This window comes from Podarcis cretensis, assembly GCF_951804945.1.
Source record: "Podarcis cretensis genome assembly, chromosome: 13".
NCBI classification, from domain to species: Eukaryota; Metazoa; Chordata; class Lepidosauria; order Squamata; family Lacertidae; genus Podarcis; species Podarcis cretensis.
This window is the reverse complement of record NC_137182.1, coordinates 18,750,086-19,034,704: the sequence shown is the minus strand read 5'-3', so window position 1 is coordinate 19,034,704 and position 284,619 is coordinate 18,750,086. Positions and strand designations below refer to the sequence as shown.

The 284,619-nt window shown below is 47.1% G+C and overlaps 7 protein-coding genes across 15 annotated transcripts; 5 read left to right on the top strand and 2 right to left on the bottom strand.

The window, feature by feature from the left end:
- Positions 1-23,537: 23,537 nt before the first annotated feature.
- Positions 23,538-56,585, top strand: POLD1 (DNA polymerase delta 1, catalytic subunit). Of its 3 annotated transcripts, none has more exons than XM_079949306.1 (27): positions 23,538-23,684; positions 26,336-26,535; positions 27,078-27,191; positions 28,057-28,197; positions 28,307-28,432; positions 29,042-29,210; positions 30,293-30,407; positions 31,011-31,140; positions 31,764-31,930; positions 33,103-33,207; positions 33,667-33,807; positions 33,948-34,058; positions 35,611-35,802; positions 36,504-36,592; positions 39,203-39,319; positions 40,293-40,406; positions 42,458-42,605; positions 43,689-43,784; positions 45,715-45,852; positions 47,143-47,318; positions 47,589-47,741; positions 50,346-50,448; positions 51,271-51,403; positions 52,944-53,057; positions 54,188-54,240; positions 55,294-55,391; positions 56,244-56,585. In XM_079949306.1, the coding sequence occupies exons 1-27, from the start codon at positions 23,560-23,562 to the stop codon at positions 56,338-56,340; spliced, it is 3,465 nt and encodes a 1,154-aa protein (XP_079805432.1). In that variant the 5' UTR covers positions 23,538-23,559; the 3' UTR covers positions 56,341-56,585. The 3 variants fall into 3 exon arrangements, with proteins under 3 accessions (XP_079805432.1, XP_079805433.1, XP_079805434.1); XM_079949308.1 differs by lacking the exon at positions 23,538-23,684 and adding an exon at positions 23,805-23,885; XM_079949307.1 differs by lacking the exons at positions 55,294-55,391; positions 56,244-56,585 and adding an exon at positions 54,893-55,285 and having other exon boundaries at positions 54,188-54,272.
- Positions 56,586-62,428: 5,843 nt separating this feature from the next.
- Positions 62,429-82,904, top strand: SPIB (Spi-B transcription factor). Its single transcript, XM_079950059.1, has 6 exons — positions 62,429-62,725; positions 69,172-69,199; positions 69,529-69,616; positions 77,044-77,246; positions 80,457-80,604; positions 81,639-82,904. Exons 1-6 carry the CDS (start codon positions 62,703-62,705, stop codon positions 81,935-81,937), a joined length of 789 nt encoding a protein of 262 aa, XP_079806185.1. The 5' UTR covers positions 62,429-62,702; the 3' UTR covers positions 81,938-82,904.
- A 4,704-nt stretch (positions 82,905-87,608) lies between these two features.
- On the top strand, positions 87,609-164,211 carry MYBPC2 (myosin binding protein C2). Of its 3 annotated transcripts, none has more exons than XM_079949301.1 (30): positions 87,609-87,675; positions 114,183-114,272; positions 115,658-115,684; positions 117,155-117,232; positions 118,353-118,501; positions 118,813-118,930; positions 120,651-120,699; positions 120,851-120,913; positions 123,023-123,234; positions 124,108-124,240; positions 124,404-124,528; positions 125,722-125,827; positions 133,247-133,413; positions 133,536-133,701; positions 135,720-135,826; positions 137,413-137,442; positions 137,999-138,138; positions 141,723-141,882; positions 141,988-142,092; positions 143,631-143,819; positions 145,783-145,917; positions 146,739-146,906; positions 147,837-147,925; positions 149,179-149,374; positions 154,733-154,872; positions 157,003-157,162; positions 158,393-158,529; positions 160,131-160,317; positions 163,536-163,579; positions 163,984-164,211. In XM_079949301.1, the coding sequence occupies exons 1-29, from the start codon at positions 87,624-87,626 to the stop codon at positions 163,544-163,546; spliced, it is 3,489 nt and encodes a 1,162-aa protein (XP_079805427.1). In that variant the 5' UTR covers positions 87,609-87,623; the 3' UTR covers positions 163,547-163,579; positions 163,984-164,211. The 3 variants fall into 3 exon arrangements, with proteins under 3 accessions (XP_079805427.1, XP_079805426.1, XP_079805428.1); XM_079949300.1 differs by having other exon boundaries at positions 115,655-115,684; XM_079949302.1 differs by lacking the exon at positions 87,609-87,675 and adding an exon at positions 89,427-89,555 and having other exon boundaries at positions 115,655-115,684.
- Positions 164,212-164,376: 165 nt separating this feature from the next.
- On the bottom strand, positions 164,377-183,329 carry GARIN5A (golgi associated RAB2 interactor 5A). 2 transcript variants are annotated; one of them, XM_079950157.1, is made up of 5 exons: positions 183,170-183,329; positions 171,047-171,189; positions 169,847-170,031; positions 165,602-165,842; positions 164,377-164,612 (listed from the first exon to the last, which is right to left on the bottom strand). In XM_079950157.1, the coding sequence occupies exons 2-4, from the start codon at positions 171,128-171,130 to the stop codon at positions 165,605-165,607; spliced, it is 507 nt and encodes a 168-aa protein (XP_079806283.1). In that variant the 5' UTR covers positions 171,131-171,189; positions 183,170-183,329; the 3' UTR covers positions 164,377-164,612; positions 165,602-165,604. The 2 variants fall into 2 exon arrangements, with proteins under 2 accessions (XP_079806283.1, XP_079806284.1); XM_079950158.1 differs by lacking the exon at positions 183,170-183,329 and adding an exon at positions 172,891-172,911.
- On the top strand, positions 172,960-180,448 carry EMC10 (ER membrane protein complex subunit 10). Of its 2 annotated transcripts, XM_079950040.1 has the most exons (8): positions 172,960-173,153; positions 174,460-174,526; positions 176,118-176,230; positions 177,063-177,167; positions 178,167-178,348; positions 178,902-178,995; positions 179,191-179,280; positions 180,322-180,444. In XM_079950040.1, the coding sequence occupies exons 1-7, from the start codon at positions 173,013-173,015 to the stop codon at positions 179,272-179,274; spliced, it is 786 nt and encodes a 261-aa protein (XP_079806166.1). In that variant the 5' UTR covers positions 172,960-173,012; the 3' UTR covers positions 179,275-179,280; positions 180,322-180,444. The 2 variants fall into 2 exon arrangements, with proteins under 2 accessions (XP_079806166.1, XP_079806165.1); XM_079950039.1 differs by lacking the exon at positions 179,191-179,280 and having other exon boundaries at positions 180,322-180,448.
- Positions 183,330-186,756: 3,427 nt separating the features above from the next.
- On the bottom strand, positions 186,757-243,579 carry SYT3 (synaptotagmin 3). 3 transcript variants are annotated; one of them, XM_079949694.1, is made up of 10 exons: positions 243,209-243,579; positions 222,596-223,028; positions 219,350-219,490; positions 216,740-217,121; positions 212,820-213,372; positions 196,152-196,272; positions 193,765-193,936; positions 192,001-192,130; positions 191,529-191,649; positions 186,757-188,619 (listed from the first exon to the last, which is right to left on the bottom strand). In XM_079949694.1, the coding sequence occupies exons 3-9, from the start codon at positions 219,483-219,485 to the stop codon at positions 191,563-191,565; spliced, it is 1,581 nt and encodes a 526-aa protein (XP_079805820.1). In that variant the 5' UTR covers positions 219,486-219,490; positions 222,596-223,028; positions 243,209-243,579; the 3' UTR covers positions 186,757-188,619; positions 191,529-191,562. The 3 variants fall into 3 exon arrangements, with proteins under 3 accessions (XP_079805820.1, XP_079805822.1, XP_079805821.1); XM_079949696.1 differs by lacking the exon at positions 243,209-243,579 and adding an exon at positions 235,956-236,152; XM_079949695.1 differs by lacking the exon at positions 243,209-243,579 and adding an exon at positions 223,973-224,088.
- Positions 243,580-265,652: 22,073 nt separating this feature from the next.
- LOC307200969 (uncharacterized protein C19orf81 homolog) lies at positions 265,653-275,594 on the top strand. Its single transcript, XM_079950076.1, has 6 exons — positions 265,653-265,786; positions 267,236-267,300; positions 269,731-269,821; positions 270,920-271,040; positions 272,233-272,372; positions 275,351-275,594. The coding sequence occupies exons 1-6, from the start codon at positions 265,680-265,682 to the stop codon at positions 275,556-275,558; spliced, it is 732 nt and encodes a 243-aa protein (XP_079806202.1). The 5' UTR covers positions 265,653-265,679; the 3' UTR covers positions 275,559-275,594.
- Positions 275,595-284,619: the final 9,025 nt, after the last annotated feature.

The window sequence follows — 284,619 nt, the reverse complement described above, 5'->3', positions numbered from 1 at the left end:
TGGATCTTCTTTTCAGACTTTGAATCTGGTTGGTCAGTGTGAGAATAGGATGCTGGGATAGATGGGCCTTTGGTCTGATCCAACAGGGCTCTTCCTGTGTTGTTATTAAGAAATATTTGAGGCCTGTAGGCCAAAGAGAATTGGAGTCTGCCTTGGTGGTGGTGGGTGTACGTCCTCCAGAGCAGTAGCAGGTTTTCTGGCAGCTATAAGAGATCTAGTTGATGTAGAGAAGGTATATGCCAGTGCAAAGTGGAGTCTTGGACGAGTGAGATTCTGGTTGAAATCCTCACTCAGTTATGAAGCTCACTTGGTGGGCCAGTAATTTCTCTTAGCGTGAGCTTCCTCACAAGTTTGTTGTGAAGGTGCAATAGACGGAGAAAGAGAGGATTATCTCCAACTCTTGAGTTCTTTAGAGAAGAGACAAGATAAAAACTGAAATGGGATCCAGAAGTCCTAGATTTCTCAAAAAACGAAAACAAAACTTGAGTGATAAAGCTCTTAGCTTATTGGAATGGCCTTGGACCAGTGGGTTTGGGCCAGATTAATGATCCATCTTTAAACATACTTACTAGGGAGTAAAGGTAAAGAGACCCCTGACCATTAGGTCCAGTCATGACCAACTCTGGGGTTGTGGCGCTCATCTCGCTTTATTGGCCGAGGGAGCCGCTGTACAGCTTCCAGGTCATGTGGCCAGCATGACTAAGCCGCTTCTGGCGAACCAGAGCAGCACACGGAAGTGCCATTTACCTTCCCGCTCGAGCGGTACCTATTTATCTACTTGCACTTTTTGATGTGCTTTGGAACTAGTAGGTTGGCAGGAGCAGGGACCGAGCAACAGGAGCTCACCCTGTCGCGGGGATTCGAACTGCCGACCTTCTGATCGGCAAGTCCTAGGATCTGTGGTTTAACCCACAGTGCCACCCGCGTCCCATTAAATTCAGTAAGATTTACCTGAGTAAATGTGTTTAGGATTGCCTTACAGTCATACCTTGGAAGTCGAACTGAATCCATTCCAGAAGTCCGTTCAACTTCCAAGACATTCAGAAACCAAAGCGCGGCTTCTGATTGGCTGCAGGAAGCTCCTGCAGCCAATCAGAAGCCACTCAGGATGTTCGGCTTCTGAAAATCATTCAAAAACCAGAACACTCAGTTCCAGTTTTTGATCGTTCGGGAGCCGAAACGTCCGAGTTCCAAGGCATTTGGCAACCAAGGTACGACTGTAATTTTGTTGAGCCCTACTGATTTCCATGGAACTCAAGTTTATGTCGTGACTAAGGCCACATGTGCACCATGCATTTAAACCACTAGTAGGCCACTTTAATGGCAATTGTTGTTGTTTAGTCGTGTCCGACTCATCGTGACCCCGTGGACCAGAGCACGCCAGGCACTCCTGTCTTCCACTGCCTCCCGCAGTTTGGTCAAACTCATGCTGGTAGCTTTGATAACACTTTGATAACACTATCCAACCATCTCGTCCTCTGTTGTCCCCTTCTCCTTTCCCAACATCAGGGTCTTTTCCAGGGAGTCTTCTCTTCTCATGAGGTGGCCAAAATATTGGAGCCTCAGCTTCACAATCTGTCCTTCCAGTGAGCACTCAGGGCTGATTTCCTTCAGAATGGATAGGTCTGATCTTCTTGCAGTCCATGGCACTCTCAAGAGTCTCCTCCAGCACCATAATTCAAAAGCATCAATTCTTCGGCGATCAGCCTTCTCTATGGTCCAGCTTTCAATGTGGCATTATAGTGCTTTAAATGTATGATGCGGTTGTAGCCTTTCATATTGCATTCATTTCGTGGAACGTACTTTCCCCACACCCCAAAGCTAAGCTAAATCCAAACCAGAATCACTCAATCACTGTTTAAGTGTTCTCCAAATCTCCAGACTCTCAAATCACCCTTGCTGTTCCCATCCTGGAACTCCCCAGCTGGCAATGGGTGTGGAAAACCCAACACTTTCTGGGAGTTTGGGGAATTCCTCTTCCTGGCTCTAACAGTGACCACTAGAAGGCACTCAAACTCCACAGTTTTTTACCAAGTCTATTGGGTTCGCATGGAGGAAGCAGCTGGGATTTCCCCCGACTCTCTAGCAGGTGCGTTATTTTATGCTAATAATTTACAACTGTTGCCAATGTAAGTGGAAAAGAAATGCCCCTAAAATTTCAGGCAGGGAGCATCTGTTCTTCTTCTGAAAAAATGAGATCAGGCTTCCAGGCTCAGCAATTTATGCAAGTAAAATACCAGTTTTTCCCCTAAAGTTGCTCAATTATTTAGAAGCTTTTGAGAAAGTTTTCTGCAGAATATGGAATTACTATTTGGGGGAAAGGGGACGATTTGATGCACACAGGGAATATATGGTTTTCTCTGTTAGTGGTGGGTTTAGTTATTTCCTTTCATTTTGCAAACTTTGCCTTCAGGGTTTAAAATGGGGGTGGCTCACTTGCGATCCTCCAGAAATTGCTAGACTACAGTTTCCAATGCCACTGGTGATTGATCATGCTGGTACAATGTTTGGTTAGCTACCCCTGGTTAAGAACATGAGGAGTACGACCTTCCTGGGCAGATGTCTCACACTTGAGTTGTAAACAGCTTTCCAAATATACAGTACAGTGGTACCTCGGGTTACAGACACTTCAGGTTACATATGCTTCAGGTTACAAACTCCACTAACCCAGAAATAGTACCTTGGGTTAAGAACTTTGCTTCAGGATGAGAACAGAAATCGCGCGGTGGCAGCGGGAGGCCCCATTGGCTAAAGTGGTACCTCAGGTTAAGAACAGTTTCAGGTTAAGAACGGACCTCCAGAACGAATGAAGTTATTAACCTGAGGTACCACTGTATTCATTAAAAATAGCAATAGAATCACCAGACTTTTAAAAAGAAGCAGATACGGTGGTACCTTGGTTCTCAAACTTAATCCGTTCTGGAAGTCCGTTCCAAAACCAAAGCGTTTCAAAACCAAGGCATGCTTTCCCACAGTAAGTAATGCATAACGGATTAATCCATTCCAGACTTTTAAAAACAAATCCCTTTTAACATGAATTTTACTATCTAATGAGGCCATTGATCCATAAAATGAAAGCAATAATCAATGTACTGTACTATAAAGTAAATATGACAGTATTGTAGATGATTAAAAAATTAAATTATTTTTTTTTCTTACCTGCACTGATGATAGTCATTGTTTGGATGGGGGGCTTTTATCCATTTCCGCAGTCAATCAATCAATCAATCAATCAATCAGCAGCTGAACTGGGTTCCATGCAGTCACAAAAACAAATTAACAGAAAAAGCCTGGGGGGGGGGGGGGAAACGCAAAATAAATAGCAAAAACAAAAGTGCCAAACTTAATCCATTCTGGAAGTGTGTTTGGCTTCTGAAATGTTCGAAAACCAAAGCGCAGCTTCTGATTGGTGCAGGTGCCCCAATAAAAATAGCAGACAGCCTTATTGGACGTTTGGCTTCTGAAAAACATTCAAAAACCAGAACACTTCTGGGTTTTCGGCATTTGGGAACCAAGGCATTTGAGAACCAAGGTACTACTGTATATGCATAAAATGTTGATGGGCTCCAATTCCCATCAGTTCCAGCATAGAAAATAAAGATGATAGGAGCTGGAGTCTATAATAACGTTTGGAGGCCCACAGATTTCTCACTGTTGCCATAGGAGTGAAGCTATTTTCCTCTCTTATTTGGAGCAATTGCACCCTTCTCTGCGGCCAAAAAACCTCCCAGACAGTGGTGTGCAGTGGAATTTTTCGTAGGGGAGCAGTTAGGGCAGGCATGGGCAAACTCCGGCCCTCCAGATGTTTGGGACTACAATTCCCATCATCCCTAACTAACAGGACCAGTGGTCAGGGGTGATGGGAATTGTAGTCCCAAACATCTGGAGGGCTGGAGTTTGCCTATGCCTGAGTTTGGGCCAGAGGTGCCACTTGCGAGGACGATGGGGGGGTACAGATATTGTGCATATGAGCATCGCGTCTTCCTCCTAGAAGCGCTCCCAGCTTTGGGGAAGGAGGCAACAGGGGAACATTTAGGGAAATAGCCTAGCCCCCCTAGTTCACTGACCGCACACCACTGCTCCCAGTCCCAGCGTGGCTCTCCTACAATCAAGACAGTCCCTGCCCCAACAGACTTACAGTCTAAAAACAAACATGGCACACAAGGGGGAAAGGACAGGGAGGGAAGAGGAAACTCAAAACTCAGACACCACTTTCTAAACAGTGGTTCCTATAATGAGCAGCTGGCACAGTTCAGGGGCAGGAGGTGCCCAGTGGATCTGGCCTCTCACATCAGAACTGATGAAGTAAGCGCTGCATCTGACAGGAATTCAGAAAAAGGGGGTTTGAACAAGTGGGGCAGTGAGTTCCTTGGGGAGGGCATTCCCCCCCAGCCCCACTCTAGCACCGCAGAACAGGAGTGGGGAACCTGTGGCCGTTCAGATGATGTTTGTTAAGTTGTGGGTGAACATATCAGACGACACAGCGATTCTTCAAACAGCTCTTGTTTATTCACAGGTCAGGACAGAACTGAACTGAAGGCTTCAGCCAGCCTGCTTATATAGAGCTCCAGTACAATGTAACTGTAACAATTTTCTAAAACTATCCAATCACTGAACGTCACTTTCAATCCCTTATTTGCATAACTATCTACAGTATCCCCCTGCTGGCCCAGGGTGAGAACTTCAGTACATAACAATGTTGGACTCCAGCTCTTAGGGATCATCCAAACTTCGTTTTGTACTGCATTTCTAGGCACAGGGCCAGGCCTTAAAGCTCTGAGCATTTCTGTTTTTTGTTTGTTCCACTGTCTCTCCTGGGGAAACTTGTGTTTTACCCCCAAACTGGAAAATGAGGGAAATGCCAGGATAAGCAAAAAAAAAAATCTGCTCACCCACAGAGCTTCAAAGCGTCAACCCACGCTTGGAAAGCGCAGCGCAATGGGAGGTTTGGATGAGTCCTCAGTTTGTCCTCTGCCTCGAGCAGCAAAATGTCTTTGGCCAGCTCTGGTTGCTGTAGAACTATGCAAAGTTTAAGGCCAAGACAGTGAATGGGACAATGAGGAGAAAAAGACCCTGACCAGGAGCTCCTGCCCAAGAGAAAAGCTGCATACGCAATACAGTGGTACCTCAGGTTAAGAACAGCCCTGTTTATGAACTATTCGGTTTACGAACTCTGCAAAACCGGAAGTAGTGTCCTGGTTTGCAAACTTTACTTTGGTCTAAGAACAGAAGCTGAATGGTGGAAGGGCACCGGCGGTAGGAAGCCTCAGTAGGGAAAGTGCGCCTCAGTTTAAGAACAGTTCTGGTTTAAGAATGGACTTCCGTAATGGATTAAGTTCGTAAGCCATGGTACCGCTGTACATTTAATGCATATGCCTCCCCGCCCCATCCGAATCCTAAGTACAGTGGTACCTCAGGTTACATACGCTTCAGGTTACATACGCTTCAGGTTACAGACTCCGCTAACCCAGAAATAGTGCTTCAGGATGAGAACAGAAATTGTGCTCCGGCAGCGTGGCAGCAGCAGGAGGCCCCATTAGCTAAAGTGGTGCTTCAGGTTAAGAAGAGTTTCAGGTTAAGTACGGACCTCCGGAACAAATTAAGTACTTAACCCGAGGTACCACTGTACTATAGTTTGTTAAGGATGCTGGGAACTGTAGCTCTGCGAAGGATAAACGAAAAGTTTTTCCCAGGATTCTGTGGGGCGGGAAGGGGAAATGTGCTTCCAATGTATGGTGTGTATGCAGCCGGACTGTGAGTGCGGTGCACACAGTTGTGTGAAAAGGAAAATGAGAAGAGGAAGACCTGGGCCAGGGATGGATAGAGGAAGCAGAGGGAGGGGTCAGTTAGAAAAAGGGCTTTGTTTAACCAGGAAGAGGGAAACAGAGGACAAGGGCCTAGTTAGGGAAAGTCCACAGTTTTGCGGGCCAGCTGTGAGCTCACCAACAACATCTACAGCCAAGCCGAATCTCATTGTTCCAGCTATAAGGGGAAAGAAAGCACAGATATTATGGGGGGAGGAGAAGGCATTCATCCATTTGGACTTTGGTCTCTGGTCTTCTGCTCTCTTCTTGGGGCATGAAAGTGAAACACTCAATCCATTATTTTCTATCTTCTAAGGCCGGGATCCTATACAGTGCATACTTAACTGTACAAGGAATAAGCCCCACTGAACATACCAGGGCTTAACTTCTGAGTACAATGTGTATTGGGTTGTGCTTTAAAATGTCTGGAAGGACTCCTCCTGTCATAAATGTGTCTCAGACAAAGAAAAGAAGCAACTTGCACATGCATATATGCACACCATGTCTGTCGATCCAGCCAGCATTGGAGCATACAGGAGCAAAGCTGTGGACCGCTCCATTGGGCCACTCTGAGGGAAATGAAAATCCCGCGGCCTACCAGTGCCATTATTGCAGCTGGGGTCCTACAGAAGTTTTGAACTACAACTTGCTGATTGGTGTTGCAGTCCATTATCATTATGAGGGTGCAAAGGCTGTTTTATTGTTGTTTAGTCATTTAGTCATGTCCGACTCTTCGTGACCCCATGGACCAGAGCATGCCAGGCACTCCTGTCTTCCACTGCCTCCTGCAGTTAAGTCAAAATCATGCTGGTAGCTTCAAGAACACTGTCCAAACATCTCATCCTCTGTCGTCCCCTTCTCCTTGTGCCCTCCATCTTTCCCAACATCAGGGTCTTTTCCAGGGAGTCTTCTCTTCCCATGAGGTGGCCAAAGTATTGGAGTCTCAGCTTCAGGATCTGTCCTTCCAGTGAGCACTCAGGGCTGATTTCCTTCAGAATGAATAGGTTTGATCTTCTTGCAGCTGTTTTATTAGGATCAACCAAAATATCACTTGTTCTTTTCTCAGGTCTTTCTAATAAAATATCAACTCCTCATGGCTTTTTGGTTGGTATTCATTTAATTCACCACATTTATACCCTGTATTTTTTTCCCAAAGTGGTCAAGGCAACATTCATAGTTCTCCCTCCGCCTCTGTTTAATGCTAACAGCAACCCTGTTAGGTATTTTAGGCTGGTCCAGCATCACCCATTACATTACTCTTAACATTTCTCCAATGAAAATAGGGAAGTCCTAAGGAAAAACAGGATATTCCAGGATCGGAAAATCAGAAACCAGGACGGCTTCTGTAAATCTGGGACTGTCCCTGGAAAATAGGGACACTTGGAGGGTCTGGCACTGTGGTCAGCTGGGGATTTGAACCTGGGTTTTCCTAGTCTAACAACTCTCTTAACTACCACAGCATACTGAATTCCCCTACTGTTAAAAGTTGCTTCAAAGTATTCTCATTTGGTTTCCCTGAAAAGAAAGCCCTAGACAAAGTACACTTCAGTGCCATTACCCACAGTTTCCAGAGAACAGAAAATGGCACAAATTGTAAATTATGCAACTACTGAAGATGGAGGACCGAAAGGGAAAGAACATAACATTCTTCTCTATGGCTGTTACAAAAATGGTTAGGCTGCGAACATAACGTCAAAGTACATTTTCCTCCTCAAAATAATTATGGGCACCGTATTTTGTTAAGGATGTTGTTGAGGAATGTAAACTGTGAGAGGGTAAACTACAGTGCCCATAATTCTTTGAGGGAAAAGAATGTGTCTTTATTGTCTTTTAAAGGTATAATGTGCATGCAGCTGTAAAGGTAAAGGTAAAGGTACCCCTGCCCGTACGGGCCAGTCTTGACAGACTCTGGGGTTGTGCGCCCATCTCACTTAAGAGGCCAGGGGCCAGCGCTGTCCGGAGACACTTCCGGGTCACGTGGCCAGCGTGACATCGCTGCTCTGGCGAGCCAGAGCCACACACAGAAACGCTGTTTACCTTCCCGCTGGTAAGCGGTCCCTATTTATCTACTTGCACCCGGAGGTGCTTTCGAACTGCTAGGTTGGCAGGCGCTGGGACCGAGCAGCGGGAGCGCACCCCGCCGCAGGGATTCGAACCGCCGACCTTTCGATCGGCAAGTCCTAGGCGCTGAGGCTTTAACCCACAGCGCCACCTGCGTCCCGCATGCAGCTGTACAGGTCTTTTAATGCACATTCACCTGAATATTGGAGGAAAGGATGGAGTTGCTTTATAACGCGGGGGGCGGGGGGACTTGGGCCAGGGGGCCTCCTACCCTCATGGTCGCACATTGGGTGTTCTGGGTAGAGTGCCGGGGGCCAGATATGCTTAGAGGGCCGCATTCTCGACTTGAGGTTGCCATACCCTGTTTTATACCATTAATTTATTTACAATATTAAAATAACCCTGCTTGCTGCAGGTTCAGGAACGGACAGCAACAAACAACAACCCAAGCGGTCTGACCTTTCCTATATTAAGTAGTGCCCTTGTTCATTTCCCCAAAAATCTCTTTGGAATCACTTCGATTCGTTTTCGTGGAAGTAAAACACTGTGGCATTATACTGATTCTCTGATAAGACCTAATCAGTGGCCGCCCACTCCTCTCCCTTGTTTTTTTATGCAATGCCCATGTTTCGGTTTTGATCCTATGTCTTTAATCCTCTCCTACCGTTCTGAGCAATTTCTCCCTTTCTGGGAATTCAAGAAAGCAGGGGATCCCCCTCATCCCTCCCTCTTCCTTGCCCAAACTCTGCAACTTGGGACTTTCCAAACTGCTGCGCTTGTTATTTCACTTCATGGCCTTGAATGAGGTTGGCTGGGGCTTCCTAGATTCTGTGGAAAAGGTGTGGGATTAAGTGGGGCATAGTGGAGCACAGACCAGGAGCCAGAATTGATTTCTGGCAGGCATAATATGTCTGTTGAACTATTCTAGCTTTGCTAGAAAAGGTTTGCCCTATCGGCAGCTGTCTTTTGTCTGGTGCACTTGCCCCTTCTGGTATCTCATCAGAGTTGAAATGAGAGTCAGCAACTGGAAGCCATAAATTATAAGCCTAGAGCCACAAGGATGGGAAAACCTGTGGCTCTTCAGGTGTTGCTGGACTACAGCTGCCATCATCCTTGATTACTGGCCAAGCCAGCTGGGGCTGATGGGAGTTGAAGTACAACAACCTCAGAAGGGCTACAGGCTGCCCACAAGATGCTTGGCCAAACAGAGAAGATACTGTTGTTCAGGGGTAGGCAAACTAAGGCCCAGGGGCTGAATGCGCCCAATCGCCTTTTCAATCCGGCCCGCGGACAGTCCGGGAATCAGTGTGTTTTTACATGAGTAGAATGTGTGTTTTTATTTAAAATGCATCTCTGGGTTCTTTGTGGGGCATAGGAATTGGTTCATTTTTTTTTTTCTAAAATATAGTCCAGCCCACCACATGGTCTGAGGGATGGTGGACTGGCCCATGGCTGAAAAAGGTTGCTGACCCCTGCTGTTGTTGCTATCCACCGGTAAAAGTACAAGTCTGACCTGGAAATCTTTACAATCCTTCCAGGTCAGGCTTTACTGTACAGGGGGGATCCTCCTTTAAAATGTTGACTTGGAGGCTTCTGACATATAAGGGAACAGGTGAATTGTTAATGCAGTATTTATGGCAGGAGTGGGGGGCTTGTGGTCCTCCAGATGGTGCTGAACTCCAATTCCCATCGGCTTCAGCCAGCATTGCCAGTTGTCAGGGATGATGAGAACTGGAGTCCAACAAGATAGATAGATAGATAGATAGATAGATAGATAGATAGATAGATAGATGATAGATAGATGATAAACATCTGGCAATCCAGAGGTTCCTGGTTTACAGAAACGTTGCCTAACATTTGTCAAATTTGGAATGGTTCATTCCATTTAAAAAGTTAGTTCCGCTGTTTCACAACTTCTAATCCAAACGTAACTGCCAAACCTGATGAGGATTTGGCTGTCTACTCAGAAACAAGTCCCGCTGAGTTCAACATGACCTAACTCTCAGGCAGACATGTACAAGATTGTTTTTGTCTGCTAGGGCAGAGAAACACTCTGTGCTATGCTGGTATCTACTATGCAAACAATACCAACCTAGATAATATATTCCCTGACCACTTGATAAATGCAAAAAATGAAGTCAAGATGATCAATAAATGCAAATTTTATTTCTGTACAGGACACACACAGAGAGAGACCCTTTACAAGGACAATCCTATAGCCTAATAACAAGTGAAATATGCATACATTAACAAACAATAAAATGTAGCTTCACATGAACAAAATACAAGGAATGGATGTAGTGGCACAAAACAATTGTATTCTGAAGATAATGCCTGCCCCAACCAGATACGTTCTGAAAAGAATAACTATGGCACATTACTAAAATGCAATAATTGTACAGAATTGCACAAAACTATTTATTTTATTTTATTTCTTTTTCTTTGATGATCACTTGTAGCCAAGTAAAACTGTCTTCCATAAAGACGGTTTTAAATTTAACTGCTTAATATATATATATATACCACTTGACTGAAATAAAACCTCTAAGAAGTTTACAAGAAATATTAAAATTACCAATCAAAATAGTAAAAAAAGATAAAATATTTAAAGATAATTAGAATTAAAAGTAAAAGAGATTCGCACATGTCAATACTGTATCTGAAAATATTGATTGCAGCAACCAGATGTGTTCTGAATATCCAAATGCATTTAAACATAAAGTCTTATTCAGTGGTATACAAGTAAAAAGGGGCATCTCCTTGTGCCTGAGCCCAGAGTGTTATGTTCTAAAGTTCTCACCCTGGGCCAGCAGGGGGATACTGTAGATAGTTATGCAAGTAAGGGATCGAAAGTGACATTCAGTGATTGGATAGTTTTAGAAAGTTGTTACAGTAACGTTGTACTGGAGCTCTATATAAGCAGGCTAACTAACCCTTCAGTTCAGTTCTATTCTGGCCTCTGAATAAACAAGAGCTGTTTGAACAATTGCTGTGTCGTCTGATATGTTCACCAACAACTTAACACAGAGGACCCAGTATTTAAAACTATGCAAATAAATATGTATTCAAAGCTTATATCTAGTACCACAATTTTTTCTGTTAGGGGGTGAGGGCAACAATAAGGATGTCTCTCTGAAGCGCAGCGAAGTTTTGAGAAGCTCCCTCTGAGGAGAGCTGATTCCTGAGATCAACTGGTCCCGTATTTTGCAATAGGCTGTCTGTTTGTGATGACCAAACTCAAAACGCTATAATCACCAGACTGGTCTCAACTGGTTGGCAAGGGAGAAAAATAATTAAAAAAATGAATTCAATAGCAAGGGAAACGCAGTGTTAACAGCCAAGATCTTTTGATAAGGTGAACTTCAACAAGAACAAAGGCGTTCAAGCTATAAAAGAGCTACACTAGATTAACAAGGGATCTCAGGTGGGTCTGATGACTAGGTCAAGCGAGATAAGCAGAGCACAGGTGCCCACTGGGCAGAAAGCCAGGCGAAAGGAAGAGGTTGTTCTTGGCAAACACAGATTTGAGGGACTTTCTTGTCTATGACCATATTTTAATCCCCCTCTTCTGCAACAACAAGCCAACCTTTTGTGCATTCTATAGTGCTAATTCTGCTTTCATTGTAAGTGCTTTGTTCCATCTGAGAGAGTATAGCAGTTGTCAGGTTAACCGAAACTAATCAATGGCCTCCATGGAGACCAATTCTTCCCCCCGTGTTTTGAACATCTTGCTCATTTATGCGCCATCGGAGGCACTCGCCAACTCACATTGTCCTCCTGTGGTTTTTGCCTTTGCATTATGTTGTGCTCAGTGCTTTTTTTCTAAAAAAAATAATGTTTAGGGGTACTCTCATTTTCCTACTCATATTGAAATACTGCCCCTCTATGAGGCCAAACTTAGATTCACAAAATGTTTAGGGGTATGCGTACCCCCACGTACCCCCCAGAAAAAAGCACTGGCTATGCTCTAATCAATTGAGCTATCATCCAAAACCTGTTCGAAGTCCATTACAGTGGACGCTTGGGTTGCGAACGTGATCCGTGTGGGATGCATGTTCGCAACCCACAGCGTTCGTAAACCACAGTGGCGTGTCTGCGCACACGCGGGTTGCAATTTGGCACTTCTGCACATGCGCAAAGTGCGGTTTAGAGCTTCTGCGCATGCGCAACTGCCGAAACCCAGAAGTAACCCATTCCACTATTTCCGGGTTTCGGTGGTCCCTAACCCAAAAAAACACAACCTGAAGCGTCTGTAACCCAAGGTATGACTGTACAGTGGTACCTCAGGTTACATACGCTTCAGGTTACATACGCTTCAGGTTACAGACTCCGCTAACCCAGAAATAGTGCTTCAGGTTAAGAACTTTACTTCAGGATGAGAACAGAAATCGTGCTCTGGCGGCGCGGCGGCAGCGTTAACAGCCCCATTAGCTAAAGTGGTGCTTCAGGTTAAGAATAGTTTCAGGTTAAGAACGGACCTCTGGAACGAATTAAGTTAAGTACTTAACCCGAGGTCCCACTGTACGTGATATCGGTTTCATAACTTTTTGACCTGGCAGTGTGTTGCGAATCATGTTTGTGTGCTATGCAAAAATCACAAAGTGGGGAAAACCTTGGAGACAACCAGTGTCTCTACATAGCTCCACCCTTACTTCAGACATCGTGATCTATCGGTATATTGCATGTTTAGCTGGTGATATATCACAATTTTTAAAACCAGGTATTGCCCACTCCACACAGGATAAAATGGGGAGGAAAAATTTTCCACTGTCTTAAGCTCCTTTGACCATCAAATGCCACAATCCACACGAATTATGCACATCTAAACCACAACAAAGCCAGCAGAACGCAAATACCGTAAGTGGGTGTGGAGGCTGAGGAAAAGGACCCTTCAGGCTTCCTCTTTCGTCTTCCTGGCCTTGGTCTACAGGCCACAACTGCAAACCAGAGGAACACAGGAAGCTGCTTCATGCTGAGTCCGACTATTGGTCTATTCAGCTCAATATTGGCTGCACTAACTACCAGCAGCTCTCCAAACAGGTTTCCAGAGTGTCTCAATTCAACCTGGGAAAAGCTAGGGACGGAAGCTGTGATCTTCTGCGCACAAGGCAAATGCTCTTCTGCTGCATCCCAGACTGTCAAATGGTTGTAAGTGTCAGAATTCCAAAGCCAGATAACAAACTTTTTTAAAAAAAGAATGGCTTATCAAATATTTACAGGTAAATTGCAAACAGATAAAAACATTGGCAGGATTATTGTAATAACCTGCAGTTTCATAAGAGTATACAGTATATTTAAAGTAGATAATCAAATGAGCAAATTACATGAATTTGGTTATGCAGAGGATATTAAAAAATAAATTTCAGGAACCGCAGAAAGGGGTGGGGGGAGAAAGTGTAAATATAAACTTTTTAAAAAGGAGCCCTGGGAATTGTAAGATCTATATATAAAGGTCAGGTGTACACCTTTCGAACGCAACTAGAAATTTCCCAAAACGTCAGTTTCCTTGGTTTGTTCATTGGAGGAAACGGTGACAGTTAACTTGCTTCGAAACTGGCTTAAATGTGTTGCGTAAATGTGACCTAAGAGCTTCTGCAGACAAAGCCTGCGGTGAGAACACGGTTTGCGGCAAGGACGCTTTGCTGACAATTGCTTTATCAAATAATAATTTATCCAATAATAATTGGATAAATAAGAATTGATGCTTTTGAATTATGGTGCTGGAGGAGACTCTTGAGAGTCCCATGGACTGCAAGAAGATCAAACCTCTCCATTCTGAAGGAAATCAGCCCTGAGTGCTCACTGGAAGGACAGATTGTGAAGCTGAGGCTCCAGTACTTTGGCCACCTCATGAGAAGAGAAGACTCCCTGGAGAAGACCCTGATGTTGGGAAAGATGGAGGGCACAAGGAGAAGGGGGCGACAGAGGACGAGATGGTTGGATAGTGTTTTCGAGGTTACCAGCATGAGTCTGACCAAGCTGCGGGGGGCAGTGGAGGACAGGAGTGCCTGGCGTTCTCTGGTCCATGGGGTCACGAAGAGTCGGACACGACTAAACGACTAAACAACAACAAATTGCTTTATCAGATAATAGTGCCATACACTATGTACCATGGAAGAGGGCTTCCGCTGGGAGCCAGTCTTTTAGAAAAACAAATCATCTATGGCTTGGCTGCTGGGGAAGGGTAGCACATAATATGGCATTCAACTAAGCTTTACTCAAAGTAGACCCATTGAAAGTAATGACCATGACGCATTCAACAAAAATCCCACCCCCGCCAATATTCATCGTTGTAAAAAAGAACATGTCACTTGCAGTGAAGCCTATAATAATGTAGTAATATTTTCCACCCACCCACGTTTTCTGTTAGGTCAATTAATTTCAATAGGTCTACTCGAATACCGCCTATTGTGGGATAGGGTTGGAGGAATGATGGGGAGAAACACAGAGAGAATAAGCTTTTTAAAATGGGTAGGACATTCGAAAAGGCCTGGGGAACATTTAAAGCACATTCAATGCACGTAGCACATGAGTTTATGTCATAGCTGTCAACTTTTCCCTTTTTTTAAGGGAAATTCCCTTATTCCGAATAGGATTCCTCGCGAGAAAAGGAAAAAGTTGACAGCTACGGTTTATGTATTCATGTGATTTGTGCCCTGCTCCCACAGGAGCACAGGGCAGCAAAGAATCCTGGGAAGTGTAGTTTGCTCTCAGAGGATTACAGTTCCCAGCAGTCTTAACAAACAACCCTTCCCAGGATTCTCTGGGAGAAGTCATGTGCTTTAAATGCAACCTGTGTCTCAGCCCAAAAATGTCTTTCGGTGGATACCATCCAACAGTGCTAGAACAGAACATAGGTTCATCTACTCCAGCATGCTTTACCCCATTGTTGCCCCCTCCTTAGCAACTGGTCCTCAGAGATAAACCGCCTCTTCACCTTGAGGGTCCATTTTGCCATTGCTAAACCTCTCCTGCATGAATTTATCTAACACCTTCTCAAGCCATTTAAGCCAGCGCCCATTGCATCATCTGTTCCCTGTTAATTCCCTAAATTAAGCAGGCGGATTAACAAAGGCCCTACATATTCGTGGGGAACCTTTTCCCCTGTAACAACCCCCCCCCAAAAAAAAACCCCCAGAACTATTTGTTGTTGTTTAGTCGTTTAGTCGTGTCCGACTCTTCGTGACCCCATGGACCAGAGCATGCCAGGCACTCCTGTCTTCCACTGCCTCCCGCAGTTTGGTCAGACTCATGTTGGTAGCTTCGAGAACACTGTCCAACCATCTTGTCCTCTGTCGTCCCCTTCTCCTTGTGCCCTCCATCTTTCCCAACATCAGGGTCTTTTCCAGGGAGTCTTCTCTTCTCATGAGGTGGCCAAAGTATTGAAGCCTCAGCTTCACGATCTGTCCTTCCAGTGAGCACTCAGGGCTGATTTCCTTAAGAATGGATACGTTTGATCTTCTTGCAGTCCATGGGACTCTCAAGAGTCTCCTCCAGACCATAATTCATAAGCATCAATTCTTCGGCGATCAGCCTTCTTTATGGTCCAACTCTCACTTCCATACATCACTACTGGGAAAACCATGGCTTTAACTATACGGACCTTTGTTGGCAAGGTGATGTCTCTGCTTTTTAAGACGCTGTCTAGGTTTGCCATCGCCTTTCTCCCAAGGAGCAGGCGTCTTTTAATTTCGTGGCTGCTGTCACCATCTGCAGTGATCATGGAGCCCAAGAAAGTAAAATCTCTCACTGCCTCCATTTCTTCCCCTTCTATTTGCCAGGAGGTGATGGGACCAGTGGCCATGATCATACCTCTTTCTAAAAATAAATAAATTGAAAAGTGGATTTTTAGAGCTGCTTTTTTTAAATTGCCAGGGTGTCCTGCCCTTCCTCGGTTAACTAAGTAAGGAGGGTGATTTACAGCCTGGCAGGATAAATGTTTACACAAAGGTTAGTATGTGTAGGACCTATTCCAAGTTCTCTGGGGGAAAGGATTGCAGCCTGAGCTTCCCCCACAACCATCAGCTCCACACCATACATTTTAAACACTACCCACTTCTTTATTTCATTAAAACCTCTAAATTATGACAAAAGAGGGTTTTGTTTTGTTTTGTTTTTACAAAAAAAGCACTAAAACCACAAGTGATGTAATATGAAGAAGACAATTACCATATTTTCCATGCAAGTAGACACACAAGACTTTCCAAATAAATGAAAAAAGGGAAGAATTAAGAGTTAGCATCCTTGTTTCCCTTGCTTCCCAGTTGCTAATAGTCCAACAGAAATATAAAGAGTATGTTGCTGTTGTTTAGTCATTTAGTCGTGTCCAACTCTTCGTGACCCCATGGACCAGAGCACGCCAGGCACTCCTGTCTTCCACTGCCTCCCGCAGTTTGGTCAGACTCATGTTGGTAGCTTCGAGAACACTGTCCAACCATCTCATCCTCTGTCGTCCCCTTCTCCTTGTGCCCTCCATCTTTCCCAACATCAGGGTCTTTTCCAGGGAGTCTTCTCTTCTCATGAGGTGGCCAAAGTATTGGAGCCTCAGCTTCAGGATCTGTCCTTCCAGTGAGCACTCAGGGCTGATTTCCTTCAGAATGGAGAGGTTTGATCTTCTTGCAGTCCATGGGACTCTCAAGAATCCTCCAGCACGATAATTCAAAAGCATCAATTCTTCGGCGATCTGCCTACTTTATGGTCCAGCTCTCACTTCCATACATCACTACTGGGAAAACCATAGCTTTAACTATACGGACCTTTGTTGGCAAGGTGATGTCTCTGCTTTTTAAGATGCTGTCTAGGTTTGTCATTGCATAAAGAGTATACGCCTACCTAAATGTACCGGTATTTAAAACACTCTTATACTGCTTTAACCATCATGACATCATCCAAAGAATTCTGGGAATTGTAGCTCTGTTAGGGGACTTCTAAGGACTCTCAGCATCCTTAACGAACTACAGTTCCTAGAATTTATTTATTTATTGCTGGAAACCATGATGGTGATGATTTTATTTGCCCATCTGACTGTGTTATGTAGTGAAGTTTCACCCTGGGCCAGCAGGGGGATACTGTATATAGTTTTCACTCAGGTCTGTAGATAGTTTTCACTCAGGTCCACGTCAGTTATTTTAGGCGGGAACTCTGGGCTGTTGTTGCTACAATGTTGACAGGCGGCTGCCTATAAAAGCAGGCCGGCTGAGCTGTTTGCAGTCAGTTCTATTCCAGCTTACAAAATAAAGAGCTACTTGGAGAAATCGCTGTGTCGTCTGCTATGTCAACCCACAACTTAACAGACTGGGTTGCCCCAGCTTGAGTGGTTTCATTGTATGGTGTGGATGAGAGAATGGATTGTCCAAGGACACTCACTGCATTTTTAAAGCTGAATAGATACAAAAATTGATCACATGCACCATCCTTCATATTATGACTCTTAACCTCTGTTGCAGGAATTTATGTATAGGTTGGGGGGGTTGCCCCTCCAGCAGATACCATGCACATGCAGCCCATTACCAAAATCAGCACAATCACTTTTGTGACTTTTGTGATTTGTCCCCACAAAACACTTCATCGCAGTTTCTTCCTATCTATTCAAAGGGCCTCTGCTGCACAATACCAAATGTAAGAATTCACTGATAAATGTATCTATGTACTGGCTCACTGAGAAAACTTCAGAAATTCATATAGACATGTGAGCTCAGCTACTCAGCAGCCCCTCTGCCTGAGTGATAATTCCTGGCACCCTGACACCTGAGTGCCAGACAGGTAGCCATTCCAGAAGTAACAAACCCAGATGAAGACAAAATGGTGTGATTAACTTGGCTGGGAAACAGGGAAATATAAATATCTCTTTTGTTACACTTGATGGGTGTTTGGTGGAGGGCAAAGAGAACCAGGGGGCAGGGTCCTGGATGCTCAGATTACTGCCACCAGACCACCCCTTTCATGATGTAACCGTGATGTATGAGTGATGTAGTTTGGGGTGTGTGACATGGGGATTAGCAGCTAATAAAAGTTTGGGTTCTCTTTTGTTTGGGGCTTCCATCTTGTTCCACCTTGTGGCAGGTGGGAGTCTTGTCGCGACAGTCTTCAATAAAGACCAAGCCTACTGGCTGCTGTTTTGCTCTGGTATTCCTGGCTGGTGTCCTTGTTTTTTGTCCAAGGAAGCCCTCAGATTTCTCTGTTAACACCTCATTTGTATTTCAGCCTTCTTTCAGTGATGTTTGGGTGGCATGCATTGATAGGGGCTACCCCACTTTATCCTGACAACAACCCTGTGAGGTTTATGATTGGAAGGGGAATCTGATTTCCCTAGCAGTTACTGCGCCATACTGGCAATCACTCAGCAACAGGGAACATCTGAACTCATAACCTTCCTACACGTAATTCTTACCAGTTAGGCCCCACCCTCACTCCGAGTACTGTAAAACTTTTCACATTAGTACACCAAAAAACAAAACAAAAAGGAAAGGGGGAAAAAAGGAAGTGCTTTTACTTGAAGTGGGAAACAAAAAGAAAAACCTTTTGCACAATTCGGGGGTTTACACAAAAAAAACACACAAATGTATTGCGTATGCAAGTCTACAAAAATTCACACCATTTATCAAAACAGATCACGTCATGAACTTTGTTTTTTATTCCAGCAATTTATCATACTGCTTAATTACAATAATACAGTGGTACCTCGGGTCTCGAACGAAATCCGTTCCGGAAGCCTGTTTGGCTTCCGAAACATTTGAAAACCGAGGCACAGCTTCCCATTGGTTGCAAGAGCTTCTTGCACTTGGTGGAAGCTGTGCCACACATTCGGGTTCCAAAGAACGTACGAAAACAGAAGCATTTCCTTCCAAGTTTTTGGCTTGGGAACTGAAATGTATAACAACGGAGGCGTTTGGGAACCGAGGTTCCACTGTATCTATGTCAGAGCTTTCCAAACTGTGTGTCGTGACACATTAGTGTGTCGGTTGCGGTGTTTAGGTGTGTTGCACGATATGTGTCCTTATCACTTATAAGGGGTTAGTTTAACCTCCTGGGTTGCTAGTAAAACTGAATTAACATGTTGCAAAATGATGCACGTCTAAAAATGTGTCACCAGCGTGAAAAGTTTGGAAAGCTCTGCTCTAAGATAAGCCCAACAAATGCAATAAAGTTTTTTATTTTATATTTTTACTCACATTAAAAACTAATTATAAAATCAGAAAGGAGTTAAAATACTTGCTGGATTTTTAAAATATATTTTTTATAAGTTTCTGGTAGGTCCTGGAAGTTCAGCAAGAAGGGGTCTACACCAATCTCAGCTGTGAGGGTGTTTCACAGAAGTGGGCCCCTAATACTGAGCACAGGACTTCTAGGACTTATGAGCTCTGTGGTCCAAGCCACAGGTACTGTAGCCACCTAAGAGATTTCCCCCCAAGGCCTTGGTGATGGGGTAGGGAAATAAGGAATCAGTTGGACCTTGAGGTAACCTGGGGCCCATGTTGTTAAGGGCAATGAAATCTGACACAAGAATCTTGATCCTGGCCCCCAGTAGCATCTGGGCAGCCAATCCATGCTTTTGCGTCATGTGCTGGCGATGGTCTGTCCCCAATCAGCAGTCTAGCTGTAGCATTTTTACCCAGCAGGAATCTCTGGAGCCATGGCTGCCCCACGCAGAATGCATTCCAAGAATCAATCCTTGTGGTAGTGCATAAGAGGTGCATGCTTCTCCAGAGGGTCAGGGGGGCCTGACGCAATGTCCTCTGAATATTAAGGGGGCACGGCCCTCTCATAAAAATATCCGGGGGCCCAAAACTGCCTCGCCCCTAGGAGTTGATGCCTATGCTGTGTAGAGAGGCTCCTCCATATCCAATACAGTCGTACCTTGGTTGTCAAATGCCTTGGTACTCAGACGTTTTGGCTCCCAAACGCCGCAAACCTGAAAGTGAGTTTGCAAACGTTTTTTGTAAGCTGAATGTCCGACGCCGCTTCCATGGTTTTCTGATTGAGTGCAGGAAGCTCCTGCAGCCAATCAGAAGCCACGCCTTGGTTTTTGAACTGTTCCGGGAGTCGAACGGACTCCTGGAATGGATTAAGTTTGACAATCAAGGTACCACTGTATAGACATGAAAAATGATTGTTTATAATTGGTGGGGTGTGCCTTTTGTCCAGCAAGCTCTTCGCTGGCACTGGTCTTGTGCTTCACTGCTCCTGCTTCTGAAGGGCAGCCTTAGTAAAGGTAAAGGGACCCCTGACCATTGGTCCAGTCATGACCGACTCTGGGGTTGCGGTGCTCATCTCGCTTTATTGGCCGAGGGAGCCAGCATACAGCTTCCGGGTCATGTGGCCAACATGACTAAGCCGCTTCTGGCGAACCAGAGCAGCGCAAATAAACGCTGTTTACCTCCCCGCTGGAGCGGTACCTATTTATCTACTTGCACTTTTACGTGCTTTCAAACTGCTAGGTTGGCAGGAGCAGGGACCGAGCAACGGGAGCTCACCCCGTCGCGGGGATTCGAACCGCCGACCTTCTGATCGGCAAGTCCTAGGCTCTGTGGTTTAACCCACAGTGCCACCCGCGTCGCAGCCTTGCATGAGTGCAAAAAAGAATCCCAATCCCAACTTTCTGGATGAGATGCTGAGCCACGCGGTCTCCCCAACACTACATCTCCATTTCGCCTTCTTGGGATCAGTGCAAGGTCTTGTTTATACCCAGTAACTGTGTATAAAGCCGAAGGTTTGATATGAAAACTATCACAACTGACGGGGGAAATCAGGGAGCGTGTGTGCTTACACACGCAAGCGTTTTTGTATCTTAAAGCGAAAGATGTGTGTGTAAGTTGAGGAATGTGGGCTGTTAAGTGGGAAGCAGAGAGTTAGACTGGGCCAAATGCAGCCCAAGGGCTGCTAGGTTGCCGACTCCCACGTTATATGAAGCAATTCATTCAACATTTTCAACTGAGTTACAATGCTACTACAACTACAGCACTGGGGGGGGGGGGAGCAGGAGAAGAGACAAAATGTGCTTTGCAATGGCTTAACTTCCTACCTAAGTGCTGTCATTTTAACCACTCAGTTGGGGGCAGGGGAGAGCAGGAAAGGGGAAAGACTGCTGGAGAGGAAGTGGAAAGACTAGCTTCCTCGAAGCTGCTTTATCTAAACCCAGGATGGGGAACGTCAGTCCTGGGGGGCATGGGCGTAGCCAGGATTTATGTTTGGGGCAGTGGCAGGACACCCATATGTCGTCAGCATCCTCTGTCTGACTCCGCCTAGCAGATTTTGAATGAAATGTCTCAACAACAGTTGTTTTAAATTACTTTCTTTTGACCCCAAGTGCTCAGGAAAATCTGTTAAAACCTTTCTACAATTTATGCTTTTAGTTAAGTATTTTATTTATACTAAATGTCGGGGGGCAAATGCAGCTCCCTACCACAGCGGGTGGTGCTGTGGGTTAAACCATTTGGTCCAGTCGTGGCCGACTCTGGGGTTGCGGTGCTCATCTCGCTTTATTGGCCGAGGGAGCCGTCATACAGCTTCCGGGTCATGTGGCCAGCATGACTAAGCAGCTTCTGGCAAACCAGAGCAGCACACGGAAACACCGTTTACCTTCCCGCCGGAGCGGTACCTATTTATCTACTTGCACTTTGTGCTTTCGAACTGCTAGGTTGGCAGGAGCAGGGACCGAGCAATGGGAGCTCACCCTGTCGCGGGGATTTGAACCGCCGGCCTTCTGATCGACAAGTCCTAGGCTCTATGGTTTAACCTACAGCGCCACCCGCGTCCCTCACAGGATTACTTATTGTGACAATAAAATGGGATGGGATCCATGTACACCACCCTGAGTGCCATTGGAATAAAGGCAGGATCAGAGGTGTAGTGGCACAGTATTGCAAGGGGTAATTGCTCATTGCTATTTCTACAGCAGGGTCCTTGTCTCCAGCAATCCCCATCAGCATGAAAGGGGAGCGTTTTAACCACTCTGCATTCGTCCAGTGTGCTGATTGGAGGAAACATAACTCGCTTGGAAAAAAAGACATTGGAGCACTCAAAATCATTTTTCCTGTTGGATATTCTCTCTCTGTGTGTGAGAGAATCATTTGTTCCAGAAACAGAAGAATAGGGAAGAAGTTTCAAGAAGTAGGAGAAGGCTGCAATTGTTTTGTCTATGCAAGGACACCCGGCAGCAAAAGTGGTGCTGGACCCAATCCTTCTAAATCAGGGATCAGCAAACTTTTTCAGCAGGGGCCCGGTCCACTGTCCCTCATACCTTGTGGGGGGCCAGACTATATTTTTTTTGGAAGAGGGGGAATGAACAAATTCCTATGCCCCCCCAATAACCCAGTGATGCATTTTAAATAAAAGGACACATTCTACTCATGTAAAAAAACGCTGATTCCCAGACTGTCCGCAGGCAGGATTTAGAAGGTGATTGGGCCAGATCCGGCCCCCAGGCCTTAGTTTGTCTAAGGTAAAGGTAAAGGGACCCCTGACCATTAGGTCCAGTTGTGGCCGACTCTGGGGTTGCGGTACTCATCTCGCTTTATTAGCCAAGGGAGCCGGCGTACAGCTTCCGGGTCATGTGGCTAGCATGACTAAGCTGCTTCTGGCGAACCAGAGCAGCGCACGGAAGCGCCGTTTACCTTCCCGCTGGAGCGGTACCTATTTATCTACTTGCACTTTGACGTGCTTTTGAACTGCTAGGTTGGCAGGAGTTAGTTTGCCTTGTTGTTGTTATTTAGTTGTGACCAACTCTTCGTGATCCCATGGACCAGAGCACGCCAGGCACTTCTGTCTTCCACTGCCTCCCGCAGTTTAGTCAAACTCATGCTGGTAGCTTCGAGAACACTGTCTAACCATCTCATCCTCTGTCATCCCCTTCTCCTTGTGCCCTCCATCTTTCCCAACATCAGGGTCTTTTCCAGGGAGTCTTCTCTTCTCATGAGGTGGCCAAAGTATTGGAGTCTCAGCTTCAGGATCTGTCCTTCCAGTGAGCACTCAGGGTTGATTTCCTTAAGAATTGATAGGTTTGATCTTCTTGCAGTCCATGGGACTCTCAAAAGTTTGCCTATCCATGTTCAGAGGTTGATGGATTGATCCAACATGCCCCCATATGTACACAGAAAATAGAAGATCGAGCACGTGGGGATCTGTATATATTGTTGCAATGCATCACATTTATTCCTGCTGTGCAGTTAGAAGGTTATTGTATAATATTAGAATGGGGTGTAGCACTTCTGAATTTGCCACTACATCCCTGGGAAGGATATAAGCGTAGTTAAGTGACAACGTGGCTATGCCCTGAACCCTTGCACCTGCTCTGTGCTCACGCCGTCAGCAACATTTCCAGACAGGAACTAAAAAAGGCAGAAGGGCTAAAGGCTGAATCTCTACAAATAGGGCGAGATCTTAAGCGCCCTTCTCAACATGCCGTTTCAGCCCACCCACCTGAAGCCACACTCCTTATGGCGCTCACCGCGAATCACGCTACGCATGCGTAGTTCGCCTATGCCCAAATCCAGTCACCCCGCCCACCCGCCGAAACCCGGCCGCAGCATTTACGCATGCTCTGTTAGGTATGGCTGCTTCCCCTCCACCCCTTTTTGCCACTCCAAACATGGCGGCGGCGGCGGCGGCGGCCGGCCGGAGGGTAGTAGGTCTTACGCATGCGTGTTCCATCCTTCCACTCGCCGAAGTCTGAGTTTGGATTCCCGCCGCTACCCGGATGAAGAAAACACAGAGGCGGTGGCCAATGGGAAGAGGGTTGGCATGGCAACAAGGGGCTGGAGAGGCAGGCTCCTCCCCTGAACTTGTTGGCGGGAGACTGGTCGAGGGAGTAGAGGTAGTGAGGTGAGAGTGTGCGGTTTTGAAGTGGTTTGGGGGTGGGGTGCCGGGTATGGGGAGAGGGTGGGTGACGTGAGCGAGCCCATAGGGGTTCCCTGGGGGCAGAAACTGAGGCAGGGAGCCTGGGGCTGACGGTAGTTGGGGGTCCAGCAGCATCTGCAGGCCCCCTTGAACTATTGGAGGCTCTTGGAAGCAACTGGGAGTGGGGTGGGTGCTGGGTGCTGAAGGCATGGGAAGGTGTGGGTGCTCCTGGGAGAAGGTTCGTGTGGGAAACGAATGTGGAAAAGGAAATTAGAGTGGCTGGGGAAACGCAGCCAGATGGTCGGGGTATAAATAACAATACAGTGGTTATTTACATGCGCTTCAGGTTACAGACTCTGCTAACCCAGAAATAGTACCTCGGCTTAAGAACTTTGCTTCAGGATGAGAACAGAAATCGTGCTCCGGCAGCGCAGCGGCAGCAGGAGGCCCCATTAGCTAAAGTAGTGCTTCAGGTTAAGAACAGTTTCAGGTTAAGAATGTACCTCCAAAAAAGAATTAAGTTCTTAACCCGAGGTACCACTGTAATAAATTTTATTTATACCCCGCCCTCCCCAGCCAAGACCGGGTTCGGGGCGGCTAACAACCAATAATAAAAACAAGTTGATTAAAATACAACTTAAAAACAAGATTAAAATACAACATTAAAACATTAGGAGGCAGCCTCTACACAGGAGGAGAAAGGAAAAAGAAAGAGGGGGAGGGAATCAAACTGATTCTAAGCCAAAGGCCAGGTGGAACAACTCTGTCTTACAGGCCCTGTGGAAAGAAATCGGAGCCCTCATTATTATTATCATTAAACTAGAGCAGGATGCATTGAAAGAAGAGGGCAGCAGGTTAATGTGGGGGTAGGGCATAGGATCCGGCTCCTAGGGCCTAAGGTCGTTTTGGCCCCCTCAGTGAAATATTTGAGGGGGCCACCCCCTCCCCCCGTTAATGGACATTTCCTTTCAAAGGGTGTCTTGTGATTGAGCATGTGGGGCAGGACTTAACCTTGCCCCCCCCATATATTTTATTCAAGCTGGCACCCCTGGGGTGGGGTTGATCATGGGGAGCGGGGAAGTGGTGGGCAGGTGACAGCCTTAGGTGGCCTATGGTTCTTAAGTGCTCTTGTCGGTGGTTGATTCTGGTACTGTGATTGCTCCGAAGAGCTTCCCTTCTGGATCAAACCCAACGGTTCATCAATTGCTGCTGGGAGATGGCTTTAAAAAGAATTGTGTAAAATTCATGCAGTGCAGCTTTTGTTTTATCTTCTACCTCTGATAGCCTTGAAGGAGCAAAGTCATAGGTGGTGATGGCTGTTTCTGTCAACCCAGCCTGTGAATTTCCCTGGGGGCATCTGGCCAGTCATTGGTGAAATAATGCTAATCTTCACGACCCATTACTTTGATTCAGTATGACCATCTTTATATGCTTTAAAGAGAACTCGGAGCCAAACTCACAAAATATATATTCTCCTAAAGGTTTGCATATATGTTTGCAGGTTGGGGTGGGGGGTTGTTTTTGAAAAAACAGCTGATTGCAGCTGTCATTTTGAGCAGAGGATCAATTTGGAAGATGAAGAGTTGCTTAACTATTTCTCTTCCTGCTGTTTATCTGCTCAGAATAATCTCTACCTGGCAGGTGGGAAAACATTTTGGGGTGAGAGTTTGGAGTGGATAAATGACAGGGGAAGTGTTAAACAGTCTCCCTTAGCTTGCTCATTGCAACCTCTGAGGTTGCCTTTCAGTAAAACAAACATAATTTTTTTAAAAAAATAATTTTTATTAACCGGCCAATCAAATCAAATTAAATCACATCACATAAATTCCGAATTACAAAGCCGAATTTTAAGTTTTGTTGGGGGGACCCATATTTCAAGATCCGAAGGGGGATTCTGATCATCTTCTTGCTACTGCGCTAATGTCCAAATCAATCCAAATCAGTCCAAACAGAGTTCATAATTCTATCCAGTCTTATCTTGCTGTTTCCACATCTCATCTTGTTCATATATTTTCTCTTTTTTCTTTATGATCTCTTCTGATAGTCTCCTTAAGCCGATAAACACCAATAATAATCCTGTGTGAACATAATTTTGTTTTTATTTATTTCATGAGTAAGGCCTTAATTATAATCACTGGCCTTTGAACTTAGTCTTTCAGTGTGAATGCATGCCGCAGAAAGGATTTACATATTCTTGCTGTGCATCGTTATAGGCAAAGTGTACAGATTATGGTTGTCACCATATCAGGGGAGTAGGTGAAAACTGGTGCCACATTTGTGGGTGGGTGTTGTGGCAGGGAAGCACAATTCCATGAGAGTACTGGACCCTTTAGCAATGTATAATGTGAACAATGGCTTCAAAGGGGGCTTTGGAGTATTCCTAGTTTAGGTCAGGGATAGCCAATGAGGGATAATCCTCCAGGCATTGTTGGACTACAGCTCCCATCATCCTTAATCAATGGTCATGGTGACTAGGACTGATGGGAGTCGTAGTCCAAGAAAATCTGGAGGGCACCACAGATCCCTGTCTGCTTTCATAGTGTAACCAGGAGTTGTGGAAATCTTTGGGGAAGGCTGTGACATTTACGAGGAACTGGTTTGGCTATTGATGTGGGACACTCTTCTCTCTCTTCTAGGAATGCCAACATGGAAAGCAAACGGAAGGCTTCTGTGGGGGAGCCTACTCTTTCCCAGAGGAAGAAATCACGAGGAGGTGATTGGGAGGAGGATGGCCCCTCACAGTTTGAAGAGGAACTGGCCTTTTTGGATGAGGTAGAGGCTGAGATGGCTCTGGAGGCGAAGGAAGCACAGTTGGTACCTGATGTCATCCCCTTTGGTGAGTTACATGGGTACCAGATAAGGAGCAGACTACCTAGGCAAATGAGTCAGAAAGGTTGGGCAGCAGACTGACAAAGCAAAATGTACGTTTGGTGGTGGTATGGTCAGCCTTTGGCCTTCCAGATATTACTGAACAGCTCCCATCAGCCCCAGCAAGCATGGCCAGTGTAGTTCAGCCACATCTAGAAGGCCCATGGTTTCCCACCTGGTTTATTGCTGTAATCCAGCATTTAATGGCACATAAAAACAAAGAAATGCTGAATTACAGCAATAAACCAGGTGTGGGAAACCATGGGCCTTCTAGATGTGGCACTGAGTAATGTTGAGCACATTGCATATTGTGTTCAATTGAAACCACTGTGAGACTTTGCCTTTCCTTTTTTATTTTTATTTTTGGTGCTGCCCCATCTCTCTTCTTCCTACTCTTTGCTGCTAGTTGCATGGAACATGGAAGGTGCAAGATCTTTAGCTGTTCCAAATTTGTAGTTGGTCAAAAGAGAATTGATGGTTGTGATTGATGTGAGTTTCTTCTTCCTTCAGGTAATCTCTTCTCATCAGTGCAGAATCCAAAATGGCAGAGACCAGCGCCTCCCAAAATAAACCCGAAAGAGGAAGCTCTGTGTTTCCAGCAAGTGGAACTAGATTATTATGTGGGTGAGTACATAAGCGAATAAAATGCTGATGAAAAGGTATTGAAGGTGCTGCAGAATGGATTCCATTCCTTCTGGGAAGGGGTTTGCCGAACTAGGTATTCCCTTTGCCTTACTGAACAATAACTCTCTGCTACAGAAAGGGAAGTCTGAAGCTGTTATACTTCCTGGGGCTTTTGATAGCTACAATAGCCCCATAATATTCTTAGCCCTGTTTGCCGGACAGAGAGGATAAAGTCTGGAATTCCCCAGAGAAATTGTAGTCCCATTTTTCTGATTGTTGGGATGAGGAAAGGTATCATGGCAAGCTTGGAGGAAGGTATATTTGGAAATCTGTGTGCAAAGTATTGTGAAGTCTTTCATTTCGAAAGAAAATAAATGTTAAGTTGCTAGCCCTTAAGGTTATGGAATGGAAAATGTACCAAAATAATGTGGGCTGATTCTGCTAAAATATACAGTGGTACCTCGGGTTCAGTACTTGATTCGTTCCGGAGGTCCGTTCTTAATCTGAAACTGTTCTTAACCTGAAGCACCACTTTAGCTAATGGGGCCTTCTGCTGCTGCTGCGCCGCCGCCGCACGATTTCTGTTCTCATCCTGAAGCAAAGTTCTTAACCCGAGGTGCTATTTCTGGGTTACCAGAGTCTGTAACCTGAAGCGTATGTAACCTGAAGCATATGTAACCCGAGGTACCACTGTATATCAAAAAGTTAGAGGTGGTCTAAAAGAGCATTTTTTCAGTTCATATTATACATGGTTCACTAAAGATGTTTTTTAGAGGAAAGACAATTGTAATTTAAATAGTTAAATACTAATCGTACATTATCAACCTTCAGCAACTGATCTAGCCTCTCTCTCTTCTTGAGGCAGGCGCTCACCTCCCTGGCTTCCCAGGATCCACTCAGGGTCCAGTTCCTGTCCTGCGGATGTTTGGAGTCACTGGAGCCGGCAACAGTATCTGCTGCCACATCCATGGCTTTGCCCCCTATTTCTATGTGCCCGCCCAGGCTGGTGAGTGTTTGGCTACAGGGGGAGGGGCTCTCCCCAAACCTCCCTCCTTCCTTCTGCAGCTTAGTCAGTCTCCTGCTCCCCTTCCTCTTTCTGTTAACTTTTCTCCCAGGATTCCAAGCAGAACATCTGTCTGACTTTCAGCGGGAACTGAATGCGGCTGTCATCCGGGACATGCGATCCAACAAAGACGGTCTGACCCAAGTTGTTCTGGCAGTGGAGAGCTGCAACAAGCAAAGTGAGCGCAAGAGAGTTTGTGTGCAGGCACCCCCTTTGTCTGGAAAGATGGTTGGGTTAGATCAGGGCTGCCCAAACTTGGGTCTTGGACTACATCTCCCATCATCTCTAGCTAGCAGGACCAATGGTCAGAGATGATGGGAATTGTACTCCAAAAGCAGCTGGAGACCCAAGTTTGGGAAACCCTGTGTTAGATCCAGATTTGGGATGCCTGCTGAGCATTCAAATCACACCAGCCTTGCTCTTTTAGCACCCGGAACAGTGTTGCCTTTTCATTCTCAGTTCTCTGCTGTTTGTAGCGGTTGAGTCTGGCCTGAATAGGCAAGATTGTGTTGTATGTATAATAGGAGCAAAAGAGTTCTAAAGTTGTTGACCGATCCTGGTCCTTATTTTTATAAATATCTTTATGAAACATTACAGCTGTAATGTTTATGAACTTCCTGCTTGGAGCGCTTGCGGTCTCCGCCAGATGTGCAGGGTTGGAGGGAAGAAGTAAGATGCAGATCTGAAAGCTGTAGATGTCAGGAACGGGAGGAGATGGGGATTTGTGATAAGGTTTGAGGAGTCTGAATTCCCCCAGGGCCTTAAAACTCTTCCCCTGTTCACTTAGACATGTATGGCTACCACGGGCAACATCTTGCACCCTTCCTGAAAATTACTATGGCGTTGCCCCGGCTAATTGCACCAGCCAAGAGGTTGCTGGAACAGGGACTACGCTGTGGGACGCTGGGAGTGCTCCACTATCAAGCCTACGAATCGAACATTGACTTTGAAATCAGGTAGGACAGTCCAACCCCATGTTTGAATATTCCCTCCTCAGAAAGCTGGCACTTTTCACCCTGCTCTGTTCAACCAATCAGAGCTAAACAGCTTCAGCAGAATGCAGTTTCTAGCCCTCACGGTTGTTTGGGAATGTGTGGCATATGCAGAGGCTCAGACTGCATAGGCTTGAACACGCTCTACATAGGGCTACCTTTGAAGGTGACCCGGAAACTACAACAAATCCAGAATGCAGCAGCTAGACTGCTGACTGGGAGTGGCCGCCAAGACCATATAATACCGGTCCTGAGAGATCTTCATTGGCTCCCAGTACGTTTCCGAGCACAATTCAAAGTGTTGGTGCTGAACTGTAAAACCCTAAACAGCCTCGGCCCAGTATACCTGAAGGAGCATCTTCACCCTCATCGCTCAGCCCGGACACTGAGGTCCAGCTCCAAGGGCCTTTTGATGGTTCCCTCACTGAGAGAAGTGAGGTTACGGGGAACCAGGCAGGGGGCCTTCTCAGTAGTGACGCTCACCCTGTGGAACGTCCTCCCACCAGCTGTCAAGGAAATAAACAACTATCTGACTTTTAGAAGACATCTGAAGGCAGCCCTGTTTAGGGAAGTTTTTAATGTTTGATGTTTTATTGTGTTTTTAATATTCTGTTGGGAGCCGCCCAGAGTGGCTGGGGAAACCCATCCAGATTTGGGGGGGTGGGGTAGAAATAATAAATTATTATTACTACTGTTACTACTACTATTATTTATTATGTGAGAAGACTGGGTGAGTTTTTGGTCTTAACACACATATCCAGGTATGTTTGCAGAGATGCCGTTACTTCCCCATCAGAATCAAATGACTGTGATCCTGCAGTGTGGTACATAGGTAGAAGTGAGTTACAAGCACACCTGGATAGAGTCTTGAGTGTGAGGCGCCTGCTGAAACACCCTGTTTGCCTCTGTTCCCTTAACGCTCCCATCTACTTTCCCTCCTCTCCTCTCCTGCATTATATTTGAGGCAGATGGGGGAAGGTGTGATTTCTTTCCAAGTCTTTCTCTACCCAGCTCCCATCAAACCCAAGATTTCTTTCCCAACTTAGGTTCATGGTGGACCGGGATGTTGTTGGCTGCAACTGGATTGAACTGCCTGCCGGAAAGTACCGCCTGCGACAAGAACAGCCTGCTGGAGAATCCAGCAAGGATAACCCACCCAAGGTGCTGGGGTTGGGGAGAGGGCAGGTTTCTGAAGGTGTAGAGTTGAGCAGGTGGAGAAAGGTGTGTTTGGGGATGTCTGAGTTGGCATAGCTTTTAGTTGGCTGGACCTGAGCAGAGTTTGGTGTTTTGTGCCTAGTGTGTGCAGTCAGGATAGGAAGTCTTCAGAGCTGAAAACTACATGTTAGCGGCTGTAGGAGGTAAAGGTAAAGGGACCCATGACCATTAGGTCCAGTTGTGACCGACTCAGGGGTTGCGGCGCTCATCTCGCTTTATTGGCCAAGGGAGCTGGTGTACAGCTTCCGGGTCATGCGGCCACCATGACTAAGCCGCTTCTGGCGAACCAGAGCAGCGCACGGAAATGCCGTTTACCTTCCCACCGGAGTGGTACCTATTTATCTACTTGCACTTTGATGTGCTTTCAAACTGCTAGGTTGGCAGGAGCAGGGACCGAACAACGGGAGTTCACCCCGTCGCGGGGATTTGAACTGCCAACCTTCTGATTGGCAAATCCTAGGCTCTGTGGTTTAACCCACAGCGCCACCCGCGTCCCTCAGCGGCTGTAGGAATTCCTCGTTCATTCTTCCTTTTCCTCCTCACCCCTAGGTGTCGCTGTGTCAACTGGAGGCTGATATCGCCTGGATGGATTTCGTGAGCCACCCGCCCGAGGGAGAGTGGCAGCGCATTGCCCCCTTGCGTGTGCTCAGTTTCGACATTGAATGTGCTGGACGCAAAGGTATTGAGGAAAGCTGGGGCAGAACAAGACATGATGAGAAAGTTTTTAGGTCCTGGTAGGTGGGAGGCTAGTTAGCCAGGACTCTGCTGAGTAACTTCATAAGTTTTATAACAAATGACAAGGTTTTACAAATCTGAAACTTATCTTGGTCTAAATGGCCCTGTTCGGTAAGACATACATTCAACACTGAAATGTCTCTTCCTGAGGTCATTTTTGCAGGCAGTCGGAGTCAGCCCACAAGAAATAGTGTATTATTAGGTAGTGGTTTGTGCAGTAGGCTTGACAAGCTGGGGATTCTTATTTTTCCTGGGCAGGCGGCCGTTCCTTAGACTTCAGAGCGAACAATAACTTACCTAAGTCTTACTGTAATATCAAGGGCAGGGTGTCTAGGCTTAGAGTTGGCAAAAGACACCCTGGCAGTGTATGAGCTCAGAAGAACTTGTGAGATTGACTATTGGTGTGGGCAGGTGTTATAAGTGAAGGGGTTAAACCATAATAGTGGATTCATCATTGCTACAATCCAGAACAGATAGCCACTTCTACAGTCCCTGAATGGCAGTGGGGAGCTGTCAGTTTTTCCATTGACGATCCCATTCTGCATTTTGTTTCGTTTCCCTGTTCAGGTATTTTCCCTGAACCGGAGAAGGACCCGGTGATCCAGATCGCCAATATGGTCCTCCGCCAGGGGGAGAAGGACCCTTTTGTGCGCAATGTCTTCACCTTGCAGAGCTGTGCCCCTATCGTGGGTTCCCAGGTGCTCTGCTTCCAAAAGGAGGCGGAGCTGCTCAAGGTAATGGGGCGATATCGGGGCTAGAAAATGCCCTGAGAAGTGTGTGGAGGGTCTGAGCAGCGGTGGAGGCCCCTGGGTGTTGCAGTGGAATGCTGTATATGGAGGTGTACGTACTAAGCTATCTGGCTTAGTCTGTGGGGATGATTGTTTTCAACATGTACAGTGGTACCTCTGGTTGCGAATGGTGTTGATGGTGCTACATGATTTTAAACTTATTCTGTATATCCTCATGAATTACATACTGGAAGCTGCCTTCAGTGGGTTTCCTATAAGTATATTAAACATACTATACTATAATATAGGGACGCAGGTGGCGCTGTGGGTTAAAGCCTCAGTGCCTAGGGCTTGCCGATCGAAAGGTCGGCGGTTCGAATCCCTGCGGCGGGGTGCGCTCCCGCTGCTCGGTCCCAGCGCCTGCCAACCTAGCAGTTCGAAAGCACCTCCGGGTGCAAGTAGATAAATAGGGACCGCTTACCAGCGGGAAGGTAAACGGCGTTTCCGTGTGCGGCTCTGGCTCGCCAGATGCAGCTTTGTCATGCTGGCCACGTGACCCGGAAGTGTCTCCGGACAGCGCTGGCCCCTGGCCTCTTAAGTGAGATGGGCGCACAACCCCAGAGTCTGTCAAGACTGGCCCGTACGGGCAGGGGTACCTTTACCTTACTATAATATACTATAATAATAATTTTAGAACTAAAGGGCTCTGTCCTCTCCCCCATGCTTTTTAACATCTATATAAAGCCCCTGGGAGGGATCATCAGGGGGGTGGGGCTGGGTGTTCACCAGTATGCGGATGATACCCAACTCTACCTGCCTTTTCAATCGGAACCAGTGAAGGTGGTGAATGTCCTGTTCGAGTATCTGGAGGGGGTTGGAGAATGGATGGCAGTTAACGGATTGAGGTTGAATCCTGACAAGACAGAAGTACTGTTTCTAGAGGGCAGGCAGGCGTGGGGGACTCCCTCGTCCTGAACGGGGTAACTCACAGCTGTCCATGGAGGCACAGGTCATTTCCTCTGCAAACAAGTGGCAAAGCTTGGAAGGGCCTCATCCTGAGATCCTGGATTGCTGAAAGCCTCTGCCAGACAGAGGAAACAGTAGTGGGATAGACAGACCCTATTACACGTTCTGCGTATGACAGCTCCATATAGCCAAATATCACAACTTTCTTCCAGGCCTGGGCAGAATTCATACGGACAGTGGACCCAGACATCATCACTGGTTATAACATCCAGAACTTTGACTTCCCGTACCTCATCACCCGTGCCCAGACCCTCAAGGTGAGCCTAGCTTTCTCTGACCAAGTACATGTTTTGCCTGCCACTGCAAGTGCAGTTCTGTGGCTCTTCCTGCATTAAAACAGGCCACGCTTTGCTTTGTCTGACAGGTTCCAGGCCAGGAGTGTGGAATCTTTTGAAAGTGCGGAAACTGGCCACTGCCCCCCACCCTCCCCACCCCAACTGCGTGAACTGTCACACTCACAAAGGCTTATCTGTACCTCTTTGTAGGTTTTCCCTTTAGAGGTCTGCGTACATGAGATGGTGTGTGCCCTCTGAACTTTTTACAAATACTTTGTACTTAAAACGGTTTTGAAAATCTGATTCCCAGGTAATCAGGTGCACTTTCAATGAATCGAACCAGTTAACTGATTAAACGATGCAGCCTTACGTATAAGCGTCCTGCCTTTATCTTCCTGCCATGGCTCACAGCTTCCTTTTCTGCATCTCTTCCCATCCCAGGTTACCACATTTCCCTTTCTGGGCCGTATTCCTGCACGTAAGTCCGTCATCCGTGACTCTTCCTTCCAGTCCAAGCAGATGGGCCGGCGAGAGAATAAAGTCATTAACATGGAAGGCAGAATCCAGTTTGATCTGCTTCAGGTAAGCAAGGCTGATAGACCCGTTTTGCAGATGAAGTGCTGAAAGATGGTGAGTGAGCAAAGATGGCGAGTGAGCATTTTGCCCACTGGACCATGTTCACTTCCCCATCTTAGCCATTTCTTCTCTTCCTCCCTCGCCAGGTTTTGCTGCGGGACTACAAATTGCGCTCCTACACGCTGAATGCTGTCAGCTATCACTTTTTGCAAGAGCAGAAGGAAGACGTACAGCACTCTATCATCACAGATTTGCAGGTGACAGTGAGCAGCCAGACCTTGTGGCCTAGAAGCTTTCCTCTGTAGAACAAACGTCTGGTGACTTTTATTCTTGACTGTCCATTTACAGTGGTACTTCAGGTTACATATGCTTCAGGTTACAGACTCTGCTAACCCAGAAATAGTACCTCGGCTTAAGAACTTTGCTTCAGGATGAGAACAGAAATCGTGCTCCGGCGGTGCGGCAGCAGCAGGAGGCCTCATTAGCTAAAGTGGTGCTTCAGGTTAAGAACAGTTTCAGGTTAAGAACGGACCTCCGGAATGAATTAAGTACTTAACCCGAGGTACCACTGTATTTTTTCTTCTGATGCCTGAAATATCCGGAGTGCTAGGTTTAGCCAATTCAACACACTTAGCCTCCCAGAACGACCTTTTCTGTGGTTTCCTGGGCTCAAGGGCTGGCATGAAGCTGTATCTGTTTAGGGTCTTTACAAAGCCCTGTGTGACAGAATTTGAGAACTGCTCCTTTACTGAGATTCTTATCAGTGCACAAGCTAGGTTCATACTGGTTTTGTCTGAGGCAGGGTAAGTACTTAAGGTTTAGTGCCTGGTCTATGGGAGACTCTTGGAAAAGCCATTATCTTCGCAATCAATAATTTAGATTTTAGGGAAATTTAACTTTTTAAAAAGGCGATTTTTAAAACTCTCATGGTTGTGGAAATTCATTTAATTGTATACACTGATCATCAGAAGGCCCTCTTGTTTATGGAGTGGTGTTCCTGCAGCCATCTGTTCTTTCCTATGCTATCTCCACTTAGAAAAATTATAACCTGACTTTCCAACCAAAATGAACTTTTAAAACATTTTTAAAAATGTTTTTCCCCCAAAAGGAGCAATAAGGGTGGTGGTGAAACTCTAAATGTCAGCCAATAAGATCAAGTAAAACCAAAAGGCATATAAACTACAAGAATGGGTTGTCCAAAAGGTAGGGGTTTTTAGCCCAAGATTCTGAATCCTGTGATTCTTAACAAGCAGCTGGTTCATAATGTTGAGACCCGCCACCAAGAGTACTCTTTCTTGGTGGTCGTTAATCTACTAGATCAGTGTTTCCCAAACTTGAGTTGCCAGTTGTTCTTGGACTACAATGATGGGAGCTTTTAGTCCTCCCCAAAAAGCTGGAGACCCAAGTTTGGGAAACACTGTAATAGATAATTGAATCGTCAACAGCCTGTCTGCTTATAGCTCTTAAAGAGTGGGGGGAAGTATGGAACAACCAATAACTTTATCCACCTCCTGTTCCCGTTTATCCAAAAGTATTTGCTTTTTTCTGAATTTGCAAGCTTTTGCTCTCCATATCCCTCAAGCAAATAACCTTTGTCTCTTCAGAGGAAGCTGCCAGTGGATACCATGTCAGCCCATAGATCCTTCTCACTCTGTGTTGTCAACTCTTGAGTGGTGGCAGCTCTGCAGATTTCCCAGGGAGGTCTTTCTCAGCCCTACCTGGAGATGTCTGAACCTGTTCTCTCGCACTGAACCTCTTTCCTGCTTTTTCCAAATCCAAAAGCCTTTTCTCTCCCCTATCCTCTTGCAGAATGGCTCGGACCAGTCCCGTCGGCGACTGGCTGTGTACTGCCTCAAGGATGCCTACCTGCCCCTGCGGCTTTTGGAGAAGCTCATGTGTGTCATCAACTACATGGAGATGGCCAGAGTGACAGGTGTCCCTCTCAGCTATCTCCTGGCGCGTGGCCAGCAAATCAAGGTTGTCTCCCAGCTCCTGCGGCAGGTGAGAGTTCCTGGCTTTTTCTCTTGAGTTGGACGCAAGGGAAAGCTATATTCCAGAGTGAGTGGTACCAAGCATCCAGTTTTGGATTCGGGGCTGTTTTCCACGAGTTGCAATTATTATTCAGGCTGCTAAGATCATATATATAAGACCAATTCTTCTTATATACATTAGTATCATTAAAAAAAAAAATAGTCAGAGAGGGGTTCACAGAAATCATTTGAGTTTTGAAAGCTTTCCATTAATAAACATGCACGTGGTTGTTCTAAAATGCAAAGCACTTTGCATTCCAAGGCAGCAGTCTTATATTCACTCACCTCTGAACAAGTCCCATTGAACTTGGTGGGGCTTACTTTTGAGTAGACATGGATAATATTGCAATGTAACTCTCATTCTTCACAAAACCCCTGTTAGATTGGCTCCTCTTTCCCTCCACCCAGACATTTTACTAGGGCCTAGTCACCTAATTCACGTTTGAGCAGTGATTTTTAATTCCCCAACTCTAACCCCTGCACCACACTGCTTTTTAAATTATGTTAACTTCTAAAGTGCTCTCTTTGTTGTTTCTGTTGATATAATAAGAAGTGCAGGGATTGGCAGGCAGCACATGAGGCAAGTGGGACAGACCCACCTGGGCATAACACTGTGGTTGATGGGAGAGCACCAAGGCAAATCCCAAACTGACAACTTCTCTCTGCCCAAAGGCCATGAAGCAGAATCTGGTTATGCCGGTGGTGAAGTCAGAAGGCGGGGAAGACTATGCTGGGGCTACCGTCATTGAACCTCTGAAAGGGTAAGGCCAGCAGGACCTGAAGCTGGGGAAATCTGCTTCCTTAAGCCAGGGTCAAGAGTGAGGCTGGGGGTTTTTCACAGCCTGTTGTGAGTTGGTGCAGAAAAGCACTGGGGTGACATCTTGGAGCAGGGATGGAGGCCAGGAGGGGAGGAAGGGACAGGGCTGAGGATAAGGCAGCTGGAGCCCACGTTCTTCCACTTTGGGAGCAATGGAGAAGAAAAGATCTACATTGGGTCCCAGTACCTTTTGTTGTTGTTGTTTAGTCGTTTAGTCGTGTCCGACTCTTCGTGACCCCATGGACCAGAGCATGCCAGGCACTTCTGTCTTCCACTGCCTCCCACAGTTTGGTCAGACTCATGTTGGTAGCTTCGAGAACACTGTCCAACCATCTCGTCCTCTGTCGTCCCCTTCTCCTTGTGCCCTCCATCTTTCCCAACATCAGGGTCTTTTCCAGGGAGTCTTCTCTTCTCATGAGGTGGCCAAAGTATTGGAGCCTCATTTTCATGATCTGTCCTTCCAGTGAGCACTCAGGGCTGATTTCCTTAAGAATGGGTAGGTTTGATCTTCTTGCAGTCCATGGGACTCTCAAGAGTCTCCTGCAGCACCATAATTCAAAAGCATCAATTCTTCGGCGATCAGCCTTCTTTATGGTCCAACTCTCACTTCCATACATCACTACTGGGAAAACCATGGCTTTAACTATACGGACCTTTGTTGGCAAGGTGATGTCTCTGCTTTTTAAGATGCTGTCTAGGTTTGCCATCGCCTTTCTCCCAAGGAGCAGGCGTCTTTTAATTTTGTGACTGCTGTCACCATCTGCAGTGATCATGGAGCCCAAGAAAGTAAAATCTCTCATTGCCTCCATTTCTTCCCCTTCTATTTGCCAGGAGGTGATGGGCCCAGTGGCCATGATCTTCGTTTTTTTGATGTTGAGCTTCAGACCATATTTTGCGCTCTCCTCTTTCACCCTCATTAAAAGGTTCTTTAATTCCTCCTCACTTTCTGCCAGCAAGGTTGTGTCATCTGCATATCTGAGGTTGTTGATATTTCTTCCGGCGATCTTGATTCCGGCTTGGGATTCATCCAGCCCAGCCTTTCGCATGATGAATTCTGCATATAAGTTAAATAAGCAGGGAGACCATATACATCCTTGTCGTACTCCTTTCCCAATTTTGAACCAATCAGTTGTTCCATACCCAGTTCTAACTGTAGCTTCTTGTCCCACATAGAGATTTCTCAGGAGACAGATGAGGTGATCAGGCACTCCCATTTCTTTAAGAACTTGTCATAGTTTGCTGTGGTCGACACAGTCAAAGGCTTTTGCATAGTCAATGAAGCAGAAGTAGATGTCTTTCTGGAACTCTCTAGCTTTCTCCATAATCCAGCGTATGTTTGCAATTTGGTCTCTGGTTCCTCTGCCCCTTCGAAATCCAGCTTGCATTTCTGGGAGTTCTCGGTCCACATACTGCTTAAGCCTGCCTTGTAGAATTTTGAGCATAAACTTGCTAGCATGTGAAATGAGTGCAATTGTGCGGTAGTTGGAGCATTCTTTGGCACTTCCCTTCTTTGGGATTGGGATGTAGACTGATCTTCTCCAGTCTTCTGGCCACTGCTGAGTTTTCCAAATTTGCTGGCATATTGAGTGTAGCAGCTTAACAGCATCATCTTTTAAAATTTTTAATACTTCAGCTGGAATATCATCACTTCCACTGGCCTTGTTATTAGCAGTGCTTTCTAAGGCCCATTTGACTTCACTCTCCAGGATGTCTGGCTCAAAGTCAGCAACCACACTACCTGGGGTATACGAGACATCCATTTCTTTCTGGTATAGTTCCTCTGTATTCTTGCCACCAGTACATTTAGGAGCACAGTTTTAAGTGTTGGTGCTGACTTTTAACACCCTAAATGGCTTCATCCCTGTATACCTGAAGGAACGTCTCCACCCCCATCGTTCAGCCCGGACACTGAGGTCCAGCTCCAAGGGCCTTTTGGTGGTTCCCTCACTGAGAGAAGTGAGGTTACAGGGAACCAGGCAGAGGACCTTCTCAGTAGTGGCACCCGCTTTGTAGAATGCCCTCCCACCAGATGTCAAGGAAATAAACAACCACCTGACTTTCAGAGGATATCTGAAGGCAGCCCTGTTTAGGGAAGTTTTAAATGTTTGATGCTTTACTGTGCCTTAACGTTTTAATTTGCTGCAAGTCGCCCAGAGTGGCTGAGGCAAACCCAGTTAGGTGAGCGGGGTACAAAGAATAAATTATTATTGTAAGTTCTACCTTGGGAGAAGGATTCTGATGAGAATGAGTCATGGGGCTGGAAGTGGGAGAGATGGAACCAAGGATTGGGGCCTAGGGTAAGGTGTACAGTTTATCGGAGCCAGGAAAGGGCCATGGCTCATAGCTTGCATGCAGAAGAAACCAATTCCTGGCATCTGCAGATAGGGCTGGGAGAGACCCTTGGTTAAGGTCCTGGAGAGCCAATGCCGGTCAGTTTAGGCAGTACTGAGTTTGATGGACCAGTGACCCAAATCAGTGTTACGAGGCGGCTTCCTGTGTTTCTGTGTATGAAGGTGGGGCGGAAGATCATAACAGACCCGCTGTTCTCTTCTAGCTATTATGACGTGCCCATAGCGACCTTGGACTTCTCCTCCCTGTACCCTTCCATCATGATGGCTCACAACCTGTGCTATACCACGCTGCTGCAACAGGGGGCGGTTGATCGCTATGGGTGAGTAGAAAAGGATCTGATACAAAGGACTGCAGAGTTAATTGACGGGAACAACAGCCTAAACTGCTGGGAGGAGTCAAGGAACCAGCTTTGCAGCCCTGGGGCGGTGGGGGAGTGCTCCTCCCTGATGTCTCACATGGGGGATGCGGGTGGCGCTGTGGTCCAAGCCACTGAACCTCTTGGGCTTGCCGATCAGAAGGTTGGTGGTTCAAATTTCCCGTTGCTTTGTCCCAGCTCCTGCCAACCTAGCAGTTCGAAAGCATGCCAGCGCAAGTAGATAAATAGGCACCACTGCATTGGGAAGGTAAACGGCGTTTCCATGTGTTCTGGTTTCTGTCACGGTGTCCCGTTGCGCCAGAAGCAGTTTAGTCATGCTGGCCACATGACCCAGAAAGCTGTCTGTGGGCAAACGCCAGCTCCCTCGGCCTGAAAGTTAGATGAGTGACGCCACCCCATAGTTGCCTTTGAGTGGACTTAACCATCCAGGGGTCCTTTACCTTTAATTTCTTTTACATGGAGGATCCTAAGTAAGATGGAAAGTCAAGGGGGGATTATTAGGTTGTCTTTGTTTTTGTTTTTATTATGTAATTTGTGTTTTTTATATTGCGATTTTATGTTGTGAACCACTCTGAGATATGCGGGTATAATAATAATAATAATAATAATAATAATAATAATAATAATAATAATAATAATTAATAATAGTGTGAGACCACCTTGGCTGTATCACTGATGTCCCAGAAGAAGGGGGAGAGCTATTCTCTTTCCTGGCATGGTCTTATGGGAGATAAAATTAGGGGAGCAGGGAATTGGGGTGAGTGACCATGGAAGCTATCCAAATGGCATATATTAGTGGACCCCAATACACTGTAATAGTGGAGGGTATATAGCAGGGAGGGGCTGGAGACTGGGGTGGTGTTGTGCATCAAAGGGGGTGGCTAGGCTCTGATGGATTGTCGGTTCTTCCTCCTAGGCTTTCGGCAGAGCAGTTCATCCGCACCCCGACTGGGGACCACTTTGTGAAGGAGTCCGTCCGCAAAGGGCTGCTGCCTGAGATCTTGGAGAACCTCCTGGCTGCCCGCAAGAGGTGAAGTAGGAGGCACATGTCTGGAGCGGTGGGGAAGTTTTCGGGTGTAAGATATTTGGAAGAAGGGAGGGCAGGCCCATAACTTGGGGTTCGAGCCCCTTCCTTGCACACAGAGTGTTCCTGGGTCAATCCCCAGCACCTCCAGCTGATAGCAGAACCAGGACCTTGGGCAGCTGTTGGCAGTCCTAGTAGACAATACCTGACTTAGAGGGGCCGATAATCCAGCTCATAGGAAGGCGTCTTCTTGTGCAAGACCAGGCATCTGGAGAAGAAGGAGTTCTGGTTTCCCTGACTTGGAAATAAGGTTTAAGCAGCCTTGTATTAAAGAACTCACCTGGTAGCCACAGGGGACAAGGAATTGGATGCAGGCAAGTGCATGGAACTGTACGTTGGTGAGTGATCAGGCTGGTGGAGGAGGGACCAAGCATTCTGTTGCCTGCCGTCTACCCATGTAGGAGATGCCAGAGGAAAGAAGGCCCTCTCCTCCTCACACAGCATAGAAATGCAAAAGGCTCCCATTCTGGCAGAGGAGTGGAGCTCTCCTTGCTAGTGATGTTTTGTTTCAGGCTAGTAACTTTTGTAGGCTTAATTGCAAGGGTGCTCTAAGGGAAGGATGTCTGGGGCAGTGGTGTAGTGTGGGGGGTGCAGGGGGGGCCAGCCGCACCGGGCGCAACATTTTGGGGGGCGCGCTTGCACTCGCAACTCTCTGCCCCTACCTGGCTCACTCACTCTCTCTCACTGCAGTGCTGGCTGTGCGAATCCGATCCGAGCTGCCGGGTCGCAGCCCACTGTGGAGGGGGAGAGTGCCAGGCGTGCGTTGCGGTGCGGAGTGGAGAGAGAGCGAGGAAGGGACTATCTGGGGGAGGGACAGTGCAGCGGCCGCCCAGCGCAGCGCTGAGCGCGGGAGAGAACCACACCCGACCAGCCCAGGCAGCAGCAAGAAGAAGCTGGCAGCGGCGGCAGGTTAGGGGTTAGGGGCGCAAATTACTTGCCTTGCCCCGAGTTAGGGGGCGCAAATTACTTGCCTTGCCCCGGGTTAGGGGGCGCAAATTACTTGCCTTGCCCCGGGTGCTGACAACCCACGCTACGCCGCTGGTCTGGGGTGCATGGCAGGAGGGAGGGAGGAGAGATACCTTAAATGCTTGGAACCCTGGAGGTATTTAGAGATCTGGTATGGAAGTGAGTACAGCTTGGTTTTGCAGGTGGCAAGCGAAGTGCGTTTGTAGCAAAGGCATACGTCATCTAGAATTTGGCAATGGCACTTCAATAAACTTGAGGCAGTGCTGGGGATTGGGGAAGGAAGGTAGGATATAGCCCTATTATGAGGAAAAAAGCAAACCACTGGAAGAAGGGACACCTTTTTATTTTTGCATCCTTCTCCAATGAGAATCTTTCATGTTGGATTTCTGTTGCTTTGGGGGAAGAGAGTTTTTATTTTTCATCAAATTATGAATGCAAAAGCAAGTCATACAACCTATTGTTCTAATATGCTATAAACATTTCGGTTTTCAAACGCTGTAAACCCAGAAATAAATGCTTCGGTTTTTGAACATGGCTCAGAGGTTGAACATGCCATATGGCTTCTGTTTTGAGTTTTCTGTATTGAGGCTTCCGTATTCAGTTTTCCGTTTTCGAACATTTTGGAACTCGAACGGTCTCCCAGAACGGATTACATTCGAAAACCGAGATACCACTGTACTCTTTTTACATTCTTTTAACGCAGGTGTGGCAGATGTAATACAGTATCTTGTAATTTTTTTAAAAAAAAGTTTTATTAAAGATATTACAATGATGGATATTTAACGGTGGAAATGTATATTTGAAAACTTTAATGGAAACGGTATCTTGTATTTTTAACTTGTGAACTGCCCTGAGATCTTTTAATGAAGGGTGGTATATTCATCGTCCTCAACATCCAGAGGGCTTCGAAGGCTGCTAAAAAGAGTTTCACTTAACAGATGTGCACATTGGTGGCTGGTAGGGAGGGGCCAGTACAGAACTGTTGTGGTCCTTCTTCACTCCTTCATTGTTCTGTCCCATTTTTGGCTCAGGGCCAAGGGAGAGCTGAAGCGGGAGACTGACCCATTCAAGCGCCAAGTGCTGGACGGACGACAGCTGGCGCTCAAGGTCAGCGCCAACTCTGTGTACGGCTTCACTGGCGCCCAGGTGGGCAAACTGCCTTGCCTTGAGATCTCTCAGGTAAGTCTGCCCGCCCCCTTCAAACTCAGGGGAGTTGTCAGGTTATGGTTTTATAGCACAATGCACAAGCATCAACGAAAGACGGGGAAAACACCTATTACAGATTCCCTGTTTACGAGATCGGCCGGTTGCATATCAGCCGCGGGGCAGATCAGTCGGTTATTAAGTTATCCCTCATTTGCTATCGCGAGCTGACTGGACTGAATTGTTGTGCTGATCTTTGTGGTCTGCTTATAATTTATGAAGCAAACTTTCTGACCCTTTGAAAACGAAACAAGGTTCTGCAGTTAATGGGTGGCGAGTTCAGGGAAGTCAAAAGGAAGTACTGCTCGCAAAAAAGCCCAATTTAAACTTCATGGAATCCACCGCTACAAAGAGGCATTGCTTGCCAGTCGCTTAGATTAGTTTTTGGAAAGATTAGATAAACCCAGGCAGGGCAGAGAGCTGCTATCTACAGGCTAGCTATAAACTGTGACAGATAAATGGAAGCAACATATCCTAGATCTCGTGAGTGCCCAGATACTGGGAACAAACAGCAGGGTAAGCCCACTGCCCATTTGTTACCTGCTGGTCGCAGCTCAGAGGTATCCGGTTGGCCGCTTTTGGAAGCGAAATACTGAATTTCATGGATTTTCCCTTTCCTAGTTTTATTTCTGTAGGGTAGGTTAGTCAGCAGGGAAATGTTTGGGTGTAATGGGTACAGCATCTCCAACAATGCCGTGTCTAAACTAGGCCTGATCCAGCCCACAAAGTATTTTCTGGTGACTTACCCACTTCCGATCCAATCTGCAGTATCTGGGGCAAATGGCATGCGTCTTCTTGCAGATTAGGGTGCCCTTGAGCACTCTGGAGACAGGAAGGGATGTTCGGATCTGCTTCTGTGGTTCTTGGGTGTTGGGAGCATTGCTTCCTGTTTCTGAAGCAATGCAACTTGGTAGCATCTGTGAGCCTCAGGAAAACCCTACAGCTAGCAAAGTATGGCTGGGGTTTCAGGTTCAGCTTTTAAGGCAGCGGTAAGCAAAAGTCTCCTTCAGCCCTTTTGCCTATCCTCTGAAATACATCGCTTTAACCCTTCTTTTCCAGAGCGTGACTGGGTTTGGGCGTCAGATGATTGAGAAGACGAAGCAGCTGGTGGAATCCAAGTACACAATCGCCAATGGTTACAGTTCTGACGCCAAGGTTGGAGGGGGAATGCAGGATAACGTGTCTCTTTTTTGGGTGGAGCAGATTGGGGAAAGCCCTAGAAGGACATCTACGGCAGTGTTAAAGTTGACCAGTACTAAAGCTGTCCGACCTCAGTTTGGGGGCCTTGTTCTGGCACCTCACACACTGTCTTTGGAGGCATTTATCTTTTTTTTAATATAATTTTTATTGACTTTTACATTTTTATCATAACATCATAACAAAAAATGCAATTCCCAGGCTCCCCGCTCCTCCCACGACTTCCCTCGACTTCCTCTTCTGATTTTTTACATAATAACTTCTCCTGCTTGCTTTATGATATCTTAATATTAAATTCTTTTAATTCAACAATTTTATACTCTTGTCATTTTACCATCATCATTATACTTCCTGTATTTGTTTTGTTAATTGTAAGTGTTTGCTCACATCCTGCTAGTGAGTCCATTTCTTTACATTGTTTCTGTAGGTACAACATAAATGGTTCCCAGTCTTTTTTAAAGTCTCTATTATCCTTGTCTCTAAGTCTTTCAGTTAGCTTTGCCATTTCAGCGTATTCCACCAGTTTTTCTTGCCATTCTTCTTTAATTGGTAATTTGTCGCTTTTCCATCTTTGGGCTGGCAATATCCTAGCCGCGGTTGTAGCATACATAAAAAGTTTCTTCTTCTCTTTTGGCAAATCTTGACCTGAAATGCCTAGCAAAAACGCTTCTGGTCTTTTAACAAATGTTGTCTCAAACATTCTTTTCATTTCATTATAAATCATTACCCAATAATTTTTAATTATTTTATAATTCCACCGCATATGAAAAAAATGTGCCTTCTTTTTCTTTACATTTCCAACACTTATTGGAGCTTGTTCTGTACATTTTTGCAGGAGTCGATACATCATTTTCATATAATTCTCTTTTAACAATACAGTTGTACCTCTACTTACGTATCCCTCTGGATACGGAATCTTCGGGTTATGGCCACGGCAACCCTGGAAGTATATACTTCTGGGTTTCGCTGCATGCGCAGAAGCGTGCCTCTATTTACGTAATTTTCGTGGTGCAAACGGACCCCCGGAACTAATTAAGTTCATATCTGGAGGGTCCACTGTATGTTGTTGTTTAGTCGTTTAGTCGTGTCCGACTCTTCGTGACCCCATGGACCAGAGCACGCCAGGCACTCCTGTCTTCCACTGCCTCCCGCAGTTTGGTCAAACTCATGCTGGTAGCTTTGAGAATACTGTCCAACCATCTCGTCCTCTGTCGTCCCCTTCTCCTTGTGCCCTCAATCTTTCCCAACATCAGGGAAAGATGTCTTTTCCAGGGAGTCTTCTCTTCTCCTGAGGTGGCCAAAGTATTGGAGCCTCAGCTTCACGGTCTGTCCTTCCAGTGAGCACTCAGGGCTGATTTCCTTAAGAATGGATAGGTTTGATCTTCTTGCAGTCCATGGGACTCTCAAGAGTCTCCTCCAGCACCATAATTCAAAATCATCCATTCTTTGGTGATCAGCCTTCTTTATGGTCCAGCTCTCACTTCCATACATCACTACAGGGGAAACCATGGCTTTAATTATACGGACAATCAGTAAATTTTTAATTGACTTTCCATAATTTTCCCCAGTCTTCCATATGGATATTGTGTCATTTTTAAAGTCTGTTCGGCGGCATTTATCATGCTCGCAATGGCCGTTGGTAAGGGAGGAGTCACAGCAGGGAGGCCACCGGACAGTCAGAAAGAGATCTTGTGGCTGGGAAAGTGGCACAGACAGGGAAATGGGGCAGGGGACGAGCCAGACAGAAGCTGCAAGAGGAAGAGAAAGCGACACACTGTGGCTTGTGGGGGAGGCAGCTGGCATAGCTGTCCTGCGGCTGAGAAGCTGTGAGACGCGGAGAGATGGGTAGCAGTTTCCAGAGTTTCATTGCGGCCTTCTCCCCTAACAGGTAGTATACGGGGACACAGACTCCGTCATGTGCCGCTTGGGTGTGCCGTCAGTCGCCGAGGCCATGGAGATAGGCAGGGACGCAGCTGCCTGGGTCTCCAGCCATTTCATTCCCCCCATCAAGCTAGAGTTTGAGAAGGTGAGTCTCAGAAAAGCCTCTCCATCTCCCATCGCCACCTGCTGGGTTCGTAACTTTGGAAACCCTCGGCCATAAGATTCCCATATAACGCAAGAAGTGCCTTGATGTAAGAGGTGGAAAATAGAGATGACGTTTGGAGTGGATGGGCAGGGAGGAAGGAGATGGGAAATGAAGAAGACCAAGGGCACATACCTTTACACTAGTACATGTCGAGGAAGTTTGTTAACACTGATAGCATCTTCCCTGTGATTAAAGGTAAAGGGACCCCTGACCATTAGGTCCAGTCGTGACCGACTCTGGGGTTGCGGCGCTCATCTCGCTTTATTGGCCGAGGGAGCCGGTGTACAGCTTCCAGGTCATGTGGCCAGCATGACTAAGCCGCTTCTGGCGAACCAGAGCAGCGCACGGAAACGCCGTTTACCTTCCCGCTGGAGCGGTACCTATTTATCTACTTGCACTTTGATGTGCTTTCGAACTGCTAGGTTGGCAGAAGCAGGGACTGAGCAACGGAAGCTCACCCTGTGGCGGGGATTCGAACCGCGACCTTCTGATTGGCAAGTCCTAGGCTCTGTGGTTTAAACAACAGCGCCACCCGCGTCCCTCCCTGTGATTGTGAGGGCCTAAACTAGACGTGATGTCTGCTGCGCAGTTAGAATCATAGAGTTGGGAGAGAAAAAACCCAAGAGTTATCTAGCCCAACTTCCTGCGGTGCAGGAATCTCAACTAAAGCATTCATGACGGATTAACGTACCTATCTTCCGTTAGTGTACCCCAATTAATGCACCCATCTTCCGTTCATGTAAATAAGCAGCCGAGGGGAAGCCTGAGCACCCTCGAGACCACATGGAATGGGCAAAGGGTGTGTGAGCTTAATGGGAAAAATGAGCGCTTCAAAAATGCTATTTTAATTTCAAAGCAAGCCTCCCGTGGCACTCAAACCCTGTGCAGTTACTGATTAGGTACTTGAAACATGCACTGTTTCAGCTGAAAAAGCAATCATAATTTGAAAAAGAAAGTCTGTTCATCCTAGAATCATAAAATCACAGAATTGTAGAGTTGGAAGGGACCACAGGGGTCATCTAGTCCAACCCCCACAAGGCAGGAATATTTCACTCAATGTGGGGCTTGAACCCACAACCCTGAGATTTAAAAGTCTCATTCTCTAATGAATTAGCTGTTCCAGATGCTGCCCAACAAGAACCTTCTGAAATAAGTTTCAACATTAGTGCCTGAAGGCTCCTATGTGATAACACAGACCTTTACTGTTTTCTCAATCTGTCCGCGCACCAGGTGTACTTCCCCTATCTCCTGATCAACAAGAAACGCTATGCTGGCCTCTATTTCTCTTCCAACCCTGACACCCACGACAAGATGGACTGTAAGGGCATCGAGACTGTGCGCCGAGACAACTGCCCCCTAGTGGCAAACCTCATCAACACCTGCCTACAGAAGCTGCTCATAGATAGGTCTGTAGGTGTTTGTTTGAGACGAAGCCCCGTTCTGGTCTGCCGAGCGGTTGTGGGCATGATCCAAGGCTGAACAATATTTATCTCAAATTCCTGGATGCTGGGACAAAACTCTTAGAAACGGGCTCCTACGAATGGCAAACCCGACTATAGCATCCCAGCTTTCTGTAGCCTCCCTGAAGGGTCAGAACCTTGATTCATTCTGGGATGGTTCTCTTCTGCAGGAAAGAGAGGAGGGGCTCAGATTATTCCACGCTTCCTTCTCTGCAGGGACCCTACAGGTGCCGTGGCCCATGCCAAGGAGGTGATCTCCGATCTGCTTTGCAACAGAGTCGACATATCACAGCTGGTGATCACCAAGGAACTGACACGTACAGCAGATGAATACGCAGGTCGCCAGGCTCATGTGGAGCTGGCCGAGCGGTGAGTAGAGCAAAGGAAGAGGTGGCACTTTTCCCCACCTTTTCTTATTGGGTTGGGGGCAGGGGGAAAGAAATGCATCACTTCCCAAGCGAGCAAAGGGGGTGCTCCTGACCCCAAGACACCCCACATATTTAGACCGAACATGAAATTCCCTTTATGTTAGGTCTGACCATCATTTATTTAACTGGCAGCATCTCTCTCAAGGTTCTGCACTTAGGCAGAACCAGATGCACAAATATGAGATGTGGGGACGCTTACTAGTAGTACAGTGGCACCTTGGTTCTCAAACACCTTGGTACACAAACAGTTTGGAACCCAAACACTGCAAACCTGGAAGTAAGTGTTCCGGTTTGCGAATGTCTTTCGGAAGCCGAATGTGCTCCGTTTTGAATGTTATGCTTCCGATTTGAGAGCCACTCTTCTGTTTTGAGTGTTACACTGAGGTTGCTCTGTTTTTGCTACTTCGTTTGCGTTTTTGTGGCTTTTTGGTTTGTTTTCATGACTGTGTGGAACCCAGTTCGGCTACTGATGATAGATAGATAGATAGATAGATAGATAGATAGATAGATAGATAGATAGATTGTGTGTCTTTCATTTTATGGATCAATGGTCTCATTAGATAGTAAAATCCATGTTAAATTGCTGTGTTGGGGGTTGTTTTGAAAAGTCTGGAATGGATTCATCCATTTTGCCTTACTTTCTATGGGAAAACGTGCCTTGGTTTTAGAATGCTTTGATTTTGGAACGGACTTCTGGAACGGATTAAGTTTGAGAACCAAGGTACCACTGTACATGTAAAAGGGATCAAGGGGGGTCTTAGTAGATCACAAGCTTAACATGAGTCAACAGCGTGATGCAGCAGCAAATAAAAGCTGATGCTATTCCTGCATCAACAGAACTATAGTTTCCTGATCAAAGGAAGTAATACTACCACTCTATTCTGCCTTGATCAGACCACACCTAGAATACTGTGTCCAATTCTGGGCACCATAATTTAAGAAGGATGTTGCTAAACGGGAACATGTGCAGAGGAGGGCAACCAAGATGATCAAGGGTCTGGAAACTAAGCCTTATGAGGAGCAGTTGAAGGAGCTGGGTACGTTTAGCCTGCGAAAAAGGAGACATGATAGCTATCTTCAAATATTTGAAGGGCTGTCATATGGAAGATGGAACAAGCTTGTTTCTTTCTCTCCTCTTCCCCCTCCTCCCTCCCCTTTGACTTTCTTTCCCCTGAGTTATCGAGGCCCGTCTGCCCTCAGGACAGCGGAAAAGGTGTGTGGGTGTGGGGCGGCTGGTGAGGCATGACCGAAGGGAAGGGCAGAAATAGTTATGGCCAGCGCAGCTGCAAGTGGAACCTTCTGCGACGCCCACCCCTCCTGCTCTAGGCTTCCTGTCTGACTGCCGCCACTTCATCTGCCTCGCACAGGCACACGTTCCGGTGTGACAGACCTGCTCCTTTTGCTTCGCTGCCTCTTGACAAACAAAAGTTTGGGTGGTGAAAGTGTCCCCGGTGGGGCCGCCTTTGCAGGACAGGGCTGGTACCAGTTTGCCCTCGTGCTTCGTTCTGTACTGTCATCTTTTTCAAGATGTTTCTCAGTGGTGCCTCCGCTGTTGGAAAATATGTTAATAGCGTTATTATCGCACCTGGGGTCGCACGTTGGGCTTTTCGGCATCTCACGTTTTAACTTCTTCCAGCTCCTTTTGAGGGACTCGTCCTGTTTTGTATGCGTCTATTTTCAGTAAAGTCAGCTTTTATTAAATCTCAAAAAACGTCCAGTAATCACACCAGAATGCTAAATATGTGCACATTATAAATACCTTTAATATACATAGATTCATGTTTTGCCACGTAGAAAAGCTGTTATATTTGTCAGCACTTACATTTATTCTTCATAAATGCTGTTGGAGGATTCCATAGATAATTAAAATTTTCTCTCTTTTTAGTTTAGTTTATTTATAAAAATGCATAGACCTCTATTTCATAAAAATATGTCAAGAGCATCAGGGCAGTTCACAACAAAAATACATGAAACCATATAAAAAGTTGTATACAGTGGTACCTCGGGTTACATACGCTTCAGGTTACAGACTCCACTAACCCAGAAATAGTACCTTGGGTTAAGAACTTTGCTTCAGGATGAGAACAGAAATCGTGCTCCGGCAGTGCGGCAGCAGCAGGAGGGCCCATTAGCTAAAGTGGTGCTTCAGGTTAAGAACAGTTTCAGGTTAAGAACGGACCTCCAGAACGAATTAAGTTCTTCACCTGAAGTACCACTGTATAACCTCTCACTCCAATCAGTTCTGTATGTTTATTCATCTTTGCTACCCTCCAGATTTTTGACAGCTATTCTTTTGGTGTTTGAGGTGACCCGGTTTTCAATTTTTGTGCATCAAGCATAAAACAAACAAAGTTACTGCTTTTAAAGTCATGCTGCTCTCACACACATGCACTCCCAGATCCCTTCTGGCTCTGAAAACATTCCTCAGTCCCACTCTGCAGTGCCTCCTTCTGCTTAATACATCCTTGGGGTTTGGTTCTATCCTGGCGCGCCACCTTCCAGTCTGGCTCATCATGTGACATCTCCTCATGGCTTCTTCCCTTAGGATGCGTCGGCGGGATCCTGGCAGCGCTCCCAACCTGGGGGACCGGGTTCCATACGTCATTATCGGTGCTGCCAAAGGTGTAGCAGCTTACATGAAATCTGAAGTGAGTAATGGGGAGAGGGATGTGATGGGCAATAGGGACCAGTATCTCGGGGGGGGGGGGAAGGATTCAGGCTTGCACATGTATGCTTCTTCAGGTGCAAAGCTGCATTGAAATGTGCACAGCTAGCACTGCAAAATACTTGCTGGGGGGCGGAAATGGCCATTCACCATTAGGCTTCGAGGAGGAAGAGGTTTTTGGAAGCAGGAACTCAAAAGTGGGGCTCAGGAAGCCGTAGCTCAGTGATAAGAGCACCTGCTTTTGCAGGCCTGCGAGGCGCCAGGTTCAATCCCAGCACCTCCAGATTGGGCTAGGAAACCCCGCAGAGCTGCTGCCAATCACTGTAGGCAATACTGAACTGGATGGACCAGTGGCCTGACTGTACAAGGCAGCTTCCGGCGTTCCTAAGCCATTTCTGATGTGAGTTTTGGAGCCCCTCTTCCCCACCAGTTTTCACTAGGTTGGCTTTAATGCTTCCACTGGATCTTGTTTGGGGTTAGTTAATCTGTGGGTGGGTGGGGGGCGCATAACTAGGTCTATTTCTACCACTTTCGTATCCTCTCTTCCTCCCTGCTGAACCAGGGAAGGAAGGACAAAACCTCTAGCACTGATTGAATCAAACTGACTGCTGCTACCATGAACTTCCCATGTTACGGCCTGTGCATAGACACCTCCATACATACTGCCTACCTTCAGGTTTCCAGGGTGATTAGGTAACAAGACTGCAGAGGCAGAGAGGACTGTGCCCTGGGTGCGAAGGTGCACTCCTAACCCGACACCCACCTCTTCCCTGCTTTTATGGCTTTCCCCTGTTTGTCTCCCCAGGATCCCATCTACGTGCTGGAGAATAACCTGCCCATCGACACGCAGTACTACCTGGAGCAGCAGCTTGCCAAGCCCCTCTTGCGCATCTTCGAGCCCATCTTGGGAGAGGGCAAGGCGCAGAACGTCTTGCTGAGTGAGTGTGGCCGCTGGCTCTGCTTTCTGTTTTTTTTTATATAAATATTTATTGAGATTTTACAGAATCATAACAAAATACAGCGAAAAAAGAGAAAAAAGAAAACAGAAAAATACAAGATACAAAAAACAAAAAGTAAATAAAAAGAAAAAGAAAAAAGAAAAAATCCCTCTTTCCTTTTTTTAACTTTAAAGTTCATTACCTTGTTTCCTTGACCTCCTCACACCTCCCCTTTTTGTATTCCCATTTACATAATCAAATCAGCAAATCCTTGCCCTCTTTCAATTTATCATCTTTAACTTTGTATCTTAACATATCACAACTCAAATGTTTTCATCCATCAATTCGTTTTTGCATACTCTTTCTAACTTTATCACTAATGCCACTTATTTTCAATCCAACATCATTTTAGCATTCATAAATTTTACACTGTTTCTGTAGATAGTCTTTAAATTTCTTCCAGTCCTCTTCCACCAGCTCCTCTCCCAGGTCTCGGATTCTGCCAGTCATCTCCGCCAGCTCCATATAGTCCTGCTTTCTGGAGAAGAGAGAGGAAGAGACCCCGTGATCCTGCAAAAAGGCTACAGAGCCCATAATCATTCTCATCCTAAACTGGGATTAATTTTGGTGGCATCCATAACCAAACCCCTGTCGCTGTGTATCTGCGTCTGGTCCACCCTCTTTGCGCTTAGTGAACTCCAAAGCAGTGTCTCACCGCCGCAGGGAAGTGATCTCAGTAGGCAGCCCTACAGGCCTTCTCAAGAGGGATTGTTTATTTACTTCTTCTGTTATGTTTTTTACTCCACCAGGAACTTATCCTTCTCGAGCAGGAATTCCCAAATGTGGGTCTCCAGCTGTTTTTGGACTACAGTTTCCATCATCCCTCACCACTGGTCCTGCTAGCTAGGGATGATGGGAGTTGTAGTCCAAAAACAGCGGGAGACCAGAGTTTGGGAAACGCTGTTCTAGAGAAACAAGAGTCTCCCATGCTTGACCCTGAGCCCCACCCCCATGAATTGGTAGGAAATAGCAGTATGGGTCATCTTTCGGAAAGAGACTCTTACCCCAGACTCTTTCTCCATCTGTTTTGGCGGAAGCTATATGTTTTCCACCACCCAGTCCTGCTCCCCCTTCTGCTGCTTTCGTGCTCCCTCACGTAGTCACAGAAAAGGGGGTAAAACCTCCTACGACAGCAAGAGCTGTTTGACAGTGGAACGGTCTCCCTCGGGAGGTTGTGGACTCTCCTTCCTTGGAGGTTTTTAAGCAGAGGTTGGGCGGCCATCTGTCATGGATGCTTTAGCTGAGATTACTGCATTGCTGGGGGTTGGGCTAGATGACCCCTGAGTACAATTCTATGAGTATGCAGGCACAGGTGGCTTATTCTACGGGAGGTGCTAACCAGGGAAATCTGGGTACCAATCCCTTTCCATGGACAGGGCAAGAGACAGCTGGAATACGGATCTTTACCCTCTCCTCCCCACTGCTGCAATGTATTGGAGGTGGCATACGTGCTTGACCCTTAATTTCTTTCCCTTTGCAGAGGGGGAACACACTCGTTGCAAAACAGTCCTGACAGCCAAAGTCGGAGGGCTCATGGCGTTTGCTACTAAACGGAGCACCTGCATCGGTTGCCGGGCTGTGCTCAACCACCATGGTGAGATCCTGTCCCTGCCTGTCTTTCCTGGCCTCCGCTTTGCAGAGTCTTATGTCAAAAACAAGTCCCCTCCCCTCCCCCACCACGCACTTCTAACCAGCAGCGCATGTTGCAAGTTCCTTTTGCCGGAATTTGCCACAGAGTGGAGCGTGTGTCACAAAACGGTGCCTCTGCTGAGCTTTTGTTACCAGCAGGAAAACCTTGCTGTACACACACACACACACACACACACACACCCTGACCTCTGGGCACCTCTGCTTACTTCCCTGTTCTCCCTCTTTCTCAAGTTTGCAGAAGGGGGGGGGGGAGCTACTTGCTAGTTGCGGGAGAGGATCTGAAACCAAGTTTCTGGGTTTGTTTGAAGATAACGTGGCACTGTTAAAGGGGGTGGGCTCTGCCAGGATGCCTGAATACCCTGGGATGGGAGTAATCTCTCGTGGGCGGTTTGGAGAACGGCTGGGAGCAGAGGGCCTTCTCGGTAGTGGCGCCCTCCCTGTGGAACGCCCTCCCACCAGATGTCAAAGAAATAAACAACTGTCTGACTTTTAGAAGACATCTGAAGGCAGCCCTGCTTAGGGAAGTTTTTAATGTTTGATGTTTAATTGTGTTTTTAATATTCTGTAGGGGGCCGCCCAGAGTGGCTGGGAAAACACAGCCAGATGGGCGGGGTATAAATAAATAAATAAATAAATAAATTATTATTATTATTATTATTATTATTATTATTATTATTTTATTTATTTATTCCTGGGTTCTTTCTGGTCACTTACCGGAGATTTCCCAAAAGTCTTACGTGCACTAGAGAAGAGCCCTCTCTGACTGCAAACTTGATCGTGTTGCACTAGAAAGCAGGTGCCTAGCAGCAAGGAGATGGCAGAATGAGTAACTTTAGATCAATCCGACACAGCGAAAATTCCTCCCCGGACCCAAAAGGCAGAGGAGGCCAGTCAGGTCCTGGGCATGAGCAAAAATTCATTCCACCTCATCGTCTCAGCAGGAGTGTAAACAGGCTGCCTTGCCATTCCATCCTGATTGTGACTTTCCTTTGGAATGGGGCAGCGGGGAAGGAACTCCAAAGTGGAAATGGAATAGGTAGGAAAATGGCTTTCTGATGTGCTTTCCTCCATCAGGTGCGGTGTGCAAGTTTTGCCTGGGCCGCCAGTCTGAGTTTTACCAGAAGGAGGTAAGTGGTAGAGCCCACTGGGTTGGGTGGGTGTGATGGCCTGGGGCTCGGACTTGGACCCAGCGGAGTCTCAGTCCGCACTGGATCCTTTGCCTCAGGCGGCATCTGAACCAAGTCTGGGGCCTGATTCTGAAGAGCCCCACTCTGCACAGGTCCCCCTGCAACAAGCACCAGCTGGGCCGAGTCAGGGGTCTGAGCCTGTCCTGGCTCCAGATGCAGGGATTACCTTGTTGCCTTCAGCTAGGCCATCACTTACAGCTGCTCCACTACCAGTTGGGTCAGGAGAGGCTGAGGCAGCCTCTGGGTCTAGTAACCCACCGACATCTCCCGAGCTGCAGAGACTAAGGTCTGAGAGAAGGAGAGACCTGAGTACTTGCAGGAGGAGTGCTCGCCTTCGGGTGAGACAGGGAGGTGAGTCACCAGGGGATCAGGACCAGCCGTTACCCCGACAAAGATAAGAGGCTGTCGGACCCCACCCCAGGTTGCGGGAGCAACATTGCTGTTTGCTAGAACCTGCCTGAGACCCTGTGCCTGACCTTGCCTGGTTTCCTGCCTCGTGTCCTGCCCTGGCCCTGTCAGACTGACTCCTTGCAGAACTCTTGGATTCGGGACCGGACCTGGACCGCGTCGCTCGGGTTACCCCCAGGCCCAGCACAAGGGACTCCACCAGCAAAAACCTAGGAGGAGCCCAGGTGGCCTGCATACTGGACTGAGGCACAAGCCTCTGAATTAAACTTGTACCTTGGAAAATCCTCCCTTCACTGGGAGAGGAATGGAGCTGCAAACAAGCCACTGGGAATTTTAAGTGGATAGGAAATGGGGTTTCCTGATGTAGTAGCCCATGGACTGACCTGGGAAATCTCCTGTTTGAAGCTCACTTTGCCATGAACTCACTGGGTGGCCTTAAGTCTACCTTGCAATGATGCTGAACTACTTGTAGACATTGTGAGGATCCACAACCGCAGTCTGCATGGGTTTTGAAAAGGCGAAGGAACAATTGGGTCCAAGTGCCTTGGTCCTGCCACCCGCCTCTTCTTCCCTCTCTCCCCACAGGTGACCCATCTGAGCTCTCTGGAGGAGAAGTTCTCGCGCTTGTGGACGCAGTGCCAGCGGTGCCAAGGGAGCCTGCACGAGGATGTGCTGTGTACCAGGTGAGGGGCTGGCCGCTCACCACGCCTTTGCCGAGCAGCCACCAGCTCTTGCCCGTTCCCACGGGATAATGGGCTAAAATATGACTTTACGCCACCTCTGGGTGTTTACAGCTGCTTATCAGGCCAGTTTGAGAACAGCAAACAGATGGCTCCCGCAGAGAGCTAGCGGGGTGCTGGTACTCCTGAAGATGTTTATTACCTTTATAAATATAACACCTGTCAGATGCTGGCAGCGGCCAGGGGTGTGGAGAGAGAGAGAGAGATAGAGCCTTCTGCTCCAGCACATGAGATATCAGCTGGGGTTGCTTGGATATACCAGTGGGACATACTTGTGTCTAAATCGGGAAACAACGGCCACCACGGTCTAGTGTGTACAGGTAGCAAGTCCTGAGGTTGGCAGAGTGGGCTGCACCATTTTCTTCTGCATGAATAGGGTACCGTTTCTGAATGTTCCATTTAAACTCCCCCCCCCCAAAAAAAACACAAATTCCTTGCAAATAGATGACAAGCCCAGCGTTTTCTCCCTGCCGCACTAGTTTCCTTGCAGAGTATTTCTAGAGAGGAACGCTCCAAAACAAGGATCCCTGCCCCACCCACAAACCTGCAGCCTGAAGCAGTACGGCCCATTCTACCATCTCATACAAATTGACAGAAACAGGGAACAATTATGTGAGCCAAGATTTCCGCTTTCTGTTGGGCCCCTTTTCCTGCAGGGGAGACCCAGTTTTTTCCGCTAGTGTTTCCAAGCATCAGCAGGCTCTTCTGTTAGTCTCCTAAATGCAGGCTGCCAATGAAGTGTCTGCTCCCCGTCACTCCCACACCTGAACGAATTTTTCTCCCAACACCTTTCAGCCGCGACTGCCCCATCTTTTACATGAGGAAGAAAGTGCAAAAGGACCTTGATGACCAGGAAGTGCTGATCTCACGCTTTGGCCCTCCCACGTGGTGATATCTCTTTGCCTTCCATTCATCCGACTGAAACCCACCACTACCCATTATTCCCTTTTAAAGGCGCAGCAAGGCCCGGTTATGCTGCAGGGGAAAGCATTGCTCCCTTCCCTTGCCCAGTTCTGCTCTGAGCATCGCTTCTGTCGCCAGGATCAATGGCCGATACCATCAGGAAAGCTCCCTGGAGATGATTGTGGGGGCTACATTTTGTATGAATTTCTACCAATAAAGATTTCTTTTTTTCTACATGCGAGTGGCTTATGTGGGGTAACCTGAGCTGCTCTTGAGTTCTACAGGAGGAGGACTAAAGGATAGCAGAAGCCAGATGTGTTTTAGGATAGAAACCAGTGGGGAAAAGACAGTCTCGGAACCAAAAAATTACACAAAACAAATGAAGTGCTGTGAAAATCCCTGATGTTATTTGTTGGCTATGAAAGTGAGTTGTAAACTTAATATTAGGATGAATGTTCTGACACCATATAATTTTATATATATATATATTACTAACGTTCCTAAATACTAAGAAAAGGTCATCCACAAATCTCTTATATATGAGTATTTCATCAAAATGAGGATTAGCCATTCGGTTATAAAAGAAATCTTCCTCAAGGTGATTAGTTCAGTGAAACGAGTTTTGTAGCCGGCATCTCGTTAAGTCTTCGTTTAATTCTAGGTTACTTTTTTCCCTTAAACTTTTTGTTTTTCGTTATTTAGTTTAACTCTATAGTCAATTACGTCTCGTTTCAGGGATTTTCACGGCATTTCATTTGTTTTGTGTAATTAGATGTGTTTTAGGAGCAGGTGACTGCAGGGACCACTAGGCTCAAGAAACACCTGCCATATGGAAGCTATAAAGGTGGCACCACTGACCTCTATTGCCAGGTGTTGCATTAACGTTTTGGGGTTTACTTTTGTTTTATTCCTAGGAGAACTGTACCTGAGACTCTTAGGGACATGGGTTTGAGCCTCACATTAGTAAACGGTTCCAGTATTGCAGGGGGTTGGACTAGATGACCCTGGCGACCCATTCTGACTCTACAATTCTATGATCAGCATGCATTCAACAAGCAAACGTAAAAGGGGTCCTTCTGCATCATGCCAAAGACCTATCTAGTTTCCCACAGCGGTCAGAGACTTGTGAGAAGCCCACAAGCAAAACAGGAGGGCAATGGCCCTCTCCCACTTTCCATGCCTGAGCAGGATGAAATCAGATTTGTGCATGCAGTTTTATTGTCTTATATGATGGGGGGTAAACATGGAAATTTGGGCATCAAAGGCAATCTCCTGACGGCATTTCGAGATGGCACATAGCATTGCCCTCGCCATGTTCTGCACATCCCAGTTCTCACGATCCCCTCCTCCACCGCCACGGTCATTCGCCAAACGAGATAAGGAGGACCATAAATTACTCCTAGACATTTATTTAGCGCCGGCTGAGTGCATGGTGTTGCCCGCTTGCACTCCATGACCAGGTGGTTGCAGTCAACCTTAGTGTGTGACCAAAATAACGCAAATAAAAGCAGTTAACTCAGGTGGCTAGAGAGTTGCTTTTTTGTTTTTAAGCGCGCAGGAATGCCAGGCTTCAAATCCCAGCTTAGCCAGGACCTGTCGTTCTGGGGCAAGTTAGAAGATAGGAAGAAGCTCTGTTCTACCAGGTCAGTCTGTTTATTCTAGCCCAATACTGTATACTGAAGCTGAGGATATCAGTCCAGATCTCAGGCAATTGTACCTGCTGCTCCCCTGTTCTTCTAACTTGGGAGTGGGGAAGCTTTGGTCCTCCAGATGTTTCTACACAACAACTCTCATCAGCCCCAGCATGCATAGCCAGTGGCCAGGCCTGATGGGAGCAACATCTGGAGGACCAAAGGTCACCAAAGTATGTCTTCAGCTGCTGACCTACAGTCCTCCCCTCCCCACACCCAGTTGCCTTCCTCTCAGCTTCAGTTTCCTAGCTGTAAAATCATTAATTTTTATCTTACCCTTCCTCCAAGAGAATCGGGCAAAGGCGGATTTAGGGGAGCATGACCGGTTCGGTCACACTGGCCATGGAGCCTCGGGGACACCGCAACCATAATGCGTAGCTCAGTCGGTGGAGCATGAGATTCTTAACCTCAGGGTCGTGGGTTTGAGCCCCGTGTTGGGCGAAAGATTCCTGCAATGCAGAAGGTTGGACTAGATAACTCGCGGTCCCTGCCACCTCTGCAATTCAGTTATTTAGAAAGCAGCAGGAGAAGAGTGAATAAATGAAAATAAAAGGTTTTCTTCCCTTTGCTAAAAAGAAAAACAAAACAATGAGCAGGAGAGACGGGCGCCAAATGTTGGCGTTACACAGGGTGCCGCTGAAATTTGAGACCCCCAGGTCCGCCGTTGAATTAGGGGTGCATGCATGGGATGTTCTCTGCCTGCTTAATCCTCCACACCCCTGCCAGGTAGTTCAGGCTGGGAGCGGGCAACTGGCTCAAGGTCACCCAGTGTCCTTCATGTGTGGACCAACCTGGTCTCAGGCTTGCAGGGTTGTGGCGAGGAAGGCAGCTTCACAGGGCATGAAAAATGTGACAAAATGCCATGTTGCGCACTTCAGCTAGTAACTGGGGCTTCCGGCAGTGACCTTTGACCCTTCCTTATAACTTGGCCTGACCGCAGCTGGCGGCTGGTGGTAACATCTTCCTGCCCTACTCCCTTAAAGATGGGATGTCACCAGTTAGTTAGAAACTTGAGCAAGGAGTGGGGAGGGGAGAGATTAAAGGAGGCAGTAAATCGGGGCTGGTGCAGGCTCTCTCCCCCCCCCTTTCCCCCCATTCTCTATTGAGTCAGGGCCCTCCCCCAATCCAGATGGAGGAGTCAGGGCAGCGGAGATAATGAGGAAAGGTGTCTCAAGGAGATAAGCAATCTTCCAGATTCTTTCGCAAGTCGTGACTCCCTAGCTGCTCATGTGAGCATCTCTCATGAGGTGGGGAGAGCGCAGAATGGTGCCAGGTTGTACCCACAAGGGAAGAGATCTGCCGGGTCAGGCCAGTGGCCCATCTAGTCCGGTATCCTGTTCTTGCAGTGGCCAAACAGATCCCACAAGCAGATCCTCCGTGCAATTGGTTCTCTCCGGTTTCCAGAAACTGGTATTCGGGCACATACTCGGACTAGATAGCACAGTTGATCAGAGCGAGGTGCTGATAACGGCAAGATTGCCGGCTGCAGATCCCGGCAGATGATCCTTGCACCTCTACAATTCTGGGATTCTGTGCTGCCTCCACAGTGGAAGCCGAACTCGCCACTGGTGGTGCTCAGTGAATTTTGCAAAGCTCTTTTGCCTACCCATTAGAAGGTTTTGCGAGTCCAGTAGCAGCTTAAAGAGAGCAGATTCGCGGCGACGTAAACTTTCTTGCTTCGTTGCGTAAAGCTTTAACCTTAGGCGTGGGTTCCCCTTTCACCCTTGGCTCAGGTTAACAGTTTTGTCTCTTAGTGAGCAAGAGTACCCTCGCATTTTTCTGCTTTCCCGCATGTTCAGTACAGTGGTACCTCTGGTTACATACGCTTCAGGTTACAGACTCCGCTAACCCAGAAATAGTACCTCGGGTTAAGAACTTTGCTTCAGGATGAGAACAGAAATCATGCTCTGGCAGCGCGGCAGCAGTGGGAGGCCCCATTAGCTAAAGTGGTGCTTCAGGTTAAGAACAGTTTCAAGTTAAGAACGGACCTCCAGAACGAATTAAGTACGTAACCAGAGGTACCACTGTATGTGAAACCCACAGGATGACACAAGACGGAAAATTCAAGTACATTTCAGCTTTTATGCTTCCCTGCCCCCTTGGCAGCTGATGCAAAGTCACTTTTGTGGCATTGGGTCAGTTGACCACGCACCAGACCCTCACTCTTTAAAAGAAGCACAGTTCGTTAGTTAAAGTTAATTGCCCCCCTCCCCCACAAAGATTTACCCTGTCTTCCTACCAAAAGTCTCAATGCGGCTAACAGTTTGAAAAAGCAACCACCATTATTACTAAACAACGGTAACAACAAGCCGTGAAAACCAAAAAGAAACACTTGCTTCTATTTCTCCATAACATCCGAATGAGGAGAGGCTGTGCAGTCTCCAGGCTGTTGCCTGGATGCAGTGGTGAAATGGATGGCGAAAAACAAGCTAAGGTTGAATCCTGGCACTGTGGGTGAGTAGCTCCCATGTCCAAGCAATTGGTCAGTTGCCAACCCTGGATGGCAGTGCTGGATTAAACCCTGTGGAGGCCCCAAGGAAGTCAAAATCTTGGAAGGGGCCTATCTTGCAAATGATCTCCTTGTTACGTTTTTGCAATTTTATTTCAAGAACAAATCAAGACAGTGGTACCTCGGGTTACATACGCTTCAGGTTACATACGCTTCAGGTTACAGACTCCGCTAACCCAGAAATAGTACCTCGGGTTAAGAACTTTGCTTCAGGATGAGAGCAGAAATCGTGCTCCGGTTGCGCGGCAGCAGCAGGAGGCCCCATTAGCTAAAGTGGTGCTTCAGGTTAAGAACAGTTTCAGGTTAAGAACGGACCTCCGGAATGAATTAAGTACTTAACCTGAGGTACCACTGTATTGTTTTGATCCGTTGTTGTGGGGCCCCTAAAAGGCCCGTAGGGTAATGGCTACTATGCTTATTTGGTAATCCAGCACTGTTGAACTGCACTCCTCCTGAAGGAGCAGGTTTGCAGTTTGGAAGTGCTTCTGAATGCATCTCTGTCACTGGAAACGATGCCTTATGAGGAAACGGCTAAGGGAGCTGGGCATGTTTAGCCTGGAGAAGAGGAGGTTAAGGGGTGATATGATAGCCATGTTCAAATATATAAAAGGATGTCACATAGAGGAGGGAGAAAGGTTGTTTTCTGCTGCTCCAGAGAAGCGGACACGGAGCAATGGTTCCCAACTACAAGAAAGAAGATTCCACCTAAACATTAGGAAGAACTTCCTGACAGTAAGAGCTGTTCGACAGTGGAATTTGCTGCCAAGGAGTGTGGTGGAGTCTCCTTCTTTGGAGGTCTTTAAGCAGAGGCTTGACAACCATATGTCAGGAGTGCTCTGATGGTGTTTCCTGTTTGGCAGGGGGTTGGACTCGATGGCCCTTGTGGTCTCTTCCAACTCTATGATTCTATGATATTTCCGTGTGAACTTCACCGCCCAGCTGGGGGAGCTTATTTAATTTTATTTTAGTATTTATGCGCTGCCCCCAAAACTCTAAAGAATATATATAGGATTTTGACAAGGGCTAGAACCTCCAGGCAGCGACGCGGGTGGCGCTGTGGTCCACAGAGCCTAGGGCTTGCCGATCAGAAGGTCGGCAGTTTGAATCCCCATGACGGGGTGAGCTCCCGTTGTTTGGTCCCACCTCCTGCCCACCTAGCAGTTTGAAAGCACGTCAAAGTGCAAGTAGATAAATAGGTACCACTTCCATGCGCTGCTCTGGTTCGCCAGAAGCGGCTTAGTCATGCTGTCTGCGGAAAAACTGTCTGCGGACAAACGCCAGCTCCCTCGGCCACTAAAGTGAGATGAGCGCGCAACCCCAGTTTGTGACTAGACCTAACAGTCAGGGGTACCTTTACTTTTACTAGAACCTCCAGGCACTTTTAATAGGCTTTTTGATATATACAGTGGAACCATCCTTTTCAAGACTACCCCCGTCACAATCCCGGCTAATCAGGAAAGATACTCGATAACACCGACAGCCATTACTTGCCCTTTGTTATTTCAACACACTATAAATTTTGGGGTTTCCCCCCCCTTTTCATTTTCCTCTGTTCCTATAATGGTTCTCTCTGTTTTATAATACATTATAAAATGAAATACATAAATCCCCCCCCCCAAAAAGTAGGCACACAATTTGCAACATCAGTATAAAGTATAACATCAGTATAAAGTACAGTAAAGTACACGAAATGCAACACACAGAAAGTATAAATCCTCAGAGTGGTCTAAAAACAGCCATGGTCAGCAAATCCCTGGGCGCGCGGACACGATTTTTTTAATGGGTGGCGAAAAAAATGCACTAATGTGCTTCGTAATCTTTTGCTGGGCAAGGATCGCGCAGGGGGAAGCGCGTGCCCTCTTCGCTGCCAGCCCAGCCTCCCTCCCTCCCTCTCTCTCTCTCCTTCCTCCTCCTCCCCTCCCTCCCTCCCTCCCTCGCGCCCCTTTCCTCGCACCGGACTGGAAACCTCACATTGCGTAAGAGTCCCGGGCCGGCCACGCCCATCGGGGGGGAATTTCGCGGTTGTGAGATCACTCCCTCCGCCGCCCGCGAGATGCTATATAATTCCCACCCCCCGCCAAGTTGCCATCGGCAGACGGAGACGGAAAGTTTAGGATCGGTGGCCTCCGCAGCGATCGTGGCGGACTGAGGATGCTGGACGTAGACTACGCGCAGTGAGTGAACCGGGGGGAAAGTGTTTTCGATTGTGGAGAAAGGGGCGCACACACAAATATATGGAATCATCTGCCCTGGTTTTTTTGTTCTTAATTCTTTAAAGTGGTCCCCGAGCATGTGCAGAGTATTCCCCCCCCCCCCAAGCACCCATTTGCCAACGCCTCCCGCATTTGGAGATGGGGCGTTGTTTCATTTTTAAAACTTTGATCCCTGGGTCTGGGAGTTGCTCTTCTTCTCCCAACTCGCTTCTCCGTCGGTGGTTGCTTGCCGGCTGCGAAAGTTGGACAAAAAGTCTTTGCCCCGAGGTTCATACAAGGGGTGGAGGCAGTGGCGTGGCGTGGGGGGTGCAGGGGGGGCCGGCCGCACCGGGCGCAACATCTGGGGGTTAGGGTTAGGGATAGGGTTAGGGGGCGCAAATCCAGGGTTAGGGGGCGCAAATTACTTGCCTTGCCCCGGGTGCTGACAACCCACGCTACGCCACAGGGTGGAGGGAGGGGCGCCCGAGAGGAGCAGAGGACTCCTGTAAGGTCGGGGCAGGTTGGCTGCGTTCCCGAACTCCTGGGTTCTCTGCGGGAGGGAAATCGACCAGGGGAAGCGGGGTGTTTGCTCGGACCCCGGAATTCTCTGAATAGGAACAACGATTTTGTTAAAGCCTCAGCACAGAACTAACTGAAAACTAACTGCATCAAGCGCACACCTTGTGAGTCCGCAAAAAGGCTCAAGAGCCAGAATTTTGGATTTCTAGCTTTTCTGGGCTTGGGGAGCAGTTTTGTATAAAGGCAGCCAGGCTGCTATCACTTCATATTATTGTTATGCTTGGATCCCACCCTTCTTCCTAGGACTTCAGGGCAGCCTATAAGGTTTTTCTCCTTCTCCACACAACAGTCATGCCAGGAAGGCGAGGCCGAGTGTTAGCTTTTTGCCCAAGATCACCCAATGAGGTTCATGGGATAGTGTTAGCATGAGACTGCTCATCTCAGGGTCTTGAGTTCGAGCCTCACGTTGGGCAAAAGATTCCTGTATTGCAGGGGTTGGACTAGATGACCCTCGGGGTCCCTTCCATCTCTTCACAATTCAATGATTCTCTAACTTGGGATACAAACCCAGGACGTCTCCTGCCTATGCCCAACACGACTCACCACATGGTCTCTGTAATTTAATGTCAGTTGCGAAAAGTAAGGGGCCGGAGGAGAAAGAACACGCAGTGGGAAGCCCGTGTGTCAATTTTTTATGCTGTGGGGGCTTTATCCTTGGTCACTTTGTGGACAGGATCCGTGCCTTATGCCTGGAAAGTTCCTGGAAACGCCAGTATTAAGGGCTGCTGCTTGTTTCTTAAGGCAGGTTGCCGCCAACCTTTTCAAACGGGGCTCCTTTGCAAGGCAGGACCTGCTGTAAGGAGAAAAGTTCTCTGGTATAACTTTTCCCACCAACCATGCTGGGCAAAAACTTCAGCTGCTGAATTCCAACTCACCCCCCCCTTTTTTTGCAACATTGAAAAGGTGCAGAGACTTTGCTGCTTTAAATACGGCAACCCCACTCCAAATTTAGCAGCCCCTTTCCGCCCCAATTTACTTGCAATCTAATATTGGGGGCTTTTGAACGCCCCACCCCAAGCGCACCCCAACCTCAACTTTCTCCTCTCACTTTCCTTCCCCTCCTCTTGCCTGTTATGCAAATGCTGAGGTGGGGAAAGCTAGATTTGAATATTTCCTCGGCTCACAAGAGTGTGACTGCGAGGGGGTTGGGGTGGCGCCTTGTATGAGGGGAGGGTGTGGAGCTTCCTTGTCCAGCTTTTTCCATCCCAAATGTCGGGTATACAGTACAATCCACAGCCCTCCTGCCCTCAGCATTGACTGAGCCACTTTTAATACCTGCCAACTTAGGCCCACATTGACCCCATTTGTTTTAAAGTGCCACCGAGACCTCTTTACAAACAGCCATGGCTTCCCTCAGAGAATTCTGGGAACTGTAGTTTGTCAAGGGTTCTGAGAGTTGCAGACCTACAATTTTCAGAGTGGTTTAACAATTGGTTCTTCTTCGCTGAGAATCGGAGCTCTGGAAAGGGAACAATGGTCTGCCAAAGGTCCCAGGGTTCAGTCCCCATCAGCGCCGGGAGCGAATCCTGCCTGAAACCCTGGAGAGTGGCTGCCAGTCAGTGTTGATAATACTGGTCTAAATGGAGCAAACGGGTCTCACTCAGTATGAGGCAGCAGCTTCCTATGGGCCACCAAAAACCGATCTGTTTTTAAGCACGCTGTGAAATAACTGAGAGGGACAATGTGCCTTCCTATTACAGTGGTACCTCGGGTTACGTACGCTTCAGGTTACACACTCCGCTAACCCAGAAATAGTGCTTCAGGTTAAGAACTTTGCTTCAGGATAAGAACAGAAATCGGGCTCCGGCAGTGCGGCGGCAGCAGGAGATCCCATTAGCTAAAGTGGTGCTTCAGGTTAAGAACAGTTTCAGGTTAAGAACGGACCTACGAAATGGATTAATTAGTTCTGGAGGTCCGTTCTTAACCTGAAACTGTTCTTACCCTGAAGCACCACTTTAGCTAATGGGGCCTCCCGCTGCTGTCGCGCGATTTCTGTTCTCATCCTGAAGTAAAGTTCTTAACCCGAGGTAATATTTCTGGGTTAGCGGAGTCTGTAACCTGAAGCGTATGTAACCCGAGGTACCACTGTAGAGAGCCCCTCAAGGTAAATAAACACTGTTTATTTCTTGTTGCAGCTATTGAATTACACAAGGGGTAGGTGCCCATCGCCCCGATTTCCCCATCTGGTGTATTTTATCCTACCTCTGTCCCATTTCCATCGACATCTCCGCCACCACTTTCTCCAGCGCTGGCCCAAGACATTTTGCAGCGTGAGGTAGAACAGGAAATGGTCTCCACCCACTCACGCTCTGTGATTCAAGGTGCATGAAGGCCAGCGGAGCTATTTTGGCACCTGAGGCAGAAAAAAAACCCACCTTTTCTCTGAAAGTAGGAAAAAAATAATAGTACAAATAAATAACAATGGGCTGCCTTTCCATGACATTAATTTGCCCCTCACAGAGCTTCAAAACCTGAACACCCTTCGTGGAAGATAAGGCCATGATGTCTATAATGCTACTGAATAGCAGTTGCTAGGCACCACAGGGGGAAATGCTTTGTGCTCAAATCCTGATTGCTGGTTTTCTACAGGCATCTGCAGACCCTCCAAGTTGTCCCTGTTTTCCAGGGACAGTCCCAGATTTGCAGAAGCCGTCCCGGTTTCTGATTTGATCCCGGCACATTCCGCTTTTCCTTGGGACCGTCCCTATTTTCATCAGATAACTGTTGGAGAGAATGGGCTTATTCGACCCCTTGAACCAAAGAGATGAGTAACTTGACAACTTTTGGAATACATCAGAAGGCAGGCTTGTAGAGGGAAGTTTTTAAAATGTTGTAGTGTGTGTGTGCAACACACAAAACATTTAAAAAACTTCCCTCTACAGAGCTGCCTTCAGATGTACTCCCAAAGTTGTCAAGTTACTTATCTCCTTGGCTCGGCGGTTGCCTAACTCCACACTGTCCAACATTTATCTGATGAAAATAGGGACAGTCCCAAGGAAAAGCGGGACATGCCAGGATCAAATCAGAAACCGGGACGGCTTTTGCAAATCCGGGACTGTCCCTGGAAAACAACATATATTTCTGTTGGAATCTGCCCAGACTGGCTGGGGCAACCCAATAAGATGTGTGGGGTATAAATAAGTAAAATTTTCATTATGGAATGGGACGTCCCTATTTTCATTAGAGAAGTGTTGGAGGGTTTGTGGTTGGAGAACAGCACCACACATTCCGAGATGTGCAAATTTCTTATGTGCTTAAAACTAAAATTCCTAGGATTCTTTTTTTTCTGGGGTGTGTGTGTGAGGGGGCACTTTAAATGTGTGCGGCATGAAAGTAAGTTGCCTGACATGTCTTGCCTTCACTGTATTTGCCAGTTTAACCTCTGACTGTGATCTCCTTTTATCTGTCCTCCCCTCCCCGTCTGTTTCCCTTTTTAATCTTTTTCTAAAGTCCCCTCCCTCTCTTTGCTGTGTATCTCTATTTCCCATCAGAGACATTTTGAAGAGGTCTGACTTTTATCGCTTGGCGTTTTTGTTTCTCTAGTACTTTCAGGGCTCCCAAAAGTGCTTTGTGACAAATCCTCCAAAAGTGGCCCGAGGCAGGTCATTTAGTACGCCCATTTTGCAGATTTATGGCAGGAACTGAGGCCAAGAGAGGGTGACTTGTTCAAGGCTGCCCTTCTAGATGCATTTGACTTTGGCTTAACACACACAGCTGTAAAAATGCATAGCGTGTGTTGGGATCTCTGTCCCTAGTGCAGTGTAGGGAAGAGGATATGAGGCCTTCTGGGTACTTGGCATAGGATATGGGTTATCATTAAGCCAGAGTAGCCCAACATATCTCTGGGGCAGGTAACAATATTTTGGGGGGTTTCGCAATCAGGGCTTTGACACTGGTCCCAAGGCCAACATTTAGGCTGTTGCACAAACTGAGAATATAGGTATGATTTAATGAGAACTGTTGAGGCTTTTACCTTTGGGCTCTGAGACTTGGACCCACACAAGTATTGTGCTTTCAGATGTATTCCAGGAAATATCAGTATTTACACACATACACACACACCTGGTTTCCACAGTGTTTTCAGGCATGGCTCCTGAACAAAACAGGACATGCCAAAGAGAAATTTCCAGTGGCCAAGGCAGTGTATTTGGCTACGGGAGAGATCCACATCTGTGCCACATCTGCTGTGAAGCCTCAGTGTTCTATCTCCTAGATCAGGCACGTCCAACTGGTAGATCACTGGTAGATCACTGGCCCCCCTAGAAAAAGCTCAACAACTTTGACCTGAACCCCCAAAAAGGAGGTAGATCACTGCCAGTTTTAACTCTGTAGTAGATCACAGTCTCTTGGGAGTTGGCCCTCTCTCCATCCTAGATGCTCAAATGTATCACTTGGAAAACAAAGAAGGGAAGTTGTTTTGGCTTAGTTAACATTTGGGTACTCAACATTGTGGGTTGTAGGGATGGCAAACCTGTACAGTGGTACCTCGGGTTACATACGCTTCAGGTTACATACGCTTCAGGTTACAGACACCGCTAACCCAGAAATAGTACCTCGGGTTAAGAACTTTACTTCAGGATGAGAACAGAAATCGTGTTTCGGCAGTGCGGCGGCAGCGGGAGGCCCCATTAGCTAAAGTTGTGCTTCAGGTTAAGAACAGTTTCAGGTTAAGAACGGACCTCTGGAATGAATTAAGTACGTAACCCAAGGTACCACTGTATAGTACATCAGCCCTAGGCAACATGGCCTCTGATTAGAGGCCACAGGTTCTCAACCTGTCTATTGACAGGAGCGCTTATGATTCACACATGCACACTCAGTTCCCTGCTCTGACCTGAGTCTCAATTTTGCTGTGACAGGGTAGGTCTAGACCATATCTGGGGAGCTCTTGCTAAACTAGAACTCCCATCGTCCCTGGCCATTGACCTTCCTTGCTGATAGGAGCTGTAGTTCAGCAGCATTTGGAGGTTTCCCACACCTGCTCGACAAGTTCCCCCCCCCCCCGGGTTCCTGAGCTTTACTGTGTAGTGCCCTCTTTTTGAGGGTGTGTGAATTATTAGGAACATATCCCTGAAGAAATAATTATGCATTTACAAGAAAAATAATGTGCAGTGCAATTTGACCAAGCAGCCCCTGTGCTAAGGTAAAGGGTAAAGGGACCCCTGTCCATTAGGTCCAGTCGTGACCGACTCTGTGGTTGCAGCGCCCATCTCGCTTTATTGGCCGAGGGAGCCGGCGTACAGCTTCCGGGTCATGTGGCCAGCATGATTAAGCCGCTTCTGGCAAACCAGAGCAGCGCGTGGAAACGCCGTTTACCTTCCCGCTGGAGTGGTACCTATTTATCTACTTGCACTTTGACGTGCTTTTGAACTGCTAGGTTGGCAGGAGCAGGGACCGAGCAACAGGAGCTCACCCCGTCACGGGGATTTGAACCGCCGACCTTCTGATTGGCAAGCCCTAGGCTCTGTGGTTTAACCCACAGTGCCACCCGCGTCCCATGCCCCTGTGCTACAAACCTCAATATACCTGCCTCCGTCTGTAAAATGGGAACAATGCTTCCTTGTTTCTTTCCTCTTCTGCAGGATGAAAGATTCAAAACCGATAAATATGATAAATCCCTTGCAAGGAAGATATGGCACTTAGATAATTAGTAACTGGCAGAACAGCAAGCCTTAATTGGTTTAATTGCTAGTTTAGCAGCTACTAGGGCTGTCACTCAAATCTTGATCATCAGTTTCTGTTGGTAGAATATATAGGATGGTGCTGTAAACATGTCTGTTAATAATGATGATGATGATGATGATGATGATGCTAAAATCTGCTAACCAATTTCCCTTCTATCTTGGCAGGTTCGAGGGGTCCCAGTATGGCTATATGGTAAGTATGTGGCCCAGAATCCTTGCATTTTACTGGTTTGAGTGTGAGAAGAGGATTTCAAAGTGGGATTTTGTTGAGAGCTGTGTAGCTCAGAAGCCAAGATGGAAACATAAGAAACAGTCTTGCACTGAGTCGGACCATTGGCTCATCTAGCTCATATGGCCTACACTGGCTGGCAGCAGCTTTCCAGGGTTTCCTTTCGTTTTCTTAGTGGAAGCAGACTGGGGTGGGTTTAGAGACTGGGAGTCTTCCTAGGTCCTTGTTGCATTTGAGGGTGTGGAGTGAAGGGGTTTTAATGTTGCTCACAGGCCTGCCTGTTGTCTTCCCAGTTTCCCAGCGGCTGCATCTATGACCTGGACTCTTGCAAACAAGAACCCACGTTTGCTTCCTGCCTTGCAGACCCCGAGAGCTCGCCAGGTAAGGCATGTCTTAGTGCTGGGGAGTGGCTGCTCAGAACGGCTGGGGCAACTTGAACTGATGGGTGGGGTAAAAGTAATAAATTATTATTATCATCAGTGTTATTTTTCTAGAAAAGGAGGTGCTGGGGCTCACCATGAACTTCTCCCTTGTTCTCTTACCTGAGAGGTACTGGAGCTGAGCTCTGGCTGAAAAAAGCCAATATTATTATTATTATTATTATTATTATTATTATTATTATTATCATCATCATCATCATCATCATCACAGGAGCCAGGAGACCAGAGCTGCACACACAGTATACATTTAAAGCACATGACGCCCACACCCCCGGCTTCAAGAAACCTGGGAAGAACTGTAGTTTACTTCTCAAAGAACTACAATTCCCAGCACCCTTACAAACTACAGTTCTCAGAATTATTTGGGGATTGCTTTAAATGTATGATGTGCGCACAGCTGCATGCAAACTAATTGTAGGAGGCATATTATATATCACATGGACCATGTTGATGGGAATAGGGAATCCCAGCGTTGTGAGGGCTCCAGGCTGACTACCCTTCCTCTCCAAACTGAATGAACAAATGTAAGTTCTTGTTCTCTCACTCGCCGATTTGCATGTGACCCTCTTTTGCCTAGCCGTTAAGACGTCCTGCAGAAGAGTCATGCATGGCTTTCCTGTTTAGAACAGAGGAGTCTCTCTCTCTCTCTCTTCCTCCCCCCTCCCCACCTGCCCCGCTCGCTTGCGCAATCTGCATTTAATCAGCGGCTGCCATCTGATTTCTGGGATGTGCTTGCTTCTATACAGGTCTTGGTGGGGGCCTGCCACAGATAGGCACTCTGTATTATTTGCAGAGAGAGAGAGAGATACTGCATTTGGGTTTTGTAGTCTCAGGGAGGCTGGGAGTTGCCTGAAGAGCAGGATAATCCAATCTGGGGCTGGCCTGCCACTTTTGATCTCTGGCACCAAGTTGCCAATCTACTCTGGTGTACCCTTAAGGTTCAATCCAGCCAGATGGGCAGGGTATACATAATAAAATTATTATAATCGAGCAACTGACCGCCCACCCAGCATCTGCTTCCTGCCACATCTGCAGTTAGTTTTGCTGCCTTGGGTGGCAAGGCAGAGCTGATGTGTAGATCTGGCAGCTTATCAGTATGCATTCTTTGTTTTATTCTGCCTTTCACCCAAGAAGCTCACAGCCTGGCTAGTTTGATGAGCCTTCCCACTCCTGCTCAGCAGTCATAATAATAATAATAATAATAATAATAATAATAATTTATTATTTGTTGCAACAGCCACTCTGGGCAGCTTCCAGCACATACAAAACATAATAAAACAATAAGCATTAAAAACTTCCCCATACATGGGTGCCTTCAGATGTCTTCTAAAGGCCATCTCCTTGACATCTGATTGGGAAGCCGTTCCACAGGGCGGGTGCCACTACCGAGAAGGCCCTCTGCCTGGTTCCCTGTAACCTTACTCCTGGCAGGGAGGGAACTGCCAGAAGGCCCTTGGAGCTGGATCTCAGCGTTCGGGCTGAACCCTTCTGCCTTTCAAGCAACACCTTCCACACACCAACCCACCCCTGGCCTCTGCATAAGTGAGCTGGTGTGTCAGGTTCTTAAGAGTGTCAGGATTAGGGCCTGGGGAGGCCAGGGCTCAAATCCCCACTCAGCTACAGAGCTCACTGGCAGGGCTGTCTTAAGTATATGCGGCACGGGGTGCAAAGGTCCACCCGCCCGCCCCCCCCAGGTTGGCCAGTCCCAGGCACGCAGGAGGGTGGACCTGGTCAGCCGCCTCAGCGTCTCACTGGCTCGGTTGCCCCCGAACTCGCAGCGCAGAGCTGCCCACAGCAGAAGAGCCTGCCACAGGGCTCCGACCGATGGGCGGGCTCTTCCCTGACTCAACTCTCGGGCCCCGGACTCTCAGCCTGGCGCCCCTGAGAGCCTGACCCCTGGGTGCCCTGCACCCCTAACACCTATGGGTAAGACGGCCCTGCTCACTGGCTGCCCTTGAGCCAGTCACTACCTCGCAGGGTGGTTGTTGGGGTTGCGCCAGGAGGGAGCGAGAACCATTTACACCGTCTCGAGCTCCTTGGGTGGGAAGGTGAGGCCTATAAATGCAGTCTGAGGAATACATATATGGCACCGCAGAATTGGAGCTTTGGGAGGATCATCAAGTCTGACTCCCTGCCATGCAGGAATATGCAGCTGTCCCATACAGGGAACGAACTTGCAAGATCTTTTCCAAAAGCAGAGAGTGGACTGAAGTGATCAAACCGCTCCAGAATGTGTCTCTGTGGTTTTCCACACACACACACACACACACCCCATGGGTTTTTTTTTATTTACTTTGCCTTTCTTCTGTTACGGTATCCAAAGTTAACACACAACTTAGTCTCCGCTCCAGGCCTTGACCAGGCTTGGACTTGCTTTAGCTTCAGGCAATTTGGCCTCATCGATTGCCTCCCAGCCATGCCCTAAAGGTAAAGGTAAAGGTACCCCTGCCCGTACGGGCCAGTCTTGACAGACTCTGGGGTTGTGCGCCCATCTCACTTAAGAGGCCAGGGGCCAGTGCTGTCCGGAGACACTTCCGGGTCACGTGGCCAGCGTGACATCACTGCTCTGGCAAGCCAGAGCCGCACACGGAAACGCCGTTTACCTTCCCGCTGGTAAGCGGTCCCTATTTATCTACTTGCACCCGGAGGTGCTTTCGAACTGCTAGGTTGGCAGGCGCTGGGACCGAGCAGCGGGAGCGCACCCCGCCGCAGGGATTCGAACCGCCGACCTTTCGATCGGCAAGTCCTAGGCGCTGAGGCTTTAACCCACAGCGCCACCTGCGTCCCCCCTAGCCATGCCCTAGGACTTCCTTTAGTCTTGCCCGCCTTAAGGGGCAAATACGCCCACAATGTACTTGTTTTATGCTGATGGTCTGCAACTCTATACCTTCCTTTTCTAATCTCACTACCATTTCTGAATAGATGCCCTCTCGTTATCTTAAGCTTCATTTGTCCAGAAAATAATTATTCCTCGCTGTCCTTTTCTCTCATGCTGGGGGCTCGCATTCAGTCTTTCCTTCCCCCAAACCTTCCCTTTTCTGTTCAAGCTACTGCAAAACATAAAAATGAGAGTTCTCCATCCCACTCCCTTCTACCCTGCCGGCCCCTGCTCCAGAAATGTGTTATTATTAATTATAATTAAATGTCTAGATTGCCCTTCATCCGAAGATCACAACATAAAAGTACAAAATGAGAACATAAACAAACAAAAACAAACCGATACCCCCCCCCACCACCATAACATATAAAAGGCCGTGAAATGTTTCATCAGTCAAAGGTCTGGTTATAGAGAAATGTATTCCCCTGGTGCCTAAAGGTATGTAATGAAGGTGCTAGGAGAGCCTCACTGGGGAGAGCATTTCACAAATCGGGAGCCAATGCGGAAAAGGCCCTGTTCTCAGGTTGCCACCTTCCGGACCTCTCACAGAGGAGGCACACGAAGACAGGCCTCAAATAATGATTGCTGGGTTCAGGTCACTTCATATGGGGAGAGGAGGTCCTTGAGGAAAAGGCAAAAAGTAACTTGCCATTCCCAAATCTTTCCAAATGCTAAATCCCATTCTTTTCTCCTTGTCCCTTTCTTCTGCGGTGGCACTGGCTGATTGTCTTTTTTTTAACAGTAGCGGCTAGAGTGCTGGACTCGGACCTGGGAGACCCGGGTTCGAATTTCTGCTCAGCGATGAAGCCTGCTGGGTGACTTTGAGCCAGCCACCTTGAGCTCCTTGGAGGAATATAGCTGTTATAATAAATAAATATTCTCTCCCAGTTTGACTTGCTACCATTTTCTGCTCATCCTTCTTACCATTTTCTAAGGCTTCCGTTCTCTTATCTGATCTGGGTTTAATCTGCTACTCTTCCTTTTTGTTTTTTTTCAAACCCTTCGCTCTTTGGCTCCTTCTTTATCTCTCTTTTATTTGCCTTCTATCATTCTCTTAGTTCAGCCCCACTCCCTTAACTCAGAAGAGGATTTCGGCGGGAAGCTGTGACACTAGGGAAGACTGAGGATGAGGGCAGGAAATGCTGCCTGCAAAATCCTGGCTCCATCTCACTCCCCTCTTCTCCTCCCCCTATTTTTCATTGCTGGCGTAACCCAGAAAGAACGGCTGCATATTCCTTCATTGCAGAGGTTTGAACTAGATGATCATCAAGATCTCTTCCAACTCTACAGTTCTGTGATTCTATGAAACAGCATTGGCTCACATTAAGAATATTCCATCCTGCAACAAAAATGTGTGTGTGTGTCCCCAAATAGATATCTAATGTAGACTGATAATGATAAGATATACGTTCAACTGCAGAAAGGGGGAGTAAGATCTTCAGACTACTTAGCAATGGATGGTGGGTCTTCATCCTGCCAACTTTGAAGTACAGCTGTCACATCCGTCTTTTGTTGTTGTTTAGTCGTTTAGTCGTGTCCGACTCTTCTTGACCCCGTGGACCAGAGCACGCCAGGCACTTCTGTCTTCCACTGCCTCCCACAGTTTGGTCAGACTCATGTTGGTAGCTTCGAGAACACTGTCCAACCATCTCGTCCTCTGTCCTCCCCTTCTCCTTGTGCCCTCCATCTTTCCCAACATCAGGGTCTTTTCCAGGGAGTCTTCTCTTCTCATGAGGTGGCCAAAGTACTGGAGCCTCAGCTTCACGATCTGTCCTTCCAGTGAGCACTCAGGGCTGATTTCCTTAAGAATGGATAGGTTTGATCTTCTTGCAGTCCATGGGACTCTCAAGAGTCTCCTCCAACACCATAATTCAAAAGCATCAATTCTTCGGCGATCAGCCTTCAATATGGTCCAGCTCTCACTTCCATACATCACTACTGGGAAAACCATAGCTTTAACTATACGGACCTTTGTTGGCAAGGTGATGTCTCTGCTTTTTAAGATCTGTCTTTAGTGCAATTTTATTTCGAGACTCTTTTGTTTTGTTTTGTAATGCTGCTTTTCAGAGTCTGTTTGGGCTATATAAAGTGAGACATAAGTATTTTAAGTATATTATACTTTCATCACAGCTAACAGAGCAATTCTATCCATGTTTAAAGGTAAAGGGACCCCTGACCATTAGGTCCAGTCGTGGCTGACTCTGGGGTTGCGGCGCTCATCTCGCTTTATTGGCTGAGGGAGCCGGCGTACAGCTTCCGGGTCATGTGGCCAGCATGACTAAGCTGCTTCTGGTGAACCAGAGCAGCGCACGGAAACGCCGTTTACCTTCCCCCCAGAGCGGTACCTATTTATCTACCTGCATTTTGACGTGCTTTCAAATTGCTAGGTTAGCAGCACCGAGCAATGGGAGCTCGCCCCATTGCGGGGATTTGAACCGCCGACCTTCTGATCGGGAAGTCCTAGGCACTGTGGTTTAACTCACAGCACCACGGAAAACCCTAGTAAATTAAATGGGGTTTTTATTCCCTGGTTAATGCGATTAGGATTTCGGCCTAAACTTTGCACTACACTGTTTCAGATTCCTCTTTTGCTTGCTTCTCTGCCCCCTCTAACACAGCATTTTTTTAAAAAAAAAAACAGCTTTCGACAAGGTACGTCTTCTCCCAAGGCTTTGGCCTCTACTCCTTGCCTTTCCTTCTCTGTTCTCCTATTTCTTCAAGGTAATACAGCCCCAAATGTATTCTACAAACCCTGGGGCTCTCCTAAGCCTTCTAATATCTTTTTCTTCTGTACGGCATTTTGATCGGATAAGAATTCACATTCAGAGAAGTGAGTTCACTCTTTGGAGATAGGGTCTGGATATTGGTTTCAAAAACTGTGCCCTCTAATGGGGAGAGGAGAGATTTCGGGCCTGTAGCCGGTACTGTATGTACCTACTGTTCCCTATGCAAAATCGATGGCTTGAGGCATTTGCACATAGAAGAAAAGCCTTTGTAGCCTGAGCTGAGTAACACAACCCTCAACCCTCCTGCTCTTATACCCAAGAGATCCAAGTAGATTTTGGGAGGGAGGGCTCCAGGATTCACAAAGCAGAGAAGGGAAAACAGGAGGATGGAAAACTACCAAGGCAACCTTTTGAAGGGCAGAGTCTGGTCCATTAGAACAGATGGGGCACTGCCCACTCACCCTGCTTCACACCCTCCTTGAGTAAAATCACAGAACTGTAGAGTTGGAACGGGACCCCAAGGGTCATCTAGTCCAACCCCCTGCAATGCAGGTATCTTAGCTAAAGCATCCATGACAGATGGCCCCATCCAACCTCTGCTTTAAAAACCTCCAATGAAGGAGAGCCTACAACCTCCTGAGGGAGACCATTCCACTGTCAGACGGCTCTTACTGTCCGAAAGTTCCTCCTGATGTTTACAGTTGTACCTCAGGTTACAGACGCTTCAGGTTACAGACTCCGCTAACCTAGAAATAGTACCTTGGGTTAAGAAGTTTGCTTCAGGATGAGAACAGAAATCATGCTCCGGCAGCAGGCGGCCCCATTAGCTAAAGTGGTACCTCAGGTTAAGAACAGTTTCAGGTTAAGAATGGACCTCCAGAACGAATTAAGTTCTTAACCCAATGTACCACTGTAGTTGGAATCACCTTTCTAGTACAGTGGTACCTCTGGTTAAGAACTTAATTCGTTCCGGAGGTCTGTTCTTAAGCTGAAACTGTTCTTAACCTGAGGTACCACTTTAGCTAATGGGGCCTCCCGCTGCGATTTGTATTCTTACCCTGAAGTAAAGTTCTTAACCCAAGGTACTACTTCCGGGTTAGGGGAGTCTGTAACCTGAAGTGTTTGTAACCTGAAGTGTTTGTAACCCGAGGTACCACTGTAACATGAAGCCCTTGGAAGAGAAAGTCCAGGTATAGGGCGGTATATAAATTCAATAAATTCAATAAATGAAATGAAAGTCCTGCCCTCCAGAGCAGGAGAAAACAAGACTTGCGCCATCTTCCATGTGACAGCTGTCAAGATATTTGGTGATGGCTATTGTGTCTCCTTTCTCACAAGCTAAACATACCCAGCTCCTTCAGCCATTCCTCATAAGGCTTGGCTTCTTGACCCTTGACCGTTTTAGTTGCCCTCCTCTGCGCACGTTCCAGCTTGACAACATCCTTCCTAAATTATGGTGTCCAGAATTGGACACATTGTCCCAGGTGTTGTTGTTGTTTTTTGGCCTAGCTGGAATAGGTCCTCTGAGAATATCTCTTGCTTGCCTGGGTTAGAGTGCTTGTTTGTCTACATGTAAACTAGCCTACTGTACAACATTTACATCCATTGCCCTACCCACATTTGATGCTGGCATTTGCCCGCCACTAGCTTGCGGCCCCAGAAAGCTTGCTGAGCCCAGGGAATGTGGCCCCCGGGCTATGAAAGGTTCCCTGCTCCTGACTCATTGGCTTGTTCTCTTGGGTCTCCTTTCTCCTTGCTTTTCAGAGTCTTGCATGAACTGGCTGGAGATGCAGGAGCCTGGCTATGAAGGCTATGAGGTGGGCCAGCTGGCCCAGCTGCAGAATGTCCAAGTCTCCTACCTGCATAGTTCTTACCCGCAGCTCTCCCTGGATTCTGTCTACAGCCAGGAGGGAGTGGTACCCACGCAGAACATGTGCCTCGCACCCAAGGAAGACTACAACACCCAGGTGAAGGCGGCGCCTAGTCCATTTGCGGTGGGGCGAGAGAGAACCAGGACCTGGGAAGGGAGTGGGGTCTGTGCATAGCTGTCAACTGTCCCTTATTTGGCGGGAAACTCCCTTATCCCAGCGCTGTGTCCCACTGCTGTCCCTTATTGATGATGTCCCTTAAATTTCCAGGGTTTCAAAGGAAGCAGCTCTTCTCCCTCCCTCCCTGCCGGCCAGGGAGGAGGGAGGCTCCAACTGTGTGGCTTGGCTGCGTTGCTCACCCAATAAGGAGTCTAAGAACGACTGGGGGGTGGAGCTTGCATACCTTGTGCCGATCAAATCGGCTGCGTTGCCTGGGGACTCGCCTTTGCTCAGCGCTTCCCAGTGGAGAGGTGATGGCGGTTTTCCTTGCTGCACCCCCTTTGCCGGTTTGCTGCACTGTGGGAACCACCACTTGAGGCTTCATTTGGCTGCTGGGCTGGCTGGGCTTTTTGCCTTTGGCTCGGGAGCTGATTGACTAAAATCCCTTTTTTGGCTGCTGGTCCCTTATTTTCAAATCTGTAAGTTGACAGCTATGGGTCTGTGGGTTTTGGGAATGGGAAGCCAGGAGACCTGGGTTTTCAGATCTGGTATTGGAGCTTGGTGGGCAAGACAAAGTGCTGCTGGGTGCCAATGAGTTCTTTTTTATTTTATTTTAAAGTTTTTACAGTTATACCTCGTGTTGAAGTAGCTTCGGGATGAATATTTTCGGGTTGTGCTCTGCAGAGACCCAGAAGTAACGGAGTGTGTTACTTCTGGGTTTCGCTGCTTGTGCATGCACAGATGCTCAAAATGACATCTCGCACATGCTTGGAAGCAGCAAATTGTGACCAGCGCACGTGCATGTTCTTGCAATATTAAAACTTTACACAAGATTCTTCCGAATCCTAGGGCTTCCCTCCTCCCCTCTGTGGGTTCTTTAAGTAACTCTTTCAACTGCATATTATAAGTCCATCTAATTAACAACCCTCCATTGTATCCAAAGCCATTGCAGGAGTTATTTAAAACCTGCCGAAGAGTTCAAGTGTTTACAGTGGTCCTTCAAATACAATCTATATTTATCCCATTCTCTGTTGAAGTTTTGATCCTCCTGATTTCTGATTTTCCCAATTAATCTTGCCATCTCTGCATAGTCCAGTAATTTCATGCGCCAGTCTGCCCTAGTAGGTATCTTATCGTCTTTACAGCTCTGGGCACCCTTGCAGCTGTTATACATAAGCAGGGTGCCAATGAGTTCTTGGTAACACTCAGACTAGGGCCGGGCAATATCTAGTTTTCAGCATTGTGATATATCACCAGCTAAACATATATAAATATACTAATATTTTATAATGTCTGAAATAAGGATGGAGCTATGTAGAGGCACTAGCTGGCTTCACAGTTTTTCCAGTGTCATGATTTTTTGATGGGCCCTGCTCATGTGATTTGCTGCCCCCTGCATTAGGCAGGGGAGGCCTGAGCTGACGGAGTTAACAGAGGCTGCAGGAATCAAGAGGAAGCATTGGCTGGCTTCACGGTTTTCCTCACATTATGATTTTTTTGCATAGCGCACACACACATCATGATTTACAATATATTGCCACATCAAAAATTATGAAACCGATAGCACGATATGGACTTCCAAACCGGCTTTGGATGATATATCAATCTATTGCCCAGCCCTAACCAGGGGACGCAGGTGGCGCTGTGGGTAAAACCTCAGCGCCTAGGACTTGCCGATTGCATGGTCGGCGGTTCGAATCCCCGCGGCGGGGTGCGCTCCCACCGTTCGGTCCCAGCGCCTGCCAACCTAGCAGTTCGAAAGCACCCCCGGGTGCAAGTAGATAAATAGGGACCGCTTACCAGCGGGAAGGTAAACGGCGTTCCATGTGCTGCGCTGGCTCGCCAGATGCAGCTTGTCACGCTGGCCACGTGACCCGGAAGTGTCTGTGGACAGCGCTGGCTCCCGGCCTATAGAGTGAGATGAGCGCACAACCCTAGAGTCTGTCAAGACTGGCCTGTACGGGCAGGGGTACCTTTACCTTTACCTTTAACCCAGACCACACATTTATAGCCCTCTCATACCACTTTAACAGCCACGGAGAATCCTGGGAACTGTAGTTTGGTCTTGTTGCTGGGGATTATGACTCTGAGAGATCAGCACCTCTAGCAAGCAACAGTTCCCAGGATCTCCATGGCTGTTAAAGTGGTATGAGGGTGCTATAAAAGACTGTTTAAAGCAGTATATGCATGCTTTAAATGTACTGGTGTGTAGATGTGGCCCCAGATTAATCTGAATCAGAAAAAGGGGTTATCTGTTTTGCCTTATCTGGGTTCTGTAGCTGTAGTCCAAAGCTGTAGCCATGGGGGGGTCAGTGGTTTTGATAAGAGGAAAATGGCATCTGAGGGGAAAGATTAACTACTCCCCCCACCCCACCCCAGGCACCACTACTCTGATCAAATTGGTAGGTCCTCTCATCATAACATTCAAGAAGAACCTTCTAGATCAGGCCAATGGTTCCTTTATAGTCTAGTATCCTGTCCTCCCAGTGGCCAGTCAGATGCTTGCGGTAAACTGAGATGCAGGACCCAAGCTCAATAAACATCCTGCCCTCCTAAGAATACCAGGAACAGGTATTCAGAAGGATTACTGCCTCTGACAGCCATCTTGGCTAGCAGCAACTGATAGCATTATCCTCCCCAATCGCCCTATCTCCCATTCTCCCCCTGCTGCTACTGTTTGTCAAAAAGTAAACAAAGCACCAAGGAGATCCTATCACGGTTTTCCTGCATAATGTATCATTTGGGTCCTAACACATAGCGACACTCAACAAAATGTTCCTAGTCCCTAATGAGAGAACTCAGCCAGGGCTCTGGAGCCTAGATCAGGAGTCTTCTATGGGGAAGGAAAAAATAACCCCTTTTTCTTCCCTTCCTGTATCACCCAAAGGCTCAGGTGGGGGGTTGTTTTTGATTGTTACTGTGTTGTGTATTTTTGTGTTTTTATATTGTAAACTACCCTGTGATCTTCAGATGAAGGGTACTATAGACATTAAATGAATGAATGAATGAGAACAGTAGGGGAATCCCACCATGGCATTCCTGTGTAACATGTAGTTTGGTCCTAACTTCCTGGGCAAGGACGTTCCTCTTTGGCTAACGACTGGTGTGGTTTTTTTACCCCTCCATCCTCCATCCCATGGACATCTACAGATTTACCTCCCCTATGAGCAGTACCCTCTTCCCAGGGAAGTCCCTAGCCCCTCGTCGGAAGAAGAGGAATTCCACGGGGAGAGTCGGAACCTGGAGGTGTCCTCCGACAGCGACTTGGATGAGAATCTCTCGCCTGGTTTTGATTCAGGTGGGTGACTCCATCCCATGTTTTCAGCACCTAGCAAGACCATGCATCTTGTCTGTATGTTTCTGCGCACACATGCAGAAATACTCACTGTATGTCAAGAAGTAAATCGGTGAAGTTGAGAGGATGTTGCTGCCCAGGGGTTGTGCGCTGCCCCCTGCCCCCAAAAGAGCCACCACTTATAGGGTACTGCCAAGAAGGCTGGTGTTTTGCCTGAAAGAGTCCTTGAGTTTGCAGTCTCTGATCTCCCAGCTAAAGTGGGCCCATAGAGGGTGCCTTGTCTGAGCACCCACAAAACCCTGGAGCCAACACTATGTTTATCATACCAAAAAGGGATGCGAGTGGCGCTGTGGTGTAAACCACTGAGCCTCTTGGGCTTGCCGATCAGAAGGTCGGCGGTTCGAATCCCCGCGACGGGGTGAGCTCCTGTTGCTCTGCCCAGCTCCTGCCAACCTAGCAGTTTGAAAGCACACCAGCGCAAGTAGATAAATAGGTACCACTGTGGCAGGAAGGTAAACGGCATTTCCGTGTGCTCTGGTTACCCTCATGGTGTTCTGTAGCGCCAGAAGCGGTTTAGTCCTGCTGGCAACATGACCCGGAAAGCTGTGGACAAACGCCGGCTCCCTCAGCCTGAAAGCAAGATGAGCACCGCAACCCCATAATCGCCTTTTTACGTTTACCATACCATATAAAAATATAATAGAACCCTAAACATTAAAAACTTCCCTATACAGGGCTGGCTTCATATGTCTTCTAAGGGTTCTATAGCTATTCATCTCCTTGACATCTGATGCGAGGGCATTCCACAGGGTGGGTGCCCCTACCAAGAATGCCCTCTGCCTAGTTCCCTGTAACCTCACTTCTCGCAGTGAGGGAACCGCCAGAAGGCCCTCAGAGCTAGATCTCAGTGTCCGGGCTGAATGACAGGGTTGGAGACGCTCCTTCAGGTACCCTCAATAGGTACCCTCCACTGAACGCGTTGCTGGGCATGGAGAGCATTGCGCTGATGATTTTTGTTTGTCTGTCGCCCTCCGCAGGCTCCCGACGCAAGTTGCGCCTCTACCAGTTCCTGCTGGAGCTCCTTGAGCGCGGCGACATGAAGGAATGCGTGTGGTGGGTGCACCGTGACGCAGGGATCTTCCAGTTCTCCTCGAAGCACAAGGAGCTCCTGGCGCATCGCTGGGGACAGCAGAAGGGCAACCGCAAGAAGATGACCTATCAGAAAATGGCTCGGGCGCTACGCAACTACAGCAAGACGGGCGAAATTCGCAAGGTCAAGAAGAAGCTCACCTACCAGTTTGGGACCACTCTGCTGGCGCAGTCGGCCACCTCCTAAACTCCACCCACCCACCCGCTGCAAGAATACGGGGCTGGGGCCATTAATAATGACTGGACCTCCATTCTCTGCCTTCTCCAGACCACCCGCTTTCTGGTGCCTTCAACCAAACTGTGTGAAAGAACCTAGGCTGGGTGGGAAGAGATGTGAAGACCCAAATCAGGGTGGGGTGGGCTCCAGTAGGTTGCAGTCAGGGAGGCCAGGTGTGAAGGCACCAAGATCTTCCACCAGAGGGGTGGGAGATATGCACTTTAGCGGAAATCGGGCTGCTTGGACTGTCATGGTAGGGTGAGGGTAAAGTATGATACAGCAGAGGTGGAGCGAAGCATTCTGGGATCCTTAGGAGGCTATTGGCTTTGCCTGGGTTGATTGGGAGGGAGGGCTCTTTCAGCAGGGCCTGGTCCATATTTTTCCTTGGTGGAGTACAGAAAAAAAGGGGGTGTGGGGAGGTTAATCACAGTACGGGGGAGGCAAAGGGTTACCTTCTGATGAGGTGGGGGGGACTACGCTGTGAAATAGGAACCAGGTGGGTGGTGGTACTCTGTGTGGGTTGGTGGATTTGCTCTGCTGGACTGGGGCCAAAGTTTGGTCAGAGGGGTGTCACTGAGGTCACTCTCTGCCCCCCCCCTTCCACCTTGGCTAGCAGTTTAAAACGGGTAGTTTTAAAACAGAAGGAGCTTTTGTGAGTATTTATGCAAGGTGCTGGGATTTCTAGAAGCAGCCTATTGTTTTGCTTAGGTGGGGCAGAGGAACCAAAAATTCTTGTCCAGGAGTTCTGTCTGTGTGTATATGTATATATATGTAGGCAAGATGTTTATTTAATGCTATAGGTCTGAGGGTTTGGTTGGGTTTCAGTCTCCTGAAGGGTTTGTTTGTTTTTGTACAAAATCTGATTATTATTTTTTAAACGGATCTCTTCTGTATAAATTGTAAAATTTGCAAATAAATTTTTAAGGAGTTTGGCTAATTTGGAGGGGGTCGTTAAAACCTTGTTCTGCAGCGATGGGGAGTGGGAGTCTGTGAATTGCAGTGTCCATCAACTTTGGAGGGGGGTGAGCTCCCTCAAATATTTTATGGGGTGGGGGGGTGAAGAGACCTCCTCGGCCCCTAGGAATTAGTTCGTACACTCATGGCAGAGGCGAGCTCTGAACATGATGCTTAGTCGCGCAAGACTACACCATTGCATGTTACGGATTCTATTTTGGGGACTCTTTTTTTAAACATTGCACTCCATCCCGGCTTACATCTAACTCCAGATCTTTTGCAGAGCGAGACAACAAAAATATTCTTATGGATTAACTTGTCTTTAGATATGCTTTCAGTGCTCCAGAGCAGATTGTGCAAAGACTTCTTGGCATCCTTGCAAGACCACGAGCTTTTCCCGCTGTCCCTTGGGAGATATCCTGAGACTTAGCATCTACACAGCGGGTTGGGCAGAGAAGTCACTGTCTCTCACCCAACGCACTGCCGTAGCGAGGAGGAAGTATCGTCCTCTCTGCTTTTCAGATGGATCTGAAAAGCAGAGATGGCACTTTCCCCTTCTCTCTGTGATGCTGGGCTGAATGGAGAAGAACCTCTTGGACCAGGCTAGCACTGCAGTGGGGGAATAATTCTCTCCCCCACCCCCAATGCTACGGATTTGTACAAATCAGCTGAGGATGAGCTGGGAGGGGAAACATAGAATGTGTGCATGTTGGGGGGGGGTGTGTGACTGCACTCACTCAGGCCACACAGCTCCCTGGAGGCATTGCAAAAGGGCAATGACTGAAAAAGCTGAACTACTCTTACATTGCATACACACCATACACACATTCCCCACCCACCCCCACCAAAAAATGATACTTCTTGAAACTTTAGAATGTTAAGGGTACTGGAAATTATAGCTTTGTGAGGGGCAAACTACAGTTGAGTGAAGCCAGTGGAAGACAGGAGTGCCTGGCGAGCTCTGGTCCATGGGGTCACGAAGAGTCGGAAACGACTAAAGGACTAAACAACAACAACAACAATGTGCTTTAAATATATAGTGCATATGCAGTGACGAGGCAGAGTTTTATCTGGCGTGCAGAGGAAGGAAGACTTTGGCAGTCTTTCCAAAAAGTCAAAATAGGAGCAGTGGTTTATAAAATGAAGGCATCGCCCCCAAAAGAGAGAAGAGAACATCAGTTTGCATAGATGCAAACACAGACACAATGGGTTAAACAGGAATACAATTCATGTTACCATTGTGGCAGAAAACAGAGACCAGGCGAGTTGGCCTGTTCTCTAGGTTCTAGCTTTGCGCTTCTGGTTCAAAGCAGACTTGAATCGGCAAGCCCTTCCAAAAGAGGATTATTGTCTTCTGTAAAGTGGGTAAAAAAAGGGTAAAGGGACCCCTGACCATTAGGGCCAGTCGTGACCGACTCTGGGGTTGAGGCACTCATCTCACTTTACTGGCCGAGGGAGCCGGCGTACAGCTTCTGGGTCATGTGGCCAGCATGACTAAGCCGCTTCTGGCGAACCAGGGCAGCGCACGGAAACACTGTTTATCTTCCCGCCGGAGCGGTACCTATTTATCTACTTGCACTTTGATGTGCTTTCGAACTGCTAGGTTGGCAGGAGCAGGGACCGAGCAAGGGGAGCTCACCCCGTTGCGGGGATTTGAACCACTGACCTTCTGATCAGCAAGTCCTAGGCTCTGTGGTTTAACCTACAGCGCCACCTGCGTCCCTTAAAGTGGGTAAAGTCAGTTGTAAATCAGGAAATAGCTGCTAGAAAGCAGGGACCATGCCTGGTACAGCTGTAGCATATACATCAGGAACCTAGGAAACTTCTTACCACTTGATTCTTCTGCTGTACGTACAAGAAACTGGCCTTTGGTTTTGCATGCCCTTACTCACGGCTTCCCAACAAGATGCTCTCCTGTGGCCACACGGGGGCACTAAATCCTAACCTGAGACAATCCCTCGCAGAAGTCTGGATTCCAAAAAACTGTGTGTACCAAGAAGGATATTTCCACAACCTTCTTTCAATGGCGGTCTGACAGGAACCTGGCAGGGAATGGGAGTGAGCAAATGTGGCTGTTTGTTCTGTCCCACTCCTTCCCTTCTTCCACCACCAACCCTTCGATACGTTTATCTTCTCCAAGAGGAAGTTTCAAATCCTTGTCCCATAATTTGGCAGTGAGAGCGAGAATGCCGGCTATTCCTGGCCTCTCTTGAAACAGACAGGCCCTTCTCTGTAATGGTGTTACATTCTTGGCCTTGCCTGTCACATTTGTAAGGTTTACCTGGCGTCGCTGTTCATGCAGGTGAAGGAGATGAGCTGGGCTGTGAACGAAGCTGCCTTCTACCAAGTCACTCTGTGGACATGTCTTGCCCCCAGTGGCGTAGCGTGGGGGTGCAGGGGGTGCCGGCCGCACCGGGCGCAACGTCTGGGGGGGCGCGCTCGCCGCCTCCGGAGTCGCCAAAGAGCCTCGGGCGCAGGCTGTAGCAGAGCCCCATGTCTCGCGGAACCGACGATCTGTGTGCGCTTCCGGGCTGAAGGCATCCGGCAGGCAGCGGCTCTCAGCGCTCGCCGCGGTCCCCGTGCGTCGGGGCCGCGGAGGGTGCGCCAGGCAGCCCCTCCTCACAGCCCCGCTGCTGCTGCTGCTGCTGCTGCTGCAGCTGCTGGGCCGTGTTGCATTTTCCTCGCCTCTCTGCCCTCCTCCGGGCAAGCGGCGTCGTTTGGGTGGCAGCGCCAGCGGCAACTCGCCTCAGATCACCCGACATGGACCCGCCGCCGCCGCCGTGGCTACCTTGCCGTAAATACCCCAGCCCAGGCAGCAGCAAGAAGAAGCTGGCAGCGGCGGCAGGTTAGGGGTTAGGGGCGCAAATTACTTGCCTTGCCCCGGGTTAGGGGGCGCAAATTACTTGCCTTGCCCCGGGTGCTGACAACCCACGCTACGCTGCTGCTTGCCCGAAACTGTCTTTTCCTGACTGGCTGTGGCATTTGTGGGACCTCACGCAGAGAAGGGAATGAGTACTAGGGCCATTATACAGGTCTTTGGCCGTGCATACCTGAAGGAGCATCTCCATCCCATCATTCAGCCCAGATACTGAGGTCCAGCTCTGAGGGCCTTTTTGGTGGTTCCCTCACTGCGAGAAGTGAAATTACAGGGAATCAGGCACAGGGCCTTTTTAGTAGTGGTGCCCACCCTGTGGAACGCCCTCCCATCAGATGTCAAGGAAATAAACTTTATTTTGAATCCTGCCAATCTTCCAAATTTGTTAATTGTTTCTATTTTTCTCTCTCTCTTATTTTTTTCATTTTTTGTACCTCTTTCTTTGGTCTTTTCCTTTTGGACCTGCTAAGAAAGAGATAAAGAGATAAAAGTTAAATATGAAAACAAGTCAGTTAAAAATGATGTTTTGTAATTTTTCAGTTATTGTTTATTTATTGTTAAAGTTGTTCAGTTGTAATGAATTGATGTAGTAGTTATTGTGGGGTTTTTTTTTTGTTATAATTGAACTCTAAATAAAGTATGATTTTGGGAAGGCCCCCCCCCCAAAAAAAAGATGTCAAGGAAATAAGCAACTATCTGAGTTTTAGAAGACATCTGAAGGCAGTCCTGTTTAGGGAGGTTTTTAATGTTCGATGTTTTACTGTGGTTTTTTAAAATAAATTGTTGCAAGCCACCCAGAGTGGCTGGTGGCATATAAATTATTATTGTTATTGTTATTATCATTGCAAGACTTCATGGCAGTAGTCCATGATGCTACGATGGCTTCTGTAAATCCGGGGCTGTCCCTGGAAAATAGGGACACTTAGAGGGTCTGCAACCAGTGTTTCAAAAAAAAATGTGTTTAATAGGCAGAAGTGTGCCCGAAAACGCATAAAACACACACAAATGCATTGTTTTAATGGAAATTGCTAAGCTTGCAGTTCAGGAACAGGAAGGCTGTCTTAGAAAAACAGATCACTGTCATGGCTTCCCCCAAAGAATCCTGGGAAATGGAGTTTGTAGCTCTGTGACAAACTACAGTTCCCAGGATTATTGGGGGTGGGGGAGCCATGACTGTTAAAGTGGCATAAGACTGCTTTAAATGTCTGGCGTGGATGCGAGTGACCTTTTCTTTACCAGGGCTAATGCACCATCAAATTATGGTGCTGGAGGAGACTCTTGAGAGTCCCATGGACTGCAAGAAGATCAAACCTATTCATTCTGAAGGAAATTAGCCCTGAGTGCTCACTGGAAGGACAGATTGTGAAGCTGAGGCTCCAAGACTTTGGCCAACTCATGAGAAGAGAAGACTCCCTGGAAAAGACCCTGATGTTGGGAAAGATGGAGGGTACAAGGAGAAGGGGAGGACAGAGGATGAGATGGTTGGATGGTGTTCTTGAAGCTACCAGCATGAGTTTGATCAAACTGCGGGAGGCAGTGGAGGACAGAAGTGCCTGGCGTGCTCTGGTCCATGGGGTCACGAAGAGTCGGACACGACTAAACGACTAAACAACAACAACAACAACAATGCACCATCAAATGCTATTTGAAGAAGAAAGGAAGGTGATAGTTTTTCAGGCCATGGGCACCGAGAACTCCATTTGCCATAATTCTTCTTGTTATGTACTGAAGTTCTCACCCTGGGCCAGCCACAACCTAACACTTGTCTATTGGCAAGACTGCCTGTGACTGACATCTAGGACCTTTGCACCGGAAGGAAGATCTTCCATGGAGGTTATATGTCCTACTTGCCAAGAGATCAGATATTTGGCTGCTGAAGGTAAGGCCTTCTCTATGGTGACACCCCTAGAGAGTAAACTCTTGGCCTAATAACTGCACTTGCCCGTTATCATTATTATCTTTCAAATGCTGCCTTGTTAATTTGGGCCTCGAGTTTAATGGCCATTCATATTGATTCGCTCCTAGCTGCTCTCCACCAATTTATTTGCTGTTTTAAGGCTGTGTTGATTTGTTTTGCTACTGGCATTTTAGACTTCTTTGGAAGTCTGTAACGTGGGTGGCGCTGTGGGTTAAACCACAGAGCCTAGGACTTGCTGATCAGAAGGTTGGTGGTTCGAATCCCCGCTACGGGGTGAGCTCCCGTTGCTCAGTCCCTGCTCCTGCCAACATAGCAGTTCGAAAGCACGTCAAAGTGCAAGTAGATAAATAGGTACTGTTCCGGCGGGAAGGTAAACGGCATTTCCGTGCGCTGCTCTGGTTCGCCAGAAGCGGCTTAGTCATGCTGGCCACATGACCCAGAAGCTGTACGCCGGCTCCCTCGGCCAGTAAAGTGAGATGAGTGCCGCAACCCCAGAGTCGGTCACGACTGGACCGAATGGTCAGGGGTCCCTTTACCTTTACCTTTACCTAAGCCACCTTTAGGTTCTCTGAACTGTGGGATGGCGGGGAAACAAATAATCAAAATAAATGTACAACTTTAGTTTATTAAGCACTGCCTTAAGGGGCTCCAATGTCCGCAGATGGGCAATACCTTATCTTTTTAGGTCAAACCAAAACGTTGCAAAATAGAGAGCAAGCTTTTGAATTATCCAGAATTCTTTGTCAGGGTAGTGGCTGATGATGGAGAATTCTGGAGAACTCAGAAAAGCTTGCTCGCTCTTTTATGATAAACACAGACACTCCAAGTGTATTTTCCAGGGGCGGTGCCAGATTTGCAGAAGCCATCCTGGTTTCTGATTTTATCCTGGAAAATCTCTCTTTTCATTAGAGAAGTGTTGGCCGATATGGAGTTTTGCAACCCCCCCCCCCCACCGAGCCAAGGAGATAATTAACCTATACAACCTTTAGAAGACACCTGAAGGCAGCCCTGTTTAGGGAAGTTTTTTTAAATGTTTAATGTTATATTATGTTTTTGTATATGTTGGAAGCTGCCCAGAGTGGCTGGAGCAACCTGGTCAGATATAGATATAACAACAACAACAACAACAACAACAACAATGGAAGTCCCTATTTTCATTGGAGAAATGTTGATGGATATGTAAACAGTGGATTTTTAAAGGAATTTCTTTCTTTTATAAGGAAAAAAAATTATGATTATTATTTTTAAAGAATTTTCTTGTGGCCAATATGGTTTCCTTTGTTTTGTGTCTTTAATAATAATAATAATAATAATAATAATAATAATAATAATAATAGAAGACCCTATTTTCATTGTAGAAATGTTGGTGGGTATGTAAGCAGTGGGTTTTAAAAGGAATTTCTTTCTTTCTTTTATTAGGAAAAAATCATTTTTTAAAATATTATTTTTAAAGGATTTTCTTGTGGCTGTTATGGTTTCCTTTGTTTTGTGTCTTAAAGGAGTAATGTTTTGGGAAATATTTATGCCCCTTTTCATGGAGGTTCTGTTCCCTTGAACAAATCTGAGTCTGACTTGGCTCCTGGCCGCCTTTCCCTCTCCCTCCCATCCCACCAGCTGGGTTCTTTTTCTAGTAAGGCCAAGCCCGGGATTTGAAGACGTTTATGCCACAGCTCTGGAATTTGGCAATGGTCCCTGGGGGTCAGGTGACGCCTTCTCAGTGTCCCCTTTGCTGGGTCTTTAAAGCGACCCAGCCAAGTGCATTCTCCAGGGAGATCCCAAACTCAGACAGGCACAGCGTATCAGCCCAGAGATTACAGCCATGCCTGAACCCGCCAAGCCTGGTAAGGGTCCTTAGGTGTGTCATAAAGGTCACCTAGGCAGAGATGCTGAAGAACCCTTTTTAATAAAATATAAGGGAGGGAGGGAGAGAGAGAAAAGTGGATGTTGGGCCTATTAGGGTGGATCCGTGGTGCAATTTGGTAATTTTAGACTCCAGATTTAATAACCGTACAGTGGGAAGGGGGCTTCTATAGAAAGTGTATTCATAGCTGTCAACATTCAGATTTGAAAATAAGGGATCAGCAGCCTCGAAAATAAGGGATCAGCAGCCTCACCTGTCCTGGGGACAGTCTACGGGATATCTAACAATCCGGGATAGCAGCAGGAAGCAGCGGGAAATGGCACTGGAATAAGGGAATTTCCCGTAAAAAAAGGGAAGGTTGACAGCTATGGTGTATTCGATTATGTAATTTGCAGTGTGTAAAGTCAGCCCTGCTGGTGTTTTGGGGACCCTCGCGATATTTCTGCTGAGTGGGGCCCGACGGCACCCATTGAGGGTGGTGATGGTTGGATGTTTCCCACAATCTCACAGTGCTTTGAGAAACAATAGGGTGGTTTTGGTCCCTGGGTCCCTCATCACCTTGCCTTTGGGTTCTCCTGTGCATGTAAGAATCTGCCTTTTGTGCATGCTTCCGTGTGGGGCTTCTGAGCTGCCTTGTGCGGTCCCTGCTAACGAAGAATGGAAATCGAAGAATCTGTGGTCGGAATAAAGCCACTCTTAGATCGTGCGGGCCTGGTGTGTTCAGATCTCGGACAAATGTTAAGCAGAGAACTGCGTTCGTTGCCTCTCTCTCGTGTGTGTTCCCTTCCCAAGCTGCTCCAGGAAATATTTGGAAATGGCACATCAGTAACAGCGGCGAGAATATTACTGGCCCAGAATTGGAAACAAGAACAAGTACCAATGGTAGAGGAGTGGAGATTAAAGTTGATGGACTATGCAGAACTGGATAAATTGACGGGGAAGATCAGATATTTACAAGATCAAAAGTTTATTGAGGACTGGAAAAAGTTGGTGGACTATTGGGAAGGTATAAGTGATAGAGAAATAACGTTAGTGGCATTTAAAGAAGCTCTGTAAAAGTTAAAGAAATATTGCAAAAAAGAAAAATAGGTTTCAAATGGTTTTCGAAAGGCAATAATGAATTTAAGAACTGTGTACTTAAAAATTGAATTTGGATGATTGTCAGAGAGGCTGAGGGAAGTCTAAAACTGGAAAATTTGTTAAAGTTGAAATTGTGATGTGTTATATACATATTTTTTGTGGAAAATAATTATATATATATATATATATATATATATATATATATATATATATAAAAGGAAATGGCACATCAGGCCCACCAAAAGTGGGTCTTTTGCAAACACACACACACACACACACACACACTCACATCCCGCATGGAAGGGGCAACTAGAGACAGGCTGCAAAGAGGTGTGGCAGAGTGCCAAGCATGTCTCTAAAACGCCCCAAAATATGGATGTTCTATTGCCGCCTCAAATTCAAGACAAGGCACTTCCCCCCCATCATTGCATTCTAAGAGGCTGAAACAAGCAAGAGCAAATTGTTTGCAATTAGGAATATGCCTTAAAATATGAGAGAAACAGAGGGAAGAGACCTCGTATCAGTTTTTGTTCCCCTAGCTAAGAATCTCGCCTCCCTATAAAAGACTTGTCAAGAAAAACAGTGTGGAGTAGTGGTTAGATTGTCAGATTAGGAATCAGGTTCAAATCCTTCCCCTCTGAGCTTCTCTTTTGTATATGTGGTTATGCTTCTTTGTGTTTATTATACTTTATGGATCCCAAGAAATTTCAATTAAACTTTAAAGCAAGGTGAATTCTTAAGAACAGAGCATGTGGAGAGGTCTGCTTTTTCCACTTTTGTTTTTCGGTGCCGCTTGCAAATATTTTGACTGGAACATTTCAGGCTGAATAAATTCTATTCCGGTGCTGCCTCCCCTCTTTAATTTCAGTGTTATTTTGTAAAATGGATGTATTTTGATATTAGTGTGGCCATTGCTAATAATAATAATGATGATGATGTTGATAATAATGATGATGATAATGATGATGATAATAATAATAATAATAATAATAATGAAATTATGATGGAAATTAAATTTCAGTATTGTCCACACACATATATTACACATATAGAAATAATGAGATGAGGGGCAACCATCTCACCTCCTTTCTGCACCCCTCCCCCGTCAACAGATGGCTACATCATTTATGATAGCTGATACTTCTTTGCCTCAATATATACTCCGATCCTTCGTTCACAGCTAATAAATCATCTCTCGTATCTGTATATAAAGGCGCTTGGATGTCAGTCACCCACCGGCATCCTGATCACTAGAAAAGTCTGACTGCAGGAAATTTTTAATCTAGCGGTCAAAATGTGCAAAGCGAAGTCCCTTCTCATAATAGTAACCAGCAGCACTCCTGCAGGCAAGCCAAGCAAGCCTACGATCCCAGGATGGGGCGGCAGGTTCTGAGAGACTTTCCTTTGCACTGTTTGAACCTTTCTCAAGTTAGGGGAAAGCATTTGCCGTGGGTTAAATGGACTAGTGTTGTATTTACTAGCAATGTCGCCCAGTTACAAAAAACCTCGCGGTGCAACCCCAAAACTGTCAGGAGAGGGTGTGGTGATCTCTTTGGGTCTGTTATACTGATAGAGGAGCCTTGGGAGTGCGTTTTATAGAAGGCTGGGAAAGTACCACCTTGTATAAGAACCAAAGTATTATTAAGGTGTAGCACCTATACAAATAAGTTTAAGGAACTGAAGTGAAAGAACTGAAAAGAAGCTGTACGTTCACCATCTTGTTAAAAGTCTGTAAAATACACTGAATTTAATATATAAATGTAAGTTAAGTGTTTCTAGGTTTCCTGACACATCCTTTATTTTACCAATTTTGTTCTGTAAATGTAAAACCTTTTATCTCTTTAACTCCTCTCTTAAGTCTTCAAGTACCAGAGTTTTTCGTTCAGGAAAACAAACTAGTAGTTAAGAGGGGGTTCACACCGCAATTTTCCGCTCAGCTCAGCTAGTCCCGGAGAAGTGTGTACAGGGATTGCAGTCGTATTTATTTATTTATGTTTTTTACTTCACAAAATTTATATACCGCGCTTGATTGTAGAAAACCTCAAAGCGGCTTGCAAAAAAGTCTTACAGTGCAATCTTAGCATGTTCACTGCAAAGTAAAGTCTATTGAGTTTCATGAGACTTACTCCCTGGGGAGACTGTAGCCTCGGTTGCATGACATTTAGTTCATTCCAGTAGTTGATTAATCAATCAGTTAGATATGCATAATTCTGCGTTTGAGTGAAAACTATCGTTCTGAAGCAAAAAAGCAAATCCTTTTTAAAATTGCCCATCTGCCATATTTGTATTAAAAGTGACTTAAAACAACAACTAAACCCTGCCCAATTAATTGGTACACCTTTTGGCATTAACTTTTTAGTCGATAGAATGTTTTTTTAATTGGTTAAACTAGCTGATTATTTGATTACACTTTGAAGGTGGGATCCAACTACTTATGTTTTTATATTTTGCTGGAAGCCGCCCAGAGTGGCTGGGGCAACCCAATCAGATGGGTGGCATATAAATAATAATAATATTATAATAATTATTTATTATTAAAAGAGTGGGGAAAGGGTAGACGTTTGTTATTCTTACAATGCATCTTTACAAGCGGAGGAGAAAACGTAATCCGTTTTACTGATTGTAATAACCCCAGAACCTATATGCTAATATCGGGCTCATTCTCCAAATTTGTGTCCTGATGCAGCTAAAATAACCCCATCCACTTACAAGTGGGAGTTGTCACAGACCTAGGAGAACCTAAATTGCCCCCCCCCCAACTCTCCTCTGAGACACTGTGCAAGGGATCCTGAAATGTGCTTTCCCAATTTTGCTTGGGGGAAGTGCAGTACCTTGGTTTGACCCTAGAGGTCCCTTCGGAGCACGTAACCTGGCTCACTTACTCAAGCTCTCTGTTCTGCAGACCCTCATAGCTGTATACTGTTGCTCCTGCTCTCTATTCCTGACACACTGCGGGCTGATCACTGGAGCAGAGGGTTGGATCCGATGACCTTTCTTGCAACCTCCCGCCACACAGGACATCACATGTGATTCTCGCCTAGTGCTTATGCAATCGGTGGAGCAGAAATGCCTTCTGCTAGTGGGTGCAAGATGCCAGTGGGAGTGGTTTGGAGGAAGGTGGCATGGATGAGGTTGAGGGAATGTCACCCCAGGACCAACAGCCATTGCGTCAGTGCCTGGGAGGGGTGGATAATGGGATGGAGCCAGCCTTTCCATGCCTCTGTGCCAAGATGCATCGCACATCAGTATCACCTAGCAGGTGCAATCAGCCCAGCATAAAGGGGTAAGCAGGAAAGCGGTGTAGTTCTACAGTACTTGGGGAGCACGAGACCAGGAAGAAGGTGTCATCTTTCAGGGGGTAAGGGGAGGGGAGAGGTGGTCAGTTTTTTGCAGATTATTTTTTGAAGGAGGCCTTCTCTCTCTCTCTCTCTCTCTCTCTCTCTCTCTCTCTCTCTCTGTGTGTGTGTGTGTGTGTGTGTGTATTTGCTAGACAAGGGCAGGAGTTAAATGTATTTAATTTTTTATTTATTTTTTGCTGATGACATAATTTTGGCTAGAAAAAAGAGAGAACAATACCCAGAAAGCAAAAAGAGTTGGCTGGTTGGCTAAAACAGAAATGAATTCTTGAGAGCTGGCTTGGCTGGTTGAAAGTGTGAGCTTGGATAAGTTGACAGGGCAGTTAAGAGACCCAAGAGTACCGAAAATTTAACAACAATTGGAGTAATTTTTTAAAAAAAAAAATATCTGGAAGATTACTGCGGCGATTCAACAATTTTTTGGCTGGGCTAGAATGACCCTTGTAAAGATAACTAGTAGAAACAGTGGGAAAGATGGTAAATGGAATATTAGATACGATTGGAAAGGCATATAACATAGAATTCTATGGACCCAAGTAAGAGGTGGAAGGAAGTTCGGTGCAAACAAAGTAACAACAAAATAAGTAGATAAGTGACATAATTTTCCTTTTCCTTTTTGTTTATGCATACATGTTCAATGGTGGAATGTTTATTGTGTTCAATTGTAAATTGTGAATGTTGACGTGTATGAAAACGATGGCTGTAAATTAATTGAAAAACCAACAAAGATGTAATTTTAAAAAAGGAAGAAAGTGTGAGCTTTGAGCCTAGAAGTAGGGTAACCAAGTGTTCTACTTGAGTGAGGACAGGCCTCTGTTTCAGAGGTAGTGAAAGTGGTTGTGCCTTCTAGATGTTGGGAGAGTACAACTCCTATCTGTTTGAAGGACTGTTTGAGGGCAGTCTTATATGTGAAAGTATCCTCTATTTGAAGGGCTGTCTGGCCACCTAGTTTAAAGATAAAGAACCCCAGGAAGGGAGAATGGAAGCCTCAAAGTTGCCCGACAGCAGTTAGCACCCAGGCATCAGATGAGCCAGAGATATTTCTATTTAAATGACAGCTATTATTTCTGAATGTGCATCTATACACATAAATTTTTGTTGTGGTTTAGTCATGTCCGACTCTTCATGACCCCCTAGACCAGAGCACGCCAGGCACTCCTGTCTTCCACTGCCTCCCGCAGCTTGGTCAAACTCATGCTGGTAGCTTCGAGAACACTGTCCAACCATCTCGTCCTCTGTCGCCCCCTTCTCCTTGTGCCCTCCATCTTTCCCAACATCAGGGTCTTTTCCAGGGAGTCTTCTCTTCTCATGAGGTGGCCAAAGTACTGGAGCCTCAGCTTCACGATCTGTCCTTCCAGTGAGCACTCAGGGCTGATTTCCTTAAGAATGGATAGATTTGATCTTCTTGCGGTCCATGGGACTCTCAAGAGTCTCCTCCAACACCATAATTCAAAAGTATCAATTCTTCGGCGATCAGCCTTCTTTATAGTCCAGCTCTCACTTCCATACATCACTATTGGGAAAACCATAGCTTTAACTATACGGAGCTTTGTTGGCAAGGTGATGTCTCTGCTTTTAATAGCACTTGCAAATTTATGCCCTTTTTGGGAAATGCACCCTATCAGGAAACCAAGTTCCCAGTTCGAATCTTACCTACATTAAAGACCCATGAGAGGCAGAGTGAAGAGCCAGTTGAGGATCCGCACTCACCACTCTTTGGGCAGACATACAACCTTCCAAATTCTGAGAGAACCAAACTTATTTCCAGGATGAAACAGCTGTTCAGAGCGCTCATTGGTCGGGCCCTTTTGACAGTGATGTCACTGGAGTTGGAAGCCTAGTCCATGCAGTAAAATGGGGTGGGGGAGCTACAGCTGAAATACTTCTATGTCCTGTAGGTTAGCCCTCCAACCAGGAGTGTGTGGATCAGGGGTCAGCAAACTTTTTCAGCAGGGGGCCGGTCCACTGTCCCTCAGACCTTGTGGGGGTCCGGACTATATTTTTTGGTGGGGAATGAACAAATTCCTATGCCCTACAAATAACCCAAAGATGCATTTTAAATAAAAGGACACCTTCTACTCTTGTAAAAACACACTGATTCCCGGACTGTCTGCGGGACGGATTTAGAAGGCGATTGGGCCAGATCCGGCCCCCAGGCCTTAGTCTGCCTACCCATGGTGTGGATAGTACTACCGGCTTGCCCTGCAGGGCTGTTGCAAGGGTAACAGCTATCATCTGCACTGGCATATTTCAAGGAGCTGTTTGACAGTGGAACCGACAACCTTGAAAGGTGGAAGGTCATTTGTCAAGGATGCTGTAAGCTGCATGGAGAAGGTCCCTTTCAACTCTATGATTCTGCAATGCAGTTCTGTTTAAGTGCAACAGATGTAAACAATCAGGGATCAGATGCAGGGGACATGAGTGTAGCCAGGATTTATGTTAGTGGGCGGGGGGAGCAGGACACCCACCTGTCGTCATCCTCTGTCTGGCTCTGTCTAGCTGAATCAGAATGAAATGTCTTGACCACAGTTGTTTTAAATTAATTACAGTGGTACCTCGGGTTACATACGCTTCAGGTTACAGACTCCGCTAACCCAGAAATAGTACCTCGGGTTAAGAACTTTGCTTCAGGATGAGAACAGAAATCGTGCTCTGGCGGCGCGGCAGCAGCAGGAGGCCCCATTAGCTAAAGTGGTGCTTCAGGTTAAGAACAGTTTCAGGTTAAGAACAGACCTCCAGAAGGAATTAAGTACTTAACCCGAGGTACCACTGTACTTTCTTTTGACCCCAAGTGCTCAGAAAAATCTGTCGAAATCTTCATTTATTGGAAAACTAGGACGTTAAATAAAAACGAAACCATCAAAATTAACACCATAGAGTAGCTTTCATGCGGTTAACAGGTATGTTTTGCAAAATTACAAAGAACACGCCTTTTCTCATCTTAAAAAAAAAAGAAAATCTGAACAAGTTTTATTGCTGAAAACCTTCTCAGCATTTAAACATAGCCCATTGAGACGTTCCCTTATCATCGTTGACCTTAGCCAGTTCTTCACTCCCTGCAAGGTACTGAATGACCGCTGTCGTGTACGGCTGAGCAAGAGAGATGAGCAGAGCCTTTTTTGTGGTAGGGCATCTCAATTTCAAATATTCTGATTATTTCTACTTTTCGTTAAGTATTATTATTTATTTACTTGATTTAGGAGGGGCAGCTGCCCCCCTGGCTATGTCCATGCCAGGGGAAGTAGCAACACCCAAAGGGATGCCACAGTCTGAGGCTGTTCCCTTAGCCTGGCTTAGGAGCTGCAAAAAAGGCCCCGACTCTCCATGTCGCAGAGACTTCCCCCCTTGAAGCAGTTGTGCTGCGAGATCCGAGCATTACAGACCAGCACCCTGTGCGCCATCACAGCTCTCAGACTGCCTGGTGCTTCATTGGAACGATGCCCTTAAATACATACACAGTTGCCCCAAGCAACCAGCCAAGTTGTTTGCGCAGTTGGGCCAGATCTTTCATGCGGCAGAGGCAAGCAGGATGCTTAAATTGGCAACTGCCTCGGAACAGCTTGATTCTAAGAGGTGCTTTAGAGCCAAAAGGTGAAGCTTTTTCAGGACCGTACCACTTCAGGCTACAAGGGGAGGAGTACTCCACAACCTTTCCAACCTATGGGGCGGGGGGAATAGCTTATCAGGTTTTAGCCAATGTTAAGCATAATCAGAGCCAATCCATTGAAATCAATGGGCATAAGTTAGTCATGCCCATTAATTTCTTCTTTTTTTGTATAATCTTTTTTATTGAGTTTTACACTACACATTTAAATTCAAACGATAAACATCAGCAGCAGTGGGATGGCCAGCTTCCAAGAGACTGCGATCTACTCACAGAGTTAAAAACTGGCAGTGATCTACTCCCTTTTTTGGGGTGCAGGTCAAAGTTATTGAGCTTTTTTAGGGAGGAGGAGAGCCCTGTTTTTAGGGGTGCAGGGCAAAGATGTAGAGCTATTTTTAGGGGAGCCAAAGTTTCTGGGGTTCTTTGTGGGAGAGCCAGTGATCTACCAGTGATCTACCACAGACATCCACTGAACTACCAGTGGATCACGGTCTACCTGTTGGACATGCCTGATCATCACCATTTACAGTGGTACCTCCGGTTACATATGCTTCAGGTTACATACTCTGCTAACCCAGAAATATTACCTCGGGTTAAGAACTTTGCTTCAGGATGAGAACAGAAATTGTGCTCTGGCGGCGTGGCGGCAGCAGGAGGCCCCACTAGCTAAAGTGGTGCTTCAGGTTAAGAACAGTTTCAGGTTAAGTACGGACCTCCAGAACGAATTAAATACTTAACCTGAAGTACCACTGTAGGATTCTCTAACTTAAATAGTCCAATTTTTCCCTTAGTTTTTAGTACATAAGAAGCGTTACTCAAATCCTGCCAAAGTTTTTAGTTGTTTACAGTGTTCTCTTAAGCAAATTGTAATTTCCCCCCATTCTTTATTAAAGTTCCTCTCTCCTTGGTTTCTGATTTTCCTGGTCATTTTCGCCTTTTCGGCGTAGTTCATCAGCTTCATCAGCCATTCATCTCTGGTCGGGGCTTTATCTTCTTTCCATCTCTGGGCCAGCAGTATCCACTCTGTTGTCATCACATACATAAATAATCGTTTCTGTTCCTTTGGTATCTCTGTGCCTAAAACTCCTAGTAAAAAAGCCTCTGGTTCATGCCCATTAATTTCAATGGGTCGACCATGAGTATGACTGGTGTTGCATCCAACCCCTTATATCTATGCTTAGTTTGCTTGCTTTATGGAATTTTCTTCCCATACATCACACAAGCACACCCCTTTACTCTGAAGTGGAACAGTCCTGGAAAAGCTCACCACTTGGCTTTTCCTGATCCGTCATCGCCTCTGATAGACGTATTGCTGGGAGAGGCAATGGACTTTGGAAGCAGAGGGGGTGAGAAACCAGCTGGGATGATGATGAAGATGAACCAGCTGGGATAGCTCAGTTGGTAGAGCATGAGATTCTTAATCTCAGGGATGTAGGTTTGAGACCCACACTGGGCAAAACGGTTCTTGCATTGCTGGGGTTGGACTAGACGACGCTTGTGTTCCCTTTCAACTCTACAATTCTGTGATTCTGTGTTCTCTGCCGTCAGCCATGTGGCCCTAACCAACCCCATTCTGAGCAGCTGATCAGGATACTCCTTAATTCTGTTGAGAGGATTCATGGGGGAATTTCCCACAATGCCCTGGTGTAACACTACATTAGGTGCTTTGCGACATTGGGGAAAATTGGGGGGAATTAAAATGGCAGCCCCCCGCCATTTTTTTGAGTTCTTTTGCTGCTGTCACTACAAAATAAGACTGAAAGGTGCCCATCAATGTTACAGAGGGCTCATCAGAGGGCACTTGGCAGAGTGGCCACTTGCAATAAATGCATTGCCAAAAAAAGAGGATGAAAGATGCTGGCAATCTGCATAACATTTGTGCATGTGCGTGCATATATATATATATATATATATATATATAATGGTTAAAGAGATGCAAGAAAAACATAATGATTGTCTTTTAATCTGTTATCAACAGTTTAACATGGGCCTCTCACCAGCATTGTGTAATGGCCAGATGGCAGGTTTTGTGCTGTTGGCATCTCAATGTTCCTGCTGTGAGCATTTAAATGCATGTGCATTAGGCACAAGATGCATCCAGTTAAAACCCCGTCGAGAGTTATAACTTATAGACACCCTGGAGAGAAAGCTCTGAAGCTGGCAGAACAACAGCTTTAGCAGACTCACTAACAAAATAGGCAAAGCAGGGGTGGACTTTGGGCTTTAGAATTTCAGTGGTGCCCTGTGTGATGCCAAAATTTGGGGCACCCCCCCCTCGCCTTCTGTTCGTCATTGTTGCAGCTCCCTCTCAGCTTGGTGGGCAGTGCGGGTGAACCGGTCGTGCTCCCCTAAACCCTCCTCTGGGCAAAGTGTGCTTCTGGTGGTGTCAACCAAACCGTGCCCTACAAGTTAAAGAAATAATGCTGTATTTCACATTCAGGCTCCTGTCCAATATATTTTCTCTGACAAAGTCTTATTGATTTTGATGGAGATGAATTTTAAGTACGCTGGGTTAGGACTGCAGGCTGATTTTAACACCCAGTTTATTTTGCTCTTTATTTACTATATTTATATTTAAGGTGCCCAGTAGGACTTTTGTTTCCTGGGCATTTATTATGACGTTATAATTAGTATGTGCAGAATACCTTCCTTCCTTCCTTCCTTCCTTCCTTCCTTCCTTCCTTCCTCCCTCCCTCCCTCCCTCCCTTCCTTCCTTCCTTCCTCCCTCCCTCCCTCCCTTCCTTCCTTCCTTCCTTCCTTCTTTTCAGGTTTATACATTTCACTAACTTTACATTCACTTTGACATTTCAAAACTTGACTTCCTTCCCCCTCTTTCTGCAGTTCCTTAAATTTATTTTTAATATCTTCTGCATATCCAAATTAACTTAATTTGCTCATTTATTCATCTTCTTTAAATATATACTCTTATGAAACTTCAGGTTGTTACAATAATCCTGCCAGTGTTCTTATCTGTTTACAATTTTTCTGCAACAAACCATTTCCATTCTTTTATAAAAAGCTTAGCTTGATTTCTTATTCTTCCGGTAAGTTTCGCCATTGCTGCATATTCCATAAGTTTTTGTGGCGAATACCTTTCTATTGAGTAATCATGGGAAAATGAGTGGAGCAGTGAAGTCAGGGGGTCAGAATGAATTACAGTGGTACCTCAGGTTACATACGCTTCAGGTTACATACACTTCAGGTTACAGACTCTGCTAACCCAGAAATATTACCTCGGGTTAAGAACTTTGCTTCAGGATGAGAACAGAAATTGTGCTCTGGCGGCGTGGCGGCAGCAGGAGGCCCCACTAGCTAAAGTGGTGCTTCAGGTTAAGAACAGTTTCAGGTTAAGTACGGACCTCCAGAACGAATTAAATACTTAACCTGAAGTACCACTGTAGGATTCTCTGACTTAAATAGTCCAATTTTTCCCTTAGTTTTTAGTACATAAGAAGCATTACTCAAATCCTGCCAAAGTTTTTAGTTGTTTACAGTGTTCTCTTAAGCAAATTGTAATTTCCCCCCATTCTTTATTAAAGTTCCTCTCTCCTTGGTTTCTGAATGAAGCAGCAGGAGGCTTCATTAGCTAAAGTGGTGCTTCAGGTTAAGAACAGTTTCAGGTTAAGTACAGACCTCCGGAACGAATTAAGTACTTAACCTGAGGTACCACTGTACTTTTTTGGGGTAGTGCTTGCATATCCCCCCCCCCCCCAGTAACCACAGTTTTCAGTCCAGCAGCCAATCTCTCTCCATCCTGCAAAGCAATGCTCTCAGCCATGGAAGGCCGGGACTCCTGGGGACACTCCTGTGTCCGTTTTATTGCAATAAAACGGTTAAGGTTAGCACCTGTGGGGTTGTCGATAGATAGATATGACTTGCGGAGAGTACATAATAAGATCCTTGGGGGAAGGTACATAATGTCACCTCCTTGCTGAAGCTAAGCAGGGCCGGGTCTGGTTACTATCTGGACGGGTGACAGGCAAAAACCTACACATATATTTGCCTTGGTTTCCATGATGGAAAAAAGATGCGCTATAAAATGTGATAGCGCAAAATAAATGGATTGTTTGCTCTTGTGAGCAGTTAGGGAGCAGAAATAAAGGAAGAAATGGAGTATCTATTGATGTCTTTTTCTGGTCTGCGCTAACTTGGGGACCTCGGCCTTTGAAGACAGGCCAGGGCAAGCACTTAAGCAAAGGAAGAACTGCTAGCATAAACAAGACCCATCATTTATCTGGTCTTCGGATTCTCTGAATATTCTGGACGTTCTCCAGGCTACTTGTTAGTTAAAATATGGTTGCGCTGCTTTGTAAGATTGTCCGGGGATGTTTGTTGTGCCACATGGATTTACTTGTCACTTTGGGAATGCTGATTGTAGTGTGGTAGGCAACCAGCGTGGGCAAGTGTCATAGCGGGTGACTGTCACAATCGTGAATGTGTTTATATTTGTCACAAAAGCTGTTATGTCAAGGCATGTGCAGGCTGGAGTCACCATCCAGCACAGAGTTAGGCCATTTAAAGGATACGGCTTGCCCTCAAAGCGCATAACATCCTCCACAGAATCCTGGGAACTGCAGTTTGTTAAGGGTGCTGGGAATTATAGCTGTTGGGTGTTAAACCACAATTCCCAGGATTCTTTGGAGGGTGTTGTGCGCTTTAAATGTACGGTGTGTACACAGCCTTTGTCCTACGGAAGCCCCTTTCATTTCAGTGGGACTTCAGTGCGCCTGATTGCTGTGCCCTGGGTTAGCCGCGGATTTTCTTCACTTTGGAAAGTACATTTAAATGTGTGTGTTTTTTGTGTGTGTGCAGTAAGCAGCTTAATGCCCACTAGGGTGCATTCCAGGACATTTTTATATATTTGCAGATGGAGGAATATTGTGTGTGTGTTGCTGCGCTGTCTAGTTTGCTTGATACCTAAAGAGGGTGTGTGGATTGTGCGAGTCTTGAGGCATGCACCGTAGGTGCCTAGTTTTTCTGGGATGAAAGTACACGTGGGATCTGCAACAAAATGTTGCATTGCAGCATGCTGCTGCTGAGAATACTCCTTTCTGCCCCCCCTCCCACCTGGCTTTCCATCCTTCCCCAAACTATTAGTCAGCATTCTGTGGCCACCAAGCACATACAGTCCTCACTGAACAGTTTTTGAGTGTATGTCCCCCATGCCTCAATTAAGAGCTTCCCCCCTTTCTTTTTTTAACTTCTGCAAACCTTGGGATTCCCCTGAGCCCGTTAACAGGCACATCTTGTGTGTGGATGGTCCCGTTTTGTCTGCCTGAGTATTGAGTACTACCTAAGCACCAGGTTTTGAGACTGCGATCAGTCTCTATGAGGTTGTCATATATTTTGCAGTGTACAATTTGCATTTCCCCATATATCTGTTGATTTATTCTAAGGTTTATATCCTGTCCTTCAGAGAAGTATTTCCCAGGGTGGCCAACAACATCTCAAAATAAAATATAATCAATATAGAGTAACCGCAACACTAAAACGGTATGTATAACTGGATCCATATAGTGATATCCGGCATGTTAGATGCCATGTGTGTTATGGTGCATGCTTGTGAGAGCGAGAGATTAGGGCCTGTTGGTAATTGAATGTTAATTGTGTAGTGCCGTACTTTGTAGAAATGGAATTTCAGTTGTCGTTTGTACATGTGGAGTTCAAGGCTATGTATTTTATTAATACTGGAACATAGACAGTTCAAAATGCGTTAATGGGTAGGGCAGACAATCCACTGGTGATAACAATAATACTATATTTGACAATCTACTGCTGTACACCGACATTTGCTGCCTGAGGCAACGTGCCCTGCCCTACCCATTGGTAATTTAAGCATTTTCGTAGGATATGTGTGTATAAAACGGTGACTAAAGGTAACATTAAAAAGCCACATTGCAAAATCTTAATATGACTGAGAGATGAGGTTAAATTTTATTTTTTAAAGCAATAAAAGCAGGAATCCTTCAGCCCCAAAGTTGCGTATATGGAGTCAGGCTGTGGCTATTCAGTTGTCATGGAATATCACTCTGCATATGTTCAGTGGCACTCCTAGATTTCCAGTCACTCACATATTCCAGGACTGATCCTTGTAAATAACACAAAAAGCTCCAGTTTTTGAATCTACATGTTTGATATGCACAACCTGATGTGTGCTTTGCGATCACGCACAGTGTGGTGCTTGTTTTATTGTAGGTGTGGCGTCCAATTTAGAACCTGTCAGCGGCGTAGCGTGGGTTGTCAGCACCCGGGGCAAGGCAAGTAATTTGCGCCCCCTAACCCGGGGCAAGGCAAGTAATTTGCGCCCCCTAACCCGGGGCAAGGCAAGTAATTTGCGCCCCTAACCCCTAACCTGCCGCCGCTGCCAGCTTCTTCTTGCTGCTGCCTGTGCTGGGGTATTTACGGTAAGGTAGCCGCCGCGGCGGGTCCGTGTCAGGTGATCTGAGGCAAGTTGCCGCTGGCGCTGCCGCCCAAACGACGCCGCTTGCCTGGAGGAGGGCAGAGAGGCGAGGAAAATGCAACATGGCCCAGCAGCTGCAGCAGCAGCGGCGGTGGCGGGGCTGTGTAATATTGAAGGTGGGCAGTGGACAATTTGGGTTATGCATTAGACACGCATGCTATAAAAACATTTTAAACGTCATCTGCATCTTTCAGGCTTGCTGTGAGACTGCAAATAGTTCTGTGGGGTAGGTGGGTGATCACAGTGCATATCTGAGGGTGTATTGGGTGTGCTCTCTTGGTGTGCAAAGAGAGAAAACCGCTGTACGTTTTAGGTGCAGATTTCTGTAGAGTTGATCGCTGTGGCTGCTGTACGCCACCCCGACCAGACACATGCGTTTCAGGGGGGCTGTTTCTCTCACCTACAAGGGTGTTGTATGTGGAGTCTTGGCTTAGTGACAGCAAACACCCTGAACAGAAGCAAGAAGGGGTAAGCTGAGAGGCCCGCTTGGCCTAAATTGCTGATCCCAGGGGATTCTGCTGCAGCCAGGGGGTTGGGTTACCTTAGCGGTTGGGCAAGAGCCGCTCAAAACCAGGCAGCTAATTATAAACGTTTCTTGGCCCTGCCTCCTTCCTCGGAGCAGCACGGAGCCCAGTCTTCTCTCCCTGCCCCTAATAGGACACAGGGTCCCCGAAAAGGCAACGTGAGACGGAGCCCAGGAAAGGTCAGGCAGGCACTCAGGAAGGCCTTACAGGTGGGAAAGTGCTAAATCAATGTCTCCCGGAAGAGGCTCAACAAGCCCTGAAGCAGTTGTGCTCGGCTGGGTTGAACCCACATCCAAGTGCTGAAAACAAATCAAATACAGTGGTAACTCGGGTTACATACGCTTCAGGTTACAGACTCAGCTAACCCAGAAATAGTACCCCGGGTTAAGAACTTGGCTTCAGGATGAGAACAGAAATCGGGCTCCGGCGGTGCGGCGGCAACAGGAGGCCCCATTAGCTAAAGTGGTGCTTCAAGTTAAGAACAGTTTCAGGTTAAGAACAGACCTCCGGAACAAATTAAGTACTTAACCCGAGGTACCACTGTACCCCAAAACAAAAGAAGGATCCTTAACTCGGGGAAGAAGAGAGAAAGGGTGCCAAGGGAGACTCTGTATGGCGTCTTCGTGGTGGCAAATCACACGCTTCAGCCTTCATATCCTGCCAGGGATTATGGGACTAGATCACATCTGGTGGCAAACAAGGAGCAAGCAGTTTGCTGCTGAGAAGCCTTTTCCTAGCCTGCTTTCCTTCCCACTTCTCCCTGCTTTCGTAAAATAAAACTATTTGCTCCCTTTGGGGAAGAGAGGGTATGGAAGCAGATGAGGTGAGTGCGGGAGCAGTGCTATTTTTCTCGATAAAGAGGTGCCGGAACTCACCATGAACTCACCTTCTTCTCTTATAATGGCAATGGCACCCACCTGAGAAGTGCCGGAACTGAGTTCTTCAGCAATGTCTAGGCAACACGATGACCATGTACATATGCAATAGACCATCTCTATAGAATTCCTTCAAACCATAACAAGGACAAAATGAAACCTTTAGTCTCAAAGTCTCTGAAAATCTTTAAATGAAGCAAGGTACCAGCCTTTCTACGATGAAAGACAAGCTGTGAACTGAGTTCTGCCAAGTCTCAGCTGAAAAAAATCCCAGGGTGAGAGCCTGCTTTGAGTTTGCACCAGTCCAAAGGAGAGCTGGGCCGATCTCAGTCCAAAGGAGAGCTGGGCGGCTTCCATTTTTAGGTCCCTCCATTTTGAATAACTGGCCCATACTGAAAAGCAAAGCCATCTACTCTTCCAAATGACCAGGGCAATGTTTTGCTTGTTTTTCTGGTTTCAGTTGCAAGTTTCCAAATGCCCAGACTGGGGCAGGCTCCTAGTAGACGTCTCTCCCCCTAGTTCCACAAGCTTTCTAAACGCACTAAGAACAGGGAAGCTCCCCTCTCTTCTTCCTTTTCCTCTTCCTCGTTTCCTTTGCGGTGCTGATTGCAGGCCTGCCATTTTTGTCGCCCGCTGCCAGGGCCTGAGATTTTCACCGCATGAGGTGGAATAGACTCGTTACTCGAGGCCGGCTGAAGTATTTTGGCACCCGCGGCAGAAAAATCGCACAAGCGCCTCTCCCGGGGAGTAAAAATACAATTATAATAAAATGAAATAAATAACAATTTGCAGCCCTTTCACAACATCCCCACTGTGGATTCCTAACCATATTTTTAGTTCGGTACAGCACACCCCCTCCTCCAGTTCTGGGGGCTTTTCAGGACAGGCAATGGAGATCGTAAGCCCTGTGTAAAAGCAGAGCAGAATAATTCCCATCCCCGTAATGTGTGAAGTTAACTTGCTTGGGAAAAGCAAGTAGAAACCAGAGCCCTTTGAAATACAGCAGTGCTTCAAGAGACAGAGGCTGCATTCTAGTCAGCAGCGAGTTAGGACAAGTTCAGACCTTCCAACTGTCCCTATTTTCCAGGGATTTACGGAAGGCGTCCCAGTTTCTGATTTGATCCCCGAATGACCCGCTTTCCCTTAGGACACCCCTATTTTCATCAGATAAATGTTGGAGGGTACAGAGTTGTGCCACCGCTGAGCCAAGGAGATAATTAACTAGGCAGCCTTTAGAAGGCATCTGAGAAGGCATAGGGAAGGTTTTTTTAATGTTTAATGTTTTATTATGCTTTTATATATGTTGGAAGCTGCCCAGAATGGCTGGAGCAACCCAGTCAGATAGGCGGGGTATAAATAGCAAAATTATGATTAATGTTATTAAGGAATAGGATGTCCCTATTTTCATTGAAGAAATGTCAGAGAGTACAGTGGTACCTCGGGTTAAGTACTTAATTCATTCCGGAGGTCTGTTCTTAACCTGAAACTGTTCTTAACCTGAAGCACCACTTTAGCTAATGGGGCCTCCTGATGCTGCCGCGCCGCCGGAGCACGATTTCTGTTCTCATCCTGAAGCAAAGTTCTTAACCCGAGGTACTATTTCTGGGTTAGCGGAGTCTGTAACCTGAAGCGTCTGTAACCTGAAGCGTATGTAACCCGAGGTACCACTGTATGCAAGTTTGAGGATCTTGCCAACCTCTATAGCAGGCACGGCCAAACTTGGAGCTCCAGATGTTTTAGGACTACAACTCCCATCATCTCTAGCTAACAGGACCAGTGGTCAGGGGTGATGGGAATTGTAGCCCCAAAACATCTGGAGGGCCAAGTTTGGCCATACCTGCTCTATAGTGAGGATGGAGAACTTGTGGCCCTCCAGCTGTTGTCGAATTGAACCTCCCATCTTTCCCAAGCATCGCTGGCAGGAGATGATGGGAGTTGGAGTTTGATACCATGAAGTGGTCCGTGGTTTCCTCAGAGCTCTGTTTTCTCCAAGAATGAGGGGAGCCTCCTCCGTTAACTGTAGGGTGTGGACAGCTGCGGAGGAAAAAGTGGGTTTTGTTTCCCATTGCCCTTCGGTGTGTCGTCACACTTGCAGAAGGAAGCCCCAAAGCCTCTGGGATCCACTTTTCCATCTTCCACGGTCCTGTCTCCCAACGGGAGCTATGCAAAGCATCCTGGAGCTAAGCTGAGCCCTGCAAGGTTCTGGCGGAGCCCGGGCGACAGCTGGACCCCTCCGTCGCTCATCTCCCTGCTCCTTTGGCCCCGGAGGTTGGGTTATTATTGATCGCCAGTCGTGATGGCTCAGCACTCTGCACCTGGCTATATTAGGGGGTCAGGACAGGCTGGGAAAAAGGAGTCGATGCTGGTGGCTTTATTGGGAGGCGGGCGGTGTGGGCTCAGCGCATAGTGGGAATGGAACAGGAATGACATCATGCAGAAGGGCTCGTTTTCCAAAATGAGAGGTGCCAGGGCTCAGGCCTGCCTGGGTAGCCCTGTCTTGGACCGAGAGGCCTTTCCCACAGTTGAGTGTGGATTTCATGTTCTTTATTCAGCTCATAGTAGTGAGGAATGAAAGTTTCCCCAAAATATCTGCTTTATATACATTATTTACATAATGGGCCGCACGTGATTGGCTAATTCTGGGATTCTCCTGTAGGCCAATCAGGTTGCAGATTCACTTCCACCTGGAGCTGGATTGGGTGGCTCCTGTGGACCAATCATACTGCTGCATTGTTCTAGGACCAATCAGACTGCTGCATTTTGGATCCTATTCAACTCAGTACATAACACACAGGTTTTGGGGGGCTGTTGGAGTGGCAGAAGGACAAATTGTGATTCTGTTGGACAACGATCACGTGAACAAAGGGTTGAGATGCAGAGCAACTGATAACCTTAGAACAGGGGTCAGCAAACTTTTTCAGCCGTGGGCCAGTCCACTGTCCCTCAGACCTTGTGGGGGGGCGGACTGTATTTTGGAAAAAAAAATGAACGAATTCCTATGCCCCAGAAATGCAGTTTAAATAAAAGCATGCATTCTACTCATGTAAAAATATGCTGATTCCCAGACCGTCTGCAGGCTGGATTTAGAAGGCAATTGGGCTGGATCCAGCCCCCGGGCCTTGGTTTGCCTACCCATGCCTTATAAAATAAAAAAAACCACTTGTATAAAATATTACTTATTTGGGAATTGTAAAGACAGAACTACCTAAATTGTATAGAAATTTACTTATGTATGCTATTACAGCAGCAAGAATGTTACTTGCCCCAAAATGGAAAGAAGCAGAAGTCCCAGTAAAGGATGGACACAAAAACTTATGGAATATACAGAAATGGCAAAACTTACCAGAAATCAAGATAACAAACTTTTTTTTAATAAAAGAAAGGAAATGGTTTATTGGATAGGTAAAGGTAAAGGGACCCCTGACCATTAGGTCCAGTCGTGGCCGACTCTGAGGTTGCAGCGCTCATCTCGCTTTATTGGCCGAGGGAGCCGGCGTACAGCTTCTGGGTCATGTGGCCGGCATGACTAAGCTGCTTCTGGCGAACGAGAGCAGCACACGGAAATGCCGTTTACCTTCCCGCCGGAGCAGTACCTATTTATCTACAGGAGCTCACCCCATCGCAGGGATTCGAACCACCGACCTTCTGATCGGCAAGTCCTAGGCTCTGTGGTTTAACCCATAGCGCCACCCGCGTCCCTGTTTATTGGATATTTACAGATAAACATTATTGGATATTTACAGATAAACAAAACATTAGCACAATTAATGTAATAACCTGCAGTTTTATCAAAGTATATATTTACAGTGGATAATTAAATGAGCAAGTTAAATGAATTTGGATATGCAGAAGATATTAAAAAACAAATTTAAGAAACCGCAGAAAGAGGGGGAAGGAAGTCAAATTTTGAAATGTTAAATGGATTGTAAAGCTGATGAAATGAAACTATTCTAAAGGGAAAAGTCATGTTTGTTGTTTTTGTTTAGATGATGCATACAGGTGTCAACGAACACATTAGAAGGGACACATACCCTGTTTTCTGTCACGCAGGAGGGAACGCCTTTTTTAAAAAACGTGGTGCTTCCAATCTGCAGTTTTTATAAGTGCTACTTTTATAAAAGATTAGTACTTGCCTGAATTAGAATATAATATAATTTGAAAACACGTATACATTTTTTTAAAAATGGTGATTCATCAGAGGCACCTTTACAGTCAGTCACACTAATTTATCTGACTTTTCATTCAACGGTCTGGGGAGCAAGTACTGCAAAATGTCAAAGAGCAGGTCAGTAACCTGGAAGCAAACCTAGCTCAGTTCCAATGCTGATTCACAAATGTTCAGAGAGTTAACTGGTACAAGCAGTTGGATCTCGCCTTTAGCAGTTGTCTCTTGACGTGTTTAATAACCCTTTTAGATAGCGGGTTTTTATTTTTCCCTAACTGGAGCTATTCCCATCATTAGGACGATTGCATTCATTTTCTGCTCCCGTACAAGGTTGTGAATATGAGCAAGCTACCTTCTTGCATGCAAATGACTGTAACAAGCCACCTTTGCATTAGCACTGGTTAAAATGGGATTAGATGTTGCCCTGTTGGATGGGAGCCTTTTCGGCTCGGCAAAAACGCTCTAAATGTTCTTGGTTCTTGTCTGGATCAATAGGAAACTACTTGATGATTTCTGATGCGGACGGCTGCACCGTATCGACTTTAGGTGCTTTTATTCCATTGTGATGTTATTGCTTTTTATACTGTTGGCAAAGCACGAGGCTTGCTGTTTTAATGGACCTGGCAACTTTATGGCTTGCTTGTTGCTTTAAATGTCTGGGTTTTTGTTATTTTATGGCATAAATAAGTGAATCAGCTATAATGTCCATAAATGCAGTCCCTTTAGTTTTTTGCTTAACCTGGGTCTGAAACCTTGGCTCGACAGGAGGACGGGGGCCTTGTATTATACATGGTGCTGTTTTTGCTTCCCTTTCTCCAAGGGGAACTATGGGTAGGGGCCATAGTTCACCGGTAGAGCACAATCCTGAGATAGAGTCATAGAATTGTAGAGTTGGAAGGGACCCAGAGGGTCATCTAGTCTAACCCCTGCAACACATGATGAAAGTTCCATTTTCAATTTAATGTTGTTTTATATTTTGCGTTGCCTTGTACTATGCAGTGGTACCTTGGGTTACAAACACCTCGGGTTACAAACACTTTGGGTTACAGACTCCGCTAACCCGGAAGTAATACCTCATGTTAAGAATTTTACCTCAGGATGAGAACAGAAATTGTGTGCCACTGGCACGGTGGCAGCAGGAAGCCCCATTAGCTAAAGTGGTACCTCAGGTTAAGAACGGTTTCAGGTTAAGAACGGACCTTCGGAACAAATTAATTTCGTAACCAGAGATACCACTATACAGGACATCTTAACAACCAATATTAAAAACACACAAAATTGTTTAAATCAACAGGCCCTTTCATTCCTTTGCATCTCTGGCTAGAAGTAGCAGAAAGCAGGTGATGCACAAGAACTCTGCCTGAAACGTTGGAGGGCTTCTGGTAGTTTGTGTGGACAATACTGGAGTAGATGGACAAAATAACTGACAGCTTACTATGTTGTGCACCAGCAAGTATGATATGGGCTTAACTGAGACATTGTACCGGACCATGGTGTACAGTCACTGGAGTTTGAGCAAACCATGGTTTGAGCTTCCAAATATACAGGCAAACCATAGTTTATAGTTGCATCTCTGCTTTCATTTTTGCAACTCCTCTTTCTAAGTGCAGGGGCTCTGGAGACATAACAAGTCTGGCAGCTCCACAGTTGATCGATTCAGAGATAATGCCAAACCATAGTTTGCACATATCATGGTTCCTGTATCCACCTCAAGCCATGGTTTCCAATCCTGGTTTGATGGATGATTGGAAACCATGGCTTGCCAATTTAGACTTCACACTAAAGCTTCCACGGCCATGGCTTGCCATGATATCTGGACTGAGGCAATAGTGTTTGTATCTGGCCTGCTTTTAATGCATGCCAGAACTCAGCCCCAGAACTTCTTTTCTGCTGCAGGTGGGCATTCTGAGGGGAGGATAATTCTGAGAATAGAGATACAGGCATGGAAAGAGTTAAGCATTTCACCCTCATTCACCTTTCTTCTTTTATTCTTTCCTGATGACAGCCTCCAATGGTTGCTCTTCATTAGAGATAGAGCTGTAACGTTCTCACTTTTCCTGTGCTTCCTTACCCCGTTGGTTCCATCCCACAGTCATGATTTATCTCCCTTAGCTCCCACCTTCCTGGGTCCCCTAACCAGCCAGTGGCAACAACCCCAATTCCTCCAGGCTCATCCTTACCATTTTTCTGCTTCTCCTCTGCAGTCCCCCTATTTGCGCCCCCAAATCCACACCTCCTTCCTCCTCCTATAGGTGGTAATTAGGGCCCTCGCTCTGGATTAACACCCCCAGCAGACGCATTTACACATAAGGGGCATGGAAAGCTGGAGAGCAGCCTAAAGCCTGGAAGGCACTGCAAGGGACGGGATGGAACATGCCCAACAGGAGGTGTTGGGTGTGCAATATATGCCAGTAGATGGTCTACATTGTGTGGGTTCCACTAAATTCAAAGATCAAAACTGATGTTTCTGAGTCCTAAAGTTTAGGTCCAAAAACTCCGTTGCCTTTCATTTTTTCACCTCAAAATGTCTCGTCACATTTTCCACAAACTCGTGTGTGAAAATTCTTCCATATTTCTTTTCCACTTTCCTCTTCTGTACTAGACACAACAAATCTCCTGCTTCTTAATAAGTTTACTAAGCCGCCTGTGCTCCAGATTTCTCTACACTCTCTTTTGGACACATTGGCTTTCCTCCTTTGACCAAAGTGCAATAAAGTAAAGGTAAAGGGACCCCTGACCATTAGGTCCAGTCGTGGCCAACTCTGAGGTTGCATCGCTCATCTCGCTTTACTGGCCGAGGGAGCAAGCGTACAACTTCCGGGTCATGTGGCCGGCATGACTAAGCCGCTTCTGGCGAACAGAGCAGTGCACGGAAACGCCGGGAGCTCACCCCATCGCAGGGATTCGAACCGCCAACTTTCTGATCGGCAAGTCCTAGGCTCTGTGGTTTAACCCACAGCGCTAAGCCTCCTGTGCTTCAGATTTCTCTACACTCTCTTTTGGACACATTGGCTTTCCTCCTTTGACCAAAGTGCAATAGATCCACTTAAAAAGAAGAGGAAAAGAAACAGACTTTTTTGCAGTTAGGAAAGTGATGGAGAAATGGATTGAAAAGTGTGGAATGGATTGATGGTTAGCAGAAAGATGGATAAATACCCTACAAGCAAATCAGGACGAATGCAGGAAGAATTGTATATAACTCATTGTTGTATATAACTTTCCTCCAAACAAATAAGAACGAATGTTCCATGAGGACCAGCTACAACCTAACCACCACACAAATTTTGGAGGAGCCTTCAAGTAGAAGAAATGGATCAGATCCACCTTTTCTGTCTAGTTGTAAGAGTCAATAGCTACATCTTCCCCTCTTCCTTCAACTCCCTCCTCAAAATGTCCCATTTCTCAGAAGTATCCAGCTTAACCCTGCTGGACCTTCCATGCTGAAGTGACCCGTGAGGAGAAATGAAGGCAGGAACTGATGTCTCAATGGTGCAACAAGTTTTGAGCCACAATTTCAGCTCAGCTTCATGCAGGAGAGTACCTGCAATTTGGGCTTTGCTTTAGGTGGCAAAATGTTTTGGACTGGCACTGAACCCTTCAGTCATAACACAACCCACAATCCAAATAAAGACAAGTATGCGTATGCAGTTGCTCACACAATCATCTCTTGATCCCCTTTCTTCTCCCCCTCCCCGCCTTTTCTTGTTTCCTACACTTTCAGCATTTAGACTGTGTTCCTTGGGGGCAAGTACCATATTTTTCGCTCCATAAGACACACCTTTTTCTTCCTAAAAAGTAAGGGGAAATGTCTGTGCGTCTTATGGAGCGAATGCGTGGTCCCTGGAGCCGAATTGCCCAGGGGCAAAAAGCAGATCATGCTTTTTTTTTTTTTTTTTTTGGAAAGAGGGAAGTGGGTGTTGAAACAAAGCCACTGATTGCAAGCGATCGGGAGAGAGATAAGGGACGCTAGCGATAAAGGAGGCTGCCGGGGGGGGGAGGTAAAAGCCCATGCATCCTCAGGATTTTTACATTGGGTCACCCCAAATTCACCATCAGATCACATAGCATGTCCATGGCTACAGCCTGCACAAAAAAAAAATCACTCACCCACTGTTTCCTGGGGCTGCAATGGGGCAAAAACGTGGTTACAAAGCATGGATCCACATGGATCCTCAGGATTTTTGCACTGGGCTACCCCAAACTCGCCATCAAATCACATGTCTGGGGCCACAGCGTGGACCACAAAAGTCATACATCCACTCTTTTGTTCAGAATATTTTTTTTCTTGTTTTCCTCCTCTAAAAACTAGGTGCATCTTACGGTCAGGTGTGCCTTATGGAGCAAAAAATAGGGTATTTGTCTTTTGGTGTGGTGTGGGGAGGCGGGGGTACTTCGTAAAGCTCTGCGTGGCTGGGACGCATATCACCACTGCCATATTTTTGGAATCAGTGTGCATATTTGACTATATACCAAACTCAAGCGGCTCCTTATCCCCGTACTTCTGTTCTGGCTCCTAATCAGTCTTACTTTCATTCTTCTGTAGCCGCAAAGAAGAAAGAGGTGAAGAAGAAGGAGGACCCAAAGGCAGCGAAGAAAGAGGAGAAGAAAGAAGAGGCGAAAGAAGAGGCGAAAGGTGGGGCCAGGAATGTTCAGACACATGCTGGCTAGCAGAGAGAGTCATGCTCCAGTCATAATTTTGGGGGAGTGGGAGAATGAAGAGCTGTGGGACCCCTATTCCCCCCCCCCCACAGAACTACAGTTCTCACCATACTTTAACAGCTTGGGGAATTGTAGCTCTGTGAGGGGAACCGGAGTCTCCGAACAATTTTCAGCGCCCTTAACAAACTGCAGTTCCCAGAATTCTTTGGGGGAAGCCATGCTTGTTGAAAGCGGTATGATACTACTTTAAATGTATGGTGCAGATGGGGCCGTTGCTGAAGTCCTTGTGTTTGATTCCCTGGAAATCCTGTTGCATGGTGCCATGTAACTGTTGCCTTGAATGAAAAGGCCATGTTTTTGGTACGAGTTGCTTTCATTAATTAGATTTCTAGTTGAACAGGAGGGCAATATTATTCCTAAATTTCCAGAATTGAGAGGGGGAGAGTTTGTGCACCCTGTAACCTACACAAAGATATTCTGCCCATCCTCCTGGTCAGCATTAAACTTTCATCTTCTGGCGTGTTGCCGTCGAAAGCTCTGACTCCCAACTAATAAACTGCAGGCCTCCGCCAGACTGTTTTAATTAAATAAATGGCACAGAGGTAAGATGATATGTTTTACTGGAAATGCTGGCCCAGTAAAAAAAAGTGCTGCTTTGCTGATTTTGCAACCTTCCCTCATGGCACTGAGAAGGACATTATTGCCCTTTTTAAAAAAATTAAAAGCCAAAATTAGACAATATGTATTTAAAGCAGGCAGTCACACAAGACACAAGACCGATCTAGACCCCAGATCCTTAAGCCATAAATGCAGCTGCTACATAAAGGTTTGACCATCACATACTTAACAAAACATACTGGTTCGTTTTATGCATCATGTGAGCTGATATGAAAACATAGCTGCACAGATTTCTGATTATTCTTCATAAGGGATGTCCTGGAACAGAACAGGAACAAAAGTAAAATACATTCGTACCTTGGATCCCGAACGCCCTGGAACTCAGACGTTTTGGCTCACAAACCCGGAAGAAATTGTTCTGGTTTGCGAACTTTCTTTTGGAACCTGAACGTCCGACGGGGCTTCTGTGGCTTCTGATTGGCTGCAGGAGCTTCCTGCAACCAATCAGAAGCCGCAATTTCATTTTCAAACGTTTTGGAAGTCGAAGGGACTTCTGGAACGGATTCTGTTCGACTTCCAAGGTACGACTGTACCAACTTCCAGACCTAGAGAATATTCACCAGACTTACAAGCTTCAGGCAATGGGGAAATATACTTGGAGTTGTGGAGAAACACCACCGTGGTTTGGGTCAAGGTTCTAACGTTATTTATATTTTTCCCCTTTTCTGTGTCCCTTAGCAGAGGCTCCGGCAGAACAGGCACCATCAGGTGAGGCCCAGAGATTGCAACCTGGAGAAAAATGTTCTTAACATCTGCTGGTACTGCTTGTATATTGGTTATCTGTGTCTCCATATGCTCTGTACCCAGAGACATACCACTCCTCGTATATAGTTCTCACAGCTACCTATCTAGATGTCCCACCTTCCATCAATAAGTTGTCCCATGCCTACTCATAGCTTCTGCAGGGCTTTGAATAAATCTCAGCTTCTTTCCTGAGGTGTATCCCTACCCTTCAGTGATATCCTACCCCAATACCTATTGCCTGCTATTGCTGCTATTACTGGACGCAGGTGGTGCTGTGGTCTAAACCACTGAGCCATTACTACTACTACTGCTACTACTGCCTTTTGACACCTCCTCCAGCAGTGAAACGGTGTTTCTGTGCGCTCTGGTTTCTGTCATGGTGTTCCATTGCGCCAGAAGCGGTTCTGTCCTGCTGGCCACATGACCCAGAAAGCTGTCTGTGGACAAACACCGGCTCTCTAAAAGCGAGATGAGTGCCAAAACCCCATAGTCACCTATGACTGGACTTACCCATCCAGGGGTCCTTTACCTTTACCAGCAATGAAAATATAGCCACATGCCTGAACCATCTGGGACTCTCCATTGTGTCAGTGAGGGATACAGGAGAACATTTCCTCATTGGCCTCTTAATCCCATGTGAGTTATACTACTCATGAGTGGGCCCCATGGACTGTGGCCTACCTGTGCCCTGTGCCCTGGGAACATTGGAAGCTGCCTTCTACTGAGTCAGGCCTAGCTTAGTATTGTCTACACAATACTCCCGCCCTACCTGGAGATGCCACAAATTGAATGCGGAATGTTTGCGTGCAAGTTAGATGCTGTGCCGCTGAGTTGAGGTCCTTCCTCCTCTTACCCCCAGGGTGGCCATGCCTGTCAGGAGTTCAGTCTACACTCGAGTAGGACCCTGGCAGAGACACATGCCCAACTGGCATGTTCCCTCCCTCCTGGTCGATCATTCGGGAGCTTCAAAAGCTTTCTTCTGCCCAAACATCACAGCGACCGATGCCAGCTGACACCGGCACACTTAGGGATCCGCAGAGTTTGCGCATCATGCGTAACAGACCTCAGCAACTCAGCATTTTGGCTAATCTACTTTATTTACATATAAACACACATGGAGCACTGCAACATGGCTCCCTCTCTCTCTCTAGCATCAGACAGCAAAGAGAAAAGGAACAAAGGACAATAGTCCCATTTCACGGAACACAGTAACACAAACATCCTGTCTCCGTTACTTCCCACTCTGTGGAGTCAAAACATACACCGTCATGTGAAAGACAAAAATCCCATGACTGCAATCATGGAGCAGGAATTCTAACAATGCCCACACCCCCTGCCCTGAAGAACCCTGCTACTCCCAAATCACCCTGTTTCGGCTTCCAGCTCACCTGCAAGGTGTGGCTCATTCTTCGCCTTCCCTTCCCTCTTTTTCAGATGAAGCTAAAGGGGAGCCCTCCACTCAGTCCGACGCACTCTTCCTCAAGAAGCCAGAAAGCGCCTTAATAGAAAGTGGTAAGTGGCAGAGCAGAATTGCACTGGGGGGGGGGGCAAGCGTTAGCCACAGTGAGGAGGCTGCCTCGAGGGAGTATATGTGGGATTCCCAGGCAGTCTGTCCTCCAGTTACAGATTAGACTCTGACTGGCTCACCTTCAGTAACGTGACTGAAGCTAGTGCCAAATTTCAAATCATGACGCTACTTAGGAGGTGAACCAGATAGGCAAGTTAATAAACACACATGGGTGGCCCCATCACTTTCCGTTTGGTCCTAATCATGTGATGTACAAGGGCCCCTCCAGAGTGGTGTTTTTGTCACAGGAGTACAGTGGTACCTCGGGTTACATACGCTTCAGGTTACAGACTCCGCTAACCCAGAAATAGTACCTCTGGTTAAGAACTTTGTTTCAGGATGAGAACAGAAATCATGCTTCGGCGGCGCGCCAGCAGCGGGAGGCCCCATTAGCTAAAGTGGTGCTTCAGGTTAAGAACAGTTTCAGGTTAAGAACAGACCTCCAGAATGAATTAAGTACATAACCAGGGGTACCACTGTATTCTGTAATGTGTTCTTTAGTGTGGTGCATTAGCGGCAGATTTAACCTGCTTTGGTTCGTTCTGTGATTGGCATCTGGAGGTGTTATAGCGCAACAAAAGCATGACAAAAAACGAACCAGAACAGTCCTGGGATTCCAGCAGGATAGGTTCATTGGAAATGAAGTGGTGTGACTATCCCATGTCTTCTGAAGGCACAAACAGTATTGAAATTGGAATCCTCTCTCTCTCTCTCTCTCTCTCTCTGTGTGTGTGTGTGTAACCACTCTGATAGCATCATGAGCACAAATCGTCATGAATGCACAATAAAAATGCTGTTCTCGGTTAAAGAAATGAAGTCAACACTGGCAAAGGCTCCCCAGAGTTTAAGAGAGAGGGGCATTTCCTAGAGATGCCAGAGACCAAACTTGTACCACTGAACGATGGCCCCGTCCATCTCGTGACATCTTTGTGTTTTGCACCATCTGCTGGTGCTTGAGCAGTTTCTTCTGCAAAAGCCCCATGGAGGCATTGACTTTAGATGAGAGGCGATTCCTTCTTAAGTGGAGGAAATCATGACTTCCATGCGTGTTGTCTTGTCTTTCAGGGAAAGATGTTGATATCGTAGTGCAGGTGAACGGAGCTCTGCTGCCTTGCAAGCCCACCGTCAAATGGTTCAAGGGGAAATGGCTGGAGCTGGGTATCAAGAGCGGACTGAGGTTCCAGTTCAAGGACAGCTTCGACAAGGAGAAAAACGTGAGTCCCAGAAGAAGGAAAAGTGAAGGATTAGGCCAGGGGCGATTCATCTCTCCTATGACTTGTTGCCTTCTTAAACTCATACCAGACTGTTGCAATTATTTATTCATTTGTAAATCACCTTTTACATGATTATGCTTTCTTGCAAAGGATCCTGGGAATTATAGTTTGCAAAGGCGACGGAGAATTCTCTGTTAATTGAGATTGAGACATGCCAGGCTTTGTCCGGATCATCCTCAAAAGGCTACGGCGGAAATGGTTGCCACTAACGAACCTTAATCCTCCTGCTTATTCTTTGCTTGCTCCCGAAGGTTTACACCTATGAGCTAAAAATTGGCAAAGTGGTAATCGGAGACCGAGGGGACTATCGCTTTGAGGTGGCAGCCAAGGACAAGTTTGACAGCTGCACCTTCAACATCGATGTGGAAGGTACCACCAGGAGCCCTAACTCAGTAAACGCTAAAGGAGTCATCCTAGAGCAAGTGGGGTTAGGATCCAGCACAACTGGGCCACACCATAATCAGCTAAGCTGCAGGTACACAGGGACCCAGCTGGCTGAACTGAGCCCAGCGGCTCTTAAACTGGCATACATCTTGAAAAGGGGGCATTCTAGGGGTGTGACCTGGGAACCTGGCATAAGTTAAGCTGGCAAATACTGTTTTGGAGGTTTGCTTTCCCTCTGCCAGGCTGAGCCTGGTTCAGCCAGCAGTCACCCCATTCCTGCTTCCTGCCAGCTTATCGTATATAATATTGCTCCTTAAATAGCCTTATCCTTTGGAGGCAACATCCTTCCTTGTGGTCTTGTGAGTGTGAACCCGTCACCTGTGAAATCTGAACCACAAGAACACACTGAGCGGCATTCTTGCTGTCTGCTTTCCACCTCTGGAATTCCCTCCCCCTGGATATTTATTTCTTTTATTTGTCTATTTGGATTCCTAGTCTATTCCCCCTGTCCCAAGGGCTCATGGCAGCTGACAGGTAGTAGAGGTATCCTTGTCTCTGATGTACTTGTAGTCTGAGAAATCTATCCAAGGCCCGAGACCATATAACACCAGTCCTGAAAGACCTACATTGACTCCCAGTACATTTCCGAGCACAATTCAAAGTCTTGGTGCTGACCTTTAAAGCCCTAAACAGCCTAGGCCTAGTATACCTGAAGGAGCATCTCCACCTCCATTGTTCAACCCGGACACTGAGGTCCAGCTCTGAGGGCCTTCTGGCGGTTCCCTCCCTGTGAGAAGTGAAGTTACAGGGAACCAGGCAGAGGGGCTTTCTCAGTAGTGGTGCCTACCCTGTGGAACGCCCTCCCATCCAATGTCAAGGAAATAAGCAACTATCTGACTTTTAGAAGATATCTGAAGGCAGCCCTGTTTAGGGAAGTTTTTAATTTTTGATGTCTTATTGTGTTTTTAATATTCTGTTGGGAGCCGCCCAGAGTGGCTGGGGAAACCCAGCTAGATGGGTGGGGTATAAACAAACAAACAAACAAACAAACAAACAAACAAACAATTATTATTATTATCATCATCATCATCACTATTTTTCCAAAATATGATTCCTGCCTTTTAAAAATGTGCAGAGCTCTGCAGTGGCATGAGTTTATTGTAATTCCCTAATCGCCTTTACATATTTTACTGTACCTCACCTGAGTACTGTACCTACTCTGAGTAACAAGAGTAGAATAATGTGTGCAAAACAGTAAAAATGGCAGAATGAATCACAACAGCCCAGAGTTTCCGTGGCACCTTAAAAGATCCATGGAGGGACAAGCCTTCGTCCACTGCACCAGCTGAATAAAGACTCTCTGGATCCCACACAGCACAATGATAATGAGGCGCCCTGGGGAAGGAGGAGTTTGTGGGTGGCTGAGCTCCCTTTCTGCATGTGGCTTGCTATGGTATTAATCCGGCCTTAACCAAGATGGCGCCCTCCAGGTATTTTGGCCTACAACTCCCATCAGCCCCAGCCAGTAGGGCCACGCTGGACTCATGGGAGTTGCTGTCCAAAACGGAGTGATGGGAATTGTAGTCCAAAACACATGGAGGCTGCCAGCTTGGCAAAGTTCAGATTAAGCTGAGACACCCTTTCAAGGGAAGAGCCAACTAGGTTCAAGATACCAGTTTTAGAAGTCTGTTTTCTTCTCTTCCAGCACCAAGGACAGAGGAAAGCGGTGGCGTACTGCAGGCTTTCAAAAGGACGTAAGTGTCGCTGGTTAGAGCACAGACTCTTAGGCTGTGCCTTGATCTTCACAGCCCCCTTACTCGCGGCAGACATCTGCTGCTCGGGAGGCTGAGCCAGTTCATTGGGTGCTGCTCTGGGGTTATATCTCCCCACTTCTTTTCCTTGCAGAGGGGAAGGCGGCAAAGACGATACTGCTGGGGAGCTGGACTTCAGCGGTTTGCTGAAGAAGAGGTAGGTGAAGAATGGAGAATAAGAACACAATACGAGGCCTCCTAGATCAGACCAAAGGCCCAGTATCCATGTCCATTAGAAACCTGGGAGCAGGACCTCAGCGCAAGAGCAACTCTCCCAATTAGTGCACCCCAGCAAGTCATAGCTGGTTGCTGTTGATAGCCTCATCTGCATGAATCGGTCTAATCTTTTGAAGCCATCCCAGTTGGTGGCCGTCAGAGGATGGAGTGCCTTAAGAGGTGGGGAAACAGCAGTCCTACCCGCCAGCTTAGTGCATAACACAAGAGACACAAGGGAAACGGTTGGGCAAGGGTTGAAAATCATTTACAAGGCATGCTTGGGCAAACAAAACATTGCTCCTCAGTGGCTTCCATTTCAGAGCACAAGCAATTATTGCATTTCGTGTTAGCCAATTTTAGAAAAACTGTTAGCAGTTCGAATCCCCGCGATGGGGTGAGCTCCCGTTGCTCTGTCCCAGCTCCTGCCAACTTAGCAGTTCGAAAACACACAAGTTGTTGTTGTTTAATCGTTTAGTTGCGTCCAACTCTTTGTGACCCCCTGGACCCGAGCATGCCAGGCACTCCTGTCTTCCACTGCCTCCCGCAGTTTGGTCAAACTCATGCTGGTAGCTTCGAGAACACTGTCCAACCATCTTGTCCTCTGTCGTCCCCTTCTCCTTGTGCCCTCCATCTTTCCCAACATCAGGGTCTTTTCCAGGGAGTCTTCTCTTCTCATGAGGTGGTCAAAGTATTGGAGCCTCAGCTTCACAATCTGTCCTTCTAGTGAGCACTCAGGGCTGATTTCCTTAAGAATGGATAGGTTTGATCGTCTTGCAGTCCATGGGACTCTCAAGAGTCTCCTCCAACACCATAATTCAAAAGCATCAATTCTTCGGTGATCAGCCTTCTTTATGGTCCAGCTCTCACTTCCATACATCACTACTGGGAAAACCATAGCTTTAACTATATGGACCTTTGGTGGCAAGGTGATGTCTCTGCTTTTTAAGATGCTTTCTAGGTTTGTCATTGGTTTTCTCCCAAGAAGCAGGCGTCTTTTAATTTCGTGGCTGCTGTCACCACCTTCAGTGATTATGGAGCCCAAGAAAGTAAAATCTCTCACTGCCTCCATTTCTTTCCCTTCTATTTGCCAGGAGGTGATGGGCTCAGTGGCCATGATCTTCGTTTTTTTGATGTTGAGCTTCAGACCAGACCTAGTAGATAGACCAGTGCTAGTAGATAAATAGGTACCGCTGTGGTGGGAAGGTAAACAACGTTTCCGTGTGCTCTGGCTTCTGTCACGGTGTTCCGTTGTGCCAGAAGCAGTTTAGTCATGCTTGACCACATGACCTGGAAAGCTGTCTGTGGACGAACGCCAACTCCCTCAGCCTGAAAGCGAGATGAGCGCCGGAACCCCAGAGTCGCCTTTGACTGGATTTAACCATCCAGGGGTCCTTTACCTTTTTTTTTTAACCTGCTTGGAGACCCTTGTAGGTGTAGGATGAAGTCTAGAAACCGAATTTGGTCATGGGGGAATCCACTAGGCCAATGCTGTGGTCAAAAATGATCAAGCGTGGGCAGAAAGCAAAGCAGCTCATGACGACAGGCAGGAGTCCAGATGCAAAGGGACTGGAGATTAGCTTTTTGTAATAGGTGGCTGGCATTGGAGGAGGGCAGGTTGGAAGCCAATCAGAGGCTGAGGACAGCAACTTTGAATGTTAGGGAGAGTCTCCCACTTCCTCTGCCCTCCCCCCAATTCCATGCTTTGTCCAGCCTCCACCCCACCCCCCAAAGTTCCATGTGGAAGAGATTTCCATACCTAACAGGGGAATAATTTCAGGCCTAAATTGTACTTCTTCCACCATTTCATCTTGTTCCTTGCAATTTCTTAGAAGTTCTTGTTAACATGCACTTTGTGGTAGCTTGAGAGGCTGGGTTGGACTCAGAATTAATTCCCCGTGAGAGATGCACGGGTATGAGGTTGAGGAGCGCACTTCTGTGAATGCAGTGTAGTCTCTTATCCACGTCACCCATTGTGAGTGGGGTGCAGGGGTTGAATGATGGTCCTACGGGAAGCTACACCTCAAAAGGTCCTTCCTCCTTCTCTGTGCAGAGAGGGCCAGCAGCAGTTGGAAGAGGAGAAGAAGAAGAAAAAGAAGGACGACGACGACGATTTGGGGATCCCGCCAGAGATCTGGGAGCTGCTTAAAGGCGTGACCAAGAAGAGCGAGTATGAGCGCATCGCCTTTGAGTATGGCATTACCGACCTCCGTGGCATGCTGAAGAGGCTCAAGAAAGCCAAGGTGGAAGTCAAGAAGAGCGAAGGTCAGTCAGAATGCCTGGACTCTCTGCCTTTTGGCCTGGGAGCCAAGTCTCCTGAGGTCACTGGTTGGGAGCAGGGTATCTTAGGAATGGGTGGGTGGGCCTGGACCCCGTATCAGACCTTCTGGGAAATTTAGGGAGGAGGCCACATCTAATTGACTATCTGCGGTGCTGTGGGGAGATGGCTCTAGGATGGAGGGGGTCCTTCAGCACAGTGCCATCCAGCACCCCCCTCAGTGCTGTTTTTCTAGAAAAAGAGGGGCCAAAACACCTCTCTTGGAATAAAAATGGCGCCCACCTGAGAGGTGCCCCTTCCTTCCTTCCTTCCTTCCTTCCTTCCTTCCTTCCTTCCTTCCTTTTTATATGTGCATTATGTTTATACTGGGCCTTTTCTCCAAAGAGCTCAAGGCAACATGCACAATTCTTTCCCCTCACCCCTCCATTTTGTCCCCTCAACAACCCTGTGAGGTAGTTTAGGCTAAGAGACGGCAACTGGCCCACAGAGTCGTCCAGTGAGCTTCCTGGCTGAGAGGGGATTTGAACCCAACTCCCTTTTCAGGTACCGTTCCCTTCCTGCGGTTTCCATCCATTTCCCTTTTTCTCGCCGTGTTTCTATCCCGCCTTTCTCCTAAGGAGATCAAGGTGGCGTTCTGTGCTGAAGTGATGGAAGCAATATGCCAGCTGGCTGCTGTGATCCGTGCGCCTTAGTGACAGGAGCGCAGAAATTCCCCCTGAGGTGGAAGTGGAGATCTTTAGCTCTCAGGACAGGAAGAGGCTGTACTTGGAGCAGAAACCTCATGACTGCAGCAAGGAAGTAGGAAGCAGGCTGGGGCGCCAAAGGCGTTTTTAGTAGTCCTCTCCCCATCTCTTTTGCAGCCTTTATCAAAAAACTGGACCCAGCCTACCAAGTTGACAAAGGGCACAAGATCAAGATGTATGTGGAGCTGAGCGACCCAGACCTTGTTATCAAATGGATGAAGAATGGCCAAGTGATCAAGCCCAGTGGAAAGTGAGTCTGAATGTGGATGGATAGCCAAGGGTGCCTCTTGGCATCCTCTAAAAGCAGAGTTGGGTTCTGTTGGGTGGGAAAAATGGGAAAACAGCTGCTGAGATGGACGGACTCTGGATTAGTTTTTCTCAGTTGTGACGTGGCGTCTCTTCTCCGTGGGCAGATACATCTTTGAGAACGTGGGCAAGAAACGCATCCTGACCATCACTAAGACCACGTTGGCTGACGACGCAGCCTATGAATGCGTTTGCGGAGAAGAGAGGTGCTTCACGGAGGTCTTTGTTAAAGGTGAGTGTGATGGAAGAAGAGAGAGAGACTGTGTGTGTTTGTAAAGGGAGGGACAGTATCTCTGTTGGGGGACCTGTTGCGCTCCTTCTGGGTAGTTTGTCGACCGATGGTCCCCTCTCTGCCCCTGCGCTCGGCTCTCATCTGTGGCTCTGAGAAGCTGCCAGCGACAGCAGCCACATCCCGGGAATGGCTTCGACTGGCCGGCTAAACCAGGTGAGGGTGAGCGGATGGGTTATTCCAAACCCTCCATGAGTTAGGGAGTCCCTCTGCATGCAAAGACAGACTCCCATGGATTGAGCGGGTGAGACTGGATTCAACAGTCAAGAAGGAGGTTTCTGCAGGAGCTTTGGAGGTGAATGAGGGCAGACTGGGGTCGTCCAACTGGGAAGGTAGCGCATCTAGGAGAAGGAAAACACTGATCCTGAACCTCCGTTCAGGAGGAAAGCTTTGGGAATAAACCTTGAGGAACAATCCATACCCACTGCTTTGTGGGACATCTTTGGGAGAAGAGAAGTCTAAGGAGTAAACTCTACACGAGTCCCTAAGACGGCGCCTCGTATGCCTCCTTCCGGCAATTCCTGCAGCCAAGCTGGTGCCAAGTGTATTGCTCTGCTTTCCTTTGGAAAGCGAGGCCGAGAGAGGGGGTCTTGTCTTCTGGGCAGCCCAGGACGTCCATACACCCTGCCCAGGCTTGCGCCCCTTGGGTGTTGCTAGCTCAGCAGTTTGACTTTGCTCCCAGAGGCACATTCCATTTTCTCTCGATACAGACAGATACCAACAACCCCTGCACAACTTGTGCTGAGAGATGGACAGAGAACATGCAGACATGTGGGTTCCTGTACACTTCTCAGCAGCTTTTGATACCATCAACCATACCAGTGTCTGCAGCCACAGCTGGTGCTGTGATTCTCCAGGTGCATTCCACTGCCAGCAAAAATAATACCAACCACACACACACACAACTTAGAGGGTTTTTTTTACAATGAAAGTGATATACAAATTCCCCCAGAGAGGTCACTTCGTGCTGCAAATGCAGCAAACGACAAACTTAGCAGAGTTAGGAAGATGCCAAGGTGGCTGGGGGTAGGCAGAGGGGATGGGCTGGAGAGGTGTGTTTGGGACCGCCTGATGCTGGCCCTGGAGCTGTGCCCATGCCATTCTGTCTGTCTGTCTGTCTGTCTGCCTGTCCCTAGAACCACCTGTCCTGATTGTTGGTGCCCTGGATGACCAGCAAGTGTTTGTTGGGGACAAGGTGGAGATGGAAGTGGAAGTGTCTGAGGAAGGAGCCCAGGTGATATGGTAAGTTCCCTCCCCATACTTCCCCTGCCCAGACCGTTGTCATCCGAACAACCCCCTCCCGCTCCAGCCCTGGCTTCCGTAGAGCTGCTTCTTGAATCTTCTCATACGTGTGATGCTTGCAGAGGGTCCTGAGTTCAGTCCCAGACATCTCCTGTTAAAATGGTCAGGCAAGGTGAAAGGCCCTGGCAAGTTGCTGTCTGTCACAATAGATGACTAGATTGTGGTGGTCCTATTGGCAAAACCTATTTGGTGTTTCGCAACTTTCTGACTAGTTGCAGGACCTAGCAGAGTACATGCAGAATCCACGGAAGCAATTGGCAACTTGGCTGCAGACAGGATAGACGAAGCAGGAACCAGGAACTTGTAGTTAGATGTTTATTATATATAGTGGACTATTTACAGGAACAGAACATGGATCTTTTGCTAGCTCTCTCTGACACGACTCACAACTCCTACACTGACACACTGAACTACTGAACTCAAACACATTCCAGTTAGTAGGCCATTAATTATCACTCCTTTGAGAGAGCTTGACCAATCAGGGAGCGGTCTCCATGCCTCTGTTATCTCCAGGCAGATTTACTCCTTCAGATTGCCTTCTGGCTGTCTGCCAAACCTTAATTGACTCTGTGTGAGTAGCTGCACGTACACAGTTTCCCAACAGGTCCGATGTTTTGGGCAGCCCTGGGCAACATTTGAAACCTTCGCACTGCCTTCCCAAAGCCAGGAAAGCAATGAGCTGGGCTTTGGGGAGGAGGTGTAAGGGCTCTGACAGCATTCTAGAGTCCTCCCACCTTCTTCCCAAAGCCTAGTTAGTGTTTTCCCTGATTTGAGAAGGAGGTGGGAGGGCTCTAGGACCCTGCCAGAGCCTCACGCCTCCTTCCCAAAGCCCACTTATCCAGCTCTGAGAAGGCAGCAGGAGGGCTGGGAGGAGGTGTCAAATTTTGGTCCCACTCCCTGTGCGATAAGTCAGTGTGCGGACCGGACCGTGGGTCCTGTGTTGAAGTACTCTTGTGGCCCACTTAGTGTGAAAAGTTGGATCTCCCTGGACTAGATGCTTGTACCACTATCAGGAAGTATCATATGTTAGCCCCCAAATGGAAAAGGAGCAAGGTCCCAACCAAAGAATGCCGACTTAAGTTGACAGAATATGCACACCTTGCAGACTTAACATATAGAATAAGAGAACAAGAAGAACATACTTTTAGAGAAGATTGGAAAACGTTTTTTATTTATTATTATTATTATTAGAAAACGTTTATTAGCTAAAGTGGTACCTCAGGTTAAGAACGGTTTCAGGTTAAGAACGGACCTCCGGAACAAATTAAGTTCGTAACCAGAGGTACCACTGCATATGGGAAATAACTCTGCACAGCTGTAAACGCCGGCAGCATTAAGATAAATTCAACAGTGTAAACATGTTTTGATGGATGCAATAATAATGGAATGCTGAACGGTATAGTTTCTGTAAAATATGCAGGGATTTATCATATGTAAAATGAACCATGGAAAGAGAAGAAGGGAAGTCACTGATATCTTAAGGATATAAAAAATGAGTACTTTAAATTGTGAAGCCAAAAATTTAATAAAAATTATATACAAAAAAAAAAAAGGAAGCATCATATGCTTCAATGGATTTATTGTTTGTACACAAAATATATTGAAGGTGCCTCTCTGCAAGAGGCAGTGCCTTTGTTTTTTTTTTATATAATATTTATTAAAAAAATTTAAAACAATAAAAAGCATACATAATAACATAGTATTTTCCAATATCCACATTTCATTCTCATCCTAGGACTTCCTCACACCTCTTGTTCCTGCATTCTAAACTCATAAATTTTGCTGGCAAATTATTAAGATGATTCCATTCATATAATATAATTTCCCAAGATTAAATCTCAAATTTTGGAATTTAAAATCACTCTTTTAGAGATTTAATTATAAAATACTATTTAACCAAATTTTATGTTTTCTTCCAATTACACTTAAATTTGAATTCTTTATAACTAATTTGTTGAAGCCATATTATTACTAATCTTACATCTTTCTTAACATTCATACAATTTACAATATTTTTGTAGATAATCCTTAAATTTCTTCCAGTCCTCCTCCACCAGTTCTTCTCCCAGGTCTCGAATTCTGCCAGTCATCTCCGCCAGTTCCATATAGTCCATCAGTTGCATCTGCCATTCTTCCAGTGTGGGCAAATCTTGGGTTTTCCAGCATTTAGCGATAAGTATCCTTGCTGCTGTCGTAGCATACATAAAAAAAGTTTGATCCTTCTTTTGCACACTCTGGCCGACAATGCCCAAGAGAAAGGCCTCTGGTTTCTTAGGGAAGGTATACTTAAATACCTTTTTCAGCTCATTATATATCATTTCCCAGAAAGCCTTCACTCTAGGGCAAGTCCACCAGAGGTGAAAGAATGTTCCTTCAGCTTCTTTACACTTCCAACATTTATTATCAGACACATGGTATATCTTTGCAAGCTTGACTGGAGTCATGTACCACCTATATATCATTTTCATAGTATTTTCTTTCAAGGCATTACATGCCGTAAATCTCAAACCTGTGGTCCATAACTTTTCCCAGTCAGCAAACATAATGTTATACCCTATGTCCTTGATTTGACCGTTTCATCCTGTGTATTCCATTTTAACAGCAGGTTATACATTCTTGAAAGTATCTTAGAGCTGGGTTCTAACAGTTCTGTTTCTAACTTTGATTTTTCCACCTGGAATCCTATCTTTTTATCCAACTTAAAAACTTCTTTAATCTGAGCATAATGTAACCAATCTCGCACTTTATCCTTTATTTTCTCCATACTCTGCAACCTCCAATTGTCTCCATCTTTTTCTATTATTTCCCAATATTTCGGCCATTTGGCCTCCATATTGAGTCTTTTCGGGGCCTTAGCCTCCATTGGTGATAACCACCTTGGGGTCTTGTTTTCCAATAAATCTTTATATTTCGACCAGACATTAAACACTGCTTTTCTGACAACATGATTCTTGAAAGCCTTATGTATTTTAACCTTGTCATACCACAAATATGCATGCCAACCAAAAGCATTGTTAAATCCTTCCAAATCCAAAACATCAGTGTTTTCAAGAAGTAGCCAATCCTTCAACCAGCAGAAAGCTGCTGATTCATAGTACAACTTTAAGTCTGGCAGGGCAAAGCCTCCTCTTTCTTTAGCATCGGTTAATATCTTAAACTTGATTCTGGGCTTTTTGCCCTGCCAGACAAATTTAGAAATATCTCTCTACCACCTCCCAAAACACTCCATTTTATCCACAATCTGCAAAGTTTGAAACAAAAACAGCATTTTTGGCAATACATTCATCTTAACAGCAGCAATACGTCCTGACAAGGAAAGTTTCAATCTTGACCAAACATCTAGATCCCTTTTGATTTCAGACCAACATTTTTCATAATTATCTTTATATAAGTTCCTGTTCTTCGCTGTTATGTTTACCCCTAGATATCTTACTTTTTTGACCACATTTAATTCTGTCTCTTTCTGAAACCTTTCTGATTCTAAAGAAGTCAAGTTTTTTTCTAGAACCTTGGTTTTTTGCTTATTAAGTTTAAATCCCGCCACTCGACCAAACTCATAAATCAGCTGCAGAACCCTTTTGGTACTAGGCTCTGGCTCCTGTAAGGTCCATACTAGGTCATCTGCAAATGCTTTAAGTTTATACTCTTTCGCTGAATACCTTCCACCAACCGGTCTCCTCTAATCATGTTTAAGAGCACTTCCAGGACCGATATAAATAGCAAAGGGGATATAGGACAACCTTGTCGTGTATCTTTTTCATTTCTAAACTCTTCTGTCACTACATTGTTCACTATCAGTTTTGCCTTTTGCTCTGAATAAATTGCCTCTATCCCATTCTGAAACCCCTGCCCCACTCCCATTCCTTCCAGGTTTTTCTTCATGAACTTCCAGGAAATATTGTCAAAGGCCTTCTCCGCATCTATAAATATCAACACTGCTTTTGTATTGATGTTTGTTTGCAAGAGTTCCAAAATATCAATAATGTTCCTTGTATTAGCAAACAAATGTCTACCTGGGAGAAAGCCTGCCTGGTCCTTATGAATTACTTCATTTAAAACTTTTTAAAATCTACTTGCTAGAATGTCTGCAAATATTTTGTAATCCACGTTTAGGAGGGAGATAGGGCGGTAATTCTTAAGTTGTGTCTTTTCAGTTTCTAGTTTGGGTATCAATGTGATGAAAGCTTCTTTCCACGACTCCGGTGCCTTCTTCCCCTCCATAATTTCATTGCAAACCTCCATTAATGGGTGTATCAAATAATCTTTCAATGTCTTGTAATATTTGGAGGTAAGCCCGTCTGGCCCTGGAGATTTGCCCAATTGCATATTCTGAATGGCCTCTTCGATCTCTGATTGTGTTATTTTATAATTCAGGATTGTTCTGTTCCGTAGAGACAACCTTGGTAATCCATTCTTCTTTAAAAATTGTTCTATCTCTGATTCGTTTTGCGGCCCTTGTGTATATAATTGCTTGAAATATCTCTGGAAGCACTTTCTGATGTCCATTGGGTTCTGAATATTTCTTCCCTCAATTTCTAAGTTTGTTACTGTATTCAGTTTTTGTCTCTTTTTCAGCTGCCATGCTAGCAGCTTTCCACCTTTATTTGCCGATTCAAAGGATCTTTGTTTCATTAACTTAACTTTCCATTCCACTTCTTGATTTATCAATTTTGAATATTGTGCTTGATAATGTTTAATTTCTCTTAGGATCTCCTTTGATTTCGGTTTCGATCTTAGTTTCTTCTCACCTTCTTTAATTTTCTCCAAAATCTTATCCTTTTTCTCATTCTGTGCTTTTTTCTTAATAGTATTCTGCTGTATCAGAAACCCCCTCATAACCGCCTTGCTTGCGTCCCAGACAATTCTTTTTTCCACCGTAGTGTTCAAATTTATTTCAAAATAGTCCTTCAAAACTTTTTGGGCCTTTTTACTGATCTCCTGATCTCTAAACAAATTGTCATTCATCCTCCATCTAAAGGAGCCGGTTGGCGTTAATCTCATATCCATCTTTACAGCATTATGGTCGGAGCAGGTCTTTGGGCAGATTTCCACTTTTTTTATCTTGGGTGCCAGGCCTCTAGTTATCCAGATTTGGTCGATTCTTGTCCAAGTCAGTTGGGCTTCAGAAAAGAATGTTCCTTCTCTTCCTAGAGGGTTCTTTGTTCTCCAGATGTCAATCAAGTCCATGTTGTCAGTCAATTCAAAGAATGTTTTGAGTAGTCTGCCTTCTTTTGTTACGTTTTGGCTATGCGATTTATCCATGTTTGTTGATACCACCCCATTCATATCTCCCATCATAATGATGTTATCATAGTTCAGATAGTCCAGCATGATCTCGTGCAGCTTCTTGTAAAATTCCGATTTTCCTTCATTTGGCACGTAAATTCCTAATATCAAAAACTTTTCTCCTTGAGTCTGAATCTCAATTGCCAAAATTTGTCCTTGTTCATCTTTGAATAAAAATTTTGGTGACAGGCTCTCTTTTGCATATATCACCACGCCTCTTTTCTTTACTCGATCCGAAGAGATAAATTCTTGGCCTAATCTTTTATTTATTAACACTTTTCTATGTAGCCTAGTCACATGTGTTTCTTGTAAACAGATAATGTCCAATTGTTCTTTTTTCAAAATGTGAAATATCCTTCTTCTTTTCTCCGGGATGTTGGCGCCATTTATGTTCCAGCTCAGAAGTTGCAGAGACATCCTGGTCAAATCTGTTATTGTTCTGGTGGTGGTGTCTTTTTATCCTGGCCTTCAGGCCCCACAGGTGTAGGTGTTGGTAAAGACTGTGGTCCAGCCCCTGAAGGTCTTTCAATCCCTTTCTGAAGGTCCTCTCCATAGGTATTCAAGAATTTATCTCTGTCTTCAGCTGTTTTGATTTTCACCTTCTTCCCTCTGAACGTAAAAGATAGTCCTTGTGGAAATTCCCACCTAAAGATAATTGAGTTGCTTCTCAACAGCCTAACAAGTTCAAGATAGGTGGATCTAAGGTCCAGAAGTTGTTTAGGAATGTCCTTGTAAATCTCTGCTCTTTTATCCAAAATTTCAAGTGACTTTCCGTAGTGTAGTCCTAATATTTTGTCCCTTTCCTCCTTGGATCTCAAGGTAATCAAACAATCTCTGGGCTTGTCCTTCTTTATGAATTTCCCAAGCCTAAAGGCAGTCACAATTTTAAAGTCTTTTTCCTCCTCCAGAGGCCACCACTTGGAAAATTCTTTTGTTAAAAACTCAATTAGATTCCCTTGTTTGGATTCAAGTTCTGGTATAAACCTCAATTTTAAGTTGTTTTCCCGGGCTCGAAGTTCAATCATAGACAAATAGGCCTGTTGTTCCCCAACCTGCTTATGCAGTGGTCTTACCTCCTGCTCCAGTGCCTCAGTTTTCTGAATGGCTTCCTCTGCCAGTTTCCGATTTTCTACAGTGGATTCAGATAAATTGCCAATTGCTTGGGCGTTCAAAGCAACTTGTTCAGGCAGTGCCTTTGGAGGAGATTTTCTGTTGCAGGACAAACTTCCTCCTTTCCAGGCTTTTCTATACACACACAAGCACGACACTGAATTTAGTGCAGATTTTTGTCCCATGTTTAAGGCAGACTTATTCCCCCCCCCTTTTCCTTCCCTTCCCATTTAGCGTGTCTAGATATTATTAGGGACAAAGGAGCAATTCAGTTCAGTTCACATTTTAATGTGAGGCCTGCCTCGGTTCCTGAAACAATATGTGAATCAAAAGCAGCCTATCCTTCGAAATTCACCCTTCTCTGACTTTTTGTGGTGCAGTTTTCCAACAAGAAAAGAGAAAGTATATGTTAGGGCAGGGGTCAGCAAACTTTTTGAGCAGGGGGCCATTCCACTGTCCCTCAAACCTTGTGGGGGGGGCGGACTATATTTTTTTTTTGGGGGGGTGAATGAATTCCTATGCCCCACAAATAACCCAGAGATGTATTTTAAATAAAAACACATTCTACTCATGTAAAAACATGCTGATTCCTGGACCGTCCGTGGGCCGGATTGAGAAGGCAATTGGGCCGCATCTGGCCCCCGGGCCTTAGTTTGCCTATCCATGTGTTAGGGGAAAGGCACATATTGATGACAATGACATTAAACATATATATGGAGCAAGGCACACTAAAATGCTGGTGATTTTCCTTTAAAAAATAAATAAATTGCAAACTGATTGTGAACTGTGGTGAACTGAACTTACGATGGCTGGAATAATGAGAAATGGAAAGAAACCAAACCTGACAGAATCCCATTTCAAACAAACAAACAAACAAACAAACAAACAAACAAACAGCTAGCTGTCTTCCAAGCTTTGCCCCCCTCTCCATCTTAGTCTCCTCTCCTTTCTTTCTGCCTCCAGGTCGAAGGATGGTGTAGAGCTGACCCGTGAAGAGACGTTTAAGTACCGCTTCAAGAAGGATGGCAAAAAGCACATTCTCATCATCAACGAAGCCACCAAGGAGGATGCTGGGCGCTACATGATCATGACCAACGGCGGCCAGTCAGAGGCAGACCTTATAGTTGAAGGTTTGTGAGGACTGGTTGGACCAGCGGGTAGATAGCCTCCGAAAGAGATTTGGATGGCTTCCACCCCCACGTGGGATGCTGTGGGATCAGTCCTCTTCATCTCTCTCTCTTTTGCCACCCAGACAAACAGCTGGAGGTTCTTCAGGGCATTGCTGACCTTACCGTCAAAGCCGCGGAGCAGGCTGTCTTCAAGTGTGAAGTGTCGGATGAGAAGGTTACCGGCAAATGGTACAAAAACGGAGTCGAGGTCCGACCCAGCAAACGCATCACGATCTCTCACAAGGGCAGGTGAGCCTAAAGGGAAGCCAGCGTTCTCTGAGGGCCAAGCGTGTTATGTGGGGTAGTTGCAGACTCTGCGGCTCCATTGGCAGCCGCCATTTTGCTTTTGTAAGCAGAGGTGACTCTTCTGTGGTATTGTGGGTAGAGTATCACATTTGGACTGTAAAATCCAGCTTCGAATCCTGTCACAGATCTCATGAGAAGGCCTTGCGCCAGCCATCACTTCTCTGTCTAATGCAATGTTTCCCAAACTCTGGTCTCCCACTGTTTTTGGACTACAATTCCCATCATCTCTGACCACTGGGTCCTGCTAGCTAGGGATGATGAGAGTTGTAGTCCAAAAACAGCGGGAGACCAGAGTTTGGGAATCACTGGTCTAATGTATTGCACTGGAATATTCTTTATTTCATACAATTTATTTACCGCTTTAATGTTACCAAACAAACCTCGAAGTGGTTTACGTGAAGAATAAAAACTGTAACATTATCAATAAAAACATATACTGTACTTAAAAGATTTGAAAAAGAGTTAAAATCAATAATGAGCTAAAAAACAGATTAAAGCATATGTCAATATTCTACATACCCAGGTAGGCTTGTCTAAACAGAAATGTTTTTAGCAGGTGCTGAAAATATTGTTAATGTTCTGATTTCCTGAGAGGAAGGGGAAATAATAATAATAATAATGATAATAAAATAATAATAATAATAATAATAATAATAATAATAATAATAATATAATACCTTTATTGTCAATGTACAATCAGTGTACAATGAAATTAACCGAGCCTCCCCCCCCACAAACACTCAATTAATTAATTAATTAATTAATTAATTAATTAATTAATTAATAATTAATCCATTCTGGAAGTGCATTCTTAAAACAAAGCCTTCTTAAACCAAGGCATGCTTTTCCATAGCAGTGGGGGACTCAATTTATAAATGGAACACACTCAACATGTTCTGCTTCCAAGGCAAAGTTCACAAACCAAAACACCTACTTCCGGGTTTGTAGCGTTCTTAATCCAAGTTGTTCATAAACTAAGCTGTTCTTAAACCAAGGTACCACTGTATTCCTTTATCGGCTGCCATAACTGCCATTTATTTTCTGTTGAATTATAGCTTACCGTATTTTTCGCCCTATAGGACGCACTTTTCCCCCTTCAAAAATGAAAGGGAAATGTGTGTGCGTCCTATGGGGCGAATACAGACTTTCGCTGAAGCCTGGAAAGCGAGAGGGGTCGGTGCGCACCGACCTCTCTCGCTCTCCAGGCTTCACGAAGCCCTGTGCAACCCTCTGGAGCCCGGCGCGAAGCCGCGCCTGGCTCCGGAGGGTTGCACAGAGCTGCCTGCACTCCCGGGCGTCGTGCAACTCTGCGCGACCTCCGGGAGCCCGGTGTGGCTTCGCGCCGGGCTCCGGAGGGTCGCGCAGAGCTGCCTGCATTCCGAAGCCTGGGGCGCGCTGAAGAGCGCTTCTGGGCTTCGCACAGCTCTCCGCAAGCCTGGGGAGACTGATGCGGCTCCCTAGGCTTGCGGATAGCAGGCTGTTCTGGGGGCTGGGGTCAAGGGAAGCTCGGGCTTCCCCCCGGCCCAGCCCCGTGCCTGGGGGGGAAATAAATTTTTTTTTCTTTATTTCCCCCCTCCCAAAAACTAGGTGCGTCCTATGGGGCGGTGCGTCCTATGGGGCGAAAAATACGGTACATTACAATCATTTATTTATTCTCCTTTCCTTGCCGTTTATTCAAATCCTTTTTGCGTTTTCATTCAGCCACAGTTTTTTCTCAAATGGCCAAAAAAAACCCTCTACTCTTCGACAAAGTTCTCATCTTTTTGATCTCTTGATGGGGTGTTTTTGTTGCTGTCCGCTTTGCTATCTCCTGCTAGTCCATTAACTTTAAAAATCCATTCTCCTTTCGTCGGGATTTCTTCCTCTTTCCGCTATGAACAGGGCATTTCTCAGTGACTGCCATCTGAAGCCTCTTCCATCCTTCCATCTGCTTTGCCCCTAATCGTGCTCTCACCCCTCAGGTTCCACAAGCTGGTCATTGATGACGTGAGGCCAGAGGACGAGGGAGACTACACCTTCGTCCCTGATGGATATGCTCTTTCTCTGTCCGCCAAGCTCAACTTCCTGGGTCAGTGTACAAAAGGCCTTGAGGTTCACCCCTGAGGTGAAACACACCAGTTTCCACGCTTGTTGCAGAATCCATGTTTCTTGCTCAAAGACATGCTCAGGGACTTGAGCCCCTATGGATCTTCCCTCGCTGTGAGGAGGCGTTTGTCAGGGACTGGGCAGAGGAGAAGGAATGGTGGAGACCCCCTACCCATCCTGACCCTTCCAGGGAGGAGGAAGAGGAAGACATTGTGTAGATTTACAACAGGGGTTCGCAGCTCAGAGGCAGATGAGGGGGAAAGCTGGGGAAGTCATGGGAGAGCCAGAACAACACCCGGCTGACATGTTGTCATTAGAAAGCATTCCAGACTCCCCATCTCCCAGAACCAGGCGAACTTTAAAAGTAGGAGAGCAAAGAGCTCAAAGACAGAGGGCATGTTTCAGCACCCATAGAAGTGACGAATGAGTAAGTGAGAGAGACAGGGGGTGGAGATTGACTTGGGACAACGCCATTATACAAGAGGCTGGGCAGAGGCGGAGCAAGTGTGGTGTAGTGGTTAAGAGTGGTGGACTTGTAATCTGGTGAACCGGGTTCGCATCTCCGCTCCTCCACATGCAGCTGCTGAGTGACCTTGGGCTAGTCACACTTCTCTGAAGTCTCTCAGCCCCACTCACCTCACAGAGTGTTTGTTGTGGGGGAGAAAGGGAAAGGAGAATGTTAGCTGCTTTGAGTAGTGATAAAGCGGGATATCAAATCCAAACTCTTCTTCTTCTTCTCTGGCACCTGGAGCGGCGGACATGCTATGCACCTGGGGGCGGGGTCATGAGGTGGGGCAAGCATCCCAGGGGGCGAAGCCCCCTTAGGGGGCAGAGTGAGCTTCCCATGGGGGGTGGAGTGAGCGGCCCATGGTGGGCTGCTTCCTGGGCAAATGGGGAGGGAGCTATGCTGCTTTGCCAGCAGCCTTCCTCCCTTCCCTCTTACTTTTGACAGCTCGAGGGAGGCTTCCCCCTCCCCAGAAAGCAGCCCAGGAGCGGGGGTCAATTGCGCGCCACCCGCCTACGACTCCCAACCTCCCCTGAGCTGTCAGAATGATCGGGGGAGGGCCGCCAGGCAAGGGAGCACAGCTCCCCCCCTTCACCCGACGGCTTGGGGTAGGCTTGGGAGTTGTGGGTGGGTGGCATGCCGAATGTCACCCCCTCAGTGATGACACCCGGGGCAGTCCACCCCCACTGCCCCCCCTTCTTCTGCCCCTGAGGCTGGGTTCTATAGCTTCTGTAAAGATTGGAATCAAAAAGGAGGATAAGAAACTTTTCCTTGTCTTTATACTTTCCTGGGAGATTTCCCAGGAAAGTATAAAGGCAAGGAAAAGTTTCTTACCCTCCTGTTTGATTTCAATGTTTACAGACAGGTGCCACTGACAGCATCCTGACACAGTTTGTTTGATGTCCCCATTTCTCACAGGGACACTGCTGGTGTGGAATCCCACTGCACTTTAATTCTAAAATAATGTGGGAGGGAGGAAGCAGGTATGGTGGCAACATCACACACTTTCCAGAGGTACTCACGGCTGTTTCTCATTTCCCCCATTTGTTCTCCTCCCACTCTAGAAATCAAGATTGAATATGTCCCCAAGCAAGGTGAGTCCTGGATGGGCCCTGCCATCCTTTGTGGGTGGGTGGGTATGAAAGCCGGAGGATTTTTTTTCAATATCCATTAAGAAAGAGAGAGTAGAGATCAGAACCCCCCCCCCGAACTTGAAGCATGGGAAGTCCCAATAAAAATTTATAATTTGGCAGAATATTCGGACTATATGATATGTATTTGTATAATTTGGAATATTTAATGTCATTTGATTGGATTGTTAAAATGGAAAATTTAATAAAAATTATTTTAAAAACAGAAGAAAGAGAGAGTAGAGATGTGAAAGCCCGGGGGGGGGGGCGGGACACAGGAAAAAAATTCAATTATGTTTTTCTAATTTTTCAGAAACAAATGAGGGAGGGAATGGGGAAAATCAAAGAAGTAAAACCCATAAAAGGCAACTTCCAATTGTTTGTGGCCTTGTGGGGCAGCAGGCAGTGAATAGCTGTGCTGTGAGGAAAATGTGTGTCTTGGTTTAAGGTATTAAATGTGGTGGTGTGGAGAAGAGGTTGTCTCTCATTTCCCCCCTCAAGTCATTTCTGGTTTCTCCAGAGCCCCCAAAGATCCACTTGGATTGTTCCGGAAAGACTAATGAAAACACCCTTGTGGTGGTTGCTGGGAACAAGCTGCGCTTGGACGTGTCCATCACTGGGGAACCAGCACCTGTGGCCACCTGGATGAGGGGTACTGAGGTAGGTATGGCCACTGTGGGCGGCTTCCAACAGAATATTAAAAACACGATAAAACATCAAACATTAAAAACTTCCCTAAACAGGGCTGCCTTCAGATATCTTCTAAAAGTCAGAGAGTTGCTTATTTCCTTGACATCTGGTGGGAGGGCATTCCACAGGGCAGGCACCACTACCGAGAAGACCCTCTGCCTGGTTCCCTGTAACCTCACTTCTTGCAGGGAGGGAACCGCCAGAAGGCCCTCAGAACTGGACCTCAGTGTCCGGGCTGAACAACGGGGGTGGAGATGCTCCTTCAGGTACACAGGACTGAAGCCATTTAGGGCTTTAAAGGTCAGCACCAAGACTTTGAATTGTTCTCGGAAATGTACTGGGAGCTAATGTAGGTCTTTCAGGACAGGTGTGTTGTGGTCTCGGCGGCCACTCTCAGTCACCAGTCTAGCTGCCACATTCTGGATTAGTTATAGTTTCCAGGTCACCTTCAAAGCTAGCCCCACATAGAGCGCATTGCAGTAGTCTAAGCGGAAGATAACAAGAGCATGCACTGCTCTGGCGAGACAGTCTGCGGGCAGGTAGGGTCTCAGCCTGCGTACCAGATGAAGCTCTGAAATCTCTCAAGCTGGCCGCAAAAGAACTTGTCTAGTCCTACTTGCACACTTTACTACTTACTTTTTAAGCAGGTATTCTATAGCATGTCTTTGAGGCAACCTTTCAACACTTTGACTTCACTCTCAAAGGGGCACTCCTTCATTGTCTCCCAAGGCAGACGGATGCCAGCAACAACATTGATGCAATCCTAGTGAATTAGTGGTGGATTGAAACTGGACTGTCCTGTGTCCGCATGGTGATCGACATCATTAGTTGTTCTGCAATGTTTCCCCACTGCCCCCTTCCAAACTTTTGTGGGGGTCCTGCCCCCTTGGTTTCATATACTCATCCCCAGTGCCCCTATTCTATAAAAAGCATTCTTTCGAATACAGTGGTACCTTGGGTTACAGACACTTCAGGTTACAGACGCTTCAGGTTACAGACTCGGCTAAACCAGAAATAGTACCTCGGGTTAAGAACTTTACCTCAGGATGAGAACAGAAATCGCATGGCGGCGACGCAGTGGCAGCAGGAGGCCCCATTGGCTAAAGTGGTCTTCAGGTTAAGAACAGTTTCAGGTTAAGAACGGACCTCCAGAACGAATTAAATTCTTAACCTGAGGTACCACTGTAGTGGTTTGCACAACCCAAGATAATAATACAGTGAGATTCAAAATGGTAACGATTAATACCACATTTATTTAGAATCCAGATAAAATGATATAGCTCAATTCGTTCAGCAAAAATGATGGACTTCATCCAGTGATATCAGCTTTTTGAAGTCTTTTATGCCTCTGGTTCCCCCTTGCTCCTTGGCACCCCATAGGTGACCCCTCTGCCCTGTAGGGGATGGTATTGCTCACTTTGGGAACCTCTGGTTTAAACAACACCAAAGCAGAAGTCAGCTGTGGCTGTCAGGCAAGAACACTTAGAAGAACATTTTAACCCCTACCAAAAAAATTCTAGTAAATGCATACCATTGGGTCCAGGGTAGCCTTTTTAAGGAGCAGCCACACCACTGCGTCTTAGTGCCTTGCTAGTTGCACTAACAGCACAATCCTAACCACCGTGAATCACTAAATTCTGTGGAATTGCACACCCCATTCAATGTAACTTACTTCTGAGTAGACGTAGTTAGGATTGCAGCCTTGGTACTCAGTGAAATCGATGGGCCTTGGCTTGTTTTCACATTTAAACCAGGACTGATTTCCCCCTCACATTGATCTCAGCTAACTTAGTCTGGATCCAACCACACGTGCTCTTTTTCGGAAGAGCACGTTTCAGAACCCAGTTTGCTCCATCGTGAGAGCTCAAGATTTGTTTCTGCTTTTGACGGTATATACATATACAGTGGCACCTTGGTTTACAACCATTTTGGATTACAACCACGTCAAACCCGAAAGTGCGTGTCCCTTTTTTTGGATTACAACCCATTTTTTGGGGGGAGGCCCCATTGGCGAAAGTGCGCCTTGGGTTACAACCTGTTTTGGTTTACAACCGGACCTCCGGAACGGATTGTGGTTGTAAACCAAGGTACCACTGTATCGACTCTGCACAGCGCAGCTTATTCAGACCCTCTAGTTGTCCCTATTTTCCAGGGACAGTCCCGGATTTACAGAAGCCGTCCCTGTTTCTGATTTGATCCCAGACGTGGGTGTAGCTAGGATTTTTGTTATGGGAGGGCGGGCAGGACTTCTGTTGGGGGGCAGGCAGAACTGACGTGATTGGTCAGTTAGTTCTATTGTTTTATTTGATGGGGGGCAGCTGCTCCCCTGCCCCCACCTTGGCTATGCCCATGATCCCAGAGTGTCCTGCTTTTCCTTAGGACATCCCTATTTTCGCTGGATAAATGTTGTAGGGTATGGACCCACTGAGCCAAGGAGTTAAGTAACTATACAATCTACAATCTTTAGAAGAAATCTGAAATCAGCCCTGCTTTTTTAAATGTTTAATCATAGAATTGTGAATTAGAAGGGATCCCAAGAGCCCTCTAGCCCAACCCCCTGCGATACAGGAATCTCAACTAAAGCATCCATGACAGATGGCCATTCAGCCTATGCTTAAAAACCTCCAAGGAAGGAGAGCCCACCACCTCCAATGTTTTATTCTGTTTTTCTATAAGTTGGAAGCCGCTCAGAGTGGCTGGGGCAACCCAGTCAGATGGGCGGGGTTATTATTATTATTATTATTATTATTATTATTATTATTGATATTAGCGCCGCCCAAGGCATGATGGAAGTATCGGCTGGAAAAAGATAGACATAACATTTTACAAGGACAGGAAGGAACACCGCAGACAGAATAATTGTCACACACAGGAGGAATAAGGCTATTGCTTCACCTATAAGTTTATAAATCGTTTAATACGTCAAGACGAATGGATGTCGTTAATATGGCAGTTGTTATATAAGGGATTGCTATTTTGAATGGAATGGAATGGAATTGAGAGGAATAAGATCTTGGAATGCAGAAACAAAGTAAATTATCAAACCATCAATTCTGGCACGTGGGAGGCCACCTAAATTATACAATTTGGCATATGAATGTTTGGGATTAGTACAGTGGTACCTCGGGTTAAGTACTTAATTCATTCCGGAGGTCCGTTCTTAACCTGAAACTGTTCTTAACCTGAAGCACCACTTTAGCTAATGGGGCCTCCTGCTGCTGCCGCCGCACCGCCGCCACACGGTTTCTGTTCTCATCCTGAAGCAAAGTTCTTAACCAGAAGCACTATTTCTGGGCTAGCGGAGTCTGTAACCTGAAGCGTATGTAACCTGAAGTGTATGTAACCACAGGTACCACTGTAATTGCATTGTGATTTGGCGTTGTTATAATGTGGCTACCATTGGATTATTGTAATTGAAAATTAATAAAAATGATTGTCAAAAATATTATTATTATTATTAGTACTAGTAGTATTTAGGATGTCCCTGTTTTCATTGGAGGTTATGCGTACTTCTCTGATTGATTCATCTTTGCCTGCTCTCCCATACTCCTCAGGTCTTTACGGAGAAGGAAGGCCGGGTCCGTATTGAGGAGAGGAACGAGCTGAGCAGTTTCGTGATAGAGAGTGCCGAGCGCTCAGATGAAGGGAGCTACACCATCAAGGTGACCAATCCGGTGGGGGAGGACATAGCGACCCTCAATATCAAGGTGGTGGGTGAGTAACCTGGTCTGCTGCAATTGCGGGGCAAGTCTTTTAGTCCTGGCTGGCCTGCCGTCTCACTGCTCCCATCTTACTCCCATTGCTCCATGTCTTTGGCAGACGTCCCCGATCCTCCGGAATCCGTGCGCATCACTTCGGTGGGAGAGGACTGGGCCATTTTGGTGTGGGATGTGCCCAAATACGACGGCGGCATGCCTGTGACTGGTAAGAGACCTGTGGTGTAGGGTGGCGTACAAATTGTGCATATTGCTATGATACTGTGGCTATAATAATAATAATAATAATAATAATAATATGCCCTTCACATGCCTTGTTGGGGAGTAGCAAACCCTCACTCTCCATTGGTCAGGTCACATTATTATTATTATTATTATTATTATTATTATTATTATTAGTGTTTCTGTGTGTTCAGGATATGTGCATATCCCTCTTATTCAGATGAGTGCCCATACCTATTATTATTATTATACCTTTAAAATGGGTGTGTGCATCATCACAGATTACATGTCCCTTCTTTTTAAAATCATTTTTTTTAATGGTTATGTGTCCTCCTCCATCAATCACTCTTGCACGTGCCTATTCAAAAGCATTTGCATTTTTGGTTTGGGTTCTTTCCCCATTGGGAGAGAAATTGGCCCAGTCGATTTCACAACTCCATCACCTTGTATAGTTCTTCTCAGTAGCATAAAGTTCTTCTGAATCTTACCTGCGAATGAACCTGAGATGGCATAGCTCAGGGGTCAGCAAACTTTTTCAGCAGGGGACCGGTCCACTGTCCCTCAGACCTTGTGGGGGGCCGGACTATATTTGGGGGGGAATGAACGAATTCCTGTGCCCCACAAATAACCCAGAGATGCATTTTAAATAAAAGCACACATTCTACTCATGTAAAAACATGCTGATTCATGGACCATCTGCAGGGCAGATATAGAAGGCAATTGGGCCGGATCCAGCCCCCGGGCCTTAGTTTGCCTACCCATGAACTAGAGCCAGGGGTCAGCAAACGTTTTCAGCAGGGGGCCGGTCCACTGTCCCTCAGACCTTGTGGGGGGCCAGACTATATTTTTTTGGGGAAAATGAATGAATTCCTATGCCCCACAGATAACCCGGAGATGCATTTTAAATAAAAGCACTCATTCTACTCATGTAAAAACACGCTGATTCCCGGACCGTCCGCAGGCCGAATTGAGAAGGCGATTGGGCCGAATTCGGCCCCTGGGCCTTAGTTTGCCTACCCATGGCTTAGCTGGATCACTGGGGATCCCTTGTCTGTGGGGACAGTTATTGTTGGCAGGGAAACGATGGAGGAGTGCATCTTCGGTGGTGAAGTCAAACTGTTGGAAGGTTACAGCGTCTGCTGTAGAGATTGATATGGGAGAGACATGTTTTGTTGCAGCTGGGGCAGATAAAGGCGTCCGGTTGTGCTGCTGCAGATGCACCATGGCGTTTCTTCTCTCTGTGCTCCTCCCAGCGGCCATTCCTCCTCTGGTCACTGCTGTTGATGTCCAACCTGGCTGCCTACATATCTCCAGACACTGTGGTCACCCTCAAGAATGTTGGGGTTGATGCTGCCAGCCTTCATGTTTGCAGACACCTTTATAACTCAAGAGTTGGCCTGGTTCCTGAAGCCAGTTCCTTGTAGAACACATCCTTGGGGATCCTGCCATCTTCCATTCTGTGGACAATCTTTGGGGAGCTGGTATCTCCTCCCGTTGACCTCATTTCCCCCCTTTTTGCCTCAGGGTACCTGATGGAGCGCAAGAAGAAAGGAAGCATGCGTTGGATGAAGCTAAATTTTGATGTTTTCACCGAGACAACCTATGAGTCCACCAAGATGATTGAAGGGGTTCTGTATGAGATGCGTGTCTTTGCCGTCAACGCAATTGGAGTCTCTCAGCCCAGCCTGAATACCAAACCTTTCATGCCTATCGGTGAGTAAATTTTGTGTGTTTATGATTGATATTGATCAAGAGATGTTTAGCCTGGAGAAGAGGAGGTTAAGGGGTGATATGATAGCCATGTTCAAATATATAAAAGGATGTCACATAGAGGAGGGAGAAAGGTTGTTTTCTGCTGCTCCAGAGAAGCGGACACGGAGCAATGGTTCCAAACTACAAGAAAAAAGATTCCACTTAAACATTAGGAAGAACTTCCTGACAGTAAGAGCTGTTCGACAGTGGAATTTGCTGCCAAGGAGTGTGGTGGAGTCTCCTTCTTTGGAGGTCTTTAAGCAGAGGCTTGACAACCATATGTCAGGAGTGCTCTGATGGTGTTTCCTGCTTGGCAGGGGGTTGGACTCGATGGCCCTTGTGGTCTCTTCCAATTCTATGATTCTATGAGACAAGAGTATGAAATGTGGAGGCCATGGAGTAATGATAAAGAGTGCGGGATAAAAGCCAAATAATCCCTTCTTCCTACCTTAGGTGAATGAAATCATACTGGGCCCTGCTTAGCTTTGCAATGGTGCTAGCAATTTTATTGCTGCACCGCTGGGTGTCTCGCCCCTTCTTCTCTCGCCTGCAGAGTGACTGACAAAGAAAAGGAAGTTAGTTGGCGGTAGGGATGGAGGAGAAATTTGATTTGGGTCTCGTTTTGAAGCCGAATCTATCAAATTCACACTTTGCAAAACAATATACGAACCGAAAAACACAGTTATCCTCTGAAATTCGTGCTTATCTTCATTTTGCTGTGCAGCTCAGCAGCCAAAAAGTGTTTACAAAAGTGTATATATTAGGGGGCAGTGGGCATAAAAATGAACGCACTGGTGAAAATAACATACACAAATGCATTACGTTTTTTTTGGGGGGGGGAATTGCTTGTAAAAATGTGTACATTAGTCCAAACTGCATATGAAAATGTGTATGTTAGGAGAAAAATTTGCATTGAAATGCTGGTAGATTTTTATGAGGGTTTAAAAATAAAACAAATCACAAATTGCTGCAAAATGTGGGGAACTGAATTTATGATTGGGGAAAATGAGAAATTGAGAGAACTGTAATTGGCAGATTGTTTCACCCCAGCTGGCAGTAACCAGGGCCAGGGCCTTTTTAGTTGTGGCTGTTCTTGATTTCACTGGCTGTTCTTGATTTCATTGTAGGGACCTAGTTTTGATGTCAATATTGGTGATTTTTCAAGGGATCGCTCTATATTTTATTATTAAAATTTACATATGTATTAGGATAATAATATCAGATTTATAAAAAAATGTATGGGATTACGGTATTTTTTGGTATCTATTCACATATTTTTTTCTGTACACATTTTTGTGACTTTTTCTTTCCTCCCCATCTTTTGTATTACTTTATATCTTTATAACTGAAAACTTTTCAATAAAATATTAATAATAAACCCCCCAATATATTTTATTATCATTTTGTCCTTTGCATTGTATGATGCCATGAGTGTCTTTGAAAACTAGGGGAGTATAATTTTCTTCTTCTTCTTCGGCAATCACTCGTAGCCAAGTAAGATTGCCTTCCATAAACACGGTTTTAACAGTGAGTCTGTAAGTGACCGTGGAGGCTAATTCTGGATCCACAGTGGGGACATAGGTTTCTGGGTGGGAGTTGATCATGGTCAGGGTTTGCCAAGCGTGCCTTCCTCTTAGCACATTTCTCCCTTTCGTCCTGAGTTCGAGAGTCTTCAAAGCCCATGACACCTTTGGTAAAGGCTGTTCTCCAATTGGAGTGCTTGCAGCCAGTGTTTCCCAGTTGTCGGTGTTTATGCTACATTTTTAGAAGGAGAAGGAGAAGGCATTGACAAAAAGTACAAAATGGCAGGCTCTTGGCATTCGAGACGAACTGGAAGTTGTGGATTTGTCAGTGTAGATGAGAGACCAATGTTATGTTTGTGCATATGTGTAATTGCTCTTCTGCTTCCTCCCTCCTCCTTCAGCCCCCACTAGCGAGCCACTCCACCTCACCCTGGAGGATGTAACAGACACCACGGCCACTTTGAAGTGGCGTGCTCCAGACCGGATTGGTGCAGGGGGTATTGATGGCTACCTCATTGAGTGGTGCAAGGAAGGAAGTGAGTATCGGGGGGTCAAGGGTCTGGAAACCGAGCCTATTGAGGAATGGTTGAGGGAGGTGGGTTATGTTTGGCCTGAATAAGAGAAGACTGAGAGGAAATGTGGTAGCCATCTTCAGATATCTAAAGGGAGGTCACATGGAAGATGGACCGGACTTGTTTTCTGCTACTCTGGATGGTAGGACCCGAATCAATGGCTTCAAGTTACAAGAAAGGAGGTTCCAGCTAAATGTTAGGAAGAGCTGTTTGGCAGTGGAAAGGACTCAGAGCCTGGGGGTTGGTGGTGGGATGATGATGAGTGGTCAGAGGGAGAAGACTGGGTGGAGGAGGTGTCAGAAGCTGAAGGGGCAACAGGGCTCAATGAGTTGGCAGAGTCTGTAGCAGAGAGAGAATTCCAGAATCAGAGGCAGGAGAGGAGGGAGGCCAAGAGGCAGAGATGACTCTGGCTGGTGAAGAGACATGGGTATTTTCCCTTCCTGCTGTTACAATATCCCCTCCCCACTTGTCTCCCAGAACCAGGAGAGGCATGAAAATGACGGAGGATAAGTTAGCTTCACATAGGCACAGTCTCAGAAAGCCCTGAAAAGAAGGGGACTTAGAGAGCTGTGGGGAGGGAAGGACCTTCAATCTCAGCAACTGCTTCATGGAGGGAAGACCTACCAGAGATGAGTTGCTGGGCTTATTAGGGCTGGCACTCCTGTGCACATGCTGTTTCTTTTTGCTAATAAAGAGTTAACTCCTACTTACACTGTGATTTATTGCTGGTTTGCTCCTGTCATCCAACACTTTTTACCTTCTAACCTTGTGTTCTCTGCTCCCAGCCGACGAATGGGTAGCTGCCAACACAGAGCTGGTCGAACGCTGTGGCTTCACCGCTAAGGGACTTCCTACAGGGGAGAAGCTTTTGTTCCGGGTCATTGCAGTCAACATCGCTGGCAAGAGTTTACCAGCCACCCTTGCGCAGCCAGTCACTATCCGAGAGATTGTCCGTGAGTCAAGTTGTATTTCTTGAGCTGTGAACCCTGAGCTCCCTCAATGTCCCTACCCGGTCCCCTGGGCCTTTTTGCCTTATAAAGGGAGCCTGCAGAGGCAGAACATAGAAGAGCTTCTAGTTTCACTGCTCCAAAGGTTATTGGAGAGCCAGACTGAGAAGATGTCAGTGGGTTAGATGTGCTTGTTGCTCCAAGTCGCTAGGAATTAGGAGGAGGGGAGAAACTTGATTCCATTGGCATTTAGAGGTGGATCTGTCAAATTTGCAGTTTCCGAAACCAAATAAGAACTGATGTGCAGCCGTCCTTTGGAATTCATACTTAGCCACATTTTGCAATGCAATTCTCCTACCACAATTTACAAAACGCACATATTAGGTGAAAGTGTGCATGAAAGTTATTATAGCCATGAAAATAGTACACAAGAATTAGGAGAAATGGCTTGCAAAAAAAAGGGGGGTACATGTAAATGTGTTTAGTAGGAGAAATTCAAAGTGAAATGCTGAAGAACTTTCGTGATTATTTAAAAACCACGATTTGCTGCAGAAATAGGGAGAACTGGATTTAAGGCTGGAATGTTAAAGAACGTTGCCAAATTATAAACTTAAAACACTGAAGGAGTTGAGTCTAGACTTACAGCACAAGCCTAACCATGCCTGATGAGAAGTAAGTCCTATTGAATTCAACAGGGTCTACTCCCAGGTAAAGGGGGGTTATACTGAATATATACCCACTGAAATCAGTAAGATTGAACTTAGTTGTCTTAAAGTCATCCCATTTATTTCAGTAGGTCTGCTCTTAAGTACGACACATTAATCCAGATCCAACCCAATGTGCACTTAAACTGACTTTGGAAAGTCTGGATCCCAACCACTTGCCATCTTATGCAAATTTCATGCCGACCCACTTGCTTTCTCTCTCGCCTTACAGAGCAGCCCAAGATCCGCCTTCCTCGCCATCTCCGGACGACGTACATCAGGAGAGTTGGAGAACAGATCAACTTGGTGATCCCATTCCAGGTGAGCAGCTGGCTTTGGGGATTCCACCCACCCTGGAATTCATGTTTACCCAGAAGAACACTGAGGGAGGTTTGGATTTTCATTTGAAGGCCTTCCTCATCCAGATTCTGCATCATTCTTCATGTTCCTATCACAGTTTTAAGTAAGCAAGTAAGCAAGCAAACACTTACCTACACAGTCTATTCTGTCAGCCCTTCCTCTCAGTGCTGTGTCTGGGTTTGTCAAAACTCTCCTCTGAGCTTTGATGGCTAACCTCTGAAAGCTCTCCAGATACTTCCCAACCATGATCTCCCATTGAGGAAACGTCAGCCCCATTAGCCTGCAAACCTTCCTACCAAAGGAAGGTTGCCCCAAGTAACTGAAAAACTTTGTTTTCGTAAAACATTCAGAACCTCCACATCCCAGCATCCTAGGAGTATTCCATCCAACTGCAGTGTTTGCAGACTCATTCCCCCTGCAGTCTCCAATTCGGGACCAAGCCCAAATGCAGAATGTATGCTTACAACATCCTGCCAGTTTATTTTCCTCATATTTTGTGGGGTCCTTCCTCGTTGAAGAGTGCAGGAGAAGTCCGAAAGCAACTCATTTTTTAGGTGTCGTTTTGGTTGGCACTCCCAATACAGCTGTACCTTGGATCCCGAATGCCTAGGTACTCGGACGTTTTGCCTCCTGAACGCCGCAAACTCAGGAGGGGGTGTTCTGGTTTGCAAATGTTCTTTGGAACCTGAACGTCTGACAGGGCTTCTGTGGTTCCTGAATGCCTGCAGGAGCTTCCTGCAGCTAGTCAGAAACTGCACTTTGGTTTTCGAACATTTTGGAAGTCAACCGGACTTCCAGAACGGATTCCATTCGACTTCCAAGGTACAACTGTAAAAGGTTTGCCAGCTGTGGGTTTTGAATTTCCTCCCCTTATGGACAAACACAACTTCCTTTTATTTATCGATTTTTAGACACATAAAACCAGGCATAGGCAAACTCGGCCCTCCAGATGTTTTGGGACTACAACTCCCATCATCCCTGACCACTGGTCCTGTTAGCTAGGGGTGATGGGAGTTGTAGTCCCAAAACACCTGGAAGGCCGAGTTCGCCTATGCCTGCATAAAACTATTTATGCACCAACCGAGAACTCAGCTGGGGAAAGCTTCCAGCTCTGGAGCAAAATGTGGGGAGAAGTGGGGCAGGGCGGGCGGGTGGAAGGGATGCCGCTAGAATGAAGGCCTCTGTGGCAATACCAAGCATTTGATCATCTCCAGGGTAAACCCCGCCCTGTAGTCACCTGGTCAAAGGACGGGAAGCCTCTGGACCCCAAAGAGATCAACGTCCGCACCTCCGACTTGGACACCATCCTTTTCATACGCAAAGCTCAGCGGCACCACTCGGGCTTCTACGAACTCTCGGTTAAGATTGAAAACATGGAGGACAAGGCTGTCATCAAGATCCGGGTTGTTGGTAAGGAGATTTCCTTTGAGATTTCATTTGTTGCAACAGCAAATTTACATTCTTTAAAAAAGCTAACCATGTTTTGGGGGTGCAGCCGGAGCAGGTGAATATGGGGGAGACTGTGTAGAGGGGGATGTGTGTGTGTCGTCTCAAGTTCTCTTAGAGTCATGCGATTTTAGAGCTGAAAGGACATTGGCGGTCATCTAGTTCCGTCAGTCAATCAACGTCTATTTTGGTGATACCCAAATTGTTGGTCCACAGACCCCAGAGGGCCTGCGTAACCCACTCAGGGGGTCCGTGGCACCATTCACGTAACAAAAACTACCATAAAATAACAACAACAACAACAACAACAACAACAACAACAACAACTACTATTCTTTATTTATACACTGCCCATCTGGCTGGGCTTCCCCAGCCACTCTGGGCTGCTCCCAACAGAATATTAATAATAATTTAAAAAGTGATAAAACATCAAACATTAAAAACTTTCCTAAACAGGGCTGCCTTCGGATGTCTTCTAAAAGTCAGATAGTTGTTAATTTCCTTGAAATCTGATGGGTGGGCATTCCACAGGGTGGGCGCCACTACTGAGAAGGCCCTCTGCCTGGTTCCCTGTCACCTCGCAGGGGAGGAACCGCCAGAAGGCCCTCGGAGCTGGACCTCAGTGTCCGGGCAGAACGGCGGGGGTGGGTCCGCTCCTTCAGGTATACTGGGCTGAGGCTGTTTAGGGCTTTAAAGGTCTAATGATATCATAGAGATATCAAAATTTTCAAAAGTAAGGGGTCCACTGTTCGGCTTTTGAAACACAAGGGGTGCTTAGCTACTTGGGAACCACTGGTCTAGTTCAACACCCCACCCGGCTCAATGCACAAATCTTGTAACAGAGAATCTTAATCTTGTCTTTGGTGAGGTCCACTCTTGCCTTGGTGCAGGTAGTTAGAGAGGGAGATGAAGAAACACTTATAAAAGGCCTAACGTTTTCTAAGTGTTGTGCAGACATTCAAAAGGAAGGCAGTAGCTGAGTGTGCGCACACCATATAAGTAAAGCCCATGACTTCAACACCTCCTGGGGACTGTGGTTTGTTAAAAGGTGCTGGGGAGCAAAATGGCAGTTCCCAGGATTCTTCAGGGGGAAGCCATGTGCTTTAAATGTGTGGAGCCAGCTCCTCCCACAGGCTCACAATCGACTGGTGAAAGGAGCAGGGAGGGAAGAGGGAAGCAAGCACTGGAACAGCTGTTCTGCTGTTCCCTTATCTGGCCAACGGGTGGGGCTGAGCTGGTCTTTACCATTCCATTATATAATATAATTCCATTATAATCTTCCCTCACTGCGAGAAGCCAAGTTACAGGGAACCAGGCAGAGGGCCTTCTCGGTAGTGGCACCTGCCCTGTGGAACGCCCTCCCACCAGATGTCAAAGAGAACAACAACTACCAGACTTTTAGACGACATCTGAAGGCAGCCCTGTTTAGGGAAGATTTTAATGTTTCATGCATTACTTTATTTTAATATTGTGTTGGAAGCCACCCAGAGTGGCTGGAGAAACCCAGCCAGATGGGCGGGGTATAAATAATAAATTCTTCCTATTATTATTATTCCTGGAAGGCAAGAGGTGCAAGCAACCAGTGGCCCTAAACCCAAAGCCCAGAGGTGAGAGTTTCCTTCGCTTCAGCTCTGCTGTCCCAGGGCGGTTGGAAGATGGCCTGGCAACTTAGAGGGAAGCAAGGGGTGGGCACCGTCTCTGTTCTCCCCCCTCCCTTCCCCCTTCCTTCTTGCTGCAGCTGCTAAATTGTTAACAAGCTTTAATCCAGGCCTGCTCCATCAGTCTCCTCTCTCCCCGTGGGAGACTGAGATGCTCTCAACTCCCAGGCCTGCGAGAGAGACAGGAGGGTTGGCAGGGCACTAGGCAGCCTTCAGCCAGCTGCGCAGCAACCTCAGAAGATGCTACCCATGGAAGCAAGGCACCTCTTCGTCGGGCTGGGCTGGCAGCTGCCTCCTGGCCTCTGCCCCACTGGGGTTCTGTCTAGGGAGAGGAGAAAATAATTGGATTCAGTTTCCATTTAAAAGCAAACATCCCAACAGACCCCATTCCGAAACAATGCACAAACCGAAACACAGCCGTCCTTCAAAAACCCACCCTCTCTTGCCAAGGAATGTGTACAAAAATGTCTGTGCTTTGTTGTTGTTGTTTAGTCGTTTAGTCGTGTCTGACTCTTTGTGACCCCATGGACCAGAGCACGCCAGGCACTCCTGTCTTCCACTGCCTCCCGCAGTTTGGTCAAACTCATGTTGGTAGCTTCGAGAACACTGTTCAGCCATCTCGTCCTCTGTCGCCCCCTTCTCCATGTGCCCTCCATCTTTCCCAACATCAGGGTCTTTTCCAGGGAGTCTTCTCTTTTCATGAGGTGGCAAAGTATTGGAGCCTCAACTTTAGGATCTGTCTTTCCAGTGAGCACTCAGGGCTGATTTCCTTAAGAATGAACAAAATAAAAAAATTCCTTCCAGTAGCACCTTAAAGACCAACTAAGTTAGTTCTTGGTATGAGCTTTCGTGTGCATGCACACTTCTTCAGATACACTGAAGTGTGTATCTGAAGAAGTGTGCATGCACACGAAAGCTCATACCAAGAACTAACTTAGTTGGTCTTTAAGGTGCTACTGGAAGGAATTTTTTTATTTTGTTTTGACTGTGGCAGACCAACACGGCTACCTATCTGTTCCTTAAGAATGGATAGGTTTGATCTTTTTGCAGTCCATGGGACTCTCAAAAGTCTCCTCCAGCACCATAATTCAAAAGGTAAAGGGAAGGTAAACGGTGTTTCTGTGCGCTGCTCTGGTTGGCCAAAAGTGGCTTAGTCATGCTGGCCACATGACCCGGAAGCTGTACGCCAGCTCCCATGGCCAGTAAAGCAAGATGAGTGCCGCAACCCCAGAGTCGGCCACGACTGGACCTAATGGTCAGGGGTCCCTTTACCTTTTAATTCTCCCCCTTCCATTGGGAGACAAACTTGGTGTCCACAACCTCTCTCTTACCCCCCCTCGCCCCCCGTCCTGACCCCCTTGGTGCCTGGTACGCCTTCCCCACCCCCTCCTCCTCCCTCTCTGCCTGTGTCACCATCCCTTATCAGCTCCCACCCTTCCCCCATGGTAAGAGGGGAGAGAGATCATGTTCTTCCATTCTATATTTAAGCTTCCCCCTGATGGTTTAAGCCAGATGTCACCTCTCCCGACACCGCCGAAAAAGGCCCCCCTCCCTCGCCCTCCCCAGACACGGCCACTTTCTGATCAGCCGCCTCCTCTAATCCTGATTAGGCTGGTGGAATGTTTGAAGTGAAATTTAGCATCTTCCAAGAGCCTTCTGGGAATCTGCCTTTGAAAGCAGAGCACGCTGGAGAAGGTGCTAGCCGCAAATCTGCCCTCCGGCCCACCCCCCACCTTCCTAGCGCCAGCAGACAGGGCTGGGTCTCTCTGTGTTTGTGTTGCATGTATCTACCATGTATTGAATTAGCTGCTTCCTGCATCCATTTCAGCCAGGGATGCAATGACGCTTCAACCTTTGGGTCATTTCAGGCTATTGTCTTACCGTTCTTAATGGGCTCCCCTCTTGAGATGATAGGTAAAGGTAAAGGGACCCCTGACCATTAGGTCCAGTCGTGGCCGACTCTGGGGTTGTGGCGCTCATCTCACTTTACTGGCCGAGGGAGCCGGTGTACAGCTTCTGAGTCATGTGGCCAGCATGACTAAGCCGCTTCTGGCGAACCAGAGCAGCGCATGGAAATGCCATTTACCTTCCCGCCAGAGTGGTCCCTATTTATCTACTTGCACTTTGACGTGCTTTCGAACTGCTAGGTTGGCAGGAGCAGGGACCAAGCAACGGGAGCTCACCCCGTCATGGGTATTCGAACCGCTGACCTTCTGATCGGCAAGTCCTAGGCTCAGTGATTTAACCCACAGCGCCACTTGCGTTGAGATGATATTGTGTATTATCTACCTAACTTTGAAATGTGACAAGCAGGCCTTGCTGGATTTGCTTGGTCTGCTGAGTGGAGCCCTGGACTTTTGCCCCAAAGCCTGCTGACAGCATTTTAGCAGGTTAAAGAAGATGGGTTCAATGATTCACTCATGCTATCCCCATTTAATAATAATAATAATAATAATAATAATAATAATAATAATAATAATTTATTTATTTATTTATACCCCGCCCTTCCCGGTTCAGAAAACCGGGCTCAGGGTGGCTAACAACAAATTTAAAGGGAGGGACCACTAGGGGCGCATCAGAAGATGGCTGACAATAACATCTCTCGGACCCACACGAGGTAAATTGGAGGCTGTGATGGGAGTAAATAGCTTCCCTACCCCCCCAGGATTGTGGTGGGGGACTGCCCTTGCCTGCTGTGCCCTATACCACCCCCGAATTTGTGGGGATGGGGGCACTAGGCACAATGCCCTCCTGTGGGATTTCGGCGCTCCTGGACGCCGTCTCTGATTCGTGCCACTAGCTGCAAGAACTTCAAAAGAAACAATTTGGATGAAGCGAATGCACATATTTCAAGGAAGAAGGGGGAGTAAAGACTGCTAACAGAAGAGATCTCTGATAAAACAAGACGAGTCAGAGGAACAAGTATAAATCATGAGAAGATACGCCAAGACTCGATATGGCAAAGGGACTGATGGGGGAGGGGGGAAAAACTTTCCTTTCTTTCCCTTATGTGATTAAACAAGAATCCCCCCTTATGTGATTAAACAAGAATCCTCAGAAAACCGGGCTCAGGGCGGCTAACAACAAATTTAAAACACTTAATTGATGCAACAAAAAACAGCATAAAATACAGTATAAAACGTGAACAACAATAAATTCAGAATTCAAAAATCAATTTAGGGGGAAATCCATCCAATAAACATTAGATGATCACCATGGGCTAGCTGGCTAAATTAGTCCTATTTGGGCCAGCGAGGAGACCAGGGGAGAATTAGCTGTGGGATCCCAGAGTGGGTAATCGTCATAAAAAGGGGAGGAGGAGGGAAGGAAGGGGAATAAAAGATCAGGCTAAGTTCAAACTGAAAGCCAGGTGGAATAGCTCTGTCTTACAGGCCCTGCGGAAGGAAGTTAAATCCTGCAGGGCCCTGGTCTCATGGGACAGAACATTCCACCAGGTCGGAGCCATCACTGAGAAGGCCCTGGCCCTGGTGGAGGATAATCTGATTATTTAATATGGTCTAGAGAGCTGCTAGGTCTATTGTATTTGTTTACATCATTTTACCAATTGCAGGGAACCTTTGCTTACATAGTTTTGGCTAAGGGACCATTCCCTGTTTATCCATAGTGATGCAGCAGCCTTTGTTGTTTCCCATTCCTTCTGCAGAGAAACCGGGGCCAGCACACAACGTGATGGTGAAGGAAGTGTGGGGCTTCAATGCCTTAGTAGAGTGGGAGCCTCCCAAGGACGATGGGAATTCGGAGATTACGGGCTACTCCATCCAAAAAGCTGACAAGAAAACCATGGTAAGGTGGCTTCCCTTTCCCTATTGGGCTTCTGCTTCTAGTAATGATAAAAACAAAGTCTAGTAATGGGCTTGGGTTTTCCCCCTGACTCTTGTTGAGAACATGTGCCAGCGGCTACCTTGCAGCATTGCAAGAGACTAACTGAGGCAGGATATTGTGGGTTGTATGCAGTGCTAGTCCTACTCAGAGAAGACCCATTGAAATCAACTAGTAGAGTTAACTAGGTCCATTAATGACAGTGACTTCAATGCTTCCAGTCCATTTCCAGGAACTGCTCAAAAACACTGGTCTTTACCTGTCAGGAGTACCAAATAGTATGGGAAACAGCCTTACTAGAAAAAATAACCAATAAACTGAAACTGACACGGGGAGAAATAGAAGAAGACGCCTTCACCCCGGTATGGCTCCCCTTTATCACATACACAGCCCAACAAGACAATGACAAAAATCCACCAACAGCATACAAATCAATATGGCTGACCTGATCCAAAACACCCACCCACCCCACTCACACACGAAAACAAAGATCACCACAGCCATTCACAAACAAACAACCACACCCTAGGCCAACCCCAACCTCTCTCACCACCAAAGAAACACAAGTGAATAGCAGAGAACCTGCACAAACGACGCTGACACAAAACCCGTATATATTAAGTATAATAGAAACATCGCCACCCGACCCCACCCCCACTCACCTTCCCCCCCCCCCACCTCTTTCCCCCTTTTCTTCCTAATGTCTCAACAAATGAAACTGATCTGTAAAAAATGTTACTTAGAGAAGGGGGGGGAAAGAGAGGCATTGCACATACTTTTGCAAACCAAGAAAATCTTTAATAAAAATACATTAAAAAAAACAAAACAAAAACACTGGTCTTTAAAGCCCTTCATGAGATAGGGTCAGGGTATTTGAAGGACCACCTGTCTTGTACTTACCTGCACATGAAGATCTTCTGCGGTGGGCCTCCTACAGGTGCCCCTGCCATCTAAGTGACCAAACGTGAGAACATTTTGGTGACAGCACACCAGTTGCAGAATGCTCTCCCTAGAGATGTTTGCTCGGTGCTGACCTTATAATCCTTTTTGGCAGGGGCAAATGCTTTAAACATTTCCCCCCATCAGTTCTTTAGGCTGTGTTACACATCTAAAGCACACAACTCTCTCTAAAGAATCCCGGGAACTGTAGTTTTGTCCCTCGTGGAAGTACAACCCCCAGCACCCTTCACAAACTACAGTTCCCAGGATTCCTGAGGTGGGGTAACTCGTGTGCTTTAAACATGCTTTAAATATACGGTGCGTACCCAGCCGTCGATGCAGTTTTAGACCCTGCTGCTTGCTTCTGTGAGTTGGTTAGTATAAAAACACTTGCGACAAATGGATACTGAATAGTTGTGCAAAAGGGAAGCAGCCTCCCATCCTAAGTTAGTGACCCCAATTCAGTTAGAATTGATTCATACAAACATGCTCAGATTGCTCATTTACTGCTGACACTATCAGAGAGTGAAAGAGAGAGAGAGAAAGAAAGAAAGAGAACTTCTTCTACCACTGTGAAGGTTCACATTTTGCCAGTGGCAAAATTCACAGCAGGAAGACTAGGCAGCAGTTCCAAGCCTGCTACAAGAGCAGCATCAAAGGAGCACAGATCTTGTTTCTGGAGGACATGATGTAGTTACCTCCCATTATATATATATATATATATATATATATATATATATATATGATTTATATCCTCTTATTTTAGGCTACAAGCTTTCAGAGTAAAAATAAAAATCCAAATGACAGATATGTAGAAGTACATCACAGAAAAGAGCATGTAAAAAACAACAACAGCAGGAGAAACTTTCAGCTAGATAAAATAATGCATAAAACAGAAAAGCTGGGCTGGTTTTTAAAAAAAATAAAAAAGAGCATCGTTCCCTTGCCTACTGCCAAAGCTGCATAAAGCACTTATGGACAACCAGGGAGCCTCAATCCTACATCGCCTCTCATCTGACTTCTTGAGCATCTACTCCTTCCCTCTCTGTGGACCCTGCACACCTCTCTGTTGTTTCGAGGGAGGGGGGCACCTGTGGCTCAGATCCTCCCTCCCCTGCAGCTATTTCTCTGACCGTCCCTGCTCTCCTTCCGCAGGAGTGGTTCACAGTATACGAGCACAACCGCCTCACCCGCTGCACGGTGTCTGACCTCATCATCGGCAACGAATACTACTTCCGAGTCTACAGCGAGAACATCTGTGGGCTTAGCGAAGCTCCCGGGGTCTCCAAAAACACCGCTAACATTCAGAAATCTGGTAAATGCGGTGGAACCAGATGGTGGCTGGCAATTGCTCTAGCGGTCTGGGAATGGGACGACCAGGGCTTAGCAGAAGGGGCTGCGGTCTGCACCTTCCAGGCTAATGCACAGAAGGAAACTTCGTTATCTGCTGGCTTTCACGCTTCTGAATGCTCTGGTGCAGTTCTTGGCTCATAAAAAAGGCACCAAAAGACATTAAGATGCATATTTTGAGGAGAAATATTAAATCAAACCAGGGCTTTCCAGGCTCTGGTCTCTAGCTGTTTTTGGACTGCGGTTCCCATCGTCCCTGACCACTGGTCCTGCTGGCTAGGGGTGATGGGAGTTGTGGTGCGGGGCCAGCTGGAGACAGGACTTATCCCAGGTTAAGTCTGTATAGGATTGAAACCTGGGCTACTTCATGCAATGCATACTGGCTAGATGTTTTGGTCGTAAATCGCTCTGGGTTGCCTTGGGCAAGATAAAGTGACTAACAAATGTTAATAATAATAATAATAATAATAATAATAATAATAATAATATTTTGAGTAGTTTGGATTTGATATCCCGCTTTATCACTACCCTAAGGAGTCTCAAAGTGGCTAACATTCTCCTTTCCCTTCCTCCCCACAACAAACACTCTGTGAGGTGAGTGGGGCTGAGAGACTTCAAAGACGTGCGACTAGCCCAAGGTCACCCAGCAGTTGCATGTGGAGGAGCGGAGAAGCGAACCTGGTTCACCAGATTACGAGTCACCAGATTATGAGGGAAAATAATATATTCATGAATGCATATTTAAATGCGAATTTTCATGCAACTGCCATTGGCAGTTTAGTACCCAAAAACACGAAAGCCAACACACGTGAGAATGACGCAGACTAGAAATTAGCTGGCAATGCAATCCTATGCATGTCTGCCGGAGAAGTAAACCCCGTTGAGTTTGTTTTATTTCATACACACTGCTTGATTGTAAAAATCCTCAAAGCAGTTTACAGAAAGCTTCAACGGGACACTAAGAGCTGTTTGACAGTCTCCCTCGAGAGGCTCTCCTTTTAGCAGAGGCTGGATGGCTGTCTGTCATGGATGCTTCAGTTGAGATTCCCAGATGATCCTTGGGATCCCTTCCAATTCTCCAGTTCTAAGATTTACTCCCTGGTCTGTGCGTATAGTTGGCCTTGCAGCCCAATTTGCCCATCCCTAAGATCCGCTGATGGATTTGCCGTTTCCCTCCCCTCCCCTTCCCTTTCAGGAATAATCTGTAAACAGCTAAACTACAAGGAACATGACTTCAGCCATGCCCCTGTGTTCATGACGCCACTGGTAGACCGGACAGTCGTGGCTGGGTATACCACTGCCTTGAACTGTGCTGTGAGAGGATTTCCTAAAGTAAGTGCTGAGTGAGGAGGTGGAAAGGGATGATGTTGAGTTGTTTGGAGTGGCTGCTATCAAAAAACTAGGAATGTGGCGCTGAGAGGGATGTGAGATAACTGGAGAAGGGGGAAGCATGAAGATGGGGAAAGTGAACAGTGGACTAAGGATGGTACTTCCAAAATGTTGGGCCTTTAAAAAAAAAAAGCGTTGCTACAAATAAGAGAAAACAACCTTAGATTCAGTAAATTATAACCAGTATTAAAACGGTGGATTTTTCTTAATAGCAACACACACCAACGCCTCAATAATTGTCAGATACTGTGAATATGATTTTGAATATGCTGCTAATTTAATTAAAGTAAACATGCCTGTGCTTCCCCCCCACCCTGCCTCCAGCCACTCATATTTTTTTTGTTCCACATAAGGAGGGTGACAAGGTACCACCAGTGATAATTAGTGTGTTGTGAGGGAGGTGATTAAGCCTTCTCTCAACTGCTAGCACACCCCCCCCCCTTCTGCTGGCATGTTTTAATTGATTTTCTCCAAGAGTTCCTCCAGCGTGTCAGTCAGTAATTTGTGGGAGGAAATCTAGCACATACAGGAACTTTGAGGTTTGCACAGTTAAAGTGGATTAAAGTGCTGCCCTGGAGCAACAAATCCACTTTAAAAAAGCCCAGTTTTTTTGCAGTTTGGAAAAGCAATGCAGAAATGCACTGAAAGGCATGAAAGGAATGAATGTTTAATAGGAAGGCATGTGAACTCCCTGCAAGCAAATCAGAACGAGTGCTTAATGTCCTATAACCACCCTGCAAACGAATCACAATGCTCAATAAAACATTGGGCAGACCGCATCTGGAATACTACGTCCACTTCTGGGCACCACAATTTCGGGATATAGACATGGTGAAATGTGTGCAGAGGAGGGCGACCAAGATGATAAAAGGTCTGGAAACCAAGCCTTATGAGGAACGGTTGAGGAAGTTCGGTATGTTTAACCTGGAAAAGAGGAGATGGTGAGGGGAGATATGAGAACCATCTTCAAATATCTCAAGGGCTGTCACGTAGAAGATGCAGCAAGCTTGTTTTCTCCTGCTCTGGAGGTTAGGACTCAAACCCAATGGCTTCAGGATACAAGAAAGGAGATTCCCACTAAACATCAGGAAGAACATTCTGACAGTAAGAGCTGCTTGATGGTGGGAATGTCTCCCTTAGGAGGTGGTGGACTCTCCTTCCTTGGCGGTTTTTAAGCAGAGGTTGGTCTAGCCTGAATCTGCTACAGATGGTATGCATTGTCAAGCTGAAATATGAGCTCTTTTTAGATACTCAGTGCTGGAAAGACACCCAGAATCTGGCACACTTGGGTTTTTGTTTTTTTTAAGCACATGGGTGACAAACCTTCATTTTCAGGGATAAAAGGCTGGCAACATTTTCAATGCTAATACTTAAAACTGATAGGTTGGGGATTTTTTTGCACACAATTTTGGTTGCAACCGTTTTCCCTTTGAGCGTATGAGGCGGTACAATTTGATACATGACAACGTGGTTTAGAACGGAGTGTGTGGTGATCAGGATTCCTTTCATCTGGATTCCTTTTAATCTCTTCTGTCTGTTCCCAGCCCAAAATAATCTGGATGAAGAACAAAATGGACATCAGCGGGGACCCAAAGTTCCTGCAGAAAAACAACCAGGGCGTGCTGACCCTCAACATCCGCAAGCCGAGCCCTTTTGACAGCGCCACTTACTCCTGCAAGGCCGTCAATGAACTGGGGGAGGCCATAGTGGATTGCAAGCTGGAGGTCAAAGGTGACTGCAGCATGAAAGAGAAATGGGTTGTCATTGCTCAAATTCATTTTTGCTGCCGTTGTTTTAAAAATAACAGCATACCCAGCCTAGGGATGGTGCAGCACAGAGGAGAGAATGGGAGAGCTTTATTTTTATTTTATTTTTTTATAAATATTTATTAAGCATTTTTTAAAACAATCAAAGACATAGGTAATAACTTAGTATTTTCAAATATCCATGTTTCATGCACCTCCTTGGACTTCCTCACAGCTCTTGCTCCTGCATTCTAGACTTATAAATTTTGCTAGCAAATTATTAAATTAGTTCCATTCATATGATAAAATTTCCCCAAATTAATTCTCAAATTTCGGAATTTAAAATCACACTTATAAAGTACTTAATTATACAATACTGTTTAACCAAAATTTATCTTTTCTTCCAATTACTCTTAAATTTATGTTTTCTATGTTTGGTGTGTTGAAGCCATGTTGTTACTAATCTTACATCTTTCTTAACATTCATACAATTTACAATATTTTTGTAAATAGTCCTTATATTTGTTCCAATCCTCCTCCACCAGTTCTTCTCCCAGATTTCGGATTCTGCCCGTCATTTCCGCCAATTCCATATAGTCCATCAGTTGCATCTGCCATTCTTCCAGTGTGGGCAAGTCTTGAGTTTTCCAGCATTTAGCGATGAGTATCCTTGCTGCTGTTGTAGCATACATAAAAAAAGTTCGATCCTTCTTTTGCACACTCTGGCCGACAATGCCTAAAAGAAAGGCCTCTGGTTTCTTAGGGAAGGTATACTTAAATACCTTTTTCAGCTCATTATATATCATTTCCCAGAAAGCCTTCACTCTAGGGCAAGTCCACCAGAGGTGAAAGAATGTTCCTTCAGCTTCTTTACACTTCCAACATTTATTATCAGACACATGGTATATCTTTGCAAGCTTGACTGGAGTCATGTACCACCTGTATATCATTTTCATAATGTTTTCTTTCAAGGCATTACATGCCGTAAATTTCAAACCTGTGGTCCATAACTTTTCCCAGTCAGCAAACATGATGTTATGCCCTATGTCCTGTGCCCATTTTATCATAGCTGATTTGACCGTTTCATCCTGTGTATTCCATTTTAACAGCAAGTTATACATTCTTGAAAGTGTCTTAGAGCTGGATTCTAACAGTTCTGTTTCTAACTTTGATTTTTCCACCTGGAATCCTATCTTTTTGTCCAACTTGAAAACTTCTTTAATCTGAGCATAATGTAACCAATCTCGCACTTTATCTTTTATTTTCTCCAAACTCTGCAACCTCCAATTATCTCCATCTTTTTCTATTATTTCCCAATATTTCGGCCATTTGGCCTCCATATTGAGTCTTTTCGGGGCCTTAGCCTCCATTGGTGATAACTATCTTGGGGTCTTGTTTTCCAATAAATCTTTATATTTCAACCAGACATTAAACACTGCTTTTCTGACAACATGATTCTTAAAGTTCTTATGTATTTTAACCTTGTCGTACCACAGATATGCATGCCAACCAAAAACATTGTTGAATCCTTCCAAATCCAAAACATCAGTGTTTTCAAGAAGTAGCCAATCCTTCAACCAGCAGAAAGCTGCTGATTCATAGTACAATTTTAAGTCTGGCAGGGCAAAGCCCCCTCTTTCTTTAGCATCAGTTAGTATTTTAAACTTAATTCTGGGCTTTTTGCCCTGCCAGACAAATTTAGAGATATCTCTTTGCCACTTCCGGAAACACTCCATTTTGTCCACAATCTGCAAAGTTTGAAACAAAAACAACATTCTTGGCAATACATTCATCTTAATAGCAGCAATACGTCCTGACAAGGAAAGTTTCAATCTTGACCAAACATCTAGATCCCTTTTGATTTCAGACCAACATTTTTCATAGTTATCCTTAAACAAGTTTCTGTTCTTCGCTGTTATATTTACCCCTAGATATCTTACTTTTTTGACCACATTTAATTCTGTCTCTTTCTGAAACCTTTCTGATTCTGAAAAAGTCAAGTTTTTTTCTAAAACCTTGGTTTTTTGCTTATTAAGTTTAAATCCCGCCACTCGACCAAACTCATGAATCAATTGCAAAACCCTTTTAGTACTAGGCTCTGGCTCCTGTAAGGTCAATACTAGGTCATCTGCAAATGCTTTCAGTTTATACTGTTTCTCTCCGACCTGAATACCCTCTACCAACCGGTCTCCTCTAATCATGTTTAAGAGCACTTCCAGGACCGATATAAATAACAAAGAGGATATAGGGCAACCTTGTCGTGTACCTTTTTCAATTCTAAACTCTTCTGTCACCACATTGTTCACTATCAGTTTAGCCTTTTGCTCTGAATAAATTGCCTCTATCCCATTCTGGAACCCCCGCCCCACTCCCATTCCTTCCAAATTCTTCTTCATAAACTTCCAGGAGATATTATCAAAGGCCTTCTCCGCATCTATAAATATCAAAACTGCTTTCGTGTTGATATTTGTTTGCAAGAGTTCCAAAATGTCAATAATGTTCCTTGTATTAGCAAACAAATGTCTACCTGGGAGAAAGCCTGCCTGGTCCTTATGAATTACTTCATTCAAAACTTTTTTAAATCTACTTGCTAAAATGTCTGCAAATATTTTGTAATCCACATTTAGGAGGGAGATGGGGCGGTAATTCTTAAGTTGTGTGTTTTCAGTTTCTAATTTAGGTATCAATGTGATGAAAGCTTCTTTCCACGACTCCGGGAAAAGAATGGGAGAGCTTTAGCCCCAGGATCTGTTTCGGAAACTGAAAATTGAAGAGTAATGTTCAAGAACCCTGATTTGTGAAGGGAAGCTTTCTCTCACCCATTCCATAAGCTCACCCCACATCCCTAAAATGGGTAGAAGTTACGGTTGTTATATAGACTGCCAGGTTTAAACCTGACAATTCCACTTGTACCTTTAGGGTGAGGGATATGTGTTCCTTCAGATGTTCCTGGGCTTTAGTTCCCATCATCCATGCCTGTTGGCTGATGGGAGTTGAAGTTTAACAGCCTCTGCAGGAAGATGTTTGCTTAGAAGTGCAGAAAGGAGGACTCCATACTTATTTCCCACATGCATGCATAAGCACGTGGGATTGGTGGAAGTGGAAAACACAATCCCTTCTCATTCACAGAGAGTAAAAATGTGTCCGCCAAAACACTTGCTTGATACTCTCTTCCTCTCCTCTCTTCTCCCCCCTCCCCCACAGCGCCGCAGTAATTTTATTGCCACAACTGCCAACACCTGGAAGAGGTGAGTAACACGGAACACACCATGCTGGGTGAAGGGGAACAAGCAGTTATTTGGATTTCAAGGCAGAAAACGGAATTCCTTTATAAATCTGGAAACAACTGCAATTTGGAGGGTGGAGGAAGCAGCCTGGTGGGCTGTGGCAGTCTGGGATAAGAGTTGCTGGGTGACTAGAATTTGGGCTGGGGTGGAGAGGGAGAGAGCTGTGTACGTTTCGTGTCGGACCTGGTTGGCAGGAACAGAGCCTCGTGGTCCGAAGCAAGACCGAATGTGCAGGAACCGTGCACAGAAGCCATGCTTACAAAATGGAGGAGGGATGCTTGAGTGTGCTTACTAGGATGAATCTGTTTGCCTCGCCCTACCCACTAGCCAACAGTGTTAATTCCTGCTCTGCTCTCTCCACACAGCTTACGATCACCCCCCTTCTTTTCTCCACGGTGTCCCTTCCCACCTCGTGCAGATGCTAAGTGGGGAAGGGGATTGAGGCGTCTTCACCTCCTCACCCCACTGAAGAAGCTACACATATCATGCTTGGATAGAAGGAAGCTACCACAGACCAGCTAACCCGCCCCTGTATCTGTCTGTGTGCCTGTCTGGTCCGTTGTTGTGTCAATAAAGTGACCTTGATGGGATAACCTGTGTGTGTCTCTTGTCCCTCTGGTTTTCAGGGAGTTGTTTTGGAAAGGGGAGCAGTGACTAAAATTGTTTGGCAGGGCACAGCTGCGGAAGGGGATCCATGATTGAGTTTTGAGGCTGATCTGAGGGGATGGAATGGTCAAAGATCAGCCGAGTAGACAGCATTTGTGTTCACTGGTTTTATTGTGTGTGTGAGGGGGGAAGAAACGGGGGTGCGGTCTCCTCCTTGGGCGCGTTGGGACGACTTCACGTGAGGAGGAACGGTGTCCGGGGCCAGGCAGCCTGCCAGGGAGGTGGACCTTCCTCTGTATTAGTTTCGGGGGACAGATAAAAGAAATCCTTGGTTTCCCCAAGAGTCATTGTCTTCTTCATCACCTGGAGAACACGCTTTCTTTTCCTCCTGATACAAAGCACAAAGGAAGACAGAGAGAGGGGGAGACAGATGTAGGAGGCAGACGAACAATAGAGAAGATCCTAAAGCGCACTTGAGAAGTCGCAATTCCCCAGAAACTATAATACTCTTAGGCCTAGCAATCCTTTGTTGACTGCCTGGCCCAAGGCCTATGGTTTGCTGGGCCTCAGAACTTGGAAACTTCATCAACTGGTTCTCCAGAGTGGTCACAACTGGTTCGCAGAGTGGTGCTGGGAATTGTAACTGTGAAGGGCCTTCTAATTACTCTCAGCATCCTTAACAAACTACAATTCCCAGGATTCCTTGGGGGAAGTGGTAAAGGAGTGCTTTAAATGCCAGGTGCGGATGTGAACACAGCCACTCCCAGACCCTCTAAGTGCCCCCATTTCCCAGGGACAATCCCGGATTTACAGAAACCATCCCAGTTTCTGATTTGATCCTGGAATGTCCCGCTTTTCCGTAGGTCATCGTCATTTTTATTGGAAAAATGTTGGAGGGTATGGAGTTATGCGACCCTCCAAGCCAAGGAGATAGGTAACTATCCAACCTTTAGAAGACATCTGAAGGCAGTCCTGTATAGGAAAGTGTTTTTTAAAAATGTTTAGTGTTTTATTATATTTTATATATGTTGGAAGCTGTCCAGAGTGGCTGGGGAAACCCAGTCAGATAAGTGGGGTATTATTAATTATTATTATTATTATTATTATTATTATTATTATTATTATTATTATTATTAAATAAATAGGATGCTTTCAGATAAGTGTCAGAGGGTATGCACTCCCAGGCTTGTTGCTGGTGGTGGACTTTCTGCACACATGCCACCTTCTGCCCAAAGGAGCAGCCACTGCTCTCCTCTGCTCTCTCCCCTGATGTACCATCATCCCCAGGAATCTGGATGCTTCCTCGTTATTTGGTGCACCTGGTGAATTGGGAACCAGGGATCCGTTGGCTTCTTTGGGAAGAGAGCCAAGACTCACCTACTATTGTCTGCTGGGCCTCCGGCTCTGCTGGTTCACTTGCTCGTAAGCGACTGGAGCGTCAGATTGGTGGAAGCGCAAGCGGTAGAGCAGCCGTACCCACTGCCCAAAGACATGCTCTTGTTTGAGGGGGTGTGCCAGAAGTTGCAGGTAAAAGGTGCGGCCGTTGGCCAGGCGGATTTTGAGCTGGTATCGCGTCTCGTCGTGGATGTAGATCCGGACAAACTTCAAGGGCAGAAGCCTGGTGGAGGAGAAAGAAGTGAGGAGAAGGTAGTAAAGGGTAAAAGTAAAGGACTCCTGGACAGTTAAGTCCAGTCAAAGGTGATTATGGGGTTGCGTTGCTCATCTCGCTTTCAGGCCGAGGGAGCCGGCGTTTGTCCGCAGACAGCTTTCTGGGTCATGTGGCCAGCAGGACTAAACTGCTTCTGGCGCACGGAGGACCGTGACAAGTGCCAGAGCACACGGAAATGCCATTTACCTTCCTGCCACAGTGGTACCTATTTATCTACTTGCACTGGCGGGCTTTCAAACTGCTAAGTTGGCAAGAGCTGGGACAGAGCAACGGGAGCTCACTCTGTCGCGGGGATTCGAACCACCGACCTTCCAATCGGTAAGCCCAAGAGGCTCAGTGGTTTAGACCACAGCGCCACCCACGTCCCTACAGGAGAAGGTAGGGTGAGACACCTGCTCCCCAAGACCCTCCTGTGGCACAAAAGGGCCACTCTCACATCAGTGCGGCAGCTCCGGAAATCAGGCCGTTGTCACCAGTTGCCATTCCACCTGGGTGCTCCCCGCTGCACTGTAGTCTCAGCTCAAAGTGCTGGTGGGGATCAGCCTGAAAACCCTCAAGCCGCTTAGGCTTACCCTAGTCTTTTTTGGTTAACAATTTTTATTTGCTTTTAAATAAACACAATAGCCATTAAATACTTACCTAGCAGTGCCCTTGAGACTGACCCAGAAACTCCAGCAGGTGCAGAATGCCGCGATGAGACTCCTTACGGGGTCTTCGGCGCGGGATCACATTCACCCGGTTGCACTAGCTCCCGGTGGAGCAGGATCAGATTTAAGGTGCTGATTTTAACCTTCAAAGCCCTATACGGCCTAGAACCCTCGTACCTACCTACCTCGTACCTGGTATGTCCCATGGAAGGCCTTACGATCTTCAAACAAAAACATCTTGGAGGTCCCGGGCCACACAGAGGTTAGGCTGGCCTCAACCAGAGCCAGGGCTTTTTTGGCTGTGTCCCCGATCTGGTGGAACGCTCTGTCACAAGAGACTAGGGCCCTGCGGGACTTGACATCTTTCCGCAGGGCCTGCAAGACAGAGCTGTTCCACCAGGCCTTTGGCCAAGGCACAGGCTGACCCCCCTCCTTTGGTAATCCTCATAGATCTCTACCCCAATGGTTGCCATTAATTTGATTTTGAATTGATTTTAGAATGAATTGATTTTAGAATTCTGTGTTACTTTTATTGTTGTTAGCCGCTCTGAGCCCAGCTTTGGCTGAGGAGGGCGGGATATAAATAAATTATTATTATTATTATTATTACATCTAAGACAATGTTGTATTATTATTACATCTAAGACAATGTTGTATCCATTGTCTTTAGACATACACTTACACACTCAACATTCAAACATAACCTCTCCACTGAGAGTATTGAGTGGTTGGTATAACATGGTCTTGATTTGGGTCTTTAACGTAGTTAAGGAAAGGGGCCCCTGTGTCTTGGAAGGTGTCTCTATTTGAGATGCCTTTAACTGCCCTCCTGCGTCTGGTGAGACACTTGGGCATCACTGTATCCCAGATATTATTCTCCCGTATATTCAGGGGTATTTAAGTCTGGATCTTCCGTTGCTCAGCTATCGCATATGGTGCTGTGGTCAGTAAGAAACCTAGTACAGTAGTGCCTTGGTTTTTGAACAGCTTACTTCTCGAACATTTTGGCTCCTGAACGCTGCAAACCTGGAACTGACTGTTCCGGTTTGCGAACTATTTTTGGAAGCTGAATGTCTTCCACGGCTTCCGATTGGCTGCCAGTCAGAAGGCGCGCTTTGGTTTCCAAACGTTTTGGAAGTCAAACGAACTTCCGGAATGGATTTCATTTGACTTCCAAGGTATGATGATTGTAGTTCTCTGTGCTGCAGGGTGGAGCTTAGGTCTATGTCCAAAGATAGCAAGGCTAAGGCAGGATTTGGAGAAAGAGGTTGGCCTGTAATTGCAGATATAATGGCTTACCTTAGTTAAGAGACTGTCTTTATCCATAGGGCCTTCTGAGAAGGCCCAGAAATGTTATCTTTGCCACCTGTACCCCAAGTCCTCTGAAACTGCTACGTACCATTGATCCATCTACCTCAGTCGTGAGGAACCTCCGGTCTGCAGGGTTTTTAGATTCTATGGGTAACCAATAAGGTTCTCTCTGGTCCAATTAACTTCATTTCATTTATTATGTTTCTACTATCTATTTATTATGTTTCCACTTTTCACCCGCGCGAGTTAACAGCTTACAAACAACAAATAATAATGACATAATGGAAGATCACGATTGCAACATAAATTGTATAAAATAATTAGCAAACCATCAGTAAAACAACCACCTTCTATAATACATTATTAAGAAAACACCCCTCCAAAGGCTACATAGCACAACCACAAGAAATTGTGAAATTCACAAAGCATTACAGCACTCATAATCCACAAAACGATATTAACAACCGTAACAAAAACAAAGTAAGGACTGTTGAATTCACACACTCCCCACGACTCATGTTCTTCCACTTAGTTCATAGCCCATGAAAGCTTTTGCCACAGGAACTGTTCAGTCTTTAAAGCACCACAGTTCATTTTACTGAAACAGGTTAACTTGAATATGTTGGTTATATCCAGAATCTGTTTCTAAAGCATCTGCTTGGGGTTGTTTTCCTGAACACACTCAGAGAAAAGGCTGGAGAATTACTCTGAGCATGTGCAGAGGATCCTGACACACAGTTGAAACCAGGCTCTGTCCATCTAAAGCAGTGATAGGGAACTTGTGGTCCTCCAAATGTGGTTGGACTAAAACTCCCACCAGCCCCAGGCAGCACAGCCAAGTACTATTTATTTTAGTTATTTATTCGATTTATATACCACCCTTTATTAAAAGATCCCAGGGCAGTGTACCACATTAAGATCATATTTTATGGAGCATAATAACAACAACATAATACAGACCTTAATAATAGACAGCATACTAATAAAAAATGATTTTATTTTATTTTTACTTTTAAAAACTATTATTTATTTTTAATAGTCTTTCTTTTCTGCTATTATTTTTACTCCTTTTGGTTGGGAGCTGCCTAGAGTGGCTGGGCCAACGCAATCAGATGGGTGGCATATAAATTTATTATTATTATTATTACTACTACGCCTACTACTATTACCAATACTACTATTATTATAATAACAGCCCCCTGCCCCACATTTAACAGGCCATAGATTATTTAATGGCCAAAGCCATGTTTTCGCCTGGCGCCTAAAGACATGCACAGTGGTACCTCTGATTGCGAATGGGATCTGTTCTAGAGGCCCGTTTGCAACATGAAAAGAGCACAACCCGCAGCAGCGCGTCTGCGCACGTGCGGGTTGCAATTCACCGCTTCTGCCCATGCGCGTGACGTCATTTTGCGCGTCTTCGCATGCAAAAGTGGCGATACACGGAAGTAACCCTTTCCGGTACTTCCGGGTCACCGCGGGACGTAACCTGAAAGAACGTAACATGAAGCGGACGTAACATGAGGTATGACTGTAATGATCTTGCCAGGTGAGCCTCTCAGAGGACAGCATTCCACAGATGGGGAGCCACCACAGAAAAGGCCACCCTCTGAGCATCTCAGAGAGAGGGGGGAACACAGAGAATGACAAGCACAGTGCCTGGGAAGAGGCGTCTGTAGGTACTGAAGTCCTGAGCTGCAACTAGGTTATGCTGGGAGTCATCTGGCAGGCCACAGGTTCCCCATTCCTGGTCTATGGTAAGTGGGTAGGATTACATTATCTGGAAGCAAAACTTCCAGGCAGCCTCGAGATTCCAGACCTTCTCTACGCCTCCTACACCATGATTTAAGGTGGAACCCTAGGAACACAGGCTTGAAAACAGAACACAGTGTCTTAAATGCAAAACCCACTGGAACCTTTGGGACTTACCTCTGAGTTGTATGGATGCTCCAGGACTGGACGGCAAGTGCTGTGGGTGCTGAGAAAGGGACTTACCCAAAGAGCTGCAGCTCATCGTCGGGGCCTGGCGATGCTTCAGGATTGGGACACTCGCACTGGTACTGCCCTGTTAAGCATGAGCCGGGTCGGGCCAGCAACATGAGATCTGGCAGCTCCAGGCTTGGGCTGGTGGCAGCAATGCCCACGGTCACCCTGTTGGCTATGTCTCCTGTCTTGGTAACCTGGGAAGAGAGAGACTCCCTTTCTCATGCCTTCACAGCAACTGTCGCTAAAGAACATCTTGGGACGACATTCACATCAGGACTATTAAAAGCAAGGAAAAGAGACATCTGGTCCTCCCAAACTTCAGGGAATTCCCCAAGCACTTAGTAGCAGCTAAAACACAGGCGAGGAAACCCAGTGGTGTAATGTGTATGGGGGGGGGGGGGACATAGGGATGGTTGCCCTGGGCGCAAAATTGGGTGCAAGATTTCTCTATGCGAAGCAGGAAGTGACCTCTCCAGACAACAGAATGGATCTTCTTTTCTTATCTCTGTGGCTGCAATCTCCTGGGTGATGCAGATGCTTAAAAAAAATTTTTTTTTCTAAATTTTCCAAAAATAAGGTAAAGGACCCCTGGACAGTTAAGTCCAGTCAAAGGAGACTATGGGGTGTGTGATGGTATGAGCTCCAAAAATATAAGACAATTAGTCAAACATTTTCAAATATTCTTTCCCTTGGTAATCAACTTCCCTTCTACCCTTCCGTGGTTTCCTCAAATTATCTATTACTGCTGCATATTATAATTACTACATACCTTCTTTTCTCCATCTTATTCTCAGAGTAACTTTTTAAAAAAACCACATGATGTATTTATGAATTTTATGTACTTAGAATCATTATAATCCAGAAGATCATAAAATATGTTGTGGAGAGGAAAAGTGCCATCACCCAGTCTGTATTGCAATCCTACACATATTTGTGTAGATGAATCAGTTGATGAACCAACTGCAACACATTTGACCAAGCTTTTTTTTAGTCAAGTGGGCCTGCCAGGGTTATATTAGTGGTGTTTGCTGGGGTGGAAAATAGGGAAGCCAACACTAGGTGGAACCAACTACGGTAATTCGTTTTGCACTGCATTGGCTGTTAAGTATGAAGGCAGGCAGGTGTATTTGGCTGATGGCAGACCTGGGTTGCTTGGGGCAGTTTGCTCTAATGGGGCAGCCTCCACGGCGAGTCAAGTACCGAACTCACCTGCATGAAATTGCTTTCAAACAGGGGGCAATCCTTCAGCAAGCCATATTCCCCGGTAGCTAGGCACCTCTGCAGGTCTCCCATTCCAAAACTTGGGACATGCAGTTGGCACAAAAGCGGTCCGGGCTACTGCAGCCTAGAACCTGTTTGGAGAAGGAGGAGGACATGGGGAAAGTCTGAAAGTGCCAAGAAATCCTATTCTGGTGTTTTATTTTAATGTTTAAAATATTTAAAAGTACTTTTCCAAAAAAAAAAAAAAAAACAGAAACCAGAGTCCTTTTTGTTGGGGATAATTCAGATGGAAATTCCCAGGTGTCAATAAAGGTTATTTATGTATGCCAATACTGCGGCTCGTGTTTTGTTTCCTAAAAATGGAAAATGAACGAGATCCTAACTAAAGAAGAATAGCAACTTAAAACTGATGAAATATGTGCAGCTTGCGGACCTAACATATAGAATAAGAGAACAAGAAGAACATACGTTTAATGAAGACTGGAAAATGTTTATTGAATATATAGGAAATAATTGTGTACAGCTGTGAAAATCTTAACAGCATTAAGATAAATTCAACAGTGTAGATGAGTTTTGATGGATGTAATAATGGAATACCGTATTGAATGGTTTAGTTTATGTAAAATATGCAGGGATTTATGTTATGTTGAAGGAAGGTGCTACAATGCAAAATGAACCATGGAAAGAGAAGGGAAGTCCATGATATTTTAAGGTTGTTTCAATGAATATTCTAAAATGTGAAACACAAAAATTAATAAAAATTATAGAAAAGAAAAAAAGGAGGGGAAAGAAATTCTATTCTGGTCACAAAAGACAATTGGGAAACAAAGTCAGCTTTTCAACACTGCAATGTATCACCAGCCAAACATCACAATATGGTGAGACATCGCGATGTTGAGAAGCGGAGGGAGGAACAATTGTGGAAAAACTGATTTTGAAACCCCTAAAAATGCAGCCGGTGCCTGAATTCATATGGAGCAAGGACAGAAGCAACAGAAATACAGACAGTAGCCCCTTCTGTCTCGATTTTCATCTGCTTGACCAGACATCGGGGAAACCGCAGACTGCTCCCCAATCATCAGTGGCTAATGTTGGGCTAAATAAATAAATAAATAAATAAGAGGAGAGTAATAAAGGGCTCATGGCTCTGCAAGGCAGTAGAGGAGGCAGCGTGTTGATGCACAAAACCCCCGTTTGTTCTTTCTTCTCCCCCCAAAAAAGAATTTGCCTCAAGCAGGGCCTGATTTAGGTTTGGTGAGGCCCTAAGCTACTGAAAGTAATGGGGCCCTTTATATGACCAGCTGTCCTTTGTCAACAACAAATTGTTGCTGTTTTTTGTGTTGAATATACGCTATATGGTAATTTATGGACCTAATAGGCAATTAGTCCATGCAGAATGTAGGCAGCCTATATCTAGAAATGAGCAAACCAGTGATATTTCAGGGAGCAGGCTAGCAGGTGGGGACAATGACTTACATCAGAGGAGCCTACACAACATAAAACACTGTTGCTGTATGTAGGTTTTATTTTATTTAGTTTTTTAACTTATATTTTGGAAATGTACATCTATTTTTTTTCTTATTTTTTGGGGGGGGGGCCCAAGAGAGTGGGGCGCTGAGCTATAACTTGTTTAGCTTATATGTAAATCTGGTACTGGCTTCAAGTCAATAGGATCGCAGGCTAAATAGTGCACATTTATTGGGAGGCGACTGGTTCCCCTCCGCCGCCACCTGTTCTGCGTCCACCCAGCAAGCTTCCCGCCTTTTTTTAAAACCGGGTAGCATTCAGGGCAGGAGGTCCAGCCCCTACGCGCACGCGCGCGAGAGCCAAACCTTCGGCGGCCTCCGATTGGCTCTTCTCGACTCGCCGAGACGCCTCGGTTAACCCACGCCTGCTCCTCCTCCCATAGTGCCTTGCGGCCCGCTCCGTCACGTGACAGGGGGAAAAGGGAGCAATGGCCGCCGTGGGGGCCGCTGGAAGGCCCTCCCGCCGCTCCCTCCCGGTTTCCCTCGCCCTCCTCCTCCTGCTGTCGTCGCCGTTCCTCGCCCGGGCCGCCGCCGGACCCGGGAGCTGCCGGGGGGAGTCTGGCCTCAGAGTGAGTCTCCTGAGGGGTGGGTAATTAATATGCAATGAGGGCCGAGCGGGGATTGGCTGCCGGGAGACCGGCTGATTAGTATTCAAGAGCGTCTGCCGGGTCAGAGGAGAAGCCTGCTTAGTCCTGCGCTTGGCTTCGTACGGCGGCCAGCCAGGGGCCCTTGAGAAGCCCCATAGGCAGGACACGGGGACAGCGGCCCTCTCAGAGCTGCGTACGCACCTCGTACGCTTAATCATGTTTCCCCTCCACGCACCCCAAAGAATCCTGGGAACTGTAGTTTTCTTAACTTCCAGACCCTTAAACTACAGTTCCCATTGTAAAGAATGGTGTGCTTTACAATGTATAGTGTAGACTGTATACAGATAGATTCTGGAGGTAACATAGAGCTACAATGACTAGTAGCCTTAACTCCCATGAATTTGTCTAGCCCCACCCCACGTTTGGATCTGCGCCAGGTTGTGACTGTTGCAGTGTCTTGTGGCAGTGAGTTCCAGAGGTTTTAGCTTTCTTCTTTCTGAGGAAGTACATTGTTTTGCCCGTCCTGAAAGTCCTAGCATTCAGCTTCGTCGGAGGGCTTGAGAAACTTGGTTGTCTGATTTGAGTGTTATAAGAGAGGGAAAACAGCCTCTCTTGTCCGCTTTCTCTTCAAACGTAATGAGCTCCTGCTTAGAAATGAGGCAACTGCTCCAGCATGAGTTCCACAGGGTGTTGTTGGCATCACCAGGTTGGGACAGGTGAATTTCCAGTGACTTGAACTGGCTGCTGTGGGGCTAGAGGTGTTTTTCTTTGCACTTAGCAGAACTTTTGCCTAATAAAGTCTGTGTCATACTTCTTGCAAGTCACTTAAAATGGGTGGAAAACCTGTTGCATACAGACTATAACGTCTCAAGTGGCATTTTATGCATCTGAAGTGAGCTTTGGTCTAAAAAAGTTTGTCACAATGAATCAGTCTTTTAGGTACTATAATATTTAGTTGTATTTACATGTCATAAATCTGCTTTTTCTGGCATTGACCATTGTTTTCACCCAGAATGAAAGTATCAGTATTTTGTAATCGGTGTATGCCACCAAATCTATGAGAGTCTGTTCCCAAGCAAAGACATGCTGTGTATACTGGCATAGAGAAGCTTTGTTGTATTTGCTTCATGGCAATCAACAGTGTGCTCTTTAAGAAAGTAGGTGCCAGGCCTGTTAAATAGTAGTTATACATGTGGGAAATGGGAAAGAACAGGGGCACAGCAGAGGATGGGGACAGAAGCCGAAAGAATATCAGAATCACTCTCTGATCTACCTTTGTTCCTTCCAGCCAGGTGAGGCCCGTGACACTGAGGCCTGTGGACTGAACCTGCAGCTGGAGCATTCATTTGAGTTGGGTGAGTTGATGGGATAGGAATGGACCCAAGGGTTTGTGAAGCCTGATTAGGCAACATACCCAGGGTGAGTGAAGGTTCATGGCATCAGGCTCATCCACAACCTACACACGCTCAGCTGAATGTCTATATTGTATAATCATAGAATTGTAGAGTTGGAGGGGACCCCAAGGGTCATCTAGTCCAACCCCCTGCAATGCATGAATCTCAACTCAAGCATCCATGACAGATGGCCATCCAACCTCTGCTTAAAAACCTCTGATGAAGGAGAGTCTACAACAACCTGAGGGAGTCCGTTCCATGTGTTCATAAATGTATACATGTGGGGATCTTTTCATTTGTGTGCAGTTGTATGCATGTGACTCACCTTGGATATTTTGTGATAATGGGGGCTTGGCATTGCAGAATTATTATGAGATTCCTGGTCTGATGGCCCTACTGGGTTCAGGAAGGGTGCATTTTGTTCATTAATGTGGGTTTTGGGGAGATTTTCCCTAATTTGCATGAGGTAATAGGCATTGGGGAATTTTCAGTTTACTTTGGGGGGGGGGAATCTGATATCCCAGAAAGTGATTTGATTTAGTATGCTTATTTTACTTGTAAACATAGCTAAAAGTTTTGAAACTGCTTGCCTGATGCATTTGCAGTTGGCATCAGTTCACTATTACTAATGAACTGATGGAACAGGGGAAAAAATCCATTAAAAAACGAACCCCCGCACATTGCTGCTTCTGCTGTTGTGCCCCTCCCAGATACAAGCTTGGAATTTATCTCCTGCCACAGGCGATGTCGGGTGTAAGTCACCCCTAATGTTGTATGTGAAGCAGAAGAGGAAGAGATTACTTTGTAGATGGATTTTGCTTTGGGTATGACAAGTGAGGCTTGAGAAGGCCTTCTCCTTCAGAATGTGGGCTCTAGTCCATGAAAGCATAAATCATAACTTTCCTCTTCCATGCACTCTTGCAAAACCCTGGCCCTTGTCCATTCCGTTTCCCCCAGCAGTACTGTCACTAGAAAGCCTTGAAGTTTCCCAGGCTAGCTGAGAGGAGGGAAAGCCCTGTCCCCTCTATTCTGTTCCCAGTTCCTGGGAAAGGTGAAGTGAAGCACCCCTGCCCTCAATTGGGGCAACTGCTGCATTGAGGAAGGATTAAAGAAGAGTCCATCTGCAGCTGTCCAGCACATTCGCGTGCCTACTTTCACCCAAGAATTTTTGACTACATTTGTCTTCCAGAAATAGAAGTTCCTAAAAAATTCGTGTTTTAAAATCCACCAAGCAATTTCTTGTTTCAGTCTTCAACAGTGCCTGCCTATGTAAACTCTTATGTGCGCACCTGTTCTCTGTTTGTGTTGCACTGGGGTCTAGATTGTGTTGGTAGGGCTTGGCTTGATGGTTGTGTGCATTCCACCTCTGAAGGGACAGAGATGTGTCTCACCAGTGGATTTCTGATGGGAGGTCTAGTTGGAACTAAGACTCTTGGGATCTCCAGATCTGGGCCTTGCTGGTCAGGAGGTATATACAGAAAGAGGCATGGGATTCATCCTACTGGAGTTTGACCGTGATCCAGGGCCCTGTGGGATTTTCTTTCTCTTTCAGATGACAGCATCCGGTTCAAAAAGCGGGGCACCCTCTTGTGGAGTGTAGGCCCCGACTCCAGCCTCTCACTAAGCCAGAAGCAGTTGTCTGAGGAAGAGCGCAACAAACTCAGGGTGAGTGTGGGTGGAAGAGGAGAAGCCTTGCCTTCACCAGGAGAAGCAGTCTCAGTTAGCTAAGGGGCACTTTGAAAGAGAGCAACTTTCTTCTAGTGAGGGTGACTCATGGATGGAAGGGGGGCTTTGGTGATGCTGCACTTGGAGTGTGTGTTGTGTGCCATGCACCTGCCAGCTACCAGCAGGATAGTGTGTCTTCTTCTTTGACAATCGCTCGTAGCCAAGTAAGATTGTCTTCCATAAACACGGTTTTAACAGTGAGTCCATAAGTGACTGTGGAGGCCAATTCTGGATCCACACATCCTTCCACAATGGGGACATAGGTTTCCGGGCGGGAGTTGATCACGGTGAGGGTTTGCCAAGCGTGCTTTCCTCTTAGTGCGTTTCTCCCTTTCGTCCTGAGTTCGAGCATCTTCAAAGCCCATGACACCTTGGTAAAGGCTGTTTTCCAATTGGAGCGCTTGCAGGCCAGTGTTTCCCAGTTGTTGGTGTTTATGCTACATTTTTTATGGTGGCTGTGCCTCTGAAACGGAATTGTAGCATCCCAAGGACCTTTTTTTTTTTTTTTAAAGGAGCAAATTTCTGTCTCTCCTGATAGAAGTTTGTAAATACTTCACTTTCCCATTATTTCCTTCTGTATGTTTTTAAAGGCTCTAAATTACTATCTGAAAGCAAAATAAGCCATGCAGAACTAATCAAATGTATTCCAATACCATTGAGTTTTGATTGTGCAACCTTGATATGGTTCCTTTAGCTGGGGGGGTGGGGTTTGGGGGAGTTGGGCGCCTTGTGCCTCCTTTCTCCTTATGTGTCTCTTCTCCACAAACCCCAGGAAGTGGCAACAGAGGGTGGGATGTACCGTGTGCGGATCCCACGACGGCCCCTAGGCAGCATGGAGGAGGCTGGAGTTGAATACGTCACCTCTTTCATCCGAGCGGTGAGTGCCATTCATGGGGAACCCTGGGCAGGGGTCCTACTTTTCTGCATGTGGAGAGTGCAGATGGAGAAGCTGAATTCTGCCCAGCATCTTGGACCGACATCACCTCTTTGCCAGAATACCCACAAACGGGTGGATTTCTTTCTCCCATATACACCTGCCTGGACTTTACAGTCGGGTAGAGGTGACTTCTTAGCAGCACTGCAGGCAACATGTGAGAGGGCATCCTCAATATTGACACTCAGTTGCGGAGTCCCCTCCCTTCACAGATTGCATTGGCACAAACCCTGATGGGCTTTCAGTGCCAGGCAAGAAAACGTTTTTGCTCAGACCTTTGGCCACACTGAATGTGGAGTTGCATAGCCTGCCCCCCTTTGCCCCATTGAATTATTGTATGTGAAGGTGAGCTTATTGTTTTACAGGTTTTCTGTACTTGGTTTTCATTGTGTATTATGTGTTTACACTTTACACTGTATCCCGCCTTGGAATTGTTTTTAAGGAAGAGCAGTCTAAAAACTTGCTAAATAAGTATCTAGCCTAGGCACATGACAGCTTTGGAAGTGGTTGAGGGTACATGTATCTTTTGTGGGGGTTTGAGAGAAGGAGAGCCAGAAATGTGGGGAAACATTGGCTTGGTTCCTAAGTTAGAAACTTGTCTGTGATGCTTCCTAAAGGCGCTATGGGGCTGATTCGGCTCCAGAAGAAAGGAACTCCTTCCTTGTTGGCACAGCTACCAAGAACCCAACTCCCACATGCACTTGGGGTTTGATCATTATTATCCTCTAATCTTAAGAAACTGGCAGAACGTCGGAAGACAGTGGCCAAGTTCAAAATGAGTCTGTCTCTGGACAGAGGATTACCTGCTGTGGGATCCATTTACTCACCACCGGTGGTTTTTTAGCTGAGCCGAGGAAGGCCAGCTTGCGTCCCATTGCTTGTTTGCGTTGGAGAAAAGGGTAAGATGGTTAACAATCCAGTCTGTCTTCCCCTTCCTTGCAGTGCTCCATGGTGGAGTCTCATCTGTCAGACAGGCTGACTGTTCACACGGATGTCGCTGGCAACATCATTGGTCTCTCCATTGTCACCATGCCCAGTTCCTGCCATGGGGCTGAGGTGGAAGATGTGGACCTGGAGCTCTTCAATACCACCGTCCTCCTCCAGCAGCCCATACCAGCAGCTGTGTGAGTCTCTGTGTGCAGTTAGGCAGGGCTGGCAGCAGGGGTTTTGGTAGGCAGCAAAGTAGGTAACAAATGCATGGAACTCACTGCCACAAGATGTGGTGATGGACACTTGCTTAGATGTCTTGTATAAATGAGGGGAGGGACTGCAGAACATTGCTTTGTGTATTATTAATATTATTACTTGGTCCATGGAGAAAACTGTACAGTGGTACCTTGGTTTGCAACCGTTTTGGATTACAACCATGACAAACCCGGAAGTGCGTGTCCCTTTTTTGGATTACAACCCCCCCTTTTTGGGGGGGAGGCCCAATTGGCGAAAGCATGCCTTGGGTTACAACCTGTTTTGGTTTACAACCGGACCTCCGAAATGGATTATGGTTGTAAACCAAGGTACCACTGTATTGAAATGTGTTGGGCATATCACATGTTGTAATAATATTCCATTTATTTTTAGCAGCAGCATGAGGATTTGCACCTCCCTCCGCTCTCTCTCTCTTTTCTGGCTTTGACTTCTTCTTTTTTGCCACTGACGGCATTTTGCTTTCTTCCCCAGCCCTGAGACGGCAGCATTTATTGAACGCATGGAACAAGAGCAGGCTCAGAAAGCCAAGAATCCGCAGGAGCAGAAATCTTTCTTTGCCAAATATGTAAGTGGGGGTGGGGAAGAGCAGCTGCCCAGCTCCTCCCTTCTCTTCCTCTCCCCTCCATACAAAAATACAGAATAAGTTCAGGGGTCCGACTGCTGGCTTGACTCTGAATCTGGTCAAAGCACTGCTCTTGGGTGAGGGTGGAGGGCGATCCCTGCTCCCTACTCTGATATCTGTTCTCCCCAATCCCTGCAGTGGCATTTAATTCTGGGCGGGGCAGTGCTTCTCCTAGCAACCAGCTCTGCAACGGCCCCTCGGGAGCCAGGACGTCAGCCCTGAGCAAAAGTAAAGCCACACTCAGCTCATCTTGCTTCCATCTTCCTCCTGCACACCTTCAATACTTTTTGGTGCTCCCCTTTCTCCCTCCCTCCCACACCCCCGCCAATATCTCCCTGAAAGGACACCCTCCCCCCAGCAAAAAAAAGCCTTTCCTGTAAGCCTCTTTCTGTCTCACAACCTCTGTATCACAGATGAGAAAACTTTGGCCCTCCAGATGAAGCACTCCAACCCCTGTCAGCCACAGGCAGCATGGTTTGGGGTGATGCGAGTTATAGGATGTTATAGGAGTAACATCTGGAGGGCCCTGGGTTTCCCATCCCACTGCTTTCTATCAAGGTGGAGGGTGCTAGATAGATGCATCTTCCCCCATTCATCACCTGTGGATCGATTTACTCAGTGGGCTGGTGTTCCATTTTCTAGTCCCTGGTACTGTACATTCCAATAACAGCCAAAGCCTTCAAAAGCTTGTTGCCACATTTTGTTTTGATTTCATTTACCTACTACTTGCCCTCCTTGAGTCAAGAAACTCAACTCCTCTTCCCCTTGGTTGGATAGCTAACTCTTTGTGAAAAGAAAGCAAGGCTCATTTTATGGAAACTGGAGTCTAGCCCTTCCTCTGTGTCCTTTTCCGTTTCGTCCTGCCAGGCTCTCGCTCCCCTGCACCCCACCAAAGCATGGTAGAATCAAAATTCCCTATTTCTGGTGGAAGGTCCTTCCTACTTCATGAGCACAACCCCCTTTCCACTGGCTGTCACGGAGACTTAACCATTTTTAATCCCTGGTGGTGGGAATCTTGCGATTGGGATTTGGAAAAAGGGACCGTGTCTGCGTGCCGTTGGGGAGGGAGGGATACAAAACACGGAATGGCGTTTTGGTTTTCAAGTGAACCCTCTTCCGGAGGTGAAGTGATGGGGGTGGGTCAGACCTTGAGGGTGGTGGGGGCACTTGTTGCCATTGCCCAGGAGGAGAATTCAGGGAAGGGGCAGGTGCATTGCACAGGAGGGAGAGCCTCTTTTCAGCTGTAACCTCTTTCTCTTTCTCCCACAGTGGATGTACATCATCCCCATTGTCCTGTTCCTCATGATGTCTGGAGCACCTGATGCGGGGGGGCAAGGAGGGGGCAATGGAGGCAGTGCCGGGGGAGGGGGGCGGTGAAGGGAACCTGCCTTTCCTACGTTGCGGGAAGGAATCGTGTAAATAAATATTATTGGAGGAAAATGGCATCTCTCCTAGTTTTGATTTGTGGGGAAGCAGGGCCAGGATCGATCGTAAAATAAGTGCTGCTGGAGTTTGAGGGGAAATGCCAGTTTGCCCTCCTGTCAACCCAGGTAGATTTGTTCCCAAGTAACCACACCACTGTGTCCCTGGGCACTCTAATATTTATGTCCGAGTGACTCAAATTTTGCCTTCAGGATTCAGAACAGGAAATGGTTATCTGACCAAGCCCTGCAGTTGAAACTGCCCACAATTCTAGACTGTTGTATCCCTGAAAACATGACTAGGAGCTTGCTGGGTTAAAAAAAAAAAAAGATTGTAGAAGATATTTGTAGGATGCCTTTGTTACTAGCAGAGGAGATGAGGCTGAAAAAAGTAGTACAGGGAAGAGATGTATAGGTGGAATCAATAAGTTACAGCTGGCTCTCCTGATAATACTGAAAACAAAAGGAACAACCGACAGCATGCTCAAAATAACCCAGTTACCAGGTAGCACAGCTCTATCTATGGAACCGAGTGTGTTTTTGCCAATTCCCGTCCTGACAAGGAAAGAGGTGGGTTCAAGCAATCAGCTTCTGTGCATTTTCTAAAGCAAGGATTCTCAAACTTTCCATGCCGACCTGCCTGAGATGGCTAAAGATTACTGGGATTGTCAGCCACAAACTGGTAGTGCAGGGCACAGCCGGTCACAAAATGGAGGCAGGTGGAGGCAGATTTGGGCATAAACTAGCAACGACCAGCATCATGCTGTTATCTGATCCATTGAATTTGCTATTATTTGCCATAGTGTGGGACGCGGGTGGCGCTGTGGGTTAAACCACAGAGCCTAGGACTTGCCGATCAGAAGGTTGGTGGTTTGAATCCCCACGATGGGGTGAGCTCCCGTTGCTCGGTCCCTGCTCCTGCCAACCTAGCAGTTCGAAAGCATGTCAAAGTGCAAGTAGATAAATAGGTACCGCTCCGGCGGGAAGGTAAGCGGTGTTTCCGTGCACTGCTCTGGTTCGCCAGAAGCGGCTTAGTCATGCTGGCCACATGTCCCAGAAGCTGTACGCCGGCTCCCTTGGCCAGTAAAGCGAGATGAGCGCCGCAACCCCAGAATCGACCACAACTGGACCTAATGGTCAGGGGTCTCTTCACCTTTTATTTGCCATAGTGGTTTCCTTGTGGCAAGGAGTTTCATAATTAAGCTTTTCTCAAGCCAAGCACAGGCATTCGCTCTGGGAGTTTTGTGATGCAGCTTCAACATTTAGGCAGAATTTGCTCACCCAAGGCCCCTAATTAGAGAAGCATAGTCTTTGCTATTTTTCCCTTTCTATGTGCTTCTTGAAGTAATTTTTAGCCATCGCCTGTAGCTTCTGCTTTTGCTTCCTAAGAAAACAACAACGTTGCCCGTTTCTTTCATCCATCCTCTGGTCCTTTTACATTCACTTCCTCCTATGGCAGCCCCTGTAATCCTCTTCCCATTCTCTTCCCGATTTGGTGGTGGTGATTATTATTTTATCAATAATACCTTTCTATCTCACTTTTGAATTTCCTTTAACACTTCCGGCCCTTTCTCCTGAGAAGGGGGGAACCTCCCTGCCTCTGAACCTCTCTCTGTTGGCTACCTTTGCTCAGCATGCAAGGAGTGGCTCTTGCTGGCATTAGTTCAACCAAAAGGCATTGGCAGGGCTAGAGAGCAGGGCAGGCAAGGAAGAAGTACTGTGCCGACTGTGCCACTGAGGCCCACTGGTGTATCCCAGTTGGAAAAACTGTCCTAGAGGTCAGGGGCAGAGATGGGAACTGCTCTCGCTGGACTTAAATCCCAATTGAATCTCGGATGCTGTTTGTTGCAGGCAAGGGCAGGAAGTGTCCAGCAGAAGAGTCAGTAGTTTCTTTTCAAAAAGTGGCTCTGGGAGTTTACCTTCCCATCCATGTGAATGGGCTCATTTCTACCATGGGCCTTGTGCTGCTGCTTCACTGAGCCTGGCTTTGGCAAGTGGCCGGTGGGAAACACTTCATTCGCTTTGGCAGCAGCATCAACCTTGGCTGGTTAAACCAGCCTCTGTAAGAAGGCAGCCTGTCTCTTTATGAGCAGGGGAACAAATCAGCTATGCAATGTTGCCTTCACCCTTTAGTTTCCCAGGCTGGCCTATAAGGTCAATAACCCATTCCTAATAGGCTCCTGCCCAACCCTGCGTCAAACACTCAGTAGGCAGAACATTCAGCTAGATGGATGAAACATCTTGGAGAAACTTGCAGACTTGATGTCTGGCTTTGAGTAGAGCTGGTGTGCTTGTTTAATCAGGAACTTTGTCTGCTCCTCCATTGAGTCATGCTAGATTTTGTGGCTGGAATGTGAAGTGCTGCTTCCTTGGAACACTTTGAATGCCCCGGTCCCTTATGTGAGGAATGTCGCATCCACAAAAAGGTGAAGAGCTATGGGCCAAGATAGCAGTAACAGCTTCCCTGAAGCTACAACCAACTAAGGCAAGGCAGAGAGCAGGGCCTTTCTGCACCATTGCCAGATAGTTCCAAATATTCCAGGTTAGTTGCCTTGTAGTAGTTAAGAGGGGGAGGATGTGACAGGTAAGAGAGACACACAGTAAGTCCCTGTTGCTTGTTGGGCAAAATGAGCCACTTCCAATTCTTAGCAACTACCGTAAACCATATGAGCGCCGGCCGAGGCTTTCCTGCCTACCTGTTACGACCCAGAACCCAGAACGCATGGATCCCCCGTTGTGGTGGTCCTGGCCGGTGTTCTTCCATGCTGCGTCCCTCACGATTGTGGGTCACTCTTGTGGCCCAGCTGGGCTTCCTGTAGCTTCCTGTCCCTGTGTTGCCGCAGCAACAACAAAGGAACAGAACTTGGGAGTGGGGAGGAGTTCTAGAATGTGGGATGCACAGGAAGGCAAACGCAGAAGGTATTTGGCTTCCTAGGGGGTGTGGCCTAATTGTGGAGCTTGGACCCAGAACTCTTGGAAACAGGAGGATCGTGTGACTGAATGTGGGGATGACAGCTTGGAGCTATGTGAAGGAGAGTCCATGAAACAGATTGGGCTAGAGTTAGGAGTCAAGCCAAGGCCCCATGTCTGTTTAATACGGCGAGTAGGCTATGAGCCTACACACAGCTAGTATCTTACCCCAACAGTCTGCCTGGAATAAACTGAAGGACTGCACTTTTGCTTGTATTGTATAATTCTGCTTCCAAGGCGGTTCACTGGGGCAGTTGTAGGAACTGGTGAGTTGGATGCAAGCCTAGGGGGTGATTAAAATGCCCCTATGGAAGGAAGCGAATGCTGTGCAGGGAGTTTTACTTGAGGGGTTTTTTAAAAAAACTTTTTTGGATACTTGAGGTTTCAGCTGATGTTGCACATCTGTCCCTGAGCTTTTCTTTGCATTCACCAGACCTAGAAACCAAAGGAACTTTTGTTCCCTGCAGAGGAAGGCCAAGGCATTTAGGCTGCTGATTCTGCAGTCCTGCACCTGCAACTACTTAGCCTGCCCCATTTCTCTTCGGCAGGCTCCAGACCGCTGCACTTTAAATAAAGATAACCAGCTGCAGCAGCAGCACATCTCTCCTGCTCATAGCTGTGACAGATTCTGCAACTTGGGCGCTCCACTGGGCAAGAATGATGAATAGTGGGTTTCTATTCTTTTTCACGTAAGCAGTGCTTGTGTTTTAGGACAAAAGGAAGAGCCTGCTTGCGGATGCAGGGTCCAATGGACCCTACTCTGCCATAGAGAACCCCAGATCCTTGCTCCAGTCTTTTCCCTTCTTGCTGATTTAAGTACATTCAGACTCTACCCACTGGGATCAGAGAAGTATTGATCTGTTGGTCTAGTGGGATCTCCAGCTCCTTTGCTAGCCCAGCTTCCTGAGCCCCTTGTCCTTGGAACAAGACAAGGTCAAGAACTGAACTACCTTACAACTTATTTATATCTGACCCGAAGAGTCCTTACTGAGCCCGACTCCTTAACATTGCAATGCAGGCAGTGTCAGGCACCATTTACAAGGCCAGCTTTTGTAAGTAAAACCCCAAGAGGGGGCTGGTAGCGGAGGGACAGAGATCTTCCTCCACCAAACCTGCTGTACTGTACTTTTGTGCCGAGCATTTTGCCTACTTACGCACCTCAAAGTAATTCTCTTGCTTCCTATGGCTACAGTTGCTGCATAATTAAGCAAGTCCTTAAATAAACAGCAACTGTAAAAGCCCTTGCTGCTTAGCGGCCTGGGGTGGGGTGACCTGTAGCCCCCTTCACCTGTTGACAGCATACAGTATTTTTTGCTCTATAAGACTCACTTTTTCCCTCCTAAAAAGTAAGGGGGAATGTGTGTGCGTCTTATGGAGCGAATGCAGGCTGCGCAGCTATCACAGAAGCCAGAACAGGAAGAGGGATTGCTGCTTTCACTGCACAGCGATCCCTCTTGCTGTTCTGCCTTCTGAGATTCAGAATATATTTTTTTTCTTGTTTTCCTCCTCCAAAAACTAGGTGCGTCTTATGGTCTGGTGCGTCTTATAGAGCAAAAAATACGGTATCTCTTGCAGCTGCTGCTGCTGGGCTGCCTAGGTCTGCTGGAAGTTGGCAGTCCAAAAAAAACACCTGGAGGTATAGGTTTCCCATTCCTGATTAATGGAATTTTTGAAGTTGGCTGTGTGCAGCAGGCTAGCAGGTTGGGGATGCCAGAACCTTTCTCCCCAATGTCTAGTTTTCTATCTGGAGGCATTCTTGACATAAAGCTTAATGGTACAGCCCCCCCCCCCTCCAAATGTGGTCTTCCTGAGAAGCTGGAACGGTGTTCTCAGTGGTCTTTGACCTGGCCCTTTTTACCGGGTTTGTCTGAGGTCCTGCAATGTAAAAAGGTAAAGGTAAAGGTACCCCTGCCCGAAGGCCAGTCTTGACAGACTCTAGGGTTGTGCGCCCATCTCACTCTAGAGGCCGGGAGCCAGTGCTGTCCGCAGTCACTTCCGGCTCACGTGGCCAGCGTGACAAGCTGCATCTGGCGAGCCAGCGCCGCACACAGAAACGCTGTTTACCTTCCCGCTAGTAAGCGGTCCCTATTTATCTACTTGCACCCGGGGGTGCTTTCGAACTGCTAGGTTGGCAGGCGCTGGGACCGAGCAACGGGAGCGCACCCCGCCGCGGGGATTCGAACCGCCGACCTTTCGATCGGCAAGCCCTAGGCGCTGAGGTTTTACCCACAGCGCCACCCACTTCCCTGCAATGTACTTCTCCCCCAATTCAGCCACCCTTGGGAGCTTCATTTCTGTCTACATTCTTGGTTGGGACTTGGGTACAACTATTAGCCTGGATAACACATGCTCACCCCAAAACACAGACGCAAACTGGCAGAACAGGATCTCCTCTTCCTGTCTTGAAGGCCTTGGCTACATAAAGTATGGTTCTTGTGTGGCTGGCTGAGGGATTTCATACAGATCAGCTGATGCATTTTTTTTTAAAATAAAGAAAACAAGTGTGTATTGAAAAATCAGAGCAACTGTGCTAGATGCGTGCTAGATTTCGCAGTCTGCAACATGATCATTCTATATAGGCAGAGATGGGGCACCTGTGGACCTCCAGATGTTGTATTCAGATTCCTGCCGGTTGCTTAGTCATGGGTAGGGGTTGTAATCTCAACAACAGCTGGAGGGGGGCTGGTTCCCCATCCCTACAGTGTCAGGCTCTAAACCCCCACTCCATACCCAGTGGTGTAGCGTGGGCTGCCAGTGTCTGGGGATGTGTGGAAGGGGGGCTAGGGAGGAAAATGGGCAGAGTACACATAAGAAGAGTTGTTCTGTTATCTGGAGAGATCACTTCCTGGTTCACATGGGGAAGCTGTTTTCCAGGAGCCCAGCAAGAGAACTATGCAGCTTTATTGAGGCAACGCAGGGTGTTGATATTTTGGCCCCCTAACAATTTTGCACTCTGGACAACTGCCCCTGTGCCCCCCTATGCTACGCCACTGCCCACCCCACCCCAAGCTTAAGATGCGACAGTTGTCTGCAGTGCCGTTCAGTCGCCAGGTTTGCTGGTAGAATGGATTTATATGGAAATGATTAGGACAGTGTTTCTTGGGTTGTTTTTGGACTATAGTTCCCATCATCCCTGGCCACTGGTTCTGCTTGCTAGGGATGATGAGAGTTGTATCCATCAACAGCTGGAGACCGAAGGTTGGGAAACACTGGACTTAGGAGAATGTTTCCGAGAGAGACAAGCCCCAAACTTTTTGGAATCCACAAACCCAGCTTCAGCCCTCCACTGCTTCAAACTCATTTGTCTTAAAGATGGTGTTTTTATCCAGTTTTATTGATGTCACGGTTTTGTTTTGTTTTAGCAGCAGCTTCAAGTTCCAAACCTATTGCAGAGAGAGAACACCTTCCGGCCCCCTCCCCTCCCCCACTCGTGCTGGGCGGGTTGGTACCCAAGCAATTGGGGGGGAGGTATATGGCTTCTCCAAAAAAAAGGGGGACAGAGGTTTAGGAAGCAGGGCTGTTTTTCCTGTTTTGTTCCCTTCCCCACTTTCATTTCACACACTTTTAATATTATTAAAATAAATAAATAACCCAAAAAAACCAACCCAACCATAAACAGGACAGAATCTCAATAAACGAGAGGACGGACAAAGACAAAATGACGAATGGACGTGCGTTTTGGGTGGGTGGGGGCATAGAAGGAGGGCAAGGGCGGGGGAAACAGAACACCTTTTGACATTCCAAAGAAGAAGAAATTCCGGGGGCGGGGCTGGGGCGGGGAGAGAAGCAGGGAGAAAGAGCGACACGAGCAGGACTTTTATAAGACAAAACTAGGACACCTGGGTTCTCTGAACAGGCACTCCCCCAGCTTAAATCTGGGAACCAGCCCGCCTACCCATACCAGGCGGGAGGCAACCATGCAAGCTACAGAAGAACTAAATTAACAAAGTTTGGGGAAGGAGGGGGGAAGAGAGACACTGTTACCCCCATACACTTACACACACACACACACACACACACACGAACAGTCCAGAATCAGTTGACTACGCTGGGAGTTCAGGGAGGCCTCAATCCAGTTTAAAGGAGGAGCAAAACATGGGCTCCAAACTTTGTCCATCATGGAGCCTTTTGCGGTTACTACAGGCCACCTTCTAATCCGCGCTGGGAAATGCTACGGCCATTTTTCAGCATGGGCGGGCACAGTCGGACCCGACTGGCAGTGCCCCCCCTTAACCCTCTCTTTGTCTGTTGCCCCTCTGGGCAGAGTAGCGAGGGCAGGAAAGCCCCAACATCTCCCCCTGCCCCTCATGCAGACTGGAGCAAAGGATCCCGCGTGCATTCTTGCAAAATGGGAGGACCTTTTCCCTCTCTGCCCCCCAACGAGTCAGCAGAAGGAACCACTCGCTGTTCTCTTACCTCATCCAAGAGGCCTATTGTGACGAGAGAAAGCAAAGAATAGAGAGGGAGCCCAGAATATTCCCTCTACCCCACCACACAAAAAAACATCCACATTCCCCAGCAGAGGGTAAACAGTCACTTTGTCCAAAATTCACAGCTAGGAAGAGAGCGAAATCCCATACTTGGGATTGGGGAGGGAGAGGGGAGAAGGTTAAATCTGGAAACCTGTCAAAGAATGTTCCTCCTGCCCTTCATGGAGTCTCTGTTGCTTTTGCTGTCAAAACTCCCAACAGAGCAGTCGCCTGGCCCACAGGTGTGTTTCGTGAAGGGGGCACCTGTTGGATTCCTGCCTGCCATGCAACTTGTTGAAAAGGTACGGGACCTCCGCCGGAAAACAAAAAGGTGGCGCGCCCGAGCCTGACCCTTCTTAGCAAAGACTCCCAAAACATGCATGTCACCGACTGCCACCTCCCCTCCGTCTCCGATGTAAAAAGGACGAGGGGGGAGGAAAGGGGAATGTCTTTCCGCTCTAGACGCCCAGCACGCACAATTCCTGCCCCGTGTGGAGAATGCTCCTTGGTGGCTGCCTTTATGGCTTTGGAAAAAAATTAATAAGATGCAACAGGCAGCGGTTTCCTGGGGGATCGAAGAAGGGCAGAATCTCACACCCCACCATATCAGGCGTCCCCCCTCCCCTTTGCTGACAGTTCCTGTGGGGCGGGGGCGGAGGAAACAACAGTCCAGAAAGTTCCGAGGCTGAGCGCACATCACTGGAACCCTAAAGAAAGGAAAGGAAAATTGATGTTGGTTTCTTTGCTGCTCCTTCTTCTCCCCCTGAACGCCACCCACATTTTAGTCTAGGTTGGGCATAATGGGAGAGAGACAAAAGGGGAGGTACCTTTTAGAGAGCAGCATTTGGGATAGGATGGAACTGGGAGTTGGCTGGTAGGGATGGGAGCCCGTGGCCCTCCAGGTGCCGTTGGACTACAACTCCCATCATCCACTGGCCATGCCAGCTGGGGATGATGGGCATTGGAGTACAACAACATGTAAGAGGGCCACAGACGCCCCAACCCTGCTCTGAACAGTGATATTGCTTCTCTAATTATTGGAATTTGTATACTGCTTTAACTGTGGTTTCAGTGTGGTTTAGTTTAGTGTTGTGTGTGTGTTAGAAACAGGTTGGTACAGTGGTACCTTGGTACTCAAATGCCTTGGCTCCCGAACAAATCGGTTCCCAAACACTGCAAACCCGGAAGTGAGTGTTCTGGTTTGCGAACGTTTTTTAGAAGCCAAAAATCCGACACGGCTTCTGATTGGGTGCAGGAAGCTCCTGCAGCCAATTGGAAGCCACGCCTTGGTTTTTGAACCATTCCGGGAGTCGAACGGAATCCGGGAACAGATTAAGTTCAAGAACCAAGGTACCACTGTATTATTGATGGCATCGGTCTTCTCAAAAGACAGTGAAATGTGCCTCCGAGGGTGAAGTCAAACTGTTGGAGAATCACAGCACCAGCTGTGGCTGCAGAGACCGGTATGGCTGAGAAGTGTACAAGAACCAACATATTTACACATCCTCTGTCTATCTCTCAGCACAGGTAATCCACCAGGGTTGTGCTGGAGTTGTTGGCATCTGTCTGTCTCAAGGGAAATGGGAGTGTGCCTCTGGGAGTCAAGTCAAACTGCTGAGTTAACAGCACCCAAAGTCACCTCCCCAGAGCACAAGCCTGGGCAGGGTGCATGGAAGTCCTGGGCTGCCCAGATGACAAGTTCCCCCATTGCCCTGGCCTCCCCGATGTGGTCCAAACGAAAGCAGAGCAAAATGTTTGGCACCAAGAGTTGCCAGAAGGTGCCATCCCACCCTCTTAGGGACTTCCACTCTGGATTTGTGTAGGGTTTAGTCATTAGTGGTTGGCATTGAACGGGGGGGGGGGGGATCCTACAAATCCCATATAAACATAATCCACAATATGAGAAAACGAAAAGACCATCCAACCAGATCTCTTGGTGTTTTAGGTAAAGGTGAAGGGACCCCTGACCATTAGGTCCAGTCGTGGCCGACTCTGGGGTTGCAGCGCTCATCTTGCTTTATTGGCCGAGGGAGCCAGCATACAGCTTCCAGGTCATGTGGCCAGCATGACTAAGCCACTTCTGGCGAACCAGAGCAGCGCGCGGAAACGGCGTTTACCTTCCCGCCGGAGTGGTACCTATTTATCTACTTGAACTTTGACGTGCTTTTGAACTGCTAGGCTGGCAGGAGCAGGGACCGAGCAACGGGAGCTCACCCCCGTGGCGGGGATTCGAACCGCTGACCTTCTGATTGGCAAGTCCTAGGCTCTGTGGTTTAACCCACAGCGCCACCCGCGTCCTGATTGTGGCATTTTGTTTCTTAAAACCAAATGCCTTCCTTACTGTAAATAAACTAGAGCTTTCTTAAGTTACCCAGGCATGTTCCCAGTTACGATAGACAAAAAAGTAGGGATAGAAAGCGTTAGTACAGCAACGTGATCTTGAAAAATCCACGGTGAGCAAGGGGACAGGATTCTTGGGTGGGCCCTGCTACTTTAGGGCAGGTGTGCCAAATTTCCATTCCAAAATTAAAACCTCATTTATCAAATGGGCAGCTTGTGAGGTGACAAATGAAGACCTCTGTGTATGTTTGCTTTTTTTTAAATAAAAACCTAAGTGGGGCAAAGTGTTACTGCAGGTGGAGCAATGCATCCAATAGCCCTCCCTTGGCCACAGGCCTGTTGTGACCTGCTCAAAGTGAGGAGGGAAGGGGCTTCAGAGGAGCTGTAAAAGAGCTGCCTTTGACTCCCTCAGGTGGTCAAAAGGGGGAACCGCAAGCAAGCTGAGTGACCAAGGTACTGGTATTATTATTATTATTATTATTATTATTATTACAGTCGTACCTTGGTTTTCAAACAGCTTAGTTCTCAAATGTTTTGGCTCCCGAATGCCACAACTGTTCCGGTTTGCAAGCTACTTTTGGAACCTGAATATCCGAAGGGGCTTACGCCGCTTCCGATTGGCTGCAGGAACTTCCTGCAGCCAATCAGAAGCTACGCTTTGGTTTCCAAACATTTTGGAAATTGAGCGGACTTCCGGAATGGATTCTGTTTGACTTCAGAGGTACGACTGTATTATTATCATCACCATCACCATTATTATTATTTATTGAATTTATATACAGTGGTACCTCAGGTTAGATACGCTTCAGGTTACATACACTTCGGGTTACAGACTCCGCTAACCCAGAAATAGTACCTTGGGTTAAGAACTTTGCTTCAGGATGAGAACAGAAATCGTGCTCCGGCGGCGTGGCAGCAGCGGGAGGCCCCATTAGCTAAAGTGGTGCTTCAGGTTAAGAACAGTTTCAGGTTAAGTATGGATCTCCGGAACGAATTAAGTACTTAACCCGAGGTACCACTGTACCACCCTATTCCTGGAGGTCTCCAGGCGGTTCAGAGAACAAAACCAAAATATAAAACCACAAAATATAGAATCAAAATAAAAACAGTTCAGTGGTTTAAAAAGTTCAGTGCAGGGTTTTTTTTTTTTTTTGCCCCTTTAAAAAAAAAAGTAACCAGGGAAGCATCTCCAAATTGCACTAAAGTTATTACTTGTGGGTACATTTCTCTCTCCCCCGCCCCCGCTGCCATGCCCCCTTCTGCCATAGGTACTCACAGTCCCTGGTGGCAAAGGGCTGGTGGGGGTTGCCTTAGTCCGACTGAACGCTTTCTACTACGATGCTGGGTTTGTCCCGCGCTGGAGGATTCTTGTTGATGTAGCTGTTCAAAGTCTTCTCCTGAAGAAGGGAAGAGGAGGAAGTGTTCAAAGGAGCAAACGGGATGCTCTCAGCACCCACCATGATCCAAAATCCCACTGACGGCACTTTGAAGCCACCAGCCTTGCCCTCTAACCACTGGATGCTACTCCTTTGCCTGCTTTCCCCAGAGAGGACCGAGGCGTCCTTGCTCTCCCGTTGTGACCCAGCAGATCACATCCCTGGCTTTTCAACGCCACGCCCCCACTTCCTCTAAGCCAGTGTTTCCAAACTTGGGTTTCCAGCTGATTTTGCACTACAACTCCCATCATCCCTAGCTAGCAGGGATGATGGGAATTGTAGTTCCTGCTCTCGCTGCGATGCAAGACTCACCTCCACTAGCTGGTGCCAGTGCTCGATGGGTTTGCGTGGGTTCGCCAGCATCTCGGCCCAGTGGTCCCTCCCGGGTGCGTCTGCGTCGCTGCCCACTCTGCACATCCCGATGACCTCGTTGTGCCCAATGCTGTGGAATAATAGAATCATAAGGATTGCAGAAGGGGCCACAAGGGTCATCTAGTCCAACCCCCTGCAATGTGGGGGATCTTTTGCCCAACGTGGGGCTCAAACCCACGACCCTGAGATGAAGAGTCTCATGCTCTACCAACTGAGAGAAGAGGATGAGCAACGAATAGGGTGGGGAAGGGGGCACGATGCAACTTCAGCATTGCGGCGCGTGTGTTATAAATCAGTTTAACTTATTTACATTGGGCTGTAACCAAGGCTGGTCCTATTCAGAGTACACCGATCAAAATAACTGAATCTAAGTCATTAGCGTCAATGGGCTTCCTCTGGGTAGAACTAGCATTGCAATCTTGGGACCGGGGATGGAGAAAGACTATTAAGGCCATTAAAAAAACAAACAACTTGCTATGCCCCTTCCCGACTTAAAGAATTAATAGTTTAAGATGGGGATGAGGAACTCCTCCAGATGTTTCTGGACTTCCCATCATCCCTGACCACTGGCCAGTCTGGCTGGGGCTGATGAGAGCTGCAAGTTCCCCATCTCTGCTGTAAGAAATGGTTGTGGCTGTGGGCAGCAGGCTGGCGACACAAGAAAAGCTTGCTTTGTGCAAACGAGCCAGACTCTCGTCTCTGATTCAGCACTGCAAGGCTCCTATGCAGAAATAACATTGAAGCAGCTCTTAAAAAACAACAATACCTGCCACACTAACATTTTCCTTTCAAGGTCAAGGAGAAGAGGATGGAACCAAGGCATCCGGGCTCCCAGACTCCCATTCTCTGCTCTGCTTCCCATCGCTCGAAAGAAGCGAGAAATCCTGGCACTCAGCCCCCTCCCCTCATTTAAAAGCCCCCACTCGCCTTGCAGAAAACTCAGCTCCCATTTTTGCACAGTCAAAGCAGGAATTCCAGCATTCCTGTAGGTTGCACTGCCTTTCCTGAGAAGTGGGGGCCCTCCCTTGAACCCCCTGCATCTTGCCATTCACTAGACACCAGATTCCTCCCAGGAGAACCTGGTCTGGATTTTCCACACCCCTTTCGGAAGAAGCAGAAATCTCAGCTCTTCCTCTAGCTTGCGCTGCCTTTTCCTGAGAAGCCGGACGTCTTCCCTTGCTGCCTCTTGCACCGCACATCATGCCATTCCCTGGCCTAGGAAAACTGGGTCTCTGCCTCCAGTGTGGTGTAGTGGTTAAGAGCGGCAGACTCGTAATCTGGTGAACCGGGTTCGCGTCTCCGCTCCTCCACATGCAGCTGCTGGGTGACCTTGGGCCAGTCACACTTCTCTGAAGTCTCTCAGCCCCACTCACCTCACAGAGTGTTTGTTGTGGGGGAGGAAGGGAAAGGAGAATGTTAGCCGCTTTGAGACTCCTTCGGGTAGTGATAAAGCTGGATATCAAATCCAAACTCCTCCTCCTCCTCCTCCACGTGTGGTCCTGGTTCCTAGTGTCCCCTTTGCCAGAGCCCTTAAGACCCCACACATCCCTTTGGTCAGAGCTAAGAATCCCAGAGTTGCCTTATTTTGGCAGGATAGCAAAGAAACACAGTGGGAATCACCGCTGCCCAGAAGAGACTCATCTGCTGAATGGAGAAAAGAGGGACTTAGGGGCAGAGTGCGCACCTGTGTGCGTTGTGCCTCACCAGTCATAATCCATGACCGCCAGGGTGATGCTGACATGCTCCATGCTGTCTTGGGGGATGTCAAAGACGAGGGCCTCGTTGTAACTGGGGTTGAGCGTGTTCTTCTTGATGGACGTCTTGCGCTTCTTCAGCCGCCTCCCTTCGCACATGAGGGATGCCTTGACGTAAGGATCTGGGGAGAGGAGGCTGATGGAATTATGGGGGAAGCAGACCAGGCCTGGCCCATGCTGCCTACTTGCCACCGTTCTCCCCACCCCTGCTTCTGGATGCTGCCATCTTGACAGAGGTTCCAGTCCCAAGATATGCTTGGCCTGTGCGCTTGCTGGGCAGTCCCAGGAAGTGCTCCCCAGTCCCACCAGAGATGACCTCTAGAGGTTGGGGAACAGCGCCTGCCAATTGTTTTGGATTCCCGAGATGGGATGTGACACTTGGGTGAGGGTCAGTGGGTACAACCTCGTCCAACTCCATACAACTGTGTTTTTTCCGGGAGAGAGAAGGGGGACTTCAGTACACCTGAAGGAGCGTCTCCACCCCCGTTGTTCAGCCCGGACACTGAGGTCCAGTTCCAGAGGGCCTTCTGGCGGCTCCCTCCCTGCGAGAAGTGAGGTTACAGAGAACCAGGCAGAGGGCCTTCTCGGTAGTGGCTCCTGCCCTGTGGAACGCCCTCCCATCCGATGTCAAGGAAATAAACAACTATCTGACTTTCAGAAGACATCTGAAGGCAGCCCTGTTTAGGGAAGTTTTTAATGCTTGATGTTTTATTGTGTTTTTAATATTCTGTTGGGAGCCACCCAGAATGGAAACCCAACCAGATGGGCAGGGTATTATTATTATTATTATTATTATTATTATTATTATTATTATTAATGCTGCGGGCTGAAAACCTACTTGCCCCCAGAATATTTCAGGTCTACACCTCTCCCCAAGCACTGAGGCCCAGCCTGCCAGAGCCAATTTCACATTTTATGACTCTCAAAGTCCACCCCTCCATGTCAACCACACAAAGGCTGCTTGTAGCAACTACTATAGAGATGCAATCGTGTTCTTGGTAGCATCCATTTGCTTCTCACCAACCATACAGCCACCTTTTGTGTCCTGCCTTCTTCCTATTAATAAGCCTTGAATCCTGCCTTATCCCACTATAGAACCACCCTTACAGTAGACACAGTTCCACCCACCCCACCCACCATGTGTCACCCTGCTAAAACCTAGCCAAGGGGAGGGCAGCTATCAGGCTGGTGTGACCTATTTTTTCCAGGAGCTCCAAAGTCTACCAATCAGGTCCAGGTGCAAAATAGTGCCTCAGACGGGTGGACACACATACACAGAAATAAGAAACAGGGTGCCTCTGAGCACATGCTCAGTCCAGGAGGTTGTTTTCAGCCCTGGAAGGGATAGGCCTAGCTAGACATGGCATTAAACATATCCTTGCATTTCACGTGAATGGTTTTTTGTAATGCAAATAGCAGCTGCTGGAGTGGTGGTGAATAATTATTGTATTGTAGCAGGCACCATTAGGCGGATTACAAAAGGAAGCTTTGGAAGGAAGATTTACTTCAGCAGCACAACAAGGAAGGAAAGGGTTGAACTTCCTGTCTCCTCCTGCTGCAATCTCTTAAGCATCAACACCCTGCCCCATAGCTGCTATTTGCCTTTTTTTTAATGTGACCATAAAATGCAAAGACATTATTTCATTTCATTTAACATCACATGCTGTTCGTCCCTGAGCTCACACATCCTTTTGCACACAAAAATCGCTCCTGGTCCCCCCACCCGCTGCCATTTTCTTAATTTCGGCAGTCTCATTTGTGGGGGGAAAGAGCTGTGTTGTTTCTGCTGCTGTTAAACCACCCTGGTCAACTTACTGCAAATAAGCCACAGACTGATCACCGGATCCCAATACACTATTGGTGCCTCTCTATCCTAGCTGCCAAATGTACGGTATTTCAACACCACAACCTCCTTTCCAGCATTACTGTATTTTTTTTCTCCTCATCTTATTTGCCCATATTTTTCTCCTGCCTCCAAGCCCTTTCCCTCTCTGGGGTCCCTTACGGAGCCCCAATGTGGGGCTCCACTGCTTGATTCAATCCGAACGTGTTCAAGCCTCCAACCACACATTGGATTGGCCAACATATCGGCCAACACATGGGACTGATCAACACATTTTGCCGCCTAAAGCGAAGAAAAAGATGGCGTGTGTTACTCACACTTCCATAAATAGAAGCTGACTCCATGACACACAAGGAGACAGCGATGTCCCCCAACACCTCGCCCCTGCTGCCCCTGCCAGCACCTGCCGCCTGTGACACCCACCTCACTCGCCCTAATGATAGGGCCGGCCCTGCTATAGCCCTTCTTCCCCCACGACTGCCCCGCTGGCTCACCAGAAAATCCAGTCAGATCCATGGCTTTGAGGTTGGTGGCCTTGATGATGGTGACCGTGAGGCGCCCAGCGGTGGGCAAGTAACAGAGAGAGAAATTCAGCTCCCCCAAATCTGCTTTTTCCTGTGAGATGGGAGAAAATGAAGAAGAAAACAACGTAGTCAGTAAAAGTATCTGGGGGAGAAGGAAATCCCAGCACAGAGGAGGCCGCCTTGCTGGAATCTGGCAGCATCAGTCAATATGGTGGCTGAGAGGCATGATATACAGTCGTACCTCGGCAGTCGAATGGAATCCGTTCTGGAAGTCTGTTCGACTTCCAAAACATTCGGAAACCAAGGTGCAGCTTCCGATTGGCTGCAGGAAGCTCCAATCAGAACCCGCGGAAGCTGCATCGGACGTTCGGGTTCCAAGGAACGTTCACAAACCGGAACACTCACTTCTGGGTTTGCGGTGTTCAGGAGCCAAAATGTTCGACTCACAAGGCATTTGACTTCCGAGGTACGACTGTATAAAATAATGGGTTAGTCTTACTCAGAGTAGACAGATTCAGTGATTTCTATAGGCTTACTCTGAGTAAAACCTAGTTGGCTACAACCCAATATTGTATTTGATCGTTGTGAGCAGCCCAGAGAAACCATGTTATTAGGCATCCAGTAAACATGCTGAATAATGAAGAGTAAAGGCTTTCAGATGGAACCTCCAGTGCCATAACAGGTTAAGCGTATCTGGTTGTTAACCTGAAGGCTGGTGCTTCGAGCTTACCCAGGGACAGCTGTGGGCAGGATTCCTGTATTGCAAGGGGTTGGACTAGATGACCCCTGGGGTCCCTTCCAACTCTACAATTCTGTGATTCTGTGACCTGGTCCAAAGTTGTGGTGTTGTGTATGTGTGTCACATGCTCCTTAAAACCAGGCCCGGTCAATGGTCTGGCTACAGCATTGCACAGTTGTGCACCATTCAACAATATAACAAAATGTCACATCGGAAACTAACATAACCCTCCTCATATACCCAATTTATTGTATCAATAATACATTGCCCATCTGATATAAGCCACATGGCAAGCCCCAAATCAGAGCGTGTTGTAGGCTTTGTTTCAAACTGCTCTAATCTGAGTTATACCTGATTTATTCAGAATATTAATAATTACTATAATGAATCTGTTATCCCAGTGCATTCCCTCAAGTGGCCCCTTTTCCTCATGCTGTCAATGGGCATTTGTTTACTTGTACTTGGATTATCCGATCACTCAAATACATACACACACACACACACACACACATATATATATATACATGAAGAAATGCTACTTGGCATCTTCCCTACAATGCAAGAAGAACAGCATGACACATTTATTCTCCTTCTGCAAAAAGGTAGCCGAGGAAAATCTGTGCAGCCACACAATCCTCAGGAGAGACAGACACAAGGAACCCACCATATTTCATAATAATGCTGGAATCAACTGGATATTGCCAAATTTCACATTACAAGTTACAGTACAACCTTATGGATACAAACCTGATGGAATATTGCTGGTTTTCCTTAAAAGCTTAAACAGCCCTAACACGTGTGTATATGGAAGGGAATGTTGCTTCAAAAATCTAACCAACATTTGCATTAGGAAAAGCACCATGGAAAACAAAATCTCAGAACAAAGAATTTCAGTGTTCCAAAGATGGGCTGGGGAGGAAATATAATGAATTTCATTTCCTCTGAAGCAGAAAAGGCGAGAGTATCAGCACACAGGCATACCATACTTTTCTGTGTATAAGACTATGGTTTTTTACTGAAAAATTAGGTTTAAAATGGGGTGACATGGGATTGGTTGAGGCCATGAACTGGTGATGGTCTGCAGCATGTTATTGGTGTCTGTGGCAAGGGGTGGTGTTGATTGGGTGTTAGCGTTGGCCAGGCAGGTGAGTGATTTTCTGGGTCACCCTCCCCTCCTCAACAAGTCTGGGCAATCTCTCCCCATTTTCTTAATTTTCCATCCCCAAAGTAGTGGGTGTCTTATACATGGGGGCGTCTTATACACAGAAAAGTACGGTATTTCCCAATGTAGTTGGAATTCAAATACCAACATGGATCTTGGAATTCTGCTGGGCTGAACAGATATCCTGGACTCTGCGTATGTCAATTTCTATCCCAGGTTATTATCACCTGGGGAAAGCGTTTTAAAAGCAGCTGCGGTGCACAAATGAGAGAGAGGGAGGGAGGGAGGGAGGGAGGGAGGGAGGGAGGGAAATCAGAAGGCTGGGAGCAGATCATCTTTCATAAGTTGAAAGATCTGTGTACCAAGACCACAAAGAGCGCAGGTGAAATTGACAAGATGGTAGACAGCTAATGCCAATTTCACATCCGCAGGCAAGATGATTTGCTGCTGCTCTTTGCGACCTTCTTGTTCGGGGATGGCGGATGCTAACACACACACAAACACAGATTCTGTGCAGATACTCAGTGGGTGACCAAGGCATGGAGTATCTGTGGAGTATCATGGAGTATTCTGTTCCAGGGTTGGAACAGAAATACATGTTTGTGCGGGTACATGCATGTGCGTGTATTAAACACACACACACACACACACACACAGAGAGAGAGAGAGAGAGAGAGAGAGAGACTCTATGAGTACGGAGGGCCTAGTGAGTCATTGCATAATTAGCGCTGAATTTTCAAGGATCAGCTGCTGTGTTTGATGGCGTGCATATATATACACATATGTTCAGAAACTCTGCAGATATTTGAGACCTTGTCCCCAGGGTGGCTGTTCTTTCCCAAGAAGGAAGAGCGCAGCAACATGGTGAGAAGGAAAAGGCCTCCTCTGATCAGTGGCCCCTTAGGCCTACTTTTCACTGAGGTGGCAAATTGTATCATCGTCATCATCAATTTATGAGCCTCCTCCTACACCATCGTCTGGGTTCTATTACAACACACTAGAAAAGGCAGCTTCCAGCGAACATCTCAGAGAGAAGACTAGGCAAGCACCCTTCTCCCCAAAACCCAGGGTTTTTTGGCGGGGAGGGAGGGGAGGGAATATTTTCATAAAGAGAAGAGGACACACTCATCCAAGTCCCCCCCCAGCAATGCTTCAGGGGAAATCTAGTCTTTAATATTCCTCACGAGCCAGAATCTTGGTTATCTAAAACCCACTTATGCATTCAGTCTAAATACAGTGGTGCCCCGCAAGACGAATGCCTCGCAAGACGGAAAACCCGCTAGACGAAAGGGTTTTCCGTTTTGGAGGTGCTTCGCAAAACGAATTTCCTATGGGCTTGCTTCGCAAGACGAAAATGTCTTGCGAGTTCCTGCGGGGTTTTTTTCCTCCCCCCCCCCTTTTTCTAAGCCGCTAAGCCGCTTAACAGCTGATCTGCTAAGCCGCTTAACAGCTGATCCGCTAAGCCGCTAAACAGCTGATCCGTTAAGCCGCTTATGAGCTGATCCGCTAAGCCGCTAAGCCGCTTAACAGCTGATCTGCTAAGCCGCTTATCAGCTGATCCGCTAAGCCGCTTATCAGCTGATCCACTAAGCCGCTAAGCCGCTTATCAGCTGATCCGCTAAGCCCCTAAGCCGCTAATAGCGCTAATCTGCTAAGCCGCTAATGGGCTTGCTTCGCAAGACGAAAAAACCGCAAGACGAAGAGACTCGCGGAACGGATTCTTTTCGTCTTGCGAGGCACCACTGTATTCCATCCATATAGAAAATTACATGTCAGGCACAGTAGGATTCTGACCTGTCTCCTCGGCATCCAGCTTACTCTGAGCGTGACCTGCAAAAAACATGCTGCAGCGTGAAATTGCTCCTGATCAGGATACTCCATTCCAACGCCATTTCCATATTGTTGTGAGTTTCCCCTCCTGCCATTTTCTCTGAAGATTTGTCATAATTTGTTTTGCATTTCTGAAAACACTGAGTTTTCTCCAGAATTGCCAGTATCTCCCCTGGTGGTGCAAATTTGCCTACATAAAGATGTCAGGGGCCACATTAGGCTTCTGGTCCTGAGGTTCCCCACCCTGGCGCTACGTTGGGCTGGTTCATCTCTCAGTCATGAGGTACTCATGTGGAATTAAGTCCTCATGGACGATTTGCCACGGAACGTTTCCCTTGATGTCCGCCAGCACGTTTTGGCAAAGATGGTACATCTGTTTGGCAGTTAGAGCAGCCGTTCCAATTGGTGGTCCACCGGGGGGGGGCACGCCTGTGGCCCCATTCACATAACAAAAACTACCACAGAGATTTCAAAATATTCAAAAGTAGGGGGGTCCATGGCTTGGGTTTTGAAAAACAGGGACTCCACAATACAGTGGTACCTCGGGTTACATACTGTCAGAGTTGCCTCTAGGTCCCAGCTCACAGAGGACCAACGCTAGGCTGTCGTAATGTACAAAAGTCTTTATTGAAGTTCAATTTCCATTTCAAAGCCGCAGCGCGCAGCCCTACATCTTAAACCCTAGATTGGCGAAGTCCCGTCTGAGTCTCCTCCCCTCTGACACCAGTTTAAGATCCTAGCCCTGCTCCACCTTTTCCGCTGCTCTCTCCTCTTCTGGGTCCTCCTGCCCGCTGGGGCATTGCCCTTTCTGGACTCTTCCGACGCTGAGTCGCTTAGCTCCTCCCCCTGCCTCCTGCGGGCTTTAGGACCCGGTTCCCAATCCTCATTCTCTGCTGTCCCACGCTCCTGTACATTTGAACTTGCCTCTTGCACCAACCCAGTGACCTTTCTCCTAACCGTTACACTACTTCAGTCACTGCTTCCCTCTTCCGGGATACTGGCCGGATCTGACCTCCCCTCCGTTGTCCGACTTTCTGATGGAGGCGTGGTCAGCCCTGCCTCATCTTCTCTCCCTGGTGGGGAATGCACTGGCCCCGATCCTTGGGACTCTTCCCCCCCACTCTGCTCTGGTGGGGAAGCTGGTCCTGATTTCCAACTACTGCTCTGGGAGTCCCTGCTGCCCCCTTGCTCCTGGGGCGTTCCCCTTGGGAACCCCCTACCCCTGGCCACTGGCGCCCCCTTCTGTGAATCTTCCAATTCGCTGGAGAGGCTCATGGAATCCCTCGGTCCACTGTCCTCTTCTCCTACGCTCCCCTCGGATTCTTCCCCTTCGCTCTCCATCTCCTCTCTTCCCTGTGCCTCTGCTCCTGAGCCCCTGACACATACGCTTCAGGTTACAGACTCCGCTAACCCAGAAATAGAGCTTCAGGTTAAGAACTTTGCTTCAGGATGAGAACAGAAATCGTGCTCCAGCGGTACGGCAGCAGCAGGAGGCCCAATTACCTATAGTGGTGCTTCAGGTTAAGAACAGTTTCAGGTTAAGAACGAACCCCCAGAACAAATTAAGTTCTTAACCTGAGGTACCACTGTACTTAGCTAATTGGGAACCACGGCCGAGAGCCATCCTCAGGAACCATGCCCATTGCAGGCCTGGAACCGGCAACCCCGGTTACAAAAGGCCAGGATTTCAACTGTGTGCCACCCTGGCTCTTGGCTGTGGAGGGCTGTTCTTCCGTTTGGGCATTTGGGTTGCTGGCATGAGGCATCTCCCTGAAGGAGATGGGGGAAATGTTGAAGAGACAGTGCCGGTGGACAGTTTTGCTAGCGGCCAGTCTTCGTGCTACCAGTGTTTGGAGTCCTGCACGCTCTTGGAAGTGAGCTTGCACACACAACCTCTCTAAAATAAAACCTTACCGCCCCAGCTTAGGGCATCGATGCACATCTCTCAGGCCTTCTCTAAATCAAGGCGGTGCTTCTCACTGATTCATTCCTCTCTGCCGCCTCTGCTTCTTCTCCAACTATCCTTCTTCTTTTTTTTTTGCTTTGGGCCCATCCGTGCCCTGTCATGCTCCCCCCCCCGGCCGCCGCCGCCGCCAGTGCTCTCTCGCTCTGCCTTTCTTTCTCTTAGCCTCAGGCCCCATTGGGATTTGGCCTGAACAACGGCCAGCAAAGCCCTCGCTTGCCCCAGAACAAGTGAGTTGGCAAAGCAGGCCGGAGGGCTGGTGAGTGGAGGCCGGAGCGGGGGCAAGGGGGGGGCGAGGAAGGAGGGGGGGGGAAAGGCTTCATTAATATTGATGCGGCTGCAAATGGGATCGAGCTGGTAAAAGGGTATGAAATATTCACGCAGGAAACAACGCGCCGCCTGGTAAGACCGGGAGTCTTGGCATCCTCTCGCTGCCCCTCTACCAAATAGCTCAGGTTCCTGGCCTCCCCCTCCTCTGATACCAGACATTCTTTATGGTGGGGTGAGGGGTATTCAGGGCTCACCTGTGTTAAGGGATTGGAGAACCACAGGAAGTTTCTCCAGTGGGATTGTCTCTCTGGACACCCCACCAGAAATTAGGCTTGCATGCCCACTTTTTCATTTCCTGGCAAGGGCCGTTGTGCTTTTTAGCAACCCTATTAGCAGGTGGGAATGCCACAGGTGCTGTTTCCACCACCAAACGCCTGTGGTTCAGAAGCCATCGGTTCACTTTCTTCCTGTCATGCAGCTGTGGTGTTTGTGTGTGTTTGTGCAGAAACTTTGCTGTAGAGTCTTTTCAGTCATAGGACGAGTTTGGCCAACATTCTTCTTCTTCTTTGGCGATCACTCATAGTCGAGTAAGATTGTCTTCCATAAACACGGTTTTAAGTGTGAGTCCGTAAGTGACTGTGGAGGCCAATTCTGGATCTGCACATCCTCCCACAGTGGGGACATTGGTTTCCGGGTAGGAGTTGATCACAGTGTGGATTTGCCAAGCGTGCTTTCCTCCTAGCACGTTTGGCCAACATACGCTATCCAGGGCAAGGCAATATCTGGTTTCCAATATATCACCAGCTAAACATTGTAATATACCAATACAGTGGTACCTCTGGTTACGTACTTAATTCGTTCTGGAGGTTTGTTCTTAACCTGAAACTGTTCTTAACCTGAAGCACCACTTTAGCTAATGGGGCCTCCCGCTGCCTCTGCATGATTTCTGTTCTCATCCTGAAGAGTTCTTAACCCGAGGTAATATTTCTGGGTTAGCGGAGTCTTTAACCTGAAGTGTATGTAACCTGAAGTGTATGTAACCCGAGGTACCACTGTATATCATGATGTCTGAAATAAGGATGGAGCTATGTATTGGCTGGCTTCACGGCTTTCCCCCACATTGTGATTTTTACACAGCATGCGCAACATAGAATCATAGAATCATAGAGTTGGAAGAGACCACAAGGGCCATCAAGTCCAACCCCCTGCCAAGCAGGAAACACCATCAGAGCACTCCTGACATATGGTTGTCAAGCCTCTGCTTAAAGACCTCCAAAGAAGGAGACTCCACCACACTCCTTGGCAGCAAATTCCACTGTCAAACAGCTCTTACTGTCAGGAAGTTCTTCCTAATGTTTAGGTGGAATCTTCTTTCTTGTAGTTTGGAACCATTGCTCCGTGTCCGCTTCTCTGGAGCAGCAGAAAACAACCTTTCTCCCTCCTCTATGTGACATCCTTTTATATATTTGAACATGGCTATCATATCACCCCTTAACCTCCTCTTCTCCAGGCTAAACATGCCCAGCTCCCTTAGCTGTTCCTCATAAGGCATCGTTTCCAGGCCTTTGACCATTTTGGTTGCCCTCCCCTGGACACGTTCCAGTTTGTCAGTGTCCTTCTTGAACTGTGGTGCCCAGAACTGGACACAGTACTCCAGGTGAGGTCTGACCAGAGCAGAATACAGTGGCACTATTACTTCCCTTGATCTAGATGCTATACTCCTATATGATTTGCGATATATTGCCAGGTGATGATAAACCTGTACCTGGGCTTTGCCCCTTTAGGCAGCAGGTGAAGACTCACATCATGCAGCCTGTTCCCTTCCTCCCCGAACCCCATTCCCTCCTCCTCATAGATATACCGCTATCCAGAGAAGACTGGTCCATTAAGGCAAATGGGGAGCAGTTCCACCTGCTTCACTTTGCCCACTGCAAAAGTCACACAAAAGCAGTGGAAGGAAGAGAAAGTCCCAACCAAAGAAGAGTGGATAACCAAGGTGATGGACTATGCCGAAAATGGCAACGATGACCGTGAGGATCAGGCACCAAGATGATATGAAATTCAGTCAAGAAGAGTGGAAAAGGTTTATAGAATATCTTAGAGACCACTGTGTACACTTAATAACGTTAGCAGGATTGTTGTAACAATCTGGGGCAGATAAAAACCAGTCGGCCCCAGTCCCAGGTTGTGGGAGCAACTTTGTAGGTTGCCAAGTTCCTACCTGAACCCTGTCCTGTGTTCCTGACTTCACCTGACTCCCTGTCCTGCACCCAGCTCCAGCTTTGACCGACTGCCTCCATATTGCACCTTCGACCTCAGACTGGACTCGGACCTCGCCTCTCGGTTGACCCACGGGACCAGCACAGAAACCCTGGTTTAGAGTGTTGGACTGGGAGGACCTGGGATATAAAGGATCAAATCTCCACTCAGCCAATAAACTCAATGGGCCAGTCACTATCTCCCAGTCTAAGCTACCTACCTCACAGGGTTGTTGTGAGGATGAAATGGGGAGGGGGAGAACCTTGAGATCCCAGGAGAAAAGGTGTGTGTGCGTAAATTTGATAAATAACTTAAATATATATAATATGTTGTGCTTAGCTCCTTGGAGGAAGGTTGGAATGGTGCAACAAAAACATGGAGCAGACCCAAAGAGGAGCTTGTATCGCCCCTAAAAAACTACTCAAGCAAGGCTGGAAGAGAGTTTCTCAACAGGTACTTGTACAATATATGCCCTGCTAGTTCATGTTCCTTAGTTTCAATGGGTCTACCCTGAGAAAGATCAGCACTGAACACAGTCCTAAATAGCTAACAGTCATTTCTCGTGTCGCCTCCTTTAAATTCAACACGATGAAGGAGAAGACTGATATCACATGATATCACTCTTCAAAATGCCCCAAAGGCCTGTCACAGAGAAGAGAGGCAAAGACTTGCTCTCTACTGCTTCAAGGGAAAGGACTAGATCTAACAGGCTTAAATGCCAGGAGGGTCGATTTCAGCTGAAGATTAAGGAGAGCTTCTTGATGGCAAGAGCAGATCAGTCATATCCACACCACGTGTTTGGAGCACTCCTGTGACACTTGAAGCGTCATGGCTTCCCCCAAAGAATCATGGGAACTGTAGCTCTGTGAGGGCGGCGGTCCTCCTAGCAACTCTCAGCGCCCTTAATAAGCTGAAATCCCCAGGATTCTTCGAAGAGTGGATTTGACACAGGTCAACAATGGGACCTAGCTGGGGATCTTCAAGCAGAAGCTTGATCACTCTGGCACACAGAAACACACTTTGAGAAGGAGCACTGGATGCTGCCTGATACAGAGTCAGACCATTGAGTATTTCCGCGTCCTACCTGGAGATGCCAGGGATGAATCGTGGGACCCCCATATTATTCTCCCCACAAAAACAGCTCCAGAACAGCTGCTATGTTAGTCATCCTTTCCTTGTTTGGAAATGGTTCCTTGACGGATCACTTGGAGACTATTCTTGTCATTCGCAACAAAGTGAATGGCTGTTTATAAGCCTCAGGCAAACCCTGAGTTAACAACTAGGGCTGTAACAAACATTCATCAGTGAATAGCTATAGCTATAGATACAGATTAGTGATGTGTGGAAGTGAGAACTGGACCATAAAGAAGGCTGATTGCCGAAGAACTGATGCTTTTGAATTATGGTGCTGGAGGAGACTCTTGAGAGTCCCATGGACTGCAAGAAGATCAAACCTATCCATTCTTAAGGAAATCAGCCCTGAGTGCTCACTGGAAGGACAGATCGTGAAGCTGAGGCTCCAATACTTTGGCCACCTCATGAGAAGAGAAGACTCCCTGGAAAAGACCCTGATGCTGGGAAAGATGGAGGGCACAAGGAGAAGGGGACGACAGAGGACGAGATGGCTGGACAGTGTTCTCGAAGCTACCAGCATGAGTTTGACCAAACTGCGGGAGGCAGTGGAAGACAGGAGTGCCTGGCGTGCTCTGGTCCATGAGGTTACGAAGAGTCGGACACAACTAAACAACAACATAGATACAGATATAGATAGGGTTTTTTTTGAGAAGGAACTCAGGGGGGTTGAATTCCCTTACCTTTCAAAAATTAAATAATTATTGTTTTTGTTTGGGTGGGGGAGGAGGGCTGGAATGGATATACACCCAATGCCTGAGTCAAAAAATCCAGCTTTATCTGTAATCAATAAAGTTGTGGCCATTTCTAATCCAGATCATTGTCTGCTTGAGTTTATCAATCACATCTTACATTTTGCCATTGCCCAGGGGTGGGGGGTTGGCACTGTGACTGGGCCTGCAACAAACAAACAAGCAAGCAAACAAACAAACAAATTTCATGGTGAGTTCCCCTACCTTTTTTCCAGAAAAACAACAACACTGGATAGAGATGACAGAGATAGCGATAGAGATAGAGATACAGTGGTACCTTGGGTTACATACGCTTCAGGTTACATATGCTTCAGGTTACAGACTTCGCTAACCCAGAAATAGTACCTCGGGTTAAGAACTTGGCTTCAGGATGAGAACAGAAATCATGCTCCGGCAGTGTGGTGGCAGCAGGAGGCCCCATTAGCTAAAGTGGTGCTTCAGGTTATGAACAGTTTCAGGTTAAGTACGGACCTCCGGAACGAATTAAGTACTTAACCCGAGGTACCACTGTATTGCATGGAAAAAAGGAGGGGGAATGTTTTTCAAAAGTGTTTCAAAATCTGTGTGGGTATGTGTTTTTAAGTATTAGTAGTATTTATTGCCTTTCTGGGCAGCTGCTTGTGCTGCTTTTATTTTTATTTTATTTTTTGGCCTTCCACTGAGCTGCTTCTTCCTAAAAATGTGACCCCAGCCAATCAGAGAGCAACTTAGGGATGTGATGACATCCCTTATGCCAAACAGTCCTTTCAGATTTGGCACCGAGGACAAGCATAGCCAGTTCGGAACGAAGGCACTGGCCACCACATCGGGAAGGAAGGCAAGGGGGAAACCGGGCAGCAAGGGTGGGGTGGGGCGTGTTTCGGCTCAGCTGTGTGTCGAAATAGTGGCACCGCCAATTTCTGTTAGGCCGAAATTATTTCCACAATTCACAGGCCTGAGCTGTCTTTAGCACTCCAGTTCCTTTGGCTTGTGGGTAAGCCTCTCCCTTCTCCACACCCCCCAAAGTGGAGACATCCACACAGCGCCGCCCGTCTCTCTCCTCGGTTCTCCCCCCTCCCCGCCCCTGCCCGCTACCGACATCAGCTGATTTCCCGGAGCTCAGGAACAAGATTGCAATCAATGACAATTGCATTCAACCGGGAGGACATTTAGGGCTCTGAAGGTGAGGGGGTGAAAAAGACGGTGGCTGCAGGTCTGGACTGGAGGTGGGGTGGGGTGGGAGTGGTTGGTAAATCAAAGCACCTGTCATAACCAAGGAGACTGAGATGAAGGGGCACCGGGATGACACAGGGAAGGAGACGGGAGAGGGGACTGTCTGCCTCACACCTGACTGCCCTAATTAGCCACCAGCTTCCTGAATAACAAATCCAGCTAAAAATATGCACCAGGGAGTTGGGCAAAGCAAACCTGCTTTGTGCTGACGCCAAGGGAAAGGGTGGCAAGGAGGGAGAAGCCGAGAGGGATCAGGCCGAAAGCCTGTTAAATCAGCATCTTGTTCTCCCAATGCCCGACCAGATCCCTAAAAGAAGCCTGCAAGTAGCTCCTGAGGGCAGCAACACCCTCCCCACTTGCGTCTCCCCAAAACTGGCCCCCTCTCCGACAGTGGAACATATCCATCCATCTGGGGTACCAGCCACTGGTGGACTTATTCTCTGTGGATTTATTTATTTTTAACCCACCTTCAAAGCCATCTGACTGGGAGCTGAGGAGTTAATAGAATCATAGAGTTGGAAGCGACCCCAAGGGTCATTGGGACCAGTGCAGGAAGCTCAGATAAAGCACCCGTGACAGATGGCCACCCAACCTCTGCTTAAAAACCTCCAAGGAAGGAGAGTCCCCAAGCTCCCAAGGGAGACCGCTCCACTGTCGGAACAGCTCTTACTGCCAGAAAGTTTTTCCCTGGTGTCGAGTCGGAATCTCCTTCCTTGCGACTTGAAGCCATGGGTTCGAGTCCTGCCCTCCAGAGCAGGAGAAAACAAGCTCGCTCCATCTTCCATGTGACAGCCTTTGGAGTTGTTAAGGAGACCCTTAAAGCTACAGGTCCCATGATTCTTTGGGGGAAAGCGTCATGAGTCGCACAAGAGTACTTTAAACACATGGTGTGGATGTGACTGACCTGCTCTTGCCGTCAAGAAGCTCTCTTGAATCTTCAGCTGAAATCTACCCTCCTGGCATTTAAGCCTGTTAGATCCAGTCCAGCCTTTCTCAACCTGTGGGTCTCCAGATGTTGTTGAACTACAACTCCCATCACCCCTAGCTAGCAAGGCCAGAGCTCAGGGAGGGTGGGAGTTGTAGGCCAACAACATCTGGGGACCCACAGGTTGAGAACCGCTGATCTAGTCCTTTCGTTTGAAGCAGTAGCAGAGCAAGTCTTTGCCCCTCTTCTCTGTGACAGGCCTTTGGGGCATTTTGAAGAGGGGTATCGTGACTCTTAAAGCGACACAAGAGTGTGGCATGGATGTGAGAACGCCACACATGTATGCGCACATGTACTGTTCTCTCATGCATGCACACTCACACGCAAAGACGCCTCACACACACTCAGTTTGATGGGTTGCTGTGCAACAGCCGGATAAATTAGGGCTCCCCTTCCCCAAAATGCAGAACAGAAACCCTGAGCTCATGGAGGAACAAAACGAGCTCTTTCTCCCAGGGACACATGCTCCAATTCCTTGCTGCGTGGTGGAGAAAAAGGGCTTCCCAGAGACTCCCCTGCCCCTGACTCACATGGCATGAAGCGTTTGAATCACCAGTCCCAGTTAGATACGAGGATCTTCAATGATAGTCAAACAGTAAATAAGATAGGGAAAGAATTATTAGACATATGGGAGATTAATGAGAAGGGCCAAAGCACTCAAGCAATCATATGGGATGCAATGAAAGCGGCGATGAGGGGAATTGGCATTAGGGAATCCAGTAAATTGAAGGGTGAGATGGGGGGAACAAAAAGAGATGAAAAAGTTAGAGGAAGAAATTAGAACATTGTAAAATCAATATATTCATGATAAACATAAAAGACGTTATGCACAATTACAGGCAAAAAGGAAGGTGTTAGAAAATAAAGATATGGAAAAAGTGCAGAGGGTTTTGATATGCTTGAAAAGATAATTTTTTGAACATGGTAATAAAAATTCCAAATTGCTGGCGAGAGCTGTACCGTCAAAAAAAGTAAAGAATCCAATTAGCCTAATAAAAGATAAAATGGGTAATATTCACAATCTGATGAAAGATAAGTGGAGAGTATTTAAGGAGTTTTACCAAGAGTTATATTCGGCAGGTAACATATTCTATGGGGAAGATGAAAGAATATATCGAGACACACTGGAAGATAAAGCTAGAAAGCAGGGATAGAGAGGCTATGGAACAGCTAATTTCAGGAAAAGAAAGTGAGGAAGCTATAGGGAAACTAAAAGGGGGAGAAGCCCCAGGAGCAGATGAATTGGGAACAGAATATTAGAAGGTATTTTTAAAAATATTGGTTCCTAAATTAAAAGCATTATATAATTCAGTAATAGAGGGTGAGAGGATCCCTCCATTGTGGGAACCATCAATAATTATCTTAATTCCAAAACCAGGAAAAGATTTGAAGGAGGCCGATTTCCCTAATAAATCAAGATGCTAAAATATTGGCCACAATAATTTTATGTATAAATATATAAATAAAAACCAATGTGACTTTGTAGCAGGAAGACCCAGGTGTCTAGCTTAATAGGAAGAGTGCTGAATAAAATAGATATAATAAGAAATAAATTGAAAGCTGGTATAGTAGCACTGGATATTTTTAAGGCTTTTGACTGTGTCGAATGGCCGCCATTAAAACTGATTATACTCATCACAAGCCTGGAGCTAGACTTGATGATCTGATAATGTTAATAGTCTATACTTGGACTTTGTTAACTCATGTGTAACTACTCATTCTACGTACCTATTTTATAATTTTGTTTCTCATCTTCTGATTTTTGTTTGTTCACTCTGTTTTATATACATTATAAAATGAAATGAAATTTAAAACTTTACCCAAATAAATAAATAACCAGCTGACAAGCCCTTCTCCTTTTCAACAGCTGAGCTGCAGGGATGGGTTTGCAGCGCTGTACTAGGCACAGCATTTTCAGAAGTGGGGAGCCTACGGAGTACGGGGTTTATTCATCAGTCTTCTATACCAGTGTTTCCCAACCTTGTGCCTCCAGCTGTTTTTGAACTACAACTCCCATCATCCCTGACTAGCAAGACCAGTGGCTAGGGATGATGGGAATTGTAGTCCAAAAACAGCTGGAGGCACAAGGTTGGGAAACACTGTTCTATACTCAAGAGTGAATTGGGTATTGGCTCTGAACAGTGGCTAAGAGCAGGGCTTGTGAGCCAAAAACGCTCAGCAAAAAACTCGCCTCAGCCACAAATTTACTAGGGATGCCTCTTTTCTCGTAGACCCCGTGTATGATACTATTAGGGGGTAATATTGCACTTACGAACTAGTGCCTACCAGTCATACTAGGGCTGTGCTGAAATTTTGCAGGATTCCTGATTCATTAAGAGACATGGCATTTCGGGGCTAGCAGCGTTTGATCGCTGCTTGCCATGAAATCAACCCATCTCCCTTTGCCAAGAGAGGAGGAGAGACTGTGTTGCGCAGGGCCTTTTTTAAAGTGGCAGTTTCCCCTTAATAAGGAGAAGGGAGTGTCACCTTTCTCGGGAAGAGTGATGACGTACGGCAGCCAGTCAGATTTGTCTATGTAAATTGAATGAATGAATGAATAAATAAATAAATAATCAATCAATCAATCAATCAATCTCATTGCATTCAAGCAAAGCAAAATCAGACTGAGGGCAATGCTTCCTACATCACATTCGGAGGTGAAACTTGGTAATTTTGGACCCTGAATCTAATGGACTTACATGGAGGGTACAGGGGCATTGGATTGAGCAGTATGTATTATCTCTGTCGCTTCAGTTGGGGAGGACACAATTAAAATATCTCTTCTCCCCCGCCTGCAAGGAACAGAGAGAAAGAAAGAGAACCCAGCTTGCCAACTCTGATTAAAGAAGGGAAAAAATACCCTCAGCATGTGTAGTTTCACATTTTATAACTCATTTTCAATCACAGCACCATTATTGCTACAGGCTAGATGTGTTCACTAGAGTATAAGCATGGACATTTTGCGCCAGAAAAAAAAAGAAAAGAAAAGAGGATGATATGTTTTGAAAGTAAAAATAATAAACTGAGCATCTGTAATCGTGTATGTGCCAAGCTGGCTGTCCCCCAACTATAAAACATTTTATGAAATTAAAAGGAAGAGAGAAAGAAGGCTGTATAGCAACCAGCCCCAGCGGGCTGGCCACAGACCTGTTTGCTGCAAGCCACAGCTTTTGCCATGTTCTGGGTGATTACTAAGTGGGACCCTGGACTTGGGCCCTGCATTCCAGTCCCAGTTGCCCTAATGATCATCGGAAGCAATTTGCCAGCAGGTGGGTTCACTGTTGCTTACCAAGACGCAGGATGAGGCAGAAGGAAGATTGGCACACTGCAAATGCACCAGTGGAACAAATCTGGTGCTCCTACTGGTGCGTTTCCACCAGGGCTGGGTGATAATTTGGTTTTCAACTTCATGGTGTATCACCAGCTAAATTTCGCAATATACCGATATGCAGTGGTACCTCGGGTTACAGACGTTTCAGGTTACAGATGCTTCAGGTTACAGACTCCGCTAACCCGGAAATAGTACCTCGGATTAAGAACTTTGCTTCAGGATGAGAACAGAAATCATGCTCAGGCGGCGCGGCGGCAGCAGGAGGCCTCATTAGATAAGTGGTATTTCAGGTTAAGAACAGTTTCAGGTTAAGAACGGACCTTCAGAACGAATTAAGTTCTTAACCCGAGGTACCACTTAAGCTAATGGGGCCTCCCGCTGCCGCTGCACACTGGTCCACGATTTCTGTTCTCATCCTGAAGCAAAGTTCTTACCCCAAGGTAATATTTCTGGGTTAGCGGAGTCTGTAACCTGAAGCGTATGTAACCTGAAGCATATGTAACCCAAGGTACTACTATACTGTATCACAATATCTGAAATAAGGATGGAACTACTGTATGTGGAGGCATTGGCTGGCTTCACGGATTTTCCCGCATTGTGATTTTTTTGCAGAGCACGCACACACACACACACACACCATGATTTGCAACATATTGCCAGGTCAAAAATTATGGACTTCAAACCAGTTTTGGACGATATATCGCCCAGTCCTAACACACATCCTGATCAATGATATATTGCCAGGTCAGAAACTAGGAAACCACTCTCACGATATGGACTTCAAACCAGTTTTGGACGATATATCGGCCAGCCCTAGCTTACACCAAGGAGCAGAAATATGGGGAGGCACAGAGGGCATGGCTCGCATGCGCACCCCTGCCCCTCATTTTAACTCTGGTGTATTAAATCAAGTACCTGAAGAGGGCCAGATTTGGGCACACGCTGTCGTTTTGAGGAGGTGCCCACCCCCCACATCCCCGCCCCAGATTTATCACCCCGCTCACCGAATGTCCCTCCATGATATCCCTCCAGAGGGGTGCGTCGTTGTCCCTCTCCGCGATCTCCAGCAGGTTGTCGAGCACCACTTGGCCAATGAGGTCGTGGCGGGAGAAGCGGTCGAAATCGTAGATGCTGAAGTGCAGCTTGCGAGAGGGCAGTTCGGCAAAGGGGACGTTGAAGTTAAAAGTCTCGTTGAAAATGGGGTTCAGCGTCTTGCGGTGCACCTTGGTCTGGAACTTCTTCTTGCGGTCGGGCAGCAGGTACATTTTCACGTAGGGGTCGGAGAAGCCATTGGCGTCTTTGGCGGGCAGGTCCAAGGCCCGCAGAATCCTCACCACCAGCTGCTCGGTGCCGTAGGCGTAGCGCAGGGCAAAGCTGATCCGCCCACAGCTCGCGGCCTCACCTTTCTTGGAGTCCGACTCGCCCGAGCGCTGCTTGTATAACTCGGGCTTTATCTGCCCAATGCTAGTCACTTGTTCCACCTTCTCCTCCCCTACGTGGACGCCAGTATCCGGGCTGCTCAACTGCTGTGTCACGGGGCGTGGCAGCGTATTGTACCTGGGGAGAAAGGGGTGGGGGGGGAAACAGTGGCTTGTGTGACCGTATAGATTAGCCACCATGGGCAGATTCACCGGAGAAATGGAGAATCTTCTGGGCCAAATTCAACTAAGGGGTCTTGCAAATGGAAGTTAGTGAAAAGACTTCCACTAGTACAATAGGGTTTCCCCCCCTCTCATCCCCCCACACCTCCAAATCACCTCTGCGGGGGTCAAGAGAAATTCCGACAGGCAGGCATGAGGAGAGGGGACATTGTTCCATCAAGCAAGTATACCTGAAAGAGTGTCTCCACCCCCAACGTTCAGCCCGGACACTGAGGTCCAGCTCCGAGGGCCTTCTGGCAGTTCCCTCACTGTGAGAAGTGAGGTTACAGGGAACCAGGCAGAGGGCCTTCTCGGTAGTGGCATCCACCTTGTGGAACATCGTCCTATCAGATGTCAAAGAAATAAACAACTATCTTTTAGAAGACATCTGAAGGCAGCCCTGTTTAGGGAAGTTTTTAAATGTTTGATGTTTTATCGTGTTTTTAATATTCTGTTGGGAGCCGCCCAGAGTGGCTGAGGAAACCCAGTGAGATGGACAAGGTATAAATATTATTCTTATTCTTATTCTTATTATTTAAAATGCTTGTGCTTATGGAGCAATCTCCTCAACACTAAGTTGAATTCTGCCCTTGGCCAGGGAAGAAAAGCATCTGAGGAGAGAGATAGAGTGACTCCTCATTTTAGAGATTTTTTTTGATTTGGTCATAATTTTTTAAAATGATTTTCACCCAATTTAACAAATTCAATTGAGTTTCATACAGTATGTTCCAAGTCCTTTTATTCACCGCCTTAAACAGAATACTTATTTCTATAATATATACCCTACATCACATTCCTTTATCGTTCCTTTGCTTATATTTCCGGACCTGCCTGCAATTTCATTTGACATTAACAATTTCTCAGATAGTCCAAAAAGATTTTAAAAGCAGCTGGTCTAGATTCCAGACACCTGGAAACACTATTTATTTTCTTTGTCCTCATAACAACCTTGTGGGTTGTCCCTACAATTTTCATTTTAGGGTTGAGGCGCAACGCCAAGGAATAAGAGCATGAGAAGAACCTGCTGAATCAAGCCAGAGGCCCATCGTAGTCCAACACCCTGTTCTCACAGTAGCCAGCCAGATACCTGCAGGAAACCCGAAAGCAAATCCCGAAACTTGAGCACACGAGCACTCTCCCCTCTTGTGATTTCTGGAATTCAGAGCCACACTCCCTCCAACACTGGATGAATGAATCTGCCTAATCCTCTTTTAAAGCCATCCGAGTTGGCGGCCATCACCGCCTCTTGTGGCAGTGAGTTCCACAGTTTCTGTGCCACATCGCAACTTTTCCAAAGAGTTCACAACGGAGGCAACACTTGGATCCTACTTGCCACACTATTCATTGCCCGTTGAGCCTTGACTGTTGAATTTATGCCCCAAATCTGTTGGCAATTTAAGGTGGGTTTTCCCCTTTAAAAAACCCTCAGTATTCTTAGATAGCTGTTCAATATGCCACTGCTTCGGGTGTTTTCCTGGTCAAGGGAAGGAAGAGCCTGGGGCTTAGTTAAGGGGTCTGTTACAATTCAACATACCAGGCCTCCCAGGTTCATGTCTTCAATGCATACATCACCCACCCTGGACCAGAAGGTCCCAAGGAAGGTTACACAGTAATAATCAATAAGAAACACAGTATAGGAAACAATCAAACCAACTAAAAACAACAGCACAAACAAAAGAAAATCAGTAAGATGAACAAAGATTCCCAAATGCTTAGGTTAAAAAACGTGCCCCTTCTTTGCAAGCCTTTCAAATATATGCAGAGATGGTGCCATCTAAAAAGGTAAAGGTAAAGGGACCCCTGACCATTAGGTCCAGTCGTGGCCGACTCTGGGGTTGCGGCGCTCATCTTGCTTTATTGGCCGAGGGAGCCGGCATACAGCTTCCGGGTCATGTGGCCAGCATGACTAAGCCACTTCTGGCGAACCAGAGCAGCGCACAGAAACACTGTTTACCTTCCCGCCGGAGCGATACCTATTTATCTACTTGTACTTTGATGTGCTTTCGAACTGCTAGGTTGGCAGGAGCAGGGACTGAACAACGGGAGCTCACGCTGTCTGCCGAACAGGTCAGAGGGGCACACATCCCCTCAAATACATATCCCCACATCCTTGCTTGGGGCCACCACTGAGAATGCCTTCATCCTACAACTTCCAGCATCCCTAGCTGTTGGCCACACTGCAGAGTCTGATGGGAGCTGGCGCCCAGCTTCTGGAGGGCTGACCCTGCTCTCAGGCACTACGGGGAATTAAAATGGCGGCTCCCAGTGTCAGAGTGCTGTCCCCGATCCTCAAGTAACCAATGCCGGAGAGAGCCCATACAAGAGCAATTCATTGGGCCCCTCAAACCTGGAGCTGTCCTTGCTTCATCATTAAGTGTTTGCTCTCCACAGAAATACCACACCCTGCCCATTTCTCCTCCACAACAACCTCCTGCAATGACACAAGAACCATTTATTTCTTCGGCTACAAACTCGCCGAAAAGTCTTCCCAAACGGCTTGCAGTGATTTAAAACAAGGCTGTCTCTGCCCACAAACCAGAGGACATGACACAAAAGGATGGAACAGGGAAACAGCACTTCACCTCTACTAGAACGATGATCATGTGTCAAGACTTTCTCCTGGGGTGTGAAATGGAGTTTTGCTCACACAGGCAAACATTCCCCCTAGGACTCTTAGGATTCCAGGTTCAGTCACAGTCCATTGAACTCAATCACTTGAAGGATCAATATGACACTTGAACCCAGGAATTCCAGCAGAGAAACCCTCAAATGAGGTGATCACAACAGATGTCAACCCAGTGGATGGAGTGCTCACTGCAAAAGCATTTGGGCTGTTAGATTCCCCCCACCACCATAAAGGAGAAGAATATTAACATTCTGGAGCGTTCATACTGTTACCTTTCCCTCTAGCCAGTTCATCTTCTGTAACCCAAGGGAAGTTCATTAGTCTTTGCTGATATTGTCTAAGGTTGCTTCAGTCTTTCCTACGTTTTTCACTAATTTGGTCTGCTCCTTAACCTTTTTTTCTTTCTTTGAAACAGTAGGGTGCTTTGCCAACTATGACTGGGGTTTGAGGTGAGAGGCTCCATTTCCTCTGGATACAGAAAATGGGGGGGGGGCTGTTTTAATTGCCCTGATCGACAAGCTTATCTGAGGACTTGGCGCCATTTGCCTTGATAAGAACAGAATTTCACAGAAAAGTCCCAGTAACTTCTTAAACCGCCCATCCCTCTTTCATCCTTATGCCCACCGCCCCCGGCGACCCTCCCAGCTTCCCAACTCACCTGGGCGTGGGTACCAAGCTTGCAACTTGTTGATGGGAATGGGCATTGGGCATGCTGCCTTCCTTGGTGCTGGTCTGGCCTTCCACGGGGAGGTCAGGGGAGGTCTGGCTGACCTTGAGGTTTGCCTCGGGGTAGGAATCCATATCGAGGTAGGACCTTTCGGGCATCTCGGGACCCAGCTCCACCCGCTCGGCCAGGAGGTCCCCGAAAGGCGAATGGTGGAGGTGAGCATGGAGGGGGTGCTCCTTGCGCTGCGTCTGCGAAGAGGAGCCCTTGTCCCGCCAGGGGATCCAGCACAGCTTCCACGAGACAAAGAGGGAGACGCCCAGCAGCACGATCCCACAGAAGGTCACAATCACTGACAGGAGACTGACCAGGATCTCTAGGGGAGAAAAGTGGAGGGGCAGATACCACGACGGGAGGTCAACCGCAGGGAGGTAGCTGCTGTAGGCGCCTGGCATCTTGGTCACCGGCCCAGGCGCGTCCCCTCTCCTCTGCTGGACCCTATCCCCTACCCTGCCCAGGACACCTGAACTATTATTGCCAATGGCCGCAGGCCAGGGGGCTCTGCAGCTTGTATGACTTGGTTGACACTGTCAAGCCAGCGATGGCCTCATGCAGCAACCGTCTCCAGCACCCTCTGGGGCCTCGTCTACTCAGGACGGAACAGCCCGGAACCTGGGCGATGTCACCAACTGCCAGTAGAGGCCTTGTGAATCTGATCCCTCCCGCGCTGGCAGCCAAAAAGCAGGTAAACAAGAATAATTTTTACCAAGTAATTTTATTCAATACAGTGGTACCTCGGGTTAAGTACTTAATTCGCTCTGGAGGTCCGTCCTTAACCTGAAACTGTTCTTAACCTGAGGTACCACTTTAGCTAATGGGGCTTCCTGCTGCCGCCGTGCCGCCGGAGAACGATTTCTGTTCTCATCCTGAAGCAAAGTTCTTAACCCGAGGTACTATTTCTGGGTTAGCGGATTCTGTAACCTGAAGCGTATGTAACCTGAAGCGTATGTAACCCAAGGTACCACTGTATTCACAGAGAGAGAGACGAAGGAATTCAGTCTCCCAAAGATAATGGCGTTGCTCTGAGTAAAGTCCCACCCCCCTCGGTCTCTCCTATTCTACGTTACCCCTGCGTCGGCTAATCTGAGCTTTCTGCCTCGGAGCGCTCTCTTCTACTACTCTCAAGGCTCACCTGATCCTGGGGGGGTAGGGTTAGGAATGCTTTCCAAAGACCCTGAGTCTGTCAGCTGTCTCTCCCCTAGTGCGGCTTCTTCTTCCTGCTGTTCCTCTCCCAATATTCCCCAGCTTCTCCCCTCTGCAGCCTGTGAACTATGCCCTTCTGCAAACCACTGTTCTAAATCTATACTGTCCTCTTCTCGGGAAGGTTCAAAAAGAGGGAGGGATAGCAATCTCCACCTTTCCTCCTCAGTCCAGCCCCTGACACCCTGGCAGACAAATCCACATAACCCCTAATGATACTGTGAACCGCCCCAAGATCTACAGATGAAGAGCAGTATAGAATTTTTTAATAATAATAATATTATGCATCTTTTGCAGGTTTTAATAGAAAAGATGCTTTGGGGGCCACTTGTCTCAAAATCAAGATATGAATGGAATAAATCGTACATAATAAATTAGGAAACTCACTTTGCCAAGGGTAGAGTCTTAGGCAGCTCAGTTGGCTAGAGCGTTGTGGGGATAATACTAAAGTTGCAGGTTCAATCCCCGTATGGGACAACTGAATATTCCAGGGGTTTGGACCAGATGGTACAATTCTATGAATCTAAGCACAAGAGGGAGGTATCATTGGGCTACGGGGAAACCCACCCCTCAAGCTGTGGAAATAGAAATAATGATAGTAATAAATTAGGGTAATGGGGGAGAGACCCGAAACAATCTACTGAGGACTGAGCATGCTCGATGGCCGCAGGGCCATCTGCTGAGGGAAGAAAACGGATGGAAGACAATGGAATGGAGTCCCCTGGAAAACAGATATGGCTCACTGGCTGGCACCCTGAACAAAAGGTATCTCTTGTATATCCAGCCTTCCAGATTTCTCCATTGCTAAAATATGCCAAGACTGCCTCCCGTTAAATCCCACTCTTGCAAGAGACAACCAGCACAACCCGTGCCCTAATAAATACCCCAGCAACGAAAGTTTAAACAAAAAACTTCCTGAATTTTATTTTATTTTTAAAAATAAAATTGGAGGTAATTTGCGTTTTTTGCAGCAAGAGCTGACATGTTTACACCTCTCAATTCAAAGCATTTGTCCCCACCCCACCACCCACGGGTTTTTTTTTTTGCTACAGCAAAAGCAGTGAGGACTGGAAACTTGATTGTTTTAAAATACAATTGCCAGGATCCCACAGATCCTGTCAAGACTGCATCTTCACATTTGGTTGGTAAACACGGACCACCTGACACGCCATTTGCCTGAGCGCCAGCGTCAACCATTGAGAACCTGATATTACCCTAACAGTCCCTGTGCCTTCCGCCTCACCTCCATGGACTCACGGCTGTGCCTAGGCCACGATTCTTCCTCCTGTTGAGATCCTTCCCCTAGATATGGGTCATATCCTCCCCTACCTCTAGGCTCCTCACCTGAGTTGATGGGACCCACATGGCCTGTCAGTTCCTGACACTTCTCACGTTCCTGGGCAGCGCATGTGTTGGAACACAGCACATGAAGAAGCTCCATTGCCCTGCGGTGTCTGTCTTCATCATAATCTCCCGACATGATGCCTGAAGACAGGACAGAAAAAATATTTTTCAACATATATTTAAGGAGGGAGGGGGACAACCAAGGTCATGCAAGTCTTTGGGGCCACGGTTACCTCAGAACCGAAGTTCAATGTGGCTTCTTTTCAGCGCGACACTGATTCCCAATGCTCACGGAAGTGGGTTCACAAGAGGCTACTGCCTATAAGGTCCTGGGTTCATTCCCCACCATCCCCTGGTAAACAAGTAAGAGCTGTTCGACAGTGGAATTTGCTGCCAAGGAGTGTGGTGGAGTCTCCTACTTTGGAGGTCTTTAAGCAGAGGCTTGACAACCATATGTCAGGAGTGCTCTGATGGTGTTTCCTGCTTGGCAGGGGGTTGGACTCGATGGCCCTTGTGGTCTCTTCCAACTATGATTCTATGATTCTATGATGCTATTCTAGGTATGCAGGTAGGGGGAAAAGATTCTCTGCTTGAGGCCCTGGACAGTGGCTGCCAGTCAGAGTGGACATCACAAGTCTGGCCTGGAATAAGGCCAGCTCCCTGTGTTCCTAGAAATGCGTCCTATGTCTGCTCATTATTTGGGGGCAACTGGGCTGCCGCTGGAAACGGCTGCATCTGTTCCATTGGGGTTCTGCCCTCTTCCACATTCACCTTCAGCATGCCCTCAACTTCACTTCCCTAGCAGAAAAGGGAAGCCTCATCCATTGATGTGACAAAACCGTCACCCCTTAGAACAGGCTTCCTCAGCCTCGGCCCTCCAGATATTTTTGGCCTACAACTCCCATGATCCCTAGCTAGTAGAACCAGTGGTCAGGGATGATGGGAATTGTGGTCTCAAAACATCTGGAGGGCTGAGGTTGAGGAAGCCTGCCTTAGAATAAGCCGTCCTGGGCCTCTGTTTAGAGTTACCTTGTGGGGAGACCAGCTTTGGTCCTCCCCACCTAAAAAAACTTCTACAGGCCTACTTGGCCTACTTGGCATGCCAACTTACTTTACCCAGAAAAGCAGTACCGTATAAAGGTTAGAGCAGTGACAGGGCAGTTTCCCTGTATAGGGAAGTTTTTAATGTTTTATCATGTTTTTGTATATGCTGGAAGCTGCCCAGAGTGGCTGGGGCAACCCAGTGAGATGGGTGAGGCATAAATAATAAAACTGTTGTTGTTGTTGTTATTTCTTTCTGCCAAAGGCCATGGGGATAATTTGTGGAGGGCTGCACAGAAGTGGGGTGTGAACCTCCTTTTTCTCCGCCATCTCATTCTTGCTCTTTTGTTTCTGCTACGCATTTAACCCTTCTGTTTTCCCTCCATGAAATTAAGCCAAAATATATCTGGGCAGACCCAGGTCCAAGCAGCTCAGTGGGGTCTCAGCCATGCTAACTGGCTGACCTTGGGCAAGCAACTATGAGTCATTCTTTCTCATCCTGGCCTACCTCACAAGGTTGTTGCGAGGATAAAATGGGAGAAGCACGTGTGCCACCTTTGAGTTCCCCGGAGGAAAGGGTGGGCTGTAAATGGATTTTCTATGTGACGTCCCCTCAGGAAAACTATTGGGGGGGCAATTAGATTTGCAGCATATGAACCTCATCCCTTCCTGCAAACACCCCATTTTCCTTTTGAGTTGGGATGTACATTGTATATGGTGAAGGGAATGTGGAGCAGTCTAGATTGAAAGGCTTCTCCTCCAGTAACCCGACAGAAGCGTCAAATGCAGTCAGCCTGTGTTCTGTTTATTTCAGGCAGAAAATAGAAAGGCAGGCAGACAAGGGCAGACAGCAGGAGAAGCAACATGACCTTTTTTTCAGGGTAATAGGCATTTACAGGAAGGGCTTCTGGTTTCCTGACCAATCCAAGCTTGGGATTCCCCATTTCAGAGAATTGCAGAAGGGAAACCAGGAGCCAAACTGGACCTTAACCAGGGAAATGAGCTCGATTCTCTTGTAATGTTAACATGTCTGCATGGGGGCCACATTTGCAAAGCAGAATCAGTTTTTAGATCTCAGTCCCTCCCAGGCAGCCTTGGCAAACCTGCGCTCGCTAGACGTTTTGGGGAGGCATTTCCTATAGGTAAGTTCGACTTGAAGGGCTCTCCTCAGCCAGATGGGGCACTGAGGTGAAACACAGTCAACAAGGCATATAAAATGGAGAGCATGTTAGGCCCTTCCAAAAGGGACATGGCCAGTTGCTAAGGAAGCAAAGGAGTTTAATGGTGGATTTTGGATATAATGGAGATGTAAAAGATTTGGATTATTATAAAAGATGCAGGAGGAAATGACTAAAAACAGGACCCACAAAAGGGAGGAGGGACGATTATTTGGAATCTTGCTTTTATGATGTATGTTGGATATGTGATTGCAAAACTTTAATTTAAAAAACTAGATAAATAAATGTATAAAGAAGGAGAGAAGCAAAGGATTCGCTAAACATCACTTCCTGTTCCCCAGCTGCTGCTGTTTTGTGGTTCAGGTATCGAACTCAGGACACAAGGGAGAAACGTGCTAGGAGGAAGGCACACTTGGCAAATCCACACCGTGATCAACTCCTGCCTGGAAACCAATGTCCCCACTGTGGAAGGACGTGTGGATCCAGAATTGGCCTCCACAGCCACTTACGGACTCACTGTTAAAACCGTCTTTATGGAAGACAATCTTACTCAGCTACGAGTGATCGCGAAAGAAAGAAAGAAAGAAAGAAAGAAAGAAAGAAAGAAAGAAAGAAAGAAAGAAAGAAAGAAAGAAAGATGGGGAGATTGGCCCTGGAGGAGAAAAGCCAATGGCTGCCCCACATCCCAGGACCGTGTGTGGAGCTGATGGACATCACATTGAGGAAAGACAGTGGAACATTTCCCTACAGATATAGGCCTACGGGCTTTCCCTCAAGGTTAGATCACCACTGGATCTAATTTTAAGGATTAAAAACAGTTGTTTCAGTACTTCTGGTCCCATAAGTGCAGTTGGTGTCTATGCACATTTTTTTTCTTTGCTTTGCAGAGCGCAAGATGACTGGCAGGTCCCTACCCACCATGGAACTTACAATCAAACATTCAACACAGGGGGAAACAGGGAAGTAAGGAGATGGGAGGCAGGAACCGCCCTTTGGGAAAATGAACGTTGGCGCTCTGCGCTCTCACCTGGTCAGCAAACTGGTTCAGGGGATGGCTGTCAGGTTGCTTCCGTGTTGCCGGATCCAGGATGCCAACTGGTCCAGGTCAATGCCAGCAAGACGCCAATACCAAGTCCCTGGGGATCCGAGTCCGCGTGGAAGCAGCTGCAAGCCGGAAGCAGGGCACCCAATCTGCCATCCGGCGAGCTGCTGGGTCCATGGGTCGCCAAGTGGGGAAGCGGCAGGGTGGGAGGGTTTGCGCCCTCTGCTGGATGCACGAGGGAACAATCTGCAGAGGCAAAGAGGGTCAGTAGTCCTGGATGGCTTTGCTATGCCTGGGTGGAGTGCCCAATCCCCAGCTGTCCTTGGGGGGCTTCTTCATGGCGGGAGGGGGCTGTTGTCTTAAGTCCTTAGCGAAATTGCACCGCTGCAGTTGCCACCCTCTTTAGTTCCGTAGGTACCTGAATGGAGACAAAGGCTAGTTATTTGGGGTGGGCTCATTCCCTCTTCCTGTTGCTCCCATTCTTCCCATGGCCACCCCCAGCCACATCAGATGGAACAGAGCACATGGATCTCTAGTGCCCCCACCACGCCAACATCATTTTTGTAAGCCCAAAGACAGCTTCTTCTGTCAGTTTGCATTTCTTAGTACAGAAAGTATTGATCTGATGTGTGGAGATCTTTCCTGTTCTACTTAATACAAGAAGGTTCAAGAAGTTTGTATGTGAAAGAAGCAGGAAGGTTTTTGTTGTTTGGGTTATTTCCTTCTGGGAAGCTGAGTACAGCTGGTTTAAACTCGTTCTGTTATCTTTCTGCCAAGGTCATGCTGACTAATAGGGAGGCCAGAAGGAGCCCGAGTTTCACTTATTTTCTCTTTTCTGCCTCTTTGTTCTTGTCTGGTGTTCTGTATGCTATAGTGCTAAGGTTTAGTCTTATTATAAGTATTGCAAGTTTCATTGTAAGTGCTGCAACTGGATTTTTCACGGACTGTGCCAATCCTGAATGTGTTGGATCCGTGACCATTATGCTCATTTGCCTTCAGTAAAGCTCTGCTGGATGAAGTACAATTGCCTCTGGTCTATGTTATAAAACTCTGCATCGTGTTTAAGTTTCTTCCTCTGCTGGAGCTGGCACATCATCTTCTTCCAACAGGCTGAAAAGAAGAATAGTGGAAGCCAGGACACCCGGGTTTCTTGAGAGCTGTCTGGTGGGATTGGGCAGTCGCAGAGTAAGAGAAATCCAAATTCTAGTGCTGGGAATTGGTTATGCCAGGATTCTCACAAAAGAAACACTGTTTGTGTGGTGCCCATGGGCACAATGGTGCCCTCCTGGTGCCCACAAAGCCTCTGAGGCCCCACCACGCCCTTCACTGTCCCCCTGGCAATCAGATAAGGAAGGTGCTTACCTTTTTCTTCATCAAGCAGAAGGAGGAAGTTGGAGGAGTGCCATTCTTTCCCACTTCCTCTTTCAGCTAGATGTGCTTTTTGAGGCTCGCATCGATATACCTCAGCCAGTACAGCACAAGACTATTGATCCAGGGGTTGTGGGTTCGAGCCCCCCACTGGGTGAAAGATTCCTGACCCTCGTGGCCCCCTCCAACTCTACAAATATATGGTTCTACCATCCACCTTTTACCCAGATCCCTTGGAAAAGCGAAGTGCGCACACATTTCCTCCCTTTCTGTCTCTCGAGGAGGCAGCATGTTTGTGTGTTACGGGTCTCATTTGTGGGATGGAGAAAGGAAACGATCAGAGGGGGAGGGACCTACAGCTCTCGCTCAAAAACTGGAGCAGATTCACGGGCCTAAAAAAACACCGGCGACATTTTAGAAGAATTAAGAGGTGGCAGTCACTGAAAGGCATTAATGCCCAGATTCTCTAAGCCAAGAGTGTGATCAGGGCTAAGTACACACAAGACTTGGGGCCCGTTTCCAAGATATAGGCTGTATACACACTGTAAGATGCATTCAAAGCCCATTATGTTCCTCAAAGAATTCTGGGCATTGTAGTTTGCCCCTCATGGAGTCACAATTCGCAGCAACTCTCAACAGATGACAGTGCCCATAATTCTTCGAGGGTAGAGAATGGGCATTGAATGTTCTTTAAAGGTGAGTGGGCAGCTATAGGGCTGTAACCAACGTCAGTCAAGCTCAGAGCAGGCCCACTGAAATTAATGGAAGCTGCTGACTTGGATTCTTTTGGGTTCCACACAGGTTTACTGTGAGTAGGACTTGGTTGGATACAATCCATCCATTTATACAGGTGCAGAGTTTCCGAGGGAGGGGGAAGACAACTTAGGTTCTCACTGTCAAAGATTACTCTATTACATCAGGCATCCCCAACCTTCGGCCCTCCAGATGTTTTGGACTACAGTTCCCATCATCCCTGACCACTGGTCCTGTTAGCTAGGGATTATGGGAGTTGTAGGCCAAAATATCTGGAGGGTCGCAGGTTGGGGAAGCCTGTATTACATTATTGAGTGCCGGCAGCATTTTCTGGGCTCACTATACGTTAAGTGGGACCTCTGCCCCACCTGCGATCTATTGGTAAGAGCTGCTGCTTACGTACATATTAGAATTAAAACTTTGAAGTCTCATCGAACCTCTAATGCAACTTCTCTCCCGCACCTACTCACAGGCACCCATTTCCCCTTTCCACCCTGTCCAGCGCTTGCAGGTAAAAGAAAAGGTAAAGGACTCCTGGACGGTTAAGTCCAGTCAAAGGCAACTATGGGGTTGCGGTGCTCACCTTGCTTTCAGGCCAAGGGAGCTGGCGTTTGACCACAGACAGCTTTCCGGCTCATGTGGCCAGCATAACTAAACCGCTTCTAGCGCAACGGAACACCGTGACGGAAACCAGAGTGCAAGGAAACGCCGTTTACCTTCCCACCACAGCGATACCTATTTATCTACTAGCACTTGCATGCTTTCGAACTGCTAGGTTGGCAGGAGCTGGGACAGAGCAGTGGAAGCTCACCCAGTCACGGGGATTTGAACCACTGACCTTCTGATCGGCAAGCCCAAGAGGCTCAGTGGTTTAGACCACAGTGCCACCCGCATCTTCCAGTGCTTGCAAGTCACCTGTCGCCCGTCAATACCATCCACACGGGATGCCCAGCAACCACAGATCAACATAATCGGAGCCACGGCCAAAAAGTCAATGAAGATGGTGGGTAGCCTGGAACCCTGAGCGGCAGGGCACTTTGCAGTGTGCTGGGCCGGCCCGTAAACAAAGCACAAAAATAAATAAATAAATAAATAAATAAATAAATAAATATTGGGGATGGGGAAGAGAGAGATGGGGCTAAACACACACACACACACAAGAGGTTGGCTCTCCCCTAGGCCACCCGCTATCAACACCCCTGGGTGTGATGTAGCGTATTCAGGCGAGGGAATCCGAGACGCCCTACAGGTGCGAGGAATGGGGTATATTAGGCACCTGCTGATAATCTGTGCCACTGCGCTCTTGAGTAAAAATGTGGGGGGGGGTCTCCCCCAAATATAAATTCCATCACAGAATTCCCTGCCTTTGCAGACTGAGGAACAGTGTGTGTTTGTGTGTGGCCTAATTAGAGACTGGAAGGTTGGAAAGCACAATGGTTTTTGTGTGCAAGAGAGAGAGAGAGAACACAAAGCAATTTTTCTCATTCTCCACCTTTGTCCCTTTTCTATAAAGGACTTTTCTATAGAGGGCTAACCATGGGAGAGTCCTTTTCTCCCGGAGAATAGTGAGTCATGAGGGTGGGGATATGATATCCAGGTCCTCAGCCTTCCCCCACCCCGCCAATACCGCTGCAGCTTCTTCCTCTGCATCTCTGCTGGAGTCGCCAGCGTCCGCTCCTGCCCAGAATAACAAGTACCAAGGGCTGGGTGATGATAGTACAGCATATCCCCCCTTGCCCCCCCTCCCCAGTCTTTACAGCTGTGATCTCAATCTTTCTCACTCACCTCTCATCCTCGGCCCTCAGCCTGCCTCGCCCACACACCCGGACCAAAATCACCCCCCCGTGCAACCCCATCTTTGGCAGCTCCTCTCCACCCCCAAAACAGCCGGTTCTTCTTTCCATACTGCTGCCACCATTTATAAACATTTCTTTTCAAAAAGGCAGGTAAACATGACAGCGTTTCGACCGGGTGGCGGGGGCTGAGGGGAGAAAGAAAGGCACATGTCTGGCAACAGCCTTGCCCTCGGCAGACCCCAAATTATTAGCAGGTTTCAGCCATTTCATTATCTCACCCCCTGTCCTCTCGGTTTTTCCAGGATCGTCACAAATCATTAATAATTATTTTTGGCATCCTTATCAGACAGACCTGGGGTCTCCCCCCATGCCCCTTCCTGCCTCCCTCGATTTATTTCTTGCTCTCCTGCCCAGCTAAGTAGCTTCCTCTGGGCCAAAGCTAATCTAATTATTATTGTTGTTGATAATATCTTCCTGTCTAGCCTCCCAGCCTTATCTACAGGATTTCTGCTGCTACACATGCACCTTTCGCACCTTCCCCGGTCGAACGGCTAATTGCCACACATCTTCACCATCTCCGCCCTCCCAGTTTTCCTCAGTTCTTCCTGCCACCCTGCAACACCCTGCTTTGCCACCCGAGCCTTCATTTATCAGCTCCAGAAGGAATCACTCAGCTACGGGGAGGAGGAGATGGGGAAGAACAGATCCCAAAGGCCTCTGGTGTGAAAGCACATCCGTGCGCCCAAATCTCTCCAAAGCGAACTGCCCCCAAATGTTGGGTTCTTCACAGGCCCCCTCACTTAGGAGACACCCTAAACCTTTCCCTTCGCCATGTGGAAGTGAGTGTCAGGGCGGGTGTCGGTGTAAGGTCAGCAGTAATGAACAAGGTGTTGGCGAAGTTAACTCTTTATTCAAAGAAACCAAAAGCAGCACAGGCCGAGTGAGTAGATCTTGACCCAATGTGGCAGTTGTGAGGACTGCCTTCCCACAGTTGCCCAAGTCTCCTTCTCTCCAAGCAACCTGAGGCTCCTTCATCTTGTCTCTCTTTGCTCCGCCCTCTTCCTCTTTGGGTTCTTGGAGACTGGGGAGCAGGGAGCTGAGTGCCACAGGAGGAGGAGACCCCTAACCTCTTCAGCAACCTGCCTCCACTCTGCCTCTTGACTCCTCTCCAGCCTCTGCTTCTGCCTCTGGTTCTGGACTGCTCTCTGACACAGCTTCTTCCTGCTCACTAAACCCTGTTACCTCTTCAGCTTCTGACACCTCCTCAGTGTTAGAAATTCAGGTATATAGGTTATGGTCGCCACAACGGAACCTCTAGGTGCCACATTTTTTTGTTTTTGCAATGAAACCTCTTATTCTTATTCTTTATTTCATTTCTCTCTCTCTCTCTCTCTATATGTATATATTAAAGAACAAATCTGAAAGCGATTTACAACACATTAAAACATCAAATAAAACAATCCAGAATACAGTGGTACCTTGGTTCCCGAACGGCTTGGCTGCCGAACAAATCGGCTCCCGTACACTGCAAACCCAGAAGTGAGTGTTCTGGTCTGCGAACGTTTTTTTGGAAGCCGGACATCTGACATGGCTTCTGATTGAGTGCAAGAAGCTCCTGTAGCTGTGCCTTGGTTTTCGAACCATTTCGGGAGTCGAACGGACTCCCAGAACGGATTAAGTTCGAGAACCAAGGTACCACTGTAAAACACAACTCAGGCTTCAAGGAAAATATTTCAAATCCTCTTCTAAGCAGAGGCTTTCCATAGTCACCAACCTGACTCCCAGAGACCTCCACGTGTCGCAATTGGACCCATGCCAGTCGCAAAACGCGCCTGGCTAATTTTGAACACTGCTCCTGCTCCCAGTCTCCTCCCTCTTCTCCCTCTGACCACTCATTGTCGTCCTACCACCAATCTCTTGGCTCTGAGCCTTCTTCCCCTGGGGGTTCCCTTGGGGGGTTCCCCAACTGACTCCTGCCCCCACCCCTCTGCATCCAGCCAGTCCATGACAGGGAGTAAGGACAGGCCCGAGAAGGTGTTCACACCATTGGACCGGCTGGCAGAGGCTGCTTACGTAGTCTACATTTAACACACACCACTCCCCCCCCCCAAAAAAAAATAAATCCCAGGGACTGTGGTTCTCTGAGGAGTAAAAGCAAAGCACACATTGTGTAGGCAGCCACAGTTCAAGGGCTGGGACGGTGACCCACTCCAGAAAATCCTCTCCCCTGGCGCTGCGGGTCAAAGTGTTAGCAGGAAGACCCCATCAATGCCAGGCGCCCAGATGGTCCCTGCCACATCACGTTAGGGAAACCTTTGCAAACAAGGCCGCAGCCAGCCCGAGCCTTCTGCCAGTCCGCTTGGGGATGAAGGCAGGGCAGAGGGAGCATGTGGAAAACATACGCAAAGCACCCAGCTCTCTGCAGCGCCAGCCCAGATGCGGCACAATCCGTGCCCGTGTGCGTGGCTCCGGGGTCCGCGCACATATTTGCTCAAGCACGTTTTTCTTTGAGAAGCTGGCCCACGCGCTCATGCCTCCGTTTAGCAAATCAAATGCCCGCCGTTCTCCCGAGTGATGAAAGGACTCCTTGGGGAACGATAGCAGAGCACCTTATCTGCACGCGCAAAGGTTTAAGTCCCTGGCATCGCCAGTTTAAAAGATCTGGCAGCAGGTAAGCGGGGAAAACCCCCTATCTGCTAGAGAGCTGGGAGAACGGCTGCCTGCCAGAGCTGACAATATTAGGCTTGATGGTCAAAGAGTCTGATTCAGTAGAAGCCAGCTTCCTTTTCTCCAAGCACAGCCACGCTGTTTTGCCCCGAATATGTCACACAACCTGGGAGAACACCAAAAGCGCACTGGTGCCGCCATGTCTCTGACGCAAAGCTGCTTAAAAGGAGCTAATTAATTCTGACATGCTTGTGGGAGCAGAAATGCTTAATTTTGCGAAAAGGGAAGTTCCAGCACTCATCTTACCTATGAACCCGTGTTCCCTTTCTCAGGAGCCGGGCCCTACAAGTCACGGCAGATGTCCACAGAAGGGCAGTATGGTGCAATGGTCAGACTTACATTGGGGGGCGGGGACTGAGTTCCGGTCCCTACTCAGCCACAACACTTACTGAATTACCTCGGCTCTCAGCCTCATCTACGTCACAGGGCTGTTGCGAGGATAAAAATGGAGGGAAAGTGGGGGAAAGAGAATTACATACTCCACCCCAAGGTTTTCAGGGGAAGGGCCGGGATAAAAATGTAACAAATAACAAAACTTCAACATGGGCTGGCTTGGAAAAGATGGCCGAATTCTGAGAGAAAGCGATTTTACAAACTGGGAGGATTGCGGGTGAACAGTGCCCCACCCCCTGCCGCCGGTGAGCCGTATACACTATTTAATTTTTGTGATGTGCTTAATTTTTAAAAAGGCAATGAGCAGTCAAAAAAGGAGGAGAATTTAGTGGCAAGGGTGCTCAAATACAGACTCCTCAAATAGAATTAAAAATATAAATGAAAAATATAGTGAAAAAGCAGTGGCAGGGAATGCATAACGAATGGCCCGGGACCTCTTTAGAACCATATTCTAACCACACTATCTGAGTCTGTACCAAACCTTACAATCACCTGCTGGATAGCTCAGTCGGTAGGGCAAGAGATTCTTAATCCCAGGGTTGTGGGTTTGAGCCCCACGTTGGGTGAAAGACGCCTGCATTGCAGGGGTTTGGACTAGATGACCCTTGTGTACCTTTCCAATTCTACAATTCTATGTCACTATCTGTAGTTAGGTGGCTGATGACCACAAGGAGGTTTCTCTAAGTCATGGCACTTCACTTTTGGAGTGATCACTTCGAAGAAGCCTGCCTGGCCCCTGCTCTTAGAGCTTTTCAATAATAATAATAATAATAATAATAATAATAATAATATCATCCAGACATTCCAGTGTGTTATACAGCTAGTTTTAAGCAGCGCTTTCTTTCTTTTAAAAAAAAATGTTATAGGGTTCTCTCATTTTCCTACTCATATTGAAATACTTCCCCTCAATGAGGCCAAACATAGATACACAAAATATTTAGGGGTATGCGTCCCCCCCAGAAAAAAGCACTGGTTTTAAGTGTTGCTTTATTGTCCAATCTGATTTAATTAAATTGATGCTGCCAGGGAGTTGTGGTTTGTTTGGTTTTTTTGCATTTCGGATTAATGAATTTTTATTATAACATTTTATTCTTTTAAACTGCAAGGTGTACCGGGAACCGAAGGTTGGCTCTGAGTAGGATACAAAACAGGGTAGTGCATTCCTTCATGGCAGACTATGGCTTCTAAAAATGAATCATGGTACAGTGGTACCTCGGGTTACAGACGCTTCAGGTTACATACGCTTCAGGTTACAGACTCCGCTAACCCAGAAATAGTACCTCGGGTTAAGAACTTTGCTTGAGGATGAGAACAGAAATCGTGTGGTGGCAGTGCAGCAGCAGCGGGAGGCCCCATTAGCTAAAGTGGTGCTTCAGGTTAAGAACAGTTTCAGGTTAAGAACAGACCTCTGGAACGAATTAAGTACTTAACCCGAGGTACCACTGTAAAGAACTGTGGCCCCACTTAGGAGGCCTGGAGGATTTTAGAAGCTCATAAGGATGGAGGAACAGCCCTGCAATGTCAGACCAATGGGGCACTGAACCCATCACCCGGCTTGGTTGGCTGCCCAGCTGACATTGGCCCTCGACAGAGTCTTTCATTGGTGGCTCCGTGATTGTGAGATACCCCACCCTATCCTACATACCCTCAAACATTTCCCTGATGAAAATAGAGATATCCTCCTCCAACATTTCTCCAAGGAAAAGAGGGACGTCCTAAGGGAAACCGGGACATTCCGGGATCAAATCAGAAACCGGGACAGCTTCTGCAAATCCAGGACTGTCCCTGGAAAATAGAGACACTTGGAGGGACTGTCCCTAGTGAGGTGCGTTTACTAGAAATGCTACAGGTTCCCCATTCGTCAATTAAAATAGAATTATATATCTCAATGTCGCGGGGAGGATTGTGATCTGCGGTCCTGTTCAGTGAGTGGTCGAGGGCGCACTAACTGCCAGGGGGCAGTTTCATGACCTCTGTGGCTCCCTTCTTATGGTTTTTGGTCTTTAGCCAGAATCTGGACTGGAGAGGACTCCTTCAAACAGAGGACTGTCTCTGTGAAATAGGGTACACGGCCACTCTAGTTCTTGGAATAGCCTGGAACCCTCTGCAGGTTGGCCAGTTGCATTACACATACAGTGGTATCTCAGGTTACAGGCGCTTCATGTTACAGACGCTTCAGGTTACAAACTCCACTAACCCAGAAATAGTACCTCGGGTTAAGAACTTTGCTTCAGGATGAGAACAGAAATTGTGCGGTGGCAGTGGGAGGCCCCATTAGCTAAAGTGGTACCTCAGTTTAAGAACAGTTTCAGGTTAGGAACAAACCTCCAGAACGAATTAAGTTCTTAACCCGAGGTACCACTGTATTTGCTTAAGTTAGCACACCTCAGCCTTTTGCAGTCTTCACTGTGCCACTGTTTATGGCCAGTTTTAGCCTGTGATGAGAATTGTGATCATCATCATCTTTTCTCAGCATAAGCCAGATATGGATCAAGCATGTCAGAGATAAAATATCTGAAAGGGACATTGATTTTTTTCACCTCTGTTTGTGTCTGGGCATTCCAAGCCTTCAGGAAACTTCCTAGTAAGGCAATATGTCTGATGCTTGTTTGTTTCACGTTTCCGCAGGAAGATAAATAGGAATGCCTCCTAACTTTCAAGAGTCATGAGGCACCTTAAGGCTCACACATTTAATAGCACAGTCCTACATATGTTTACTCAGAAGTAAGTCCTACTGTACTCAACGTGACCTGCTCCCAGGATCTGCCAATTTCAGTCCCCCCGGTTTCTCATTTTCCCAACCTTAAATTCAGTTCTTGAAATTGCAATTTCAAGAAAATTCATCAGCACTTTTGCAAATTTCTCCCAATAAACACATCTTTGTATGCAGTTTTGAGCAATGTACTCATTCTTGTAAGCAGTTTCTCATAATGCAATGCTTTTTGGTATGTTGTTTTTGGGACCATATTCATTTTAACGCACACTTTCCCCACCCCCTTATATACGCAACTTTGTAAGCACAGTTTGATCAAACAACTGCATCACAAAATTCGGAAGGTCGTTGTTACGGTCCTCATACAGTTTTTCAAAGTGCACATCTGACCGATTTGCCTTCAAGAGCAAACGGAACAGAATTTCTTCCCCCATCCACTACTCCTAGGTACAGGATTTCAGTCATACTATGGCACGAACTTTCGTAAACATGCAGCATCAGACCAGATGGTGCACTTAAGTAATTTTAGACTCGTGGCTTAATGGCCTCTAGGCAAGGGCGGGCCTCTTTTCACGTATTAGTTCACTCACTTTAAAATGTAGCAACCCAGCTGTCAGAGCTGCCTCTAGGTCCCAGCTCACAGAGGACCAACGCTAGGCTGTCGTAATGTACAAAAGTCTTTATTGAAGTTCAATTTCCATTTCAAAGCCGCAGCGCGCAGCCCTACATCTTAAACCCTAGATCGGCGAAGTCCCGTCTGAGTCTCCTCCCCTCTGACACCAGTTTAAGATCCTAGCCCTGCTCCACCTTTTCCGCTGCTCTCTCCTCTTCTGGGTCCTCCTGCCCGCTGGGGCATTGCCCTTTCTGGACTCTTCCGACGCTGAGTCGCTTAGCTCCTCCCCCTGCCTCCTGCGGGCTTTAGGACCCGGTTCCCAATCCTCATTCTCTGCTGTCCCGCGCTCCTGTACATTTGAACTTGCCTCTCGCGCCAACCCAGTGACCTTTCTCCTAACCGTTACACTACTTCGGTCACTGCTTCCCTCTTCTGGGATACTGGCCGGATCTGACCTCCCCTCCGTTGTCCGACTTTCTGATGGAGGCGTGGTCAGCCCTGCCTCATCTTCTCTCCCTGGTGGGGAATGCACTGGCCCCAATCCTTGGGACTCTTCCCCCCCACTCTGCTCTGGTGGGGAAGCTGGTCCTGATTTCCAACTACTGCTCTGGGAGTCCCTGCTGCCCCCTTGCTCCTGGGGCGTTCCCCTTGGGAACCCCCTACCCCTGGCCACTGGCGCCCCCTTCTGTGAATCTTCCGATTCGCTGGAGAGGCTCATGGAATCCCTCGGTCCACTGTCCTCTTCTCCTACGCTCCCCTCGGATTCTTCCCCTTCGCTCTCCATCTCCTCTCTTCCCTGTGCCTCTGCTCCTGAGCCCCTGACACCAGCCCTGCTGGGTTTGGGGTCCTCCTGCTCAGCCCTGATGACATCTCTGCATCTGATGAAACAGGCTCCTGTTTATGCCACATTAAAAGATGTTAAAGAACAACTCTTCCGAGTTCCTTTCTTTGGGGTGGTGGGAAGGCAACCGACTAATGCAGTTTGTCTTTCTGGAACGTACTTCTTTCAAGCAATTTAAGTATCGGCTCCAAGAGCGGACAGAACAATAGGGCCATTCGTGCTGGCAAATTTCCATATCCTTTCTATTTTTAATTGTGAGGTTTTGGCATATGGATCTCTTTTCGTTTTCTTTTATCATCGTCATCCTTTTGAAAGCCCTATAACAGGAAACATGTGTGTGTGTGTGTGTGTGTGTGTGTGTGAGAGAGAGAGAGAGAGTGTCCTTGTATTTCTTTGGTTCATTCGCACCCAACAAAGATCAGGAATATCCCCATTTCAGAGACAGGCAGGTTAAGGCTTCATCCAGCTCTTGTGTTCTTCCAAGGCATTGCAGTGCTCCATGTGGAATTTTACAAGAACTCACCTCCACTGCACAAACCTAAGTGCACATTAGGAGCATGTCAATGCAACCTCCCCTCTGCCTCTGAGTCTTCGTGTGCTTGCACAAATGTAGCCAATCAGCACCACCCACCCACAAGAAAGAGAGAGCTATCAGCAGGCTCAAGGTACACCTGGTGTCTGCAGAAGGGAACACACACAAACCTGGGTGGGGGGAATCCCAAACAGCCCAATGCTGAGAGAAAAGTGAAAAGGGAATCAAGGAGGAGGGAGGATGGAATGGAGCAGCTGGACAAGAAGGAAGAAAGAACCATAGACATAAAAAAAGGTGTAGAGAATCCTCTCATTGCCTTGGATAGGTAGCTTCCTGGTTCGCACGGGCGAACTGTTTTTAAACGTCTCCAGGGATGGAAGTGGAAGCTGCCCATAGAAAGCAATGGAGAAATCCAAGATTTTAATACACCTGGGATTAGGCACAAGAACGTCCCACCATACTTCTTCATCTAAAATTGATCTCTGCCCCCACTGTCAATATAAGAAACAAGTCCAATGAATACAGTGGTACCTTGGGTTACATACGCTTCAGGTTACAGACTCCACTAACCCAGAAATAGTACCTCGGGTTAAGAACTTTGCTTCAGGATGAGAACAGAAATCGTGCTCCAGTGGCGCGGCAGCAGCAGGAGGACCCATTAGCTAAAGTGGTGCTTCAGGTTAAGAACAGTTTCAGGTTAAGGACGGACCTCTGGAGTACTTAACCCAAGGTACCACTGTATTGAGCGTGTTCAGTGGGCACAGAATGCTGCCTGGTTGTGGGAAAGAGAGAGAAAGGGAAATGGGGCAGAGCTGGGAGAAATCGGCATGCCTGGGATCCTGAACAGAAGCACTCCAAATTGCAGCATTTTGTCACGGGACCCTTCCTGTCATTGCATGTACATGCGCCGCTGAATTGCACGCATCCACACGCAGACCCAGCAGCACACAGCCATCCATGCAGGTCGCAGTACCCTCCCTGTCACTGAAATATTTCCCACGCCTCACCTGAGAACCTGCAAGCTGGCTAGCTGGAGCAGACTGAGGTCTGTCTAGCTAAGCATTCAGTTTCCAACAGATGCCTCTGCAAGCACATAAGCGGAGCATGGCAGCAACAGCCATCCTCTACAGTTTGTCCCCAGCACTGGACACACCTCCACCAACCTGTTGCACATCATCCCTCGCTCATTACGCACATGCTCATTGGCTGGGCAAAAAAAGGATGCAGCAACAGTCTAATTCCACTCCACTTGGTCCACTGCCCAGCATCCAACTGGGACTTCCACCGATAACACCCAGCCCTTGAAACCTGCCTTGGCGTTAAGCACACGGGCAAAGCACCTGCTTCGAAGCACTTTGAACGCTGACGCCCACCTCACTTAGTGCTCACCACGTACAATACTGGCACACAGAACTCCACCAGGGTGACAACAATTAGCGCAGGGCCTGCTGCTTTCGAGATAAATTCACAATAGCCCGCCGCCGCCCCCCCGCTGAGCCAATACGGTGAAACTCAGGAAAGCATGTCACACAACCCTCCTGCAAATGTCGAACACCCACCCAGCATGGGCATGTTGCAAATGTGCAAGGACACACACACACACACACACCTGTGGCAGGCTTGGCAGGCGCTCACTTGCTGTCTTGCTGGCCGCCGGTTGGATGCCACGCAGAAGGAAGGAAGGAAGGAAGCCAGGAGAGATGTGTCCGTGCGTGAAAGCGTGTGTCCGAGCGCCGTGCGCACGCTCTCAGGGGGAGACACGGGGATTTCGGCTCCCCAGCTCCCACATCAGACCGCTTCAATCACTCGCCACTCCCCACCCCCGCATGCAATGAGTCACTGTGCTGTGTGTGAAGGAGATGAGGAGGAGGAACAAGAGAAACGGGGATTTTCGAGGGAACCTCCACAAAGGTGGTTTGGAGCAGTGTGCTAGTGCCACCGCCCCCACGTTAGTGCAGAAGTGCATAGGAAAGAGGAAGAAGATTCCTCCTCTACAGGGTCTCCAAGGCTGGGGGTGGAAGGGAACGGGAAGGAAGGCAGGGGTGGGAACCCAAACCGACATGAAGGCAGCTCTATACATTAAAAAAAAGAGAACACAGCACAGCAAGAAAGGGTTGGGGGAGACGGGAGGAAGGAGCCACGGCTAATGCTGCGATTTAGCACATCTCCAGCCCCAACTGTGTGCCAGAAACAGCACTTTTTTTTTTTAAGGCCCCGTCCCCGTCCAGGAGTCCTTGCAGTTTACACGACGCACACAACTGAACATGAAAGCTGTTTCCTTCGGCTCCACGCTGCTCCCTCCTTCGGCTGCGTGGAGAGAGCTTGTGGGGCACTGTTGTGTTGTACACAAAAAGGCCTTGACTAATTGGGGCTGCTGCAATTCCAGACAGGGCTCCCCTATGTGTCTGTGTCTGCTGGAGGAGGAGCAGAGAAAAAGCAGAGCATCTCTGGCAAGGTAGGAGAGAGAGAGAGAGAGAGAGAGAGAGAGAGAGAGAGAGAGAGAGAGAGAGAGACATGGCAGCAGTGCTAATGAGGCCCGGGCAGGTGAACAATAGCCGGCATAACCCAGGCAGTAATCTGCCACCATCTGCTCACATGGGAAGAGGGGAAGGCAGGCGGGCAAGACGTAAGGGTGTTTTGGATCAGACCAATGGCCCAGCATAGCCCAGCATCCTGTTTCTCACAGACACTGACCAGATGCCTGTTGGGAGCCTGCATGCAGGACCCAAGGGCAATGGTGCTCTCCCCTCCTGCGGTTTTGAGCAGCTGGAATTCAGGGCAGGGTTCGAAATTCGCCAGGCGCATTTTACACCTAGCGGGTAGCGTTGTGTGTTAAACCACAGGCCTAGGACTTGCGGATCAGAAGGTCGTGGTTCAAATCCCCATCACAGGGTGAGCTCCCGTTGCTCAGTCCCTGCTCCTGCCAACCTAGCAGTTCGAAAGCACCTCAAAGTGCAAGTAGATAAATAGGTACCGCTTCGGCGGGAAGGTAAACGGCGTTTCCGTGCGCTGCTCTGGTTCGCCAGAAGCGGCTTAGTCATGCTGGCCACATGACCCGGACGCTGTACGCCGGCTCCCTCAGCCAATAAAGCAAGATGAGCGCCGCAACCCCAGAGTCGGCCACGACTGGACCTAATGGTCAGGGGTCCCTTTACCTTTACCTTATTGGCCACTTAAGGACAAGTGAAGATGCCTAGGATGTCTCCACCATTTGGGGGATCCGGGGATCCTAACTGTTTTCACACACTAGTAACACATCCTTTGGAATTCTATCGGTTATATTTTATCTGCACAATCAGAATGAATTTCAGGAACCAAAAAGTAGTATTTTAAAAATACGACTTTCAAGCCATTCGGCGTCAAAATGGCAACTAGATATTCCGTTTTGGCGACTGTAACCCTGGTTTAAGGAGCCATTTGGCACCTAGCTTATATATCTGAGTTCCTAACACTGATTCAGAGGCATGTTGCCTCCCTCAGCGGAGGAAGCAGCAGTTAACACGAACAGCCACAAACAGCCTTGCCCACCACAAATAGCCCAGTCCTCTTTTCAAGCCATCATGGCGTCTTGTGGGAGAGCATTCCAGACATTTAACAAGGCGCAGTGCGAGGTAGTGCTTTCTTTCACCCAGCAGAGGCAAGAAAATGAAGGTGCGTGAACCCATCCCTCACTCCCGCCAAATCATAGGACTCCTCCCGACTTCGCAGAGAAGGCCCTACCATTTGCCATGTCTTCAAGCAGCCGGTTTTGAGCATCATGCAAGTAATCTGTTAATTAAAACTATTATCATTCTTGCTGCCAGGGAGGAATAGAGGTGCTTGTGAGATTTTCGGCCCCAGGTGCCAAAATAACTTGGCCAGCCGGGCACCATGACTTCTTTTTTTTTTTGGCAGCTGGGAGGATGCGGGGGATCGACTGCCACTTGCTGTTCTGCCTCAGGCAGCAACACGCCTTGGGCCCTGGCTCCTCAAGTTTACCTCAGCTTAACTGAGGGATAAGGGAAGCCTGTAGTCCTTCATATACTGGTGGACTACAACTCCCATCATCCCTGACCACTAGTCATGAGGGCTGGGGCCGCAGATCCTGCAACTCCGGCCTAGCCTCTCTCCCCAATCCAGCAGTTCTCACCTGCTATGATTCATGAGGATAAGCCCCACTGGAACACACCCCTTCCAGGCTTCTTGGGGTGATGGTGGAAACTGTTCCTGCACACCCTTTGCTCCACTTTGCTTGTGTTATAATCCAGGGCCTGCAGCTCTCATCAATCCTAGCCAGCATGGCCAATGGTCAGGACTGATGGGAGTTGTAGTCCCAGTAACAATCGGAGGGAAGCAGGCTTTCACAGCCTAGCATTATGGCTAGGAGCAGTGCTATTTTTCTAGGAAAAGAGGTGCCGTAACTCACCATGAAGGGGACGCGGGTGACGCTGTGGGTTAAACCACAGAGCCTAGGACTTGCCGATCAGAAGGTCAGCGGTTCGAATCCCCGCAACGGGGTGAGCTCCAGTTGCTCAGTCCCTGCTCCTGCCAACCTAGCAGTTCAAAAGCACCTCAAAGTGCAAGTAGATAAATAGGTACCACTCCGGCGGGAAGGTAAATGGCATTTCCGTGCGCTGCTCTGGTTCGCCAGAAGCGGCTTAGTCATGCTAGCCACATGACCCGGAAGCTGTACGCCGGCTCCCTCGGCCAATAAAGCGAGATGAGTGCCACAACCCCAGAGTCGGTCACGGCTGGACCTAATGGTCAGGGGTCCCTTTACCTTTAACTCACCATGAACACCTCGCTCATTTCTCTTCGAATGGCAATAGTGCCCACCTGAGAGGTGCCGGAACTGAGTCCAGCTGGAAAAAAGCCATGGCTGGGAAACATCTGGTTTCCAACACTGTGATATATCACCAGCTAAACATCGCAATATACCAATATTTCACGATATCTGAATTAAGGATGGAGCTACGCAGAGACATTGGCTGGCTTCACAGTTTTCCCCGCATCGTGATTTTTTGCATAGCACACATGCATACGCATCATGTTTTGTGATATATTGCCAGGTCAAAAATTACGAAACCGATAACACGATACGGACATCAAACCAGTTTGGGGCGATATATCACCCAGCCCTACCCAGAATCAGACCTAGAACCATACCCTGTGAACTCGAGAGTCACGACTTTCCCCTCTCATCCTCCTCTCAAGTAATGCTATCAGGGCAGGACCCTGGGGCAGAGGTCTGGGTCCCACCCAGCAGAAAGTGCAGGCCCCCATTCCCCATATGCAGCAATGCTGGCTTACCATATTTTGAAGATAAGTGCAGACATACACATAGGAACCCAGACCACTGGTCCCAATAGCTCAGTAATATCAGGGGCTCACAGGATTTCAGGCAGGAGTCACTTCCAGGCCTGCCCAAAGATGTCAGTGATTGGATGGATCAGAGACTTTTTGCACACAAAGCTGATGATCTACCTTTGAGATGCAGCCCTTCCTCATATTTGCACTGTTTACCTTGCAGTCAAAAGGTGGGGAGATTGCAATTTAAAAACAAGTAATACACATCGCTATCTAAACAGCCACCCACATCTTCATAACACCAAGGGGGCATAGGAAGAGCACAAGACTCTCAAGGTCGTGGGTTCGAGATCCTGCATCGGCGGGGGCTGGACTAGATGCCCCCTTGTGGTCCCTTCCAGCTCTACAATTCTATGATCAGGCACATCTAACTGAGCATCCTGCTCTCACAGAGCAGGACCTGAGAGCAACTGTACTTTCCCCTCCAACAGCGGAGAAACAGTGGTGGAGAGTCTAAAATGACCTAACCACCACGGGCTTCTTTCACCTGCTGGCTTGTTCATGCGTCGTCCAGTGAACCCAGGAATCCGGCCTCCCAGGAGTCCAGCTGCCCTCATTCGCTCTCGCCTGGTAGGCCCCAACCCTGCACATATATAAAGCGATGAGTCCCTCCCCTCCCCAAGTCTGTCTTTCCCAGAGCTTGCATCTCCGGGTAACATGACCCACCCCTGTTGCATCCACAGCCGTGTCGGGTCGATAGGACACCTTGTCGCTGCCAGGAAAAGGAATCCTAACACCGTCCTGCAAACTTTTCCCGCAACCTCCTTGACGGAAGTGATTGCCATTCGATTTGCCTATTGGTGGAGTGGGGGGGGGGATCCATATATCCCCTCCCTCCTGATTCTTAATACTGGTTTCCTTCTAATTTCATTAATGGGTGAGCGAGAGTGGGGAACGACTGCTGCGTTTCTCCAAAATGGGAACAGAATTCCTAGGAGGGGGAAAAAAGGAGTTGCAAATCAGAACACCTGAAATTCTTCCAGGAGGTTTTGGGATGGTGGGTGGGGAGCTGGGAGGCAGGATTTTTTAGCAGGCAGGGGTGGGGCCTAGTGGGGTGAGTGAGAGCTCTAATATTCACAAGCAGGGTAGAGAAGACCGCAAATCCCATCATCCCTGACCATTGGCAGTACTGCTTGTGGCTGATGGGAGTTGGGAGTCTCAGCAACACCTGAAGGCTAACAGGTCCAAAGCAAAGCATCTGAAATCAAGAAGCAAAGATGGAGCAAGGCAGGTGATTCTGTTGGGACTCCATTTCCCATCGTCCCCAGCCAGCAGGGCCAGTGGCCAGGGATGATGGGAGTAGGAGTCCCGCAATAGCTCAGTTGGTAGATCATGAGACTCTGACTCTCAGGTTCACGGGTTCCAAGCCCCGCATTGGGCAAAAGATTCCTGCATTGCAGGGAGTTAAATGACCCCCGTGGTTCCTCCAAAGTCTACAATTCTATGAGAATATCTGGAGGGCCACAGGCTCCCCCATAAGAGAAAACAGTTCATGCTTTCCTCAAACTAGCACACAATGCTATTCACACATGCATATATACATACAAAAGACACACACCAAGCAAATAGCATAATACTGTAGTTCACGAGACAAATATTGTGGATGCATTTATTTTTGTTTAATGCATGACAAATTCCCCACGTGGATACTGCTTTTCTGCGGGACCGGGGTGGGAAACCTGTGGCCCTCTGGAAGTTGGTGGACTACAACTCCCATCATCCCTGGCCGCACAGACTGGGGATGATGGGAGTTGGAGTCCAGCAACTTCTACCAGGACCTAGTTTTCCGCGGCCTGATACAGAAAGTTGCATTTACTCTGCATGAACACCTGTAACATGCATGATAGGCACACGAGTCTATTAGGCCCAATAGGCACAAGGCAAAACAGACATGCATGTCCATGCATGTTCTGTTTCCAACAGAATGCATGCAGGTAAAGTGTGAAATTTTTTGATTGATGACCCCCAACTACTCATGGCTTGAATAAAAGTATCCCCAATCTCCCAGGCACGTTTTCCTCATTCAGCTACACAGACACACACGCACGCACACGTTAACATCTCCCATCTCTAACGTGAGTTGCGAAGCTGCAGCGCAAACTCACAGTGTGTTACTAGAATCCTATTTATTGCACACAGAAAAACAGCTGCTCTATCGCACTCGCACCCTTGGTGCGTTCACAAACCAAGTGCGAGCTTTGGTGGTGTTACACACGGCCGGTCACGGGATGGCTGCTGACACACGTGTTTCACACAAAAGGCTGGGGGAGAGGGGAGGACGCTGCATGGGCACCAGTGCTTCAGGTACCCTTGTGCAAATCACACCCTCTGCCTCGTCTGGGCAGGCACATGCACACGCGTGCACACGCGTGTGAGCTCCCTCTGTTCTCGAGCTCTACGGAACGCCTCTGGCTATCACGCCTGTTCTCACTGCCCTCTTCTGCTCCAGGGGACGCGGCCTTCACTGACCTTCCTCCCTGCCTCGCACCCCTTCTCCTCCTCGCACCCAAGCCTCGCCTTGCCTCGCACCCACGCTGCCTCCCCCCTGCACACTCCCTGGCACACGAGCGTGCACACATACACAGGAGGCCAGCTCTGGCTGCCGAAATGCTCCCCTAATCACATTAGCAGCGTGTTGGCACAACAGCCGCCCCGGGGAGGCTGGCCCATTGTCTGTGCCCTGACGTGCCGAGCCCTGCCAACCGCCTCCTAATTACACCCTGTGCCAGGCAGGGGTGTGTGTGTCTGTGTGCATGCATGCGGGGGAGGCCCGTGCAAGCCTGATGGGTGCTGCCCCCATCACCCGCCCCCACCGCCAAGCACCAGCAGGGGCCCAGTATCCATACATTGCTGCCTGGCTGCATGCAGCTGCAGCGCATCCACGTCCCTCCTCCCTTCCCCCCCACGCAAAAAAAAGAAGCAAAGCGTTTTAACCTGGCCCTAAACCACTTGCACCCCTGTTCCACTGCACCCCAGACATTGCCCCCTTCTCTCTTCCCTCCTTCCATCCTCAGCTCTTAGGCTTCCCCACCGAGACCCTAACCCTTCTCATCTTACCCCCACCTGTGCCTCGCCCCCAAGCCTGCAGCCCGCCCCCCCCCGCCTTTCCAGATGCACCCCTCAATCAAATGCCCCCTGGCCCCACCCCCTCTCGCGTTCCAGCCGCCTGCATGCCTCCACAGCTCCCCCCCCCGCTGCCCCCCAAAGTGCACCCCTCTTTTCTCCCTACGGAGCACCCCTTTCTGCTCTCGCCCTACACCCGGCCCACCTGTACCGCACTTTCCTCCTCCTCTCTGCAGCGATGTCCGTGGGTCGGGGGGGGGGTCCCCTCGACCATACAACCTCCCTCTTCTCAGCGCACCCCTTATTCTCTTCTCCCAACACCACCTCCTCCTCCGATGGGGAAAGCAAAGCAACCAACCCCCGACCGCATCGCCCGGCCCTGCGCCCTGTCTCCGCGGTAGCGGCGGCGGCAGCAGCAGCAGCAGCGCCCGTCCGGAGTCGCCTTTCCCTTACCTGCAGGACAGAGGCGGCAGCGGAGTAGCCGCTGCTTGCTGCGCGAAGGGCGGGCGCCTTGTTGAGCTCCACGACCGCCGCCTCCCTCGCCCGGCAGCCCGGGAGCTGGCGCTGCCGGCCGAAGCGGCGGCGCTAGAGGGCGCGCGTCCTGGAAAGGGATGGGTGGATGGCTAGATGGAAGGAAGGAAGGAGGAGAGGAAAGAGGAGAGGTAGGGTGGTGGTGGGCGAAGAGAGCTGCTGCAGCAGGCAGCCCTCTTCCCCAAACCCGGGTGGGTCAAGGGGTGGCAGGAAGGAATAGGAGGGTTCCCCGCGTGGAAAGGCTGCAAGCGGAGGCTGGACGGCGGCGCTGGTGCCTTGCGCGTGTACACGGGCTGTGCATCGCCGGTGTGCATGGCCCGGCGTGCGCGCGCACGCCCAGCAAGGCTCTAGGAGCGGCGGTGCATTTTCTGGGTTCCGGGGCGGGAACTGGGGCAGCCCCCGGTTTGGCAAAGGCATCTTGGAAGCGCTGGGTGTGCAGATGGACGCAGGTGGTGGGTGCCCTTACGGGGAGGGTCGAGGAAGGGGAGTCCGGCATGGAAGAAGGTGCCCCGGAGATTGCCAACTTTGCAAGAGGTCCTTTGGGTCTGGGGAAAGAATTAGCAGGGCCGAGACAGCCTTTACACTGCTGCCTGGTTATTTTTATTTTTATTTGCTGTGAAGCGCGTAACAGGCCAAGCGGGTTGCTTCTCCGCTCCTTCCCCCAGTTTGCACCCCCGACGTGCGCATTTGGGGAGCGGACCTTTCTTCCCTCGCCCTCGCCTCCTGCTTTTAACAAGCGGTTTCATGTGCAGGAACTGAGCTTTGGGAGCCCTTCCTGCTATCGCTGATGGGGAGGAGATTCATGCGCTTAATTTCAGCATGATTCCTTAATTTCTGCATTGCTGGTGCCACAGGAGAGTTAAAGGGTAGGTAGGGGGTGACGACAACAATAACTCGCCCCATTCCTGCCCAGTGGCTGGACTTTTGTGGTTACTGGAAGGGAGGATTTATTAATTTCCATCATAGCTCATTATAACCGAATCATTTAATTGGAGGTTAAATCCAGGCTACTATAATCCTAATAATCCACGACTTCAGAGAAGAGATGTTAGGATTGGGGTTCTGAAGTGAGACCTACGGGTATAGGGCAGTACAGTGGTACCTCGGGTTAAGAACTTTATTCGTTCTGGAGGTCCGTTCTTAACCTGAAACTGTTATTAACCTGAAGCGCCACTTTAGCTAATGGGGCCTCCCGCTGCTGCCGCGCCGCCAGAGCACGATTTCTGTTCTCATCCTGAAGCAAAGTTTTTAACCCGAGGTACTATTTCTGGGTTAGCGGAGTCTGTAACCTGAAGCGTCTGTAACCTGAGGTACTACTGTATATTAATAATAATAATGGACTCATCTCTCAATTTCAGAAATCTAACATGTAGGGAGAGGGTTGTCTCACCAGAAATTCACCTTGCCCCTTCTGTGCTCCCCCCCCCTTAGTTTGTTTTAATCTATAAAACAATACTAACAACAAAATAGCAACCCAACTAGGGTTGCCATATTTCAAACAGTGAAATATGTTTCACTGTTTGTTTGTTTTTTGCCAAAGTTGTTGAGCAAAATCGCATTAAAAAGTAGACGTTTTTGAGCTATTTTTTATGGAAAAGTTGCCATATGTTGTTTTCTGCCAGGACACTGCTACCAACTGCAGTACAGTGGTACCTCAGGTTACAGACACTTCAGGTTACAGACTCCACTAACCCAGAAATAGTACCTTGGGTTAAGAACTTTGCTTCAGGATGAGAACAGAAATCGCGCAGCAGCGGCAGCAGGAGGCCCCATTCGCTAAAGTGGTGCTTCAGGTTAAGAACAGTTTCAGGTTAAGAACGGACCTCCAGAATGAATTAAGTTCTTAACCTGAGGTACCACTGTATTCCAGATATATCTGGGAAAATTCCAGGTGTATGGCAACCCTAAAATAAGCACTATTGAATTTGTGCGCACACAGACACATACTCCCCCTTCCCCTGGGCCATAATCTTGCACCCTGTGGCACCCCACTAGTCACTCTTCTCCAGGATGAAGAGGAACCATTGATGAGCACCCTTTGGGTTCGGTCAGTCAGCCAGTTACAAATCCACTGAGTGGTAGCATAGTCAAGACCGCATTTTACCAGCTTCTTTACAAGAATATCATGGGGCACCTTGTCAAATGCCTTGCTGAAATCAAGGTAGGCTACATCCACTGCGTTCCCTTCATCTACCAGGCTTGTAATTCTGTCAAAAAACGAGATCAGGTTTGTCTGACATGACCTATTTTTCAGAAATCCATGCTGACTATTGGTGATCACAGTATTCCTTTCTAGGTGCTCACAGACTGTTTGCTTAATGATCTGCTCCAGAATCTTCCCTGGTATTGATGTCAGACTGACTGGGCGGTAATTATTTGGGTCCTCTCTTTTCCCCTTTTTGTAAAAGGCAAAAGATTTATACGATCTGAAGAGAAACCCTTTTTGAAAATAGGGACAACATTTGCCCTCCTCCACTCTGCCGGGACTTCGCCTGTTCTCCAGGAATTCTCAAAGATGACTGCCAGTGGTTCTGAGGGCCAGGGCCTTTTCAGTACTGGCCCCGACTTGGTGGAACGCTCTGTCACAAGAGACTAGGGCCCTGCGGGACTTGACATCTTTCTGCAGGACCTGTAAGACAGAGCTGTTTCACTTGGCCTTTGGTTTGGACTCAGTCTGACCCTTATGTTTCCCTCCCCTTATGGTCTTGATCTATGGGCTACTTTTAAAATGAGACTGCATTTTAAATTGCATTTTAACCTGTATTTTAAATTGGTCCCCCCCCCCCCCGCCCTATTATGTTTTTACTGTAATTTTACTGGTGTTAGCCACCCCGAGCCCAGCTCTGGTCTGGGAGGGCGGGGTATAAATAAAATTCATTATTATTATTATTATTATTATTATTATTATTATTATTATTATCTCCCACCCATTAAAAATTAGATTGTAAGCTCACGGGGGCAGCAGCCTCCTGGAGTTGTATTAAACTGAGGTTGCTCTATAAAGTTCCATGTGAATTGATCTTAGAAATAATAAAGGGCTCCTCTATGGGACAACTGTGGTTTAATTTGCAGATTCTGCATGCTCTTCTGTAAGGCTTGTTTGACAGTTTGTGTGTAACATCAAAACAGAAGGAAGTTTAATAGACATGTTTGAGGTACTAGTCTTTGTTTTGAGATGGCATATTAGCTATACACACACACACACATTTGCACAGGAGGTGGTTGTTGTTGACTTCTCTCTGTCTCAAGAGATAATGGAGTGCACCTTCGGGGGTGAAGTCAAACTGCTGTGTTACCAGCACCAAAGTGACCTCTTCAGGGTGCAAGCCTGGGCAGGGTGTATGGAGGTCCTGGGTTGCCCAGATGACAAGACCCTCCTCTCATCCGTGCTGATGAGGTCCAAAGGAAAGCAGAGCAATACATTTTGCACCAGCTTGGCTGCAGGAGTTGCTGCAAGGAGATGTACAAGATGCCATCCAACCAATTTAGGGACTCCACTGCAGATTTGTTTGGGTTTACTCCTTAGCCTTTTCTTTTCCCGAATGTATCTCACAAAACAGTGGAGGTTTAGGATCAGAGTTTTCTTTCTCCTAGATGGGCTGCTTACCTTCCCAGGTTGATGAACCCCATCTGTGGCAGATCTGCCCCTCGCTTTCCTCTACAGCACATGCAAAAACCGCCTCATTGACTGTTGAACCCACTATTGGTCCTGTCTGCTCAATCTGCCAGAGCCTGTCTTTGCATGCAAGGGTAAGTCGCTAACTCACTGAGCCTTTGAGACCCACCAGCCAACCCTCTGTTAGAATTCCTGCTCCATGATTGCAGTCATGGGATTTTTGTCTATGACATGACGGTGTGTGTTTTGATTCCACAGAGTGGGAAGTGACAGAGACAGGATGTTTGTGTTACTGTGTTCTGTGAAGTGGTACTATTGTCCTTTGTTCTTTTTCTCTTTGCTGTCTGATGCTAGAGAGAGAGGGAGCCATGTTGCAGTGCTCCGTGTGTGTTTATATGTAAATAAAGTAGATTAGCCAAAATGCTGAGTTGCTGAGGTCTGTTACGTAACTACGAAGACTCTGCGGATCCCTAAGTTTGCTGATGTCTCTTGGCATCGGTCGCTGTGATGTTCAGGCAGAAGAAAGCTTTTGAAGCTCCCAAACGAACAACCAGGAGGGAGAGAACATGCCAGTCGGGCATGTGTCTCTGCCAGGGTCCTACTCAAGTGTAGGACGAGCTCCTGACACCCTCACCCGGTTTAGCTGGGCACTCGAAGCCATTCCCAGGGTGTTGCTGCTGTCACATGCTGATAGCTTCTAGGAGCCATGAGTGAGAGCTGAGTGCAGGATAGGTAGAAAAAGTGGACAAACTACCCCACAAGGAGCACGACGTTCCCCCTTGCACTGCCCCTCCCCTAACACCTGGTGTCTCCTTTGAACTCCCGGGACATTTGAACAAATCTTGGTGTGTACATTGGGAACACAACTGCATGCTTCAAATTCACCATCTCTCCCAGCTTTGTGTCCATTTTCAAGGGGAGGTAGGAAACTGTAAAAAAGCTACAACCCAATTTTCAGCTGAAAGATTGAGAGCTCAGTATATGCTTGTTTATAAATTTCATTACCCATTTCAAGCTTGGTCATAAACACTTTACATTTCAAAGGGTGTAAGGAGGAAAATACAGAACACATTGTCATGCAGATTATGTTGTGAAGACTGTGATATCACGGGGAAGGTTGGTGTGCATGTCCAGGACACAATTCTACACTTCAAGTTCAAACCCCAGCTCAACCCTCCCAGGCACAGGTCTTCTTACGTGTACACACTCTCAACAATTACCGTATTTTTCGCTCTATAAGACGCACCAGACCACAAGACGCACCTAGCTTTTGGAGGAGGAAAACAAGAAAAAAAATATTCTGAATCTCAGAAGCCAAAACAGCAAGAGGGATCGCTGCGCAGTGAAAGCAGCAATCCCTCTTGCTGTTCTGGCTTCTGGGATAGCTGTGCAGCCTGCATTCGCCCCATAAGACGCACACACATTTCCCCTTACTCTTTAGGAGGGAAAAAGTGAGTCTTATAGAGCAAAAAATAATTTTCAGCTCTGGAAGTTGGGCCCTCCAGATGAGAGTTTTGTGACTGTTCTGATTTGAGCAGGCAGTCTTTGGAATCTCGCTTTCCAAAATGAGGGTTCAGCTCTGTGTGTCGTCGTCCCCCCCCCCCCCGTAGTGCACCCATCGCACACATGCTCGGCTGGCGTGCGCCTTTGCAGCCACAAACGGCATGCACCACCTGCCACTCATTTCTCAGCATGCCTAGGCTCACCAGAGAAGTCTCTCACTCCTGATCGCCTTGTCTCTCTGTGCTTGCTCTGTGCAGAGACAGCCCTTGGGCTATGCTGACTTGAAACATATGGCTTTGCTCTTGCCCGGCCACTCTGTGTGGCCATGTGGTTTCTGGCGTCCAGAGTCTAACATGAAGCAGGGAGAGAGAGGACACTGTGATCAACTCACATCTTCACAAGCTGTTCTTTCGTATGCACTTACATGCCAGTTCTAAAATAAAAGGAACCAAGGACACATGCCTGTTTAGAAGTTGCTTTTTCTGATGCTCCAACACCCAGATTATGAGGCCGGCTGTGTTTACTTTGTCTGGAATGTGAAACGTTTTGTGCATGCTCAAAGGACCCGGCGCCTGCCAGCAACCAGTAAGGGATGGCTGCTTTCATAACTGGCTGAGTGAGTTCTAGCTCCTCGGTCCCCATTCCTTGCTTCACAGAGGATTTTGATGGATCAAATGCTGCCTGAAAAATTCTGGTTCCACACTGGGTTGCAGTCAAAGTAGACTCAAAGTAGACCCACTGAATTTAATGGGCATGGCGGATGCAGATCCATTAATTTCAATGGATCAACTTTTGAGTAGGACTCTTTACCAAAAAGCACTTTGAGTAGGACTTAGAGGGATACAACTCTCAGGCTGCATACATACCATACATTTAAAGCACACGCCTTCCAAGGAATTCTGGGAATTTTAGTTTGTTAAGGGTACTGGGAACTGTAGGTCTCTGAGGGTGAACTACAGTTCCAAAGAAATTTGGGGGAAGACACATGCCTTAGGTTTATGGTGTGTATGCAGCCCCAATTTCTTTCAAGGGACACATTAACCCATTACTGGAGTCACACACATTCTGTGCATGTAGCAACTAAGAGTAAAGGTAAAGGGACCCCTGACCGTTAGGTCCAGTCGCGGACGACTCTGGGGTTGCGGCGCTCATCTCGCTTTACTGGCCGAGGGAGCTGGCATACAGCTTCCGGGTCATGTGGCCAGCAGGACTAAGCCGCTTCTGGCGAACCAGAGCAGCACACGAAAATGCAGTTTACCTTCCCGCCGGAGTGGTACCTATTTATCTACTTGCACTGCGTGCTTTCGAACTGCTAGGTGGGCAGGAGCTGGGACCGAGCAACGGGAGACTGAGCTGCGTCAGGAATTCCTCGATTCAAATCCCACTGTGCCATATGCTGAATAGCTGGGTTTAGGCAAGCCAGTTTCCCAAAGCCTCAGACTCCCATCAACAATATCAGGATGATAATCCTATCAGGGTACTTCCAGACTGCCACTATTTTTGGGGGTGCAATTCAGCCACATATCGGCAGATTCAGGTCGCACAATTAAAGTTAATACTTCCTTCCTCCCCAAAACTTGATTTCGTTGTGATAAGGAAAATGCCCTGGAAACTGTAGGATTACGCTTGACGCCATGTCACCTGACTTCCCCGATGACAAACCAGGATAAATGCTCAATAAATTGTGAAGACTGTCTAACCTCCCTGCAAACAAAGCAAGATGAATGCTCAGTCAGGTCATCCAGAAAGGTGCAGGCAATATTGTTTTAAGGTAGACTGGGGTAATGTAGTCCTGTTTTTCCCCTGGTCGCAAAGCTTATTTACGGATGTATACCCATGCTAAAACTCAGCGGCGGAGGAAAGCACTTGGGTGCCTGGGATGGTGCGCCCAGGGGTGGGGCAAGCCGCCCATAGGGGTGGGGTGAGGGTGGGGCCTCCGGAGTCTGCCTGGGAACTCAGCCTCCCTACAGCTGGGAGGGAGGCAGTGGGAGGACCGTTTGGGCAAGGGGTCAGCAATTTTTTCAGCAGGGGGCCGGTCCACTGTCCCTCAAACTATATATTTTTTTTAAAAAAATATGAACAAATTTCTATGCCCCACAAATAACCCAGAGATGCATTTTAAATAAAAGCACCCATTCTGTTGTTGTTTAGTCGTTTAGTCGTGTCCGACTCTTCGTGACCCCATGGACCAGAGCATGTCAGGCACTCCTGTCTTCCACTGCCTCCCGCAGTTTGGTCAAACTCATGCTGGTAGCTTCGAGAACACTGCCTAACCATCTCGCCCTCTGTCGTCCCCTTCTCCTTGTGCCCTCCATCTTTCCCAACATCAGGGTCTTTTCCAGGGAGTCTTCTCTTCTCATGAGGTAGCCAAATTATCTTGAAATTATAAAACACAGGATTTGGGGTAACGGAGTCCTTTGACTCATGATAAACAGATTATAAATTGACTCAACCGGCTTACCTGCATTTTGAAGACCTGTGTGGCGATCACACAGGGCCACCGGACGTTTGACGGTCTATTGACCCTGTGCCACCAATGCAATTGCTTTTTCCGCTGCCACCACCCCATATCTCACGGGGGGGACACCAAGTCCAGACAGATGTTAACATAAACAAATAATCAAGTTTATTTTTAAATGCAGGAACAAGCTTATGGTTTCAGTTAGTTTTTCTTGTCAGCTTCTTAAATCTTAGTTCCTAACAACTTCAAACTGATTATCCCCAACTATCTATCTGACTCCACCTAACAATTCCTCTCACTCTCTGACAATACAACTCTACCAACCCACACCTAATCCTCCCTCTTCCTTCTTCAGCTCCCAAACCTCAACTGACTTTCTAAACCTCCCACTCTTTTACTTTTACTCCCCCCTTGCATTCCCACTGGCCAATCACATCACACTCATTTTAACCCTTTCCTTATGACCCACCTAGGAGGCAAACGCCACAACCTGCCCCGTGTGAATATACATATTGGGTATACATGCGCCCATGCATAACTATTACAAGCAGGAAATTGCATGGAGCCATTATGTCAGAAAGACGAGAGGGCAGCTCTTTGGCTACAGGCACCTGTCCCTCGCTGTCATGCCGCCGCCCGGCGGCACATGTCAGCACATCGCAGGCTAATCCTGGCCGACAAACAGGCCTGGCGGGCAAGGTTACCACAGGAAAGAGCAATTACTCTGAGCACGCATGGGAACTCTGGGAGGAGCGAAGGGGCAGCGTGGGTGATGGCGAAGAGGAGCTCAACTGGACATCTTCAGATGGCTGCAGGCCGCAAAAGCCATTTCAAGCATGGGGCTGTCCCTCCGATGCTTTAGATCGGGAGGGGAAACTGCAGCCTTCCATACATTGCTAGGCACCTGAAATATACTCGGAGTCGAGTGTGGATTTCATGCTCTTTATTCAGCTCATAGTAGTGAGGAATGGAAGTTTCCCTGAACTGTCTGCTTTATATACATTATTTACACAGTGGGCCCCACGTGACTGGCTAATTCCGGGATTCTCCTGTAGGCCAATCAGGTTGCGGATTCACTTCCACCTGGAGTTGGATTGGGTGGCTCCTGCGGACCAATCAGACTGCTGCATTCTGGATCCTATTGTTCTAGGACCAATCAGACTGCTGCAATTTGGATCCTATTCAACTCAGTACATAACAGCACCGACTCCACCATCATCAACCATGCTGGTTGGGGATGATGGGAGTTGGAGTCCAGAAACCGTCCGTAGGGCCACCCACCCCTGCTTAAAACACCTTCCAGAAAATCCAGGCTTCCATCCACTTCCATTCTTCCCTAATAGATCAGGGGTGGGAGACCTGAGTCTCTGCAGCTGTTGTTCTTCTCCAGCTCCCATCAACAGCCCCCAGGTAGGATAGCTGATGGTCAATTCCCTGCAACTGGATTCCTTGACCTCCCATTTTTGTCCCTCTCCTCTCACTGCAGAGCATTCCCTATCAGTAGAAGGGTGAGTCACACTGACAAGACGCAGAATACACACCCTCCACCTTCCTGAGAAAACCCCTTAATCCTGATGTTATTCGATGTTAGTACAAATACCTGCTGGAAATGTAAAGAAAAAGAAGGTACCTTTTATCATATGTGGCAGACTTGTAAGGTAATAAAAAGCAGTCTGGGAGATTATATATAATGAAATAAAAAAAAAATGTTTACAATAACCTTTGTTTAAAAACAAAACAAAACACAGAAGCTTTCTTATTAGGAATTATAGGTACCGACATCCCAAAGGAGCAGAAAAGACTTTTTATGTATGGGACAACAGCCACTCAGAATCCGTGTTACTAGCCCAGAGATGGAAAGAAGACAAAGACCCTACCAGAGAGCAAACCAAGCCGAAATGGCAAAGCTGACTGGAAAAACTCAGGAACCAAGAGGACAAAAACGTTAAAAAAGAATGGGGGGAAAGTGTAAGTTATCTAGGAGACCACTCTAAGCAGTTGGAAACATTAGCAGGGTTTTAATTTAACTTGTAGTGTAACAAATACCATGGATAATATGGATTGATATAAACCAATAATATGCAGTTGTAAATGTTGAGAATAGGACCCCATGGAGGGGGTGGGGGAAAGTCGCGAGATTCAGAGTAATCTCAATATATGGATATGTATTTGGATTGTGAAAATTTTATATTTGTAAAATCAAATTAAAATGATTAAAAATAATAATAATCCTGATAGTATATAATCCTGCAGGATAGTACGCACCCCGGAAATGATCTCTTTCAGCTTCTGCCTTCTGGAAGAAGGTACAAGGTTATAAAGACTAGGACTAGCCGCCTGAGAAACAGTTTCTATCCAAATACGATTTTGGTTTTAAACGCAGTGTAAGGTAGTCTCTGTGGGAGTATATTGTATTTAATTATGGGGTATCAGAGTTTTTAGGGGGTTAACCAGGCTGGGATAGCTGGGATAGCAGGCTTGTTGGTTTTTGAATGTCTGATGTAGATTTTCGTTGTTCTGTATGGGATAATGACAATAAAGATTATCGCATTTTAGTTTTATCCTTTGGCAGATTTACAACAAGAAAAACACACCAATAAATAACATTTTGAAAGGGTCAAGATTAGACACGGATGCACAAAGCATTTTTTTTTTAAATTAAACTCTTTATGTTCTGTTCCACTCCCCCTTTCTTCCTACCCAGGGTGACCCTGCTCTCTGCCTGCACCTCAGAGACAGGGCATCACACGGAGCTGGGCCTCAGCAATGGCAGCCTCTCCTGCTCATAGCTGTCAAGTGTCCCTTATTTGGCAGGAAAGTCCCTTATCCCAGTGTCCCGCTGCTGTCCCTTATTGATGATGTCCCTTAACTTTCTCGGGTTTCAAAGGAAGCAGCTCCTCTCCCTCCCTCCCTGCTGGCCAGGGAGGAGGGAGGCTCCAACTGTGTTGCTTGGCTGTGTTGCTCACCCAATAAGAGTCTAAGAACAACTGGGGGGTGGAGCTTGCATGCCTTGTGCCAATCAAATCGGCCGCGTTGCCTGGGGACTCGCCTTTGCTCAGCGCTTCCCAGCGGAGAGGTGACGGTGGTTTCCCTTGCTGCATCCCCTTTGCTGGGTTGCTGCGCTATGGGAACCACCACTTGAGGCTTCGTTTGGCTGCTGGTTGACTCAAATCCCTTATTTTGGCTGCTGATCCCTTATTTTCTAAGCAGCTGGTCCCTTATTTTCAAATCTGTAAGTTGACAGCTATGCTCCTGCTCCTCTCCTGCTCTCCAGCAGCCACTACGAGCTGCCCAGGTGCCCAGCAGCAACCACAGAGAGGCAACAGGACGTTCCCTCACCGCCGCCACTAGGGACACGTACCAGGTCATCCTCTTCCCTGAGCGCTGCTGCAGCAACACTGGCAGGGGAAATAGGGACATTCCGGGATCAAATCAGAAGCCGGGATGGCTTTCGTAATTCCGGGAATATCCCTGGAAAATCGGGACACTTGGAGGTTATGGATCAAACGCCTACCCTGGGGAAAATCGTCCTGACTCCTTTCTCTGCCTTCCACCTATTCTCTCCTTCTTTCTTCTCCCAGACAACTTGCTATCCCTTCTGAGGAAATTCCTTAGGTTGCTTTCCTTCCACACTCAGAGAACTTGGGAGTCCCAATTCTCTCATCTCCCCCTCCCCTTCCTCTTGATGTATAGCGACTCATTGATCTTCTTCCTGCTGAGAACATGAAATTCTAGGTTTCTGGCCTTCTCTCCCAGCAGCATGCAATAACTCATTTGCGCCGCTCAGAGAAGCTGGAATTCCCAGCTGCCCCAGCCCCCACCACTTTTAGCCACTGAACCCATGCTTGAGAGAGCACTACGGAGGAAAGGGGCTAGGGCAGCAACATGGACCATTATTTCCATGGCAACTGTATCCATGGCAATGGTCCAACCAGTCAATCACTTCCCTTCCACATCTGGCTGATGGTGTGGTGGGAGACCAGAAGGAGGATGAGATGGTTGGACAGTGTTCTCGAAGCTACCAGCATGAGTTTGACCAAACTGAGGGAGGCAGTGGAAGACAGGAGTGCCTGGCGTGCTCTGGTCCATGGGGTCACGAAGCGTCGGACACGACTAAATGACTAAACAACAACAAATATATATGTAATTTTAAAATGGGAAGTATCCCCAAGTTCCTGCTTTAAAAAACACAACAACCTGGAAATGCCCATCAACTTGGGGGAGTCCAGCTCCCTAGATTATTTTTAGGGGGGCTGAAGGTACCTTGGCGCCTAGGAGCTTACTCCTATGGTGATGGCAGCCCCACCTTTACTTGACATCACACCTGATTTAACCAGTAGTTCCTCTGCCTGTCTGGCTTGGCAAACATCATCGGATTTCACTACACCACAGCAAGGCTTACTTTGCAAAGCAGACAGTTGTGTCCCGGCAAATGTGGGCTGAGTTGCGGCACAGAGAGAATGAGATGCACCATTTATTTTTTGCTGCGTGTGGCACCTCTACACACCTCCACAAAGAGAGGCCACACTTGCGCTGCGCTTATTTTGATCTGCGAGTTGGCTCGAAAACGTCGGTGGCGAAGAGAACAAAGTTGGCAGCGGGGAAAGAATTTGGTTCCAGGAAATGATACTTTATCAATAGGAAAGCTGTTGCTTGGGCCAGGATGAAAGGAGCAGCTCCATCCAGTTGGGAGGTTCTGATCCATCCAAGGGGAAGCAGGCAGTCCTTCAGCTCAGCAGTCTGTGAAGGAAAAAGGTCTTGCTCTGTCTGCAACAGCATTGCATCTCCCTTCTCTGATTCTATTTGTAGTTTATGTCAAGAGCAGTGAATGCTGGTTTTCCTAAAGACTCTCTGCAGAACTTGGGCTACAACCAAGATCTCTGGCTGCCATCCACAGATCGGGAAGATTTCCCTTCCCTTTTCTGTCCCATTGTACCAGAACCCCACGAAAGTCGGTTACAGAATGCACAATTAGCACGAGAAATGCGCACCACCACAGGGTGCGGTGGAAGGTAGCCATTAGCTTTTGAAAAAGGGGGCCTGATCAACAGCTGTTAGACATTATTGCTAATGGAACATCCATGTAGGAACACGGGGCCGGCTCTGTCATTAGGCAGAGGGAGGCAACCGCCTCGGGCGGCAGAGGATGTTGGGGAGGGAGTCAAGGCATGGAAGGACAGGGCACAGGGCCCTGCAAGCTGCCATGCTGCGTTTGGGTGCAGTAGCTGTTCCACTACCGGTCCAATCAGTTTCTGTATGTAGAAGCTTCAGGCAGCTGTGGGCCTTTGGGGTAGCCCAGACCTTACATGCTGGAGGGTGGGGAGCCACAGTTGCCAAATGCAGCTCTCCTGTGCTGTGTTCTTGGGTCTCTTTCCAGGCCACACACCCCTCCCCGGCCAAAATCTCCCTCTCCAGACCTTAGTCTGCTGGCCTTCCTCTGCCTGGCTGCAGGTTCCTCTGATAATTCCGCTTGCTTGCCTGAATGGAGGGCTTAATAGAGTGGGCTGGGTTGCATAGTAACTAGGGTTGCCATATTTCGAAAAGTGAAAACCCAGACACAAGATTTAGAGAAGCCGTCCCGGTTTCTGATTTGATCCCAGAATGTCCCACTTTTCCTTAGGATGTCCCTGATTTCACTGGAGAAATGCTGGAGGGTATGGAGTTGTCCAACCCCCAAGCTGTCTGAAGGCAATTCTGTATAGGGAAGTTTTTAATGCCTTTAATTTGTTAAGTGGTGAGGCAAGGCCGAAGCCTGCTAGCATTTCAGTGGGCAGTAAAAATACTTTTATTCTGTGTGGTTCTTAATGGCTTTTAATATAGGAGTGAAGGTTTTAGCTCTGCTCCATTTGATTTTAAGGTTTTTCCTTTTCATTCTTGTTACTTAATGGGTGCGGGGGTTTGGGGTTTTTTTTTGTTTTGTTTTGTTTTGTTGCTTGGTTCTTTTATGTAAATTGCTCTTATGGGGCCCTTGAGTGATATAAATGTGCTCTGAAAGTAAATTAGTAAATAATCTTAAGACTCCAAGGAGAAATCCTAGGAACGGAAGGGGGAACACACTGAGCATGCTCAGTGGATGTGGGATACTGGCCGGCTGTTGGGGCAGGCAGGGGAAGCAGAAAACTAGGTGGGAGGGAGGGAGAATGGAATTCTGTGGGATAAATCAGCCTTATAAACCAGCATGCTTAACTCTAATTAATACATGAAGGGATTAAGACCATAGAGTAAGCTGTTCTGCTAGGCCTACCTAAGTCGCAGTTCCTTCCTTGGGAGGAAGGGTTACCAATCTCACTTCTACTATGTGAACCCTACCAGTAAGAGGTCTAAGCTCGATGCTCCAAATCTAGACCACACGGCTTAAGCAAGCCACCTTCGTGTTTCTGTACCAATAATTTAGAAACATTTATCACTCTGGAACTGACGTAAGTTTTTCTGCCTATCTTGCTACTGTATGGAAAAGAACATGAATCTGGCCTTTGAAGCATTTGTAATTCTAATGGATTATTTAATATTTGTTGTATTTGATATAAGTTGTTTAAAGTTATTGTGACTTTTTATATTGGATCAGATGGTTATTGTTAACGTTTGATGTTTTATTATGTTTTTATATGTGTTGGAAGCCACCCAGAGTATCTGGGGCAACCCAACCAGATGGGCGGGATATAAATTAAAATTATTTATTTATTTGTAAGTAAACCATTTTTAACTTACCAAATGTGCGGTCTCTTTCTTTGCTAAGGGAGGTGGGGAATTTTGGAAGCAACTTAGTAGGGAATATTTTAAAGGTCTAAGCCTATATGTCCACTCACATTTACTTTGCTGCATGGCTTGTGATTTTAAATCTCTGCTGGGACTCTCTCACCAAAGAGTACTTGCCCCTAACCTGGATTTAGGCTTCCAGGAAATTCTCTTTTTTGTTTTTCTACCTAGTGCTTTGTTCTTTTAACCAAACAAAAATACGGAAACCAACACATTCTGCCCTACCAGCCCCAATGAGAATCAGCCATCCCTGGTCCTCCGTGCTGGCGGACAAAGTCATCTGATTAGCCATAGGAAGTTGCCTTAGACCAAGTCAGACTTATTAGTTCCTCTGTCTCAACATTGCTCACATTCACTCCATACATTTAAAATACTATGATACTAATTTGAACAGTCACAGTTTCCCCCAAAGAACTGTGAGAGATGCAGTTTCTTAAGGGTGCTGATAGTTATTAGGAGACTCCCATTCCCTTCATAGAGTTCCAGTTGACATAGTGGTTTAATGATTCCTCACAGGGAACTCTGGGAATTGTAGCCTTGTGAATGGAATATGCTTTATTTGGATTCCTTCCTCTAAGGAACTGAAGGCACCAACGTTGTCCTCCTCCATTTCATTTTATCCTTAGAGATTGTGCCTGGCTTAAAATCAACCAGCAAGCTTTGTGGCTGAACAGGGATTTGAACCCAACTCTTCCCGACCTTAGGCCAGTACTCTGAGAACCATACCACATGCCTTAGAATCCAAAAATAAAAGAATGACAATGGAAAGCCATATAAGGTGAAACGATAATCCCACGCACCCCACCCCCTCACACACAATAGGAAAAGAACAGGCAGCAGCAAAGTGGGCAGGCGACAGATGACAGAAGGATCATGTCAGCGCTCGCCAAAAGCCTGAGAGAATAAAAAGGCTTTAACTTGAGTATTTTAATGTATTTTTTTTAAATTATGTTTGAGTCTCCCTTTCCTCCAAGGAGCTCACAATTCTTCCCCCTTTTATATCTTCACAACTGTGGGAATGTTCTGGGGTGCAGGAGAGGATATATTGACTAATTATATCCTTATCCAACTTGTGCTAACAAGTTCCCAAAATATCAGCAGAGTTTATAGACATTCCCCTTTAAGTTCGCAACGGTAACGTGTGCACCGGTTTGCTAGAACCTCTATAATAATTACTCTGGTAATTTCCCCTTTTGTTCCCTCTTAAAATACAAGACACGACACAGTCTTTATAAAAGTATAAAAGAGTTTACTCACGTTCTGTTCACAATATGATCCCAGAAGGCAGACAGCTTAAAAAAGGTTACATACACTTAGAATCTATCTTATAGGAAGATAGTACTGTCCTCTCTTGGCTGAGAGCCAAGAGGGCATGTTGCTCCTTCAGAAGATGAAGAAGAGAGAGAGAGAGATGGCTGCCTCCCCTGTGCTTTTATCATTTACCTGCACAGGTGAGGCCACACCCACCTCTGGTCACATGCGGAGGAAGTCCGTCCCCAGGAAGTTTACCTGCTTGCTAGACAGACATCCCTCCCCATGTTCTAACATGTACACTCTAGGAATGTTGTCATTGACTGCTCCTGTGTTTACATCCCACAACAACAACCCTGTGAGTTAGGTTTGTTGGACAGATTAGAGCGACTAGGCTCAGGTCACCCAGGGTGGAGAGGCCCAACCTGTCTATTAGGAGGACCTTGCGTTGGCAACCAATTGTGCCGTCGTCCCGTCTTGCTTACCGTGTCTTGAGAGCAGAGCTTTGCTGCCAAAGAATGAACCGAGCTGAGCTGAGTCAATCTTGCAATTGACCGTGGGGTACTGATGTTTCATTCAGGGTGGGTGAATCTGTCAGTGTTGGTTTCCCTCCATTTTCCATCTTCTCCCCAATCTTAAATTCAGATCTCCATAGTTCCACATCAGTTAGCAATTAGAAAATTAACATTCATTAGCTTTTCAGTGAGGATTCCTTCCAATAAACGCATACATGTGTCTGTGCAATTTCCCCAAATTTATATTTATGTTATCAAGCAATTTCTCCTTATATAATGTATTTTCATATATGCATATATGAAACATCTTATACGTTTACTGATCATAGAATATGCACATACATGTGTCTATGCAATTTCCCCTAAATTATATTTATGTTATCAAACAATTTCTCCTTATATTATGTCTTTTCATATATGCATATATGAAACACGTTATACATTTACTAATCATAGAATATGCACATACATGTGTCTATGCAATTTCTCCTAATTTATATTTATGTTATCAAACAATTTCTCTGTATATTATGTATTTTCATATATGCATATATGAAACATATATTTGCTAATCATAGAACTGTAGAGATGGAAGGGAACCTGAGGGTCATCTAGTCCAACCCCCTGCAATGCAGTAATCTCTTGCCCAAGGTGGGGCTCAAACCCACAACCCTGAGATTAATAATCTCATGCACTATGTCCTGACTGAGCTATCTTATGCTCAAGCCGATGGCACCCAGAATTCCCAGGCGGTCTCCCATCCAAGTACTAACCACGCCTGACTCTGCTTAGCTTCTGAGGTCAGATGAGATCAGGCGTGTTCAGGGTAGTATGCCAGAATACGCATGTTTAAGCCCACTGTCCCTGGTACACTGGGCTTCAGCTTGTAGGTTGAGACCCACTAGTGGGATCATGGCCTGATCCAAGGTGAGTTGCAACAGGAGCACTACCACCATGCAAATATATGGTAAAAGATTAAGACATGGGACCCTAAGTGCATGTTTGGGTTAAAAGTGGTCTGAAATGGCCAGAGACTAGTGCCCTAGCATATAATTTTTTGTACACATTACTTGCCTAGAGCAGTGTTCCCCAACCTTGGGCCTCCAGCTGTTTTTGGACTACAACTCCCATCATCCCCCTTCGGATCTTGAAGTATGGGTCCCCCCAACAAAATTCAAAATTTGGCTTTGTAATTCGGAATTTATGTGATGTGATTTAATTTGATGTGATTGGCCAGTTAATAAAAATTATTTTTTAAAAAATACAACTCCCATCATCCCTCGCTAGCAAGAACAGTGGTCAAGGATGATGGGAACTGTAGTCCAAAACAGCTGGAGGCCCAAGGTTGGGGAACACTGGCCTAGAGAACTGAATTGCAAAATTCAGAGAAGTTCAAATTTCAAATTCAGTGGTACCTCGGGTTACAGACGCTTCAGGTTATAGACTCCACTAACCCAGAAATAGTACCTCGGGTTAAGAACTTTGCTTCAGGATGAGAACAGAAATCGCACAGCGGCAGCAGGAGGCCCCATTAGCTAAAGTGGTACCTCAGGTTAAGAACAGCTTCAGGTTAAGAACGGACCTCCAGAACTAATTAAGTTCTTAACCAGAGGTACCACTGTACCGTTTCGGTATGCAAAGTGTGAATTAGGTAGGATCACCTATGAATGCAATCTGAAAGAGATTTACTCCCAATCCCTATATACAGGTATTGGGTCAGTCTCCCTGGCCATCTCAATGCATTTCAAGGTCACAGAACATTGGGAAGGGCAATCTTTTGGATGGGGGTGGAGGGCTCTTGGGGAATATCCCGAAAAAACCATTATGAAAACAACTAAGCGCTCTGAAAACACATTTTAATGGCTATTTGGAAAAGCAATTCATTCCTCGGAACTTTCAGCAACTTAATTCTTTTCCCAGGCTGCTAGCTAATCTTTGGCACTCTGCAACAAGGTGATTGGCAAATGGAACTGCAAATATTACCAGGGTCTCCAAATAGCTCTCTGTCTATTATGCATCTCAGCATAAATGGGAGAGATGCTGCAGAGCCAGAGACCCTTCCAAAGAGGCAACTTAATTAAAACCTCTGCAGTTTTCTTGTTAATGGTAGGACAGGGAATGGCATTTACCTTGCATGTGGTTCACTGAAGGTCTTTGCTGGCTGCGTGTGCTACTGAAAGAGGGAGCAGGCAGTGGCACCATCAGGGTAGGACTTGGGGGGGGGGGAAGGTCCCAGGCTCCACTAAGCAGAATGAGCTGGTGGACCCCCAAATGCAGTGGGGCTGGCTTGCCACATTCTGAAGTAAGCAAAGTAAGATTCAGCATGCTCTGAAGAGCCTCTCTCCTGTAAGATATTTAAGTCTATATAGCCTAACCTAATGGAAGTGAGAGCTGGACCATAAAGAAGGCTGATCACCGAAGAATTGATGCTTTTGAATTATGGTGCTGGAGGAGACTCTTGAGAGTCCCATGGACTGCAAGAAGATCAAACCTATCCATTCTGATGGAAATCAGCCCTGAGTGCTCACTGGAAGGACAGATCCTGAAGCTGAGGCTCCAGTACTTTGACCACCTCATGAGAAGAGAAGACTCCCTGGAAAAGACCCTGATGTTGGGAAAAATGGAGGGCACAAGGAGAAGGGGACGACAGAGGATGAGATGGTTGGATAGTGTTCTCGAAGCTACCGACATGAGTTTGACCAAACTGCGGGAGGCAGTGGAAGACAGGAGTGCCTGGCGTGCTCTGGTCCATGGGGTCACAAAGAGTCAGACACGACTAAACAACTAAACAACACAGCCTAACCTAACTACATCAGCGGGTTGTACTTGTCAACATGCAGAGGGCTGGGAGGCAAGCCTCTGCTGGGTCATTCCCTTCCAACCATCCCGCTGCAAAGACCATCACCTCTGCTCCGATGTAAATCAGCGACCTGTGCTTTAGAGCCAGGGCACACTATCAGCAGATCGAACTGCGCACAGAGAATAGGCGTGAGGCTTGTGGAAGCATTCTACAGCTAAAGATTTATTAATCATAAATCAGGACCAAGAAACATGTCGTCTCTCTCTCATGTCATCTCAGAGAGAACAGCTAAAAGCAAAAACTATACACAGAACGGAAGTTACCAGCATACTGTGCTGGAATGTAAACAGACATGTGACACATGGCAATCCCATGTCTGTTCCTTAAGGTGGAATGGAAATGTCAACAGGACTAACGACAACATTGACTGGTTGGACGATGGATGCAGAAGAATGGTGGGAGGAAGCAGCTGGGGAACCCCCAAGGGAAGAAGGCTCAGTACCAGGGGATTGGTGGTAGGATGTCAATGAGTGGTCAGAGGGAGAAGACTGGGAGGAGGAGTTGGAAACTGAAGAGGTAACGGGGAGAATCTGCAGAAAACTGAAGTGCAGAAGCAGAAGCAGGGAAGGTGAGAGGCCAAGAGGCAGAGATGAGTCATGCTGCTGAAGGAGCACAGGGATCTCCCCTCCTGCTGCGACAAGCTCCCCTCCTTCCTGCTCTCCCAGGACCAGGAGAGGCATGAAGCGGAAGGAGCAAAGGCAGGTATGCTGGCATAGTCTCATATTGCTTGGGAAAAACCCTGGAGGGGAATAGACTTAGGTGGCTGTGGGAAGGTGGGGAACTTTAGTTTCTGCAACTGCCTCATATGGGGGAGGGGCAAGACCTACCTGCTCATTAGGCCCAGTATGCCTGTGTGGCTCCTGCATTTCTAATAAGGAGTTAACTCTGTGTGATTTGCTGCGGGCTCGCTTCTGAGAATGAGCTGGCTCTGCGTGCCATTGGCTCTGGCTCCACCTGCTGGCAGTCTCCCCATCTTCTACACCCCCCTCCCTTGCAGCGGAGTCAGCATTCTGGAACCCCAGAACTGGTTTTGAATCTTTGCTGTTGGCCTGCTGGAAGGCTGAAACCTCTTAAACCAGAAAAAAAGATAAGGTTAGCTGGAGGAGGCTAGGCAGGGATGCCAGCCTTGTGGAGGCCTTGAACTGGGAGAATCTGCCTCCGTAGCCTATTCATTCCAGAGGATGCCATGTTGTTTTGGGGAGTGACTGAGTGGTTTGGGTGGCAGGTGCTAGAGGGCAGGTTTACTGCAGGGGTGTGGGATCCTTGTGCCTCTCCAGATGTGGTTGGATTCCTGCTCCTATCAGCTGTAGTCACTAGGGCCAATAGCCAGGGATGGTGAGCCTAGGGATTGCCGATCGGAAGGTTGGTGGTTCGAATCCCCACGACGGGGTGAGTTCCCATTGCTCGGTCTCATCTCCTGCCCACCTAGCAGTTCAAAAGCATGTTAAAGTGCAAGTAGATAAATAGGTACCACTCTGGCATGAAGGTAAATGGCGTTTCCGTGTGCTGCTCTGGTTCGCCAGAAGCGGCTTAGTCATGCTGGCCACATGACCCAGAAAAACTGTCTGCGGACAAACGTCAGCTCCCTTGGCCAGTAAAGCAAGATGAGAACCGCAACCCCAGAGTCATTTGCGACTGGACTTAACTGTCAGGGGTCCTTTACCTTTACCCTTTTTTAACCTCTCAATGGCCACAGGTTTCCTATCCCTACCTAGCTATGTGTACTATTATGAATTTGGTTACTAGTTCCCAGTTCCGTACTTGCACAAATGTTCAAAAAAGAGCTCAGTCAGTAGACTTTTTGAAAGGAACTAAGGTTTATGGGGTGGCCCAAAGCTTATCATGAGGTGCACCCTCCTCCATTCCTTCTTTGTAAATGCCATTTGGGCTCATCATATACCAATTGGTATTGCAGCCCCCCCCCCCCCCCCGTTTGACTGGGCATGGGATGTTTGTGTTATTGAGATAGATTAAAGCTTATTTTGGAGTGCAGGGGCATATAAACTTCAGTTCCTTTTTAGGTTTCCGTTTGTGCAGAGAAGGACCTTGGAATCAACTGTAAGGCTGGATCTAGACCCATCAAAATATGCGTTTCAGGAAACGCGTTGTAAACTTCATTAAGGGAAATCACGCTGGCGAAAGACAGGACTCCACAGAGCCACCTGGTGTCACAGTGCTATAACTCATATAAAGCACATTTTCTTCACTAATGTAGCTGAGTTCCAATTCCAATATTGCTGTGGTTTTGTGGTTATCTTCTTTTCACAGAATCATAGAATTGTAGAGTTGGAAGAGACCACGAAGGTCATCTAGTCCAACCTCCTACAATGCAGGAATCTGTTCCAAAGATGGGGTTTGAACCCACAATCCTGAGATTGAGAGTCTCTTGCTCCACCGACTGAGCGGTCAGATTCTTTGATAGACCCTTTGTCCTGTTCCAAGGAATAGGCCTTATTCCACGGCCGATGGCTTGTCCATCTAGCCCAGTCCAGAAGCTATGGGAAGTCGTTGAACTACAACTCCCATCAGCTCCAGCCACAGTCAGCCAATCGCCAGGGATGATGGGAGTTGTGGTTCAACAACACCTGGAGGTTCAAAGGTTCCTCACACCTGTAGCATGATCTGCTCCAGGGTTTCCCAAACCTAGGACTCCAACTGTTTTGGGGACTACAATTCCCATCATCCCTCACCACTGGTCCTGCTAGCTATGGATGATGGGAGTTGTAGTATAAACAACTGCTGGAGACCAAAGTTTGGGAAACAAAGTTTGGTGAGCAGTGGCTCACTGGGGTCTTCAGGCAGAGAGGTCTATCTGCTATCTGAGTCCTTTTTTTAACTGGAGGTGCCAGGTTTGGAAACTGGGGCACTGGGCGCTCCAGTACCCTGTGATTGAAGGACTGGAACACATGTCAAAGTAAATTTGCCATGATTGCAGGAGCCAGATGGGGCGGCTTGAGTTAAGCTGCTGCTTTGAAGCATGTTTAAACAGTCCTTATTACCCTGTCTTAGAACAGTCCTTATTACCCTGCTGAGGAAGAGTACAGATCAAAACGTGTTGGGAATAAAAAAAACAATCCATGCAGCTGGTTTCTTTCTGTGCAAGCCCTGATTGCCCTCCCCATGACAATCGATCCTCCTCCCTGCAATGTAAATGTCTCCCAACATGATGTCCCTGATCTATATGGAGAACAGGAGTGGATGAATCTGTCCATTTTGGTTTTTCTCATTTTTCAGTCTTCAATCCAGGTCGCCACACTTCCCCATAGGTTTACAAAACTGTAAAATAAAATAAAAAGTCACAGTGCAAATTCCTCAGCATTCTAGTGCAGATCTCTCTCAATAGACACATGCATATTATGTACGTTATGAATTTTGCCCAATGTACACATATTTTTTTTTGCAAGCGATTTCCACTGATATACTGTACAGTAATGCATTCCTGTATGTCGCTGTCACGCAAATACCTGAATTTGTATGAAAGCTTTCCCCCAACAGACACATTTTGCGGTTGGAGGACTGCATCACAAAATCTGGAGAGGTGAGGCTTTCAAAGGGTAGCTGGATTTTGGCTCACGTTATTGATTGGAGGGGGTGGGGGTGCAAATTGTGGCGTATGGCTTCGTGATTTAAAATGCAAACTGTGCCGAATTTCTTTAACAGGCGAATCCTTCCAAATGTGAAATGGGGAGAGGGGAGATCAGTTCCTGGGATGAGGCTGTGTTTGCCCACAGGCTCCCCATGGCGAAACATAACGACATGTATGGCTGCTTTAAAATGCGCGGGATAATGTCAGAAAAGTCTCAGTGTGCTTCCATCTCAGCTTCTTATTCTTCCTTGTAAAATGAGATGATTCCTACTAATTTATCAGGGTTGCTTTGGGAAGGGCAAAAATAAAAAAGAGAACATAAGAACACAAGAAGAACCCTGTTGGCTAAGACCAAAGGCGCAGCTAGCAATTATTATTATTATTATTATTATTATTATTATTATTATTCTGGTACTCAGTAGCAAGGGGCCTCTAATCCCAGAGCCAGCATTTAGTCATCATGCCTAGCAGCTATTCATATTTTCCTTCCCCATATGCTTGCCTTAATGCCCTTTCCAAGGCCAAGTAAGCTTAGTGACCACTGCTGCCTCTTGTGGCAGAGAGTTCCATAAGTTAATCTGTGCAGTTGCTTATTTAAAATGTGGCATGAAACCCAGTGGTTTATTATGGCAGATATGGGAGCGGTGTTCGACCGGTCTGCCCTTTGCTAGCCTCCTCCTGCCTGCTGTCTTAAACCCTAACTGTGGCTGGCTGAAACCGACTGTAAGCTTCCTTCTCCTTAGTCTGCATTTTGCCTTTGTAGAACTCAGTAGGGGCTGGATCTATATTGACTGTAAAAACACTTTAAAAAAGAGAAATATACAGCTCTCAATGCAATTTTACAGTGATGGTTTTACATTGCTCTATAGCGCCCTCTGGTGTCACATGCTTAAAACACATTTATTTCAATTGACCAGTATAGGATGAATATTGAGATAAAATGAAAATCAATTAGCTCTGCCTGTCACTAGCTTTTCTGGCGCCACCTATTGTTGGCCTTCCTTGCCTTTTGCACAACCAAGTCCCTTCTCCCTCCTTGCCTGGAAGTACAAACTCCGGACGGCCGTGCAATTGCCCACAAAACTAACCAACCTGTTGTGTAAACCGTTTTGAGGTTTTTACAGTCAAGCAGTGTGTAAGTTTTCTGAAATAAATAAAATAAACGAACCCACAGCATGCCAACCACCGCTGGTTACATCAATGCAATAATTTATTTGGGGGTGGGAATTGAGAAATTCCTTCTTAATTTTAGAATCTAAAAGGTGTGGAAGACACAACTGCTCTTTCTCCATATGCAAAAGCCAGAGCATATTTGGGGTGGGTGGGTTGGGGGAGTGGGGAGGTCACATTTTGGTTATTACCAAGCAGGCTTAACCCATGTTGCTTTCCCCTGTTCCCTAGGATGCAAGAAGACGAGAATGAAGGGGCTAAATTGCGTTCCAGTTCCGGCATCCAGTGGGAGCCAAGTAAGGGTCACGAGACACATGAAACATTATTAGGAACATAGGAAGCAGCCATATACCATCTAGCTAAATGCCGTCTGCACTGACTGGCAACAGGTTCCAAGATTTCAGGCCTGCTTGAAGACATAACCCCCAACAGATGAAAACAGAGGCATCCTATTCCACAACAATAATAATTTTACTATTTATACCCTGCCCATCTGACTGGATTGCCCCAGTCACTCTGGGTGGCTTCCAACATATAATAAAACATTAAACATCAAAAAACCTCCCTTCAGATGGCTCAGGAGTCACATAACTCCGAAACCTGTCAGAAGTTCAGCCTACACTCGAGTAGGACCCTGGCAGAGACACATGCCCGATTGGCATGTTTTCTCCCTCCTGGTCGATCGTTCGGGAGCTTCATAAGCTTTCTTCTGCCCGAACATCACAGCGACCGATGCCAACAGACATCGACACACTTAGGGATCCTCAGAGTCTTCGCAGCATTGTGTGACAGACCTCAGCAACTCAGCGTTTTGGCTAATCTACTTTATTTACATATAAACACACACGGAGCACTGCAACATGGCTCCCTCTCTCTCTAGCATCAGACAGCAAAGAGAAAAAGAACAAAGGACAATAGTCCCACTTCACGGAACACAGTAACACAAACATCCTGTCTCCGTCACTTCCAACTCTGTGGAGTCAAAACACACACCGTCATGTGAAAGACAAAAATCCCATGACTGCAATCATGGAGCAGGAATTCTAACATAACCTCCATCATTTCTCTGATGAAAGTAGGGACGTCTTAAGGGAAAGCGGGACATTCTGGGATCAAATCAGAAACCAGGACAGCTTCTGCAAATCCGGGACTGTCCCTGGAAAATAGGGAGACTTGGTCTGCACAGCTTGAACCTTCTGAATGGAAACGAGATTCCCTACCACTAAGCCACAGCCCTTCCCCATTCTTGGCCTCTGTGAGCGTTGGGGGCTTCAGCTGACAAAGCCCTGCTCACGTTCCTTCTCCCTGCCGCTTTCCCTGCAGCACCCCATTGAAAGAAGATGCTGGTGCTGCCAGCACTGGCTTTTAACATAATTATCCAGTCCTAAACACAGTAGAGTTTGAACCCACGCCAGGAAAAATGTAGCAGTGAAATGAGGAGGAGGAAGAAGGGAGCTGAGGGGTGGGAAACACAGCCAGGAGCGAGGCAGGAGAAGGCTCAGGCTGATGCTGGAACTCAATTCTGCAAGCATCTAGGGCAGGGATGGGGAACTTGCGGCCAACCAGGCACTGCTGGACCACAGTTCCCATCATCCCTGACTTATACTGGCTGGAGCTGGCCAGGGCTGATGGTAGTTCAAGTTGTCTGGAGAGCACCATATTGGCTATAGGCTGTTTGATCTATAGAATGGGGAAATAAAGTCGGGGGGCAGTGTGTGTGTGTGTGTGTGTGTGTGTGTGTGTGAAAATAGCCTGGTTACCTGAATCCCAGATTTAGCTCCTTCCCCTTGTGGTCCTGAGAAGGGGGCTAAAACCCCAAAACTTCAGTCAAGCCCTGAGACTCGATAGCCCAACTACAGAACCAGGTAAACAAATGCACGACTATAGCAGGAGGGTTTTCCAGCAATAAAACGATAGGCCGTTTTATTCTACAGACCTTGCAGAGATGTGTGTGGATCTCTTGCCTGTTTTATCTTAATGTAACTGGCCACGTGACCCGGAAGTGTCTCCGGACAGCGCTGGCCCCTGGCCTCTTAAGTGAGATGGGTGCACAACCCCAGAGTCTGTCAAGACTGGCCCATACGGGCAGGGGTACCTTTACCTTTACCTTTAACCCTCTATGGGGCTGATATGGCAAGAGAAGGCTGGGTAATATTTTTTTAAAAAAATAAACAAGCAAACAAATAAAACAAATGTGTAATTGGGCGGCTCCCAACAGAATATTAAAAATACAACTAAACATCACACATTAAAAACTTCCCTAAACAGGGCTGCCTTCAGATGTCTTCTAAAAGTCCGGTAGCTGTTTATTTCCTTGACTTCTGATGGGAGGGTGTTCCACAGGGCGGGTGCCACTACTGAGAAGGCCCTCTGCCTGGTTCCCTGTAACCTCACTTCTCACAGGGAGGGAACCGCCAGAAGGCCCTTGGCGCTGGACCTCAGTGTCCAGGCTGAACGATGGGGGTGGAGATGCTCCTTCAGGTATACTGGGCCGAGGCACTCTAGGGCTTTAAAGGTCAGCACCAACACTTTGAATTGTGCTTGGAAACATACTGCAGGTCTTTCATGCTGGAGACATCCAGTTTGCCTCTGTGGGGAAAAAATCCCCAGGATGCTGGAAGTGATAGTCTTATCCACCAGGGTTTTTCTTAGTACTTAGGATTCTTCCTCCCCCCCCCCCATGTGATTTTTATGATGATCCTTATCATTCCTTTTTCCTTCTGCAGCCCTTCTTCTGCCGGAAAGCGAGAATGAAGAGGGAACCTCTTGTCTTTTCCTTGACTTGGAACAGCATTGTCCCCCGCCACGTAAAACCTCGTAAGTACTATTTATGTCAGTGTTTTCCTGGGTCATAAGAATGTAAGAAATGCCCATGATAGTAGCAGGCTAGATGCCCACAGTAAACCCATAAGCACAACAGTCCTCTCCCCACCTATGATTCTCAATGGCTGGCATTCAGAGGCATTGCTGGCCCTACTGTTAGACAGAGTGAAGCAGGTGCCTCAGGCGGCTGATTCTGAGGGCAGCAGTGAGCGGTCTATTCCTTCTGAGCCTCCCGGGTATATTCCCCCCAAGACCTTCCCCGCAGCCATTCCCATCCTCAACTGGTGCTCCAGTAGTGGTGATGATCCTTGCTGTCTCCCTTCCTGAGCTCTTGGGGGGGAGGGGATGAGCTAAAAAATGTAATAAATGCAAGGAGGCAGAGGGCTTTCTCGGTAGTGGCGCCCGCCCTGTGGAACGCCCTCCCATCAGATGTCACAGAAATAAACAGCTATCTGACTTTTAGAAGAAATCTGTGGCAGCCCGGTTTAGGGAAGTTTTTAATGTTTGATGTTTTATCGTGTTTTTAATATTCTGTTGGGAGCCGCCCAGAGTGGCTGGGGAAACTAAACAAGATGGGCGGGGTATAAATAATAAATGATGATGATGATGATGATGATAACCAAATGAACTTAATTTCTTCTGCCGTTTGAGGAATTATTGCATAGTCCTCAGTGGGGTGGTAATTTCCAGGGATATGGTTATCCAGCTTTAGTTTCATCGGTCGGTGGTGGTGGTGGTGGGGGGAATACTGAAGACTTGGGATATATTTCCAAATAAACTAGGCTTTTATTTCACCCGGGTCAAAGATCCAGTTTGGCACAGCTCCCCACCTGCGTTTGTGTACGTACACACACACACACACACACACACACACACACACAAACATGGAGGCCCCCTCTGGAGGCTTCACATGGGGCAAAAAAACCAACTAGCCCCCGCTCCCCACCAGAGCTACAGCTCTGTCTTAAAAGGTGTTGATGCACAATGAACAAGTTTCCAAAATATGTAGTAGATAGCTAAGATAAAACCAATCAACAGTGTGGTGTAGAGATTTCTGCTTTCTTTCTCCCTCCCCACACTTCCCCTCCCCAGGCGTCAATACTTGAAGCGGATCATAGCAGAATATGAGGCACTGGATATGGAAATCCCGTGTATTCGCAAGTTCCCCAAGCCACCAGCTGCCCGGCCCCTTTGCCTCTGTCTGGAGAGTCCGGTCAGTCTTCAGGAAGGAATCCTTTGGCTGGTGGAAGGTGGGAGGAACAGGCTGGGGGTGTGGAATCTCTGGGCCGCCGGGACTACATAACACTGGTCCTGAAAGGCTTACCATTGGCTCCCAGTACATTTCCGAGCACATTTCAAAGTGTTGGTGCTGACCTTCAAAGCCCTAAACAGCCTTGGCCCAGTATACCTGAAGGAGTGTCTCCACCCCCATCGTTCAGCCCGGACACTGAGGTCACTGCGAGAAGTGAAGGTACAGGGAACCAGGCAGAGGGCCTTCTCGGTAGTGGCACATGTCCTCCCATCACATGTCAACAAAATTAACAACTACAGTGGAACCTCAGTTTTTGAACGTCATCTGTTCCGGAAGACCGTTCGGCTTCCAAAAAGTTCAAAAACCAAGAATCAAAGGGGGGGAAATGAAAAATGCACATTGGAAGACGTTCAGCTTCTGAAAATCATTTGAAAACAGAAGCATTCGCTTCCAGGTTGTCGGCGTTCGGGTTCTGAATTGTTCGGCTTCTGAAGCGTTAGACAATCGAGGTTCCACTGTATCTGACTTTAAGAAGACATCTGAGGGCAGGCCTGTTTAGGGAAGTTTTTGAACGTTTTACTGTGTGTATGTTGGAATCTGCCCAAAGTGGCTGGGGCAACCCAGTTAGATGGGTGGGGTACAAATCAATAAAGACAATATTGCTGTCATGTGACTGTCACATGTAAGATGGAGCAAGCTTATTTTCTTCTGTCCTGGAGGGTAGGACTCGAACCAGAGTTACAAGGTAGGAGATTCTGACTAAACAGCAAGAAGAACTTTCTGACAGTAAGAGCTGTTAGACAGTGGAATGGTCTCCCTCGGGAGGATGTGGACTCTCCTTCTTCTTAAGCAGAGGCTGGGTGACCATCTGTCATGGATGCTTGATAAAGCTGAGATTTCTGCATTGCAGGGGGTTGGACTAGATGACCCTCGGGGTCCCTTCCAGTTCTTAAATCGTGGTGCCCAGAATATCTCACACAAAAGAGTGCAGTGCAGAGTTTAATGTAACTGAAGGTCCTGAAAGAAAGACTGGCTCAGCTGTACATTTCCTATTTCGTAGACTTCCTTTAAGAAGGTTGCTGCACCTCACAGTGAGTGGTCTGAGTGGATGGAATGGCAGCTGATGACTTGGGAGTCTCCCTTTGCCTTTTAGCCTGAAAAGGAGATGAACCATGCAGAGGTCCTGGCAGCAGTAGAGGAAGCCATTCCAGACGCGTTTGAGTCAGGACTCCTGCGCAGCATCCAGTTTGAGAACATCAATGTGATCTGTGGGACGGCTGGGCGGAAGAACAGGTTAGACCAGGGGTCAGCAAACTTTTTCAGCAGGGGGCTGGTCCACTGTCCCTCAGACTTTGTAGGGGGCCAGACGATTTTTTTTTGGGGGGGGGGGGATGAATGAATTCCTATGCCCCACAAATAACCCAGAGATGCATTTTAAATAAAAGCACACATTCTACTCATGTAAAAACACGCTGATTCTCGGACCGTCCGTGGGCCGGATTTAGAAGGCGATTGGGCCGCATCCAGCCCCCGGGCCTTAGTTTGCCTACCCATGGGTTAGGCAATTTTACTGTTTATACCCTGCCCATCTGACTGGATTGCCCCAGCCATTCTGGGTGGCTTCCAGGTAAGGTAAGGGACCCCTGACCATTAGGTCCAGTCGTGGCCGACTCTGGGGGTGCGGTGCTCATCTAATAATAATAATAATAATAATAATAATAATAATAATAATTTATTATTTGTACCCCGCCCATCTGGCTGGGTTTCCCCAGCCACTCTGGGCGGCTTCCAACAGAGATGTAAAATACACTAAAATGTCACATATTAAAAACTTCCCTGAACAGGGCTGCCTTCAGATGTTTTCTGAATGTCAGGTAGTTGTCCATCGCCTTGACATCCGATGGGAGGGCATTCCACAGGGCGGGCGCCACCACCGAGAAGGCCCTCTGCCTGGTTCCCTGCAACTTGGCCTCTCGCAGTGAGGGAACCGCCAGAAGGCCCTCGGAGCTGGACCTCAGTGTCCGGGCAGACCGATGGGGGAGGAGACGCTCCTTCAGATATACTGGACCGAGGCCATTTAGGGCTTTAAAGGTCAACACCAACACTTTGAATTGTGCTCGGAAACGTACTGGGAGCCAATGTAGGTCTTTCAAGACCGGTGTTATATGGTCTCGGCGGCCGCTCCCAGTCACCAGTCTAGCTGCCGCATTCTAGATTAGTTGTAGTTTCCGGGTCACCTTCAAAGGTAGCCCCACGTAGAGTGCATTGCAGTAGTCCAAGCGGGAGATAACCAGAGCATGTACCACTCTGGTGAGACAGTCTGCAGGCAGATAGGGTCTCAGCCTACGTACCAGATGGAGCTGGTAAACAGCTGCCCTGGATACAGATTTGACCTGTGCCTCCATGGACAGCTGTGAGTCCAAAATGACTCCCAGGCTGCGCACCTGGTCCTTCAGGGGCACAGTTACCCCATTCAGGACCAGGGAATCCTCCACACCTGCCCGCCTCCTGTCCCCCAAAAACAGTACTTCTGTCTTGTCAGGATTCAACCTCAATCTGTTAGCCGGCATCCATCCTCCAACTGCTTCCAGACACTCACACAGGACCTTTACCGCCTTCACTGGTTCTGATTTAAAAGAGAGGTAGAGCTGGGTATCATCTGCATACTGATGAACACCCAGCCCAAACCTCCTGATGATCCCTCCCAGCGGCTGCATGTAGATGTTGAAAAGCATGGGGGAGAGGACAGAACCCTGAGGCACCCCACAAGTGAGAGCCCAGGGGTCTGAACAGTCATCCCCCACCACCACTTTCTGAACACGGCCCAGGAGGAAGGAGCGGAACCACTGTATGACAGTGCCCCCAGCTCCCAGCCCCTCAAGATGGTCCAGAAGGATGTCATGGTCGATGGTATCAAACGCCGCTGAGAGATCCAGCAGAACTAGGAAACAGCTCTCACCTTTGTCCCTAGCCCGCCGGAGATCATCAACCAGTGCGACCAAGGCAGTTTCAGTCCCATGATGAGGCCTGAATCCCGACTGGAAGGGATCCAAATGGTCCGCTTCTTCCAGGCGTGCCTGGAGTTGTTCAGCAACCACTCGCTCAATCACCTTGCCCAAGAATGGAAGGTTTGAGACTGGGCGATAATTGGCCATCGTGGCCGCATCTAGAGATGGTTTTTTAAGAAGCGGTTTAATAACCGCCTCTTTCAGCGGGTCTGGGAAGGCTCCCTCACGGAGGAAAGCATTCACCACCCCACGAAGCCCATCGCCCAGTCCTTCCCGGCTAGCTTTTATAAGCCAGGATGGGCAAGGATCCAGGAGACAGGTGGTTGGCTTCACTCGTCCAAGCAGCCTGTCCACATCCTCGGAGGTAACAGATTGGAATTGATCCCACACAACTTGACCAGACAGGACTCTAGCACTCTCCCGCCCCGGCCCTGCTCCCACGGTGGAGTCTACTTCTTCCCGAATCTGAGCGATTTTATCTGCAAAAAAATTTGCAAAATCATTGCAGGAGAACATGTGGCCCGTACTGGGCCCCGATGTTACAGGTGGTTCCGCTAAATTGTGAACCACGCTTTACTGGCCGAGGGAGCCGGTGTACAGCTTCTGGGTCATGTGGCCAGTATGACTAAGCCGCTTCTGGAGAACCAGAGCAGCGCACGGAAATGCCGTTTACCTTCCCGCGGGAGTGGTACCTATTTATCTACTTGCACTTTGACATGCTTTCGAACTGCTAGGTTGGGAGGAGCAGGGACTGAACAATGGGAGCTCACCCTGACGTGGGGATTCGAACCGCCGACCTTCTGATCGGCAAGTCCTAGGCTCTGTGGTTTAACCCACAACGCCAAACATAATAAAACATTAAACATTTTTTAAAAAGTCTTCCCTATACAGGATTGCCTTCAGACAGCTCAGGAGTCGGATAACTCCATACCCTCCAACATTTCCCTGATGAAAATAGGGACGTCCTAAGGAAAAGCGGGACATTCCAGGATCAAATAGGAAACCAGGACGGCTTCTCTAAATCAGGGGCTGTCCCTGGAAAATAGGGACACTGGTGGGTCTGTAGTTGTTAGGGTTGGCAGGAGGAGCAAGCGGGGCACTGTGTGTATTGTTGTATGCAGCTCTTGATTTACGTGTGTGTGTGTGTGTGTGTGTGTGTGTGTGTGTGTGTGTGTGTGTGTTAAGGAAGTTGCAGCCCACAAGTATTTTTTATTAAATAAATAAGAGTACAAACGTCTCCCCCTTCCCTATCTCCACACACAGGTGGCTGATCACAGTGTCAGACTTCCGAACACGGAACCAGCTCCTGTGTTCGGGACTGACTTTGGGCGAAAACCACTTCGTGCTGCGGCGCTGGGACGATTTGGTGATGGAGGACTATCGCATGCACCTCCGGAGGGCCCTCGCACGCCAACGCCTGCTGGACACCCTTAGTGACAACTGGGACGGGAACCAGTTGGATGGGATATGAAGTCCTGGGAAGAGAACTGTCAGCAGCAGAGAGAAACACGCTGTTTGTCTGTGTATATTTTGCTTCTTTCCCCGCCACTATAGAGACTCCCCTTTGGTAGGATGGAGATCCAGCTGCCAGCTACTCCTGCTGAGAGCAAATTTGGGAAGAGGGCACCCCCTGGAGGCAGTTTGCGGGACTTTCCCTCTCATACGTTGCCAGCACAGTACTGTACAGTGTTTCGTATAGGGACATGGGTGGCGCCGTGGTCTAAACCACTGACCCTCTTGGGCTTGCCAATCGGAAGGTCGGTGGTTCGAATCCCTGAGACAGAGTGAGCTCCCGTTGCTCTGTCCCAGCTCCTGCCATCCTAGCAGTTTGAAAGCACGCCAGTGCAAGTAGATAAATAGGTCCTGCTGTAGCGGGAAGGTAAACAGCGTTTCTATGTGCTCTGTTTTCCATCACGGTGTCCCGTTGCGCCAGAAGTGGTTTAGTCCTGCTGGCCACATGACCCAGAAAGCTGTCTGTGGACAAACGCTGGCTCCCTTGGCCTGAAAGCGAGATGAATGCCACACATCCCATAGTCACCTTTGACTGGACTTAACCGTCCGGGGGTCCTTTACTTTACTTTTTACAGTGTTTCGTGTTTCATGTGCAAGGGCTCAAGCTGGCAGGCAAGCCATGCATCTTGACCTGTAAGCTATTCCTTGTTTTTCATGCTGGCAACATGGAGGTGATCTTTCAGGGATGAGCAGAAACACTTCCCCTTATTAGTGGTTCATGCACGAGACTTTTAATCTCAGAGTCATTGGGCCAAAGATTCCTTCACTGCAGGGGGTTGGACTGGATGATCATCATGGTCCCTTTCGAGTTCTATGATTCTATGTCTTCTTGGGCTTGGGGTTTGTAGTTTTGAGCCTTGGCATGGCCTTATTCAGAGATGACCAACTCTGGATCTCAGCTCCCATCTGCCTCAGCCGGCATGGGCAATAGTCAGGGATGATGGAGGCTGTATCCCAACATCTTCAGGGCACTACATGTTGACGATGCCTGGTTTGCTAGTATTTAACTGGTAGGTTGGGATAAGTGCGTCATTTGCAGACCTAAAGTGGGTCACACACAGGAAGCATAATTTTTGTAGTTGTTGAGATTTTTTAAAGGGAAGTAGAAATCGTGTGTGCATATGTATATAATATGTGCTATGGATGTATATAGGGCATTGGTGGGGAGGAAAGAATTAGGAGAGAAGAAGGAAGGAAAGAAGATATGAGAGAACAGAAAAGCGGGGATGAAAGAGGGTGAGTAACAACAAATAAATGTGAGAGCAAAAGAAAGGGAGGTGAAAGGCAAAGAGGATGAGGAATGAGGAAAGAGTGAAAGAATTGTAGCTAGAAGGGACCTTTTGGGTCATCTGATCCAGCCTCCTGCAATGCTGGAATCTGAACACATGGTTCCCCATCCAATTAAAAACCATATCAGACCCTGCTTAGCTTTGTAATGTGCTAGCAGTTTTATTGCTGCACCACATCTAGACTCCAGTGTTTGGGCCACACCTATTGCTGGCTTTTTTTGGTATTCATATTTTATCAAAAGAATTTCAATTATAAAGCAATTGTGATATAGAGGGGACAAAAAAACAAAAGAAAAATGAGGAAAGAACAAAAATCTCTGGCATACAGCACTTGGAGGGTTGGCTAACAGGGAATGTGAAAAAAGTTGGTCCGGCCTGCTTTAGCCAGTGTACTTAGGATTGCAACCTCAGTATGCATAAAGGATGGAGTACAGGCAAAGCCACTTAATTAAGGCAGATGAGAAAAAAGGGAGAAAGGTCTTGATAGCACTTTGCTGCAGAAGCTGAACAAAACAGAATATAATATGAAGAGGAAGGAACAGAGGGGTTTTGTCATTCTTACTTCAGGCCTTGTACAAAGCAGGGAGACATTCAACCAAACATACTGAGAAGAACCTCCCTCAGAACTACATAGTTGATCAGAGCAGATGTTACCTCGGTGAGGATCATGCCCCTCAGACTGGTCACTAAGCAACACCTACCTACCTATCTACTTACTTACCTACCTGAACACACACCTTCCCAGTTAGCTGTCCCGGGCCAGAGATTACCCAGTGCAAGTATACATGAAATTGAATTGAGTCATGAAATGTTGACTCTAATCCATTTCATAGGCCTTTTGCTGCTTGGAGCAACCTTTGTCAAAAGACCGAGAACAGGTAAGAAGAGCCTTTCTCTGAAACCTGGCAGTGCTTACAGTATCTTAATTTCAAATCTAGAACCAATATGAGGTGTTTGACACCAGAATCTAGAATGATAATATTTCCATGGTTTGGTGCTGAATGGTTTGGTTGGTTGAACTGTTTTCCTGCTTTTAAAGCTGCACCCCACCCACCCAGAAAAAGTAGCCCCAGAATTGTTTTTTAAATGTTAATAATGAATAGTTTCCTTCTGGAGCAATGAGGAGGATTTCTGACAGACCCCAAAGCGGGAAGGCCACCAACCTAAACTGGTTCTATCAGGGCAGCTCTTCCGCTCCTGGCTCCCGCTTATCTCCAGGCCACGAAAGCTGAAATGTTTGCGTACATTTCAACAACTATTTCCATTCGCTATAAGCAAGGGAGGCTTAATTCTTGGGAAGCGGCAAGTTTTTTTCTTGTGCGTCAACTGGCATTATCATATGCCTTTATGGTTCCTTCCAGAATAATGTGCAATCCACTTGGATGAAACTCTAAGGATCAATGTCCTGCAGTTATTTGTATGTTCAAATCCTTTCATACATTTTCGGTGGGCTTTTTTTTTGTAGTATAAGCCAGGAGGAGCCTTTTTACCTGCCACTGAAAACACGATAGTCAGAAGCCCCCCGAGAAGAGACAGAGTGGGTAATAACAGCCACAAGAGTGCCCCTGCACATGTGCAGAATGCACTTGGCCATCCGAAGGGCATTTCTGCAACGTGAACGGCAGTCATCGGCTTCTCGCCGTTGGCATGGTTGGCAGGTGCCAAGAGCAAGATTTTGCCTCTGAGGGACCAGTGGCAGAACATGTCTATCGCTGCCCTCAGCACCTTTTGCTGCTGCTTAATGTCCTTATTTTATGCTATTTGGGGTCGTCCCCCCCCCCCCCGCCATCGGTTGTAGGCAGCCCTGAGTGATGAAAACACATTTGGAATATTATTATTCTAAATAATAATAATAATAATAATAATAATAATAATAATAATAATAATAATAATATATTAAAAACTGTGGCATAAAAAGACTTTTTAGAGACGGGCAGCACGACCTAGGCATGTTTAATGTGAAGCGAGTCCTATTGAGTTCAGCGAGACTTCAATGCAGCATGACAGAAGCAGCCGCGACTACATTTCCCAGCATGCCTTTCAAGTTAGGGCGGCCGCGGGTAGGGGGCGAAGCGCCGTGTGCGCGTGGTGTTCTTTCTTTCTTTTCATTTCTTTTCAAAAAGGAAGCCTTGAGGAGGGTGAGGAAATACCCGCCACTTGTTTCAGCAGTGGCTTGAAGCGGCGTGGTCGGAGTACACTACCCAGCGTGCCTCGGGATAGGCGGACTACGCGACCCAGCATGCCCGGCGGGGTAGAAATAAAAGAGAACCGTCGCATATGCGCCGCAGTGCGTGGTGGGAAATGTAGTCCGCGCCGCGTGAGGGAAACTGAAAACCGCCGGTGGCTGAGGGTAACCGTGGTGTCCTGACGCCGTTGCCTCCTCCTGAAACCTGACAGGGGGAGAGCCCAGCGGTCAAAGCCGCTGCCGTCCTTCTCCCGCTTCCCCTCTGAGGCGACGCCGGGGTAGGCACTGTGCGCGCTCGGAGGAAGGACGCCGGCCGCGGCTGTTCCCGCCAGATGTTTCTCAGGCCCGTCAGCTCTTGGGTCCCCAGACGTTGTTAAGGCCACAAAAATATATAGCCAGTTGTTAGGGATGATGGGAACTATAGTCCAACGACATGGGGAGTGAGGACCAAGGCTGGAGAACCCCGACAGTGCCGGCCTCGCCTTCCATATGTTTTTGGGCAATTCAATTGAATTGCAGAAAGAGCTTGTCTTCCTAAGCAGGGCAGGTGTTTCCCAAAGTTGAGTCTCCAGCTGTTTTTTTTTTACTACAACTCCCATCATCCCTAGCTAGCAGGAACAGTGGTCAAGGATGATGGGAATTGCAGTCCTCAAACAGCTGGAGACCCGTGGTTGGGAAACCCTGGGTTAAGGTTTGGCTGAGTTGGGCAGGTGGTGAGAGGGACATGGATGGGATTGGACATGGAGGGTATCTTGAGCAAGGGTCCTGCAAAATACAGAGTTAACAACACTGCCTCCCATCCCCAAAAGGCAAGGGATGGTTGGTTCTCCTGCCATTGGGTTGCCATATGTTCTCTTTTTTTCCAGGACGCACCCTCTTTTATGGGTAGAGTCACAGCAATCCATGGTTAAAAGCAGAAGTTGGCAAGCGTGTCCTCTTTTTTGGCTCTTTGCGATACAGTACGGCAACCCTAGCTGCAAGTTCTGTGTTTGGTGTTGGCCTCACATTGAACTGGCCATGATTCAGTGCTGTGACACTCTCCTAGAGGTGCGGATGTGTGGTTTGCAGTGACAAAGCTTATTTCGGGGTGTACACCTTCAGCCTGTGGGTACATGCCTTTTTATAGTGTATCGTGCCCAAGGAAAGCATTGAGCTGGATGCGACTCTATGCCATTTCGTTGAGGACAGTCTCCTGGATGTGTGGATCTATGGTTTGTGGTGGCCCAAAGCTTATTTTGGGGTGTACAGCCCCAGTTCTTTATTCTTTTCTACATTTTTTCCATAAATAAGAGATAGTGTCATTATCTACTTAAACATTATGTACCAAACAAAGCAACCTTTCAAACATTATTTTCTGTTTGAGCCTAATCAGTTGTTTTGGCTAATATTATAGTTAAGATGTCCAGTACCCAATATACAATATCCAGTTAAATTATATATCCAATATCACAAGAAAACCTTTATGTTGTTAAAACATTTAAAAACTGTATTTTATTCAAGGAAGCAGTAAATTCCTACTCCTTACTCTTTCCCATATATATTGGCTATTATAGTTGTGGGTATGTACCCTTAACGGTGTCCTGTGCTCAGGGAAAGTATTGGTCCAGGTGCATTTCAATGTTGTCTAATAGTGGACACTTCCCTGGAGGTGTGGAGGTATGATTTGGGTCACCCAAAACTTATTTTGCTATGTTCACACATAGTTCCTTATTCTTTTCTACATATTTTGGATATTAATGCCATGGGAGTGCCATACTTGACAGTGTCCAAAAGAAGCATTGTGCTGGATATGATTTGATGTGTTATTGTAGCAGATACTCTTTTGGCGGTGCAGATGCATGATTTGGGGTGGCACAAAGTTTTATAGTGTCTACCCCAGTTCTTCTCTACACATTTTGGTATGGGTGCTATGTTTAACATTGTCCTGTGCCCAAAAGAAACATTTGGGTAGATGTGATTCAATGCCATCTTATAGAGAACACTCTCCTGGAGGTGTGGAGGTACAATTTGCGTTGGCCCAAAGCTCATTGTGGAGTGCATACCCCTAGCTTGTTTTTTATTGTCTGTTGTGAATGTTATGGGAACTTATGAATGTTGTGGAAACACAACAGTTTGGAGTAGTCAATTACTGTGAATCTTGAAAGGGACAGTCCCATACTCATGATGATATGGAGCATGGCAAAGCTGATTTTGAGGTTTATAGAGATACAAATTTTAGTTTTTAAACAAATTTTCTGATTGCACTATCTTGAACTGTCCTGTCAATTTAGAAACTGGGAGCTAGTAATCAACTTCATGATAGCAGGGAATGAGGTTTTTCCTAGCAAGCTGAATGATGATTGGGAGTTTAATACGTAAAAAGGGCCACCTCCTTCCTTTAAAAAGTGTCAAACTAGATGTTTGCTTAATATGTAGGATGCAGCTACATGTCTTGCTCTCTCTGTGTGTGATTGTTGCAGGGAATCCAGAATGCAGGAGAGCTATCTCTCCTCTCCTCCACCACCATTGGAAGAGATTCTAGATTCTACAGAAACGCAATAGCCCAGCTGAGATGGATCGGATTGGAAGCGATAATTTTCCTTATGGGTTGGCTTCCTTTTTCTTTAGGGATCCCCCCAAAATAGAATTACAGAAGGCTTTATCCCAGTCTGGCTGAACTATCTGACGCACCCTAGTCTCTTTAGTTGCTTTGGAAGTATTTGAGCCCTACTGCCAAGGACTCATTCCTTCAGCTTTAGGAGAAAATAAACGAAATGAGCTTTGGATTTACTCTCCCCTAAGACCAGATGACACTCAAACTCACAGTAATTTGTGATCTATGTTTAGAACACAAAGGGAAAGCTTTACCAACCATGCAGTTTGCACATGGAGATGATTTTAATACAACATTCCTTTTATAAAGGAAGAACAAACTATGGAGCAGTATACTATGTGTTTAAAAATCCCTCTTGTTTGGCCCTGTGATTTCTACCACACCATAGGAATCTTGATCTTGATTTCATACAGCAGAAGGGATTCATTCAGGTATGGTGTTTCAGGTATGTAGCAGGAGGTTAGGAGCAAGGGAAATACAACTGCTTCTTGCGTTTCCTTAGTGTTCTTCACTCAGGTTCAGGACGTTATCCAGCTCATAAATGGGGTGGGTGGATTTTCATATTAACTCAGGCTTTACAGAAAGACACCCCAGTAATATTTTATGTGGCTTCGAGTCACCTTGCTTGCAGGAATTTTTCTTATGCAGTGTGTTCTTCTCTGCAGTTTTGTTACAACGTGCCCCTTACTCAGTTCAGAGGGATGGTGGATTAGACCCCTAAGCCTGCCTCAGAGGGCATGACCCCAGTCTGATCCAAAGCCCATTGGCCGTGCAGAGACACTTGCTGGGGAATTGGGCTCTCTGATCGTTAGTGCAGCCCTGCAGTCTTCATTGATGCGAAGTGAGGCCAGAGACTTGCTAGTAAATGTCTGCCAAATGACATTTCTATGTAGACATTCTCTCAAGTGTGGCTAGTTGGGGTGGAGAATGTTATTATGAATAGTAGTTATATTTTTATTCTACCCATCCTCCAAGTTGCTCACAGTATATGCAGCTCTGTCCCCGAACCAATTTTATCCTCACAACAATCCTGTGAGGTAGGTTAGGCTGCGTGTAGACTACCCAGAGAACTTGCTGTGGCATCTGACAGAAAAGAGATGGCTTGTTTGGTCTCTTTCCAGACATTGGGTTGTAGCCAATTGCCTGCTATATTCAAAGTAGAACCATTGAAATCAATGAGCATGATCTCAGTGGGTCTACTCTTGAAGTGTGACTTACTTGGATAGAGCCCAGTGTCTTTGGTTTCCTTTGCTACTCTCATACATGGATCTACTTCACTCTTGCCTCTCTTCTCTTGCCTCCTGGCTCCACTTCTTATAAAGGAAGTTTTGCTGTATGGATAGTTGCTAGATAGTCTATAGCTGCACAGCAGGACCTGGAACTGCTATCCTGTTCATCTTCTTTTGCCTGCATCCACTCCAGATATGTAGTGTTATGTCAGGATGATTATAAGAGGGAGCTGAGGGGCATAGCACTAGTTGCCTGCCTGCTCCTACTTTCCTGAGTCCCCAAATTTCTTTTCTTTTTTTCCCAAAAGAACGTTTTCAGAATTGTTATTATTCCTGCATACTCCCACAATACTAGTCTAGAACAGAATGGTGTAAGGTCAGGCAGCGCCTCAAATGTCTGTTGAGCGATACAGACATTTCTTGCATGCCACTGTTGGAAATCACAGGCTAATCAATATGGGCTATTGGTCTTACCAGCAAGGGAAATCTTTTGTCCTGTTCGTTTCCCTCATTTACAGGCCTCAACGGCCGAACTCCCAGGAGCTGCTGTCTGGTATATTCATGAGATCGGGTATGAGTACTGGATCTGACGCAACAGAGCTGATGGAGTTTGTCCCCTGCTCCTGATTTACCTCTTGCGGCCATTTGCACATCATTGGTTATTCATTAGTTCATTATCTGCCTACCCCCACCCGCTCATAATTCTTCCTCATTGGTGTTTAAGGCAATATATTCCCTGATAATCTTCTATCCAAGAACCGACAAAGCCCAGGCCAGCTTGGCTTCAGCATGTCTGCTTCATTTTGTGCCATTAAACCATGCCCCTAGACATTATTGAAGGGACTGGCAGTGGACTACATATCTGGACTACAGCAGAAATGAGCAACCTGATGACCTTGAGGTGCTGTTGGACTACAGCTCCCATCATCTATGACCATTGGCCATGCTAGTTGAAGCTCATGGGAGTCCAATTACATCTAAAAGGCCATCGGTTCCCCACCCATGCTCTAACATTATTTTCAGTATTGGACCCATGTATGCCTTTTTTTTTTTTTTTTTGAAAAACTGGTTTGACTTCCTAGTGCAAGAGCTTTTTTTTAAAAAAGTGAGGTGAAACCAGCCTAGTGTGGAGATGCATCGCAGGAAATTACTCGTGTTGTGAAAAGGCCGCAGATACGTCTGATCTCAGTTGGTGCTTGATTGGCTGGACTTTTGCAAAAATAGCCCTGCGATGATTGAGAATGGTAGGCAAAGGGCTGTATCTGTGACTTTGCAAAGAATAAACACTAGCTCGACACCTTTTCATCAGTATGATTTCCTAGGATGTTGGTGTCTTTCACCCACCACCCCAGATAATCAGCTTGGAAAACTAAAGCAGATTCTTACTGTCAGTTTTGCCTCCTGCCTGGTAAAACTCCACCAGGTTTAGCAGTAACTTGGCAAGCAGTATACCTTTTGTTTATCGGAAAACACTGCATATGGCTAAGTTATAGCCTTGCTTCTTCCTCTTTCTCTCACATAAACGGATGCAAAAACACCTGGGGCCCCCCTCTGTATCCCATAGAGTTTATATTTGCAAATAAAATCAGTAAATTACATTAGTTGCTCTGCACAGGCATTGGAGGCAGAGACAGGGCCTCTGGCCCAGGACAAGAGGTTTGGTAGAGGAAGGTAAAAAGGGAGTGTGTGAGAGAGAGAGCGTGAGTGATTTAGTCTGTCCTGCC

What these genes read in the sequence shown, in the direction of transcription:
- SPIB (XM_079950059.1), top strand. Translation starts at nt 62,703, where the DNA reads ATGCTGGACGTAGACTACGCGCA. An exon ending in AGGAAGACTACAACACCCAG is followed by an intron (nt 77,247 to 80,456) that starts GTGAAGGCGGCG and finishes GGACATCTACAG; the next exon opens with ATTTACCTCCCCTATGAGCA. An exon ending in CTCGCCTGGTTTTGATTCAG is followed by an intron (nt 80,605 to 81,638) that starts GTGGGTGACTCC and finishes CGCCCTCCGCAG; the next exon opens with GCTCCCGACGCAAGTTGCGC.
- POLD1 (XM_079949306.1), top strand. Translation starts at nt 23,560, where the DNA reads ATGAAGAAAACACAGAGGCGGTGGCCAATGGGAAGAGGGTTGGCATGG. An exon ending in CAGCTTACATGAAATCTGAA is followed by an intron (nt 50,449 to 51,270) that starts GTGAGTAATGGG and finishes TTGTCTCCCCAG; the next exon opens with GATCCCATCTACGTGCTGGA. An exon ending in GGCGCAGAACGTCTTGCTGA is followed by an intron (nt 51,404 to 52,943) that starts GTGAGTGTGGCC and finishes TTCCCTTTGCAG; the next exon opens with AGGGGGAACACACTCGTTGC.
- EMC10 (XM_079950039.1), top strand. Translation starts at nt 173,013, where the DNA reads ATGGCCGCCGTGGGGGCCGCTGGAAGGCCCTCCCGCCGCTCCCTCCCG. An exon ending in AAGAGCGCAACAAACTCAGG is followed by an intron (nt 176,231 to 177,062) that starts GTGAGTGTGGGT and finishes CACAAACCCCAG; the next exon opens with GAAGTGGCAACAGAGGGTGG. An exon ending in AATCTTTCTTTGCCAAATAT is followed by an intron (nt 178,996 to 180,321) that starts GTAAGTGGGGGT and finishes TTTCTCCCACAG; the next exon opens with TGGATGTACATCATCCCCAT.
- MYBPC2 (XM_079949300.1), top strand. Translation starts at nt 87,624, where the DNA reads ATGGAGGTTATATGTCCTACTTGCCAAGAGATCAGATATTTGGCTGCT. An exon ending in CCTGGATGAGGGGTACTGAG is followed by an intron (nt 138,139 to 141,722) that starts GTAGGTATGGCC and finishes CATACTCCTCAG; the next exon opens with GTCTTTACGGAGAAGGAAGG. An exon ending in CTGTGAGAGGATTTCCTAAA is followed by an intron (nt 158,530 to 160,130) that starts GTAAGTGCTGAG and finishes GTCTGTTCCCAG; the next exon opens with CCCAAAATAATCTGGATGAA.
- GARIN5A (XM_079950157.1), bottom strand. Translation starts at nt 171,130, where the DNA reads ATGGGAGACCTGCAGAGGTGCCTAGCTACCGGGGAATATGGCTTGCTG. An exon ending in TTGAAAGCAATTTCATGCAG is followed by an intron (nt 170,032 to 171,046) that starts GTGAGTTCGGTA and finishes CTCTCTTCCCAG; the next exon opens with GTTACCAAGACAGGAGACAT. An exon ending in GATGAGCTGCAGCTCTTTGG is followed by an intron (nt 165,843 to 169,846) that starts GTAAGTCCCTTT and finishes CTCCTCCACCAG; the next exon opens with GCTTCTGCCCTTGAAGTTTG.
- LOC307200969 (XM_079950076.1), top strand. Translation starts at nt 265,680, where the DNA reads ATGCATTCCTGTATGTCGCTGTCACGCAAATACCTGAATTTGTATGAA. An exon ending in CGGCATCCAGTGGGAGCCAA is followed by an intron (nt 267,301 to 269,730) that starts GTAAGGGTCACG and finishes TTCCTTCTGCAG; the next exon opens with CCCTTCTTCTGCCGGAAAGC. An exon ending in ACGGCTGGGCGGAAGAACAG is followed by an intron (nt 272,373 to 275,350) that starts GTTAGACCAGGG and finishes CTCCACACACAG; the next exon opens with GTGGCTGATCACAGTGTCAG.
- SYT3 (XM_079949694.1), bottom strand. Translation starts at nt 219,485, where the DNA reads ATGTCGGGAGATTATGATGAAGACAGACACCGCAGGGCAATGGAGCTT. An exon ending in TGTGGGTCCCATCAACTCAG is followed by an intron (nt 217,122 to 219,349) that starts GTGAGGAGCCTA and finishes TTTCTCCCCTAG; the next exon opens with AGATCCTGGTCAGTCTCCTG. An exon ending in GCGGTCATGGATTATGACTG is followed by an intron (nt 192,131 to 193,764) that starts GTGAGGCACAAC and finishes ATTATTCCACAG; the next exon opens with CATTGGGCACAACGAGGTCA.